This window comes from Symphalangus syndactylus, chromosome 24 (assembly GCF_028878055.3).
Source record: "Symphalangus syndactylus isolate Jambi chromosome 24, NHGRI_mSymSyn1-v2.1_pri, whole genome shotgun sequence".
NCBI lineage: Eukaryota > Metazoa > Chordata > Mammalia > Primates > Hylobatidae > Symphalangus > Symphalangus syndactylus.
This window is the reverse complement of record NC_072446.2, coordinates 21,004,558-21,292,915: the sequence shown is the minus strand read 5'-3', so window position 1 is coordinate 21,292,915 and position 288,358 is coordinate 21,004,558. Positions and strand designations below refer to the sequence as shown.

Below are 288,358 nucleotides of genomic sequence, written 5' to 3'. Positions count from 1 at the left end.
GGGCCCTGCACCCACACAGTGGCTCCATAGAGCCTGCAGAGTGGGTGGTCCACACTCCTGATCCTTATCCCTGGCCCGGAGCTCTCATGTCCTATCCCTGGTGTGGAGCTCTCACGTCCTCTCCAGGCACCACCCTCCAGGAACCTCCATGTGTTCAGCTGTCTGAAACTCCCTGAACCTGGTCCTTGAGGAGTTTTATGGAAGCTTCGTTATGGAAGCACGATTCATTACCTTCTTGGCCTTGGTGATCAAGTCAACTCAACATTCAGCACCTCCCCAACCCTCTCCAGAGGTCCAGTTGGGTGGAGCTGAAACTGTCAACCCTCTAATCACATGGTTGGTACCCCTGGCAACCAGCTCCCATCCATAGTCTGTCCAGGATCCCCCTGCCATCAGTCAACTCATTAGCATACAGAAAGTCACTCATCCCCTTGGAGATCCCAAGGATTTGGGGAGTTGCGTACCAGGAAACAGTGGTTGATGGGTCTGACTCTTCTCATCACCTGCTTCAGGGCAAGGCAAGGCTTGACTCAGGCCTGGACAAGCACTGCATTCCATCCCCTGATTACAAAGATTCCATGGCGGGGAGTGGTGGGTAGCATGTGATCCAAACAAAGGAAGCCTGGTTCTGCCTCTTCTCTTGAACTTTTAGGAAAGAGAAAACCCATTTGTTCCACTGGAATTAAAGACATAAGCATGGGGCTGCTGGAGTTACCATAGTCAACTCCTGTCAGAGAATGAAACCTGGGGCAGGCAGAGCCAAAGAGAGAAAAGACTGATTCCTGGAATTCTTGATGACATCGTTCACAATGCTGGATCCAGCCCCAACTGAAACCATTGTGAAACTGTCTCCACAGGGTTGACAATTGCATCCTGGGTTCCGGACAGAAATAATTATAATTAAGCATTCATCAGGCTGCCCTTTGGCCCACTTCCTTGTTACTAAAAGTCACTTAGCACTAGATACTGACCATTTGCATACCCATTGTGCCTACAGACGAGATCCCGGACATTAGAATCATAAGGCTTTTATTTAATTCAGATGTATTTCAGACCCGAATTCCAGCAACCAGTTTGAAGACCCCCAGAGAAGAAACAAAACCGGCTTTGCAAAATTATAACTGAGGAAATTATGACAGTGAAAGAAATAAGACCTGACTGACTCCATCTTTCTTCTAACCTTTAAGCTGTCCTTGTTCATTACTGGGTGTAGGCTAAACTAACTTTGGGAAGGAATTCAGTTCATGGTTTGACTCTGCAACAAAATTGGTAACAGCCTTTTCCCAAAAAGACCCCCTTCTTGCCTGGGGTCCAGTTTGCCTTTCCAGGACTAACAAATTAGCTACAAGATTAGAAATTACAGTTTAGGGCTCATGCAGCCTCTGGCTGTAAGAGTCTTAATTTCCCCAAATTGCTCCTGGAGAAAACATCACTATTGTAGAATCTAAGATCAGTGCTTGAGATATTTTGCAGACCCTGCACTGGATGGATCAGCTGAACTGGCTCAACCAGTTCTGCCATCCCACCCAGGAACAGAAGACAGCAAGAAAACCTCCTTCGGCCCCCTCCGATTCCATCTCCAACGTGACTAATCAGCTCTCCCCACTTCCCAAGCCCCTAACTGCCAAATTATCTTTAAAAACTCGATCCCCAAATGCTTAGGGAGACTGATTTGATTAATAACAAGGCTCTGGTCTCTTGCACAGCCAGCTCTGTGTGAATTACTCTCTCACCATTGCAATTCCCCTGTCTTGATAAATTGGTTCTGTCTAGGCAGCGGGCAAGGCGAACCCATTGGGTGGTTACAGAAAGGGATCCACATGAGAATACAGCTTCTTCCTCTCCCTCACCCATGACTTCACCCTGCACTCCTCAACCAATCAGTGATATCTGTACTTTGGCCCACTCCAAAACCTGAACCCCAGATTCCTAGGGGAGATGGAGTTGAGGTTTTCTCCCATCACCTCATTCAATGACCCTATGATGAAACCTCTTTCTCTGCTGCAACCTGGTGTCTTGGTGTATGGACTGGTTGTGTGCGTAGGGCAATGAACCTGTTATACTTACAATCACCTCCCCCTGGGTTTCTCAGTTATGCCAAACGATGAATTCCTCACTTTTCTGCAGCCAATTAGAGGTGGCACCTTAGTCCCTTTAATTTCACTATGTCCTAGCTGCTACTCAGCTCTTTTTTCCAGATTTGCCCGATGTTCTGCCCACCAAACTAAGCTGCCCCCCACAGATGGCTTAAGCCTGGATTAAACTAAGCTACAAACACCTGAATTCCTCCAGAGTGGCCAACCTAGCCTCTCTTGTGTGACAGACACTCAAGATTCAACCAGTGACACCTGTTTTATTTCTCCAAATTCAATTAAGGTCCAGTGTCACCCTCTTGGAGATCTCTCTGCCCACTTCCCTGGATTATCTATGAGCCCTGGGGCGTGGCGGGAAGGTGACCTGAGCAGGAGACAGCTGCACTGAGATTTGAAGGATGAGTCTGCATTATTCTTGTTACCGAACCAAGCTTGGGTCCACTCACCTTGGTGCAGCAAAGCCAAACTCTGACATCAGGATTTGCAGTGAGAGAAAGTGAGGCATTTATTGCAGGGCTCCAGGCAAGGGGAATGAGGCAGCTAATGCCTAAGACCTGAACTTCCCCATGACTTACGTTGTAAGTGTTTTTCAAGGTGAGGAGACAGAATTACAGGCAAAGTCATAAATTGACACATGGAAGTTGCACATTGGTTTAACTTAAAAAAGCAAAGCATCTCCAGCAGGGCCTACAAGTCAAAGGTGAATTCAAAGATTCTTTCACTTGTGTTTGATTAAGGAAGCGAAGGTTTTTCTAAAAAGTTGGGGTCAACAGAAAGGAATGTTAAGCTCTGGGCTCTGAATATGACTTCCTCTAGGCCTCTCGGGCAGAAATTTAGAACAAAGAATGGGAGGGTCACCATTCAGTCTTTGGTTCCTTCTTACCTGAGGTCTCTGTGCCAGCAGATGGCATCTTCCATGTGATGGGGGTCTGGGTTTCTGAAAAATAATTCAGGGACATATATGAAGATGTTATCTTTAGTTTCTATAGGAAGCTGAACATTTTGTGGCTCTAACTTCCTGGGCTATTATTTTAAGCTATTATTACCTTCTCACTTATCAGGTTGCTCATTTAATTTTCAAAGCTAGTGAGGTGCCTAGAATTTCCCTTGGAGGAACTCAAGGTTTTCCTTTCTTTCCATGCCTGGAGAGGCCCAGTGGGTTTCTAAGAGGGGTCCTTGCTCTGTCACATTTTATCAAAGAGAGCACGAGGAGCGCATTTCAGGGGAATATCAGCTTGTGTGAAGGAAGACACAAATGAGAGAGCAGGGGAAATGGCTTGGAGTTTTAAGGTAGAGTGCAGGGAGTCCAATAGCATTTTTAAAAGATTTTCCACTAAAATATCATAAACATGGAGACAAGTGTGCATGACATAAGTACAAAGCTCGATGAATTCTCACCAAGAGAGCACATCCAGGTCACATACATATGGATCCAGAAACAGAACACAACCAGGATCCTGTGAACCTTCAGGTCCCTTTCCAGTCACCGTGCTTCCCAGGGCAATGTCTATACTCACTTCTCACACCCACTTCAGGGCATAATTTTGCCTACTTTTAACTTCATGGAAACGGAACCAAATAACTTGTGCTCTCTAGTGCCTGGTTTCTCTCATTCAACACTGTAAGATGCATCCTTATCAACACAACAGACGTAGCTGTACGTCATTTGCTCTCATTGCTATAAGGCAGGGGTCAGCAAACTCTTTCTGTAAAGAGCGACAGTAAATATTTGAAGCATCACTGGTCCTTTGATCTCTGTCACAGCTCAGTTTTTCTGTTATGACATGAAAGCAGCCATAGGCAATATTTAAACCAATGAATAGAGTTGAATTTTTGTAAATAAAATTTTGTAAGTCTCATTCATCGAATGAACTTTATTTTGTAAATAAAGTTTCGATGAATGAAATTTTATCTACAAAAATTGGCAGCCTGGATTGCAAGCATAGTTTGCCAACTTCCTGCTCTACAGTATTCCATTGTGTGAATATACCACCATTTGTTCATCTCGTCTACTGATGAACTTCAAGGTAGGCTTTAGTTTGGGACTACTTACGCATAGTGCTGCCATGAACATTCTTGTACGTGTGTTTGGTGAATGTGTCCACATTTCTTTTGGGTATGTTCCAAGAGGTAGGATTGCTGGGTTGAAACTTATACATCTGTTCAGCTTTAGAAGATGCTGCCAAACAGTTTTGCAAAGTGGTGGTACCAGTCGAATCTCTCCCTCCCCATGACCAGCAGTGGATGCATGTTCCAGTTGCTTCACTTCCTTAATGTGTGATGTTTTCACCTTAATCTTTCAGGTGGATATGTACTTGTATCATTTTATGGTTTTAATTTGCATTTCCCTGATAAATAATGAAGCTGAGCAGTTTTTCATATGTTTACAGCCATTTGGGGTATTGTCTTTGTGAAGTGCCTGTTCCAATAACATTTGATACCTTTAACTTGCATAAATTACATTCTGCCTTGGAGATAAATCTGGCAGTCTCCTTTGGAGCGTTTGGTCTTCTTTCTTATCTAAACTCAGGAGCTTTTAAGGGACGATGTTGTGCATATGTTACTACTTTTTCTTTAATTCCGGAATCTAATGTGAGATGTTTGCCCTCTCGGCGTCTGTTTCAGGTTCTTTTTCCCCTTAAGAAATCTTGATCTTGTCCTTGCATGTGTCACTAACTGTTTTGAAATTCAGAGATCCAAGAGGCCTAAACTTTCAGAAATCAGGGTTTCATAGAGTTTAGAAGGTGGGAGCCTTTGTGAGCCTCAGACAAAGAGGGCTTGAGGATATACACTGAGGACATCACTGAACAGGCCATCACTGAACTTGAACTTGACGTCACTGAACCAGCCCAGGCATCTGAGTCTAGGTGTGAGAGTAACCTCATTCCTCTATCTTCCCTCTCTTCTTGCTCTGGGTCCTAAAGATCCTCAATCAATAATGGTAAGTTATATTCATCAGAGGAGAGAAAATTTTCAAACGGGGCAGGTTGAGAATAAATCTGGCGGAGCGAAGAAAATTAATTAGTAATAGTAAATATAATTTGGCAGATTCTGAAATAGCTTACTGTATTAGTCCATTTTCATACTGCTATGAAGAAATACCTCAGACTGGGTAATTTATAAAGAAAAAGAGGTTTAATGGACTCAGTTCCACATGTCTGGGGAGGCCTCACAATCATGGCAGAAGGTGAAGGAGGAGCAAAGGCACATCATACATGAGGGCAGCAAGAAAACATGTGCAGGGGAACTGCCCTTTATAAAACCATCAGATCTCATGAGACTTATTCACTATCACGAGAACAGCACAGGAAAACCCACACCCATGACTCAGTTACCTCCCACTGGGTCCCTCCCACGAAACATGCAAAACATGGGGATTATGGGAGTTACAATTCAAGATGAGATTTGGGTGAGAACACAGCCAAACCATATCACTTACTGTGTGTGTATGTGTGTGTGTGTGTGTGAGACAGAGAGAGAGAGAGAGTGAGAGATTGAGAATGTGACTGATAGCTGTCATATAACTATGGATTCTGCAATGCATGTAAAGCCTGTTTGCCCTGTGGTCCAGCCTGATACACAGCCTATAAAAAAAAAATAGTTTAGCAACCCCAAACTAATTTAGAGTAATTTGAATCTTTATTGGAGCCTTCTGAATAGCGTATCAAAGAAGGAACCCATCCATAATATATAATAAAACCTCTTTTTAAAAGTTCTTTGCCAATTCTTCTTTCTTCAATACACAATAGCTGCCACGAAGTTATTTTCTGTTTTTCACTTCCACATTTAAACAACATGAAACAAACAAACAAAAACCGTATCTCTAATCCAACCTTCATGGGCTCTTTCATTTTTGATTCCTCTTTCTTATTTCCCTAAATCTATTCTTCTCTCCCCCTAGTAGTTTTTAGTTTTCTCCTTTTCTACTGTAACTCGCACGAGTCCCTCCTCATCTTATCTCCCTTATTGACTATCTCAATCGATAAAGAAAAGGTCCAGTAATCAATCAGACAGGATTCCTTCTCAGAGGGTGGAAAATGAGAGAAAAGACAAAGCTGGTAGGATTTTCTTTGGTATTATGATAAAAGAGGCTACGAATACTCTCTTGCATATCTTCATCCTTGTCACCCTTATGTTCTGGGTCTGTGCAAGTAAATTTCTTTTTGCACTTTTTAAAAAAACAAAAATTAAGTTGCTTTTAGAGGAGACATCTCTTATTTGAGCCTCACAAGTAAGGACAATGAGTCAGTGACCACCATGGACACTTCTGTTTAATGCTTCCACTTACCAAGGACTCACCATGGGACAAGTATGGCACAGGTGAGTGTCGGGGGGTCCATAAGAACCCTCTCAGATTCGATTATTTTCCGGGAGTGCTCATAAGACTCAGCATATAGTTTTGCACATGGCTATGACTTTTATAGTGAAAGGATACCGATCAAAATCAGTACATGGAAAAGGCACCAAGAACTAAGTACAGAAGAAGCCAGGTGGAAGCTCACAGAGCTCTCTCCCACTAGAGCTGCCCAGGACACACAGAATTTCCTTAGCAATGAATTGCAACAACACCTGTGAACTGCTCATTAGTGACTCAGTGTCCAGGGTTTTTACTGGGGGCTGGTCACATAGACACCATCTGCCTGGGATGTGACAACATTCCCAGAAGGAAAGCAGGTGTCCAGCATAAACCATGCTGTTTGTGCAAATGGTTTAGTCACAGTGAACTACTCTTGTCAGGAAGTGGTGGGAACTCACTTGAAATCCACCTTCCCAGATGCCAGCCCCAGGCCAAGCCTTGCAGTCAGGCCTGCTGTGGTGACTGGTTTTTTCACAGTGAGACATTTAAAGTTAATGAACCTTCCCAGCAACCCCAGGAGGCTGTACAATCATTATTCCCATTTGGAGAAAATGAAACTAAGGCTCATAAAGTGTGGAGAACTTTTCTGCTGAGAGCTAATAAGTGGTAAAATCTAGACATGGATTATATGAAATTACAGACCATGTTGTTTTCATCATGCCATACTGTCTCTTCATTATCCCATTATTTCAATATTGAATTATTTGATAGCTAACATTCCTGGGTCTTTTCTATGGGGCAGCCATTGTTTGAAGTGTTTTTCCTACAACAGCTTATTTAAGCCTCACCCTATGAGATCATGCATTATTGCTATCCTCACTTTACAGATAAGGAAACTGAGGCACAGAGATTTAAAAATGTACACAAGGTCATAATAATGGTGGCCACTTGCTGGGTGCTACTGATATCTCAACTCATGTTCCTCCTGCCTTTATTTATTGGCTCTGCTGAGCAGCTTCTCATGGGTAGCCTCTGTACAGAAAAGATCAATTAGAGATGAATCTTAATAAAGTAAAGGCAGTTTACGAAGAAAATAAAACACTCCAGGAGGCAAGGCTGATAAACGAGTCCAGGAATTCAGCAGAAAGTGAGACCAACTGCTTCCAGCAGAGGCAAATGACAACTCATTCAAGTCCAGAAAGAGGAGAGCAAGCAAACCTCCAGCCTCAGCTTTCATGACCTTCCAATACAAAGTGCCCTGCTCTGTTAGGTGGAAACCTGTCCTGTGGAACTTCCTCCTTACTCTCTCCCAAACCTACCCTTGTCCAACCCCTAGCCCCCACCCATTAGAGGGAGGTATTTACTGAGGGAATAGGGACTCCTTGGAATTTTTGTCCCAGAAAAGATGTAGACCCAGCTGAGGTTGCAGACGCTAAGAATTTATCCAAGCCCAGAGTTGCAAACTCGTGTTTCTAGCACATGGGCACGTGCAGGTTTCAATAGGGAAGCAAGAGAGAAGGCCACATGGCCAGAGGACTGCTCGTGGATCCACTGAGCCATTGTCATTGCTGGGTCCTGCTTCTGTGGGCCATACAGTCATGCACGCTGTACCTGCCCTAAAGTGACCTCGTTGGTGAAACATACCTCTCCCATGCCCCTGGAGAAAGTCAACAGCTAGAGTTGACTGTGTAGATTCTAGAAAGTGATGTTCAGTGTTCTCTGCAAACAATGCAATGTAAGGTGGTGTTGAGCTTATTTTTGCAGCAGAATTAATGTTCATTTAGAGCATCGTGCAGTCTGAAGGGGACAGTGAAGTTTTTCTGTTAAATTTTTCTGCAGTTTAGAGGGAAATTAAATACAGTAGCAGGAATTGCCAATTTGGGGATTTGCAAAGGACTCTGGAGGCAGCCCTTGTGAAGCATGCGGAATTCTTTTAACGGCAAATGTGATGCGCAGTGGAGAGGCGGTTTCTGTTTTCTGTCTCTCTTGAAGCCCCATCCACCCAGCCAAGCACCCAGCACAAGGATGTGACTAGACCCCTTTCCAACACTAGGGAACCGAGGACAACAGGGTGCCACTTTGATTTTTAAATTCAGGCTGGCCGGGCGCAGTAGCTCACGCCTGTAATCCCAGCACTTTGGGAGGCCGAGGCGGGTGGATCACCTGGAGGTCAGGAGTTCGAGACCAGCCACAACATGGAGAAACCCCATCTCTACTAAAAATACAAAATTAGCTGGGCGTGGTGGTGCATGCCTGTAATCCCAGCTACTCGGGAGGCTGAGGCAGGAGAATTGCTTGAACCTGGGAGGCGGAGGTTGCAGTGAGCCGAGATCGTGCCATTGCAGTCCAGCCTGGGCAACAAGAGCGAAACTCCATCTCAAAAAAAAAATTCAGGCCAATAACTTTGGCCAGCCTACTTTCCCTCTCCAGCCCTCAGTTTCCTAATCTGCAAAATGGGAGTTAACCATGCTCTGTAGCTCGAACTCTGGTAAAATGAGATTGCGAATGCGGAGCCCTAGAACCTGGCACTGGGAAGCGTTTCATAAACATTAGTTGCTGCTTCTGCCGATATTATTGTGACCATGAAGTGACAGCACGCACCACCAGTGCAGCCCAGTGATGGACACAGGAGAGGCTTCTGGTGTCAGCTCAGGGGAATCTGGTACCATTTTTGTGTCTAAGGGTAGACAGTGGGTTTATGTAACCTACTTGCTTTGGAGCAAGCTGACTCCACCCCCTTGCTTCCGTGGTAGGCCCTGATTGGTTTACAGGCATCCACACAGTTCATTTTTCTGCCCAGTCACTGGTTCATGAGCAAGCATGTGACCTTGAAGGTCTAATCAGGGTGCATCTAGTTTGGGCTCCCGTTTCCCGGGATGTAGATGGGGAAAGATGTCGCCCCTGGGATGCAGCTGGCCCTGCTGAGGAGGCTGCTCAGATGGCTGTGCTGAGAGATGGTCACCGTTGGCGTTAAAATCACAGATGGCATTGTTAAGCCATTGGGTCGTCCAGCCCGGAAGCTGGATCTTACCTGCACTTTCTATTTGCATGAAACGAATCTTCTACATTGCCCCAGCCAGTTTAAGTTGCATTTCTCAGCCACTTGCAACTCCAAACTTCCTGTCACGATGCATTTCTATCTGCAATGATCTGCTTTTATATCTGCCTTAGAGAGGACAGTGACCTCTTTTATTATCCTTTGTGTTCCCAGCTTCCAGTCAGTGTCTAGGACACCTCAGGCACTTAATCATTGTTTGTCGAATTTATAGGACATGACTCTTACCTCACAGAACCTTCAATCTCATTGAAAAATGAGATGCATGGATATGAATCTGAATAAGGTGTGAGGCCAGCTGTGATTAAACCCCAATGCTAGTTCTCCAGGCAATGTTGTCATACTTAATCCTCCTCCTTGAAGCAATGTGACTGTGAATGAACAGGTCAAAATACAGATGACAAACCTATTCATAGGCCCAACTGGGCTTTGGTATACAAGAGTCATAGGGAGGAGGGGAAGCTTGTTCTCTTAAAAGGTAAGTTGGCATAATTATTGAAAGCAGGAGACGGGCTCCAAACAGAATATCCATTAGAACATGTTTGGTTCAAATGGGACAGAAAAGTGGTTGCAAAATTGCATGTGCCAAAAAAAAAAAAATTGATTGCTTTACATGCATGAAAACCCCCAAGGGTATGTTCTTCAGGGACACAAATGATGTGAACAGAAGAGCAGCTTCTCACCATCCCTCTGCCCTGCCTTTCTCAGGGTTGGCTTCCATCCCTTGCTCTGCCTGGGAGAAAGATGAGGACAGCAACCCCCACCTGCACATCCTTGTAGGTTCTCGGTAAGTGAGAACGACCTGGAGGGGTCCTTCTATGTCATTGGCTCAAGTGGCCAATCTCAGAACCAACTGCTGTGGCCAAGGGGGATGTTATGTTTTGATTAGTTTGGGCTTTGATCATATTTGTTTGTTTTCGAGAGGGAGTTTCACTCTTGTCGCCCAGGCTGGAGTATAGTAGTGCGATCTCGGCTCACTGCAACCTCCACCTCTGAGGTTCAAGCAATTCTCCTGCCTCAGCCTCCTGAATAGCTGGGATTGCAGGTGCCCACCACCACGCCTGGCTAATTTTTTTGTATTTTTAGTAGAGACAGGGTTTCGCCATGTTGGCCAGGCTGGTCTCAAACTCTTGACCTCAGGTGATCCATCCACCTCAGCCTCCCAAAGTGCTGGGATTACAGGCATGAGCCACCACACCTGGCCTGCTTTATCTCTTTGGTTGAGCCCAATTGTTGATTTGCTAAGACACTGAAGACACTGTCACCAGAAGAAAGGTGAGGGGCTGCTGGGACAAAAGCAAGAGTTGTCTACAGCACACAGAGGTGTCCACTGCACTTGGCCATGGATGGGAAGAGTGGAAGCAAATAGGTTACCCCATTCTCACAGCACACACTGTGGAAGGCCCTGTGCTGGGAACACAGGGACACATGGGAGACAGGGCCTGGCTTTAAGGAGGACTCAGCCCAGGGGACAGGTATGAGCTTTATTCCTGTTTGTCCTGGAATAAGGATGAGGCACAGAGCTGGGCTAGGTCTCTGGTGTGCCCTAGCCCCTAGTCTACAGATGTAAAAAGCAGGAAGACAAAAATCTCTCCAGCCATTATGACAGTCAGGCACGAACTTGCTTGGTAAACTTGGGCCAGCTTCTTGTAATCTCTGCGTTGGTTTTGTTATCTTTCACATCAGGATTATGATGGCTCTGGTCTCCCAGAGCTATAGATGGGGAGAAAAGATGCAATGCGTGGAAAACACTGAGCATAGCACCAGGTTCCAAGTGAGGGCTCAACACATGTTAACTCTATTATGTTTCCTTGGGGCAATGGTGATGGTACGGAGGGTAAATCAGCCTGTAATGTGTTTCTTTACATAGTTACTGGAGGATTGATGGGGAAGCAATTGGAGCCAGACTGTCTGGTTTTGAATTTATAGTCTGCCACTTATTAGCTATTGGACACCTTAACCTTTCTAGACCTCACTTTTCACATCCGTCCAATGGGAATATTTATAGGCTATATCCCATAGGCCTGTGTGTGTGTGTGTGTGTGTGTGCATAGTGAAATACTCTGTATATCTTCATTGTTATTCTTCTTTCCATCCTTCCTAATTGGGAAGCAAGACTTTGATTTATCAGTAGCTTCCTGACCGTCTGACTCAGTGCCCAGCATGTAGGAGGTGCTCAGTGAGCAATAGTTTCATGAAACTGTAAAGTATTGCACAGTTTGCACAGTGCAATGGATGGGACACTCTGTTGGGCTGGTGAACACAGGCTACCCTGCTTGATACTTAACATTAGTTAGGATTTAAATGCAGTCGTTGTTACAAAGAAACCAGAAAAACAGTAGCTGAATAAGTTGATTATTTCTCTGTCACCTGAGAGTCTGGATGAGACAGTCCAGAGCTCGACAATGGCTTGATGGCGCCAGGGGCCCAGACTCCTTCCCAGTTGTGGCTCCATGCTGCCTGGGGTACTTCTGTCATTTGAATGGCTCAAGATGGCATCCCACACATCCATGCTCCAGAGTGGAAAGGGAGATGGTAAAGAGGTGCATTATTTCCCCTCAAAGCCATCCCACTGGCAGAACTTAGTCACGTGAGGCCTGGCTTCCAAGGAGGCTGGCCAGTGTGACTTTCATTTGAGTGTCTGTGTGCTCCAGCAAACACTGGGGACTCTGTTGAGGGACAAGTAGAGAATGGATATAGGGGCACAATTAGCAGTCTGTGCCCAGGGCTAGAGCACTGCCTTATGGGGGGAAAAGAACCCAGACGAAAGGGGAGCTGGGATTGGCTCAGAGAGTGGTGTCCCTCAGCAAGAGGAAAGCAATGGGGAAGGTTCTCATTCATAAGCCAACATCGCCTCCACCCTTCTGTCAGGGGCCACTGGGACCCAGGACCCTAGGATCCCCACCCTTCTTGCCTCTCAGCTTCATGACCCTGCAAAGGCCCTGCCTGGGTAAGAGAGAGAGCTAGCTTCATTCAGTGTGGGACCCTACCTCCCATCAAGGAGATTGGGGGGCAAGGTTGTGGAAAAAAAGAATGCTTATACGCTGTTGGTAGGAGGGTAAATTAGTTCAACCATTGTGGAAAGTAGTGTGGGGATTCTCCAAAGACCTAAAGACAGAACTACTATTTGGTCCAGCAATCCCACTACTGGGTATATACCCAGAGGAATATAAATCATTCTACCATAAAGATACATGCACACGAATGTTCACTGCAGCACTATTTGCAATAGCAAAGACACGGACTCAACCTAAATGCCATAAAGTGGTAGACTAGATAAAGAAAACGTAGGACAGATACACCATGGAATACTATGCAGCCATAAAAAAGAATGTGGTCATGTCCTTTGCAGAAACATGGATGGAGCTGGAGGCCATTATCCTTAGCAAACTAATGCAGGAACAGAAAAACAAATACCGCATTTTCTCACTTATAAGTGGGAGCTAAATGATGAGAACACACGGACACATAGAGGGGAACAACAAACACTGGGGTGGGTTGGAGGTTGAAGGGTGGGGGGAGGGAGAGGATCAGGAAAAATTTCTAATGGTTACTAGGCTTAATACCTGGGTGATGAAATAATATGTGTAATAAACAAAAGTTTACCTATATATAAACCTATATATAAAATTACCTATATAAATTTACCTATATAAACCATGACATAAGTTTACCTATATAACACAACTGCTTTTTAAACTTTTTTGAAAGGTAAAAAAAAAAAAAGATGAGGGTAACTCAGGCCTTCCCCAGAGAGCTCTGGAGGGACCCAAGGGTCACTGAGCCTCTGTTTCCTCTCTGAGGTGAAAATGTGGCTTCTGGAACAGGGACAGGCAGAAATTTAGAAGCAAGAGAAAATAGTTTCTCTAGGCAACACCTTTTTAAAGACAGAGCTTGCTTTGTATTCCACTGGGCGGCCTAGTTCCTGCGCAAGGCCTGGCGCATAACAGGCATGCAGTGGTGTTTGAACAAATTCTTGCAATTTTTTCCCACTTCCTTAGACTTCTAAGACTTGACTTCTGGGGGTTACTACTGCCTTAGGATTTATTTTGATCATTCTCCATCATGAAACCCAGTGCCTGGCATATAGGAGGTGCTCAGCTGTTTGGTTATCCTCCTTAAACACATTGTGAACCATCAGACTGCAGAGAAGAGACGATCTCTACCCTTCCATCCTCCTTTCTATGGAGTCAGGGCTGACGGAGTTTTATACATACAGAAGGGAGAGCAATGATAATAGTGTTAATTACAGTGATCCCCTGTGAGCACCGACTCTTTGCTGGACTCTTGCCAGGCACTTGATGTGCTCTTTCAAATCCTCCAGCAACCTTTCAATGGGGGTAACATTATCCCATTTTCTAGATGAGGCAACTGAGATGTGGAGATGGTGAGTCATTGGCTCATTCCTTTAGAGCATGGGTTGGCAAACTACAGCCTGTGGGTCAAATACAGCCCACTACTTGTTTCCATAAATAAAGTTTTATTGGCACACAGCCACAGCCATTCACTTACATAACATCTACAGCTGCTTTCTCACTGCAACAGCAGAGTTGAGTAGTTTCGACAGAGACCGTATGGCCCACAAAGCCTAAAATATTTACGATCTGGGCCTTTACAGAAAAAGTTTGCCTGATTTAGAAGAAATGTTTGAATACCTTCTCTTTGTCGGGCTAGGAAGCAGATCAGGAAAGGCCTCGCAAGCCATGGTGAGGATGTGAGACTTGTGCTGCTGGCAAAGGGTTGCAGCTGCAGGGGTTTGCACAGAGGAGGGACAGGAGGAGACCTGCGTTTCAGGACATCCAGTGTGGCCACTGAGCGGAGAATTTCAGACAGCAAGCATGCGTGGAGTCAGGGAAACCCGTGAGGAGCCTGCTGAAACAATTCAGGCAAGAGAAGGCTGGGCTGGAGGTCACAGTGGGACGAGAGATTTAGGAAGGAGAGTCAGCAGTTGACGACTGCTACTCAGGGGTGAGGAGAGGGGAATCAGGGAAAGTATCTAAACTTGGGGGTGATTAGAAATGTCAGTTACTGAGCTAGGAAACACAGGAGGAGGAAGAGGAGGAGGAGGAGCTTATGTGGGGAGCGGGGAGTTTAGTGAGGGAGGTGTTGAGTTGGAGGTGTCTGTAGGATGTCTCTGCAGAGATATACAGCAGGAGGAAGTGGGGCCTGTGGGTTTGGAGGGACAGGTGCGCATAGGAAGGTGGAGATTGAGGATTCTCCAGCAGAGAGATGTCCCCAGGATGAGCTGAACACCTGGGCTGAGATTCAGAGCTGGGCTCTGTTTTTTGGAAACCCACATTCTGGCAGCTCTCGCCTGGTGCTTGCCCTCATGTCCTCTTGAGACCATCTCTTGGCCAGCTCTTGAGCTGTAGCCAGAGGGGAGTTGAGAGCCAAGCAAATTCCAACTAAGCTTACAAACAGCCAGGCCCTACCTCAGGCCTCAGCAGCAGGGAGAGCCTGTCTCAAGTCAAAGATCCCAGGAGAGCTGGAGCTGTCACTCTTCCCGAGAAGCTGACACCTGTCATGTGGATGAGGCCTTTTTTGGTGCCTTGCATCCCCAGCTGTGTTTCTGCTCTGAAGGTGGCCCTGGGGAGCTGGGCTACACCCCCGTGGGGCCATTTTTCTGATGCTGTTTCTTTTTGTGGGCTAAGGTGAGCACTCGACAGTGGAGAGTACAGGAGTAGGCCCCATCTGGCCCCTGGGTACCATCTTAGGTGTTTGCAGCATCCAGGAGGCGGGCCTGGTGCAGGCCTGGGGACGGATGGCAAGTGGGAGGCATCCCGCACGCTGGAAATGTTTTGCACCTTTGAGAAGGCTAAGGAAGTCTTCTTTTTCCTCCAGAGATATGACTAGTAGCTTAGGTTTATTTTTTGCCTTGAGAGATTTTAAGGCTGCCTGATTCTTGGGGTGAATGGAAGCAGGGTTCTCAAAGCAGATGGGTACCTCCAGAGAGAACCCCCCATCTGGGAAGATGCTGGTTTTTCTGGAGAAAGCCCTGCTGGCCCTCTGGTCTAGTCTACCCTGGAGTTCTGTGGGCTATCCTCTTTCCAGTGGAGAATGTTGCTTTTATCTGCCGTGGGACAGTGTGGGAAAAGATGGTGGTGGGGCTGGTAGGCTCTGTCCTCAGCAGAGTTGGAAAGTTGGGGAAAGGTGTCCCTCTCTCTACAGAGGGCACTCTCCACCCCTTCTCCCCCACTGGCTGCCTCTTCACAGGTCTCCATTAATCAGCTACTGACTAATGCTTGCTCTACAAGTCAGAGGGCACAAAAGGGAACTTATTGGCTTGGGTCTTTGAACATTTCAGAGGTAGTGGGTACTTCAGGTAAAGCTGGATCCAGACTGTTAGAGATCTGTCTCTCTCTGTCTCTGGGTTCTGCTGTCATCTGTGCTGGCTTCATTCTCAGGCAGGCTGTCCCCATGCTGTGAGGAGATGGCTGTCACCTCCTGGCTTATATCTACCTTGCTTGGTGTTGCTAACAGGAAGACAGCATCTCTGCTAATTAACTTGCCACAAAAGTCCTAGGATTCAATGTCCATGGCCCCAGCTGGAGTCACATGGCCATTGCTGACCAATCCCTATGGTCAAGAAAATGCTGCGTTCTCACTGGGGTGGGGGCAACTCCATCTGAACGGCAGGGACTGCATATGGGGGAGGCGTGGCTCTCCAGAGGTGGCATTAGGGTTGTGTTACCGGGAGTGGTGTGATGGGCAGGCAGAAATAACGGACAGATGTTATGCCTGGTGCCTCTGAGAATCGTGATGTGCAAATGTCACCTGTGAACTGGACTGGCTCTCAAGACACACTAAAGTAGGAAGTCACATATGAAGAAGCTTATGTGGAATGTCACAAACAAGGCAGCCGGCTGCACAGTTAGACCAGCAGGGCTTGTGGGTGGGAGGGGGCTGGGGTGCAGGGAATAGAGGATCCAGAACCTGGGGGTGAGGGCGGGGGGTGGAGGGGATTCCACCTCCCTCTCCCATCCCTCTCCTCTCCTTCCCTCCCTTCCTCCTTTCTTTTTCTTCTCTCTCTCCCCAAATATCTGAGTGCCTGTTCTGTGCCAGGTACACCATTCACCACCAGGGACACAGAAATGAACCAGATGGAAACGTTCCTTGCCTCTTAGTGCTGATATTCCTGGGGGAGCTAGATAATAAGCACACAAACAAATAAATGAGACTATTTTAGAGAGATGAGCTAGCAGTGACTCACGTATGGTCAGTGCATTCACTAGGGTGGGTCAGGGAGGGCTTCTCCGAGGAGGTGACAATTGGGTAGAGACTCATGAGGAGGAGCCAGCCCTGGAAGAGCCTGTGTGGGGGAGGGAGGGACAGTGAGCTGGTGGCCTTAAGCTAGGAAAGTGCCTGGGCACTCAAGAGACTGGCCCCAGCCCACATGGGTGGAGCCTGGGGATGGGGAAGGTGCTGGAGCCTGGGGTAGGGCTGAGCAGCGGCACAGTGGTGAGAGTCAGTTTCAGGACCACTGGGTGGGACTGATCATTGCTGCCTCCTGGTCTGGATGATGGGCGGGGAGGATATGGGGCCCATCCTCACGGAGGAGAAGGAGGAGAACTAAAGACCTTCAGTGCCAACTCTGGACCAGCTGCCATGTACCATGGTGTATCTGTGCCCTTCCCCTCCAGAATGACCCATGGAGGGGTACAGTCCCCATTTTACAGATGAAGAAACCAAAGCTCAGAGACATGAGAGGCCCAAGGCCTCTTGCCAGCCTGTAGTGGAGCTCGTATTTGAACTCAGGTCTTTGCAACTCCCAAACTCTTCCTCCTACACTGAACTGCCTCTCACCAAGCGATGGTGAGGACCAAAATAAACCCCACGCGGCGTTCGAATGAGGCAGCGGTCCAAAAGTGATTCATAGCTTCTCTTTCCTTCCCACTGCCGTTCGTTTCCTTTCTTAATTTCCACATTTCTGAGCTGAAACAGGCTGGTATTTAAACTTGCCAGTAGCAGATGGGGGGTGGGGGTAGGGCAGGCTTGGCCCCTCAGAGCACAAACGATGGAGGCTGGACCCACCTGCCTGCCGAAGCTGGCTGACCCCCCAAGGCCAGGTTCCCCAACCCTCAGCCTAAAAAGTGGAGAGGGGGGAGCACACGCCAAGGTACCCCACTTCCCCAGCTCCTGAAATGGTTTCAAAGCAGGAGAGAAGGTATGCTTTTCCTAGCATGTAAATGTCACTTTACTCCCTGCCTTCCTTTTTTTATCAGTGCAATTGGAAAGTGGCTGCTATCTCCAAAGGAACCGTGATGCTTTCATCTTCCAAATGCCACCACAGTCGGGACCAGCACAGGGCTTAATAGCAGATTATTTTTACAGCTTGCTCTCTCCCGCGTCTTTGAATCCTGATGCCATCTGAGCCAGACACGTGCGAGGGGAAGTGGAAGATTGCCATCACAAGCGTCTCATGTGTCCTGCATGATGGGAAATTTGAGGGCCCCTTCAAGGGAATCCCTAATTCTAGGATTGGACACAGGTTTCTGAAATCAGCTCAAGCTTGAGAGATTTGATGCGGAAGAGTTTCTATTTCACCTGGACGTTTTGTAGTGAATGTCTGCTGATTTTTCCTGTCCAGTTGCTTCTGAAAATAGAATCTCAATTCCCGTGAGGTCTTGCTGCTGCCTCTACCCTTGGTTCATGCATTTTGGGTGGGGAGGAAATTCACCCCTTCCCCCCAAATTTTAGGAGTGGGCAAATTAACCAGGTCTGGCCAGTCAACGTATTCTTTCACTGAACCACCTTGATGATTCACATGTGAACAAGACACCCCAGCCAGGCCAGCAAGATTTGATTTGGAGACTTTTATGAAAATTACTAGGAGAGAAAAGTTTGTCCTACCAGGAAGTGGTTGAATGATTAAGATGGAAACCAGGAACTACTGGTGGCCAGTGTCCTAGGGGAGAGCCTGCTTTTTAGTGAGGCCGACACAGAAGAAAGCAGAGCTGAGACTTAGAGGAGAGTGACGGAAAGATGAGTTCTGATGGTATCACTTGAGCACTTGGATTCAGCCATTCCTGAAGCTGGATGATTGGACCTGATGATTCTATAAGTTCACAAATTTGGTTCGGTGGCAAGGGTATTGACTAATGCCTATTGGCATGATCCTGGCTGCATAAAGCAACCTTGTCGCTGAGTTCCACTCCCTCACGTGTTGCTGCAAAGGTACAGCTCATAGCAAGAAGGAAGGCTGTGATCAAGACAGACATAATTCCCTCCCACCCATGCAGAGTCCATGGGTTGGGGGGCCCTCTTGGAGGTTCATCTGCTCTCTGGGGATCCCTGAGAAGGATATTCAAAGTATAAAATTTAGAGCAATCTGCTGGGACAAAGTTGGCAATTGGGGAGGAGGGGCCGGACTCTGGAAGCCACGGAGTGAAGAGGCCTCCAGTGGCCCCCTCCCCTGCTTTAACACAGGGGCCTCAGTCCTTCCAGGTTGCTTATATCAGGGGGCTCTTACAAGCACTGTCACTCTGCTAATCCACTCCCAGAATTGCACTTTGACTCAGTAAATGTTGACTGAGAACTGTGCTGGGCACTGGGGGTTGGCAGGCTTGGGTCTGGGTACTCCATCTTTGCCCCTTAGTAATTGTGTGGTGTTGAGCACAGTCCCTAACCTCTTGGAGCTTTCAAGTCCTCATCTGTAGGATGGGAATAACAATATAGTCTGTTTCCAGGGGTTGTCAGGAGGACTCAGTGCTCAGCCCTGGGTCTGGCACAGAGTAAGCAACCATGAGCATTCGCCGGCATTACTATTCCACAGATGGATGAATCCCAGTCCTCTTGTGTGTGTGTGGTTTTTTGGGGGGGAAGGTGGCTTGAGTTTTAAAGGGGGAGAGTTATATGCACAGAAGATTTCTATGTTGTATAGTTGATGATAAGTGAGCATAAACCACAAGTCCAAGCAGTTCTAGGAGCCCAGAAGGAGAGGTGTCTGACCACAGAGTGATATTCAGGGAAGACTTCCTGGAGGAGGTGACTGCTGAGCTAAGTCTTGAGGATTGAATAGAAGTTGGCAAACAGGGAAGATGCTTTGCAGAGTGAGGTGTATATGTTTAGCAGCATGGCAGGGATAAATACTTAGAGCCGTGGCATGAACAGGAACTGTGCCCGATGTTGTTACTGGACAGTGGGATATGATGGAATGAGCATGAGAGGGTGAGATTGGAGAGACTGGCCGAGAAATAGGATGGGAAGAGTTTGGGGTGGATCCTGAGGGCAGTGGGATCCACTAGAGGATTTTCTTTTCTTTTTTCCTTTTTTTTTTTTTTTTTTTTTGAGACAGAGTCTCGCTCTGTCGCCCAGGCTGGAAGTGCAGTGGGGCAGTCTCAGCTCACTGCAGCCCCCACCTCCTGGGTTCAAGTGATTTTCCTGCCTCAGCCTCCTGAGTAGCTGGGACTACAGGCACGCGCCACCACGCCTGGCTAATTTTTTGTATTTTTAGTAGAGATAGGGTTTCACCGTGTTGGCCAGGATGGTCTCGATCTCCTGACCTCGTGATCTGCCTCCCAAAGTGCTGGGATTATAGGCGTGAGCCACCGCGCCCAGCCCCACTAGAGGATTTTCTAATAAGGGAGCAGCATGATTAGATTTGAGCTTTAGGAGTCCACCTAGACACTGTTTTGTAGGAAGACTGGAGGGGAAGGGAGGAGGAGATGTGTTGGTGCACCAGGACAAATGGTAGTGAGGTCCAAAACCCGGCAGAGGTGACAGTCTGGAAGTGAGGGGCAGAGCCTGGGGTATGTGGGAGCGGACTAAACACCAAAGCGCCACATTCCGCTCCGGTCCTTGGCTTCCCAGGACCGTGATTTGAGACACATCACATATGTCTTATAGAATGATGGGTTGTTTACAAGAAACTCTAAATGCTGACATCATCTCTCCCCAAATTAGCCTCATCTTTCTCAGCCAATCTGCCATATCTGGGCATGTTTTGCCTTGATCAACTGTTGTCTTATTTTCTCTTTTTTTCCTCCCCAAATGCTGATCCCAACTCTTAGCTACAGGACTGATCCTCCAAGTTCTCCTGGAATCATAGCAAACGTTTATCTTTCTGTGCCCCTGTACATCTTACCAAATGTTCTCCCTTGCAGTATCCCAGTTTGTCTTCACAGAAACCCCAGGTAGTAAGTAGAATGAATATTATGGCACCTATTTTAGAGATAAAAGAACAAAAGAGCTGAGAATTTAAGTGACTTGCCCAAGATCATACAGTAAATGCCTTTTTTCAAAAAATAAGCGTTCAGAATAATTTTAGATGTATAGAAAAGTTGCAAAGATAGTACAAAAAGTCCCCACATACCCTTCACCCAGTTTTCCGTTTTGACATCTTATATCACTGTGGTACGTTTGTCACAACTAAGAAACAAACATTGCTACATGAGATCGGCTGAATAATTAGGTCCCCCAAAGATGTCTATGTCCTAATCCCTGGAAGCTACAAATTCGTCCCCCTATGTAGCAAAGGGACTTTGCAGATGTGATTAAGCTAAAGATCTTGAGATGAGGAGATTGCCCAGGATGACCTGGGTAGGCCCAGAATAATCACCAGGGTCCTTGTAAGAGGGAGACCACAGACTTAGGGTCAAAGAGAGAAGTAAAGATGGGAATGAAACAGGTCAGAGAGGAGAGATGTTCAGCTGCTGGCTTTGAAGATGGAGGAAGGGGCCACAAGCCAAGGAATGTAGGTGGTCTATACAAGCTATTATAGAAAAGGCAAGGAGATGGCCTCTCTTCTGGAGCCTCCAGAAGGAACTGGCCCTGCTGACACCTTGACTTTAGCCAGTGAGACCCATTTCAGCCTTGTGTTAGTCCGTACTTGTATTGCTATAAAGAACTACCTGAGACTGGATAATTTATGAAGAAAAGAGGTTTAATTGACAATTCCACAGGCTGTACAGAAAGTATGGCTGGGGAAGCCATAGGAATCTTACAATCATGGTGGAAAGCAAAGGGGAAGCAGGCACATCTTTACATGGCAGAGCAGGAGAGAGAGAGAAGTGGGAGGTGCTACACACTGTTAGACCATCAGCTCTCGTGAGAACTCACGCTCATGAGAACAGCAAGGGGGAGTCCTCCCACATGATCCAATCACCTCCCATGAGGCCTCTCCTCCAACAATGGGGATTACAATTCGACATGAGATTTGGGCAGGGACAAAAATCCAAACCATATCAAGCCTCCAAAACTATAACAGTACATTTATGTTGTTTTAAGCCATGAAGTCGTTGACAGTTTGTTACAGCAGCAACAATGAATGAATACAGTACATTACTATAAATGAAAACTGCAGACTTTCCTTAGATTTCACCAGTTTTCCCATTAATGTTCTCTGTTTGTTCTAGGACAAGCAGGGTGCCACGTTGCGTTTGGTCATCATGTCCCCCTGTCTGTCTGGTCTGTGGTGGTTTCTTGGTCTTTTCTTGTTTCTCACGACCCTGGCAGTTTTGATGAGTACCTGCCAGGCGCCTGGAGGATGTTCCCCAATCTGATGTTGTCTGTTTTTCTTATAATTAGACTAGGGTTATGAGATCCCACTCTTTTCTAACCTCCCGGAATTGTGTCTGTGCTACCCTCTGTTGATTCAAGCTCTCCAAGCTTGCTCCCTACCCCATAGCCATGTATCTGAATGGATCATTCCACTCAATATAAGCCCATTCACCTTGTTGGTTATTATGCTGTTGTCTTCAACTTGAAGATCAACTAGGGAATTTATGGCACTGTTTATAGTTTTTGGCAATTGTTTGAAGTTTGGAATAAGGTTTACAAATATATATCAGAGCTATGTGAGCCTCTGATTTTTAGTGTGGAGTTTTTAATTTCTGTTTTATGGTGGGATTTTGTTGTTGTTATTTATTTCTTTGTTTTATTTTCTGTGCAGGTACTTGTGATGGTTAATTTTATGCATCAACCTAACTAGACTAAGGGATGCCTAGATATAGCTGGCAAAACATTATTTCCATGTTTGTCTGTGAGGTGTCTCAGGAAGAGATTAGCATTTGAATAGGTAGACCCAGGGAAGAAAATCACCCTCGTTATGCTTTTGTTTGGGTGTTGAGATAGAGTCTCGTTGTGTCATCCAGGCTGGAGTGCGCTGGTGTGATCTCAGCTCACTGCAAACTCTGCCTCCCAGGTTCAAGTGATTCTCCTGCCCCAGCCTCCCAAGTGGCTGGGATTGCAGACATGTGCCACCACGCCCAACTAATTTTTTGTATTTTTAGTAGAGACAAGGTTTCACCATATTGGCCAGGCTGGTCTCCAACTCCTAACCTCAAGTAATCGGCCTGCCTTGGCCTTCCAAAGTGCTGGGATTATAGGCAGGGGCTGCCACGCCAGGCCCACCCTCACTATGTAATGGGCCTCATGAGATTCCTTGAGGGCCCAAATAGAACAAGAAGGCAGAGAAAGGGCAAATTGGCTCTCACTTCCTGAAGACAGGAACACCTGTCTTCTGCCTTTGAACTTTGGACCTCCTCATTCTCAGGCCTCAAGAATCAGACTGGAAATTATGCCACTGGCTCCCCTGGATCTCAGGCCTTAGGAATCACATTGAACTACACCAGTAATTGTTTTTCTGGTGCTCCAGCTTGCAGACAGCAGATCGCAGGACTTCTTGGCCTCCATAATCATGTGAGCCAATTCCCATAAGAAATCTCCTCTTATATATCTATAAATATCCTGTTGGTTTTGTTTCTCTGGAGAATGCTGACAAATAAGCATTGGATTAAAAAAATTTTTTTTTGAGACAGTGTCTCACTCTGTTGCCCAGGCTGAAGTACGGTGATGTGATCTCAGCTCACTGCAACCTCTGCCTCTTGAGTTCAAAAGATTCTCATGCCTCAGCCTCCCAAGTAGCTGGGATTACAGGTGTGTGCCACCACACCCAGCTAATTTTTGTATTTTTAGTAGAGATGGGATTTCACCATGTTGACCAGGCTGGTCTCAAACTCTCGGCCTCAAGTGATCCTCCCACCTCGGCTACCCAAAGTGCTGGGATTATAGGCATGAGCCACCCACTGCACCTGACCCCCAGGATTAAATTTTAAAAGAGTTTTGAAATACAATGAGGTCCATCTTTTGCTGGGGTTGGTACAATAAGGTGGCATGGCAGGTGTGGTGAGCTGGCATACATCATCCATTTCACCTTCATCCTAGCCAGCCTTCCCATCTGTAGAGGCAAGAAAGTGACCAACTACATGTCCCAGAGCCTCTTGCTGCTGGGCCTCAAGATGTTATTGAGGTTGGGCCAGTCAGATACACACAAATGAGATTTGCTCCTCCTTTCAGGAAGTTTTCTGTGTTCTGTTTTAATATTAAGTTTCTGTGACCTTAGCACATGTTCATGGAAGTGTCTGTTGGACAGACTATAAGGGTATTAATTTCAAAAGTTAGTCTGTACATTTGATGCATATTTAATGTATATGCAGACAGGGCGTGGTAGCTCACCCTGGTAATCCCAGCATTTCGGGAGGTTGAGACAGGAGGATCACTCTAACCAGGAGTTTGAGACCAACCTGGGCAACATAGTGGGACCCTCCCACACACCTCAACCCCACCTGGTCAAAAAATAAATAAAAATTAGCCAGGCACAGTGGCATGCCCCTGTAGTCCCAGCTACATGGGAAGCTGAGGCAAGAGGATCGCTTGAGCCTGGGAGGTTGAGGCTATGGTGAGCCATGATCATGTCACTGCACCCCAGCCTAGGCAACAGAGTGAGACCCTATCTCAAAAATGAATGAATTAACGAATGTATATACAGATATATTTCCATTGACTAATGATCAGAAACTCTTACTCTAACAAAAACTTTGCTCAAGCCACTGAATTAGGCACAGTGTAAAACAAAAAACTGTGTTTGGCTACATACAGCAGAAGCCTGACTAATAGTGGCTTAAACAAATAGATGTATGTTGGGGTTGGGGACAGATTTGTTGTTTCACATAAGATGTGCAGAGGCGAGTGATACTGGTTTTAATTCAGCTGCTCAAACAGAACAGGAGGAACCTAGGTGTTTTCTTTTTTATGTCTTTCTACTTTGCCTTCTTTAGCATTTTGGCTTTTTGCCTCATGATCACAAAATGGCTCCTGTAGCTCCAGACCTCACACCTATGCTCAAAGCAAGAAGGAGAAAAGAAGAAAAGGCAGCCTTAGCATACCTACCTTTTCCATTACAAGGGCAAAGCCTTTCCCAGAAGGCCCCACAACAGACTTTCCCTTGGTCTTCTTGGTTAGAAGTAAGTCATGGGACCACCCCTAACTGCAAGGGAATCTGAGAAATTTAGGGGGCATGATTGTCACAACTGGCTTAAATTAATCACAACCTATTTTGGGGGTGGGGGATGGCTAAGCACATTGTCTCCCTGACAAAGTGGAGGGTACTGTTAGCAAGGATGGAGGGAGAATGATTACAGGGCAGACAATGAACCTTGCCCGCCATACCAGCAAACATTTGCTGATCACCTCTTGGGAGTCAAACACTGTGTTAGGCCTTCTAAGGGATTCAAAAAAGTATAAGAAACATTCACCACCTTCAAGTCCTCCAGTCGAGGTGGTTTTATCAGGACTGTCTCCCGTGCAAGGGGATATAAACCCTACTCAAACTGACCTAAGAAGAAAGGAATTTATAGGTTCATGTAAATGAAAAGCCAGGGTACATTTGGCTTCAGGCATGGCTGGATCCACGTATTTATATGATTTCATAAAAAAAAAGATTCATCTCTGGGCTCTGCCTTCCTCTCTGCTAGCTTAGTTTTCAGGCAAGCTCTTTTCATCGAGTGACAAGGACGCTGTCCACAATTCTAGACCTACATCCCACAAGCTCAGTAGCAATGGGCACAGCTCAGGTTGCTCAGCTCAGATGGTACCTTCAGTTCTGATGGGCTGGGCCTGAGTTCTGCATTCACCAGGACCTAAGGGTGGGGTCAGCCCCACCCAAACCCCATAGCCTGAGAGTGGTTGCCTACCTTCAGGGAAACTGCAATTCTGTTACAGCAAAAAAGGAGGGATAAACACTGGGTGGGGGAAAAAAATATGATTTCTCTACAGAAGAGAATTTAAAGAGGTGAGAAAGTCCTAGTGATTCATCAACAAATGATTAGTCCCAGGAGGTTTCAGCTGTCCTTCCTGCAGCTGACAGACTCTGCTTGGTGACACACACACCAGGCTGGATGTGTGTTGAGAACATCTTTGTTTCCATGCTTCTTCTGCTCTGGGTTTGGCCAGAGAGGTCCCAAGGTCTCATTGCCCCATTTGCATAGAATGTCAACATGACTAAGCACACATCAGTGATGGCGATTTTACAGTCATATCAGGTGTAAAAGCTGGCCCAAAGCAGCGCAAGCAATGAAAATTCAAGAGCCTCAAAATCTCATGATCAGGGGTGCCGGTGAGGTGAGCTCAGCTCTGGAGTTTGATCTCTTGTGGGGTGATTGGTAATGGGTGATGATTGCAGCTTGCTGCTTTCTTCTTCACCTAAGTTAGAATCAGGTACCTTCTGCCCAGTTCTTGCAGCTACTGTTGAGTGGCCATTGCCAAGAGACGTAGAGGTCTATGCCTATTTCCTCATCTGTAAAACCTGGCATACCTGTAACAATAGGTTTTATTTCCCAGGGTTAAAATCTCAGGGTGCTGTAGAGAGGATTCATTTAGAATATGCATGTTCACCCCTTAGCCCAGTGCCCGACCCTAAGGGAGCTTTTCATCTCTGCTGTTGGGAGGACGAGGAGTTGCATGTTCTGCCACGAAAGTGCGTTGTATTCATGCAGGCACTACTTACAAGGCTTTACATACATCAGCTCATCTAATCCAGCCCAGCTGGTACTGTCATCCCTATTGTTCAGATGAATTAACTGGCTTTGCAAAGGCCACACAGTTTGCTCAAGGCAGCATAGATCTGTCAGCAGAGCCAGGACTGGAGCCCAGCCTTCCAATGGCAACTAACAGGGCCGGCCCCAGGGGGAGGAAAGTGAGGCACCAGCCCCACCTGCAAAATGTAAGGAGTGTCTAAAAGTCCAGTCATCAAGATAAATTATATTTGAATGCACTATTTTAAAAAATCAAAATTAATGCAAAAAGGATCCATGGCAAATATCCATGAGGCAAAATATTATGTTTGCAAATGAAAACAGGATTATTCTTGACTGATTTTTTTCTTTTGCTCAGACTGTCATAGGGGGCCTGGCCTGGTGCTGGGACTGCGTTCCCAGTGCTGGCTGCATTCTCAAGCAGGTGCCCCTTCAGGTGGCAGAGGTGACCCCTGAAGCCTCTTCCAATAAACTCAGTGGAGAGGACGCCTCCCCTCTGAAAGGCAAACTGAGCTGCGGATGTACTCCTCACTGGATCATACGCGGGGACAGTTGGGAAGGATGGCACCTCCCAAAATGTTGAGGTGCTGTTTCAATTATAAAAAGAGGACTGAGTGTTAAATATGCAAATGGCACAGACTCTACTGCGAGTGGGCGGTGGCTAATCGCTCTAGTGGTGGAGGGCCAGGCTTGGGACAGAGCCCGACTTTGGCCAGAGATCCTTCCTGATGTCCCCAGGCCAGCATAAGCCTCCAAGGCAGCTGGCTCTTAGGTCCTCTGTAGCCCTGGTTCTCCAGTCAGTCACTTCTGCTCAAGCCTGTTTCATCATTGGCTACATTGTACTCACGCCTCCTCCCCTTCCTCCTCAAAGCAATCTTGCCGAACTGCCAGGCCCATTAGTTATCATTCGAATCTCTTTGATCAGACCTATTTGTGCACTAATAATGAATGGGTTTGTATCTCAGTCCCTCCCCACAGTAAAGGCTTCTGGGGGAGGAAAGAACTCATTCCCATTTCCTGGGGAAGAACCCAGCAAGGCATAATAAGGAATTTGGGGTTAGACACCCAGCAGTATTGAGAAAGTCTCTGTGTGCAAAACAGCAAGAACTGCAGCCAGCTTCTTCTAGAACACTGCTCCCGAGAATCTCACCTTTCCTGTGAGGGCAGGTCGGATGCTTGGGAGACAGGGCCAAGATGGCGAGGATGGCAACAGTTGGTGGTGAGGTTACCCTTCCACCAACAGTCTGCAGGGGCTTGGGAGCAGCTGCCACCTGCTCAGCATCTGTGTCACCAGTTTGCCACAGTCCCCACCACTCCCTATTGTTTGACATCCTGTCTACTTTACTCATTTCTATTACCTGACTTGCTATTGCGTGAGTAATATCTCTTTCTTCCTTTGCATTGAGGCTAAGCTTTTTGCATTCTGGTATCAGTACATCTGAAAGCCAGACAGGGGAGGGGGGCCCATGAGCTCAACCAGTCCACTCAAACTGACCTCACAAGAAAGGAGTTTATAGTTCAAAGAAAAGTCAAGAGTATGTTTGGCTTCAGGCATGATTGAATCCAGGTGTTTATATTATTTTATCAAAAAATCGTTTGTATCTGTGCTCTGCCTTCCTCTCTGCTAGCTTAGATTTCAGGCAAGCTCTTCACATAGAATGACAAGGAGACTGTCTACAATTCCAGACCTATACCCCACAAGCTCAGTAGCAATGGGTGCAGCTCAGATTTTAGGGGTGGTACCTTCAGTTCTGATTGGCCTAGGACCTCAGGATGGGGCCAGCCCCACCCAAACCCCATAGACTGAGAGTGGTTGCCTACCTTCAGGGAAACAGCAGTTCTATTATAGCAAAAAGAGGGGGTAAACACTGGTTTATTGTTAGCAAATGTTCACTTTCTTCTTCTTCCCTCCACCCCCTATTGAAGGAGTACATTCTCTGCCCCATTGATGCTGGGCTTGGCCTTGTGATTTGTTTTGGTCAATGGAATGTGGAAGAAAGCAAGAGTGTGCAATTCTGAGCCTAGGCCTTAAGAGGATTGCAGATTTCCACTTGTCCTTCTGATAACTTCTGACTTTACCCATAAGAATAACATACTCCTGGGTAGCTGCTGCCCTTTCATCCTGAACCCCAGAAAAACACATGGAGAAAAGCTGTTTTCCCATATACCTTTGAGGTATAATGTATTAGTTTGAGGATGAGAGTATTAGTTTGTTCTCACACTGCTAATGAAGACATACCTGGGACTGGGTAATTTATAAAGAAAGGAGGTTTAATTGACTCACAATTCCACATGGCTGGGGAGACCTCATAATCATGGTGGAAAGTGAAGGGGAAGCAAGACACATCTTACATGGCAGCAGACGAGAGAGAGCTTGTGCAGGGGAACTCCCATTTATAAGACCATCAGATCTCGTGAGACTTACTACCATGAGAACGGTATGGAGGAAGCTGCCCCCATGATTCAATGATCTCCACCTGGCCCTGCCCTTGGCACATGGGGACTATTACAATTCAAGGTAAGATTTGGGTGGGGACACAGCCAAACCATATCAATGAGTATAAATGCTTATTTTATGCCACTGAGTTCTGGGATGGTCTCTTGCATAGCAAAAGCTGACAGATACAAGGTGAAGGCTTTGTGAGGTTCAGGAAAACTGTGGTAGCAACGAGCGTGAGTGGAATTGGAGTAAGAACCCTGAGATATGATCAGATCAAATGTGGTTTGACCCTGATAGGATTTTGTACTTAATAGTTTGCATCTTAAGCAGGCTGCTTAACCTCTGTGCTTCCTCTGTGGTCTCCTCCTATGATGAATGGATATGATCATCCCTGCCCTGCAGGGCTACGGTGAGAATGACCAGATGTTGTGCCTAAAGTGCTTGAGATATAGTAGCTTCTCAATACCTTGATTTTGTGAGGCTTTTTTGCTACGTGTTGCCAAACTGTTAAGCTTTGAGAATGGCTCTGTGAATCACTTGTCACCAGAAACCACTTCAGAATAAGCTTTAGATGTAAAGAGAGTGGGCTCTGGAGTGAGGCCATCTTGCTGCCATGCCAGCTGCACCATTTGCTGGCTGGTGACTTCGGGCCAGTCCCTTCATCTTTGCATGCTGATGTGTGTGGGTGACAGATCCTGGCTCGGGGCTGCTGGAGTGGACACTCCCTGAGACAGACAGTACCAGGAAGGCAGTCAGTGCCCAGTGGTGGCCTGTGATCACAGCTGCTGCTGTTAATTATGCAGGACTCTGACATTTCCTGTCCTATCTCATCTCATCTTGCTTTCCCTCCATCTAGTGTTTCCCCGAGGACGAGCCTTGGGCCACCTGGCACAGAGTTGCTTAGATAGGGGAAGGTGGTACTTGTTAAAATTCAGACTCCTGGGAATGGATCCAGAATCTGCATTTCACCATCTCCCTGGTGATTGTTTTGCACACTGGCCTGGGTCGTCCCCTGCCCGTGGTCCCAGCACTGACCCAGTTTCAGCCCTTGAAGGGCCTCTATGGCCCCTCCCTGGCTTCCTGTAGCTGGTAGGTGGGCTGGCTGAACTTGGGGATGATGAGGCAGGCAGGGTTGACGGGGCTGAGGGGAGGGCATTGGGGTGCCTCCTGCCTTCTGCTGCTTTCTGGAGCTGAACTGGGGAAAGGAAAGTCAGCCAGGAGGTCACATCTGTGACCGTGGACATTGTCTCTTAGTGCAGTTAAGTTGGGAGGACCCTATTTTTCATATAGGTCAGTGGTTCTCAGAATTTAATGTTCCACTGTTGGCCATATTGTCCTCCTTGTTCTGTTACTTATTTACTTGATATTTTTCTTTAAATTAACTCACTTAAAAAATCTAAGTACATTTCTAGCCCTCATTTATATTACATCCATGACTTGCCACAAATCTAACAATACACAGTGCAAATGCAACCTTGCTTCTACTTGAGGGTGGACCTGAAGTCTGCCAAGGCCTTGAGCCTGAATCCCCTTGCTCTGTGTTAACCAGGTTGTGTGGAGTGTTGCAGGGGTGTCAAAAACCTATTTGCACCAATGACCACATCCCTTAACATAATCAGGAGGATGTAAAGAGGATGAAGAGCATCCCTTTGTCACTGTGATTCAAGGTACAGTCGAGTCTCATTATTTGAGAATTTGGGGATTTATTTACTCACTTAAAATTTATTTGTAAGCCCTAAATTAGTACTCACAACACTTTCCAGGTTGTTTGCTGACATGTACAGAGCAGTGAAAACTTTGAGTCACCTGACATGCATGTATCTAACTGGTGGAACATGGTGATGCTTTGCCTTCTTGTTTCAGCCTCATAATATAAGCAAGTGTCCTTTTCATGGTCTATTTAGTGTCAGAGAAAATGCATGTGTTAGATAAGTACATGGGTGTTAGATACATTTGTCAGATTTAATACAGAGAATCTCCATGTCTCAGATGAGCTTCCTTCAGGCCTGAGTTGTAGAGCCATTGCTTGGGAGCTCAATGTTAAGGAATCAACAGTATCTGTTGAATAAGGCATCTTCAATCAGAAATACTCATCAAATAAGGCTACATGTTGATTGGTTGGTGAAAATGTGACCAGAGGCTCTCAGGAACCTAACCCTGTATTTCCCCTGGGAGCTGTTGTTCAATATTTGTTCACAATGACTTTATAGGACATAACTACCATGAATAACAGAATCAAGTGTACTCCAATGCCTATCTGTGACACACACCATCCTCTCTTTCCGGGCACACCCCGGGCTCAGGGCAATGTTCCCTCATAAAGCCCCCCACTTTATGTTGGGGGAAGGCAGACATGTAGGGGAAGCGTCCAGCTTAAGGTCCCCCAGAGAGGTAAGGGACCGAGCCTCATCTAGAACTCATGTCTGTTGCTCTCTTTTCCCACCCCACTGGACCTCACAGCAGGACTGGGTGGGATGGAAGTCCCAGGTGAGGGGAGATGGAAGCTCATCGTCATCAATGCCCACACTGGGGTGCAGCATTAGCCCTCCAGGTTCAAAGCAGCAGTGACGGGAGCAGCTGCCTGCCTTTGCATGGCCCCGTGTTCCTTCCCCCTAGCCTCATAGTCCCACTGTTCACCACAGCCCTTGCCCAGGGACCTTGTTCTCTCTTTTGAATCACTATTTTAGTTCCTCACTCAGCTCTTCATAGACCAAGCACCTTGACCTATTCTCTCTCTCTTAGAATTATAGTTTTCGATTTTTTTGTAGATAATAAAAGTAATATATGAATATTATAGTAAATGCAGGCCATGCACTTTTATAAAGAAAATAACAATCACAAATAACACCACCCCAAGGCAGCCAGAGCTACTTTTCAATGTTTTCTCTCAGTTTGACACAGGCACACACAGGCACACATATATAGAAACAAAATTGGGAAGTAAATTTCTATCTTGTTTTAGCCACATAAAATTCTGTGAGCACTTTTCCAAATCATTAGGTATTTCTTGAAATGTCACTTTTTTTGGGGGGGGTCTACATCATATTCATCCTGAATGAGCATGTAAATAAACATTTATTTCTCTCATTGACCACTTAGGATTTTTGGGTTTAACCATCATAAAACAATTTTAATGACAAAAGAGTGTTTATAACACAGTTGTCCAATCTTTTGGCTTCCCTGGGCCACATTGGAAGAAGAAGAATTTTCTTGGACCACACATAAAATACACTAACACTAATGATACATGATGAGCTAAAAAAAAAAAAAAAAAAAAAAAATCACAAAAAAATTCAATTTTTTTTTGTTGTTGTTTTTGTTTGTGAGTTTTTTGAGACGGAGTCTCGCTCTGTCACCAGGGTGGAGTGCTGTGGTGTGATCTCGGCTCACTGCAACCTCCAATCCCCTGGTTCAAGTGATTCTCCTGCCTCAGCCTCCCAAGTAGCTGGGATTACAGGCACGCACCACCACGCCCAGCTAATTCTTGTATCTTTAGTAGAGATGGGGTTTCACCATGTTGGCCAGGCTGGTCCCAAACTCCTGACCTCATGATCCACCCGCCTTGGCCTCCCAAAGTGCTGGGATTATAAGCATGAGCCACCGCACCCGGTCATAATGTTTTAAGAAAGTTTACGAGTTTGTGTTGGGCCACATTCAAAGCCATCATCAGCCACATGTGGCATGCAGGCTGTGGGTTGGACAAGCTTGGTTTATAACATTTGGTATTTTAAAAAATAGGATACCCATGATCAATTATCTTCTCAGAGTTGGGAACTTGTGGCATCAGACATCAATTACTCTCACCTTTTCGGGTGAAGAAATCAAGAACCCAGAGAGGTTCAGGGACTCACCCAGAGACACCCAGCAGGTGAGGAAGGCCTACACTTTACAGACAGGAGAACAGTCCCCCTTTCAAAGGCAGCAGGCCTCCAATTTGGGGCACTTTCTTCAGACCACAGCCACGAACTCTATTCATTTTGAATTTCATTTTCTGCCAACAGAAAGTCCTTGGAGTAGTTGCTTTCCACCATACACTTCCACAGTGTTGGGAACCTTCCAGAAAGTCCACCTGGGTGGTCAGAAAAGTGTACAGGTTTCCTTGGATGTCCATGAGGGCCCCAGGGGGCTCTACTCCAGGGCTCTGCAGACTACACCCCAAGTGCCAAATCCAGCCTCCCATTTGCTTTTGTACTCTCTGAAAGCTAAGAATGGTTTTCACATTTTTATGTGGTTGAAAAAAAATAATCAGACAATTGCAATTGATTTCAATGATAGAGAACACTAACTTTGACCCCCAATTAAGCAAGTATTATCCTCCCCCCAAATTCCATTCCTCTAATTAGTAAACCTGTATCACTTTTTCAAAGACCATACTTGGTTATTACTATTATATTTTGAATTTCATCAATAAAAAATGTGTGGAAATTTGGTTTTTATCTTGTAACTACTTGTATAATATTTTCAATTTTGCCTCTTGGCTCACAGAGCCTAAAATATTCACTGTCTGGCCCTTTGCAGGAAAAGTTTGCCAGCCCTTGGTCTATGCTGGTGAAAGGTCCTGTGGGTGACTCGGTTCCCTCTCATGTTGGGGAGTCTGATAACCAGGCCTCAAGCTCAGAATCACTACTACCTTCTGGCCCCAGCAGGATTCATTTTGTTACACTCTTTTCTTTAACAGCTTTAGCAACTATAAATCAAAAACAGGCTGCATGCAGTGGCTCACACCTGTAATCCCAGTACTTTGGGAGGCCAAAGCCGGAGGATCACTTGAGCCCAAGAGTTCAAGACCATCCTGGGCAACACAGGGAGACCCCTGTCTCTACAGATGAGTTTTCTATAAAATAGCCAGGCCTGGTGGTACATGCCTGTAGTCTCAGCTATTGGGGAGGCTGAGGGAGGAGGACTGCTTGAGCCCAGGAGGCTGAGGCTGCAGTGAACTTTGATCATGCCACTGCACTCCAGCCTGGGCAACAGAGTGAGACCCTGTCCCCTAAAACAAAACCCGTCAATAGAAAACAAGTTACAAGGACCAAATCAGGATCTTGGTTTAGAACATGAAGTCTCCAAAACTGGAGTGATGAGACATTGGAGAGACATCCTCATCACCCACCACCTCAACCCATTGCCCTCCTGCTCAAATCTGGTCCCCCCTCGAGGTATCAACTGCATAGCATGTTCCTTCCTAACATCAGCCTATGCTGTGGGATTCATCTTTTCCTCCTTTCCATTAGCCTTCCTTTTCCCTGGAGTCTGGAGTTTCCTAGGACAAAAGTAATAGAGCTCAAAGCTGGAAGGAGATGGAGGAAAGACCTCTGTTGGCATAGTAAGGCGCTGTCTCCCTTGCTCACAACTGATCAACCTGTCACCCTCTGTAAGTGTATCAGTCCATTCTCACACTGCTGTAAAGAACTGCCAGAGACTGGGTAATTTATAAAGGAAAGAGGTTTAAGTGACTCAAAGTTCCACATGGCTGGGGAGGCCTCAGGAAACACAATCATGGCAGAAGGTGAAGGGGAAGCAAGGACCTTCTTCACATGGTGGCAGGAGAGAGAAGTACAAGCAAGGGAAATGCCAGACACTTATAAAACCATCAGCTCTTGTGAGAACTCACTCACTACCATGAGAAAAGATGGAGGAAACTGCCTCCATGATCCAGTCATCTCCTACCAGGTCCTGCCCTCAATATGTGGGGATTATGGGGATGACATTTCTAGATGAGATTTGGGTGGGGCCACAGAGCCAAGCCTTAGCAGTGAGATATCAGCTCTTCTTAGATTCCTCCATCCTCAATCCTGATCCTCATGGGCTTTTCCTTCTTTTCTCTTCCCCACCTTTCAAAATTCAAGGCTCCCCCATTCCATCCCCTAGGCGAGGCTAGAACAGAAAGCAGAGAGCCAACAGCAACCCACAATGCCAGCCAGAAAAAGGGGGGTTGAAACCCAGGGGAAGGGCAGAGGGAAAGCATTCAAACCACTGAAGAAGAAAAGTGACACCAGGAAGAGGGTCCAGGGTGTAGCCCTGAGGGCTCCAAAGACTCTAGAAGCCAAGTCCTGTGCCAGCCCATGGAGCCCCCAAAGGGGCAGCAGCTCCAAAATCCCCATCTCCACCATGGACTCAGTAAGCTTTGGATTGTGTCATCTGGATCTGTGGCAAAGAAAACAATAGAATATTGTTAGAATATTGTTTGAAGAGCATCACTGATGGAGCACAATTCCCCTCCACCCACCCACCCCACTTCCAATCAGCGGCAAGTGCTGGAGGAGACCAGTAGACCCAAATATTTGTCTGGCCGAGTGGGTGTGGTGTGTGGCTGTTCTGTGCAGGGACACCACCACCTCTGTCTCCTAGGATCAAAGACATGGAGACTGGATAGCACAGGCCTAAACAACAGCTATTTATAAACATATCACACAGAGTTTACAAAACACACACATGCACAAATGGAATTATGTCATCACATTATCCTAAATTCTCCTAAAACTTGCATCTCTCACTTGAGTCTTGCAGAGAGAGTGACATTGTTCATTTCATGACTTTATACTTTTCTGTTTCCTTTAGGTATCATAACTTATTTAACCCAACCCCCTATTGATGGACGTTAGGTTGTTTCTGTGTGCAAATATGCGTGTGCGTGTAACACACATTGCACATGATGTTACATGAACATCCTTGAACATAAATCTTCACTTACTTTGGCCTTTATTTCTATAGATTTCCTAATAGTGAAATTTGGGGGATAAAATGGGCTTCATTTAAATGGATTCTGTCAAATCACTCTCAAAAATGGCTATACCATTTTGTGCTTCCACCAGTGGAGTATCTGGGTCGTCATTTCCCAGTTCCACAACAAACATGGAATATGCTCCATATTTGACGTTTTAACCAATTTGTTAGATTTTCTTGGAGACTGGTAACTCAGTGTCAGAATTTGCATTTTTGAATGATGAGTGTGCCTTCTTGACATTTTACATATTTTTAGCTATGTGAGTTTCTTCTCTAATTGCCCATTTGTAGCCTCGGTTCATTTTTCTTCTGAGCTGATGGAAATTTTTCTCTGATTTGCAGGTGGAGCAGGAGCCTAGCTGGGGCCCCGCTCACCTGCCTCACTCAACTCATCTCTCCCTTCCTCTTTCTTCCAACCCTGGCCCAAGGAATCCTTTCTCTCCTAGGCTGCAGGGGACCCATCCTTCCTCACTCATCAGCGTGCTCCTAGATGCAGTGATTATAACTGAAAGGCCTTCCTTTTTCCAAAAATGATGGCTATTTGAAACTCAAAAGGCAGTGATTGGGTCTTTAATACGTTAAACACAGAGTTACTATAAGACCCAGAAATTCTCCTCCTGGGTTTATACCCAAAAGAATTGAAAGCAAGTGTTCAAGCAGAATCTTGTATGTGATAATTCATAGCAGCATTCCTTATAAGAGGCAAAAGATAGGAACAGCTTATCATCCTTCAACTGATGAATGGATTGCAAAGTCTGGTTTCTCCATAAAACAATATTATTCATCCACAAGAAGGAATGAAATACTGATACACGCTACAACATGAATGATCTTGAAGTCACTATGTTAAGTGAAAGAAATCAGTCCCAAAAGACACTGAGTCTATGGTTCCATTTATATAAAATGTCCACAATAGGCAAATCTAGAGAGACAGAAACTAGACTAGCGGTGGCCAGAGGCTGGCGTGAGGGGGAATGAGGAGTTACATTTAGTGGTATCATCCTTTGGGGGTGATAAAAATGTTTTGGAACTAGATAGTGATAAAGGCTGCACAACATTGTGAAAGCCGTAAATGTCGCTAATGGTAGATTTTATGTTATATGTGTTTTACCACAATAAAAACAAAGTAAAATAGATAATTCTTTAAAAAAAAAAGCCATAGATTGATTCCTTTCCCATTTTTCCTGTTTTCTACTCTGTGGTTTATTCTTGGAGGCCCTGAATCTAGAAAAAAACTCAGCTGTCCAAAAGTGAGACGAATCACTACTTTAAAAAATATTGCCAGGTGCAGTGGCTCACGCCTGTAATCCTAAACTTTGGGATGCCAAAGTGGGAGGAGTTCAAGATCAGCCTGGGCAACATAGTGAGACCCTATCTCTACAAAAAATACAAAAATTAGCTGGGCATGCTGGTGTGCACCTGTAATCCCAGCTACTCGGGAGGCTGAGGTGGGAGGTTGCAGTGAGCTGAGATCATGCCACTGCACTCCCTCCTGGGTGACAAAGCTAGACCTTGGCACACACATGCATGCACACATGCACACACACACACTCACCACCCCACCAGAGTTGCCTGGCCTTTGCCTGCTACTGGTAGAAACCTTCTTGAAAGAAGAGCATTGAAGCCTCTTCATAGCTCCCTGGGTGGCTGTAGTGCCCAGATGATTTTCCAGAAGGTAACAGGCTCAAGTGTTGTTGCCCACGAGAGACATTGCAGCTACCCCTCCGTGTGCTGCTGAAGTGGATCTCATGAGCTTAAGGACTGCTGGGCTGCAGTTGGGTTTATGTTGAGCATCCTCAAACTGGTCCCTCCCCTGAGTCTTTGGGAGAAAAGATTCTGGTTGTGTTGCCAGGCCCTCGTCCCGGAGAAGGGAGATGGAGGGGTATGGGGAACTGTCTTGTGCGAGGTGGTTTTGAGTCAGCGGCCCTGTGTGTGGGTGGCTATCTGCTGGGTTTGTAAGGGGCATCTCACTTCTCCCAGCCTCAGCTTCCTTGTCTGTAAAATGGGGGCATGAAGATCAAATAAATCTGTAAAATGGGTAATCCTGAAGATTAAATAAGGCAATGAGCATACATCCATTCATGCAGAGTGCAACACACGGCAAGCTCTCAGTGCACATCTGTGATGTATTTGGGGGGCCAGAGCCCTTCCTGAAGGAGGTGGTGCATCTGCAGCTGGCCCTGTCCCCCAGCGAACAGATGAGCAGCTGGATTCTCAGACATGTCTAAGAACTGGGGGATTCTGACATCAGCCACATGAATTAGGATTCCACATGCAAAGGCATGGAGACAAGAGAAGGCACAGCTTATGGGAGGAATGAAAAAGGCCCACATGGCTGAGGCATAGGTTCTGGGTTGGAGAGTGGTGAGGGAGGAAGCTGGGGACTCTGCAGGGGCAGGTCACAGGGGTCTGACACCTCAGGAGGAGCAGGGATGGGCGAGGCACAGCTGGTTCATTCTACAACAATCATGCCAGAGACCTCTCTTATGAAATGCTCTTCAGATCACTCAGGCTGAGGGTGCTCTTGACTTCCTGCAGGGACTGTGGCCGGTGTGGCCTCTCTGTGCCAAGCATGGCCAACAAGCCCAGGGCTGTGCAGATAGTGCCCCGTGTCAATTTCCTGTTTTCCACGCCAGTCATTCTTGTGCCGCTTTCATTGTGTTTGCCATCATGCCTTCTGTTTGCTAATTATGCGTTTTAAATCAATTTACTTTTAGAAGAAACACTTATAGAGAAATCCTTCACTTGGGCTAATTATATTTTCTAATGCATTATTATACCCACAGATGAAATAGAAGGCATTGGTTGTCGTTCTCCCCAAAATCATCTCCTTTTGGGGGCACATGAGCTACCCTTTGGAAAACACTTTATTATGTAATAAACAGCCACTGTGACAACCCTACATCGCACACTAAGCTGAGGGCAGGGAGGGCATGCCTGGCCCAAGGCCACACACACAGCTAATAATGGGTAGCGCTCGATTTGAGTCCTGAGTCCAGAGCTCTGGTGATGTTGTTGGGGTAGGGGGTGCCTGGATGCTAGATGCCCCACAGTTTGTTGGACAGCGTTGCCCAAAAAAGAACTGTCCTGGCCCCAATGTCAGGCATGCTATGGCTGGGTGGGGGTTTGCTAGGGGCTGAACGTCACCAGGCCAAGGAACATTTGCAAATAAGCCCACTGTTAGGGGCTGAATTATTTCCTTGCCCCCAAATTTATATGTTGAAGTCCTAAGTCCCAGTACCTTAGAAGGTGACTGTATTTGGAGATACGGCTTTTAAAGAGGTAATTAAGGTTAAATGAGGTCATTGGGGTAGACCCAAATCCAATATGATTGGTCTGCTAGCAGAAGAGATTAGGACTCAGATATTCACAGAGGCAAGACCATGTGAGGCCAGGCAGAAGGTGGCAACCTGCAAGCCAAGAAGAGAGGCCTCAGAAAAGCAACCCTGGAAGGGTGCGGTGGCTCACACCTGTAATCCCAGCACTTTGGGAGGCCAGGGCATGTGGATCACCTGAGGTCAGGAGTTCAAGACCAGCCTGGCCAACATGGTAAAACCCCATCTCTACTAAAAAAAAAAGATAATAAATAAATTAGCCGGGCGCGGTGGCGCACACTTGTAATTCCACCTACTTGGGAGGCTGCGGCAGGAGAATTGCTTGAACCGGGAGGCGGAGGTTGCAGTGAGCAGAGATTGCATCACTGTCCTCCAGCCTGGGTGACAGAGGGAGACTCCATCTCAAAAAAAAAAAAAAAAAACAAAACAACCACAAAAAATGCAGCCCTGTCGACTCCTTGCTCTTGAACTTCTAGCTTCTAGAACTGTAAGATAATAAGTGCTTGTTGTTCAAGCCACATATTCTGTGGTATTTTGTTGTGACATCCCTAGCCGACTAATATGTCCCCTTCTGTCTGGGCAGGAAACCTCTGTCGTGGGCACAACCAGGCCCTCTGGAGCTATGCCCAGCCCCGCACAAGCTGGAGGTGTGTTCCGGCTTTGAGGGCTCTGGCCTTTGGTCCTTAAATGCTCTTTGAAAATAGAAACACTAGGATTAATTTAGGAAAGAGGAAACTGGTTCTAGTGATTATTTTTCCATTAAAAAAAAAAAAAAAAAAAAAAAAAACATGTGACTAAGAGCACTTATAAAACACAGACAGCCTCTCCCTCCCCTAGAGCCGACTGTTATGTGTGGGGATAGCACCCAGCACCAGGGCGGAGAGAGATCTTGGTTAGTATTCCTGGGATGGCTGCCTGGCAGTCTTTATTGCCTGCTTTATAGACGCTTCGCATCTGCAGCCTCTTGGGGGATGCAGGTGCTGAGATAACCTGGCTTCACCTGCACTGGATGATTCAGGGAGGAAGCCTGGCATGCAGTTCGCCCCTGAAGTAACCGATGGATGAGCGAGAAAGCTCTGATTCCATTGCTCACAGGCCACAAGCAGATCACAGTCCCCCCAGTGACAGATCACGCAGGGAACTGACACTACTCAGAGTGCTGCTGGAGGTGGTGCATCCTACAGCCAGGAAGGCAAGGACACTGGTCTTTAATCTACCTTGTCCCTTTCTTGCTATGTGACCTTTGACATGTGGCTTCCTCTTGCCAAATCGCAGTTTCTGCATTTGTATGATGCCAGGGTTGGAATAAGATTGATCTTGAAGGTCCTAGCCAGCTCTAATGTTCTGTGATGTTTTCCTGTGATGACAAACATCACCATTTGGGCAAGTAATTTACCTCTCCGAGCCCCAGCTTCTTCTGTAAAATGGGCTTAATAAAAGATCCTGCATTATAGGGCTATTGAAAGAATCCAATAATATTTTGCATACGTGTATCAGAGTGCCAGGAATATATTAATACGTGTGCAGAAAGTATGTGCTATTATTTGTATTTATGGTTATTGTTCTTTGAGATTTATTCATTCCACAAATATTTATTTTGTGTCTACTATATATCAAACACTTCTACAAGCTCTGGGTACCTCTCATTTATTTTACATTCCCAAAGGAGGGTACCAGATGATAAAACAATAAATTAATATATAATGTAATTTCACATAATAGTAAGGACTTTGTGGGGAAGTAAAGGAAGGTTGAGGAACAGGGTGGCAGGGGTGTGGCTGTTTAGACAGGGTGGTAGCTACACAGATGGCTGGAAGCAGTGAAAGAAGGAGGCTTTCAGCTTCCTGGGGGGAGAATATTCTAGGTCAGGAGTTGGCAAACTAAGGGCCACAGGTCAAATCTGCCCTACCACCTGTTTTTATAAATAAAGTTTTATTGGAACACAACCACAGTCATGCACTTTCATTATGCATTATTATCTTTTTTTTTTTTTTTGAGAGGGGACAGAGTCTTGCTTTATTGCCTAGGCTGAAGTGCAGTGGCACAATCTCTTCTCACTGCAACCTCTGCCTCCCAGGTACAAGTGATTCTCCTGCCTCAGCCTCCAGAGTAGCTGGGATTACAGGTGCCCGCCACCACCCCTGGCTAATTTTTGTATTTTTAGTTGAGATGGGGTTTCACCATGTTATCCAGGTTGGTCTCAAACTCCTGACCTCAGGTGATCTGCCCGTCTTGGCCTCCCAAAGTGCTGGGATTACAGGCGTGAACCACCACACCCTGCTATTATGCATTATCTTGTCTATGGCTGCTTTCCTATTCCGATAGCAGAATTAAGTAGTTTCAACAGACCATAAGGCCAACAAAGCCTAAAGTATATGCTCTCTGGTCCTTTGTAGGAAAAGTCTGCTGACTTCTACTCTACCTAAAGGGAACCACAAGTGCAAAGGCCTTGGGGTTGGGTGTGTCAGGTGAGCCAGTGGGCATCACACAAGTGCTTATTCTGTGTGGCTCTCTGGGCCCCTTGTGAGGTCAGTTGTGTGTGGCTTGCCAGCCCATTAAGATGAGAACATCCCTCTAGGACAGAAATGATGCTACAGCCTGTAAGAGTTAAAGAGGAAAGAAACATGAAACATGGCTTGGCAGTTAAAGACAGGTTTACTTTAGATAAAACCTAAGAGGGGCTTCTGGCTGATTTCAGTCAGGAGCACTTTCTCTTATAGGCTAAGAGTATATATTGGTTTTAGGGTAAGGAGCTTATTACAAGCTTGGAATGTTTTTGTGTGAGAGAGAAGTTTTATGGTGGGGTTGGAATGTCTCTGGGAGGAGGAGAGGTTATCTTGGGGCAGATATCTTTCTGGCTGGAGGGGGTTATCTCAAGGCTGGGATCTTCCCAGTCAGAGGGGGCTTATCTTGGAGTTAGCATGTCTGTGGTTGGGGAAGAGTTTGGAATGTTTCTGGTTGGAGATGTTATTTGTGGTTTATGGTCATGCTGACCTTTGCCATCAGGATGATGCCCTTTGGATTTAGGCGATTTTTTTCTTTTTATTAAGGTGAACTTTAGAATGAGGGACTTGTCCAAGATGGTAATGCTCCTGCACTGTCACAGGCCTCTTCTGGAACACAAGCTAATGGAATAGGGGATATAAAGCAGGAAGTGGCTATGTGAAACGGCTGTGTTTTTGAGCTATTTTAAAGCACTCAACAGTTAGCTCATTCATTATGGTCATTGAATTATTATCTTGGCCTCACAGGGAGCTCAGCAAGGGCCATGGAGGAGCCTTGCTTATCTTGTAGTCTGAAGAGCTCCCTCTTATTCTCAGGAGACCTCCTACTCTATATCCTACTCTTTATCTCTATGTATCAAGCCCCCAAATCATGGAACTCTTCTTTCTCATCGAAATGCTGTTTAGGAAGTCAGACACCTGGATGCCTCATGTCCCAATTCCATCATTCAGGCATCCAAGAAAAATCCATTAAGGAGTGGACATCTGCCAGGACCAACATCAAGGCACCTAAATATATAAAGCAGATATTAACAGAACCGATGGGAGAGACTGACGACAATATAAGTCACTCAACCTCTCTGAGACAAAGCTTCCAGGTCTTAAAGTGGAGATAATAATGCTGCTTGTGGTGTTGTAAGGATTGAATGATATAAAGCAGAGATAGGTAGACTCCAGCCTGCAGACCAAATCTATCCAGCTACTAGTTTTTCTTAAAGCTCATGAGCTAAGAATGTTTTCTTCCTTCTCGTTTTGAAATGGTTACATTTTAAATGGTTACATAAGTACCTACATAATAGCCTCATTTTTTGCCTCTGGCCTGGAAAGCCTTGATTCTTTACTACCTGGCCCTTTAAGAAAAAGTGTATTAACCCTGATATAAAGCATGTGGGCATAGAAAAAGGGCTCAATCCATATTAACTAGTGCTATTTCAATTCTGAAGGAATTAAGTTATCCTCAATGCCTTAATATGTAGTCCTCAAGAAGGTCAAGCATACTTTTAAAGTAGACATTAATAACTAATAATTGGGTGGGATTCACCATGTCCTGAGCACTGGCCCATCTCCTGTATATAGAGCGATTCATTTAATCCTCAAAACTGCCCCAAGAGGTAAGTACTATCCCCATTTGTAAAAAGAGGGAACAGAGACACAGGCTCAGTGTCTTCCTAAGATACCATAGCTAATGAGTTATGAGCTAGCATTCAAATCTAGGCTGGATTGCTCCAGACTCTGCTATTAACTCCTAGACTCTGCTGCACTTGACATAGTGTCTGGCCCCCAGAGGTGTTCAGGAAACACATGAACTAGTGTTTACTAAGCCACCCACCTACTGAGGCCTAGTGTCTAGCCCCCAGAGGGTGCTCAGTAAACGCCAAGTAAACATTTGGTGACAGCGTGCATGTGCAGAGTCTGTGAGCACGAAGAGCAACCCAGTGGACTGTGGGGCTTGGAAGAGGAGGGCAAAGTCGGTGTCCATCAGAGCCCAGGTTCCTGGTGTGACAGCTAGGAGCATTTCCACACAACCACTTGGGTTCCTCCTCTGGTGGTCAATGCTCCTCCTGACCTCAATAAAGGTGAACATTTATTGCATTCAGGATGTGCCTGTGTTCCATACATAATTTTAATTTCTTCTGTAGGAGTGCATCAGGTCATTCCAATTGTCATGTGCACTTACAGATGAGGAAAGTGAAACACAGAATGTTTGAGTGGCCCAGTGTCATGCAGCTAATACACGGTCAGCGTAGCTGCTCTCACACTTGGGTCTGTGCGGCTGCAGGGCTTGGCCTCTCAGCCACAGTGCAGGGTGGGGACATTGTAACTGGCTGCTCGGCCTTATTTGTGGACATGCTGGCTACCGTAAGCTTCCAGAGCCCCTAGTGAACGTTCCAAATTCACAAAACTGCAGGATGGGGCAACGATTCACATTTCCTCTGTGGCCTTCTCTTTTAAAAGCACACCCTTTGACACATTTCAGCACATGGCTCTGCAAAAGCTTGCAGTTAATATCCTCTCCCAGAAGCCATCTGGGGGGCAATTCAGGTTCACCTGAGAGCACGCAGTGGGTGGCCATCACCCCCATCCATTTTGTCTATAGGGGAGGGATGCTGATGCCAACTGCTTACCTCAGTAGAAGACCCCTCCCCAGGAGAGGTCTTAATGCCAGGAATGATGTCCAAACGTAAGGTGAATGGGTGACTTATGGGGCGAGGGGGGATGGTGTGCTGTTGCCAGAAGGGGAACAGTTGGGAAGGAGAGATGAGAGCTCACCCTGCAGCAGCCATAGTAGAATGGGTTTATTGTGGGGCTTGGCTTTAGTTAATTTCTCTGTCCCATTACCTTGCTCAGGAGTTTCATAGTTGCAAAGAACCTACTCAAAAGAGGAAAATACGTTTCCTTATGCAAAAAGGAAAATATGTTCATTCATTTAGTAAACCTACTTACCTATGTACTCTGGGCCACACACTGTGCCCTCTGGAAATTTACTGAGAATAAACAAGGTAATTGAAGATGACAGGGTTTTTCTCGGGCCCCTTTGCTTGGCTTGCAGCAGGAGATGCTCCATCTACTTGGCCCACCAGGCTGTGTCTGGCTTGCACTCTGTGGATCCCATTGCCACCACAACTGCATGCTTAGCCCCTGGTGGGAAGGGGTGTATGAGCAAGCAAGTGTGGGGTCCAGCCAGCCGTTCCAAAAGCTGGCACAGAGGTAGGCTCCATGCTGGGCTTGTGGCTGGACCAGGCATGTCACCCTGAGGGGGAATGTGGTGGCACCCAGCCAGGGGTGCCCACAACCCCAAAGCCCCAGAAGGGGTGTTAAATGTGCTAATTAACCCTTTCAGTACTCCCGTCCACAGTCCAATGGACAGTGGTGTGTTAACAGCTTGGTCAGCCCCTTGCCCCACTCCAGCCCACAGCTCTGGGGTAAGCTTGGTCCCATTACTGCTTCCTGTCACATGGGGTGGCTGCCCACTGCCGGCAAAGGGCAGAGAGTCACAGTGTTACAGCCCTCTGAGTACCCACATTTGGTGGGTCCCGAATTCTTGTCCCACATCCAAGAAGAATGAGGCCATGCTGACAATTGAAAGGTGATGAGGGCAGAGAATTTTATTGAGTGATAAAACAACTCTCAGTGGAGAGGGGATGGGCAAGTGGTCTCTCACCCTAAGTCAGGTCATCTCTCTCAGTGTGGTTGAGTCTGGGGTTTTTATAGGCACAGGATGGGGGAGGGGTGGGCCATAGATACTATTGAAAAAGGCCACATTTGATTGGTTAAAAAGCATTCAGAAAGAATCAGGAAAGGATGGGCAAACAGGAACAGAAATTCTCACTCTTCTGTTCTGGGTCATGGGTTTCATCTGGAACCAGCAGTCGGGTCTTTCAGCCTTCAGGCTGTTTTGGCTTGAAGGTGGCGTTTCACCAGGGACCCACCCCTGTCTGCCTCCTGCCACTGTCACAGATAGCGCAAGGTGCTGTGAAGAGTTTGAAACACAGTAATGCACAACAGAGGAGGCATGAGAGAGGAGGAGGTCAAGGGAAGCGCCTCTGGGGAGGTAACAGCTGAGCTGAGGTGTGAATACTGGAGCCACCCTGTTTGAAAATTTGGGTGAAGACTTTCCAGACAGAGGGAATAGCAGGGAATAGCAAGTACAAGTGCTTTGAGGCAGGACTTTGCATGGTGCAGCAGCAGAAGAGAAGGCTGCAGCAGCAGGTGGAAGTTAGCAAACAGGAGATTTGGGAGACCAGGCTGGGGCAGGGCCTTGAGGCCACCATCTGGATTTTCTGCTAAGAGCCACAGACAGCCTTTGGTGGGGCAAAGCAGCCCATGCATATTAGGGTACCCCCAGGAGGGACAGGAGGCCTGGGTGGGCCAGGCGGTCTTTCTGCTCTCCAGCTTGTCTTTCTGTGCCTTTGGCTTGTGTTGACAAAAAGAGTCAAACTCTGTAAAATATTTGAGGAGGTTTATTCTGAGCCAAATATGAGTGACCGTGGCCTGTCACACAGCACCAGGAGATCCTGAGAATATGTGCCGGGTTATAGCTTCATTTTATACATTTTAGGGAGGCATAAGACATCAGTCAATACATGTGCAAACCCCAAATATATGAGACAGGTCTCAATCAACTTAGAAAGTTAATTTTGCCAAGGCTAAGGATGTGCCTGTGACACAGCCTCATGGGGTCCTAACGACGTGTGGCCAAGGTGCTTGGGGCAATTTAGTTTTTATACATTTTAGGGAGACATGAGACATCAATCAGTGTGTGTAAGATGTACGTTGGTTCAGCCTGAAACGTGGGACAACTCAAAGCAGGGAGGGGCTTCCATGTCATAAGTAGATAAGAGACAAACAGTTGCATTCTTTTGAGTTTCTGATTAGCCTTTCCAAAGAAAGCCATCAGATATGCATTTATCTCAGTGAGCACAGAGAGATGACTTTGAGTTCTGTCTGTCCTTTGTCTGCAAGGAATTTCCTCGTGGACAAATTGTGAGGGAGGTATGTAGCTTTTTTACCCTAGTAGCTATAGAATAGAATGGGAGGCAGGTGTGCCCTAAGCAGTTCCCAGCTTGACTTTTCCCTTTGTCTTAGTTATTTTGGTGTCCCGAGGTTGATGACATGTGCTAAAGGAAAATGTCCCCTCTGGAAAGGCAGAGATAACACAAAGGTGGAGGTTGGGGGCAGGAACAGCAGGGAGGGGAGTTTCCAGGGCACAGGTGAATTCAAAGAGTTCCTGAATTCCTGATTGGTGACTGGTTGAAAGAGTTTACCGAAAGACCTGGAATCAATAGAAGGGAGTGTCTGGGTTAAGGAGTTGTGGAGACCAAGGTTCTTATTATTATGCAGATGAAGCCTCCAGGTAGAGAGAATAGATTGTAAATGTTTCTTATCAGGCTTAAAAAGGTGCCAGACTTTTTTCCTGGATCAGGAAAAAAGGCCTGGAAAGGGAAGAGGATTCTCTACAGAATGTGGATTTTCCCACAAGTGACAGCTTTGCAAGGCCATTTCAAAATATGTCAAAGAAATATATTTTGGGGTGAAATACTTCAATTTTGTTCAGAGCCTGCAATCTGTCACGTTGGCATCTTATTGGTAGAGTCGGCTTTGTCAGTATTAAGGTCTCTGCTTTAATGTTCATGCTGGTCACTCGTGCCTGAATTCCAAAGGGCGGAGGTATAATGAGGCCTGTTTGACCCGTATTCCCATCATGGCCTGAACTGGTGTTTCAGGTTAACTTTAGGATACCCTTGGCCAAGAGGAAGGGTCCGTTCAATTAGCTGGGGGCTTAGAATTTTGTTTTTGGTTTATATTTGTCACCTTCCAGTCTCAGGATGGCCACCACAGCTGCTGCATTTGAGGCAGGCGCATGGGGCTGCAGGCACATCTGCTGCACCCACAGAATAGACAAGAAATTATGGCCTTTTCCAGAAACACCAGCGAGCTCCCGCATCCACGCCACTGGCCGTGTGGACACTCAGCTGTGGGGAGGCCAAGGGATCAAGCACCCAGCAAGGGACATGGCCTTGCCAGTCCTAACATATCTCATATCGGGGCATGTGGACCCGCTGCAAGGAATTGGGGCGCTGAGGGCAAGACGAAGTGAGGACCAGCCCTTGAGGCTGGCAGAGAAGAAACCTCAGGCCACGGTGCTCAGGCATAAATTAGAGCCCTGTCCCAAGTGCACAGAGAACAGCTGCGAGCAGGGCCCCTCTCACCCTACCCCACCCCCACCTCCAGCTGTGGTGGGGAGAGAAGGTTCTGGGTTAGGCTCCAAGGTCTAGGGAGCCCAAGTGGTCTGCCCCTGCCTAAGTGGAAGGCTGGGCGCAGGTGGGCCTCGGCGTTAGGAAAGGCAACTGCTCCCTCTTGTGGCCGCTCTAGGGCAGCCCGGCGTCCTCCCAGCGATGTGGCAGCCGGAGGTCTCCGCAGGCAGGAGTGATCCCTCCTCCCCAGCCCTGCGCAGGCCTCGAAGGGGAAGAGAACCGACGATGCTGGTGAGAGCTAACCTTGATTGGGCACCTCTGGTATGCCAGGCGCCCTTCTGTGCACTTCGAAAATGTTAATTCAACCCTCTTAACTCGGCCAGGTTGGTCCCATTCATGTGTCCGTTTTAATGATTGGGCCATTTGCCCAATATCATCCGGGCAGAGGTTGAACCTAAGTCCACCTCACAGCAAGGCTGTGCTTCCAGCTCCTGAATTTGAGAGCTGTAGAGTGTGTGCTTAAAGACTACACCTGGGGGACAATTGCATCGATCATGAATTATATTTCTTTACTGTTTTTAATTTGTGTATTTAAAAAGGCTCCACCAAAATTTTTTTTTCTTTTTTTTTTTGAGACAGAGTCTTGCTCTGTTGCCCAGGCTGGACTGCAGTGGCACGATCTCGGCTCACTGCAACCTCTGCCTCCCGGGCCCAAGCAATTCTCCTGCCTCAGCCTCCTGAGTAGCTGGGACTACAGGCACACGACACCACGCCCAGCTAATTTTTGCATTTTTAGTAGAGACGGGGTTTCACCATGTTGGCCAGGCTGGTCTTGATCTATTGACCTTGTGATCTGCCTGCCTTGGCCTCCCAAAGTGCTGGGATTACAGGCGTGAGCTACTGTGCCCAGCCCCAAAATTTCTTCATGTGGGGACTTAAGGAGTCCGTGGATGTAGCTTAGACATCCCTGAAATTGGAAACAAGATGCTGCATTCATGTCTGTACATTTCCCTGGGTAAAGGCCTAGAGCAGCTGTCAGAGGGCAAAGGCATGGGAACCCCAAGAAGGTGAAGAGCCCCACTGCCCGTTTTAATGTCGTGTTTATTCTTTCACAGACTCTCGGAGGGGGCCAGATGGAATTGATTAGAAAGTGCTTGTCACAAAAGCCTGTCTGAGCCCTAATTGACTTGTGATGAGCTTACATTTTGCATAAATCAGCTTTTGTTTAGATCTTGGGTTTGACACCTAATGAGAGCCTCTCAGAGGCTGAGGAAAGCCAAAGCCATCCCATATTTTTTAAAAAGCTTAAGGCAAAAAGGGATGTCGGCCGGGTGCGGTGGCTCACGCCTGTAATCCCAGCACTTTGGGAGGCTGAGGCGGGCGGATCACGAGGTCAGGAGATCGAGACCATCCTGGTTAACACGGTGAAACCCCGTCTCTACTAAAAATACAAAAAATTAGCCGGGCGAGGTGGCGGGCGCCTGTAGTCCCAGCTACTTGGGAGGCTGAGGCAGGAGAATGGCGTGAACCCGGGAGGCGGAGCCTGCAGTGAGCCGAGATTGCGCCACTGCACTCCAGCCTGGGTGACAGCGAGACTCCGTTTAAAATAAATAAATAAATAAATAAAACGGGGATGTCAAAATTGTGGTAAAATATAAGTGTTTATATTTAACAAAGTAATGTTTTTTGCATAAGATTCAATGATGATACATCTAAGTTTGTTTATAGATAATGTCAAAAGTCTAAACTGGAGGATTCTGTGAATAAATGGCCCGGCCCAAATTATCCTTCTGCCATAAAAGGTGCCAGCTAACTGGATGATGTCAACCCAGGTGCTGACTTCAGAGATGACAAAACACTCCACCCCCTTTCTAATTCCCAGAGAAGCAGAGAGAGCCCAGGTCACCCCTTCCCTCGCCACCCCCACCCCCACCAGAAGCAGGTGCCTCAGGGTAGTGGGGAAGTACCCAAGGCAGGGGCCAGGTCCAGGGGAGGGAAGAAGGAGCATAAGGTAACCTCCCTTGCACCTTCCCAGGTTTAATTCACATTACTCTGGCCTCAGGGTTTGGTTTGAGGCTAAATCCCCAGGAATCAAACCCACATTCAAAGGGATACACCAAAGCTCATTCCAGGAAATGGAAAAACTGATTTCGAGTTTCCAGCTGTTTGGGCAATCAAGGAAATATTCAGGGCTTTGGATTTGGTTTCCGTTTCTGCTCCTCTTTGGCTGTGTGACTTTGGGTTAACCTCTCTGACCTTCAGATTCTTTGCTACCTTTCTAGGTAGTTGTAGGAATCAGTGAGGTTCATTCAGCCTGCACTGAGCAGGGCTGAGTGCTGGGGAGCTGCCTGGTGCTTGGGAAGACAGAACGTTCTGTTAACTCTCATACACACACACACAAACCACTCACAGAGGCATGTGGGGACAGAGCAGACTTTACTGAAGGTTTGGATCAGTAACCAAAGACATCTTACAATTGAAAGCTGCATCTCCCTCATCTTCAGAAGGCTCCCGGCTATGTTCACCATCTGGCTCCAGCCCCTGGCCCTATTGTCCAGCTCATCTTTCCCCTCCTCCCCTCCTCATCCCCTCTCCTCTCCCATCCTCTCTTTGCAGTGTTCCCTCTTCCAAATTCCTCTTTATTTCTAGCACACAGCAGTTCAGCACTCTTTTGGTGGCCTGACTGCCAGGGTCACTGCTAACAGCTGTGCATATGTAAACCCAGTTTGTACCAATTATATCATGGTCCATAGCAGGGGGCCACAAACTGCAACCCACCGCCAAATGTGGCCCACTGCCTGTTTTTGCAAATAAAGTTTTATTGCAACACAGCCACGCCCATTCACTCGCTTATTGTATATGGCTCCTGACGCTACACAACTCCAGAGCTGAATAGTTGTGTCAGAGACCATATGGTCCATAGACTTAAAATATTGACTCTCTGTCCATTTATAATTCAACATTTTAATTAATTATCTGGAATGTGTGAGAGACTGGTTAAGGGTCACCGTCTGCATTTCTTCCAGTAACATAAAGTCACATCTGTTAAGCCCATCTAGCTCCTGCTAGGACCAGGCTATCAGCCTGGCTCTGGAGACAGAGAGATGCCCAGTAACTTCTGTCTGCCCTCAAGAAGCTTGAAATCAAGTTGGTGAGAACATTGTGTGATGTTTAAGCGGCATAGAAAAGGGATGAGGTCATCCCCAGGAGAGCTGACCCCTGCAGTCCTCTGAGCCAGCTGGGTTTGGCCATGGGAGGCAGAGTTCGGAGGGCAGGAGGGAGGCTAGGCTATTTCTCTCCCTCTCTTTCTGCCTCAAGAAGCACCTCTGCAGCTGCCTGGGCCCAGAATTGCCCAACGTTTCACAAAAAGCTACAACTATGGATTTTGTATGAGTTCTTCCCATTTGTAAATGTTAGCATTGCTGATTCAAATATTATTCAAGCTTTTTTAGCTCCATGGGCTTATGGTTTGTGGCTTTTGTACAGAAGTCATTGATACTGTCCCCAGTTTAAAATTCTTATGAGTCTGATACAACCCCTGTGGAGAGCAAAACTGTACACACCCACATCCTGATACACCAGCTCCACCCCTACATATCTCTACTCTGGACAATTTCCCATTCCAGCATGCCGGAGCCATACTCAAGGAGACTCATAACAGCGTCTGTGTGTAACAGAGACGTATTAGGAACCATTAAAGCGTCCATCAATGGGAGAGTGGAGAAATGCCTTGTGACATATTTGCAGCAAAAACAACTACAGCTTCATTGATGTACATGAATGTGGAGTTCTCATTAGGGAGGAGGAGTCAGGCTGGTGGGACAAAGGGAAAGCAGAAAGAGAAAGCAGATGAGCTGTAAGTCTGCCTTTCCGGGACACAATGCAGGACCATGGACCTCTTGCACAATATAACTCACAGTCTTCCTGTGCCCAGCTATTACCAGACCCTTGGCTGATAGAAAAATGCAGGTTAGCTCCCTGCAACCTTGGTGTTATCAGTATAGCATGTAGCCCTCTCCAGCCCAAGCACCAGCCTATAAAATCTCCAGCAAGCTTTGTCCCTTTGCAGTCAACTCCCCTCTTGCTGACCTGCCCATTGCTTCCTTGCAACACTTTCTCTAATAAATCTGCCTTTCTTTACCTACAGCTGTCTTGGTAAATTCTTTTCACCACCTATACAACACCAACCCCAGAGAGTCACAAACGCACGACAATGGACAAACCTCAGAACATCATTTTAGAATGAGAAAAGCATAGTATCTTACTTATATAAAGTTTTAAGCATGAAAGCAAAAGTATCTATTGCACAGGGGTATATGTGCATATGTTCTATAAATGTAAAGGCAAATATGGGAATAACAAGCGTTGTATTTAGGATTATGGAACCTCTGGGATGAGAGAGAGAAGTATGGAGTGGGCAGGTTATTCACAGGGACCAATTTTATCTGCCATGCTTTGTTTCCTAAAAAAATCAACCATGGGCATATGAGGGGCTCCCTAGGGTAATAGATGATTTCTTAATCTGGGGGCTGATTCCAATTTGGGAAAATTCATTGAGCCAATCATTTATGATACGTATAGTTCTCTGCACTGTGTAATTTTTCTTTTTTCTTTTTTTGAGACGGATTCTTGCTCTGTCACCCAGGCTGGAGTGCAGTGGTATGCTGATAGCTCACAGCAGCCTCCAGCTCCTGGGCTCAGGTGATCCTCCCTCCTCAGCCTCCTGAGTAGCTGGAACTACAGGCCCACATCACCATGCCTGGCTATTAAAAAAAAAAATTGTTTGTAGATACAGGCTTTCACTATGTTGCCCGGGCTGGTGTTGAACTTCTGGCCTCAAGCAATCATCTCACCTCAGTCTCCCAAAGTTTTGGGGTTACAGGCATGAGCCACTGCATGTGGCCTGACTTTTCAATACAGATCTATTGATATAATTTGGATATTTGTCCCTGCTCCAATCTCATGTCAAATTGTAATCCCTAATGCTGGAGGTGGGGCCTGGTGGGAGGTGTTTGGGTCATGGAGGTGGATTCCTAATAGCTTGGTGCTGTCTTTGCAATAGCGAGTGTCAATGAAGAGTGTCAAACTCTGCGAAATATTCAGAGGTTTATCCTGAGCCAAGTATGAGGGACCAATGGCCCTATGACACAGCCCCAGGAAATCCTGAGAATATGTGCCTGAGGTAGTCGGGATACAGCTTGATTTTATACATTTTTGGGAGACATGTCAATCAATGCATGTAAGATACACGTTGGTTTCGTCTGGCAAGGTGGGACAACTGGAGAACTGGAGGAGGCGGGGTTCCGGGTCATAGGCAGAGTCAAAGATTTTCTGATTGGCAATTGGTTTAAAGAGTTATTATTTAAAGACCTGGAATCACAGATGGAATGGTTAAGATAATAGGTTGCAGAGACCCAGGTTTTATCATGCAGATGAAGCCTCCCAAAGCAGGCTTCACAGAGAATAGATTGTAAATGTTTCTTACCAGACTTTGAGTCTGTTCTATCTGTCTGAAGATCTCTGTTTTAATGTTAATATTGGTCAACTGTGCTTGAATTCCAAAGGGAGGGGGAGGAGGGTATAAGGAGGCATGTCTGACTTTCACTTCCCATGATAACCTGAACTCGTCTTTCCAGTTAATTTTAGAATGCTCTTGGCCAAGGGGAGGGTTTATCAGTAGGTTGTGGGGCTTAGAATTTTCTTTTTGCTTTACATGTGTGATCTGGTCATTTAAAACTGTGTGGCACCTCCTCTCCCTCTCTCTCTCCTTATAAATTACCCAGTCTTGGGTATTTCTTTATAGCAATGCAAGAATGCCCTACTACCTGTGTTGTAGGGGGGGTGGGGGGGAAAGGGTTCTTGTCACGTGACCAGGAAAGATTAGGCCCGCAGACACTTTGAAAGGTGAGGGGAAATGGAATTTATTAGGCGAAAAGGAAAAATAAATCTCAGTAAAGCGGGAGAGAGTCCTGCTAGAAGGCTTCCCACCTCATAGTTTGAATCCCAGGTTACTATCCAGGAAGAGGAGAGGCCAGGCTCCTTTCCCTTGCAAAGGGCACGAACTTCTCGAGACTCCACCCCATCCTCCCAGTGCTCAGGCAGGTCAGAGATTCTCCTGGACCAGCAGTCTAGGTTTTTCAGCCTTCAGGCCATTTTAGGCTTCAAGGTGGAGTTTTGTGGGGGGACCCTTGGCTGTCTCCTGTCTCTATCACGTGTATTAAATAACTTTAGTCATAAAACAAATTTGGACCAAGCTGGGTAGTAGATGTCAGCCTTTCTGGTACACAGGTTGAGCATCCAGAATCTGAAAATCTGAAATACAAAATGCTCCAAAACTCAAAATGGTTTGAGTGCTGATGTTGTACTCAAAGGAAGTGCTACAATGAACATTTCAAATGTTCAGATTTGGGACACTCAGCTGCTCAGTGTAATACAAGTGTCCCCAAATCTGAAAAACTCTGAGATCTGAAACACTTCTGGTCCCAATCATGTTGGATAAAGGATGCTCAACCTGCATTATCCTCTGCTCTCTATTGTAAGCTTAAAATACTCAACAATGAAATCCAATGAATCGATAAATGCTCGGCAGTGGCCTGGCTGCAAAGTGAGACCACTAAAGGTTTATTGTTCACAGTGACCTGGCTGCGTATTGGTTGCTTTATGATGGGAAATCTATAATAAAAACAGGCTTCAGAATAAGATAGACCTGCTGTCTTCAGCTCTTCACATTACCTTTCTGAGCCTGTTTCTTCATCTTTTAAATGGGGAGGATAATGCCAGCCTCATGGCTCAACGCTGGCTGTTCACAGGCCCTCCAGGAAAGGGAGCTCTAGTCTTTTGCAAGGAGCAGAGGGCTGAGAACAACCGTATGTGATGGTGTTGGAGAAGCCAGTGTGTGGGAAGCTTCTGCTAAGTCAGCAGCATCAGGGATTTGCAGGATGGCCTGACCAGGAAGCATGTTCCTTCCCCCAGCACTTCCTTCCTGCTGATGGAACTGACATGGGCTGGAATAGTGGAACACACACACATACACACACGTACGCACACAGCATCCTGCTGGGTTTGATGGATGCGATGCAGTGATTGAAATACGATGATTCATCAGCATGAGGGTGGAGTTTCATTCTCTGAGCTTGTCAGGAGGAAAAGTAACAGGGCCCACAAGCAAGTGCTGGAGTACTGGTTCTCAACCAGGGGTAATTTTTTCCCCCCAGCAGTCATTTGGCAAACTCTGGAGATATGTTTGATGGTTAGAATTCAGGAGATGCTACTGGCATCTAGTGGGTAGAGCCCAGGGATGCAGCTGAACAATCTACAATGCACCGGACAGGCCCTCTGGCAAAAAATTATCTGGTCCAAAATGTCAATAGCACCAAGGTGGAGGCCCTTTAGAGGGGACCTAGGGGAGAGAAACCTCTTGGAGGAGCTGACATCCCATCCAGGACATGCAAACGGCCCATCAGGGATTAGAAGTATCTTCTAAAGGGCAGCTTCTCTGGAGCTCTGTCTGCAGAGAACACCTGCCCAACCCACTCTTATGACCAGGGCCTGCCATGTGTGGGAGCCTGGGGGCAAGAGATGGCTCTTTCAGCCTGAATTGGTCACCAAGAGCTCAGGGGCTGGTGTTCACGGCAATCCAGGACCCTAACAAGGGCATATGTGGACACGCTCCAGCCTTGACATCCTCATCCATTTGATTACTAATTTTGCAAATGTGAGTTTGGCCCGTGCTGGAGCCATAGCTTACCCTTCAGGTTCATTTAACATTATCATGTGTATAGCCCCACAGGCTGTCCCCGTTCCCAGGTGGGCTTGGCTGGGTTCTCTGCACAGGGTCTCACCAGGCTGATGTGAATGTATTGGCCGGGCTGCACTCACATCTGGAAACTCAGGGGAAGAATTCACTTCCAAGTTCATTCGGGTTGTTGGCAGAGTCCGGTTCTTGGTGGTTTTAGGACTGAGGTCCCTGTGTCTTTGCTGGTTGGCTGCCGGGGGCCACACTCTGCTCCCAGGGGCCTCGCGTATCTGCACAGCCGGCAAATATGCACCGAGTCCATCCATGCCTTGGATCTCTCTGGCTTCCTCTTCTGCCATCAGCCAGAGACAGTTTTCTGCTTTTCATGGCTGTGTGATAGATCAGGGTCATCCAGAAAATCTCCCTCCCTGTCTTAAGGTCAGCTGTGCCGCATAACACGATTGTGGGACTGTTGCATCCAACTCACAGATGCAGCTTCTGGGGTTAAGGGAGAACATCTTTTGGCACCATTTTTAGAATCCTGCCTGTTGCAGTGGCTTCAAAGTCCTAAAGAATATTCAAATCTCTGCTAAGAGCCCCATCAACACCATGACGTACTTCAGCAGCAGCTTACTTGCCACTGCAGCAGATGACAGGGGTGTTTCTGAGCCCAGCTGGAGGGATGTCATCCATTTGGAGCCAGGTTCTGGGACTCTGTTCCCTGCTTTTCTTGGGCTTTGCCTTCGAGGCCATAGTTCCAGAACCACCTTCCTATAACTCTCCAATACAGCAGCCCTCTGGGCATTTGGCCCAGGATTTCTGTGTTGACTCTGTTGTGGCTTCTTGTCCAAAAGGGCTCATGTCCAACAAGGGCAAGCTTCTCCTTGGGGGGTGACACCTCCCCATCTCTATGACTGGCTTATATGACCTATTGGCATGACCCCGGCTGCCATTTATGCTTCACACATGTGTAGGAAGGGCTTTGGGGGTGGCCTTTCCTGAGTGGAGATGGCTCTGTCTCTGCACATGACTATCAGCATGGAAGTCGGTAGGATGGAGAGTGATGGGTCTGGAGTGGCTACTGTTCCCACAGGAATTAACCAGTGACCAGAGCAGTGTCTCAGTAGAGGGTAATGAATAGCATCAGTAGATGGTGGCCATGTTTCACCTTCTCAAATCAGTCACAATAGTCTCGATTCAGTGCATTATTTATGGGCACCCACTACTAGCACAGCCTAGAGGTTTCATCAGGCATGCCAAATCCTACTGATGGTGGCAGCTTACCCAGATGCTTTTACGAAGACAAATTGTGAGGCTGCATTTGGCTGATTGGAAAAAATGCTGTGATTGATTAGTGATGTCTGCCATGGCCAGGGAGGGGATAAATAGGCAGGTGAGACAGGTTTGTCCATGAGCCTAGGCCTACTGAGGATGAGGAAGTGAATGACAGGGCTGCATTTTAGTGGTTCAGAGCATAGAGTTTAAAATCAGAAAGGCTGGGATTCTGCAGCCAGCTCTGCTCTGTATGTGGATGAGTTACCTAACTTTGCTGTGCCTCAGTCTTCTTATCTGTGAAATATGGACACTAATAATTGTAAGCACTAAATGAGAATGTAAATAAAGCACTTAGCATGGTGCCTGGAATGGAATAAATGCACCTAAGGCTGTTCATGATTGCATAAGGATCCCTCAGAGGGGCCAGGCATGGTGGCTCACACCTGTAATCCTAGCACTTCACGAGGCCGAGGCAGGTGGATCACTTGAGGTCAGGAGTTCAAAACCAGCCTGGCCAACATGGTAAAACCCTGTCTTTTCTAAAAATACAAAAAAAAAAAAAAAAAAAATTAGCCAGGCATGGTGGCAGGCACCTGTAATCCCAGCTACTCAGGGGGCTGAGGCAGGAGAATGGTTTGAACCTGGGAGGCAGAGGTTCCAGTGAGCCAAGATCACGCCACTGCACCCCAGCCTGGGTGACAGAGCAAGACTCCATCTCAATAAATAAATACATAAATAAGGATCTCTCAGAGGTTGACAGTCTTCTGAGGGAGACAGATATGCAGATAAACACATGCAGTAAGTATTAGAATTGCAGGATTGGGTATGGAGAGTGAGGCACAAGTAGAGAGTGCTCACTCTCCTGAGGTGGACACTGTCTGCAAGGGGCTATATCAGCTGGGTATGGAAGGATGGGGAGCCGCTTGCTAGGTAGAAAAGAAAGGAAAGGACTTTCTAAGAGAGGGAGGTGGGCAGGCAAAGGTCACAGGGCTAGGAAATCAGTGACAAGTTCAGACAGGCATTGGGCACGGCAGAGGAGAGAGGGAGCTGAGGGGACAGCAGGAAGCAAATCTGTGCATAAGATGGGCCATGCTGTTGAGGACTGCATGAGCTGCACTAAGGGATTTGGCCCTAACTGGGTGTGTGTGTGTTAGAACACGGTTTGCCTGCCATAAGGGCAAATCCTCAAAGCAGAGGAGTGTGGACAAGGCAGGAAAGTTCTTTTCTCTTATGGACATTCCCCCACTGGTGTAGCAGTTCTGCTGTGTGAGGTCTTAAGGGCTCTGCCTCCTTCTTCCTTGTTCTGCGTGTTAGTTATCCATCACTGTTTCACAAATTACTGCAGAACTTGGTGGGTTAGCGTAGCAGCCACATTTATCGTCTCACAATTTCTGTGGGTTGGGAATCCAGTGTGATGAGTCTGGGTCCTCAGCTTCATGGTCTCCCATAGGCTGCAGGTGAGGTGTTGGCCTTGGTTGCCCTCTTGTCTCAAGGCTTGACTGGGGAGGGCTCTACTTCCAGGCTCTCCCAGGCAGAATGCAGTTTCTTGTAGGGCATTGACTGGGGGCTGTTGGCGGCCCTTAGTTCCTTTCAACCTGGGCCTTTCCAGCATGGTGGCTTGCTTCGTCAAAGCATGCAAGCCAAGAAGGCGACAGTGAGAGAGAAAGAGAGAGAGAGAGAGAGGGAGAGAGACTAACCTAGCAAGAGAATGCAACCACGACAGAAGCCAGTCTCTTGAATAATCTTGTTAGTGACATTCCATTCCATTTGCCACATTCTACTCATTAGAAGCAGGTCCCTAGGTCCAGCCACACTGGGGTGCTGGGAGTTACATACCGTGTGAATACCAGGAGGGGGAAATCACTGAGGACAGTTTCCAAAACTGCCTTCCACACTCTACCACCCCTTGAGTAATGTCCTTGTCCACCTGAGACAAAATGTCTCAGTCACGTGCACCTTCCAGCCCATGGGGAAGGGGAGAAATCAGAAAGGGGGTGCCCCTCGCTTTTAGCCCAAGACACAGCAATGACAAGCAGCACTACTGTTCACCTTGCATCGGCCTGAGCTTAGTCAGCGTCTCCTCTTACCCGGGAGCTAGGCAGTTGCAGTCTTTAGCTGAGCCACCAGGTGCCTGGTTCAGAATCAGGGGTTGTATTTCCAGGACAGGAGAGGAGAGAATGGACACTGGAGAAAAGTGGCAATCTCTGCAACTCCAGGGCCTGCCAATTGTTGCTGGGGGCAGGACATAATTTCTTTCTTGTATGAAGTAGAAAAATTCCTTCCTTTCCTCCACAAATAGTCATTGAGCGTCTTCTGTGGGTCACACATGTGCCAGACACTATGCAGAGTGGCAAAAGGAAGGGAAGGGAATGGAGGGGAAAAGAAACAAAGAAACTCGGGCCTGCCCAGGTGTGTATGCAGAGCTTGCAGCCTAGCTGGGGACAGATAGTAAATAACCCCACACCTAAATGAACATGTAATTACAGTGCGTCAAGTGTTACGAAGGAAGCAGATTCGCAAATGGTGGCTTTGTTTTTAATTCTCTTGCTAGGCCCCTCTCTCTTTCTTTCTCCTTCCCTGTCTCTCTCTCCACCTGTAACGGGGTCTGTCCTAGTCAGGGAATGAAAGGTGGCTTTGCTGGTAGATTTCATTTCTGAGGACGGCCTCAGGGGTGGCGTCCCTCCCACTCACTCTTCCCATGTGATGTAGGTGTGCTTCCTACTTAGAAGTGGGCTCTGTGTCCCTTATCCTGGAATATGGCCCAGTCTTAGTGACTCACTTCTAATGCCTAGTACCTGGCAGAAGTGCGGCTGTGTGACTACCAAGGCAGGTGCCATAGCTTCCGCCTGGTTTGTTGCCTCTCTCGGGACACTCGCCCTTGGATCCCAGCCACTGTGCTGTGAGGAAACCCACCCACAACAGCGCCCCCTGGAGGAGAACAGCAGCCCCAGCCAAGAGCCAGCATCAACAGCCAGGCCCCTGAATGTACGCACTTTCAGACACCTCCAGCCCAGGCCTCACGTCCTCCAGCTGAGGCCCACGACATCCCAGAGCAGAGACAAGCCGTGCCCACTGAATCCTGCCCAAAGTCCCGGCCCACTGGGTCGCTAAGCAGAAGAAACCCTTGTTTCATGCTGCTGGTATTTGGGGTAGTGTGTTACACAGCCACAGTCACAAGCACAGCCTCTCTGAGGGAGTGGCACTTCAGCTGCGCCTTCAAAAATGACTTGGCATCAGCCAGGCAAAGAGCGTGGGAGGAGAGGACGTTCCAGGCAGAGAAAACTGCACAAACAAAGGCCCTGGGGCAGGAACAAACTCGGTGCATTTAAGGACGAGCAGACAGGCCCCAGTGACTGAAGCTCAGGACAGGAGTGGGTGCTGGGGGCTGAGGGATGAGTTGCAATTTCCCATCTGCCTAAGGTATAAGGAAGAAGGAAAGGGGTATGATCTGAATTGCTTTTTTTTTTTTTTTTTTTGACAGAGTCTTGCTCTGTCGCCAGGCTGGAGTGCAGTGGCGCGATCTTGGCTCACTGCAACCTCCAACTCCCAGGTTCAAGTGACTGAATTGTTTTTTCTTTAAAAAAAAAAAAAAAAAGATTCTGCAGGCTGCAGAGTGGAGGAATGACGGCAGAGGCGGGTGGGAGAGGCACACACCACAGCTGAATGATGCTGCTGAGAGCACGTGGCCAGTGGCAGGTCAGAGCCATGGAGAAAGAAGGAAGTGACTTGGTTTGAAACATGGAATAGGGGACACATTCCTTAGGGTGAAGGTGGTGTTTGCAAGTAAATTCTCCTGAAATGCTGACATCTCACCTGGGAGTGTCGAGGCCTGATGCTGTTATTCTCTGTATTTGTTAGGGGTCTTTTGGATACAAGAAAATAAACTCAAGGTTGATGACTGTAAAAAGGGTTGCTTGGCCGGGCGCAGTGGCTCACGCCTGTAATCCCAGCACTTTGGGAGGCCGAGGCGGGCGGATCACGAGGTCAGGAGATCGAGACCATCCTGGCTAACACGGTGAAACCCCGTCTCTACTAAAAATACAAAAAATTAGCCGGGCGAGGTGGCGGGCGCCTGTAGTCCCAGCTACGCAGGAGGCTGAGGCAGGAGAATGGCGTGAACCCCGGGGGGCGGAGCCTGCAGTGAGCCGAGATCGCGCCACTGCACTCCAGCCTGGGTGAAAGAGCGAGACTCGGTCTCAAAAAAAAAAAAAAAAAAAAAAAAAAAGGGTTGCTTGAGGAGTTTTTTTGTTGTTGTTGTTGTTGTTTGTTTGTTTCTTTTGGCTGACATATGTGGAAAGTCCGAGTCTGTGGCTTGCACCCCCTTCCTCAAGCCCCAGTGCCCCTTGGCTTTGCCTACAGCCGCACGGACCACTCTCAGGCGGGTCTTTCTATAGACCTGAGCTGGATGTATTGGTACTTCCAGGGTCAGATCCAGGGGAACGGAAAGCATGGCTTTCTGCTGACAGCTCTGGAAAGCCCCAAGGATTCTTCTTGTTGGCTCTGATATACTCGTGTCCCTTCCTCTCCTGTGATCAGGGCAACGTGATCCTGTGATTGGCCAACTCTGGGTCACTTACTCTTCCTGGGAGCCAGGGGTGGAGCCCACACCACAGGGCCACGTGATCTGAGAGAGAGAGGGTGGCCCCAGTGGGAAATGGGGGTACTGTAACCACAAAAATAGACAACGAATGTAGGCCAGACAAGAATGACAAATGTTCATGGCAGTCAGTAACACTTTAGTTAGAAACAGCATATTGGCAAGCACAGACAAGGGAGGAAGTAACTTGAGGAGCCAATGGGACGAAGACCTAGGGTTTTGAATGGGGAAAAGATACAATCACCTCACTTTGCCCTGATACTTTGTAGTTGCCTGTATTAGTCCATTTTCACACTGCTATAAAGACATACCCGAGACTGGGTAACTTATGAAGGAAAGAGGTTTAATTGACTCACAGTTCTGCATGGCTGGAGAGGCCACAGGAAACTTACAATCATGGCGGAAGACAAAGGAGAAGCAAGTACTTTCTTCACAAGGCAGCAAGAGAGAGAAGCAAGTGCAGGGGAAACTGCTACTTATATATAAACCATCAGATCTTGTGAGAAGTCCCTCACTATCACGAGAACAGCATGGGGGAACCCACCTCCATGATCTAGTCACCTCCCACTAGGTCCCTCCCTGACACATGGAGATTACAATTGGAGATGAGATTTGGGTGGGGACAAAGAGCCAAACCACGTCATTACCAAAGGGTTTCTCGGGTTTTGCCTTAATTCATACTCGCAGCAGTCACTGGCTGGGGTGAGCATCATCCCTGTCTACATGACAGATGAGGAAACAGGGGCTCAGAGAGGGGACCCTGTTGCTGCAGATCCCGCCACTGAGAAATTTGAACTCAGGCCTGAGACTTGAGGTCAAAGCTATCTCTGCAGACACCACCTCTCAGGCCCAGAGTCTCCGGGGCCTGGATGTTGGGAGAATGACAAGGTGCCTGAGCACCCGGGCATTAGATGAGGCAGAAGCAGTTTGAAGACGCTTTGACATAAGCTGATGTACAATACTCATAACTGCTCTACTTTACTGAACCCACTTACTCATATCACATCATTCAGTCCTCCCAGAAACCCAGGTGAAAGATAGACTGTTGTTATCTCCATTTTCCAGACAGAAATAAAATGAAGGCCGATTAAGAAACCGGCTCAGCATTACCCAAATAAGATGGAGTGGAGGCAGGATTCAAACTCAGCTCTCTGACTCTATGGCCAGCTGCCGACCTACTGTACAATAATGCCTGCAGTTCTAAACCACCTTGAGTCACTGTCACCACACTTTTGGGCCAATTAGGACATTGAAATCCTTGCTAATTCATTTTGTATCTTAGGAAATGGACGCACCCAGGAAATAGACGTTAAGGTTTCAGGGTCTTATCTCAGTGCCTTAGCTTTTGTGCCTATGTTGAAAGCTGTATTACTTTATAAAGGTTTCAAAGGACTGGCTGTGCTGTGTGTGTGTATGTAGAACAGAGGTGAAATACTGTTTGCTCAGAGGAGTCTGGAAATTTTTCTGGCGTTTCCTTGACTACGTACTCTAGGATGCTAGAGAATGTTCTGCTAAATCATTTTAGCCGTTATATTTTACTCATTTATGAATCTTTAACTTTAAACTCCCTCCACTCAGAAATCCATAAAATTGGAAATTAACCTCCATTTATGGCGAGTCTGTCAACAGCTAATCCCTCCCCATAGCTACCACATCCATTTCACTGGGTGCCAGAAGTAGAGGCACCCAGGCCATGGTGGGCAGACAGAGGGGAACCTCCAAAAGATACCCGGGCTCTGACATCCTCGGGGGTTGCCCTCAGGTCTGGGACACAAGCTGAAGTGATGTCACCCAATGCCACAGCATGGAACTCCCTCCGTGATGTCTGTGGTCAGACTGGGCCCAGAAGTGCTTCCCTATCCTGGTGTTCGATGTCCTGATGAAGTCAGATTTCTTGGGCTGGGGATTTGGTTACCAATGATTGCCTTGCGAACTGGCAGATGTAAAATAAACATTTCTAGAGCTAGAAGCACAGGGAGCCTAAAGGCTAGTGGTGGCCCCAGGATGGGCAGGAGCAAGACCTGCATGGCAGCGACCTGGGACAACTTAGGTTTTGCATTTGCCAAGGCCTAATGCTACACACACATACACGCGCGCGTGTGCGCACACATGGACATGCACACACATGCATCATACATGCATACACACAGACACACACGTACAGCATGCACATGGAGATACACAGAGATACATGGATGCACACATGGGCACATGCATCATACATGCACACATAGAGATACACAGATACATGTACATGGACACACATGCACGTACACAGGCACACACGGAGACACACATGGACAGGGAGGAAAGGAAAAGATGAGCAGCACATGACTAGATCAGCCTGGGTCCCCCGCACTGCCTGCAGTATGGACTTGAGCCCCGTGGGGCGCCATGTGCAGTGCAGGTTTCCACACTCATGCAGAAAGCAGATATGGCCATTGCAGGGTCCCCTGCCAGGGCTGGCAATGAGCCACTTTTTCCACCTCTGCAACCCCTCCCCAAGTCAGCTCTCTCAAGCTGCTATTGTTCTGAGTGAAGGCAGCGTGTTCCCACTGCAGAGAAGCAGCTCCTGCGCCCACTTTAAGGGACCCAGATCCTTCTGTCTGGCCAGGTGTGAGGAGGGTAGTAGGACCCCCCTACCCCCCAAAAAGCAATCATGAAAACCCAGATTCCCATGAGGCCTTATGCCATGTGAGCCCTGCCTACCTTCCCCCGCTCCCTTCTTTGCCACTTCAGCCTCCAAATCCCTCCTAGAGCTTCTCAAATACCCCAGGCTTCTTCCACCATCCAACCCCTACCTGTTTGTTCCTGCTGTGCCCTCTGCCGGGAATGCTCTTCTCAGGTCTCTGCCCATCTGTCACCTCCTCAGGGAAGCCCTCCATGATCACTATCTAAAATATTAATACTATCCCCATTACTTTATTCTATCCCTCTTACCCTGTTTCTCCCCCCAAACTGGCCTGATGCTGTATGTTTGGTTATTTACCTATTACCTGTCTCCCACACTAAAACATCAGTTCTGTGAGGCTGGGGACTTTTGTCTGCCTCGTTCAGTATTGTATCCTCATGCCTAGAACAGGGCCTGGCACTGCAGATGCTCCGTTAAGAGAGGGCAAATGCGTGGATGAGTGTTGAACACACAACACACAATTACAGGAGAAATCAAAGTCATCATTCACTCTGGGCTGGATGGTGGGATCCAGATTAGAGCAGAAGGCTGGGTGCAGACAAAGGCCTATTCACTTTGGGCAGGAGAATTCATTCAGGGAAGACTTCATGAAGAGCCTGAATCAATTGTGTTGCCTTCCAAGGGAGGTAACATTTTATGAAACTTGTCCAAAGCAGGGGAGAAGTGTGAAGAGGGAGAGCTCTAGAATCTAGCTGCCTGGGTTGACAGCCCGCCTTGCTCCTTCCTTGCTGTGTGAGCCTGGGTAAGTCACACATCCTCTCTGAGTCTGTTTTAACATCTGAAAATGAGCTAATAACGGTAACCACTTACGGAAGATTGGGGGTGGATCTCATTAGATAATACAGCAAAAGCATTGAGCCCGTGACTGGCATACAGTATGCCTGCAATACATTTTAGCTTTTAAAAACTTTTGTTGTGTGAGGTACCCATGCATAGGTAACTTGGTGTACAACTGGGGCAAGTCACTTCACCTCTCTGGCCCCAGGTTGCTTCATGTGTAAAATGAGGAACTCAAATTCAGTTCTTCCCAGCTGTCACATTCTATCACTGCCTCAGTCTTTACATTGTGGGGTTGGAAGTCAGCTGGAGTTTTTCTTTAATCTAGTCTTTCTCCCTTATACCTTCTCGATTTAGCTCCTGGGAAACCTTGTTAGCTTGCGTTGAAAACAAGAAAGACAAATCCAGTTGGGTGTTAAGAAGGCAAGGCTCAGAGTCAATATGGGTGTGGTGTGACTTTAGGATAGAGGAATAGGGACCCCATGGATTTGGGCCTTGTGTCTGGCAGAGGGAGGGGTTGGAAGGTGGTTGGATGCCAGCTGGCAGCACAGCAGACAGCTCAGGCGTGATGTGCCCAGCTGCGAGCTGCCTTGGGCAGGTCTAAAGCCTTGGGAGCAGCAGTCTCTTAGCAGCCCTGCAGATACCCCTTTTGCTGCTGAAATGCTCAGGTTTTCTTGGTTTCAAGTGACAGAAACCAACCTCAGACTGGCTCCAGCGATTCAGGGGCTGTCCTGACTCATGAACCTAAACAGACCTTGATGAACCTTTGTGCCTAGCTGAATCTTGGGGCTTGAAGAATGTGTTCAGGGATCGCGCTTTCTCTTTCTGCTTTTCTTTTCATCACCAGTAGTTTCAGGCTTGCATCCTAGAGCTCAGTGAGGCCCTGGAAAAAGAGCACCCCCTTTCTCAAACCTCCTAGGGTTGATTTGGCCCAGCTTGGCTTGGGCGAGGGCAGGGAACCCATGGCGCGGTCAGAGCTGTGGAGTGTGGTGATGCGTCAGGCCCGTGTTACAGGCTCTGGCCTGGAGCTTCAGAGCGCTTGTGCTGGTGAGTGTGTGCAAGTGCACACGTGACTGTAAGAGGGTGTGTGTGTGTGAGTGTGCACACACAGAAAAACAATGGGACAATCCTTCCCACCATCACTATTTGAGCTGAGAACTGGGGAGCAATGGTCCTCTAGGAAAGCTGAGGGGCCATTCAACATAGAGGGGAGATGGGGAATCCTAGGTGGGTGAATAGTGATATGGGGCCCTTGTTAAAAGTATAGACTCTGGGGCCATTGCCTGGGTCAGATTGTCCCTTCACTAGCTTATGACCTGGGTCAGGGTTCTTACTCTCTAATTGCCTCCATTTCCCCATCTGGAAATTAGGGATATTAGTGCTTCTGTCAAAACAAGAGTCTGTGAGGATTAAGTGAGCTATGATATGAGAAGGTGCTTCCAGCTGGCTCCTAGACGCCCTTTCTGATCAGTGGAGGTAGTCGTGGAAATGCCAGCTCCTCTTGGTCAATTACATTCATAAATGTCATTCCCCAGATTTCCCTTTCAGAGCAGCTCAGTAGGTTGTTAATCCAGGCCAGGCAGAATAGAAGATGAGGCTTACTGATTTGTGGAGACTGGCCCAGGAGAGTACTGCTAACTGGAAGTGGGAGTAGGTGGAGTAGGTGGGGAGAGGTGGACAGGCACCCTCCATAGCCTCAGAGAGCTGGATGCATGCTTCACCCCTCACATGAAAAGCTGGCCAGTCTCTGAACCTGGGAGGAAGGGTCAGCTATTTGTTACTCTCCTTGACCTTTGTCAGGTAATCCCAAATGTTCACCTGTTTAGGTTATACATTTTATCTTTCTGAAAAGTACTTCTATTTATCTACCACTCTCTGCTGCAAAACGTAGGCATTTTAAAGGTCAATACGTTTGTAAAGCCTGACAGTTTCCCATGTGTTTAGTGCTGAATGGTATATTAGTTACTGTGGCATAACAAATCATCCACAAACCTCGTAGCTTAGAACAACAAACAGTTAAAACTATCTCACAGTATCTGTGGGGCAGGAATCCAGGTACAGCTTAGCTGGGTCCCCTCCTTCAGTGTCTCTTCCAAGGCTGCGATCAAGGTCTTGACCAGGGCTAGGATCTCATCTGAAGGCTCAACTGGTGTCGGCTCCATTTCCAAGTTCACACATGTGGTTGTTGGGAGGATTCCATCATGTGTGGGCTCTTCGATTCCGGGCCTCAGCTCCTCACTTGCTGTTGGATGGAGAACTCTGTCGCTTCATTGCCACACCACACTGGCTCCCCGCTCCCCACAGCGCAGATTTCAGCATGAGCTCACTATTGACCATGTGAGCCTTCCAACCTGGCAGGCAGCTTCCTCACAGCTGGCAAGGGAGAGGGTCTGCTAGCAAGATGGAAGCCCAACTATTTTGTAGTCTAATCACAGATGTGGCATTCCCCCAATATTGAGGTATTCTGTTGGTTTGATGGAAATTACCCAAGGAGAAGGGATTACCCAAGGGCATGAATATAAGAAAGTGAAGATCATGGAGGCCATCTCAGAAGCTGCCTGAACCACCACAGAAGAAGCTATGAGGTGTGAACAAAGACCCAGCTACATTGGATCCAGGTTATCTTCTTTAGGTATCTGCACCTGCCCACGCCTCTCCCTGCAATAAATCTTCTTTGTTTAGGAATGAAATGGTCTTTCTTAGTTAATGTGAACAGGGGACACTTCTTGAGCGTGGTTGTAAAAGAACTCCTGTAACCTGACCAAAGCACGTCCCTCACCAGAAAGACCTAGCTGCTGGGGATGGGGTCGGGGGAGCTGCGTCCGTTTGCACATGGAGCCAGGTTCTCTAGGGAAGGAAGGAACCAAGATATCCATCATTGCTCCCCATGACCTGAAGTTGGGAAAAGCCATCAGAGTGGACTCTGGTGCTCTCACCTAACATCTACTGGAGAAAGACAGGGAACCAGCGTGGCTGGGGACGGATCCAGAACAAGAAATCATCAAGAGGGTGGGAGCACCTGGCCAAAGCTTGAGAGCCTTAATGAGGTTCACAGGGGACTGCTTCTAACAGGGCTACTGGCTGAGCTGGGATCTTGTCAGGCCCCAGCAGTCCCAGCATTGTGCTGGGGAGCAGTGGATCTTGAGCTCAGAGAGCAGCCTGTGCTTAACAGTGACCCCTGGTGGCAGTGAGATCTGATGGCTTTAGTGTAGGGTTCTGTTGTTTGGAAATAGGACTGATCCTCTTTGGACCATGTAAATCCCAGGATTCTTGGATAATGGGAGTGGTGAGAAAGTGAGGTGCTCAAGAGGAAGTATTAGACTTCCTAGTGCTGAAGGTATAAGGGGCTCAATTTATTCAAGAAAATGTGAAAGCAATAGGGAGGACACTTCAGTGGTCCCAAAGGTTATGGAATAAACCAGAAGTCCACAAACTTTTACTAAAGGGCTGCATAATAAATATTTGAGGCTTTGTTGCCCATACCTCCCTGTCTCAGCTAATGAACTTGGCTGTTGTGGCATGAAAGCAGTATAGACGCTTAATAAGAGAGTGACCATGGTTGTGTTCCAATACAGCTTTATTTACCAAAACAGCCAGTTGTGGGTCATAGTTTTCTGACCCCCTGGGGTAAACAGTTGAGGCTAGTCTTTCCACCTTTGTAAAAGAGAAGATTTTGTGAATGTTTCTGGTTCTGTGAAATGTTCTTTCTTCCTTTGGATAAATGGAAGTTCACAGACCTCCATTTGTTCATTGCTGTTTCTTTATTTTATTTTATTTTATTATCTTATTTTGAGACAAGGTCTCACTCTGTCACCCAGGCTGGTGTGCAGAGGCTTGATCATGGCTCACTGCAACCTCGATCTCTCAGGCTGTGGCGATCCTCCCACCTCAGCCTCCCAAATAGGTGAGACTACAGGCGCACACCACCATGCCTGGCTGAGTTTTAAAATTTTTGTAGAGATGAGGTCTTGCTATGTTGCCCAGGCTGGTCACGAACTCCTGGGCTCAAGTGATCCTCCCACCTTGGCACTCCCAAAGTGCTGGGATTAGGGGCCTGAGCCACTGTGCCTGACCACGTTTCTTCTTTTGTATAAATGGAGAGCCATTTATGAATTATTGTATTCTCCTTTAGGCCAATGGAAACTCAGTCATGGATTTGCTTCATTTTCATCTTTTGTGAGTTATACTCAGTCGTTCTAATGCATATATGTATACACACACGTACAAGCTTAGGAACGTACTATTTGTGGTTGTAAAAATGAAGCTGCTCATCTTCTGCTCTGAGAGTCTGGAAAAGTTTATAAATATCAAATAGTATCTGCTGGCATTGTCCAGCAAGACACATCACTTCCTATCGTGTGGGCGCGTCCCTCCAGTCTAGCCGTGTGCCTACGACACAGAGCTCTAGTTGGCATCAGGATTTTCCACTAGACAGTCCGCGTTCCCCAGCGGCCAGCTCGGAGGCGTTCCTGCCCTCAAAGCCACAGCCAAGTCCAGGGCCTCAGGGACAGGTCTGGGGAAAATCCGTCAAGTGATTTGGGAGAACCAAGGTGTCTGGGTCGAAGGCAGGGGGATTCCCTCCCACCCTGGCCTCTCTGCTCCTTTCCAGACAGACCTGCCAAGCGTTGCCAAGGTGCTTTTTAAAATCTTCAAACGAGTTTTAACCATGATGTGTGGCAGACCTAGGTATCCCTCACGCACTCATAGGTATTTGATTTAAATATTTGAAAACAATGGAGGAATGAACACGGGCTTGAGTTATTATATATTAAAGTACACGAAATGAGATTCAGGCTTAAATTGTTATACCAGGGTTTGACCACAGCAGAATCAACTGGAGGGATTTATCGTAGAGATTTGACCTTAGGCAATGTGAGGAGCTGGTTCACCAGTCTACACGGGGCTGCTTCTTTGAATTTGATGCTGGATCCTCAAGTCAGCAGGGCGGCCACCAAGAAGGAAGGATGGATGGGAAGTGGGAGGGAGTAATGACAAACTGGAGCCACCAGGACAAGCAGAAACCCAGGATGACCGACTGGAAACCCCCCCATCCATCTCTTGCCACCTCCAAGCAGCCATCTGTGATTACTCACTCAGGTGATCTGCAGGAAAAAGTGGCATTCTTCATCCTGGAACTAAACAGGCCTCTGCCAGGATTCAGAGACACTAAGGAGGATCCACAGGGCCTGGAAGCTGCAGGCTTAGCTGCTGCCCACACCAACCAGGCGAGCCCGCAGAAGGGTGTCCACGTGGGTGCACTGCAGCCGCGTGCTCCACGCCCACCTTCCGAGCGTAGCAGCAGTCTACCTGCCTCTTCGCTTCCCCCTTCCGGGTCTCACTCAAAATGTCTCTTGGTCTATGCTAACCAGAAACAATGCAGGGAAGGGAATTCTGAGAATTCCAACTTAGCTGAGTTGACATGATCCAAATCCACCACAATTATTACATTAAAAAAGTAAATGGCAGTAAGTGAATTGACTAGGGCTTTTATTAGAAATATTACTCCCACTGTCAGTTTAAATGTAGATATTTAAAACGTCCCTAAGAAAAAAGTTACCACATAGTAGGAAAGGCTCCGAGGTCACAAAACCTAGATCCAAATTACTAGCTGGGTGGCCTAGGACAAGTTGCTTAACCTCTCTGAGATTGCATAGCTTCACTTGTAAAAAGAGGATTAAGAGCACCTACTGCATACAGCTAATACATATAAGATTTAGCACAGTGGCCACACAGAGTAGGTGCTCAATAAAAGAAACAGCAATTCATCAAGGCACATAACAACAGTGCAACACATTGTGTGGCACTATATTCAGAATGTATCAATCCATTTGAGTTTTTCAAATGGAACTCCATGAAGTCAAGAGTTATGAGTAAATGAGCGATGTGAATTAATGAATTCACTATATTCCTGGGTACTAGGCAGAGTGGGTGTGATCACGCCTGCTTAAGTATAACAAACTAAACTTTATTGATTGAAGTGCCAAGCCAGGGCTAGGTGCCTGACCTTCTCATGCCCACACCAACCAGGTGAGCCCACAGAAGTGTGTCCACATGGGTGCCCTGCAGCTGTGTGCTCTGTGCCCACCTTCCAATCCATTGTCCTTTCCAACACAAACTGCCACATCTCTTCCGCATACCAGAATATTCTGGGACTACTATGAAGAAGTGGCTTTGTGTACAGAAGCTGCTCCCTCTTCTTTCATTTCCCCATTATCCTGATGTTGTAGCAAATGCCTGGAGTTCGTCACAGAACCTCTGTTGAAGAGGTTGTGCTCCGTCCGTCTTCAGAGAGACCTGCATATACTGCTTTCACTGGCTAAGTTTCACCTTGTCTGGTTCATTCATTCAACAAACTAGATTAAGAATCTATTATGTACTCAGCATTGTTCTAGAAGCTGAGGATACAGCAGTGAACAAAACAGACATAGCCCTATTCCCATGAAACTTATATTCTGGTTGGCTGTGGGAGTGAGCTTCCAAGAGGGTCCCAGGGATCCCTGCCTCCTGGTACTCACAACCATACTGAATAGGGATGACTTGTGTCACCCAATATGGATGGATGGAATGCTGGATGGGTGGGTGGGTGGGTGGATGGATATATAGATAGATGAATAGATAGATGATAGACAGATGATAAGAAGATAGATAAGTGATAGGTAGATGATGGATGGATAGATAGATAAATAAATGACAGATAGATGGGTAGACAGATGATAGACAGATGGTAGACAGATGATAGGCAGATGATAGGTAGATAGATGATAGGTAGATAGATGATAGATAGTAGATAATAGACAGATAATAAATAGATGACAGATGATAGGTCAGTTGGTAGATAGATGATAGGTAGATAGTAGATAGATGGTGGATAGATGTATAGATGGATGGATGGATAGATAGATTGATTGATTGATTAGATAGATGATGGTATGGCAGTGACTTCCGCAGCAAGGTCATATACACATCGTGCTTTCCACCTTGCTCTCTCGAGGACATGTATTGAGTGCCAGGTACTATAGCAGTATGTTACATTGTTTTGTCACATTTAATCTTCATGACAGTCTTATGGGGGCCTTTCTTATTCCCATTTTCCAAGTGGTAAAACTGAGTCACTCACTCTGGGGTAGGCCTGCTGCCATGCTGTGATGCCTCAAGCAATCTTAGGGCAAAGTTCACGTAGTGAGGAACTGAGGCCTCACACTGGCAGCCCTATGAGGCAGTCGTCTTGCAACCAGCCCCTCCAGGCCCAGTTGAGCCTTCAGATGACTCAATCCCAGCTGATTCCCAAACTCCTGACTCCCAGAAACTGTAAGGTAATCAATATTTGTTGTTCTAAGTTATTATGTTTTTAGAGCAACTCATTATGCAGCAAAAGAAAACTAATACCTGGGGAACGATGGGCCACAAATGAGCAAAATATACAGCCTGCCAGGTGGTGGATAAGAGCTCTGGAGGAAAACCAAACAGGGAAGGGGGCTGGTGAGGGAGGGGATTGCAACTTTAAGTAAGATGGTCAGGGAAGATCTCGCTGAGAAGGTGGCAGGCGATTAAAGACTGGAAGGAGATGAGTGAACCCTGTGGAAGGGTCTTCCAGGCAGAGGGATGAGCAGATCAGAGGGTGGGAGGCAGGAGCTTGAGTTTGTCAAGGGATCAGCAAAGAGGCTTGTGTGACCAGGACAGGTGAAGGACACAGATGGCAAAAGATGAGGCCAGAGAGATAAGGGGCTGGACCCTGAGATACAGAAACCCTGTGATGAGATGCTGGTCACAGTGGCTCATGGTCCAGCACACATCTTGGTGCCAGGCACGGCCCCTCCCAGGCACTGCCATCTTCAGTCCTCGCCAAACAGGGTAGACACTGTGGCCCTCCTCACTTGCTGGATGAGGAAACTGAGGCTCACAGAGTTTATATTTCTTACCTAAGGCCGCATGATCAGGATGTGGCAGAGCCAGGCTTCAAACCCAGGTCTGAAGTCCACCAGCTGGAATTCAGTGGTGCGCAGACTCTGTCTGTTTCCCCCAGGTATCGTTATAGTCCGGGGTGCTCGCTGTCTGAATCAGGATCTGTGGAATCCATGTAGGAGGTTGGTGCACCTCTTTCAGGCCCTAGATGGGGCACAGACCACAAATGGCCCACCAGGGTGGAATTCAGGGGGTGTCCGAGATTCTGAGGAGTCACGAAGGAGCCTGGTGTTGCCCATCCCCAGGGGAAAGCAGGGCCAGCAAGGCCTACTTGGCAGCCGAGCTCACCAGCTTGGTTCCCAGCTTCCCACAGACATGCATGAATGCATGAATCACCCGCGCGCAGCCTGTCCAGGACGCTCCGTTCTGTGGGGACCACGGCTCCCACTGCGAGCAGGGCCAGCCAGGCAGAGCCCTGGAAAAATGCTGTGGCGGGGTACACCCTGGCACTCGGCTGTGCTCTGTGCCGCCCCAAATCTGCCTGTGGCCTCCTGCCAATGGAGTGGGATTCGGTACATTGGTTTAAAAGAAAAAGTCAATGGAGCACTTTTTGAGACGTCCGAGGCCCAGATGTTAGATGTACTGCTTTTTCTCTACAGGTTATGAAAGCAATACTAGGTGATTCTTATTGAATATGTTCTGAGTGCCAGGTACTGGACCAATACAGTCACATGTAATCTTCCTGATAATCTTATAGGGGTGCCATTATTATTTCCATTTTTCCAAGTGGGAAAACTGAGGCTTTGAGGGAATAATATGGTTATTTTATTTTATTTTATAAGTTCCAGGATACATGTGCAGGATGTGCAGATTTGTTACATACGTAAACATGTGCCATGGTGGTTTGCTGCACCCATCAACTCATCACCTAGGTCATGTATTAGCTCTTTTGCCTAACGATCTCCCACCCCACTATCCCCTAACAGGCCCCAGTGAGTGTTGTTCCCCTCCCTGTATCCATATGTTCTCATTGTTCAGCTCCCACTTACAAGTGAGAACATGAGGTATTTGGTTTTCTGTTCCTGTGTTAATTTGCTGAAGATAATGGCTTCCAGCTCCATCCATGTCCCTGCAAAGGACATGACCTCGTTCTCTTTTATGGCTGCATAGTATTCCATGGTGTATATGTACCAGATTTTCTTTATCCAGCCTGTCATTGATGTAGCCCCTCTTTTTTTTTTTTTTTTGAGATGGAGTTTCACTCTTGTTGCCCAGGCTGGAGTGCAATGGGACAATGTCGGCTCACTGCAACCTCTGCCTCGCAGGTTCAAGTGATTCTCCTGCTTCGGCCCCCCAAGTAGCTGGGATTACAGGCACCCACCACCATGCCCGGCTAATTTTGTATTTTAGCAGAGACAGGATTTCACCATGTTGGCCAGGCTGGTCTCAAACTCCCGACTTCAGATGACCCACCACCTCGGCCTCCCAAAGTGCTGGGATTACAGGTGTGAGCCACCGTGCCTGGCCCCTGCCCCCTCATTTTTGAAGCTGTATTTGGGTTTCTTTTGTATTCAGCGGAAGTTAAACTTACATAGCAATGTTCACTGAGTCTTTCCCATATGCTGATTGCTGAGCTAAGAACTGTGTTCACGCCATCACATTTAACCCTTACAATGACCTGATAAGGCAGGGGGCTCTGGACCCAGGTACTTGGATTTGAATCCTTGCCTCTCTGTGCCCACTGTCCTTCTTTCTGAAATGGGAACAGCAGCAGTGGTGTCCCTCTCATCAGGAGATTTACAGGATTAAAGGACATTATAGACATAAAGTGCTTAGGATCATACCTGGCACACAGTAAGTGCTCAATAAATGTCAGCTATAATCCCTATTACACAGATGAGGAAATTGGGTGGATGGGAGAAGTAACCTGCCTAAGGTTCCACCGCCAGTATGGTGGGGGGAACAGGAATTTGAATTCAGGCAGGATTCTGTTGTTAAAATAAAATAAATTCAATCTCAGTCTTAGATGATCTGTAAGGATTATTCTTGTTTTAAATTCTGCACAGTCTAATATTCTACGTGTCTGTAAAATAAAGAATATGGAACCAATATATGTCACTACTTTTCAGCTAATGACAAAATATTCAATTAAATATCAAGGACCCTTGTGTGCTCGGGGCTGGTAGGGGCTGGGAATATGATGAAGAATAAACCAATAAGGCAGGGCCCCTGGCCTCGTAGAGCTCTGGTCTGGTGAGATAAAGGGTCTCCTCAACACGACCCACACGCAGTAATGGCCCTAGTGTTGACAGGAGGATTCCCAAGCTGTGTGAGCTCAAAAAGGAGCTCCTTCCCAGGAGCTAGGGAAGGCTTCCTGGAGGAGGAGACATTGATACTTAATACTGAAAGAAGGTATGATAGGCTGCTTCAGCCATGGCCCCTAGTGGTCCCTGCCCACCTTGTGGTGCTCACACTCTTGTGTAACCCCCACCTTAGTGTGTGGCCTGCACCTGGTGACTTGCTTCTGAAGAATAAAATACAGCAAAATAATGGGCTGTCACCTCCAAGATTGGGTTCCAAACCTTGTGACTTTGCCTTGCTGCCCTCTCTCTTACCCTCTCGCTTATGTGCTCTGCTGCCTGCCGTGTCATTAGGTGGTACCATGGAGGGGCTACGTGGCGGGAGCTAAGGAAGACTTCCAGCCGATAACTTGGGAGGAATCGAGGTCCTCAGTCCAAGGACCCACGAGGAACTGACTCCTGCCAACAGCCCACTGTCAACAGCGAGCCGGGGCTCTTCTCAGTCAAGGCTTGAGATGCCTATGACCCTGGAGACACCTGGAGCCAGAGGACTCAGTGAACCCGCTCCCAGATTCCTGACCTATTGATGCAGTGCGATAATAAATGTGGTTTTAAGGCACTACATTTGGAGAGATATGTTACACAGTAACAGATAACGAATATGGAAGGGTAGGGATTAGTCATGTGTCAGGAGGGAAGAGAAGGAAGGAGGAGAGGCCATGCTGGACTTGGGAACAGCTGCACAGAGGCCCAGAAGGAACTGAGAACTGGCCTCCAGCAGAACCACAGGGATCTAGCTGGGTTAGAGCACAAGCTGCAAATACCACTCTGTAAGGGCAGAGACACAGCCTCATTCGCCAACTGCCATATCCCCAGTGCCTAGAATGTGAAGGGTGGGCATGCAGTAGGTACCCAATAAATGTGTATGAAACGTGTGGTCAAGGGAGGTGAGTGGCAACGCGAGGATCTTGGAAAGAGAGCTCAGGACAGGTGGGCAAGGCTGCGGGCCTCCTCACGGAGCCTGGACTTGGTCCTGGGGCCACAGAGCCTCAGTTCGCATTTCAGCAGGACAGAAGGACAGGCTACCCACAAGCATGGCCTGGACACAGGAGCCAGAGACAAGAGGCAAAACCAAAGGAGGAGATTGTCCCGCCAGTGACAGATGGCTGAGACCAGGATGGCCATGGGGGAGAGGAGACACGTGACCAGACCTGAGTGGTCTGTCAGAGGCAGAGCCACAGGACCTTCCCATGGACAGGTCATGAGGGCTGAGGGGGTGGGGATGTCAAGGGACAGCTCCGTTTGTTGTCAGGGTGACCACGTGGATGGTGACGCTGCTTTTGGTGATGGAAAACATGAGGAACAGTGGACACTTTGAGCAGGTCACTTCGCTTCTCCGTGCCTTAGTCTCCTCATCTGTGAAGTATGGTTAGTAAAACCCACCTGGCAGGACTATTGCAAAAATTAAACTAGATAATGCATAAAGACACTTGGAACAAGAAAAAGATTTATACACCCATGGGCACAATTAATATCTGTGATTTATATGTAATACATGCCACAGATGCTAGATGTGATTTTCACATATGTGATTTTTATATTAAAACATTGGGGAAGATGCAGTCTGGGGGCTCTGGGACCACCAGGAGAAATGTTCACTTTTAGAAATTTTTTTTCTAGTTCTATCTGTGGGAAGAAATAAGCCACTCAAAGGAAATAAGAACTATCTCGCTGAAAACTCACTTTTGCCAGTTGTGGCAAAGACAAATTGCATTATGTTTTTGCTGCCAACTGCAAATGGCGCCCTCCTGAGAAATGGCCTCTGCTCAAACCAGCAGAACCTCTGAAATCGGATGCTCCTCGGGATGATTCAGTTCAGGCCCAGTTGCGTCTTGACATCATTCAGGGTCTAAATGTTCTGTCTCGCCACTACGGATGTATAGATTTCAGGGTTTTGAGTGCTGATGGCGGGAACTGTAACATATTTGTGGGCTGGAGTCATTTCTTAGTTTCCAGGCCTAATCGCAGTCATTCACATCACAGATATTTCAGGATCTTGACATAGGTACTGACGATTCTATGTGTCAAATATGTGCTATGTCAGGCACTTCGATGTTGTTAAGCTTGTTAAGCTCCTGAATCCCCGGGGGTGATGTGAATTATCCACAGTGTCATTCTAACACATCAGACCAGTGGTTCTCAACTGGGAGTGATTTGTCCCTTCCAGCTGTTACAACTGGGGGAGGTTTGGGGGTGGCACTGTCATCTACAGGGTAGGGGGCCAGGGATGCAGCTAAACATCCTATAGTGCACAGAATAGCCACAAAACAAAGATCAGTATCAACAGTGCTGACGTTGTCTGGGCGCAGTGGCTCATGCCTGTAATCCCAGCACTTTGGGAGGCCGAGGCGGGCGGATCACCTGAGGTCAGGAGTTGAAGACCAGCCTGGCCAAAATGGCGAAACCTCATCTTTACTGAAAACACACACACACAAAAAAAATTAGTTGGGTGTGGTGGTGGGTGCCTATAATCCCAGCTAGTCAGGAGGCTGAGATGGGAGAATCTTTTGAACCTGGGAGGTAGAGGTTGCAGTGAGCCAAGATCATGCCACTGCACTCCAGCCTGGGTGACAAGAGTGAAACTCTGTCTCAAAAATAAATAAATAAATAAATAGTACTGAGGTTGAGAAACTCTGTTTTAGATTAACTCGTCTGTTTATGGAGCAAATTTTGAGCATCTATGTGCCAGGTTCTGTTAGGCCCTAAAGATAAAACTGTGAATGAGACTGGTGAGGTTCCTCCCCTCATGGAACTAACATTCTGGTAGAGAAGGCAGATTTTCAACGTCGGTATACAAATAAGAAATATTTCCTAAGATAATTTCAGATGATGAAAACTGCTACGAGGACAGAGACAGTGTCTGTTTATGCACGGAATTATTTCCTTATATCTGGCACAGTGCTTGGCATGGAGTTGGGGCTTTGTGAGTTTACACCAGTTTGGGGGTGGTTACAAGTATTCAGATCTGCTGTTGGCCAAGTATGTGCCCTTGGACAAGGTCATCTCTCTGTGCCTCAGTTTCTTCATATGTGAAATGGATGTTTTCATAAGAACCACCTTGTAGAATGATGAGGATCTGATAAGGGGACAGGTATACAGCCCCTGGAACAGTAAATGCTCAATAAATGTTAGTGACATTCATTCATTCATTCATTCATTCATTCACTCTTCCCTCCCTCACCATGAGTCCACAGAAACAGCCTTGGTTCCATCTCTGGCACCTGTGCCAGCTCTCATTGTTTTCCAGTGTCTAACACAGTGCAAAAGACCTTCTAGAAGGAATTAGAAGCATAGTGACAAAAGGACTTGTATAGAAAATGGGCACAATTGGGAATAGCCCATTCCAGCACTGGGGAGGACACCAATGCAGCTCCAGGCCCCACAGCAGGCCCTTCAGGGCCCTCATGATGAATCTGCATGGTGGGCATGTTCAGGCACATTGGTGGCTTCCACAGGTTCCCCAGTTGCCTTTGACTTCTTGTATGGTTTCCTTTCCTTCTGATGTCAATTCTTAACTATGGCCAGTTCCCAGGTACAGAAATGTGGCTAAAGCCTCAGCTTTCCACCTGGATGAGTCAAGAACCTTTTAGTCACAAGAAAGAGAAAACCTATTGAAATGGGACTAAGCCAAGAAAAGGAAATGAACTGGCACGTGCCACAGAAAGTCAGGGTGTGGCTTGATTCACGAAGTGATGTTTCCAGGAATCTCTCTCCCTGATCTCACATGCTAATTTCCTCTACCTTGGCCACATCCTCAGGTGAGCTCTTTCCAAGCACTGGCTAAACTTCCCCACCCTACCCCCAGTGACAACTCTGGACTCACATTTGGCAAGTCTAGAACCTCAGCTGAAAGAGAGCATCTCTTTCCCAAGGGTTCCAGCAGAAATCCTGAGGTCAACTCTGGTTGGCCCATCTCGGGTCATGTGCCCATTCCTGAACAAATCCCTGTAGACAAGGGGAAGTGGCCTTGTTTTTGATTGGCCAGGCCTTGGTCGTGTGCCTGCCCTCTGGCCTGAAACAGGGGCAACCTCATGGAAACAATCTAGAGTGAGAACGGAAGAGGAGTGTCACCACAAAAGAAAATCAGAGCAATTTACCAGAAGTAACAGCGCAAACATCAGAGGCCCCCTAGCCCTTCTTTTTGAGCATAAAACCCAAGAGCTACAGTCCTCTGACTCCTTCCAATTTAACCAAATGTTTGTTTTTGACGCTGTCAGCCAGCCAGCATTTTTTGATGAGCAGGTGTCAGCATGGGGAACTCCTGTACAAGGGGCATTGCCAAACGATAGAAGGCTTCAGGGAGGGTAGTGCCCGGCCGGGCCCAGGAACCTCCTCAATACCCACTGTGTCCTGGATATTAACCACAGACACCATCTCCTACCCCCTCATCTCTAATGGCTGAGAGAAAAAGGTCTCCCTTGCCATGACTTTTTGGCCTTTCCATAGAGCAAAAGACCCCCTGGGATCCCCTCTCTCCAAATAAAACATACCTAAATTTGGGGACAAACTCCTGAAACTGGTTTAATAATAAAGCATACTCAGGATAGAACCTGCCTATAAACAATCTATTTCTTTTTTGAGTGAGAAGTGTGGATAAGACTGCCACTATTTTGTTGAGTTGTTTAAATAATTTAAATCCATTTTGTTGGATACTTCTAAACTTCTTCTAATGTTATCTGCTGTAAAATAAGAACAGGAAGTGAAAATAACTTTATAAACTTTCTTCTTGTTCAATTTTTAATGGAATAAATATAACAAAAGCAGACTAAATGTCATGAAATTTAAAACAGCTCTTTTCTGGAAGATTAACTTCAAATAGGAACTGTGGAATAATAGTAGTAACAGTGATGTTTCTGGAAAGGGGTCCTGATCCAGACCCCATGAGAGAGTCCTCGAACCTTGTGCAAGAAAGAATTCGGGGTGAATCCAGAGAGTAAAATGAAAACAAATGTATTAGGAAAGTAAAGGAATAAAGAATGGCTACTCCATAGGCAGAGCAGCAGCACGGGCTGGTTGACTGAGTATACTTATAGTGATTTCTTGATTATACACTAAACAAGGGGTGGATTATTCATGAGTTTTCTGGAAGGTGGGGTGGATTTCTTGGAACTGAGGGTTCTTCCCGGTTTTAGACCATATATAGCAACTTCCGGGTGTTGCTACGGCATTTGTAAACTGTCATGGAGCTGGTGGGAGTGTCTTTTAGCATGCTAATGCATTATCATTAGCATATAACGAGCAGTGAGAACAACCAGAGGTCACTTTCATCACCATCTTGGTTTAGGTGGGTTTTGGCTGCCATCTTGGCTTGGGTGGGTTTTGGCTGGCTTCTTTACCACATCCTGTTTTATCAGCAGAGTCTTTGTGACCTGTATCTTGTGATACCAATCCTGCTGACCTCTTATCTCATCCTGTGACTAAGAATGCCTAACCTCCTGGGAATGCAGCCTAGTAGGTCTCAGCCTTATTTTACCCTGCCCCTATTCAAGATGGAGTCACTCTGGTGCAAACACCTCTGACGGTAGGAATGGTAGCGCACATATATTGCACATCTGTGAGCCAGGCATTGTTCTTAGCACTTTATCAGTATGAGCAAGGTACTAATATTGTACCTATTTTATAGATGAGGACACTGAGGCACAGAGAAGCTGGGGCAACCTGGCTGGTCAATGATAGAGCTGGGATTTGAAGCTGGCTCATCTAGCACATAATCGATCCTAACCACTGACCCATAAGGCCTAGAAGGATATGGTTCTCAATCATCTCCCCTTAAGAAGACCTCACTCTTCCTAGATGGCACAAGGAGGAGCCATACCTCTTGAGTCTCCTGTTTTCAGGTTCATTCAGCAAAAGCTGTTTCATGGCTGCTTGATGATTTTACGGTGAAGGCTCAGAACCCTTATTCATAAACAATGAGCTCTGTCAGTTTCTATACCTCCACCCAAGTTGTATAGCCTAAGATCCTCAAGACACTTCCCATATACAAACTTCAAAGCCAATTATATCTAGCCTGATGTGACCGAGGGTGCCTCCCAAGCCCTGGCAGAGCTGACAGTTGGCAATGGAGCTGTTTTAAATGATGTTTCATTTTGATCAAGCCAGAAAAAATGTACAGTTACTCAAAAGGCTATTTAGAAATTCCAGCTGTGGCCACTGACCCACATCTAATTGTGCTAATAACATAAACACAAGTTTTGTCCGTGCCTGTGGGATACATTTCAAGCTCACACCACCCCCACTTTTTCCCCATTCCCACCCCCAGCCAAGAAGCAATTTCCTTTGTCACTCACAACTGCTGCAATTAGTGTTATCTACACAACAATACAAAGCCTGTTTCCTTTGCTGCATCCCAAGTGTGCCATTAGGACAGCTTTGGCCTTCAGTGAGGTCTAAATATCAAAATTTGTAGGACTGCCTTCGTAAAAAATTTCAGAGGAAGAGTACCATTTCAGATTTCCATTTATACCCAGTCACATCTGTTAGAATTAGGTTTCACTAAATAGAATAGAAAAAAATATGGCCTAAATAAGATAGAAGTTTATTATTCTCTCACATAAAACTGTCATCAGAGATCTAGACAACTATCCTTCTGTTCTGCCAACCTCAGTATGTGACCTCTATTCTCAAGGCTATCTCACAATTCACGGTAGCTGTTACAGCTCCAGCTATCTCATCCACATTCTAGGCCAGCAGCTAGAATAAACTGAGGAGCCAAATGACCCTCCTAGCCTCCTTTTTACAGAGCCTTCCTCTCATACCTCATTAAAGTTTTAGAGCATTTTCAATTTTTCAAAGTTTCAGAGTAGAGATGCTCAGTCTGTACCTAATACCAATAAGTTACTTGTATCCCTAGATCACAGCCTCTCTGGAAGAAAGGGAGTTAGTCCCAAGAAACGAAGACTCAGGGTCAGTAGTTTAGACCAAACCAAAGGCACATGGCCATGCCTTCCTGCAAGGGATGCTGGGAAATGTAGTCTTTGGACATTGGCTGACACTGGTATCAATCACTCTTAGAGATGCTGTGTGACTAGATCACCCTTAGAGATGCTGTGTAATTAGAAGGAAGGAGTTCTGAGCACCCAGCACAGTGTTAGGCATCAAGGAGTCCCCTGGTGATTCTCCCATCATTCACTGACACTGACTCTTCATTACTTGGGACTAACTCCCTTCTTCCAAAGGGACTGTGATCTAGGGATAGAAGTGACTTATTGGTTTTAGGTACAGGCTAAAAATCCCTAATCTGAAAATTTGAAAAATTGAAAATGCTTCAAAATCTGAAAATTTTTGAATGCTGACATGATGCCTCAAGTGAAAAATTCCACACGAGTACTTAACACAAACTTTGTTCCATGCACAAAATTATTAGAAATACACAATTACCTCTGCTAATATAAAATTACCTCTGCTATGTGTATTATTAGAAATATATAATTATTAGAGTATTAATTATTCGAAATATACAATTACCTCTGCTATGTGTATAAGGTATATCTGAAACATAAATGAATTTCCTGTTTTGACTTGGGAGCCATCACCAAGATATCTCATTATGTATATGCCGATATTCCAAAATCCAAAAATATCTGAAATCTGAAACTCTTCTGATCCAAAGCATCGCACATAAGGGATACTCAACCTGTCATAAATGTGGCTGGGCAAAACCAAAGGACCAATCTCCCTGTGTTCCCAGGAGTGTTTCTCCAAGCTCTACCCCAGATCCAGCTGCACCCTCGTGACTCTTTGAAGTTGAGAATCCAGGGGACACCCTTTCCAGCCTCTGTCCTTCTCACTCACAACCTGCTCAACTTGACCACATCTGCACTATAGAAAAGTTTTTCAAGGCTCTGCTTTGAAACAGAGGGCATCAGCAACCTGTCAGCCATTCCACCATCCAACTTGCCTCCCTTCTCTCATCTTACTCCCAACCCCCACCGCTCTTTCTACAAGACTAGAGGTCGGCTACAGGGCAGGGTGGCTCAGAGGAAGTGGGATCTCCTCCCGCAGGAGCCCAGCCTTGGCTGTTCTCATGGTTAGGTTCATCCCATGGTGGAGAGGTATAGATAGTGGAGTTGATCAGCAGCTCTTTCCTAATAAACAATAGGAAAGAAGGCATCAGTGGGACTTTCCCAGAGGAAAGAACTTGGGTCAAAGCAGTACTTTTCAACTGGAGCCTATTCCCCGCCCCCCTGCTCCCACCCCGGGGATATTAGGCAATATCTGGATACATTTTTGGTAGTCACAGCTGGGATGGGGGTGTGAGTGTTACCGGTATCTAGTGGGTAGAAGCCAGGAATGGTGCTAAACATCCATTGCAAACTTGTCCAACCTACAGTCCATGGGCCACTTGTGGCACAGGACAGCTTTGAATGTGGCCCAACACAAATTTGTAAACTTTCTTAAAACATGTTGGGCATGGTGGCTCACGCCTGTAATCCCAGCACTTTGGGAGGCCAAGGTGAGCAGATCACCTGAGGTCGGGAGTTCGAGACCAGCCTGACCAACATGGAGAAACCCCCGTGTCCACTAAAAAAATACAAAATTAGCCGGGTGTGGTGGTGCACGTCTGTAATCCCAGCTAGTCAGGTGGCGGGGGGGGGGGCGGCTGAGGGCAGGAGAATCGCTTGAACCCAGAGGCGGAGGTTGCGGTGAGCTGAGATCACACCATTGCACTCCAGCCTGGGCAACAAGAGCGAAAATCCATCTCAAAAAAAAAATGTATGTGATTTTTTTCGTGATTTCTTTTTTAGCTCATCAGCTATCCTTAGTGTTAGTGTATTTTACATGTGGCCCAAGACAATTCTTCTTCTTCCAGTGTGGCCTAGGGAAGCCAAATGATTGGACACCCCTGTCCTACAGTGTAGAGGACAGGACCCCACAACAAAGAATTATCTGGGCCAAAATATCAACAGTGTCAAGGATGAGATACCCTGGCTTAAAGGGAACAGTGATGGTGTAGCTTAGTGTTAAGATTGTGTGCTGAGGTCAAAGGCTTGGGTTGAAATCCCAGCTCCACCACTTGGCAATTATGTGGCTTTGTGAAAGTCCCCTAACCTCTTTAGCCTGTCTGCATACCTGCAGCATTGGTACCTACCTCTGGGGTTTTCTGGGGTTTAGATGAGATAATCCCTATAAAGTGTTTTATACAATGCCAGGCACATTGTGCTCTCTCAAATTTGCAAAATTGGATTGAATAAGAGAAATACTAATTTATATGAGAAATTCCCATGCTGAGAATTATAATATTCAGACCCTGTACCGCCACTAAAAGGAAAGCAAAGTTGATTCTAAAGTTGAAAAACAAAAAACAGAAATCTCCTGTGGTTATGCAAATAGTGTTCCATGCAGAACCAAGAGGTGAGGCTGCCCCAGAGAGAAGCAAACGCAAGTCCAAGTTGCCAAACCCAAGCCATTTGAAGGAGGATGGTCCAAACAACTGGCCAAGTGGATGCTTTATCTTACCTTCCCTTAACTGCTCTTAACCATGCCACATTTTAGATTGTTGGAGATTTGGACCATGCCTTTCGTCACCCAGATTTCTTGTGTTTTGGGCCTCACTGAGAAGGGATTGAAGGAGGTGAGAGAAAAAAACATTTGGATGCTTCCAGAGAGAGCAATCTAGGCAGGGGTAACAGTAAGCATAAAGGCCTGAAGGCAGAAACATAAAGGCAGTTTATGCCTGGAGGCAGAAGGTCTGGTGTGTTCAAAGGCCAGCAAGAAGGCCAGTGTGGCTGGAGCAGGGTGAGGAGGAAGGAGGAGTCGTGGGGTTGGGGGACAGACCAGACCCTTCTGGTTCTTGGGTTCTACTCTACTGAAATGAGAAGCTATTGAAAGTTTTGAACAGAGGAGAGACATGACCTGACTTGGTTTTAACAGGGTCCCTCTGCTGTTGGGTGGAGAATGGACTGTGGGGGGCCAGGGTGGAGGCAGGGAGCCCACGGAACAGGGCACTCCAATAGCCCAGGTGGGAGAGGATGGCAGTGGGATCAGAGAGGTTATGGCAGAGAAGGGGAGCAGTGGGTGGATTTTTGGTATATTTTGAAGCTGGGCCAATAGGATTTGCTGATTTATATGGTTTAGTGCTGTGTCCCCACCCAAATCTCATCTTGTAGCTCTCATAATTCCCATGTATTATGGGGGGGACCCAGTGGGAAATGACTGAATCACAGTGATGGGTCTTTCCTGTGCTGTTCTCGTGATAGTGAATAAGTCTCATGACATCTGATGGCTTTAAAACAGGAGTTTTCCTGCTCAATCTCTCTCTTTGCCTGCCGCCATACATGTAAGATGTGACTTGCTCCTCCTTACTTTCCACTATGATTATGAAGCCTCCCCTGCCACGTGGATCTGTAAGTCCAATTAAACCTCTTTTGTAAATTGCCCAGTCTTAGGTATGTCTTTGTCAGCAGCGTGAAAATGGACCATTACACTGATAGATTAGAGGTGGAGGATGAGAGAGAATGGCATCAGAGGTGACTCCAAGTGTTTCGGCCTGAGCAACGGTAGAGTGGGCTGGCTAGCAGCCCCCCAGAGATATCCCCAAGTCACAACACCAGGAAGCTGCAAAGGCAACCTTGTTTGGAAAAGGAATCTTTGCAGATGTAACTAAGTTAAGGATTTCAAGATAAGATTATCCTGGATGTGGGGAGGCCCTGAAATCCAATGATAGGTGTCCTTATAAGAAAAGGAGAGGACACAGAGACACACGGAGGGAAAGGCCAAGAGAAGATGGAAGCAGATTGGAGTGATGCGGCTTCAAGCCAAGGAACGCCAGGAGCTGCTGCAACAAGGCATGCTGGAGAGAGGCAAGGAACAGGTTTTCCCTCAGAGCCCCCAGGAGGGCCCCACTCTGCCAACACATTGATACCAGACTTGGGCCTCCAGGGCTGGGAGAGGATGCATCTCTGTTGTTTTAAGCCACCCAGATTGTTCCTTGTTCCCGCAGCCCTAATTAGGAAACAGATACAAGCCAGAAAGATGGAGTTGCCACCAATTGAGATGGAGGCTATGGGAGGAGGAGGCAGTTTGTGCAAAGGGGATGGGGAAATCCCTATAACTCCTGTGCAGGGATGCGAGGGTCAAGAGGTGCTGTGGGTGAAGCATCTCCCATGACTGACCTTCTCCCGCCTCTTCCTGCACCTGACTGCTAGGCTCAGGTCTCCATCCTCCGCCCGTTCCTCGGATAGGCCTGCCTTCCCCATTGTCTAAAATGTCCCTCTACCACCCACGGTGCCCCATCATCCTGCCTCATTTTCCTCCCAGCACTTAATCTTCTCTGAAATAATCATATTCTTTGATTGCTTTTGGTCATCTGTTTTCCCAACACCGAGAAAGGCTCTCAAATCTCTAAATTTGCACAAAGGTGGGGCTTTCTCTGTTTTTGTTTGATTTTTTGTTGTTGTTTTATTTTTTAAGTTTTATTTTTTGACTCCCCAAGGGTCTGGGCAGTGCCTGGCCCATAGTAGGCCCCTAAGAAGTGTTCACTGAGGGGCACTTAGGAGGTGCTTAGTGGCTGCACCAGACCTTCAGCATCCTAGACCCCTGGCTCTGACACTTACTGCTTAAGAATCACCAGGGCCACTTATTGAAAATGCACAATCCTGAGAGCCGGATTTACTAAGTCTGGGTTTGGACTTGGAAACATGCATTTTTAACAAGATCTCCACTGGGTTCTGATGCTAGTAGCCTGGAGGGGGCCACACTTCATGATACACTATCATCCCAACCCACTCAGGGAATGGCATGGAGTCCAGAATTGGTATTGAAACACTGCCCTCCTCGGAGGCTCCTACCTGCTGGAGGCGTGGTGGCCTGATGATTGGCATCACTCCTCTAGCTTGAGGATCCAGAGTTTGGACTCACATGGAGCTTCAGACCCTCCTCTGAAGCCCGACTCTTTGGGGGCAGTGCTGCAGATTGACACAGGGTGTTTCTGCACAGGCCTGACTCACACAACACTAGAATGGGCCGGGAAAGAGCTTCCCAGCCAGACGCCCACTTTGGTACCAGCCCTGGGTTATGTAACTCCAGATGCCTGTGACTAACCCATGGCCCCGAGGGCATCTCTGGGTGGGGAAGAGATGAGGGCTGACTTCTCTAGAATTTAAAATGAAACATCTCAGGACTATTTATAAAAGCACAGGACACACTAAGGGGAAGTTCAGATAAAGGCTGTGGAAGGGTGCAGACAAGGAAAGGGAACCAGGAGGTGTACTCGCAAACTTGACCCACTAAAGGCATGGCTTCCAGAGCTCTGGGGACAGTTGACCTTCAAAACAACGATTGACCTTGGGGAAAGGATGAGTCACAGAGGCTCCAGGGCCTGGTTCCTGCTGGCAGAGCTTCCAGCCTCTGAGTCCCAGAGTGTTCTGTCCTAGGAGTGAAACATGTACTTGGTAGATGTCGGCTGCCTCCACCAAATGCAAAGAGGCATCTCATCCTGTGAGCTGACCTTGCTGGGGTGAGGTCTACTTCTTGGGGAAGACCCTGGGCTGCCAACTGGGTCTTGGCTGGTCCTAGCTTTGTGGCAACCAGTAGTCACTGGATCCATCTATGAGAATAAATCTTGTTGGCATGTGGAGACAAGGCCAGGTAGAAGCAGAAGTCAGAGGGCCAGGAGGCAGGTAGGCCCCTGTCTCTATGTTAACTCATGCCAAGACATAATGGCAGCTGACGTCGATGGAGCTCTCCGTGTGCCAGCCCCTGCCTGAAGTGCCCTCACCTGAAGTGCAATCATCTCCTCTTGCTTTTCTTCGGTAATGGAGTGAGAGGGAAGAGCACTGGGCTGAGAGTCAGGGGGCCCAGTTGGAAGACCCAGTCACCTCTAAATTGTTGGGGGGCCTGGGATAACTTGTTACAATATTAATAATGACCACAGCAATGACTACAGCCCCCATTCATTGAGCACTCGGCACTCATCATCTCATTAAACCTTGTACTGCAACGCCAGAGGCTTTGGAATCAGAGCTGGAGTTTTGGAATCAGACAGAGCTGGAGTTCAAACAAGAGCTCTGACACTTATGAGCTAGCAACCTTGAACACATCATTTAACCTTTAGGGGCTTAAAAAACAGCCATTGTTTATTCATCTCACAAATATGCAGTCTGGGCAAGGCTTGGCAGGAACAGCTTATGCCTGACTTTATGTGGCGTCAGCTAGGGTGGCTTGCAGAAAAGCTGGCAACCAAAATCCCCAAAGGCTCGCTCACTCACAGAGGATGCCGATGCCAATACAAATGATGATGGTGATGCAGATGATGATGCAGATGCTGATGCAGGTGCTGGTGCTGATGCTGAGGCAGATACTGATGCAGATGCAGGTGCAAATGCTGAAGCAGGTGTTGATGCAGATACTGATCTGATGCAGCTGCTGATGTTAAAGCAGGTGTTGATGCTGATGCACGTACTGATCCTGAAGCAGGTGTTGATGCAGGTGCTGAAAAAGGTGTTGGTGCAGGTGCAGATGCTGATGCTGGTAGTGATGCTGATGCTGGTAGTGATGCTGATGCAGGTGCTGATGCTGATGCAGGTAATGATGTAGGTGCAGATGTTGATGCAGATGTTGAAGCAGGTGCTGAAAAAGGTGTTGATGCAGGTGCAGATGCTGATGCTGGTAGTGATGCTGATGCTGGTAGCGATGCTGGTGCAGATGTTGATGCAGATGTTGAAGCAGGTGTTGATGCAGGTGCAGATGCTGATGCTGGTAGTGATGCTGATGCTGGTAGTGATGCTGGTGCAGATGTTGATGCAGATGTTGAAGCAGGTGTTGATGCAGGTGCAGATGCTGATGCTGGTAGTGATGCTGATGCAGGTGCTGATGCTGATGCAGGTATTGATGTAGGTGCAGATGTTGAAGCAGGTGCTGAAAAATGTGTTGATGCAGGTGCAGATGCTGTTGCTGGTAGTGATGCTGATGCTGGTAGTGATGCTGATGCTGGTAGTGATGCTGGTGCAGATGTTGATGCAGATGTTGAAGTGGGTGTTGATGCTGATGCAGGTGCTGAAGCAGGTATTGGTGCTGATACAGATGCTGAGACAGGTGTTGATGATGATGCTGGCTCTTAGCTCAAACAGCCAGAGCTCCTCAGGCATTGCTTTTCATCCTTGGGTGATTTCTCTTCATGGTCTGTGCAGCATGGTGGTTTAAGGATGGCTGGGTTTCTGACATCACAGCTCAGGGGTTCAAAGACATGTGTCCCAAAAGAAACCTGCAGAAGCTGTGCAGCCTCAGACATCACTCTGGCACTTCTCCCACATTCTATTAGCAGAGGCAGTCAAGAATTCATATAATGTGCTTGTGTCATAAAATATTACTCTTCTTTTTATTTTTTTCAACTACTTAAAAATGTAAAAACCATTTTTAGTTCATGGGTGGTACAAAAACCTGCAGTGGACCAGATTTGGCTCCTGGATGGTCATTGGCTGATACCCATATTAGATAAACAGCCTTAGGGCCCAGACCCCGGCTAGTGATGGAATTTGAGATGTAATGAGAGAGTGGGGACTAGCAGACCATCCCAAAGGTCCCTGCCAAGTTGGGGAATACGAAGCTATCTCCTTAGCCTGACCACTTCACCCAAAGACAGAAGCCTCTGCCCCTGGAAGTGGGTCTGCCAGGATCAGGAAGTGGACAAATGTGGCCATTCTTCTATGGCCTCATGAGTAAGCCATGGCCCTGGGGGTGAGGATAACAGTCGGATTCAGAGGTCAGCATGTTGGGAGGATCATGAGCTGGTGAGAGCTGCCCCTTGATAGTTTTGCATCTTGGAGAAGCAGGTACCTATCACCTCACCTCCCCGAATCTGTGTCCTTTCCCATAAATGGTAGCTGTTGCTATTTTGGGAAGGCAAAATAGCATCATTGTTAAGAGTGTTGGTCTCAGATAATCTTGAGTTGAATCTTGCTAACTGTGTGACCTTGGGCACCCTCTCTGTGCCTGACTTTCTTCATCTGCAGCATGGAGTTACTAATGACTACCTCTCAGGATTAAACTAAACCATGCATGGGAAGTGGTCAGCCAGGGATTAGAAGGGAGTAATCAAGAAATAAATATCAATTGTTTTGATGTTATTAATATTAGGCTGAGTGGGAGCCAGGCACGGTGGCTCACACCTGTTATCCCAGCACTTTGGGAGGCCGATGTGGGCAGATTGCCTGAGCTCAGGAGTTCAAGACCACCCTGGGCAACATGACAAAACCCTGTTGTCTCTACTAAAATACCAAAAATTAGCTGGGCATGGTGGTGGGCGCCTGTAGTCCCAGCTACTTGGGAGGCTGAGGCAGGAGAATTGCTTGAACCTGGGAGATGGAGGTTGCAGTGAGCTGATATCACAGCACTGCATTCCAGCCTTGGCAGCAGAGCGAAACTCTGTCTCCAACAAAAAAAAATATTAGGCTGAGTAAGGACTGCTGCCTTCATGGGGTGGTGGCTAGTCATGGTGGAAGACGATGGTATGTGTGGTTGCAATTTGAAACGCGCTATCCTTCAAGCTCTGAACCTGGTGAGATATAGACACAAAAAACAGTTGGTGAACTAAAAACCAGCCTCATCCTGGTAAAGCAGCCTAGAAGAAAGGCATGCCCCTGCCCACTGCAAGCTATAGTCAGGAAATTGGGAGTGGCCCTTCAAGGCACAGGGAGATGCCAGAATTAGGCACCTGACCACACCAGACAGCAAGGGTACATGAGAAAAGCATTTAGTATAATAGTTACATGTTTTTTATGGGTGCCTTCTTTATTTGCAAAATGGTGCTAATTTATTATTTTTATTTATTTATTTTTAGATGGAGTCTAGCTCTGTCACCCAGGCTGGAGTGCAGTGGCGTGATCTCAGCTCACTGTAAACTCTGCTTCCTAGGTTCAAGCAATTCTCCTGCCTCAGCCTCCCAAGTAGCGTGGTGACTCATGCCTGTAATCCCAACCCTTTGGGAGGCCAAGGCAGGTGGATTAATTTATTATTGATGGTAATGATTTTTAAGTTTCCTTTAAAGGACATTTATGTAAGTGAAAAGAAATAAATCATAGTAAAGCTGACACCCAGACGTAGACTAAACCCTGAAGGCAGCCTGGATGACTTTCATTTGGCAAACTCCGTAGGCAAGGCTGGGTCCCCAACACAGCCCTGTAGATCCTGTGGGCAGTACCACCAAATTTTTAAAGTGGATTTGTAAGGAGGAGAAACTGAGGCAGCAGTTGAAGTGGCTTTGCCAGGGCCACTCATTAAAGAGTCTCCGGCCAGCAGGGGATGGATGGAGAAAGAACTCATCAGAGGCCTGTAGACTGCGCTGGGGAGAGGGGATCGTGCATCTTTGGGACCTGGCTGTCTCTGTCCCACCCCAGTGCCTTTGGGCCCTCCCCAGTTCCTTCCCTCTGCTGCCTTTCTGGGGCAGCCTTTAGGAGAACAGCTCTGACCTGTCCTTTGTATCTTAGCAGGAATGAGTTTGATTTGAGCAGCAGATTCCTTCTCCCTGGGAAAGGCACAAAGTTTTCTTTTCAAGTGCAGGTTGAAACGTAACTCCTGGTTAAGAAGCTCACGGCACCATCCAGCATGTGTGTGAGGAATTTTGTGTTCGGAATGTTTTTAACCCTCTAAAATTATCCCAGAAGCTCCCAGACAATCCAGCAATGCAACAGCGTCCTTCCCCCACAGCCCAGGATGAATGACAGTGTGGGGAAGTGCACGTTGGATTCTATGCCCTGCTCTGCCACTGGCTGGCTATGTGACCTCGGGCAAATGACCGGATATCTCTGAGCCTCATTTCCTTGGTGCAAAAGTGCAGCAATAAAGCTAGCCTTTCAAGTGTGAGGTGAAGCTGCCACAGCCAACACAAGGGCCCTTCCATGAATGTCAGGCTTTTCCTTGCAGCTTGTCCCCATAGCATCTCAACAGGCACCCTCACACTCATCTTGAAAAATAAGGCAAGACTTCATCTCCCTACCCACCCTGGAAAATGATGGGAGGTCAGTGCTGTGGAGGAACAGCTCAGGCCCCCAAGTAAAAAAAAAAAAAAATTGGGTGGGGCCTAAGGAAATGGCCAGTTCCAGAGATGCGTGCATAAGATGTATACTACAGGAGTGCTATCATCCCTTGGTATCCGAGGCAGATTGGTTCCAGGACTCCCATGGATACCAAATCTGAGGATGCTCAATTTCCTGATATAAAATTTACATATAACCTATGCACATCCTCCTGAATAGTTTAAATCATCTCTAGATTACTTACAATACCTAATATAATGTAAATGCTATGTACATAGTTATACTGTATTGTTTTTTATTTGTATTATTTTTTATTGCTGTATTTTTTTTTTTTCTATTTTCCAATGTTAGTTGAAACCAACCAAATATTGGTTGGTTGAATCTGTGGTTGTAGAACCTGTGGATACGAAGGGCCAACTGTATTTACAATGGCAAAAATTTAGAAGCAATCTAGATGTTAAATCTTATGGGATTTGCTAAGTAAGCCATAGCACCGCCTTAAAGTGGAGCTGGCTTTATGTTGATTGTGCACTCATGTTTACTGTGACTGTTGGTTGACTGGTCAGCATTCACTCCCTCTTCCTCCTTCCTCATGACACGCAGTTTTCTTCGGATTTCTGCCCCTTTCTGAGGCAGCCATGAGACTCAAGAGAAGCTGACTCCGTCCTCTGCTCTGAGGGTAGGCTCTAGCTAGTCTAAGCCACGAGTCAGCACACTTTTTTTTTTCTTTTTGAGATGGGGGTCTCACTTTGTCGCCCAGGCTGGAGTGGTGCAATCTCAGCTCACTGCAACTTCTGCCTCCTGAGTTCAAGTGATCCTTCCACCTCAGCCTCCTGAGGACCACAGGCATGAGCCACCGCGCTGGGCTAATTTTTTGTATTTTTGGTATAGACGGGGTTTTTCCCCGTTGCCCAGGCTGGTCTCCAACTCCTGAGCTCAAGCAATCCACCCACCTCGGCCTCCCAAAGTGCTGGGATTACAGGCATGAGCCACCGCACCCAGCCAGCACGCTTTTTATATAAAAGGCCAGATAGTAAATATTTTAGGCTTTGCAGGCCATGCAGTATCTCTCACAATGAATCATCTGCTGTTGAGGCAGACAAGCAGCCATTGGTTATATACAAAAATGATTCCAATAAAACTTTACCTACAAAACCAGGCCGTGGGCCATATTTGGCCAGCAGGCAGGAGTTTGCCCACTCCAGTATAAGCCATTCATGATAACCCAATCCCCCATCAATAATTGGTTCAGAAACCCAGTCTGAAGCCCACGGGCAGCAGGCGCAGCCCTGGGGAGAATTATTGGTCCTGCAGATGAAGAATAGCAGGGAGGCAATGATGGGTCAGAAAAGGCTCCCAGAGTTGGTGACATTTGAGCTGGGGCCTGCAGCTGAAGAGGCAGTTACAGGAAGAGCTTGTGGATGAGGATCCCAGGCATGGGGAACTGCAGATACAAAGATGGAATCAGGAGCCAGATGCGGTGGCTCCCACCTATAATCCCAGCACTTTGGGAGGCAGAGGCAAGTGGATCACCTGAGGTCAGGAGTTTGAGACAAGCCCGGCCAACATGTTGAAGCCCCATCTCTACTAAAAATACAAAAATTATCTGGGCGTGGTGGTGCGCACCTGTAATTCCAGCTACTTGGGAGGCTGAGGCAGGAGAATTGCCTGAACCTGGAGCTGGAGGTTGCAGTGAGCTGAGATCACACCACTGCACTCCAGCCCGGGTGACAGAATGAGACTATGTCTCAAAAAAAAAACCAGAGATGGAATCAGGAAAAGCCTGGTGCCTAGGGCGGGGCGAACAAGGGGTGGGGACAGAGGGTGGCGTGGATGGGAGGGGGATCACCAGGGCCTGTTCCCCCAATAAGGAGCATTTGAGGAAGCCACTGGAGAATTCAGTGAAGGATTTTGAGAGGTGATCTTGTGACAGAGGCCTCAAGAACCATTGCGAAAGTTACACAGCCGATGTTTTTCTTTTTTTCTTTTCTCTTTTTTTTTGAGACAGAGTCTCACTGTGTCATCTAGGCTGGAGTGCAGTGGCAGGATCTTTGCTCACCACAACCTCTGCCTCCCTGATTTAAGCCATTCTCGTGCCTCAGCCTCCTGAATAGCTGGGATTACAGACACCCACCACCACCACGTCTGGCTAATTTTTTGTATTTTTTTGTAGAGATGGGGTTTCACCATATTGGCCAGGCTGGTCTCAAACTCCTGGGCTCAGGTGATTTACCCGCCTTGGCCTCCCAAAGTGCTGGGATTACAGGCGTGAGCCACTGCCTCCATCCAAGAGCCAATGTTAATGGTAGTCACGGCTCAGTGGTAACTGTCACTTTTGTCCATCCTAATTTTTCTATAACATACATACGTTATTTGAGTAACAAAAATAAACATGTTTGTTGCAGGATCAGATTTACGGGTGTACAACTTGTGCGATTGCACAGGGCCTCGTGCTCAGGACTTTGAACTTAGCTTCATACCCTGCTTTTGCTATCCTAAAATTCTTAATGATTTTACCTTTGAACTTAGGTTTTATGAGTCTGATGGGATAAGGGAGCATGTGCCTGAGCAGAGAAGACAGGCACAGGACACTGTTTTTTGTGTGTGTTTTTTTGTTTTTGTTTTTGTTTTTTATTTATTTATTTATTTATTATTTTTTATTTATTTATTTTATTTTTTTTGAGACGGAGTCTTGCTCTGTCGCCCAGGCTGGAGTGCAGTGGCACAATCTCGGCTCACTGCAAGCTCCGCCTCCCAGGTTCACGCCATTCTCCTGCCTCAGCCTCTCGGAGTAGCTGGGACTACAGGCACCCGCCAACACGCCTGGCTAATTTTTTGTATTTTTAGTAGAGTAGTTTCACCGTGGTCTCGATCTCCTGACCTCGTGATCCGCCCGCCTCGGCCTTCCAAAGTGCTGGGATTACAAGCGTGAGCCACCGCGCCCGGCCTATTTATTTATTTTTTGAGACAGAGGCTCGCTCTGTCTCCAGGCTGGAGGGCAGTGGCTTGATCTCGGCTCACTGCCATCTCCGCCTCCCAGGTTCAAGCAATTCTCCTGCCTCAGCCTCTCAAGTAGCTGGGACTACAGGCGCACGCCACCACGCCCAGATAATTTTTGTATTTTTAGTAGAGACAGGGTTTCGCCATGTTGGGCAGGATGGTCTCGATCTCTTGACCTCGTGATTCGCCCACCTCGGCCTCCCAACATGCTGGGATTACAGGCGTGAGCCACCACGCCCAGCCCAGGACACTGTTTTCACTGTGCCCCACGATTTCAGCGTTCTGTGTGAGTTCAGTGACACTTAGAGCAAATACAAGGGGAACGTCCCAAGTGTGACTGAGTAGGAAGAGACGCTGGCAGCTCTGAAAGCCATGTTCTCTCTCAGAACCATTCACTTGCTGTCAAGGCAGAAAAAAACACACATGGCCCGGGAACCCTTGCTTACATATGGGACTTCCCTGTAGTGGTCAACCATTTATTGCTACACATGATGACTTTTCCAGAAGGGGAAAGACAGGGTGACCAGGGTTCCTTCTCCTTTCAACCCTTTTTTATTCATCAGTAAGCCAGAAGCAATGTAGGTATAAATGTGCATGTCTCAAGGAGTGAAACAGAAACAATTGAGAGAGTTTTGTGCGACGTTTCCACTACCCTGGTAAAAACAACATATATACCCATATGCAAGCTCCAAAACACGAATGCTAAAGTTTCAGTGATGCTGCCGATGGGCTCCCTGCTCACAGGCTTCCACTTGAAATTGGGATTGCATAATATAAAAATTCATGCTAGTAATTTAAAATATTCCAAATGGTTTTTTTTTTTTTTTTGCTTCAAACAATAATAAATAGCAAATTTTTAAAAGCATAAAAACACCATCTCAAGAGAGGGCCCACAGAAGAAAGCAAAAAGAAAAACGTTTACGTTAGTATTTTTAGTGACGCTTTTTGTCCTGCTTTGCAAACAGGAGCCCTGCATTTTCCTTTCGCAGTGGGCCATGCAAGTTCCGGAGCGAGTCCTGTGTGCTCTACAGAAAGAAACAAGAGACACAATGAGCAGGGACACAGAGCTGTGCTTGGCAGGAGCGGGGGTGACTCTGAGCCCAGGCCCTGCCTCCCACACCCACATTTGCAGAGAGGAAGGAGCTGTGAGATTTGTTTGCACTCAGTTCAGTGAATCAAGTCACCAGGCGGGCATCAGCAGTACCGTAGACTCTATCACAATATTTCCTTTGGCTCCCGTCTTCACCTTAAAGGTGAAATTGATGGGGGTTTGCATGGGGCTGCTCTGAGCTCACTCCCTCGGGTCACTCTGGAGGCGTGCAAGCACGAAGAAAGCTCATTTTTCTGCTCTCAAAAACAATCATGCCCTTTCCTTCTCTCATTTATTTTTTTTATTTTGAGTCCAATTTGGAAAGGGCTGGGGGCCATGACTCAGTCCTTCCTCGTGCTCCTTAAAAAGGCCGAGTTCAGGAGCATGGAGCGCAGCTAATCTCCAGGGGTGACATTTATTACCCACAGGGGTGGAACGAACGGCTGGTTTTCCTGTTGGAACACTCGGGAGCAGTGGCGTGGGGCACCCTGCACCAGGTGGCCCTGGGGTGATCCACCACCCCCCTGCAGGGACAGCCCCAAAGACTCCTCAGCTGTGGAGCTGGAAGTGCGGGGTAGGGAGCTAGGGCGAGGGGTAGCCGGTGGCCTTTCCAGGGCTGGGTGAGGGCTGGTGCTGACGGAACCTTCCAGCACCTTCTAGTGCCTATGCCTGAGGACAAGTTGGGAGGACCGTGCCCTGGAGGGCAGCCCGGTGCCTGGTGGCCCTCAGTGATCAGGAAGGAAATGAGAGAGGTAACCTTGCCACCTGAAGACCTGTAGTAGGATGATGTCACCTTCTGGTGACAGGTGGGGTGGGGCTTGTGGAATTTACTGTCTCTAGTGTGATCATTCAGCAAATCAGCAGGATGTGTTGGGGAGGAGCTTGGCTTTGGCACCACTTGAATGTGAGTTTAAACAGCAGCTCTGCCAGTGACCGTGGGTGACACATAGTACCTCCCAGAGCCTCAGTTTTCTCTCTCTGTAAAATGGACATAAATACTCTGAACAAGCAAATAGATAGAAGGCGCCCACTGGCCACCAGCATGGGAGCTGTGATGGAGGTGGTGATGTTGATGGTGACCCACTTTGGGCGAGGCATGTGCTTAGCATTGGAGATGCAAAAAGAAAGAAGCCTGGTCTGTGTCCTCTTGTTACTCAGGTCTCATCTTCAAATGTCCCCTCCCAGAGGGGCTTCCTGGGTGGAACCATCTCGATGAGCCACTGTCTCACCTTACACGTTCCCTTCATAGCCTTCGTGGTCTCCATGTGCCCAGTTGTCTTTTTGCCCGGTGGGCCCGCCATGGGGTTAGAAGCTAGGTTCATTCATCTCCGCGTCCCCACTGTCTGGCAGAGTTCCTAGCACAGAGTAGGCATTTGATCAATATTAAATTTCATTTATTGGTTTACTGATTAGGAGCAATAAAAAGGTCACGGTCCCTGTTCTGGAGGGTTCGCTGTCTTGTGTTCACATCACAGCCTTGTCTGGGGAGCTGCATGTCAGGAAGCTGACACTGACATCTGATTGAGGAAGCCCTCTTCGAAATTAAGCGTCCATCCCAGCCTTTCCTACCAGCGGAAATGTACCGTGTGCGTCCCTCAGCCAAACTTAAGTAGGAAGTAAAATGCATGTGAAATACAGAGCCACAGAGAACAAATCTTGCACCAGAGTAGATCATGAGCTCTGAGACCCCATGGGGGCGCAAGTGCTGGGGCTGCCACCGGCCAGCTGGGTGATGTTGAGCAAGTTCTTTTAGCCTCTCAGGATCTCAGTTTCCTCATCTATAAAGTGGGAATGATGGTAGCTCACCTACCTCATGGGCTTGTAGTAAGGATCAAATGAGATGGCTCGCAGGGGTGAGCACTGTGTTGGATCCAGCCGGTGTTCAATGGTGGGGAGTGATTGGGGGTGATTCCACTTCCATTGCCTTGGTGAGAGCCTTGGTCACGTAGCTGCCACCGCTGCTTGCAAATCCCACCTTCATCACTTACTCCAGAGCTGGTATTGGGCATGATACCTCACCAGCTAAACCTCAAGCTTCAGTTTCCCCGCCTGTAAAATGGGGATGACACTGGAGCTTTCTGCAAGGTTTGTTGTGAGAATTAAAGGAGATGTTGAGCCTTATCTCTGCCCCCTCCCCACCCCTAGTCCTGAGGCCATCCCTAGTCTCAGCCTTAGAAGGGAAGAGGTAGGAAGCGGGACAGGGACCTTCAGGCTAGGGATGGAATCCGCTTCTGACTTACCTTGCTGGTTGCAAGTGAAGACCTCTGTGAGTCCTCTGCTAACATGGTTGAGTCACCTTGGGCACACAGACAGCCTGCGACTGGGTTTGGTTTTGTGGGGGGTTTTTTGGTTTTTGTTTTTTTTTTTTGAGACAGGGTCTTACTCTCTTGCTCTGTCCTGCAGGCTGGTGTGTAGTGGCGTGATCATGGCTCACCGCAACCTCCACCTACTGAGCTCAAGCACACCACCAGCCTCAGCCTCCTGAGTAGCTGGGACTACAGGCTGCCGTGCCTGGCTAATTTTTTTTATTTTTTTAAATAGAGATGAAATCTTGCTATGTTGCCCAGGCTGGTCTTGAACTCCTGAGCTAAAGTGATCCTCCTGCCTCAGCCTCCCAAAGTACTGGGATTACAGGCATGAGCCCATCGCGCCTGGCCTGCAACTGGGCTTATATTAGAGAATCACAGCCGCCCTGGCAGCCCGCAACGGTGAGTGAGGCTCTTGTTCCCCCATCAGCCAGTGGCATCCCTCCCAGAGCCTGAGCAGCCAGGGAGGAAAACTCCCCATCCAGCTGCCTGGCTTTTCTTGGCAGGGGCAAGTGTGAAAGGTGGGGTGATGGGGACACTGCCTGAGCTCCAAGGGGAGGGTGGCATATTAAAGGGACAGTCGGGATGTCAAAACCCTCCATGGCTCCTCACTGGCTTGGAGAAATACCCAAAGAAATGCCGCATGGTCACAAGCCCAGCAGGATCCTGCTCCATGGCCTGCCTGACCTAATCCCCTCCTGCTCTCTGCCTCCCTGAGCAAACCTCAAGCAAACCTGGCATATTCGCACCTGGGTCTTGGTGCTTGCTGGTACCTCTGCCCAGAATAGTTCTCCTAGGTGTGCACATGGCTCCTTCCTTTCTCTTGTTCAAGGTCTGCTCACTGAGACCCCACTTCACTAACCCCTGCTCTTTCCCTGAAGTGCTTTATCCTTCTTAGCACCCATCATGACCTAACTTATATTTATTTGTCTCTCTCTCTAGAAAGTCAGCTCCAGCAGATCAGGGATTTTTGTCTCTCTTGTTTGCTGTTGTCTCCCCTGCTCCTAGAATGTTACCTGGCACATAAATATTTACTGAATGGATGGATGGATGGATAGATAGATGATAGATGATAGATAGATAGATAGATAGATAGATAGATAGATAGACAGACAGACAGACAATGGGTGGGTGGATAGATGGGTGAATGAACTGGTGTATAAATGGATGGATGGATGGATGGATGGATGGATGGATGGATGGATGGATGAATAGACAGATGGGTGAATGAGTGATGAGTGGCTGGGTGGGTGGGTAGGTGAGTGGATGGATGGGTGAATGGACGGGTGGATGGATGGATGGGTTGATGAGTACATGGATGGGTGGATGGTGGATGGGTTGATGGGTGGATGAATGGGTGGATGGATGGATGGATGGATGGGTAGGTAGATGGATGAATAGGTAGGCAGATGGATGGGTGGGTTGATGGATGGGTAGACGGGTAGATGGGTGGACAGGTGGAATGGTGGATGGATGGGTGGGTGGGTAGATGGATGGATGAATAGGTAGGTGGATGGACGGGTGGGTAGATGGATGGGTGGACAGGTGGACAGGTGAACTGGTGGGTGGGTGGATGAATGGGTGAGTGGATGGATAAATAGATGGATGACATGTGATGGGGTGACTAAACACGTTGAGACCCACTGATAGCAGTTGACGTCTGAAAGGAGAATTTCAGCTGGCTCTATGCTCTTTGGAGCAGCTGTGTAACACTGCGTGCTGATTACCTGGCCCTAAGAACCTCAGTTTCTTCATCTGTGAAATGGGAATAATGAGCTTGGTTATTAATGAGCATGACCATGGGATAGCATTCATTGACTTCTCAGCATAGTTAGTACCTGGACCTTAGTGACACTCAGGAAATATTGTTTGTTGCTATGATTTTACTTCTGGAGTGTGTCTAGAAAGGAAGATGGGAAGGAAAGGGCCAAGACAGTTCACATTCAGCTTCTTGGGAAATACAGGAGCCCAACCTGCCAAATATGTAGAATGAGCGCAGAGATGAAAACAGGCTTTGGAGTCAGGCCTGGGGCAGAACCAACTCTGCCTCTTTCTAGCTGTGGTTTGGGGCATGTTGCAGGACTCTGCTAAACCTCTGTTTCCTCATGTGTGGCTGGGGATGATACAGAACTTCCCACATATGGCTGATTCCAGTATTAAACGAGGAAACTCCATGTGGGCCTGGCACACAGAGGCACTCAGCACTTAGCAACCTCCGTGTGCACCAAGATCTCAACACACACCTCAAATCTCCTGCTTTTTAAATGTCAGTGTGTCAGAGACCACTCTTTCTCCCCCAGATTGATTAGCTCCTTCTTCCTTGGCAATGGTACCTCTGGGTTTGAGCTGGGCCGCAGCCACCCTGAATAAGTTACATCTCCAGCAGCTACATGTGGCCAAGTGATCAGCTTGGGCCAATAAGCTGTGAGCAGATGTGGGCAACAGCCAGGCTGGGCCCTGAGAAGGAGGGTCACACCCTCCCATCCGCTCTTCCTGCCAGTTGAATCCAGACCTGGCTGACCTAATGGTGAGGCACACTGTGGACCTTCTAGTAGGGAACATTCTGGAAGGAAGAAGAGCAACAAGAGGAAGGGAGCCTGGGTCCCCGCTCCCAGAGCCGCATATCCACCTGCTTATCCTGAAACTGCTCTGGAGGAGAACTACAAACTTATCTCTTTGCTGTTATTTGGGGTCTCCAGGTCAGCAGCTGAAACTGTACCCTACATACCTGTGGCTCCAACTCCTTTTAAAGTGGCCTCTATAAAGCAGATGCCCATACCTACATACGCTACATATGTCGTGAAACAATTGTGCAGAATAACACCTCGTAAACACATCCATGGGCTGGGCATGACTTGTGGAACCACTTGTTTGCAATCTCTGCTTAGATTCAGAAACCTGACCAGGGAGGAGGGGGCAAGAAGTAACCCTGTTTTGTTAGAAGAGCATCACTCTATAACAGTAATAATAATGAAAAGGGGCTGGGTGCAGTGGCTCCCAGCACTCTGGGCGGCTGAGGCGGGCAGATTGCTTGAGCTCAGGAGTTAGAGACCAGCCTGGCCAAGATGGCAAAACCCCATCTCTACTAAAATACAAAAAATTAGCTGGCTATGGTGGCGGGTACCTGTAATCCCAGCTACTTGGGAGGCTGAGACACAAGAATCGCTTGAACCCAGGAGGCAGAGGTTGCAGTGAGCCGAGATTACACCACTGCACTCCAGCCTGGGCGAGAGAGTGAGACTCTGTCTCAAAAATTTAAAAATAAAAAATAATAATGAAAAGGCTCAGTAATCTATGGTGAGCTGACTCTACCAAGACTATGCCGTTCCCTTTCCCTGCAGTATCTGATTGAATCCTCAAACCATCCTACAAGAGAGGTCCTTTCAGAGGTACAAGGCTTTAAGACATTAAGTACAGACCAAGACAGGCTCCACCCAGGACCAGCAGGTGGTCACAGGAACCTCTGACATGAGATATTCCAGTCACCCAAGTTATAGATGAGGCTGGGGCCAGAAGAGAGGACAGCTCCTGCCCCTGGACAGCCAGCCAGGTAGTAGCAGCCTGGGGTCTCAGGACAGGCATCACTGCAGGTAGAGAAGCAGAAAGAACAAACTTGCAAGGGAGCAGGGGATTCCCTGGCTCGTGGGATGGGGGTCAGAACTTGCTCCAACTCCTTTTAAAGTGGCTTCTATAAAGCAGATGCCCAAAGGGCCCCCAGCGTGTGATGAGACGGGATGGGGCGCCTTGCAGATTTGGCTGCGATGCCCACCCCAGAGGTGTCCTGAGCTTGGCTGCTCTCAGGAATCGCCCTCTCCCCCTCACCCTGCCATCAGCACCCTTGACTCAGGCTTCTGTCATCACAGGAAAGCTGTTTTCTCAAAGCAAGGAGGTCTGTGGTGTGCTTATGGGTAGCCACAAATTGAGGGGTCACTGAGCCGCCAAACTGCAATAGAGCAAAGGCTATTTTTAACCAAGAGAGGGAGAGTTAGGGGGTTAGAAGGATAACCTGACAAGTCAGGAAAAATAAGGCATCACTTCCCAGGTTGACTCAGAGGGCCAGGCTTGCACCTCTCAGTCTCCTCTTGAACCTTGTACGTTTTTTGCAGAAGAGTAATGTGTAGGAACATCTCCTGGCTCTGCCACTTACTCGCTGTGTGACCTTGGATGATTTATGTAACCTCTCTGAGCCTCAACTTTCTCATCTGTAAAATGGAAATAATAGGAGTAATGCCCTAGCAGGATTGTAAGGACTGAGATCATAGCTGTCAAGCCCCCAGTGTGAATGGAACGCTCTGTTGATGAGCACATCTTTAACCAGTGTCTGAGCTTCCTACTGCAGCTGTAACAAATCACCTCAAAATGAATGGCCTGAAACAATGCAGATTCAGGATCTTACAGCTGTAGAGGTCAGAAGTCCTAGAGTCAAGGTGTGGCAGGCTTGTTCCTCCTGGGGGCTCCAGGGCACAATCTGTTTCCTGCTTCTCTAGCTTCTAGAGGCTGGCCACATTTCTTGGATCCTGGCCCCTTCCTCCATCTACCAAGCCAGCCAGCAGCACATCATCTTCTAATCTCTCTCCGTCTCTCTCTCTCACACACACACATACACACACAAACACACACACTAATCTCTCTGTCTGTCTCTCTTCCACACAAACACACACACCTCTGTCTCTCTCGACCACACACACTAATCTCTCTGTCTCTCTCCTACACACACACACACACACACACACGCAGTTCTGCTTCCCTGATCACATCTCCCGTCTCCTTCTCTGACACTGATACTCCTGTCTCCCTCTTCTAAGAACCCTTGTGATTCCATTGAACCCACCCAGATAATCCAGGATAATCTCCCCCTCTCAGAATCCATCACTTAGCCACATCTGCAAAGTCCTTTTGTCATATAGAGAACCATATTCACAGGCTCTGGGGATCTGAATATGGACATCTTTGGGAGCCATTATACCACCTTTCCACTGGTGTTGTGGAAGATGGAATAATGATTTTTAAAAATGGGCTGGATGGGTGCAGTGGCTCATGCCTGTAATTCCAGCACTTTGGGAGGCCGAGGTGGGCAGATCACTTGAGGTCAGGAGTTCAAGACCAGCCTGGCCAACATGATGAAACCCCATCTCTACTAAAAATACAAAAATTAGCCAGATGTGGTGGTGCATGCCTGTAATCCCAGCTACTTGGGAGGCTGAGGCAGGAGAATCACTTGAACCCGGGAGGTGGAGGTTGCAATGAGCTGAGATCGTACCACTGCCCTCCAGCCTGGGTGACAGAGTGAGACTCTGTCTCAAAAACAAACAAACAAACAAACAAAAAACAACAACAAAAAAAAAACGGCCTTAGAGGACATCTCAGGGTGTCTGTTTGGGTCTTCTTTGTTTTAAGATACATGCAACAAAGGCCCAAATAACAGTGGCTAAAACAAGATTCAATCTCAATCTCTCTCAATCTCTTTCTGTCTTTCAAGACTGGGCTGAGGTGGCTGCTGTGCTCCACACAGTCTGTAGGCCTGAGGAGGTGTCCATCACATAGGTTCCTACCCCCTCTACTCTGATGCTCCACCATCCACAGGGTGTTCAGAGCACGTCCTCCACCTCTGCAGCCTGGCCAAGGGAAAGGTGACAGGCATAGCACACTCCCTTCCCTCTACAGTCACACCCAAGTGACCTTCACTTCTGCTACCACCCCATTGGCCAGAACTCGGTGACATGGGCACACCCAGAGGCCAGGGAGGCTGGGAAATGTGGGTATTCCAGGTGGCCACATGCCCAGGAGCAATGGGAGTTCTGCTACTGAAAGGGAAGGAGAGAATTTGTGTTGGGGACAACTAGCAATCTCTGCCACAGGGCTGCTAGAGAGAGAACCAAGGTCTCCACCATAGACATGGGGCTCGTAGGGGAGAATAAGCAGCTCCTCCCAGGGATGGATACTCCAGGGTAAAAATGCTCATCACACATATAGTTGGTGGCTTACCCAAGATCTGTTTTTCTTCTTCCTTTCTAAGAGAAACCCTAGCTTGTTCAAGGTCACAGAACACTCGGCCAAAAAGCTCCATCTCCCAGTCTCCTATGACATCATGAGATATGAGAAGTCTGCTGGGGGTTTAGCCTTTGGATTCCTGGTGTATCCCTTCACCCCACCCCATTTGCTTCCTCTCCCCACCAGAAGTTCAGGAGTGAGACTGCAGCGGCAGCAGCCATCTTTCAAGCCCTACGAGGGGGCAACTAGGAAGAGCTCAGGTGCTTAATGATATCGCTAAGCCACTCTACCATTGGTGATTGTCTACCCTTAGACTTCTTTCTACCCAAGAAAAAGTAACCTCTTGTTTATTTAATCCCCTTTGCTTTGACAATTTGGTGTCTCCCTGGCCTGCCTATATGCTCTCTGCCCTTGTTCCCTATAGCAGCGGTCCCCAGCATTTTTGGCACTAGGGGCTGGTTTCATGGAAGACAGTGTGTCTATGAACTGGGGTGGAACAGGGATAGTTTCAGGATGAAACTGTTCCACCTCAGATCATCAGGCATTAGATTCTCATAAGGAACACACAGCCTAGATCCCTCAAATCCACAGTTCACAATAGGGTTTGCTCTCCTCGGAGAATCTAATGCAGCTGCTGATCTGACAGGAGGCAGAGCTCAGGTGGTAATGCTTGCTCACCTGCCACTCACCTCCTGCTGTGCAGCCTGGTTCCTAACAGGCCACAGACCAGTACCAGTCCATGGCCCAGGGGTTTGGGACCATTGTCCTATAGGGAACCTTGCTGGGCAGTGTTCCTGTCCATGTATACACAGCCCATGGTGTGTCCTGCCATTTCAGGGAGCGTCCCACTGGGGAACAAGACCATATAGGGTTGTCCAGGAAGCCCAAGTCACTCACAGAAACTAACCAACTTGGTTCTTTATTTGTAAATGTGAAACCACATTCAGGGCATTGAAAGACATCTGCAGAAAACAAATGTCACAAAAAGGGAAAAATCAAAGTAAATAAACTGAATACTTCATGCTGGAATGATATGAGATATTTCCAGGGAAAGATTTTTTTTTAAGTTTTCGTTCTAGTTTGTGTCTTGAGGAATATTTGAGAGACTGTCACATCAACAGAACTAGAGTAGATTATTGTGAAAATTGAGCAGTTGGAGAACAAGAAATGTTCTTGACAACGAAAAATATAATTACATTTGAAAATTTCAGTGAATGAAAAATAGACATGGCTGATGATAAAGTTAGTAATATGGAAGACAGAATTGAAGAAATCTCCTAGAATGTAGGATGACTAGACAAAACTAGAAATTAGAAAAGTTGAGATAGGAGAGGATAAATCTAGGAGGTCCAGCCTCTGTAAATGAGCATTTCAAAAGAAGAGAAGAGAAAGATTGGAGGAGGAAGAAATAGTAAAAGGAAGGACAACATTTTATTGCACGTCTTGACTTGAGTCTTCAGTTTACATAGTTCCATCTGGTGCCAATTGCAATGCATACTTACAAACATCAGAGAGAATTTTAAAACTTTAAGAATAAAGACTACAGGCCTTTGGAAATAATAATTTTTAAAGTGGTCAATTACAAAAGATTGAAAATCACATTAACACCAGATTTGTTGTCTATTTGGATGCCAGAAGATGATAAAGATATGTCTTCCATGTTCTGAGGGTGAAGTACTTTCAGCTAGGATTATTTATATAGATAAGCAAAGATGCTCTTAGATATTTAAGATTTTGAAACTTTACAAATCATATACTCTATATGAAAAAATTACCCAAAGATATATGGCCATCTCTCCAAAAGAAATCTAAGAAAGAGGATAGCATAAAGATTTTTTTTTTTTGACGCGGAGTCTTGCTGTGTCACCCAGGCTGGAGTGCTGTGGCACAATTTCAGCTCACTGCAAGCTCCGCCTCCCGGGTTTATGCCATTCTCCTGCCTCAGCCTCCCCAGTAGCTGGGACCACAGGCACCCGCCACCACACCCAGCTAATTTTTTGTATTTTTAGTAGAGACAGGGTTTCACCGTGTTAGCCAGGATGGTCTTGATCTCCTGGCCTCATGATCTGCCTGCCTTAGCCTCCCAAAGTGCTAGGATTACAGGCGTGAGCCACTGCGCCCGGCAGCATAAAGATTTTTAAAAGTGGCAGTTGACAATTATACAGAAGAGGCAAAAGATACTAGAGGGCACTTAAAGAGTTATCTATGAAATCTGACACTTGGAAAATTCTCCTTTGTGCTGTAACGGTTCTGTAACTCGAGATCACATTTTCTTCTCCATGAGTCTATTCACACTTAGTTCCTTGGTGAATACTGTTCTAAACTTGAGAACAGAATAATGAGAAATAGTAGCTAACAGTTATTGATACCACATATCAGGTACTGTTCCAAGCACTCAACATGAATTAACATTAAATGTTTTAATTCTTCATCTTCATGAAAACTTTATGAAGCAGCTAGTATCATTATCCGCATTTTTACTCATGAGAAAACTGGAACACAGAGAGGTTAAGTAACTTGCCTGAAGTTATACAGCAAGTAAGTGGCAGAGGTGGGAATTGAATTCAGACTAACCTCAGGGTCCATGACTTAAAATTTTATAACTAATGTGGATGGGAGAGGAGGAAGAACACACAAAGGTCAGAATAATAGCACTAATTTCCTTATCTTTCAATGGAAGGAATCATTCAATACCATCTAAAATTGATAAATCAAGAAGTAGAAGTAGACATATTATTAAAGGTAGACTTTACCATCAGAAAACTAGAATAGCCAAAACCAAGAATTAATACCACTGAAAAATGGGCTTGGGAGTAGTCTGGCAGAAGCAAACTTTGTTATGCTTCTCTTTATTATTGAAAAAAAGTTTCACCCTATGTATATATTATTGCTATCATTTCAGAAACCAGTTCAATTTTCAAAAAAGATTTGATCCTGTAAGTTTAGTGAGTCACCTTGACAATCCTGAGTGGAAGGTGAGAACATTGGCCTTGGAGGTGTGGTGAAGTATGGAGCCCACCTATAATTTCCCACTCAGCCTGCCCATCTCTGTCCAGCCAAGTCTCCCTCCATCCCCAGGAAAGTCTGTCTGGCAAAGAGACTTCCAAGTTCAGAGTCTGGGGAGACATAGCCTTCCAAAATGAAGCCCTAAGATTCCTGGGCCATGACTGTGTTTGCCCTTCTCCTCCCAGAGGGTGAGGGTGACGGATCCTGGGGCCCTGGGAATATTGGGAGGAAGGATTCCAGACATTGGAAATAGAGTTGCCAACAGGGGCACTCTGGGCATTAAAAAGCCCAAGTCTAGACCTGGCAATGTCCTCCAGGTCCCCAGCAGACATCGTGGGGGTCATATTGCTCCAGCTTTGGGGTCTTTTTCAAGCTCACTCATCGACTATTTCCAGGGCCTGCAATCCTTCAGCCTCCTGCCACCCCTCCCCACCAACCAGTGTTGGTTTTCGCCTTGGCTGCAGGTCCCCGGGGTTCCAGGCCCCTGGATTCCATCCCTGTGGTTCTCACCGTGAGTCATGGTGGCTCTGCTGTGCTGTCCTCGCTATCTCGGGGAACCGGAGATCCCCCTTAATTCCCTCCAGCTGTGTCTCTACAGGGCTGAGGTCATCCATTCTGGCTCAAGAGGAAAGCAGAGAGTTTGTTGTGTCTTTGTTTCATTCAAATGGTTTGGACGGTGACTCACTCCATTTCTTCTCTCTTTTCTTTTTAAACCAGGGCACCGTCTGGGAGTCGTTTTTGATTAGAAGTTGACCTCAGAAATATGCTCACATCATTTTGAAAGCATCTTCCAGCACCACAGAAATCGACTCAGATGGAGAAAGGACACTGAGTGGACAGGGGCCAGGATGGGGCGTGGACGCTCTGCCTCTGCCGGGGACAAGGCCTTCCCACAGGCTCCCTCGGGTGTTGCCAGCCTGAGTCAGAGGTAGGAGGCCAGCCCTGTCATGCCCCCATACACTTATGTATTGACCTGGGGCCAGCGCTGCAGATGGCAATGACCATCATCATCACCATCGTCGACGCTAGCTACTATTATCAAGTGCTTATTCCAACCCACATGGTTTCTAAGAGAGTTACACGAAGTGACCTCATGTCATTCTCCCAGCATCCGGCCAGGCAGGTACCATTGGTGTTTGCCATCTGAGTAGTGTCACCATCTGAGGTCCCACTCAGGAGCTGGGCATGTCGGTGCATAAGGTCATGCCCTTGACCCACTGGGTGCAGGACCCTCCAGTGGGTGGAATCACGGGTCTCATTATGAATGTGAAGCTCCCAAGGCAAGGTCTGCCTGGCCCTGAGGCAGCAGGTATGACCCTGGTGGGGTGGGAAAGGGAGGTCAGAGGTTGTGAGCTGGACCTGAGTCAGGTCAGAGGTTCAGTGGTATCTGGGAAGTGGCTCCAGGAGGTGGGCTGTTGGCTGCACAAGGATGGAGGGCGGCAGAAAGCTGTGCTTTACCAAGGGTTTTGCTGTCTTTTTTTTTTTTTTCTACTGTGTGCCTGGAAGCGTGCAGACGGGCACGGCATGTCCATTTCCCCTGCAGGCTACTGGAAGAGATAAGGCTGGGAGGTGGATCACACTTTCCACCTTGAGATAGACACAGAAATCAAGCAGAAGAATCCAACCAGGCGATTAGGGAAAGCTTCATGGGGGTACTGGCTTTGGAGCTGGGGGAGGTGGGATAGACCTCTACACAGAGAGGACTGGGCACCTGTGTGCGGGGGATGAAGCTGCTCCACTTGGCAAGTGTGCAGCTGTGGGAAGGGGACTCCAGGAAACAAAATCCAAACGGCAGGCTGAGAAGTCTGTGAAGTTCTAATCACAGGAGTAGCATGATGAAGAGAGATGTGGTGTCTCATGCCTCTGAATGGGTGTCGGGCAGATGCTCCGCAAGGCAGGAAGAGCCAAGCTGGCTGCTGCTCCAGCAAAAGCAGCTCATCAGCCAGGTACAGTGGCTCACACCTGTAATTCCAGTGCTTTGGGAGGCTGGGGCAGGTGGATCACTTGAGGTCAGGAGTTCGAGATCAGCCTGGCCAACATGGTGAAACCCTGTCTCTACTGAAAATACAAAAATTAGCTGGGAATGGTGGCACACCCCTGTAGTCCCAGCTATTCAGGAGGCTGAGGCAGGAGAATCACTTGAACCTGGGAGGCAGAGGTTACAATGAGCCAAGATCACACTACTACACTCCAGCCCAGGCTACAGAGTATAACTCTGTCTCAAAAAAAAAAAAATAAATAAATAAATAAAAAATAGCAGCTCATCGAATGGAGACTTGCAGCCCTGGCATCTTGAAAGCCCCTTTGCGGGTCGCATGAATGTCTAGGCATCTGTGCTTGGTCAATGTATTCCTTTTCTGGGGCTGCTGTGACAGATTACCACACACTGGATGGCCCAAAACAATCCTTTCGCAGTTCTGGAAGCCAAAAGTCCAAAATCCGTGTGTCAGCAGGGCTGTGCTCCCTCTGAAAGCTCCACAGGGGAATCTTGGCCAGCTTCTTCCAGCTGCTGATGGCTCCAGGGATTCTTAGCTTCTGATAGTAGAATTCCAGCCTCTGTCTCCATCTTCTCCTGAACCTCTCCTCCATGTCTGTGATCTCTTTTCTTCTTTAAGGACACTTGTCATTAGGTTTAGGGCCCACCCAGATCATCCAGGATGATCTCATCTTGAGATCATTAACTTAATTCCATCCACAAAGACCCTTTTGTCCAAATAAGGTTACATTCACAGGTTTTTTACTGGATTTTTCTTTTGTGGGGCGGGGGTTGGAGGCAGTCATCACCATTCAACACCTTCCAGTCTATAAGGTCTATTCCCTGCCCTGCTACTAAGTGGGAGTTCCTGGAGAATAGCAATTGTGTGTTCATTCCTTCCTTCCTTCATTCCTTCATTCTTGTGTCCCACAGATATTGATGCAATGCCTACCGTGTTCCGGACACGCTGCAAGGCCCTGGGGATACAGATCTGATGCCTGCTCTCACGGAACTGACTTTGCACTGGGGGAGGCCAACTCCGCGAACACAGAAACTGGATGACACGCTGGAGGGAGAGCTGTAAAGGAGCAAGCAGACAGCAAGAACAACAGTGTTGCCATGGCGCAGGTGGACACGCTGTAGCCAGGGAGGGCCTTTCCGAAGGTATAACAGGTAAGCTGAGCCCTGGATGCTGAGAAGGACCACAGAAAGCATCTTCTTAGGAAGCAGGGCCCCTCTGCAGCAATGCCTAGTACAGAGGCTTAGAGAAGACATGGGCATGTGCACCAGGCATCCCATGGGCAGGGCTACCCGAGTTCCATATATGTGTGGAGAGGTCCTGCAGGGCCTGGGTGCATGACGAGGACGAACAAAGTGGGTGGAGGGTAATGCCACAGTGAGGGGCGGATGGTGGCCAGTTGACAACACGTGCCCCCATCAAAGAGGTGGTTGCTACTCAGCTCCGACTCATGGTCACCAAAAAGGATGTGGGGCGAGTGTGGCCAGATCATCTAGTTCTTCAAAAGAAAGTAGAAATCTAAACATTTTTTTTGGTAAAGACATCTGAATTTCAAGTGCTTTTTTAAAAGAAGCAAAAAGAGCCTGGGTGTGGTGGCTCACGTCTGTAATCCCAGCACTTTGGGAGGCTGAGGCGGGCAGATCACTTGAGGTTGGGAGTTCGAGACCAGCCTGGCCAACATGGAGAAACCCCGTCTCTACTGAAAATACAAAAAAATTAGCTGGGCATGGTGGTGGATGCCTGCAATCCCAGCTACTTGGGAGGCTGAGGAGCGAGAATCACTTGAACCTGGGAGGTAGAGGTTGCAGTGAGCTGAGATCATGCTACTGCACTCTAGCCTGGGTGACAGGGCAAGGCCCTGCCTAAAAAAAAAGAGAAAAAAAAACACCGGTGGATGAAACAAAAAACATCCCCAAGCCAGGTCCAGCCTGCAGGTCACCAGTTTGCAGCCTTTGGGTGGAAAGCCGGATTGGACTGCAGCAGCCTAGTACTCAAGGAGAGGGCACGGCAGGGAGAGGAGACGGCAGCGGAAAGGCCTGAGCTGGGACAGTCGAAGAGCTGTGAGAGGCTTGCTATGGCTGAAACGTAGTTTGAGTGTGACCACAAAACATGGCAGACTGCGACCACATTGCAAGGATCTCGGAGCCTTGGTAAAAGGGTTCTCTTCCCCGGAGATGTGGCACAGTGTCCGATCCCCATGCCTTTCCTCATACAGTGCCCTCCCCGCTTTCTCTGCATGTCTAGGTTCTGACTCTAGCGCCACTTTTTCCACAGTCTCCCTGGTCCCCCTCCCACCCACCATCAAGATGGGATCTCTCACTCCTGGGAGCGCCTACTGCACTTTGCTTTCATTCATTCATTTTTTAAAATTAATTAATTAATTTGTTTATTTATTTTGAGATGGAGTCTTACTCTGTCACTCAGGCTGGAGTGCAAAGGCACGATCTCGGCTCACTGCAACCTCCGCCTCCCAGGTTCAAGCGATTCTCCTGCCTCAGTCTCCCAAGTACCTGGGATTACAGGCATGCGCTACCACACCCAGCTCATTTTTGTATTTTTAATAGAGATGGGGTTTTGCCATGTTGGCCAGGCTGGTCTCAAACTCCCAACCTCAGGTGATCTGCCTGCCTCGGCCTCCCAAAGTTCTGGGATTATAGGCATGAGCCACCATGCCCAGCCTCATTCATTCATTTGTGTGTTCATTTACTCAGCAAATATTAGAGTGCCTGCTCTGTGTCGTGGGGGTTGGAGGTGGGGGACTGAGGACACAGAAGTCAGCCCGAGGGACCCAGAGGGAGCCCACGCAGAGTCCTCATCTTCAGGGGCTCAGAGTCCAGCTCCGGGAGATGGGTTACATGATCACACAGCACATGTTAAGTTACAACTTCAGCGGGTTCTGGAAGGAGACGTGCTGTGGGGTGAGATGGGTAAGGCCAGAAGGGCTTCCCAGAGGAAGGGATGAGGGCTGAGCTCTGAGGGTGCATCTGAGTTATCCTAAAGGCACTGGAAGCATTGGACAACTCAGCTTTACTCCGGGAGGCCACGTGCTAACGTGTGCCCTTGGAAAGCATCACTGTCTCAAAGGGGCTGGAGGGGGCTGTTGTGGCCATCTGGTGAGATAGGACAGGGACTGGACCACAGGACGGGATTGGAGTGTGACCCATAGATGTGGAGAGACATGGGGAGAGTCCAGAGACTCAGAGGAGGTGTGGAAACCATGGCGTGTCCTTGCTTCAACTCCCCTCTGAGATGGAAGCTCTGGATGCCAGAGATGGTTTCCTTGCTGGGTGACCCAATTCAGCAGAAAAGAAGAGTGACCTGATGGTTGGGATCAGACTGCCCCAAATCGAGCCTCCAAGACGTCACTTCTCAGCTGTGTGATCTGTAAAATGATGACAGCAACAGCAGTGCCACTTCATAGGCTTGTCCTGAGGTCTGGGTGAATGATCTCTGAGACACGGAGCACGTGGTACCCACTCACTAAGCAAGAGCCAAACTTCACGAAAGAGTATTTACATGTTAACAATGTCATTCACATGTCAGCATGTAACCGCCAGTGCATTATTTTGTCACTGCCCAGATAGAGCCGATGTATCAAGACAGGAATTGCAACAGAGAAAGAGTTTAATTCACGCGGAGCCAGCTGAATGGGAGACCAGAGTTTCATTATTACTCAAATCAGTCTCCCTGAAAAATTCAGAGACTGGGGTTTTTTAAGGATAATTTGGTGGGTAGGGGGCCAGGGAGTGGGGAGTGCTGACTGGTTGGGTTGGAGATGAAATCATAGGGGGTCGAAGCTGTCCTTTTGCGCTGAGTTGGTTCCTACGTGGAGGCCACAGGACTAGATGAGCCAGTTGATCAATCTGGGTGATCCCAGCTGAGTGCAGGGTCTGAAAAGTCCCTCAAACACCAATCTTGGATTTTATAATGCCAGTGTTACCCATAGGAGAAATTGGGAAGTTTAGGGATATTTTGGGCTCTAGCTGCGTGACTCCTGAGCGGTCAACTTCTAATCTTGTGGCTCATTTGTTAGTTTTACAAAGGCGGTCTGGTCCCCAGGCAAGAAGGGGGTTTGTTTCGGGAATGGGCTGTTACCATCTTTGTTTCAAAGTGAAACTATAAACTAAGTTCCTCCCAAAGTTACCTATGCCCAGGAATGAACAAGGGCAGCTTGGAGGTGAGAAGCAAGATGGAGTCGGTTAGGTCAGATCTCTTTTACTGTCATAACTTTCTCATTGTTACAATTTTTGCAAAAGTTATTTCAATCAGAGCAGTGCCCCAAACATTTTTTTGTTAATAATTTGAAGGATGTTTATTTTAGAAAACAAAAAGGACATGAAGGTAGCCATCACGCAAAACTCCGAAGTGTCTTAGACTTCCTTACTCTCACTGTACAGCATTATGTTGGGTTTGAGTTAATTAGGGGACATGGGGCATCCTGATCGCCTCAGGATTTGTGGCTTTAAAAGTCTCCGGAGAGGCCTGGCAGCAGTTCCCAGGGATGTGTGCCATTGTCTGGGACAGAGCAAGCCGAGTTCATTGAGCTACAGCCTATGGTCCAGGGATCTGACTTGGCTGGAGGCTGGACGTGTCCTACGTCTCTTAACTCGGCAAATGGACGGAGGTCAGGGAAAGGTTGACCCGGGGTAGGGGCTGGAGGAGGTTGCAGGGGAGCCTGTGGAAGCCACTCTTGCAGGGGGTCCAGGGAGAGCCCCAGGCCCTGTATCTGAGCGTCCTCAGTGGGGCTTGGGGATCTGTACCTCTAGAGGGCAGTGGGGCTCCACCGAGAGTCCCTTCCAGTGTCTTCCCAGTGGCCAGGAAATGCTTCTCACCTCAGAACTGGCCTCCCTGCTCAGCCTAAAGGGAAATTTCTACCCACAGGTTGCCTTGGCTGGGTGCAGAGGAGGGATCTTTCCACATCCAGTTGTTTTTGCGGGGGAAAGCTCATTAGGAAGGAAAATATTTAATGTCAGTAGCATGTGAACGTTTCCAAGCACAGAAGCCCGACAGCTGTACCTACTTAGGGGGGACCTGGGACTCCGGGCCACACAGAGGCCATCTCCCACCAGCCTGGCCAGGGGGAAGTCAGATTTCTGGGGCTCATAATGTTCACATGGAGAAAACGTGCATTTCCACTGGAGTGTTCTTGGCCAGACTCAGGCGTTTAGATTCCCCAAAACAAATCTCCACAATGGTTCACCCCTGCCTGCTCCTACTCCTTGTTCTTGCTTGGCAAACAGGGAAGTCCCTGGGTGCATTTTGGTCCAGAGATCAGAGCCTTATGGGCTGCACCCTCTAAGGGCCACAGAATCCCTGTTGGGGGCAAGGTTAGGGAGTGCAAGCACATCCACTTTGGGTGCACGCAGACCTGGGTTCAAATCGTCACTCTGCCACTGCACAGCTGCAGGGTCACCAGCTTGCACACTCTCTTGAGCCTCCAGCTCATCTAAGAAATGAGGAGAGCCCTACCTTGCAGGGTGGCTGTGGGGCTTGGAGACAGAAATCCTGGAACCAGTATATATAGCACAGCACCAGGCACATCACAGCCCCTGCTGGGAGCACCACCAGCCGCACCCTCCCTGCACCCACCCCTCCTGCCCTGAGCTGCTGCTACTTTTTCCTGTGGCACCCGTTGCTAAACTCTTCTGTGCTCACGGTTTATACGGTCTATCCTTCCTGCTGGGACACAAGCTCTACTGCTGTGTCCAAAACCCTGTTCTAGGCACAAGGTCTGCATCAAAAAATATCTGTTGGGTGCATAAATGAATGCTTTGGAGCTCGTATTACAGCTCTGGGCCTCAGTTTCCCCAGCTGTGCAATGCGGATGGTGGCTTCAGATAGATTGAGCAAATGTGCAAGAGCACCCAGCCCAGGCAGGCAACAGATGCAAATCCACCTTCCCAATCAGATCTCGAGGTTGTCTTTACAATGGAGTCAGGAGAATCGCCGCCCTCTGGCCTCCAAGTGCAGCTCAGAGGGATGGGTCACTGGCCAGCCATTGATACAGACTCACTCAACAAGGCCTGCAGGTTCTCTGCACAGGCGCCCTCATGTTGGATCCTCCCAGGGGCCAGGCAGGGAAGACTGAGGCCAGGAAAAACCCCAAGGCTCAGAGAGGTGGGCTCACTGGGTGAGGCTGTCTTGGCCGTTCCTCTGCATAAAGCAGCCGGGGGCTGTGAAACTCCAAGGCGAGAGGTGGCCCATGGGTGACAAACGGGGAAACTGAAGGCCAAAGAAGTGTGAGTGCACCGGGGAAGCAGGGTGTCTTAGTGGGAAGAATGTGGGCTCTGGGATCAAGGAGACCTGCCTTCTAGCCTGGCTCAGCCACTCACCATGCAACCCCGGGGAAGCCACATCACCTCTCATTTCCTAATCAGTGAAATAGAGATAACAAGAGCCCTTGCTCTGCAGAGTGCTGGGAACGGCTCCTGCAGCGGCTGGCACACACTTGATAAGCAGTTAGGAAAGAGCAGATATTACACTTTGTATGAGTTCTCTCTTGTTGCCATAACAAATTACCACAAACTTCATGGCTTAAAGCAGCACAAATTTAACATCTTACAGTTCCGGAGGGCAGAGGTCCTAAAATCAAAATATTGGCAGGGCTGCCTTCCTTCTGGAGGCTCTAGGGTACATTCTGTTTCCTGCCTTTTCCAGCTCCTGGGGCCACCCGTCTTCCTTGGATCATATCACTCCGATCTCTCTGTCCATCGTTACATCTTCTCTGACCGTCCTGCCTCTGTTCCATAGGGATGCTTGTGATTCCACTGGGTCTACCTGGATAATCCAGGATAATCTCCCTATCTCAGAGTTCTTAACATCATCACATCTGCAAAAATTCCTCTTGCCTTACAAGGTAACATATTCACAGGTTCTGGGGATTAGGGTGGGGACCTCTTTGGGGCCATAATTCAGCCGACCACACAGTTCTTATGATGCCTCCCATCCTGGCCCTGCTCCACTGCTCCTCCAGCAGGCGCTCTCTGTCTCTCTCTCTCTCTCTTGCTCTAGCCTTGATACCAAAGGAGTGATTTCGTTCTAATTTGGGGTTCTGGTTGGATGAATTGCAGGAGAAAGCTTGTGCCTCCTCAAACATCCCCCGTCGCCCCCAGACCATACAGGCTGTAGTCAAGTGACTTGTCAGAAGTCAGGCAGCAGCCAAGAATTCCAGAGAAAGCTGCTTGGGAAATGTCCCCATTCATTCATCAAATATCAGAGCACCTACCACATGCCTGGCACTTCTGGTCATTGCAGGCACAACTGTGGACTGGGCAGACTTGACTCTGCCCTCAAGGAACTGACCTTCTCGGGGGAAGACAGGCGGGAGAGTGATCCTATCATATGCACTCAACCCAAACAAGACCCCAGGTATTGCAAGGGAGGGTGGTGGAGCAGGTACATTAGCTAGGGTGGCCACAGATGGCCTCTTTGAGGAGGTGGAACATGACCCAAAGAGCCATGCAGGGGATGGGGGAAGCGCGTTCCAGGCAGAGGGCTTGGCAAGTGCAAAGGCCCTGAGGCAGGAACATGTTTGGCTTCTTCAAGAAACAGCAAGATGGCAGCGTGGCTGGAGGGATGAGGTGGTCTGAGAGTAGCTGGTGGCCAGATCATAGCAGGAGCCTGGCTTTTATTCTGAGTGAGGCCAGGGCCTTTGGTGGGCTTTAGCAAAAGGTGCTATCATCTGGCTCATACTGAAAAGGATCCCTCTGGCTTCTGTGAAGGGAACAGACGATAGCAGGCCAGAAACCGGGAACCCACAAGGAGGCTACACAGGCAAAGGAGTAAATTGAGGAGAGTTTTAATGGATTATTCACAAAGGCACAGGAGAGAGAGGAAACGTAATGCAAGATGAATCCCCCAGAGCTGTCAGCACTGGGGCACTTCTGCTGCCCCAAGGCCTGAAGAGGTTAAGAAGGAGAGCAGTTCCTGGGACTGGGGGGGATGGCACCCCATAGAGAGGGCCACATGGAGAGACAGTGGTCTTTGTTGAGGGACATATCCAGCCCATGGCATGAACACCCAACCTTCCATCTCTTGCTGGCACCTCCTATTGAAGGAACCCTCTGAAAGCCAGAGGTGCCCCGGGGAGGCTGGGCATATGGTCTGCCTCCCGGGCCCGGAGAGCTGAGGGTGAATCTGGAGGGCAAATGGAAGACACTGGAACAAGCTCCCTGCCCAGCTCCCTGAACGCAGGGCAGCTGACACTGTAGCCTCTGTGCCTGTAGTCACCATGCTGTCTAGCTTTAGAACTTGGATCCTTGAAAAAAATATTAGGGCTGCTGCTCCATGGCAGCCCTGTGCAGAACACACCAGGAGGGAGAGGGAGAGACACGGACGATGTAGCCCCCCCGCCCCCCTATTAGGCTGTTCTCCCATTGCTATAAAGAAATACCTGAACCTGGGTAATTTACAAAGAAAAGAAGTTTACTTGGCTGACAGTTCCACAGGCTGTGCAGGAAGCATAGTGGCTTCTGCTTCTGGGGAGGCCTCAGGAAACTTACAATCATGGTGGAAAGCTAAGGGGAAGCCAGCACATCACATGGGCAGAGCAGCAGGAGCAAGAAAAGGGCGGGGAAGTGCTACACACTTTTCCACGACCAGATCTCACGAGAACTCACTATCACGAGAACAGCACCAGTGAATCCACCCCCACCATGATCCAATCACCTCCCACCAGGCCCCACTCCAACACTGGGGATTACAATTTAACGTGAGATCTGGGCAGGGACACAGATCCAAACTGTATTATTCCCCCCAACTCCATCTTTACAGAGGGGAGAGAGGCAGGAGGCACCAGGGGAGGGGCCGGGGAGGGACTGAGAGGGGCAAAAGCGGCACTGAGTGGCTTGCAGCAGGTGAGGGGGTCACACCTGTAGAGGCTTTGTTCCAGGTGTAGGTAATGATGTGTTGTTACTTTAAGACTTTTTCTGGGTAATTGTGTGGTTATAGATTTCAAGCAGTACAAATGGATATGGAGTGAAAAGCCCCTCTCGTCCCCTCCCCCATGCCCTGGACTCTTTCAGAATGTCTTTCAGAAAACACGTGCGTGTGTGTGTGTGTATACAGTGTGCATGTATGCAATCTGTATGTGTATGCAGATGTGTGTGTATACAGTGTGTGTGTATGCAGTATGTATGTGTATGCAGATGTGTGTGTATACAGTGTGTGTGTATGCAGATGTGTGTGTATATAGTGTGCGTGTATGCAGTATGTATATGCAGATGTGTGTGTGTATGCAGCATGTGTATATGCAGTATGTGTGTTTGCATTGTGGATGTGTGTGTGTATGCAGTGTGTGTATGCAGTATGTGTGTATGCAGTGTGAATTTATGTCATTGTGTGTGTATGAGTTTATGTCATTGTGTGTGTGTGTGTGTGTGTGTGTGTGTGTGTGGTCATCCCACAAATGGGACCCACAGGCCTGCACTTTGCTTTTTCCCTTGCCAGCCACTGTTCCAGGCACTGGGGTGAAACACAGCAGTGAGCAAGACAAACTGTCCTTTTTTGTTTTGTTTTTGTACTTTTTGTAGAGATGAGGTCTCACTATGTTGCCCAGACTGGTCTCAAACTCCTGGGCTCAAGCAATCCACCTGCCTCGGTCTCCCAAAGTGCTGGGATTGCAGGCATGAGCCACGGCGCGCGGCCACGACAAACCATGTAGATAACAGGTTAGACAGAGGGAAGGCCCATGAGGAAGGATGAGACCAGGAGACACAACAGAGCAACAAAGGAGCTGACTCTAAACAGAACCCGAGGAAACGGGGTTTTCCTCACTCTACTGGGTTGAATCGTGGCCCCCTCAAAAGATGTGTTCTTGTGCTGGACCCTGGTACCTATGAGTGTGGTTCTACTTGGAAGAAAGGCCTCTGCAGATGTCACCACATGAAGGGTCTTGGCATGAAACCATCCTGGATTAACCAGGTGGGTCCTAAATCCAAAACCAAGTATCCTTGTAAGAAGAGGAGGCCATGTGAAGATGGAGGCAGAGACTGGAGTGATGCAACCACAGCCAGGGAACACCAGGAACCCCCAGAAGCTGGGAGGGGCCAGGAAGGGTCCTCCCCACAGCCTTCAGAGGCATCACGGCCCTGCAGCGCTTGGTTTCAGAATTGTGGCCTCAAGAATTATGTGAGGATAAATTTCTGTTGTTCAAAGTCGCCCAGTTTATGGCAATTTGTTAGGCGGCCCTAGGAAATGAATGCACACACCTGTTCTGTTCCAAAGCTGCGTTGGATCCCCCTACGGGCATCCGCCGGGTGTCAGGTCACCAGGGCTGTGAGGATGGGTGTTCTGATTGTTTATATTTTTCTGCTACTTCAGTAGACCAGCCTGAGTATCTTTGTGTGTCTTTGGGTGCGTCGGGAGTGTTTCTAGAGGACAGACTCCCAGGTGTTCCACTGCTGAATCATAGGGTCATTCATTGTTGATCAAGATGTTGGGTGGAGTCTGGGCGCCGCGATTTTAGCATGGAGGAAGAGGGACCATCGGCTGAAGCCGGGGAAAGTAGGTAGCATGGGTGACCTGAAAACCAAGAGCAAGGGGACTGTTTGAAGAAGTGCAGAGAACACCCCAGAGCCAAACGCCACTGGGAAGTCCAGGAAGAGAAGAAATGAGAAGAGTCCATTTGATTCGAGGACAAGGGAGGGCGCTGGTGGTTTGGCAGTGAGGTGGGTGCAGAAGTCCCAGCACAATGGCTGGGGAGTGAGTGTGTGGGAGCAGGGGATGAGAGGCAGCAGCAACTCCTTCTAGAACCTTGGCTAGGAGGCGTGGGGAAAGCCAGGCTTGTGGCTGGAGGCAGCTGTGGGTTCGATGGATGATTTTTTTTCTATTTTTATTTCTGGTTGATTTAGACAGGGGACACCCAGTATGTTTGAACCTTGATGGTTGGGAGCTGGGAGAGAGGGAGGGTGAAGATAAAGGAAAGGGATTAACCAGGGTGTCCACGTAGGCAGGGACGGCTCCTCTCGAATCCTCGGGGGGACGGGGGGTGGTGGAGGTGGGATGGAGGGTGGGGTAGCTCTTCCTCACCGGATGAAGGACCCAGATGCAGGGACTCTGTGATGTGGAACCCTCTGATGGGGCCTGTGTGTGGCAGATGCGTGAGCACCAGCTCTGGGCAGCCCAGGGGTAGGCCAGGCCAGGTCACTGGTGGCTCTAAAAGCTACGTGAAAGGGGTCATTACAGAGCTTTAAACCTAATTGTGATGGGGACCCACTGGAGCCTCAGAACCATCATCTGGCAGCTGCGTGGAGAAAGGGCTGGGGAGGTATGGAAACCAGTTAGGGGGCGGACATGCTGGTCCATGTGGCCCAGTGGCTGCCACATGCCTGTTACATGTGGAGTTTACCAGGCGCCCATCTGCTTTGTGGAGACGCTGGTGGAAATGCCTATTATAACACAGATACAGAAAATTCTGTGGTGTGTTTTGAGATAAAAATCACAAGCAGCCAGGCGCAATGGCTTACGCCTGTAATTCTAGCACTTTGGGAGGCTGAGGTGGGCGGATCACCTAAGACCAAGAGCTTGAGACCAGCCTGGACAACATGGGAAGACCTCCATCTCTATGAAAAATTAAAAAATTAGCCACATGCAGTGATGTAAGCCTGTGGTCCCAACTGCTTGGGAGGCTGAGGCAGGAGGATCGCTTGAGCCCAGGAGGTCAAGGCTGTAGTGAGTCTTCATCATCCCACTGGACTCCAGCCTGGATGACAGAGTGAGGCCCTGTCTCAAAAAAACTCACAAGCTCTAGGAGACAAATTGGACCTGAATCTTGACCCTCCCCCGACCCCCAACAGACTATGTGGCCTCAGCCTGGTTACATGACCTCTCTGTATATGTTAGTTCTTCATTGCTCTGTAACAAATGACCTCAAAATATAGCAGCTTAAAACAACCCATTTTCATTATCTGACAGCTCCCATGGGCCCGGAATCTGGGTTCAGCTTATCTGGGCCCCCAGGCTCAGGGTCTGTCCCAGGCTGCAGTCAGGAGTCAGCAGGGGCCATGGTCATCTCAAGGCTCTGCTGGGGCAGGATCCACTTCCAAGCAAGATCAGCCATTGTGGGCAGGATTCAGTTCCTCGTGGGCTGGGACTGAAGGCCTCAGTTCCCCACTGTCTGTAACCAGGAGCTGCCCTGGGTTCTTTCCAGGTAGAGAGTGCAGCTGGCTTCATCAGAGGGAGCAAATGAGAAGACTCAGATAAAGAGAACGCTGGCAAGATGGAAGTCATTACCTCTTGTAATCTAAGAAGCAAGTCACTAGGTCCAGCCCACAATCAAGGGTAGGGGATCACACAAGGGTGTGGCTACCAGGAGTCCAAGCTACTTGGAAGGCTGAGGTGGGAGGATTGCTTAGCCCAAAAGACAGAGGTCACAGTGAGCTGTCATTGTTCCACTGCCCTCCAGCCTGGATGACAGAGTGAGACCCTGTCTCAAAAAAAAGAAAAGAAAAAAAGCCAGTACCTAGTGATAATAAAAATCAGAGCAATTGTTGAAATACTGTTTTAAAATTCTCTGTAGACAGTGCAACCCCTGAGTGCCAGCACCAGGTGGATCATTCCTACCCCCCCCCCCCATCGAGATGCCACTAAGATGCAGCTGAAGGACATTTACCAACAGATGCACTCAGGCCTTCAGAGATTGTGTTGCTACACAGGAATACCTCAGGCTGGCAATTTAGAAAGAGAAGAGTTTGATTTGGCTCATGGTTCTGATGGTTGGAAAATTCAAGATGGGGCATCTGCCTCTGGCGAGGGCCTCAGGCTGCTTCCGCTCATGGTGGAAGAGGCAGGGGACCTCATGTGTGCAGGTCACCTGGCGAGAGAGGAAGCAAGAGAGGGGAGGTGCCGGGCTCCTTTTCACAGCCAGCTCTCATGGGAACAAATGAAGCGAAAAATCACTTACCCCCACCCCCCACCAGGGAGGGCATTCACCTACTCATGAGCGATCCACCCCATAACCCGAACGCCTCTGTTAAGCCCCACCTCCAACACTGGGGATGGAATTTCAACATGAGATATGGCGGTGGTTGTGAGGGGAAGGCGATCAGATAAACCAAACTATAGCAGCATCTGTTTGGGTCCAACTAGCCACGGAGAATACCGTGGGCCTGATTTTAGGATGGGAGCTTAGGCAGTGTCTCTGCTGACATCTGGAGCTATTACATGTAATGGAAGAGATGCCAGGTGGAAGCAACAGCTGGACGAAGGCCCTGAGATGCAGGCAGTGTGGCGTGTTTGAGAGTGAGAGATCGGGGGCTGGAGCAGAGGGCAAGATGGGAGAGTACTGGGAGGTGAGGTAGGAAGGGAGGTGGGCAGTAGAAAGCTTTGGTGGCCATTTAAGGTCTTTGTCTTTCACACTGCGGGTCTTGAGCAGAGGAGGGACCTGATCTGAGATTAGCAGGATCACTCTGTGACGAGGACAGGCAGAAGGGGAAAGGCTGGGAGACCAGCCGAGAGATTACCGCAGCAGTCCTAGCAGGAGGCGGCGCTGAAACAAACACCAGACTCAGAAGAGTGCCAGGCTGAGATGGGGTCAGTTTCGGGATAAAATTGAAAGAGGGAACTGATGGGATTTCCTGACAGATCGGAGATGGGTGTCAGAGAAGGAAGAGGGCCAAGCATGGTGCTGGACTTCTAGCCTGAGTGACCGGGGTGACGGTGTCCCACGAAATGAAATAAATGCTGGGGTGGAACGGCGCTAGGGAGGAGAAATGCAAGAGTTCAGGTTGAAACGTGATCAGCTCCAGGTCTCTTTGAGGCCTTTCTCCCTCCCTCTGCCCCCTGCTGGGATGTCCGCTTCACTCGGATGGAGACTTTGCTTAGTCTGTGTTCTTCACTGATGTGGTCCGTGAGCCTTGAACAATGTATTCATCCGTTTTCTGTTGCTTATAACAGAATACCTGAAACTGGGCATTTTGAAAGGGAATTTCTTTCTAGTTGTAGAGACTGAGAAGTCCCAGGCCGGGGGCGACATCTGATGAGCGCCTTCTTGCTCATGGGGACTCTGCAGCATCCCCTGGTGGCACAGGACATTGCATGCGGAGGGGCTGAGTGTGCTAATGTGCTGTGCTTAGGTCTGTCTTCTTCTTCATTTAAAGCTGCCAGTTTCCTTCCCATGATAACCCATTCACCCATTAATCCATGAATGGATTCATCCATTCACGAGGGTAGAGCCCTGAGGACCCAGAGTCACCACTTAAAGGCATCACCTCTGAACACTGCCACATTGGCATGGCAGGCAGGATAAGGGCCCCGTAATGATGTCCATGTTCTAATGCCCATCACCTGTGGATGTGTTACCTTCTACAGCAAAAGGGACTTTGCAGGTGCGATTGCTAATCACCAGTGAGAAAGGAAGAGTACCCTGGGTTACCCAGGTTTGCCCCATGTAATCACAGGAGTCTTTAGAGGCAAAAGAAAGAGATGTGAGAGTTTGTTAGAGAAAGAGTCGTGAGGCTGGGAGTGGAATCAGAGTGATGGGATGGCTGGCCCAGCAGATGAGGGCTGAGTGCTAAGGAATGCGGGCAGCCATGTTTATTTCCAAAGAAGCTGGAAAGGATGAGGAAACCTTCTCCCCCAGAGCCCCCGGAAGGAGCGCAGCCCTCCTGACACCAGGATGTTAGCCCCATGGGACCTGCTTTGGACCTTGGACCCCCAGCACTGTGAGGTGATGAATCTGTGTTGCTTTACGCCACTAAGTTTGTGCTAATTGTCGCAGGGGCCTGCAAGGAGACGGCCCAGGAGCGGTGGGTTTCAGCTGGGACAAAAACACGTAGACCCTGGGGGAGGGAACACTGAGGATGTGGGGGTTTGTTTATGGTGGGCAGTGAGGTGCAGAGGGATGCGCAGCACCATTTCATGGGGCTGTGGGGCAGAAAGTGGGGTCTGAGCCTCATGGGGGTCAGAGTGAGATGCAGGGGATGAGATGAGAGTGATGTAAACAGGGATAAATGGCAAAAGAGACTCGTCCTGGAGGGGAGGGCGTGAGCCCTGGGAGATGGAAGTCACGGGACCTGGGACCCCCACTGCCCGACTCTCCGAGGAGCCCTGGACCTACTCTGGGCAGTGCTGGTCTTGGGAACCGGGGTGGGTGGGGGGGGTGTCCACAGGGCAGATTTTAGGAAAGCCTGCCCTTGCACCTTCAGATCCTGGAGGCCAGCTCAGGGGCCAAGGTCCGTGTCAAAGACCCCAGCAGCACACAGAGGGTGCCCTGGCTTATTTGCACCACGGGGAGGATAAATGAGAACGTGGGCTCCTGAACTGCACGGCTGCAGGTGTATCTGGGGAGGACCAGATGGAGAGGCGCCCAGCTGGAGCGCGTTAGCACCACCTAACGTAGCAAGCTACAGGCGCTGGCCGCACCTCGCTCCGCTGCAAACAATCCATTATTCACCTTGTCAAACAGACTCCCCCGAGAAGCTGGTTTCAGATTTGGCTTGTAAACGGCAGCTGGCTGGCTGGCCCTTCTCTTACCTGTCCCCAAGGAGCTGTTGAGCCACAGCAGTGAGCATTTTACAAGCAGGAGGGCCACAGGTGACTGCAGGCTGCCAGAAAGCAGACAACTGGCCTGGGAATCATGGTCTTTATGATTCTAGGGAATCATGGTCTTTATGGCTTTCTGTAGCAAAGGGAACTGGCTCTTTCTAGAAGACAGGCTGGAATACACTGCTGTGTAATTAGAGATGAGTAAACCGAGCCATATGGAGCAGAAGGAAAGTCTCCCTTGAGTCAGTTGTTTGGTTTATAAAATGTGTTAAATATTAGGAAATGATTAATTTTCCATACATTCCAGATGAGCCCATTGTTCTCCATGCACAGGAAAAGGCATGTTTGCTCATTTAACACCCGGTTCCTGGGGGCCTACCATACCGCATGCCAGGGTGTAGAGAGACGGCATTGAGCAAATCAAGACAATCGTCGCCGCCATGGAATTTACAGGGGCAAGAGACAGACAGCAAACATGCACACGGCCATCCAAACAGCGTTTTTAACATGCCAGGCTGAGTGCATGTGTGGGCGGGGCATAGGGTAGGTCCCACATGACAGCGGTCACTGAAGTCCTCTGAGGACAAGAATTTGATTGGAAAGTTGAGGAATGAGGAAGAGCCAGTCCATGAAACTCGAGGGTCAAAGCATTTCAAGTTTTAGGAGGAGAGAGAGAGAGGTGGGGAATGGTGTGGTCTGGGCAAGGAACAGAAAAGAGGCCTGGAGGCTGGAGAACTTGCGGCCGAGGAAGATGGCTGAGCCTCTTGCCTGGAGTTCGGATCTTCCTGAATGCAAAGGGAAGCCGTGGAGGGCTTTAAACAAGGCTGTGATGGGATCTGAGGCTGCTTTAACCTCGATCTGGCTGCTGTGTGGACGGGGAGGTCGGGAGTACACCAGCAAAGGGCTGTTGTGTCATCCAGGTAGGAGATGAGGGTGTTCTGGTAAGCATGAGGCATAGAGGTGGGATGATTTCAGAAGGGCCCCAGCAGGACTTGCTGATGTGTGGGCAGTGGGGACAGTGAAGGATCCAGGGTTATTCCCAAGGTTTTGACTAAGCGACTGTGTAGATGGTGTTGCCATAAACTGATGAGTAAGATGGGTGTGTGTTGGGAGAGGGAGGAAGAGGAGATTGGGAATCAGGAAATTTAGGGGCATGTTGAACTCAAAATGCCTCCTGGCTACCAAAGAGAAGAAGGCACATCGAGGGGGAGGTCACACAGGAGTCTGGCACGTGTGTACGTGAAGGTGTAAATACAACCCTCTCCACGGTTGTCCTGTGAATGTTTTTTTCTCATGGTATTAAGGGCAGAGGGTTCTGAATCAAATATCCTCTGACACTTTGCACAGCAGCAGAAACTGTTGGCAATGTGCTTTCAAGGAGTTTTGTCAGTATTTCGTAGAAGGATGAAGTGTCCCCATTTCAACAAAAAATTTAGGGATCACTGATGTAAAAAGTATAGCCCCTGGAAATCAGAGTGAATTGTCACTGTACTTCCTGTCTCGAGTCCAGCGCGGTGTTTCAGGGCTTGAAGTTTTTAGTAAATCAGGGATTCCTAGAGGGCCTGGGACACGGCAGATATACAGCAGGGGGTTTCGTTTCTTTGATAACTCCTCATCGGGCCGTTTACAAAGCGCAACTTCTGAATTTTACCAGGAGGGCAGGGCAAGAGGTGGTTTAGAGTGAGAAGCCCTTTTTGGAGAAAGTTGGGTCCGACCTCGTCCATCTTTGTACCACAAAATGTCATGAGGTTTATAGCAAGTGTGTCCCCTATACCTCATCACAGCTACTGGGGATCCACAGACAAAAGAAATGACTTCACTTTCATTTCTTAAAGGTCCTTGTGGTTCTGTGCCTCTGTCCTCAGCGTTATTTTATACTCAACCCGGTCCTACCAGGAACCCAGTTTCCTCCCAATGTATGAACATGAAGAGGCTGAGAAGGAGTCAGCATTTGTTTTCTCCTGTCAATCTTACCACTTCTTAAATTCCAACTTGGCACTAAACCACTGTTCTGTTTCTGCTCCTTTGTACGAAACTACACCATGCTGTTGGATACAGCAAGGAACATGTTCAGATTTGCAAACTCCTGGCAAAGTGACCCCAAGATGCTCCAGTACGAACTTCCTTGTTATCTCAGGTTTTGAAAATTGGATAAACTCAAGTTTCTGGCTTTAATGATCTATTTAGAAAAAGTCCCATAGTCAGAGCTCTAAATGTTTTCTTCCAGATATTAGTCAAATGAGGTCTCAAGATGAGCTCAAGGCTCCATGATAAGCCTTAGGTGAATCTGAAACCTGTTTGTTAAATGATGGGACGGTGGATCGATAGCTAATATTGATTAAGCATGCAGTGCCTGTGAGGTGGGGACTAGAATCCTCATTTTATATCTGGGGAAACTGAGGCACAGGCCAACTTTGTGTTTATTAAGTGTGGCTTAAATATAAATGTAGAACACAGACTTGTTTTTTGTTTTTTTCTTTTTTAAAAGTGACTGTATAGTTTTAGCCTTGTCCTCTGCTTAAGTGATTTTGACTTTTGATTCAGGAGAAGTGGTGTCAAGTTTTCAGAAAGTGAGTTAAAGCAAAACAGTTGGCCGCAGCGGCAGCAATCATCTTAGTGGGGCACAGTTGCCTCTTAGGTGTAGCCCTGGGCGGATATTTTTTGTGGGGCCCCTGTCTGCATAAGCAATTTGAGCCATTCCTAAATCAGCACCATTCTGGTGATCCGGTCTCACACCATCCCACAAAAATCACAATGAAAATAAATACTGCACCAGCCATCAGGAGCAATCTGCTCACCAGGGTGCTCTTCTGGAAGCTGGCCTGGACCCTGTAGGTGCAGGTTCTAGAGCTCTTTGGGGCATCTGAAGGGGAGAAATGGGAGCCAGCTGGTCCCAGCCACCAGAGGGAGACTAAGGCTATTTCAAGATAGGGCACTTCCAGCAGCCAGGACCCATGCAGGTCCCTGTCTGAGCTTGGGACACCTGCCCATTTGGTAGTGCTGGTTACAGGCACTGGAATAGGGGGGCTGGAAAACTCCCAGGAAGACATTCCAAGTGCGGGGATATGGTGGGGTGAAGTGGGTCCCTAAAGCACAGGGCCTGGGGCAGGTATCCCATTTCCCTGGGGTTAAAGGGTGGGAGGAGGTTCGAACCATATTAAGACATTAAAAATAGCTACTTCCAAACCTCTTAGGTGCTTTAGCTACAGGATGGCAAAAGCTGTTTTAAGGAGGAACTTGGCTAGAAGGTTCTAGTACTTATGTTTGTGGGTTTGAAGGTATAAGGTGCATTTTTTTTTCTTTAACTTTGATATTTTGCAAGATGCTTAAATAAAAATGATGGCTTTTGCCTTCCAAGTGGCTGGCTTAGCCCAGTTGACTATGAATGCTTTGCGACCCTTGGAAAGCTGGTCTAAGATGGGCATCATAAATCTCTCTCATGAATGCACAGATTACAGCAGAGCTGTGCTGGAGAGAATCAGACAAATTCAGGTTGACCATGTGGCTTTGTCACCTCCGACAAGTGGCTTCTGAGCCTGAGTCACAAGCACAGTGGGACTGTACCTACCTCCTAGGGCTAAGACTACCTCCTAGGGCTGAGACGAGGAATAAACGCACACACTTATGTGCACACACAAAATGTTCCTTGCTGAGGGAGCCCGAAATGTAAAGGGGATACTTGAGTAGCCTCTCTGGAAAAGAAAGATACACCAAAGTAGCTGTTGCTTCCAACGGTTTTATTGCTAAACTATCATGATACAAGCCGTATAAAAATACTTTACATATAGGAAAAATAAACTACATTAAACTGGAGATTAAAAACATTTGCATAGGAATGTGATGTATTCAAACGCCTTTAACAGTCAGGATTTTCTAAACCTAAGCCTGCCAGCAGCACCATGTTGGAGAGACCTCTGTTGGTTGGAGAATTGTACTGGTTTTCTCTCCTCTGAGGGCTGCAGAGGCCATAGGGGTGAGTGAGGTTCTTTGACAAGATGTCCAGGATGCTAAGCTTGTTCCAACAGCCATAGCCTCGGTCTGCTCAGGCCAATCAGAATGCTGTGAGCAACTGCTCTAATGGAAACAACATCATTTGCATCCATTCCATTCAAAGCTTGAACTCAGCAGGGAGTTTATTCTAGTCAGCCAGTAGCTGCATAAAGGTAGAATGTTAATAACCCTTTCACTTCCAGCTCTCAGGACCCTGACGGCTCAGGGAGCAACTCTCTGTTATCAACCACCAGAAAAGTTTGTTTTTAAACAGGCTGAGTTAAAGAGTGATGTTGGCTGTAAGTCAGGGCACTCACAAAAGCTGAGGGAAATGGATGTTTATGATCACAATTTTATAGGATGCTGCTTTTTCTTAAGCATTTAATTGGAATTCAGGAAAATACTTGCTATGCAATTGGCTGTTTTGGTTCCATGAAAGGTAATGCCCTAGCCTCGAGCCTGGGAGACCCAAGGTTAAGATGCGCTGGGTCACCAAGCACCTTGCCTCCGGGAAACAAGTTCGGGAAAGGTTAGCCCAGCTTGTCAAGAACGTCACAACTCCATCCATGCCTCTTGTAAACTTGAAATGAAAACATTCTTTCAATTCTGAGCAATAGAAAGCACTTGGAAAGTTTTTTTTTTTTTTTTTTTGACATGATAAATTCAGCCTCACTGTAGTCCAGAGTGAGAATTAGAACATACCAACTTCCAATCTGCCTAAATGTGACAGCCTCTGCCCAAGACTGGCTCACTGAGGCGTCTTGGCTACTGGATGTAAACAAAAAATGCAATATCCGTGCCTCCCAGTTCTTTGAAGGAATCAATTCATCCTTGGTTATGGCTATGCTGGAAAACTGTGGATGTCCTTTGGATAAAGCATACAGGAGTTATCTACCAGGATTTAGATTTGGTCCCCTCTGTAAATATTAGCCTGAAAGTTGGGTTCTGTGAACATGAATTCTTTTCGAATTCCATTACAATGCAGGCAGGGTTTTGGTGTCTATTTTTTAAAATCGAAATCACCTACTAGATTACTTATTTTGGGGGGAGGATCTAGACACTTGATGATTCTCAGTGACTAGATCCAGGCTCAGGGCTGAAGTCAGCATAATTCTTGAGCAAGAAAAAGGGTGGTTCCTTCTTCCACGAAGCCATTCCTTCTCCTGAGATGCCATCTTCTAGAGAGGTGACTAACAGGCTCTGAGTGGGGGTTTTATTATATGGGTTTTTGTTTCCTGGAATAAGTAACAAATGTTTCAAGAATACATCATTTCTCTTAAGAAAAAAAAAAATCAACCTATGTGTAAAAAGAGACACTTAAAAAGATTTATGACCATTTATAAATATAAATCTAATTCCAACAGGGGTGTAATATTTTGAGGACAGGTAAAAAGCATAAAAATACAGGTAAGAAAATAAAATTTAATAACATACTAATCTGGATTGCTATACATATTATCAAGCAGCAGCATTTTTGTACAATACAGGAAGACTTGCAAACTTTGCAAATATACTACATTCAGCAAAACATGGTAGACCTGTCAGAGTGCTACCTATTTACATTAACTTAGATGTAGCAAGTGCAAACCTTCACTTAACTGAGATCCTTCTAACACACGTGCAACACACCCATCTTTACCATTTAGACACCCCTACTTTCTCATTCTCTTAGAGGATCTTATTGCCTCTTCCCATAATGGAAATATTTCATGAGCCATCCTTCTTGGCAAAATTTCCTCCTAGCTTTTGTAACTGACAAAACTTCCTTGATAGCTGTCAGTTCCTAATACACTTTCTCTTGCCTGTTTATGTCTCAAATCTAATGCTTTTGTTTCTCTTTCCTTTGCGATTTGGTACAGTTGTTTATGAAAGTGCTTCCTATAATATCCAGCTAAGATGTCTTAGAAAAACAGAGGGGTTTATTTGTGTGTGTATTACACACACACATGCGTATAGGAGGTTGAGCTACCAGGAGGCCCTTTTTGCTAACATAGTTAGAAAACTGATGGAAAATGCATTAGTCCTTTTTCACCCTGTGGACAAGGAAGCTGAGCTACTTTGCTACAATAGCAGGAAGGCACTTGGGTAAAACATTCAGATAACTGAGGAAAGCCCAAATTCCCTCATGTACAAAAGATGGCTCCTAGCCAGTCCTAGCCAGGTCAAGTGAGAACTAATCACTCACCACACACTCCTGGCTTTTCCCCAGTGAAGTCAATATTGCTGGAGAGAAAATTCTTTAGGTGAAGCTGCTAGTATAAGGAACTTATATAAGAACTTATTTTGTTCGTGAGGAAGTATTTAGCATCCCAGAAGTTCTATGGTAGGGGTCAACCTCTTACTGGCATTCTGTTTATTTAAAAGAGAATTTTGCTAAAGTCTTTGAGCTTAGGGTGGGTGAGGGAAAGGTCGTTCATTGTTAGGGAAAAATAAACGCTACGTATTGACCAACAGGTTGCAAACAAGTGCACAGGCCTGAATCTGAGCATTTTGAGCATTTTGTCTTCTATCTGGAGTGCCAAGCACACCTGGCCCCACTCAGGAATCTGAGCATTTTGTCTTCTATCTGGAGTGCCAGGCACACCTGGCCCCACTCCCAGGAAGCTTTTACCCCTGGGTAACCTTGACGGGAGAGCCAGGACTTACAAAGCCCACAGTGGGCACTGAGTGGCCACGACTTTCTTCTGAGGCCTTCTTCCTACAGACTGGACTGAGAAAACACTCTAAGTACAGTCTGAGTGCTAAGAATATTTTCACTTTGTTGAGGAAACAACTGAATGGCTGAAAAATAAATCCCCCGCTTGTCCTGGGGTATCTGCAGTACATGCAAACAGAAACACATCTGCCAAGAACTTCAAGGGTTTTGTTTGTAAAAATCACAAAAATCACACCCACAGAGGAAGACTAGGGGAGACTGTGGGTGCACTCAGTGGAAACAGTTGGGAGGAAGGAAATCACATATAACATGCAACCGAACAGAGCTCATTCAAAGTAAAGGATGCATTCGAGTAGATTTCTTCATGTTAGAATTCTAGTGCGGATAGGTCTTCAGGGGCAGAAGGGATCTTTAAATAGGTTCAGGTCAAATTAACCAATGAAGCTGGGAAGCGCATCCCGAGCTCGACTGTCCCACTTTGAATTTAGGATATAGAGGGAATTCAGCCCTTTTCCTCTATCTTGGTAGAAACCCACCTCCAGAAGCACTTGGGCTGTTTTACTTAACAAAAATACCCGCACTTCTTTTCTTGGTTACTTTAGCTCTTCTGCTATTCCTCAATGAAATGCACATGCTTGAGATTCTTCACTGCTTTACGGAAAAGCACTCTGGCTGCTAGGAAGAAAGCAAGCCGGAACCTCGCAAAGCATCCAGGTTGTACAGCTGCAGCAGACAGGTGCTTGCTCTCTGCAGCCTGGGTCAGCCCCCCAAGTCTATGGAAATTGTGTTAGCAGGACTGTGTGCTGCAGGGGTTAAAGAACAGCTCGCCAAGACAGCCCCAGTGCTAGGTGCCCTGGCTAGCCTTTTAAAGCAGAAAAAATAATAATAACAAACGCGTATACATGTCATAACTTAACGCCAAGAAGTCTTAACAGGTGATCTTGTCTGGGCAGGACAGTTTGGTTTTGGAATGAGAATTCAAAAATAAAGCTTTAGCTGTGGCCCAGTTGTGGCATGGACTGGGCGAGCTCTAAGGACTGACAGTTCAGTTTCTGTCTCTATTGAGGGTTTTGGGTTTCTTCAGCCTGTAAGCTGGGCTCTTGGGTCACGTTCCTTTGGTTGCTCTGAGAACTCCTTTCCTTCAAAAGGTACAGGAGCTGTATCTGTGACCTGGAAAAACGAACGCAAGGGCTGGGGTTTAATCACAGCACCCACATCTTCTGTCCCCCGCCCATCCCCCCAAGCTCCAGTCACTCTGTTCTCAGGTGAGTTCCAGTGTCCTGTCTTGTGCAGAATGTGCTTTTGGTCAGCAGGCACTTAATATTTGGATGGAACACCATTAAGATCAACCAGGATGCTCTCTGGATTTAAAACATAAACCGAAAAGAAGAGTTCTCTCTGGTGTTTAGAGGGAGGTGGCGAGCTCCTTAAGTGAGAGTCCGCTTAGTGCCCATACATTGATCCGCGTGTGGACTCCGGGCTGGGAGATGAACATGAAAGGAGACAGAAGGTGAGGGGCTGTGGAGGGCTCCGAGGGGTCAGATACAGAAGGTGTCTTGCTATAATGGCTTCTTTTACGTCTGATTTCTGGCAGGAGGTCCTGAAAACTCCTTCCTGATAATTTCATTAACTACAAAAGAAAAGAGGAGGGGGGAGAGAGAGAGAGAATGGGGCGAGTGAGAGGGCACCGAAAACACGCAACAGGTTCACTTTCTAGAACCTTTATTGGGCTATTTATTTTTGAGACAAGGTCTTGATCTAGCTCATGGCATGATCATGGCTCCTAGCAGCCTCAGCCTCCCGAGTAGCTGGGACTACAGGTGCACGCCACCACACCTGGCTACATTTTTAAGTTTTTAATAGAGACAGGGTCTCTCTCACTCTGTTGCCCAGGCTGGTCTCAAACTCCTGAGCTCAGGCGATCCTCCCACCTGAGCCTCCCAAAGTTTTGGGATTACAGGCATGAACCACTCTGCCCATCTCTACTTCTTTAAATACTTTTTTGTTGTTGTTCCTTGTGATTGTATATTTGACAATTTTTAATATAAGGAATGCTTTCCTATATCATATTTTCTTCAGGGAATATTTTGTGCTAAAGATCTGTTAGTGAAAATTGCTCAAATGGTAACTTTTTCAAATCTTTGTGGCAGAAATGGAAATCTTTGTGGCAAAAATGGATTTGAGCCATAGGGCATGTTTGAAGTAACTTTCTCCTCTTCTGCATTTGATGTCTTGCTTGAGGCTTTCTATTGTGTACCAAACTACTTCCACTATTTCCACATCCAGAAAATGCCTATTAAGTCTGATAAAACGTGGTTCTTTCTTGATCCATAAAACTTACGGTTCTCAAAAGAGGAACCCTTACAAAGAGAGCAAGTGAGGGCCCCCCAAAGACTGACTAGCCATCAACATAAACATAGTTTCCATTTCAGCACAACCAGGTGAAGGATCATGTGCCAGCTCGGGAAAGTTTGATCACCTCCCTCTCCAGAAGTATGTGTGGAGTTCCTAGCAGGGAACCAAGAGCAGTACCAGTCACTGGCATCAAGAAGCAAGCTACCTTCTCCCACTTTGGCCACTGGGTAAGGTACTAATTACTAGAATTAGGGCAGTGAGATCTTAGGATAGTGGATCCTGCAAAAAGGTTCCCTAAAACATTCTTGGAAAGAAGAAGGTGCTATTGGTGACAGCCCATCCGTGAGGCATGCTCCCTAAGGTATGCCTACACCTTCAGTTTTGCAGGTAGACCATATTGACTAGTCATGGGGTGGAAGGGATGAGGATGCAGACCCCCTTGGGAGTCCCATCAAAGGCAGGTTCATTTCCCATTTCCTGGTTCTGACTTTGAATTCTTCCCATACCTCCTCATACTTCCTTTTCTCACCTTAGCCTTAAGTTACATTGGCAGTGAGGGTTAAATGTTCAGAGTTGCCCGAAGTCTCTCCATGGTCAAAATTGGGCCCTCCTAGGTTCAGGGTGCTTTTCCCTGGAAAACCCCTGCCCAGATGGTCTGCAACCTCCATAACAGTGAGAGGCGGGGAATGCAAAGAGCTGAATGAACCAGGTTTGATTCTCAGCTTGTTCTCTGACTGTATGTTATCTCTCCATGCCTCAATTTTCTCATCTGTAAAGTGGGAATCGTAGCACATACCTTTTCAGGCTGTTGTGAGGACGCTAAGCATTCACGTAGGTAACAGCGCCCAGCACAGTGCCTGGTGTTCAATAGCTGGTGGTTATGATGGTTAACAAAATCCCCACGCTTCGTGTTGGACTCTGAATTCCGTGCTTTGCAACCATTGGGCTTTGTTTTGTGCCAGAATGTCAGGCATGCCACAAGCATGTACAGCTAGAGCCAGCCAGGGTTAGAATTCCACCTCTGCCACTTCCTTGCTTGGTGAAACTTGCCTTGGTGACATAACCACTCTGTGCCTCAGTTTCCTCATCTGTAAATTGCATCTAAAAATATTACCTCCCAGGTTGCTGAGGTGCTTGGATGAGATAATGCAAGTAAAGATCACAGTGCCCAGTGTTCAGCCAGTATTGGTTTGTAGACCAGTATATATGTATTAGATATGTATTAGAAATACATACATTATGTATAACTTTTCCAACATGTGGAGAATGTAGAGGACGAATTCATATATTTAACCAGCACTAGTTGGGCATCTACTGTGTACCGGGTAACAGCTGACTCCCAGGGGCCCTAAACCAGAAGCTGAATAAGGACTGTCAGCCTGGACTCTCAGTGCTCCCTGCAGGGGTGATGAGCTGACCGTGCTGTGTAGGACTTATGTAGCGAAAGCCAAATGCCCGGGGCAGGTGGAGTCGGAGCAGCTTCATGTGAAGCTTTTCAAAGCCCGGATTCCAAAGGGCTTCCTGTTTTCTCAACCTAGGAAGTGAGAGGAGTGGATCCTTAATGAAAACTTTCCACAGCCTCAGCTTTCTAAAAATAGCTGGTAGGCAGAGACGCTGGCACCAAGGCCCTCTCAAAGGGCTGTTTCCCTTCTCAGAACACAGGGCTGGGGCAGGGGATGGGAAGTAAGGAAACAACTTTTCAAGCAGGCAGAAGCATGTTTCCCTCCCCTTGGATGCAAATGGTCCTGCTTTCCGGGAGCTACTTTCAGATAGAAGTGAAGAGTTGCATCTGGAAAATTCAGTGACCCTATCACTTAGACCTTCTTGCTGTTGAGGGTGGTGAGGTGGCCCTGAGTTCAACTCCCGCCCAAACCTCTCTGGGTAGGAACCTCCTCTTTCTGAAATCTCGGCACTTGTTCCCCCTGACTGCCAACAAGGAGAAAGTTCTAGAACAGAAATGCCTGCTAGGTGGTGGTGACAGAGTAGAGCCACATTGAGCTTTAAGTTCTGAGAGGGGGTCTCTGCTCAACCACTTCATGCAGGGTCCACGGGGAGGTCCCACATTTGCAGACTTGAGCTCCAGGGTGCAGGGGAACCCCAGTGTCCTTTCACCATGCCATTTCTCCGGGTCTCTGTCTGTCCCCCACTCAGCCCTGTTCCTCCTCTTATCTCACCTTCCTCACACTGCTCCTCTGGGTGGCATCATGCTTTCCCCAGTCTAACACTTTTCCTTCTCGCTCATGTCACCCAAGGCTCAAACAGCCTCCTTGGCAAAGCCCCCCTTGGTGGCCACCCCCAGCCCAGTCGCACTCCTGTCTCCTCACTATCCCCTGCTGTGCTGATGCTCTCCTTCTCCGCATATCCCTTAGATGATGCCTTGGTGCATGGGAAGTACTCAATAACAGTTATTTATGAACAGAACACAGAAGCTTAGAAAGGGATTGGGAAACTTCAGGTCACAGCCAGGATTGTCCTCCCCAAGTCGGCCTCTGAGGTTTGGGTGCTGAACCACTCTCCTGCATTATTGCCATCAGCATTTTATTCCTCCAGTAATCTACCCTAAGCCAGCAACTGTACCTCTCCTCCTACCTGTTCCCAAATGGGGCCACATGCAGTGCTCTGCCCCTTCCTGGAAGCTGCCCCACATTCCTGCCATGGTGCCCTCACTCTTTTCAAGTAGCCCCACTCATGCATGGCACCATGCACACAGCAGGTGCTTAATGCCTGCATTAGCCCACCCCAAGGACCGTGCACCATCAGCCTAGGTCCCTTGGTTTAAGGAAGCTGATTTTCCTTTTTCATTCGATTGACAAATGGGTTGCTGATCTGTTACTTGTTTGGAGCCTTTCTCTCTACCAAAACATACTAGCCATTCACATTTCCTGAGAGCTGTGTGCCAGGCCCTATACAGTGTCAGGGACTATTATTTAATTCTCACACTGCTCCTAGTAACATCACTATCCCCATTTTATAGATGGGGAAATAGAGACAGGCAGACTGATACTCTCCCTAGCAGGTGACGGGGGATTGGGATTTGAACTCAGGGCCCATTTAATTAACCTGTACAGTATTGATCCTCTTTCTTTTGGGGATCCCAGAATCCTCTGTGTCATTTGCGTGAAGTCAGGGGATGGCTATAGCAGACTCTGCTTAGCCAGCAGGGAGAGGCCGTGTGACAAAGGCAAGTGCTCTGCTGGAGAAAGTGTCCCTTTCTCAGAACAGAATTGAGGCCAGCAGTTGTGAGTCTGCCATGGTCTCTGATCATCCTTAGAGAGAGGTGCCCTAAAAGACTGACGGAGAATGATCTCAGGGTGACTACTAAGCCTGAAACTGGAAAGGAAAAAGTGAACCGATCTTAAGTATATAAAAATTATGCACAAAACATAGTGTAACATTTTCAGTATATGTGACAAAGTCATTTACATATAAAGAGGTGTTTCAACTCAGAAGGATATTAGTATTCTAATAAAAATGGCTACAGACACAAAAAGATGATATACCAGGGGGTCAACAAACTTCTCCTGGAAAGGGCCAGATGATGTTTTCAGCTTTGTGAGCTCTTTCTCACTTACTAAGCACTGCCAGTGTAGCATAAAAGCTGCTGTAGACAGTAAGCAAATGGGCATAGATGCGTTCCAATAAAACTTCATTTGCCAAAACAGGCTGGGGGCCAGGATCGACCCAAGAGCTGTAGTTTGTCAGCTCCTAGTATATATATAAGCTAATGGCAAAGAAGAAAAAGCAGGGTGTTCTCTTTGCCTACTTTTTGAGGGTGGCAATCTGGGGAAGCCAGTGCCTCTTACTGGATTTCTAAAAGCTAAAACTGACTTCTGTTAGCATCCCATTCTGCCCTAGGAATTTTCTGTTTGTTTTGCTAAAAGGCCCAGACACCTGCGTGTACTTTCTCCTCCCTTCCTTTATCAGAGCTCAGAGGTTCCCAAACTTCAGTTTGCAGCAGGACGGCTGCTCAGGATTACATGGGGAAAACACCACAGATGTATTAATACTTCAGGTGCAATTTAAAGGACTTTCAAGGGTGAATTTCACTCTAGGCCCTTTCCCTTTGACTGCTGACTTTGGAACTGAATCCCCTGAGAAAGCAGCAACAGGAAGGAGCGGATAGGCTGGGTCCTGCTTCTCGCTCAAACCTCAAGCATGTTTTCTAAAATCTAGTGAGACCACGTGAGTGCCCACGAGAGCCTGGGCCCAGCCACAAAGGCCATGGCCAGAAAGACACTCCTCAAGCTTGGATGGGAATCGAGAGGGCTGCATTCTCCAGGCCAAATCAAAGAATCTGAGAGCCAAGAGGGGGCCCGAGGCACCACCCCCTAGTCACTACTGACTGTTTCCTCTGCCTTGCAGTGCCTTGCTGAATTCACTCCCACGACCCCTACATGCTTGGGTCAGGATGCATGAACCTGAAAGCAGATGAAGTCCTCTCTGGGATCTTCTGCCTTTGGTCCTAACTGTTCTCAGGGGAAGCGACTCTGAAGGCCAAGAGGCAAGTTCCCTAAGCAACCAGGCCTGCTGGTCTTGAGCCCTCCCCTGTGACTTTTTTTTTTTTCTTTTTGAGTCTCCCTCTGTCACCCAGGCTGGGGTGCAGTGGTGCCATCTCGGCTCACCTCCGCCTCCAGGTTCAAGCAATTCTCCTGCCTCAACCTCCTAAGTAGCGTAGCTGGGATTACAAGAACCTGCCACCATGCCTGGCTAATTTTTGTGTTTTTAGTAGTGACAGGGTTTCACCATGTTGGCCAGGCTGGTCTCGAACTCCTGACCTTGCCTCGGCCTCCCAAAGTGCTGGGATTACAGGCGTGAGCCACCGTGCCCGGCCCTTCCCCTCTGACTTGTCTCAAAACTGAAAAGGCCTGTTACTTGAAACAGAGCTCTCCCAGACCTCTGCTTTGCGCTAAGTAACTTCCCAGTGTTCATCTTCTCCAGGGAAACCTGGCCATACTTGAGTGAGGCTCAGTGAAAAGAACATAAAACCCTCAATAGGACTGTAGCCCAAAGCTGTGGGTGGGGTCTGAAGAGTGATGAGCAGTAGTAAATCCCCTCCCAGGTCAGGCTGGTCAGAGTCAGCCACAGGCCTGAGCCGCTGGCTTGCCAAAGTCCCCAAGCCCAAGACACACATTAAAAAGGCACCGCCCTTCAACAAGTTCCCTGAGGGGCTTACAACCTCAGCACTGATATTTTACTTGCATTTTTATCCTGATTCCTTGGATGCAAAGTCCTGAGGAGGGAGAGTGGCAGATGGCTGGAGAATGTGCTCCTCCCCCCCAGGGCTTCCTTCTGCCATAGGGAAGTAGGGGTTCATCTCAGCAGGCCCCATCCTCTGGCAATCATGCTTCTGAAGCGTCAGCTCCCCTGGGTGTGCTAATATAAGCTCTAAGATGGGCTGGGCATTGTGTGTGCTGGTTTATTCCAATTAGAATATGGAGAAGATTAAATAACAGCAACAGCATCTAAGAAGCTGAGGCACAGAGAGGTAATGCAACCTTCCTCAATGTCTCATCTGGACTTCACACCCCAGGGCCTCCTGAAACCTGCACGATAAGGTCGTCTTAGCGGCCAGGCTCTTCTGTGGAGGCCCAGCGAGGTGGATCTGCTGGGTGAGGGGCTCAGCCGAGCACCCTGGGAAACTCAGTTCAAGGGGCTGATTTCAAATCAAGTAGCAGAATCATGTGACTTCAAAAGCCACAACAAGGAAGCCCCCGGGAGGAGCTGAAACCTTGAGTGGAGGGAATCAGGATTGGAAATGACCTAAGCACAGGGCGGGGCTTCCTCAGTGGCTTCTTAGGTAGGTTTTCTGACCTCCCTGCCCACTCTGCTGTTCCCCAGTGCCGAACACCCGCCACGGATGGAGAGCCTCATTTAACTGGACACCCACAACAAAGTGTGCAAAACCAAAAAGGAGCAGGCTCCAAAGACGTTGCTGCATTTTGGGGAGCATGCAAGTTACCAGGGCCTCATCCCCCCTTCTCCCGCCCAACCCTGAGATTCTCAGGGAGGTCCCCAGGAGTGTCCACTTCAGGAGTGGAGGGGTCTAGCCCTTAAGAGCAGGAGAATGAGAAGAGAGGGCCTTCAGCTTGTCAAGTTTTCTTATACTTAAAAAAAAAAAAAAATTCAAGTTAAGGAAACACACAGCTGGAAAACAAAAGGAGAAGCAGAAGATATCGATTACCTTTAACTTTGATTTCTCGGATCAAAGATCACAGTCATTCTGTTTCATAATATGTTTTGTATCCAGCTAAGGTGTGTGTCTATCAGCTCTGAAAAAGATTTGCAAAATCATTTTTGAGAAGAAAAAAAAAAAATTCACCTTTGATCTCTCTTACGCTTCCAACTCATGCCAATATCATCCAAGCCCAGGAGGGAACTTAACCCTTTGGCTGTAGTTTAAGCCAAAATTCTGCAACATCTTAGCATTTACATCTTAGCATTTGCGCCAGAATTAACCCAACACTAGGGTAATAATCATGGAGATGAGGGACTCTGTGCAAAGTGCATTACGTTATGTGGGGTGCAGGTTGTGGGGAGCGTGTTCCGGGTGGACAAAAGGGCTGCTGTGGGTATGTGATCGGGTTTCAAATCATGGCCAACTACAAAGAGAAAATTAAAAAGCTGGTTTCTGCTGCAGTCAAAGGAAAATCAGAATTTCATTAAAGATCTACTCAACTGTTATCTTCCTTCAGGCATCTACAGATACTAAACTGGGCCCCAGTTTCCTTCTTACTAGTGATGTCACCTCAGTGGTCAGGGAAATTCATAAAACTGCACATTTTCTTCCTGTTTTTTGTCAACAATGGAAAAAAAAGCTCCTGCCCTATCAGAACCACGAAGGCGCTCGAAGAGAATGAGACCTGGGGAGTCTGTTGTAAATAAACCCCTCTCTACAGCTGTACAATGCCTGTGGCTTTCAAAACACCTGTCTTCCCAATCCCCTTTGGCCGAATTGGAATACCCAAGTCCATTCCAAATGCCTGATTTAGAAATGTTTTCTGAGTCCAATTTCTCACAGGGAGTAATGTAGCGTTATTAGAAATGTCAAGTAAACTAGGATGCTTTTTCAAATAGAGGCATAAGCTCCCTGAAATCTCATCTTCAAGGGAGACAGAACGCTCACTAAATGAGATCCTTTCAGTGCTTATGCAGTTAGAGGCCTGGATTTCCAAATGTTAGGCTCCAATAGGAATTGGCTAGTTGGGGTTGGCTACTGCTGCCCTGGGGCAAAAGAAGCACTTCATCTCTCCTCCTTTTCTGACCATGCATCTCAGGCCATCTCCCAAAGCAAACATTTCCAGGTAAATGTGGCCCTAAGGCAGCTCCCACACTAAACTGCCCAGTCTCCACTTGAAACTGACTTCTTCCAAGTCCAAGAGCAGACAGTACTGTCGGATAATTCACTCAGGGCCTTAAAATACCACCTCTATCCTGACGACGGCCACATTAATGTTTTTAACTCAGACCATCACTCCTGAACTTCAGACTGCAATATCTACCTGCCCACAGGTCATCTCGAACTTCACAGGGCCAAAACCCATCTGTGGATCCTCACCCCTGCTCCCTCTCTCCTCCCCGTGTCTCACCTGTTCCCATGATGGGAAACACACACATTCTCTCTTTCCAGTTGTTCAGCCAACCTAAGTGTGTTCCCTGAGTCCTTGTTCACAGCCCACATCCCACCCGCCCATACATGCTTCTGGATTTACCCCAGATAGATAGCCAAAAACCAACAACCTCCACTGCTACCCCCGGCCCTACAGCAGGGGGATCCTGTTGGAACTTATGTTAGAGCAGCCACTCCCTGTCCTGCTCAGTTGACAGCTCTGAAGTTCTGTAATGACCAACATGTTTTCACTTTATCCATATCTACTCATTTAAGGAGCACTTAAGTGGATCTCAGGCGTCAGGCACAGGTCTGAAGTCAAACCCTTGGAAGAGTCGTTTGAATCTAGTTGGAATCCCAGGGACCGGGCTCTTCAGACCATCCAGCCAGAACACGAGCTCTCTCTCCAAACCTTCAAACACCAAACCACATGGTGCCCAGTGTTAATATGGGGGGCAGGGGGCACAATGGCGCTATCTCAGGGGACTCGAGAAACCAAGCCCTGTTCTGTCACCTTCTCAGAGAGATAGAAAGCATCACATGATGGCTCCGTCTGTAGCATTCGGAGGTGCAGCTTCCTGTTTAGTCATAGAGTTTCACTCTTTGTCAGCTTCTTTGTGGAAGACAGAGGCAGGGCCTGTCTTCATTCAACTGAGGCCTGAAATCAACTCGGGACCAGACCACCGCCAAACACCCTCCTCCACAGGTGGCTACTCGCTGTGCCTTCCTTCATCCTCACAGACATCTCCGGGGGTGGTGGTGAGAGTTCCATTTCTCAGGTCAAGTTAGTAAGGCGGAGAAAGATGGGGCAACTTGTCCAGGAACAGCCTCCTAGCACTGGGTAGAGACCAGATGTGGCCCCAGCTCTATGGGTACTAGTCCTGGGCTAGGGTTTCCCCAATTTGAAAGATCCTCTGGCTGCCCTGGGGCCTCTGTTAAAATGTAGATTAACATCAGAAGCTCTTGGAACGTAAGCACTTCAACAGTGCCTCTGCCTCAGTCTCCCTGAGCCTCAGTTTCCTCAGCCACGAGATGGGGATGAGAACACTTCCTTGACAAAGTCACTGAAGATTAAATGAGATGCTATAGGCCAGGCACAGTGGCTCACGCCTGTAATCCCAGAACTTTGGGAGGCCGAAGTGGGCGGATCACTTGAGGTCAGGAGTTTAAGACCAGCCTGGCCAATATGGTGAAACCCCATCTCTACTAAAAATACAAAAATTAGCTGGGTGTGATGGCAGGTGCCTGTAACCTCAGCTACCTGGGAGGCGGAGGTTGCAGTGAGCCGAGATGGTGCCACTGCACCCCAACCTAGGCAACAGAGCGAGACTGTCTCAAAAAAATAAAAATAAATGAGATGCTATAGCTGGCTCATTGGCATGTGTTTATTAGGCCCACAATATGGTCCCCTAAAGAAGATGGAAGAGAAAGAGACAAAGACCAGTCTAAAAGTGGCCACTCCAATAACCAAGGATACCATTCTGTTTCCCTACATGTTTAAATGGGAGGTAAGACCACTGATCTGTGTTAATGTGCCGGTCAGTTGTCCATAATATGGAGATAGGACGTCAAGAGAAAAGGCAGTATTTAGACTTACTACACGGTCCCTAAGTGTCAACTACAAATCCTCCCAAAGACACAGGGGTACCTCAAAAACCACAATTACTTTTGCGCCAACCTAATACAAGGTTACAGCCTAAGACCTACACAGTGGCCTTGCATTGTTACCCCCCAGGCATAAACTGGTGAGTCATCCCACTGGTCCTATGGACTAGATGATAATTTAGGATGTAAATTAGAAGTGGTTCACTGATGAGCTTAATCAATGGTGATAATTTTCATGAAAACACACGGGGTCAACAAATAGCCATTACAGACAAAAGTACAGACCCAAGAATCTGTCTCCTTGACAAATATACAACTAGCTTCCCAGACTTCTGAGCTCACAGGCATGCACGTTTGAATGGGGTGGAATTTAAGGGAAACCCTGCGTGCATCTCCGTGGTGGAGCCAATGGGAATCAGGCACTGGTCTAAGGGACGTCCAGTTTTGTGTTTCTACGATGCAAGTCAGATGTCCCCTCCTAGCCAGTGTAGAACATGCTACCATGGTCTCCGTTGTCTGCTTTTCTGCAATGATTGCTCATCAACTTACCATCTAGGGAGAAACAATTGGTGACTTTCTCAACTAAGCTGCCCGATAAGGAAGGACTAACCAACTGTGTAAACTCAGACCTGAACTGCCCATTTCTATTCTCCAGTTCAGCAGAATTTCTTCTGATTACAAGCAACTAAGCTGCACCTCTCCTATCAAGCAACCACATGGCTTCTAAAGTAGCAACCACAGGCAGGAAAGCATTCTAAACAAACCACAGTTTACTTCCTTGTCCTTCAGCCAGTTCATCACCACCTCGGCCCCAACCCTCTGCTAAGAAACATCAGCCAACAGCACAAGCCCTGCAAAATAACTTGCTGCCTTTGGAAAAAAAAAAAAAAAAAAAAAAAAGGCAAAAGAAAAGCACTTGTTACTATATTGAATTGAGACACAGGAAACAAACAGTAATTCAAACCCACAAATCAGTCTGTGATCACAAATGAGATAATAAAATAAATACCTGAGTTTTTGGGAAGACATATACCATAAACCCCCTCTGGGGGTTAGAGGAATTAACCAAACATGTCTTTTAAGACATTTGAGTATATGTCTCTTTGCTTATCCAAGAGAGATGGAATTGTGAGCAGGTCAGACACTCCCAGGTGGATTAGCAGGTGGGAGCGGTAAGAAAGATTTCTACCCTAACTTGCTTTGCTCATGTCACAGAATCATGCAAAACTTCCCCCTCTTCTGGGAGAAGGTGCAAACCCCCTGGCCTGGCTTCATAAAGATCTTTCTTCAAATACCAACATGGCCCCTGATTCTTAGAAAGAATTCACTGGATATTTATTGAATCTTCCAGCCCAGTCTCCAACTCACCCTCCCATAAGTTCACCTTCCAGATCATTCTGTGTTTGCCCACATATGCTAGGACCAGCTCACAGCACAGCCCCAACATGGGACACCCCCTCCCCGCAACACATCCACATTCTCCCGAAGCCCAACTCAAGCCCACGTCCTAGAAGCAGGCATCCCTGGACATGTCAGTTTCTTCCACAAAACTCTGGATCTATCTTTTGTATTTTAAGTCTTGGATTTCCCATAAGAGATGTCAACCATACTCCCTCCATACTTTCCAGATTCACAGGCAAGAGAAGCCACTAGGCTGCCTGCAAAGAAATTTCTCAAGATCTGAGTAGGGACCAGGCTCTGTCTTAAATTTCTCCAAGTGAGACCCACAGGCGTGGCCCTTGCACATACTGCTATCAACTCAAAGGCCACCTGGAGTGACCAGCAAGGACTGTATTCATGGGTGACACTGCACCACGTGTTCCTAAAAGACAGTAGCTCCCGGCACACGCAGACAGAACCTTCATTCCTGATTCACCCCTTGATCAAACCTTTCACCTATACAGTCCCTGCTATGCACTGAGTTATGCCCCACCACACCCGCCAAATTTCTATATTGAAGCCCTAACCCCCTCTGTGATGGTGTTTGGAGATGGGGCCTTTGGGAGATAATTAGGGCTTGGTGAGGTCATGAAGGTGGGGTGATGGGATTAGTGGCCTAAGAAGAAAGGCCACCAGAGGTCAGTCTCATTGTCTCACAGGAGAACACAATGGGAGAAAAGGTGACTGTCTGCAAGCCAGGACCTAAGCAGGTCCTCTCCAGAACCTGATCTTGACAGGATTCTCCAGAATCCTGGTCTTGAATTGCTAGCCTCTAGAATTGTGAGAAGATAAATTTCTGTTGTTTAGGCCACCCAGTCTGTGATATTTTGTTATGCAGCCCGAGCTGACTGATACAGTCCCCAAAGTACATGCCTCTCCAAAGTCTCGGTCTATGCTCACGAGGTAGGCATCTGGCCAGTGAAGTCATCGAGGTTCAGGTAAGCAGACATCCCTCTATTTTAGGTCCAGCATCTCATGGCTGGTCCGTGGCAGGGGTTGAAAAAGGAGCAGACCCTGATATCCCCACCGCCACACCTTTGTGTCACTTGGCTGATGCCTAGGAGGCCCTCTTTTTTCTCTGCATCTGAATCCTGCTTGTCTGCCCATGATCAGGCCCAAATCTCTGTTTCTTGCAGCCAACAGCTCCTCCCTTTCTCAGCTGTCCTGGCGAGGGGCTCACACCCTGTGGTCAGAGTCACAGGGACACACAGACGGCTGGGGTCCAAATCCCAGCTCTGCCACATCCTTTCATGGAACTTGAGGCAAATCCTAACCCTCTCTGTGCCTCCTCTGTTAAAGGTGGGCAAAAACTATTCCCAGCTCCTAAGGTTTTTAGAGAGAATCTGAGTCAATGCATGCAAAGTTCTTCAAACGTGCAAGGCACATCATAAGAACTCTGCACCACATTACTTGTTTTGGGAATCAGAACCAATCTTTTAAGTCCTTGAGCCTCAGTTTTTCTCATCTGTTGTATGGCAGTGCATATACACGGCACCATGCCAAGCTAAGAAATAACCAAAAGTAGCAGCTATTTCTATTAGCAGCAGCAGTGTGTCTCAGCCGTCACACAGAGGACGCTTGTTAACAGACTGAATTGATGATGGCCAGTCCACCCCTCTTCCACCAAAGCACTTTCACCTTTGAAGCTATTTCTGCATTTTCAGAATGGGCGGGGCTAAGATCAGCCATGTTCTCAGAGATGCATTTTCACATCCTGCTGAGAGGGGCCCCTCCCAGGCCTCGCTGCGCCCTAGTGTGCGCAGACTGCTTTGGGCCGGCGACCTGCAGAGCAACGTGAGTCACCGACGCTCTCTGCAAACCAGAGGCCTCCGGAAACCAGCCCAGACAGCAGACTCACAAGCACCCCGCCACCAGCCATTTTATGGGCAAGATCTTGGGGCTTACGAGAAAGATGCCACACCACGTGCCAAACTGTCCCCAGCTCTTGGGATGAGTAGACATGGTAATTCTGAGACTCTGGTTTCTAGTAAAAGGGGCTCACTGGGAGAAGAGGGTGTCACTGGCAGATCAGTTTGCGGCCAGGAAGGCACCAAGCCCCAAGATGGCAAGAGGAGCCACCTGCTTTGAGTTGAGCTCCTGGAAGAGAAATGCATCAGATGCCAGCCAAGCAACACCAGACAGCACATGCCCCCCAAATTAGCTTCCAGGGGCCGTAAGGCATCCTCCTTTGTCCTCCCCCAACGCACTCTCCACCACTAGACTTCAATGATGCCTTTCAAACCCCAGATCCATATGCAACGCGAGGCCAACAGAGCAGTACCAGAGGCTGCTCTTTGGGACTGGAGCCGCCACTCAGGAAGATGTGAGGCAGGCAATCACATTCACCTCGAGTTCCTAAGGAACTGCGGGTATGCAGTCGCCATGACCTCACATGTGTCATCTCACTGTGCCTCACCAGCAGGTCTGTTTGCATGTGCCATGTTCGTAGAAGCTTGGCATCAGATAGGTCACAGCCTCGCAGGCAAGCTTTTATAGGCACTGCCTTTCAGCTGTGCATGGCTGCTGTGGCCCTGGTTTTTTGGGAGGGAGTAGCATGAATCAGATCACAGAACCCCGTATCTTGAAACCTGTGACATTTTAACACCAACCCCTCACTGGTTGGTAATACCCTCATTAAGGCACAGACCTCATCTGTCTCGTCTACTGCTGTATCCCCAGCACCTAGGACAGAGCCCGGCACATAGTAGGTGCTCAGTAAAAATCTCAAGGAGGAATGATTGGGTGAAAGAATAACTACCACATCCTAATTGATAGGACTTGCCCAGAATTTTTCCAATCAGGTCTGGCTTTCAACTGCCTCCCAGAGCGCAGCAACCTCTGTCTCCCAGGTTCAAGCGATTCTCCTGCCTCAGCCTCCTGAGTAGCTGAGATTATAGGCATCCGCCACCATGCCCAGCTAAATTTTGTATTTTTAGTAGAGACAGGATTTCAACATGTTGGCCAAGCTGGTCTCAAACTCCTGACCTCATGTGATCCACTGGCCTTGGCCTCCCAAAGTGCTGGGATGACAGGTGTGAGCCACCACATCCAGCCTATATATATATATGTTGTTAATCCTCATGGTCATCCCATGAAGTAGGTATTGACTGCCCTCATTACACAGTTGAAGAAACCAAGTCTCTGAGAGAGTAACAAACCCAGGTTCTGCAGCTATTACGTAGAGAGCAGTGTGGCTCAGGCTACATGAAGATAGAAATTCCTTTTCACTTACCACCTGGCAACAAGAATACGCTTCTCTGAATGCAGCTCAGCACAAACACTGGTCCTTGGGAGACCCTAGCTTTTATCAGGGTTGGGTAGTAGAAATCACCCACATGGTATACAAAGAAAAATGGGGGTGACAGTGTTGGCATCGTTGTTAGCTTTGGGTAACCTGTGGCGGGGAGCAGACGTTGAGATTTAAGAAGCAAAGAGTGGCTTGGCCCCCTCGGGACCACTAACTATGCCAAGCCCAGTACACATCTAAAAGGTGAAATGGTGCTGGTGTATTATAGGAGTTAAAGCCAAGGCCTGGGCTGCAGAGAGGAATGACTGGAGCGCCCCGGCTTGCTTCCATTGGCAATGTTCTCCAGCAGAAGAGGAAAACGTAGGCTCAATTCCCACAGACCCACCAGCAACCGGGGTTTCTAGACCTCACGGAGCCCAGGCCTTCCTGTGGTATCAGTCTGATTCTGGCTTTGGGCCTGGAGGCATCTGCAGCTCACATAAGCCATCTTCTCTAGAGAGGGTGTAACATCTTAGCTCCATAGCGGGGCCTGTCTGAAAGCGAAATTCAAGTCACCTCCCAAGGGTGACAGGAGTCAGTGGCTTCCACAGCAGAAGCCTGGGTGTTATGACCACTTGCTGGCTGCCTCGTCAGAATTCCATCTTGATCGACTCTCCCTAGCCGCCTGCCAGTACCCACCCACTGTCAGGACCCAGGGATCCTACTTGGCCTTTAAGACTGAAGACGATCTGCTTCTCTCCCTCACTCTCCCCTAGTCCACAGTCTTCCTTACTATACGCTATTCACATCAAGCCTGCTCACGCCCCAGGGCCTTTGCACCTGCTGTTCTATCTGGACTCCTGCTTTTGCCTTAGACACCTGCTGTTCTACCTGGACTGCTACTCTTGCCTTAGACATTTGCAGGGCTCTCTTGATAAGACCTCTTCTCAAATGCCACCTCCCCTGAGGTGCTCCCCTTACTGGAATGGCAAGCAGGCCTCTGTGACACCCCATCATGCCCTGTCCCCCAGCCTGCTTTCTCTTCCAACAGAGCACTTGGCACCCCCAGTTTCATCATTTATATTTTCAAACTGCAAGCTGTAAGAGGGCCAGGACTTTGAGCCTCTTCACTGTGTTAGCCCCAGCAGTGAGCAATAAACAGCTGTTGGATGAATGAATGATTTAACGAAAGAATGGACAAATAAATTAACCGATTATGGCTTCCGGGTATTGGCAACCCAGTGCTGACTTCATCTTGTGGACATCGGGTGCTGTAGTCCTCAGCTCTGTAGAGCAGATTCCAAGGAAACTGGGAATCACGCTTCGTGGTCACGAAGGAGGAGACAGTGCCTCTGAGCTCTTGCTCACGCTGCACTCCTGCCTGGCACCCCATCTCCCCTGCTAACTAGTGAAATCCTGATCCCAAAGCTACAGAGGCCCACAGCCCCTAGGGCACCCAGCCACGTGCCTGGCATTTGGAAGGCTTATTCAGCTGCTGAGCAGACGGGGTCAGGACGAGAACCGTGGAGTCTGGAACCCTGAGCCTTCATTTTCCACTCGGTCCAACTTAAAGAAGGAGAAATTGTTTCTCCGTTTGTAAATATCTCCATCCTGAGCTTATTTCATACGCCAACTGGGACATGGCTAGAAATTGCCCATGAAAAGACCGTAGCAAGAAGCAGGTTTTAAGAGCGGCAGATCCTGAGGAAACCTGAGCCGTTTAGAGACAGGAGGGCCAGCCTTCCAACTAAAGTCCTCTGTGGCCCAACCCTCGGCATCCATCCGCTCAGGCCACTGAGTGTCCGGGGGAGGCCAAAGCCAGTTTCTCAAGCATTTCCCACCCATGTGGCAGGGTCGGTGGCTGGGAAGGACAGTGAGCCTCGTGAGAAGTGGCTCTTTATTCCTAGTATGAAAGACGACTTTTAGCAGGCTTTGAAAAACACCATAAAAATTCAATACTGGCCAGGTGTGGTGGCTCACGCCTGTAATCCCAGCACTTTGGGAAGCCGAGGCGGGCAGATCACTTGAGGTCAGGAGTTTGAGACCAGCCTGGCCAACACAGTGAAATCCCATCTCTACTAAAAATACAAAAATTAGCCAGGTGTGGTAGTGTGTGCCTGTAATCCCAGCTACTCGGAAGGCTAAGGCAGGAGAATCCCATGAACCCAGGAGGCGGAGGTTGCAGTGAGCCAAGATCACGCCATTGCACTCCAGCCCAGGCAACAGCATAAGACTGTCTCCAGGAAAAAAAAAAAAAAAAAAAAATTAGCTGGGCATGATGGCATGCACCTGTAGAGGACTACTCAGGAGGCTGAGACAGGAGAATCACTTGAACCCAGGAGGTGGAGGTCGAAGTGAGCTGAGATTATGCCACTGCACTCCAGCCTGCATGACAGAGCGAGACTCCGTCTCATAAAAGTAAAAAAAAAAATCAATACTGTACAATGTCCATTTTCCCCTCATTGAGCTACAGATTCAAGAATATAAAGAAGATTTAAAATTCAACGTGACTCTGTGGCACCCGAAAAGCTGGCTCCAACGTGGACATGGAAAATGCAAAGGCCACAAACAGCCAAGATGCTTCTGAGGGACAACAAGCTGGGACTAAACCTGCCAGAAATGAAGCATTTCTACAGAGCTGTAGCAATAAAGACAGTGTGTATCATACCCCTACAGATATAGCCAATTATTGTCAATTTAAAAAAAAGACATCATGTTATTGGCTAGACACAGACAAAAGCTGACTTACGCAACAAAGCCAGAGCCCAGGCCGGGCGCGGTGACTCACGCCTGTAATCCCAGCACTTTGGGAGGCCGAGGCGGGTGGATCACGAGGTCAGGAGATCGAGACCATCCTGGCTAACACGGTGAAACCCTGTCTCTACTAAAAATACAAAACATTAGCCAGGCGTGGTGGCGGGCGCCTGTAGTCCCAGCTACCCAGGAGGCTGAGGCAGGAGAATGGCGTGAACCCGGGAGGCGGAGCTCCCAGTGAGCCGAGATCACGCCACTGGCACTCCAGCTTGGGCGACAGAGCGAGACTCTGTCTCAAAAAAAAAAAAAAAAAAAGCGAAATATTAGGACATTTATGAGACAATTGAGAATTTGAACATTGAGTTTGATAATATTAAAGAATTCTTCATTTTTCGGTGTGATAACAATATCAGGGGAAAATTGTTTGTTTTTGTAAAGTCATCTTTTAGAAAAATGTAACCGAAAGATTTGCCAGAAAACATCTTCCACACAGAAGAGCTCAGAGGAAATGACTATCCCACTGTTCTTTAAGCTTAGGGGGAGGGGTAAGTACACAGTATGTGTTTGTGTTGTCACATATATTTTAAACGTATTTATATGCATTTAGTAAAAGCAATTTATTATTTAAAGGAAAGGAAGAGAGGGAGAGAAAGACAGGGAGGTAGAGAGAAGAAAGAAGGGAATGAAGGAGGGAGGAAGAGAGGGAAGGAAGGCGGTGGGGAAGGGATTATTTGGAGAGAAGGAAGACAAAAGGAGACAGGTCTCCTTTGCACCCACCATACAAGAGCTGGTATTTTTGCACACCCTGGCACATCTAGAGAGCATTCTAACACACTTAGGGCAGGAGAATGTCACCTCTCAGAGAGGCCTTCCTTGATGACCCTGTCTAAAGTCTCTCCCCCAGCACCCTGTTTCCTTTCTTCATGGCATGTGTCACCAGCTGAAATCTATTTCTTTCTAGCATTTTTTCTTCCTTACTAGACTAAGAACCACAGAGCAGGAACCTCACTTCATTCACCCAGCCCCTACCACTTTACCTGGCTGAGAGCAGGTGTTGATAGATGATAATGGTGATGGTGATAATGATAGTGGTGGCAACGGTGGTATTTGGTACCTACTGGGTATTTACTCTGTGCCAGGCCCTGTTCTAAGCAATCTACATGTACTAACCCACCCAGTGTTCACAGTGACCCACGAGGTAAGTGTTATAACGATTACTCCCATTTTGCAGTTCAGTAAATCAAGGCTCAGTGAGGTGAAGGGCCTCGATCAGAGTTACGCAGGTAGCACGTGGCCGAGCAATGATTTACATCCAGAAGTTCTGGTTCCAGGGCCTACCCTGGATTCCTGCCTTGCTGGTAACATTTCATTCAATAGTAAAGACAGAAGCCTTTTTTCAGGCCTAAAGTGACCCTGAGTTAGCCACTGAAGTTCAAGGAGGACCTGATGAAACCTAATTATTTCTCCTGCCCATACTAGCCCCAGTGTTCTTTATCCATGCACACACACATACACACACCCATATACACACACAGTATAACTACACCTGGCCACACTACAAACCATAGTGCAAGGTCCTGAAGCAATGCAATTGTCTTTTTTTTTTTTTTGAGACGGAGTCTTGCTCTTTCTCCCAGGCTCGTGTGCAATAGCACAATCTCAGCTCACTGCAGCTTCTGCCTCCCAGGTTCAAGCAATTCTCCTGCCCCAGCCTCCTGAGTAGCTGGGATTACAGGCGTGTGCCACCACGCACAGCTAATTTTTGTATTTTTAGTAGAGACAAGGTTTCAGCATGTTGGCCAGCCTGGTCTCGCACTCCTGACCTCAAGTGATCCACCTGCCTTGGCCTCCCAAAGTACCGAAATTCCAGGCGTGAGCCACGGCGCCCGGCCTGAAGCAACGCTCTTTGACTTGTTTGCTGCCCGGCACACAGTAGGCATCCTGCAGATGTGTTGAGTAGAACTGACCAAAGTGCAAGAAATTTGGGCCAGGATGCCAAACTTTCCAAAACAGAGGTCCCAACCTCAGTGAGAAAACATGACGATTAAGAGCCCCATTAGGGTGAGCGAGCCCCTCTTTGAAATTCAAGGCCCCCACAGGAGGGGGCCCTAACCCCATCATCACACCCACCAAGCAGGAATTTACTTGACTGCTTTCCTTCCAGCTCCCCTTCCAGCCTTACAGAGGAGACCCTGAACAGCTAAGAACTCTGATAATAAGAAACCAAGGGCTGTAAGATCTGGAGTTTGAATTTAGGGAATTCTTTCCAGGATAGGCCTGGCCAGAGCCCATTTTGGGGTGAGCCCCCATGACTGGCACACTCCGGCATCACACAGCTGGGGGTGATTGGACTGCGGAAGGGGCCTGCAACCAAATGGGGTGGCCCTCTTAGATGGAGCCAAGCCATCTGCATTCTGAGTCACAAGGCCATCCTCAGAACCTTCTCCCTATTCGGAACAGAACAGGAAACTAGCATGCTGAGAGCTGCTGCCCCCTTCTCCAAACGGGCCAGGGGGTGGGCAGGAGCAGGGAGTTCCAGTTCCTGGGCTGAGGCATGAATTTCTCAGAACCCTGGCAGCCTGGAAAACACAGAGCTGGTTTCTGTTTTCCACCCCCAGAAACAGCCTGTAACCACAGCAGGAGGGAGGCCCCGCTGGCCCGGTCGGGAGCACCCTGGCCAGGCCAGGATGCAAACACTGCTGCTGTTTAGAGAGGGAAACCCTGGCCGGCTCACATGCCCAATTCCTGGGCGTCCCCGGCCACCTCATACTCTCTGCCAGCTGGGTCCACGGGGATGCTATCTTCGGGAGGAGTAGGGAGTTGGAACACAGCCCTCAGAACAGGGGTGCATGCCAGCTGGGCCAGACACTTGGCATGCAAAGGGGGTGCAATCTCGTGGGTCTCCCTGCAAAAGGAGTGCTTCTGTGTCCAAAACAAGCTGATGCCAAGCACAACAGAACAACAAGGAGCACAGGAGGAGGAGAAGCGCAGGATGAGGCCGCCGACCCCACCCCCACCCCGCCGACCCCGGCCCCCCATCCCCTCTGCCCCCGCCCCCGCCCCAGCACATGGAGCCGAGTGCAGTGTCCTGCTCTCCAGGCAGACAGCTCCCGGGTTTCACAATCCTTTCCATGGCACTCGGGTTTGCTGTCACAACAACTGCAGGATGACCCGGTGCTGGGCAGCACTGCTGGCTGGAGGTGAGAAATCGATTTTCTCACGGGCCCAGTGGCCAGCACATTTTGAGGTCATGCCCCGGCCTGGCCTGTGGAGTCCCCCAAGCATCTGCCTCTGTCGATCCACTGTGCCCTCTGAGGCTGGACTGCATGGCACTAAGAGGGCCCTGGGTTCCAAAGCCATCCTGCTGAGAGGAGATAACAGCCTGATTCTAGGACCAGGACACAGTCTGTCTCCTCAGGGTTTATTCACTGGCAAATCTTGTTAGCAGATGCCAGAGGTTTTTATTTGCACTCCTGAACTCCCAAAGAAACATAGAGCATCTTTTTTCAGAAAAACCTAAAGAGGCGGGGTGTGGCAGCTCATACTGTAATCCTAGCACTTTGGGAGGCTGAGCTGGGAGGACTGCTTCAGGCCAGGAGTTCAAGACCAGCCTGGGCAACATAGTGAAACCCTGTCTTTACAAAATTAAGAAAAAACAGCCAGGAGTGGTGGCACACGCCTATAGTCCAGCTACCCAGGAGGCTGAAGTGGGAGGATTGCTTGAGCCTAGGAGTTCAAGGCTGCAGTGAGCCATGATGGCACCAGTGCACTCCAGCCTCGGTGACAGAGCAAGACCCTGTCCCCTCCAAAAATATTAAATAAAAATTTTAAAAACAAAACTAAAGAACACGTACAAATGTACTCACTTGCTATGGGACCTTGGACCAGTGACTTAACCTCCCTGGGCTACAGTTTCCTCATCTATAAAATGCCTCTGCGGCTGCCATGAGGGTTAAATGAGCTAATGCAGCAAAGTCTTAGAAGAATGTCTGGTAAACAGTAAACATCTAAGCATGAGCTGCTATTATTATTATTGTTCTTTTGTGACAAATAGTTTTAAATCATTTTAAACCCAGGCAGTCTCAGTTCTCAGTTTCATGCCTGGTTATTCATTCGATACCACAAATATTGGGTGAGTACCTTTTATGCAGGAAGCTGAGCCAGGTCTTTGAGCAAAGGGTGGACGTCAGCCAATGTTGTCAAGGGTTTCCCATGTGCAAAGCCAGCCCAGGGGCAGTCAGCAGTGCAGACAAGTCACAGCATTTGTCCTCACTACCCAGAGACTCGAACTTGAGCAAGGGAGAAAAAAAAATAAATGGAAACACCTGAAAGAGACCATGTTCATTTCCGGGACTTCAAGGCGAGAGAGAACCCCTCCAGGTGCAGAGCGGAGACATTGTCAGAGCCTTGGAACGCTGGCCAGATTTCAAAAGTCACAGCAGAGAGCCAGGCATGATGGCTCACGCCTGTAATCCCAGCACTTTGGGAGGCCGAGATGAGCGGATCACCTGAGGTCAGCAGTTCAAGACCAGCCTGGCCAACATGGCAAAACTCTGTCTCTACTAAAAATACAAAAATTAGCCAGGTGTGGTGGTGCACACCTATAATCCCAGCTACTTGGGAGGCTGAGGCAGGAGAATCAATTGAACCCAGGAGGCAGAGGTTGCAGTGAGCAGAGATTGTGCCACTGCATTCCAGCCTGGGTGACAAAGCGAGACTCTGACAAAAAAAAAAAAAAAAAAAAAGAAAGAAAGAAAGAAAAAAAAGTCACAGGACAGCAGGATTTCCAGGCAGTGGTTAAGGCATGGGCAAAGGTTTGGAGGCAAGAAAGCCTCTGCACAGCTAGCTGCGAGTCATCCTCCCCTCACAGCTGAGGGGTGGGCGAGGCTGATCATGCATACACACAGCCGGAAACACAGCTCCAACCGGAATGGAAAGGTTTCTGTTTCTAAATCCTCATTTTTCACTCCAGCCTCTGGGATCATTTCTAGACCTGAAATCTGCCTGTTTCTTTTTAAAAATTCTCTCCTAGGGGCTGGGCGTGGTTGCTAATGCCTGTAATCCCAGCACTTTGGGAGGCCGAAGTTGGATTCCTTGAGCTCAGAAGTTTTGAGACCAGCCTGGGCAATATAGTGAGACCCCATCTCTACAAAAAATAATTAGCCAGGTGTGGTGGCACATGCTGGTAATCCCCAGCAACTTGGGGAGCTGAGGTGGGAGGATCACTTGGGCCTGGGAGTTTGAGGCTGCAGTGAGCCATGATCGTACCATGGCACTCCAGCCTGAGTGACAGAGACCCCGTATCCAAAAAAAAAAAAATTCTAAAGAAAACACAATCAGGAGAAAGTCTCCCTTCTACTCTTGCTCAGTATTTCCTTGTGTGTCTGCATCTTATTAACAGACATTTAGCCTGTTTCCAGTCTCCTGCTACTACAGACAAGGCTGAAGTCAACATCCCACACACCACAGGCAGCAGGTATCCGGATGGACCTGGCTTCTTGAAGACAGATGAGGCTTATTGTGGTCCCTGAGTAGTTGGCTACCACCTGTCTCTGGGGATCCAGGAAAACCAAGAGCTCCTGAAGTCACCAAGCTCCATGCCAGAGAACACTGTGCAGGGCTGGGGACCAGTGACATGGAATCAACAGCCAGCCTGGCTCACAGTTGGGCCAGCACCTCTAAAGATACATTTCTAGAAGTGGGACATTCTGGATTAAAAGATGTGTGCATTCTAAATTTGGGTTCATTTCACCAAATTGCCCTTCAAAAGAGGTTCTACCCATGCAGATGCCCACCAATAATGACTGACAGGACATGTTTCACACCCTCTCACCAACACCACACTTTATCAGCCTCCCTTCCTTCCGTTCCTCCTCCTCCTTTCCCTTTCTTTCTTGCCAATGTTGTCAATCTCACAGGAGGAAAAACTGACCCTGGTCTGGAACAATCCTGCACCAAATACAGATAATGATGTTCAGATAATAGGAAGTCCAGGGAAAAAGAAAGCAGTAGGAGTTTAAAAATCCCAGAGATAGCTGCCAGGTGTGGTGACTCGTGCCTGTAATCCCAGCACTTTGGGAGGCTGAGGTGGGTGGATCACTTGAGGTCAGGAGCTCAAGACCAGCCTGGCCAACATAGCAAGACCCCGTCTCTACTAAAAATACAAAAATTAGCCGGATATGGTGGCACACTCCTGTAATCCCAGCTACTCTGGAGGCTGAGGCAGGAGAATCACTTGAACCCTGAAGGCAGAGGTTGCAGTGAACCGAGATCACACCACTGCACTCCAGTCTGAGAGAGAGAGTGAGACTCTGTCTCAAAATAAAAAAAATACCAGAGATAGTTGAGGGATTTGGTTCTGAAATGGTCCAGAGAGAAAACAGAGGAACCAGACCAGGACCCTCAGGACTCAGAGGACCTGCCTGCTCTGCCTGGGTAGGGCACAGCACCCACCTGGGACTCCCAGAGTGCCAGCTCCTGGCCTCTCACTCTGTCTGGCTGAAGGAGCTGCTCCCTCAAACAGGAAGCCGTGATGAAGGGGTTTCACATCTGTCTGGAATAAAGGGCCCGTTCAAATCTGGGGGAGGCTATGTGGGGGCCAAAAACTGGTGAGAAGATATTAAAGGAGGGTTGGCACATCCCAAGCGCAGAGATGAAGACATTTCTGCAGCCCTGGACAGATAAAGATGAGGCTAAGGAAGATGATGAAGCTGATAACTGCTCTCTATGGAGTGCTGTGTGGCTGACCTGGTTATACTCACTTCCCATACATCATTTCCTTTAAACCTCAAGCACTGCTAATATCCCCATTTTGCAGATGGGGAAATTGAGGTCACAGACATTCAGTAACTCACCTAAAGCCACACCCCCACGTTCCTTAGGCAACAGATGGGAGCCGAGCATGGGGCCAGAGGGACAGTAGGGGCAGCAGCAGGAATTCACTTTTACGCTGGTTGAATGTGAGGTTCCTGCAGGGAATCCACATGGAGGGCCCAGGAGAAGGTCAGATCAGTGGGTCTGGGGCAAAAGCCAGTTTCCTGGAGTCTCATCAGATGAGGGAGCAAAAAGGCAGGGGGAGCAGCCCAGGATAAATGCCCTATTCTCTTTATACATGGACTCAGAATCACTTCTCACACACATGTGCCTCTAACCACCCATTGCCTGTGCCTCTGGCTTTGTAACCTCAGACAAATCCCTCCCTTTTCTCAGCCTGCTTTCATGTCTAAGATGCAGAGATGACCATCCCTGCCTTCCACGGGGCCCAGTAAGGGGAAGGGATCATTAGCATTATTACAATATTTCCTGTACTTGTCAGTCTGGCAAACACACTCCCTCCAAAACTTCAACCTTCCACTTGCCAGTAGCTTCCCCTTCCTCCCAAAATAAAATCCATAGCTCTCAACCCACGAGGCCTGTCCCCTCCATGCTCCCTTTCCATGATGCCGCAGTCATTACTCTCAGCCACACCAGACCTCTCTCTGTCCTCCTCACAAACCACGTTTCCTCCCAGCTCTGCCCTGCGTGCTTGCTCTTCCCTCTGCCTGGAATTCCTTCCCCTCACTCTCTTCCTCCCGGTCTCAAACACAAAGTCACTTCCTCAAAGAGGCTGGTCCTGACCACCCCGTTTGAAACTGTGCCCGTCTCCATCGTCACTTTATTGAACTCAGCACTTAGTCTCCACCCCCACATCTGAAATTCTCATCATTTTCTGGTTGACATTTGATGAACAGCCTTCCCCTTGCAGAGCAAGCTCTGCCAGCAGGGAGGCCCCATCCATTTGGTTCACTTCTATGTCCCAGCACCTAGCACCGAGCCCAGCTCACTTTATATACTCAGTGGATATCTGTTCAAAGAAGGAAAGAACACCAGTTGATAAGAAACAAACCAAAAAAGCAAAGAGCAAATGCTCAAGCAACATGCCCCCTGAGCAGTTCCCGAGGCAGCCAGCCCACCAGCTGAATGCTAAAGGAGGCGGCATCCACATCACAGCATCAGCCCTCCCTGGTACCTGCGGGGCACTGGGCAGTCCGTAAGTCACTTTTCACACATGCCTCGCCCAAGGCCACAAGCAAGGAAGAATGAAGGCTCAGAGTCAAGCTTCCTTTGACACTAACTACTCAGCAACATCTTCTGACCCTGGGGCCCCCGTCCTGGGTGCTGCACCATGGAACAGGCGGTGCCATGGGGAGACACTAGTTCCCAGTGGCTTCCCACACTCAGAGAGTGCTAGGAATGCTCCAGTCCACCAATAACGATCTTTTTGTAGAGTGGACACTCCTTCCCCAAAACACACATGGTGTGGCCAACACTCTATATTATAAAGCTGTTACTTCTACCAGAGCTGGACACTAAATCCTTCAGATGGTGGTTCTTAACCAGGGGCAACTCTGCCCTCCAGGGATACTTGGCAGTATCTGCAGACATTTCTGATTGTCCATCTGGGGTGCTACTGGCATCTGGTGCATTGAGGCCAGGAACACTGGTACATATCCTTTCATGCACAAGATAGCCCCTCACAACAGAGAATAATCCAGCCCGAAATGTCAGTAGTGCTGAAGCTAAAGACTTGCTTCAGGAGAAAAGGTAATAAGAAAATGTTTTGAGATTCCTGGACTGACCGTTAGGAGAGGAGTTTCCTGAATTCGGGGAAAATTGGCAATAACTGGACATTTAAGGCCTCACCCTCATTCTGTTTTAGGTTTTCTTTTGTTGTTTGTTTGGGTTTTTTTTTTTCAGACGGAGTCTCGCTCTGTCACCCAGGCTGGAGTGCAGTGGTATGACTGCAGCTCACTGCAACCTCCGCCTCCCGGGTTCAAGTGATTCTCCTGCCTCAGCTTCCCTAGTAGCTGGGATTACAGGCGCATGCCACCACACCCAGCTAATTTTTGTATTTTAAGTAGAGAAGGGGTTTCACCATGTCAGCCAGGCTGTTCTTGAACTACTGACCTCAAGTGATCTGCCTGCCTCGGCTTCCCAAAGTGCTGGGATTATAGGCATGAGCCACCACCCCTGCCCTAGGTTTTCTTTATAGTACGTATTTACCACCTGGCATTATAATATATATTTATTTCACTGTTTGTTTCACCAACTAAGAAGTATGCTCCCTGAAGGCAGAGACTCTGTTTCACATGCTGCTGTGTCCTCACTGGCACACAGTAGGGATTCAATAAATATTTGTGGAATAAAGAAACTCCTAAGAATATCAAGTCCTACAAAATATCCAACCTCCTTTTGCAGCTGTTTTCTCATTATGATCATACCTATCCTGCACAGAGACCCAAAATCCATTCTCCTGTCTTCCACAGTAGCAGGTTTCAGCTGTGCACATGACTGGGTAATATAAACATAAAAACTATACTCCCAGCCTCCTCTGTGGCTCAGTGTGGTTACATGACAAGACTCTGGCCAATAAAGTATTAGCTGACGGGATAAATGTGATTTCTGGGTTATGCCCTTAAAGGAAAGGGCGTGCCCTCCTTCCTCTTTTTTCCCATCCAGGAACCATCTTGGATGACTCAGATGAGGGTACCACCCCGAGAACGGAGAGTGATAAGACAGAAAAAGTCTGGGTTCCTGGTATGGTGGGGCCAGCATACCAGCCATGGACTGCTTATCCCTGTGCTGCTACAAGAGGAAGAAATCATCTCTCTTGTTAAAGTCACTGTTACTTTGGGTTCGGTCACAGCAGCCTCTACATCCTAATCAATACCCTCTAATAATCCTCCCAATAACCTCCCCTGCCTTGCAAGCTCTAACTGCTTTGGAATCACGCTTAAAGACTCCACAACACCGCAAGGAGTATCTCAGCAGCTGGCATTTGAGAGCGATTTCATGATTTCCCCTTCACACATGTAGGAGATGTGATCCTCAGTTCATATGTAGGGTTATTTCCTCCCTCAGGCTTCAGAATATCTGAGTACATTGCTAAGCTAGAGAAAGAAAGGACAGGAAGTCATATTATTTCAGTCCTTCAAATGATAAGGACAAAAGGAACTGCCAAAAAAAAAAAAGCCCATTAAAATCTTAAAACACCGATTATGCTTAAATGGTACCAAAAAAAAAAAAAAAACTACACACAAACAACCCTAATGGATCATCACTGTAGGATATTAATGAACCAACCCATTATTTTAAAAACTGGTAAATAAAGGGAAAGAATCAAGCATTCATCCTGCTTTTCCTATATGAATTCTATCATTGTTGATGAAGGGAAGTTTCTCTTTATAGAAGTTTTCCAGCTAACAGTAGAGGAAGGGATGGCAGAATTAGAATAGAATATCACCATTTTATAATTCATGCACCACTGAATTAATGGAGCAAGGCACTGACTATCAATCACCAAAAGACAGGCAACCCAACTCCATATACCTCCTGTCAGAAGGATGTGTCACCACCCATGAAGCAATCTTGCCAAAAACAATTGAATCTGAATGAATGAAGCCTCTCAGTTTGACTGCTAACTTACAGGACACACAGAGGAGACAGGAACACACTAAAAACCTCATCATGGAGATATAACTGGCAAAAGCCAGATTGAAAAATTTCACAGGATAAACCACCTCATTTTTTCAACAAATAAACTGCAACAGAATACTAATGATGAAACCAAAAAAGGATCTTATTATTTAATCTAGAGGAAGAACCTCTAGATTTAATCTAGGGGAAGAACCTCTCCGTTAAAACAGACTTAAAACAAAGGCATCTGCTTGCAATGCTTGGTCTGACTCCCGATGCAAATGAACTATAATAAAAACAAAGAAGAAAACACTTTTGTGATATTTATCTAAGACAACTGGAAGTTTAAACACTAGGTATTTCATGATATTTAGGAAGTATTATTAATTTCCATGTGTGCTAGTGGTCTTGTACTTCCAGAGTCCTTTTTCTAGAGATATATGCTATTTATACATGAAATTATAGGACGTCTAGGATTTGCTTCAAAATATTACTGTGTAGCTAGGCACCATGGCATGCACCTACAGTCCCAGCTGTGCTGGAGGCTGAGGCAGGAAGATTGTTTGAGCCCAGGAGATCAAGGCTGCAGTGCACCATGATTACACCTATGAATAGCTACTATGCTTCAGCCTGGGCCATAGCAAGATCCTATGTCTTTAAAAAAAAAAAAAAAAAAGAAACTAATAACAACAAACCCCCAAAACAAAATTACCAGGTAAGGAATATAACAGAGGATGAAGGTGTAGAAGAAATCAGATTGGCCATGCATTGATAACAGCTGAAGCTTCGTGGTGGGTATGTAGGGGTACCTTGTGCTATGCTATAGTTACATATGTTCAAAATATTTAATTAAAAGTTTGAAAATCTTACCCCCATTTAAAAATCTTCCCCAGCCACAAGGAGGGGAAGGAAGGAAGATAGAGGGAGGGAACACTTTCAAAGCCCCCGGCCGGATGCAGGTCCTGGATTAGGGAGCCTTGGATATGCATGGCACTTCCGTAATGGGGGCACAATTCAAATGCCTAATGGGTCCAGATAGGAACCCTGAATGAGTGAAATCGGTGAAGTCTAAGAGGAACAACAAAGCAAGTGTGAAGATAAATAACAATGGATAATCCACCTATCGTCAGAAGACAGAAGGGAGTGGCGGGGGCTGTGGGCAGGGCAAGTGGATGTTCCAACCGAAGGAAGCAGCCTCTGCTCAGGGCCAGCCTTGGCTTTGACTCCCAGTAGCCGCCATGCAGGAGGTGGGGCCCAAGGTGGCTAGATCCTTGGATTTTCTAAGCAAAGTCAGAAATCCCTACTTTTATGTGCAATCCCCAGTTTTTCAACACTGGCATCTAATCAAAATATTTTTTCAAATACTGTGTGGGCCAAACAAAATATCTGCGGGCGAAATGCAGCCCATGGAGCACCAGTTGGCCGCTCCTTTTCCAAGTGCTGAAGCAGACCACAACTCAATCCATCTGTAAGAAGGGGAAAGGGTGCTTTCATCAATTTTGGGTCAATTCTTTTTTGGGCATTTAATAAAGCTGAGAATTCAAAAGACACCATCAACTTCCAGAAATCTATAAGAACCGGCTGCAGAACATTTCAAAGGCGTCCTCCACGTCGTCAGCTTATGCAACAGAACTTCTACTTTGCCCAGAGTTTTGGAAATTAACAACCAGGGAGTGTCCTTTCAGCTTTCCTGGGACAATGGAACTAACAGGCTTCAGATGAAACCGATTTGTTGGTTTGCAGACAGCCTGGGACTTAAGTCCAAACTGCTTGCAACAGACAGTCCTGCCATAAAACCAAGTTGGGATGCTCAAGGCTCAACGTAAAATGACCAGAGAACTCTCCACTTCGGCTGCCTTGCCAGAGATCTGATTTTATGACTGTTTAAAGGGATGAGACAGATGTCATCCCCAAACCTGAGGGCAGCAGAATTTGTTGCTGAGGACCAGAACGGACTCCTTCAAATTCAACCCTCAGTTTGTCTTTGACTTCATCTAGAGAAAGATTCTTGACACCCTGGATGGGCAAAACAGGCCCCAGCCCTGCCTCTATTCACAGGCACAACTTGACCAGATCCCCGGATCCATAAAAAATTAAAGAGGTGTCAAAAATGCAGCAGAGAAGAGCCAAATAAATGGTTTCATCATTCCCCAGGAAGAAAACCCCTCTTTTTTTTTTTTTTTCCTGAAAGGATGGAAAGTAAAAGAAAATTGGTGCTAAAATAAAGTTGAACTGGTTCAGAGCAAAAAGAAAGTCCAGAATGTTACTTGAAGGCAGCACACACCAAAACATACCCAAATCTCAAGTCTAGGAATGACTGGTAACCACGGCTACTTCAGGGCAGGGGGGCTTTCATTTGTTCTTTGTGGGTTTTCCCCTGGGAAAACAAAGCTTTGCCCTTGATCCAAAATGGGTTTATCAAGGGTGGGAAGGGAGGGAGCACAGAGAATAATCTAGTATATAAAATGAGTTGAGTAACTGCCACCCAATTCATACACTAAAGTAACCAAATTCTTTTCCAAGTTCTACATTTCTAGAGAGAAACAGACTACAGCTAGCGCTGATATTAGAAAGTTATGTAGATTTTTTAACATTATAATATTCTGGCTGGGCACAGTGGCTCACGCTTAGAATCCCAGCTTTTTGGGAGGCTGAGGCGAGAGAATCACTTGAGCCCAGGAGTTCGAGACCAGACTGGGCAACATAGCAAGACCCTGTGTCCCTATAAAAAACAAAAAGTTGAGCCAGGCATGGTGGCCTGCGCCTATAGTCCCAGCTACTGAGAAGGCTGAGGCAAGCAGATTGCTTGAGCCTGGGAGGTTAAGGCTGCAGTGAGCTATGAGAGCACCACTGCACTACGGCCTGGGTGACAGAGCGAGAGACCCTCTCTCAAGAAAAAAAAAAAGGATTATCTTGGGTTGTGGCTGGAATCAGGGAAAATCCACTGCAGTTTCCAGCCCCACAAGTTATGCTGTTGAAAACCATCACCCAAGTGGTGGCACTGCCCTGAAATGAGTGAGGTAGCTGGTACATCCAGCATAGCACACCCACAGAGCAGGGAAGTGAGTCTTAGCCCTCCTGCCCTGTGTTCTAGTAAGAATGAAAGTACAAAGGAGGGCCTTTAAAATTGGTTATGATGCTGACCTACCCATAAATCTTGCTTAAATGAGCACCTCACTCTTTCACAAGGATATTCACCTGTTACCACAAGAGAATAGCCTCATTTGGAAATTAAATATAGCATAAACAATTCAGAATAATTAAAAGTGCTGGTTCTGGCAGATGACTGGAAGCCCATGAATGACACTGGGTGCTGCCTCTCACTTGATCCTCTTTTTTAGGAGCCATCTGCTTTCGGTAGGACAGATGCTGCTTTGGAATGAGGGCTGCGTGGACAGCAAGTCTGGGAAGGGACTTTCTTGTGGTTTGGTGGCTTCTGACCTCCAAATGCAAGTGCACATTCCTTTGGAAGCACTTGCTTTGCAGAATTTCGAAAAGATCACTGAGCGTTACTGGGTCTGGAGTCGGCTGGAACGTAGCTCTCTTACGTAAGCCAGAAATAGAGTCCACATCATTCAGGATGAAAGGACAGCTAAGTGGCACAGCTTGAAATCTGACATTCTTAGAAAGGGAGGGGAAATAAGAGAGGGAAACAAGAGATGCCCCAGGGACAGATATATCGTTTAAGCACTCAGGAGAGGGACAGAGAATGGCTACTAGCTCAATTCAATGATCTTCCAACAGCAACTCTTGTAGATTCTGTGGGCTCCTCTGTAGGCAACCACAGTTTTCTGGACTTACATTTTCAAGGCTCGAACTATCCTTTGCTGAATTTACAGAGGTAGCCTGACCACATACTTGAGAGTTCAGGCCAAGAGTCAGCCTCCTGGCTCTTCCTCTACCCCTGCCCCTATAGCTCACAACTGACAAGGAAGAGGAGGAGGAGGAAAATGTCACTGTGGTTAGGGGAAGAAGAGTGATCAGCAACTACTGAACCCTCACTGTGCATGTCAGGTACTGGGCAAAGAGCTTTACAGGACACTCCCATTTTCATTCTTACAGTAACCCAGAGAGTTGGGCACCATTATAAGTGACTTGGCCAAAGTTACAAAAGAGGGCAGTCGTGAGGCCAGACTGAGGGCTAGGCAGGACAACCACAGCAACTCTTTGCCACACAAGTCCTAGAACTGAGGCTGGGCCTTCAGACCAACCATCCGATTCCTGAGAACGGGTCCTCATTGACCAAATGACAGGTACGGGACAAATCGTCAGCACTGTGTGTAGCAGCAAGTGATATGGAAGTTTCCACCCACAGGGGACCTGTGTGTACATTTTGCCACCTTTTGTAGAAAAGGGGAAAATAAGAATACATGCGTATTTGCATATGCTCGGGATTACATTAAAAAACAACCCTAAAGCATGCATCCTCAAGGTGGATGACGTTGCTTCCACGGAGGTAAAAATTGGTTTTCTGTGGGAGGGGTGTTGAAAAAAATCTTCCATATGACAATGCTTTGTGGCCCTGCAAAGGGCTATGGTACATGAACAGACACACAATGTGTCTATGGCACTGACATTTCATGGCATGGAGATTAGGAAAAAATTGTCTTAAAAGGCTCCTGGCTGGGGGTGGGGGGTTGGTAATAATGAAACAAAGGTTGAAAAATAATGTTCTAGGAGGCTAGAGAGAAACCAGGATTCGAGAGCAGAGCAGAAGGGTGAAGACGTCTTCTGCTGGATGTCTTTTTATATATTTTTCCTAAACATAGGAACATAGTGCCTATATAAAGATACATTTCTAAATGAAGGCAAAAAAAGGATGCTGGCAAAAGCCCTCCCAACGGGGGCCTGGCCTTTTATTGGTGTCGGCTCCAGGTGGCCATGTGAATTAAACTTGGTGCTGGTGGTTTCTGGTGGTTACTGGTGTACCAGCAAGGCCTACACTGAGATACTCAGACGGGGCTCTCCAGGTGCCCACAGCCTCTGGGCCACTCGGCCGGACGACTGCCTGGCTCAGTTCTCATCAGCACAGAGACTCCTGTGTCTCACCCTCTGTCGGCACCAGGAGGCCCAGCCCTGCCGGTGTCATCGTGGCTGCCGAGCTCATGGCAGGGCTCTGCGGCGACCAGGCTCCGCGTGGGCTTTGCACGCCTCCCCACACAGGAGCCGCTTTGTCCCAGGCTTGCCGTGGGCACTGAGGGGCCCCAGTGAAAGATCCCTGAACTGCTGAACAAAGCAGGCCAGTTACAAAACACTTTTCCATCGCTGGGTTCCTTTCCCTGCTTCCTGAGCTTTGGAGGGTGGGTCTCTCTGTTCATTCCTCCCTCGCCTGTTTCTCACGCATTGGTGCACCCAGCTTCTGGGTAGAGCCTTTTCAAAGCACACTCATGGCCCCTCTGCCAGAGGCACAACTGGCAAAACCTGGGCCACTAGTCCACACTCTGGAGCCATGGCAGGGGATACACTCACTGGAGTTCTCAGCAGCCCCCGGCGAGGGCATCATCTCCCTCATGCAGATATACATCATGAAGTCCCCTGGAGGAAGCAGGGGGAGGGAGCCTTGGGCGGTGCCCTGGGGCTATGTCCACTCATCTACCCCATGGAAGAAGCAGGGCATGAAGGTGAGGAAGCCCATCTCCAAAGATCAGAATAGCCCATTTTTTTCTCCTATACAAATATATTTTTAAAATTTGAACCATGTCCTACAAGAAATCAAGGCAGTTAAATTCATAAACAAGGCTGGGCATGGTGGGTCACAGCTGTAATCCCAGCACTTTGGGAGGCCAAGGGGAATGGATCACCTGAGGTCAGGAGTTCAAGACCAGCCTGGCCAATATGGCAAAACCATGTCTCTACTGAAAATACAAAAATTCACCAGGCGTGGTGGCAGGCACCTGTAGTCCCAGCTACTTGGGAGGCTGAGGCAGAAGAATTGCTTGAACCCGGGAGGCGGAGGTTGCAGTGAGCCAAGATCATGCCACTGTACTCCAGCCTGGGCAACAGAGCGAGACTCTGTCTCCAACAACAACAAAAAAAATTCATAAACAAATAAAACAGCAGGTCACATTTATGGAAGATCCCTTTTATTGACATGCATTAACTCATCATCCTCAGCACAGCCTTAGAAGGGAGGAACTGTGAACATCTCATTCTATAGATGGGGACATGAAGGCACAAGGCAGCGAGTAACTTGCCCAAGGTCAGAGTCAGTGATGGAGCTGACACTCAAGACACAAAAGAGTCATGAAATCTGACTTCTGTTTGTGCAAAAAGGCAACATGAATCTCTGGAGAAGGCAGGATGGTGGTCACTTTTGTAGAAGGGAAAGGGACATCTGGGGGCTTCTGGGGTGCTGACAAGACTGTCATAATCCAGGTGGCAATTCCGTGGGTGGCCCGTTTGTGAAATATACAGAATGCACTACTGATTTCTGAATGTGCATATAATTAAGTACTTTACATGAAGAACAGGGCAGAAGTAGATTTAAGAATGAGCAGACTGATTTGTGCCCTTCCTGCACACATCAATGTACTCTCTCACACACACACAAGCTGCTATCCTCACAAGCCACTGCAGGGGCTGCAGCCATCACCAACACCACATCCTTTCTTTTCTGGACGTTTCCAGAACGGGGTAAAACATCTCCTTTGAGTCCCAGGCCACACCCCTGCCCCTATGTTCTCTCATCGGTGGCTGAGTCTCTGGGCGGCTGTAGTAAGCTCTCTACTTCAAAACCTGTGGCGGGTTTGGTGGTGAGATGGCCCGATGACCTCTGCACCCCCAGTTCAGCTGTGGAGTCAGCATGTCTCCTAGAATGCACCACAAGAGCGCTAGTAAAAGTCATCTCTGAGTCCACTTTCCCCAGCGCCTCTCCTGCTTGCTTGCATCCTGAGCAGCAAAAAGTGCAGCCGTCCCTCATTTTATGCAAGGGAAGTGCTGAGAATTACCTGTTTATTGATCACATTTGGGCAATTCCAGTTGCATTTTAAGTAACCGCGCTGATGACAGGGCCTGCGGGGCACACCCCCTGTGAAATGCACTGCCTTCCATCACGCTCCTGTCACGGGATTCGTTTTCAATTTCACTCATCTCCCTTTTTCAACCCTTGCCTCCCTATAGTCCATTTTGCAAAGGCAGCCAGAGTGATCTTTTCAAACAGTAAATCAAACCACACTGCACTGCTGCTGAAAGCCTGCGGGAGCAAGCCCACATCTCCGAGTTCATGGCCTCCACCACCTGCGTTCCCTCTCCCTGAAACACTCTTCCCTCAGACCTCCCCAGGTCTGCGTCCATCCCCAAAGGCCGCCTCTTCAGTGGCCTTTCTGTACACTCATCTGCAGGGGCCAACCTCACCCCCAAACCCCCAAACCAGGCAGCCACCCTCTCGCTCCTAACCCCGTGGAATTTCCCCTGTGGCGTTCATCGCTGTCTGAATTTCGCTTGCTTACTTACTGCCTTCCATGCTAATGTCTATCTCCCTTACCAATCACCGTGAGAGCAAAGATTTCATTTCATTTGTTCACTAGTGGATCCCTAAGTCCCAGAACAGTGCCCAGCACAGAGTAGACAGGCAGAAAATACTAGTGGGTGAGAGGGAAGGAGGGTCAAGGACAGAGAGAGAGGGAAGAAGGAAGGGTTAAGGACAGGGAGGGGTGGGGAGGAGAGAGGAGTAGGGGAGAAAGTAGGGAAGAGTTAGGTCCCAGAAGCAGCTACTGCTAGGAGCTGCTGGTGTTCCCCAGATACAACTTGGGGCCTTAGAACAAGGGACTAGTCACAGAAGGGGGATGAGAGCAGAGAGAACGCAAGTGACAGTGTATGAGCCGTATGTTTTTGAAGAACTGTAAGAAAGTGCCTGAATTGAGGTGGGTGGAGAAACATGGGGCTCGGGGGAGTGGATGCCTTGGGCCCTGGAATATTACTTATTTTGCTTTTCCAAAGAGACTTCTTGAAAACGTCTCAAGTACTCGGAGTGGAGAAAGCAGGAGCGCCTTGGCGTTCCAAGAACAAACGGGGCCAAGCCAGCCGGCGTCTGTGTGCAGGAATGCAGGCGGGAAGGGCTGAGATAAAGCACAGATGCCCCATGAGGGAGCTGGGTGGGATGCCCAGACGCGATGCTGGGATCACTGGCCAAGGTGCAGGAAACGATAACCCAGAGCCGGGGGCTTCCCTGGACCCCAGGGCAGGGGCAGGATCAGCTTCAAAGATGGTTTGTTTGCACTCGTGCGGGGGAGGGAGGACCTGTGTGTCCACTGGTGACTGCTTCCTTTTCCAGCCACAGAACCTTCCCTCAACCCTCAAAACGCATAAGCCCAGCTCTTACAAAGTTTCCAAGGAAAGCCCACTTTGGCAAAATCTCAAGGGAAATAAATGACAAATCAGAAATGCCCACGCACGGGCAGCACAGCATGCTGGGGTTTAGCACGGGCCCCGTGCAGCCAAATATGCACTGTGTGCAACAGACTCCCTTGAAATCATAAATGAAAGGGACAGAAAAGGACCTAAAGACCGAGGAAGTTGCCCCACCAGACACCCGAGGAATGACCCAGGGGATTTTCCAGTTTACTTGTCAGAAATAACACAACACAGCAAACCAAGACGTCCAAATCTCATATCCATAGAGCTGATGGTGGCACATCTGGAATGTTCCACAGATGCACGGGCTAGACAGACTCTTGAGGAGAATTTGAAATTCCAGCAGTTGAGAGACAAAACTGCACCCACATCTTCTCGGTGGCGACAGTGGAGATGCAGTCTGGGGCTTGCCACTGGGCACGAGCCACCAGGGGACCTGCCCATTGGAGGGTCCTGGGTTGGGCGGAGCCTTGGAGACAAGGCCGGCGGAGCACTGAACATAACTAGTGGCACTTGCTGCCTTTTGGAGGCCACATGAGTGGAAACCATGCCACTGCCCCATCCTGCTCTGGCCTCAGGAATGTGTAGCCCCCAAATTGAGAAGCCGGACCATGGCACAGGGGACAGGGCAGTGCTGCGCTTCAGAGCTCTCGAGCTTCCTTTATGTTATTTCTGCCAAGTATTAGGAAAAGAGCTTCTAGGTCAGCTGTGTAGCACGACTCCTGGGCCTCCACTCTTGCAGAACACAGCACAATCCAGTGTGGACATCACCACCTGGAGTGTGCGACGCGCTCTCCTTTGTGCTACACCCCCTCGTTTTAGAGACTTATAATGTCCACTAGCATGATAAAGATTCTCAGAAGTCCTGCAACAAATAATTAAACAAAAACAAAAAAACTTGGTTTAACCTAGTTTTTTCATCTTTTAAAGTCATGGAACCCTCCTTCAGAAAATAGCTCCTAACATCCCATGGGCTGGGGTCATACAGCATGTACCTAAATTTCACCTTGCTCGGTTCTCTGAGACATCCTTAGAGCTGACTCAGGTTTGGACCTAGCGGGACTCCCCCTCACCACGACTTTGAACCTGCCTGCGTTCAGAAACGGCCTCAGGAGGCCCAAAAGGCTCTCGGTGCTCAGCTGCTTTCTCTGTAACATAAGCTTCTGTGGAAATGGCAAGGACATCTATGGATCTGGGGCTGCCATAGCCAGTCATGACCACCTCGGGCCACTTGGACACAGGTGCCCCAATATCCAAGGCACTCACCAGTTGCCTTTAACAAGGGATGGACAGGGTAGGAGAGGCCAGTGCGTTTCTCGCTCTGGAGACCAGACCAGCCCTAGGTGCAGAGTCAGCTGGGGAAAATTATCCAGCCCTGCACAGACACTCATTTATTTATAAAGCACCTCTTCTCCAATACAATCGATCCCCCAAGTCCTCACGTGGAGAGGGATCTGGTTACGACCATGCTTCATTGATCCACCACGTTCTGCCTTAGTTAATTCTCTACATGATTGCCCCGTTGAAAATAAGCACCAAAACATTATCTTCACCATTGTGAATGTAAATTGTTCAAGGATGGATTGTATGCAGGTGTCCATTTCAAAACAGAGCACCATAACCCTAACCCAACCTGTGCTTGATTATTCAGGATCAAACGGATCAATTATTAACAGAGCAATACCTAGAGGTCAGCCTTGTAAGGCACGTGGGGCAGGATGACCCTACAAGAAGTGGTCCCAGAGGTCTTTGCTTGGTGAGTTCAGGGGACGTTTCTGATCGACTGTCTCCCTAGGGATTGGGTATGGAAAATACCAGAAGTCACAGAGCCCCCAGATAACCTGGCTTGTCCAGATGTTTCGAGGAGTAAAGGTCAACAGCCTCTGACTATGCAGCAGAGGATATTTCTGGCACTGCGGTATATGAAATTTAGTACCCAGTCTTGATGGTAACTATTGTGGCTGTTTCAAAGCTTTTGCTTTACTTCCTACCCCTTGGCTGGGCTCCTGAGAGTTAATTTTCTGAAATAATTGAGGTTTCAGGGTCTATCAGATGCTACTGCCTATAAAATACAAGACTGGAACTGGGAATGACAGCCAGCAATTTAGGTTTTTCCTTCTTCTATTAAGAAAAAACTCCAGTCGCTTAACTGTACATTTTTAAATAACGTAGAGTGTCATGGGATTTGCAACTCGATGGATAAATGCTTGAGGGGATGGATACCCCATTCTCTATATGTGCTTATTGCACTTTGTATGCCTGTCTCCAAACATCTCATGTGCCCCATAAATATATACATCTGCTATATAGCCACAAAAAATTTTTAAAAGATAAAGAAAGTCCAATAGCCTATTTTTCTGTCTGGAGCCCCCAAGGCAAGGCTGCTCTGCTCATCCCACCCTCTCTGACCTCCCAATGCACCTTGCGGCTCCCAGGTGAGTCTTAGCAATGCGATTTGTCCTTCCTCCCTGAGATCCTGGACCAACACCTCATCACAGCTGCTCCACAAGACTACCCTCTGGCCAGACCCCTTGCCCACAAACGGGCACCTACAGACTCACACAAAGCCTCCTCTGCATCTTTTCCTTGGCCCAAACCACCCATCAGCTGGGCTCACCACAGCGGAAGCCCACTGCTTCCTTCCCATCAATGCGCATCTCTGTTCCACGAGCACAGGGTAGAGAAGTGCCCGCAGCCTGCCTGCAAGCAGTTCTGATAAAGCCACTTTTCAATGAGCTTTCTTCTTCCTTTTCCTCCCTCTCCCTCCCTCAAATATACAAAAGAGGATATAAAGTGGGATTTTTTTCTGTACAGGAATGAAAGGAGGTTAGCTTTCCTTCCATTCTATTTTCTTGGCCTCAGTCTAAATCTGGCAATTGGAAAGAGTGTGGAAGCAGTTAAATGGACCCAGTTCATGACCCAGGGGATGCCGGGTTGCCCTCATTTGCTTTTTCTATGGGGGTGATTCTGGAGGGGGGCATCTGAAATTGTTACTGCTTCCCCTCTGCAACTACTGCTGGGAGGTAATTCTTGCACAGAGCTAGGGGTGGCTTTCGGGGTCATATTATTCAACCTCCTTAAATTAAAATGGGGACACTGAGGCCCAAAGAGGTTACGGAATCTGTAGGCCATGCAGTGAACTTCCTGGGCAGAGATGCTTCAGGGCACCATCCTTACAGGCAGTGACAAAACTCAAGCGTCTTACCATCATCCAAGTAGGTCTGGTCCAAGTTCTGCTCCTGTTTAATGGTCACCCCTGCAGGTAATACTTCCTTTTGGTCACTGACCGGGGGTCCGTTTTTGGCGGCTCTTTGGCTCGTGGCATTCTGCTGCTGAATGACTGTGGGGTAGGAACCGGGGCTCAGCCTCTGACCTTGACTGACCGGGGGCGGGCCAGGCCTGGTGGTGCCTGGTGCGAAATTCTCGCAGTACATGATGTGCTGGAACTCCTGGTGGCTTCCGCAGCGCAGCTGCTGGTTGGTGGGTGAGTAGTGGATCACAGGCGAGGCCTGCTGGTTGGTCGGAGAGGGGTGGAGCAGGGCTGAGCTCTGGCCCTGGGAGCCGGCGTGCACGAGCACAGAGCGGTGAGCGTCCGCAAGGGACAGCGGGGCGGCCATGAGGGCCGGCTGCTGATAGCCCAGCAGGCTGGGGCTCAGGCTCTTGCTCCGCTGGTAGAGTACGGCCGCTGGGTTCTGTTGCTGGTAGCGGGCGTCAGGGGATGAGAGCCCCGTGCGGAACTGCTGGCAGGGAGCCATGGTGGCCACGAGGCAGGAGGGGGACTCGGCCACCATCGGGTGCTGGGGGTAATAAGGCTGGCTCCCCAGGCCTCCATGGGTGGGGCTGCAGATCAGAGTGGGGTCATATTCGTCCGTGGGCTCCGTCTTGATGGCTGGGACTGGGAGGAGAAAAGAGCACATGGGGCACCCATGGCAGTGAGCCACGGATGTGCACAGAGGATTCGTGGACGGTGCTTGGGAACATGGCCTTGGGAGTCCATACGGGTGGGACAAACAGCTGGTCCCCGTCACTTATCAGCCTTGGGCAAAAGGCTCCCCATGCAATTGTCTTAGGCAGGAAATTCTACCCTGGCCATGAACATCTTGAATTATAGATTTTTCCAATACTGGAAAGGTAGCTGGTAGGTCTTACTCAGCCCGGGATGTTTACAGCCTATCTCTCCAGGTGACAGCCCGGAGGAGAATGCTTGATTTCAGATGATGCCTCCCCCTCTTTCTATCCCAGCAGCTCCTGTCTCCGCTTGCTTTCCTTTCTACTGCTTATCCGCGTCAGAAATGTCATAGATGCTTTATATGCTGATTTATTACCTAAATACGCCCCGCCTCCAAATGTCAGCTCCTCAAAGAAATGTCTGGTTTTTGATCCTCATGGCCCAAAACAGCACCTGGTACTTAATGGGCACTCAGATATTTTCTAGACAAAGGAATGAGCAAATAGTGACTGTTCCCTTCCTCCGTTCTGTAGTGCTTTGGGGGAATGAGCACTACTGTCTCAAGCCTCAGTTTCCCCATCTGTTACCTGGCAGGAACAATCATACCTACCCCTACGAGATCATTGGGAGGATTAAATAAGATGTGTATGCAAAGCACTGAGCACAGTGGCTGGCATACAGTAAGTGCTCAATGCTTGCTGTCGCTGCTATTCTCTTACTATGATCATCCATCATGACTACCACTTGTGTTGTCGCTGTGGCCATTCCTTTCTCCCTGCCCAGCACCAATCACTGAAATCACTCCTTCCCCAACATCCATACTAAAGCATTACCAATCCCAGGAGTTGAGGAATCAGTTTTCTTTTTACTGGAGTGAATGAGTCAGTGACAGAACTGTGACCAAGTGTGCGCACGTGTGTGTGTGTGTGTGTGCACGTGTGTGTGTGTGTGTGCGCACGTGTGCACGTGTGTGTGTGTGTGTGTGTGGTGGGGGACCTCCAAGTATTGGGGACTGGAGGAGATAAGGAGACTAGGCAAGGCTGTCTCTAACCACAGAAACTGTCCCTTGAGGTGCCAAAGGGCGTCACCTCACTCCCTGGCCCAACTGGGAGACCGAGAGCTCGCTCCGGCCATGCTCAGCCAGACAAGAGCCAACGCCAGGCCACAAATGAGAGGAAAGAGCACCACGAAACATAACTGAGAGCATGTCTGCTCAAAGGGATTCCTGCACTGCAGTCTAGAGCCCTCCCAGCGATCTCCCACAGTTTTGGGTCCTGTTGACCTGAACCCTGCCCCTGATAGAGTGTCATGTCTGTCCCAAGATAGCAGTGTCCTCACAAGGGTCAACACAGAACTGTGGGCACAAGTCAAGCTCACCAAGGCAAGGCTGCCAGGGCACCCCTCAGTTTAATGCTTCTAGCAGCCCAGAGGCTCCCTGAGAAACTGCCATAGGATGGAAATTATACCCTGGGTGATTGTCTCAAATTATAGGTTTCCAGTCTTGGAAGGTAGCTAGCAGGTCTTTCTCAGCCTGGGAAGCCTATAGCCTATTTCCCAAGGGAGAGCTCAGAGAAGCATTTTTAAAATTTAAAATTATGCTTCCCCTGGCTGTTCCTGTCCACCTTTTCCACAGCCCCAATCATAATCCAACATACCAATAATATCAACATTATCTATGACCTAATCCCCTCTGTTAGAACGGCAGTTCCACATGGACAGGGATTCTTACCCTGTAGTGTTCACAGCTGTGTCCACAAGCCAAGAACAGTTCATGACACTCAAATATCTTCTGGACAAATGAATGAATGAAAAAATGGTACTCATCACCTTTCTTGGGGCTGTACTTTGTGGGAATGAGACCTCCTGACCCGGTTATCCACCAGTCACTCCATTAGGCCACGGGGTGATAACCCACATGGGGGGTCACATAAAGATTCTGCAGGTTTTAGGGCATAGCCCCTCTATCATGATCAAATCTAAGCCAGGGACAGGAGTCATCTACTTAGCACCCTTCTGTGTGAACATGCATACACACACCCTTCTTCTATTCCCCCTTCCCTTAAAGGAAGGTACTAAGGCAATAAGAGCTAACATCACTGACATCAGCTTACTTTACACTGTGCTAAGGATTTATGTGCATTTAATTTCCGGAACCCTTATAAGGAAGATGCTGTCTCACAGATGATGCAACTGAGGCTCAGAGAGGCTGAGTCATCTGTCCAAAGTTACCCGGCTAGGAGCAGACTTCAGGAGTCCTGAGCCCTGTGCCTGTACTGCCTCTCAGTACCAGAGGGGTCATCAGAGACACTCCTTACCTGGGTGGTAGGTAAAGTGCTGAGGCTGACTTCGTTTTCTCTTCCCATTGATGACGTAGAAGTTCACTTTTACAGGTGTGCGGATGTGCTTGTTCCGATATTCAGGGATCTCAACAAAAAGCATGTTCTATAAGGAAGGAGTTGTCATGAACTTAACTGCAATCATGTCTCAGTTCCTACTCAGACCCTAAGCGCATCCAGGCAGCCCACTGTCTAATGGGTGTTTTGATGTGCCTTTCATCGGTTTACAGGGGAAGTTCAATTTCAGGGGAATTTAACCGGTCAGCGGCAGCAAAAAAATAATACTCCATCAAAATATAATAAGGTGTCACAGTTACAAATCAGAGAGTGTGGTGCCCAATAAATGTTGAATTCACTCATTAATATGCAGATATTGAGTACCTGTTAGGTCCAAAGCTCTGGGGGACACTGATGAAGGAAGGAGGGAAAGAAGGAAAGAGAATGAAAGAGGGAAACGTGAGGGGGATTGAAAGACACTCAGCTGCCTGACAGTCAGTGCGTCACGTGCTTACGGGCTGGCTCTTGTCCTTATCCACCGTGGCTTCCATCTCCCAAATTTGCTGCCCATCTAGAAAAATTCAAAAATGACAGACTTTGAAGGAACTATTAGAAACCAAAGATTTAAGACAAAAACTCACCAACTTCTGTTTATCTTAGCTTACATATTATGTCATTTCAGTAAGGTGTGTATGTGTCAATATGTGCACGTGTGTGTACATAAGTATTTATACATATAAATAGTTCCTTTTTCCAAAAGGAAGACATGGTGTCAATAGAAAACAAGGCAACATTGTCCTAAGCAAATTAAGGCAGGAACAGAAAACTCAACACCACATGTTCTCATTTATAAGTGGGAGCTAAGCATGGGGTATACACGGACATGAAGATGGGAACAGCAGATACTGAGGACTAATGGAGGTGGGAGACGGGGACCAGGGATCTACCAATTGGGTACTATCCTCACTGCCTGAGTGACAGGCTCATTCATACCCAAACCTCAGTGTCATGTAATATACCCATGTAACAAACCACATGTACTTCCCAAATCTAAAATAAAAGTTGAAGTTATATTTTAAAAAATTAAAAAATAATGTTGACAGCCAGAAGAAAGCAGGACAACAGAAAATAAGAAAAAAAATAGAAACTGTCCAGAATCCTATCACCATTTTTTCCCCGTATCTGAATGTCTATATATCTTTCTTTTTTTTTTTTTTTTTTTTTTTGAAAAAAAAAAAAAAAGGCATTATTAAGGGCTGGGCATGGTAGCTTATGCCTGTAATCCAAGCACTTTGGGAGGCCAAGGCAGATGGATCACTTGAGGCTAGGAGTTCGAGACCAGCCTGGCCAGCATGGTGAAACCCCATCTCTACTAAAAAAAAAAAATACAAAAATTAGCCAGTTGTGGTAGCAGGTGCCTGTAATCCCAGCTACTTGGGAGGGTGAGGCATGAGAATTGCCTGAACCCAGGAGGCGGATGTTACAGCAAACCAAGCTTGCACCACTGCACTCCAGACTGGGTGACAGAGTGAGACTTTGTCTCAAAACAAACAAACAAATAAATAAACAAACAAACAAACAAATAATTTTAAAAAGCATTGTTATATGTTATACTTTATTCTACGCCAAAGCTGTTAGAGAAGCACCATGACAGGTCCCTGACTGTCCCAGACATGCCTCCTTGGTGGTCTGAGAACACAGGCTTAAAGATGCGGCCCCAAGTCATGAGGGAAGCCAGTGACTTCAGTGGTGTCCTGGCTCACAAGTCACCGAAGAGCAGAAAGACAGGGGCTCACCCTCCACCTTTCCTCAGCAGACAGCCTGGATCTCATGTCAGTCATAATAACTGATGAAGAGGTTTTGCTCAGTAAACTCTCTTGTCCAGAAGCAGAACACTACTTCCCCAGTTTGGGGCCAAGAAGTTGGGCCAAAACAAACAAACAAACAAACAAACAAACAAAAAAACTCTGCGTTTGCAAATAATTGATTTCTCTTGCTGATCACCTATACTGGTCATTGGGTAGTTTTCAGCTGAAACAAATAATTTCAACAAGTATTTCCAGGGTGTTTTGTGGAACACTGGTTCTGAAGGATATTAAATAGTTTTATGAGAAGGGGGAAAAAATCTACATGCTAATAAGCATTTGGAAACTGCTGAGTCAAAGTCAAATGGCTTTCTTCACTGCAGGACTTCTCAGAGGCTTTAACATGCTGCTGTGCAGAGTAACTCTCCGAGGTGGGCTAGAGTACATAGCGCTTCCCAAGGTTTGACCAATGAACCCCTCCCTACTTTTAAGCACAGCTATTCGCATCTTCTGTGATTGCTTAGGTTTGAACCCATATAGTCTTGGCTCTTAAGATTCACCTAATGAAATCTGGGTTTCAAGCATTACTTAAACATAGTCCCACCCACCTCCCCCATGAAAAATTAATATAAAGTATTGTGATTGCTCTCTAGATGATCTTAACAAGGAACAAGCAATGAACAGGCTGGAGCCCTTTGTAACCATTAAGTCTGTAAGTCCCGACCTTACAGCGCAATTCCTGAAATGACTCAGCAAGACATGGGCTATGTTAGAAGGGAAGAGAACAGGTGGTTCATGTACTGACTCTCACTCTAGTGTCCCTTGGTCCCTGCTGAAGGGACCAAATCATATTTATCACCATCTCCCCAACACGTGCAAATGCCTAATCAACATCTCATGACTGAACAGACAGAAGCGTCAGCAGCTCCAAAGGCTGCTGGTGAGGCCAAGAAAAGGCCAAAGGCTAACATCACACATGCCCCCTTGATGAGGGCAGAATACCTCGGCCCCTGTTTTCTCAGACAACTGAGCAGGCATGTCTGATGCTCAAAAGGAAGCAAGGGCAGATCGCGCTGGATGGACATCAAGGAATTGGAAGCAAAGTCATCAAGACCTGAGTCCTTTCAGTGTGCAAAGTCCTGTACAGAACTAGTCAGGGACAGTCCTCATTTCTTTGTCAAAGACAAGTCAAAGACCACACAACAGAGACACATGTCCCCTTTTCAGGTAGAGGTCACCACCAGGAGTGTGACTGTACAGGTCAGGCTAGGGTCTTCATCAAAAAGTGTGTCCTCATCCGCAACTGCAAAGTGAGCTTGAAGCCTAAAGACTGAGTAAGAAATGAACAGAGGAAATGGCAACATGTTGATGTTTGGTTGGTCACCCTCCCCCATAGCCTCTCCTCGCCTGAATTGAATTATTGAATTCTGCCACCAACAGCATCATTTCTTTTTCCACTTACATGAGCTTGCTTTGAAAAAAAAAAAGGATCATTTTCAGAAGTTCATAATGGGGAGGAAAGGGAGAAAATAGTACCTGGAAATGTGGTCAGGAAGTATTAAGTAGGATCCATAAAGCTTCCACTCCCAGCTCTCTTCCTAGGCTCACACCAAGAAGCGACAGACGAAACAGAAAATACAAAATGGCAGTCCAACGAAAAGGGCGTCACCAAGAGGAGAGTTCTCATGGACTGTCCTCTCTGGGTCAAGGGACCCAACACGAGGAAAGAGACCTTTTCCCACCTCTGGTGGGTGTGCACGGCAGACAAAACTCTACCCACTGACAGCCATAGAATTCCAGCACACAGGTCCTTGAGAGTACCCTTAAAAACTAGCCAGCCCTGCACTGGCGGACGAGGAAACTGAGGCCCAGAGAAGCAAGGGGGCTGTGCAAAGACCCACAGTAGTTATTAAATCACAGCCTTTCAGCAACAACTGACATAATCTAATAACAAAGGAGATGGCTTCAAAGACAGGTCAAGGTTGTCACATGAGAGAAGCTTACCAGATCACTGTGAGGCTAGAAGGTTCCTGGGAGGCTGGAGAAAGGTCTCATGTGGGTGGGACCTTTGTAGGGTCACTCACCACAAAGATTCATGCAGATGCAGATCTCAAGCCCTTCCCTGCTTTGCTGTGCCCTCAAGATACCGTGGAAGCTTCACTGTGGCCCTCAAGGCCCTGCACAACCCGGCTCCTACTCTCGTTCCAGCCTCTCCAGGCATGGTTCTTACCCCTGAATCTTATGAGTGCTCACTACATGCCTGGCATCACTCTAAGCACCTCATATACATGGGTTTGTCTCATCTGTATAGCACCCGTAGGAGGCAGGTCTCCTCACCCCATCTTACAGGGGAGGACACCAGGCACAGAGAGGTGAGAGCACAGGCCAAGGTCACACAGCCAGACCCTGTGGGGAAGCCGGATTGGCACCCAGGCAGCCTGGCTTCAGAGTCAGCACTCTTCATGCAGTTTCAGATCCCTGTGTCTTGCAGCTCTTCCACCTGGTTCCTCTCCTCTAAGCCCCAGCCACAGCAACCAGCCCTTCCTCAGGATGCCCCACAGTGAGGCGGTGAGCCGCCACATCCCACAGCCTCCCAGAGCCCAGTAAGTGTGGGTCACAGGGAAAGACGCCCATGGGAGGCAGGGGGAAAGTCCTGCCCTCTCCAGTGTTCTCTGCCAGGCCTTCCACAACACGCTGACTGGAACCCTGAGCCTTCGTGGGCATGTCCTGCGGCTACAACCAACTTCTGCCACCCCAGTGCTCTGCCATTTTACTGTGTACCCCAAACTTCGGAGCAGATACACCCAGCTTCAAATCCCTGACTACTCCCAATGATTTGTGAGACCGTAGATATGACAGGATCTCTCTCTCTCTGTCTCTTTTCCAACATATGGAGATAATCACAGTACCCATACCTTATGGATTCGTTCTGAAGATTAAATATGGTAACAGACCCAAACAGGGTATTTTATAACTGTTCGGGGCCGGGTGCGGTGGCTCATGCCTGTGATCCCAGCACTTTGGGAAGCCGAGGTGGGCAGATTACCTGAGGTCAGGAGTTCAAGACTAGCCTGGACAACGTGGTAAAATCCCATCTCTACTAAAAATACAAAAACTTAGCGTGCATCTGTAATCCCAGCTACTTGGGGAGCTGAGGCAGGAGAATCTCTTGAACCCAGAGATGGAGGTTGCAGTGAGCTGAGATCACGCCATTGCACTCCAGCCTGGGCAACAAGAGTGAAACTCTGTCTCAAAAAAAAAAAAAAAAAAAAAAAAAGTTCAACAGATATCTGTTACGATTATGGCTAGTGGCAACAGATTATTTCAACACTGTCTTCTTTATCATTTGTTGCATATATTCCACAATGTGTTAATACCAAGAAAAACACAAGCATTTTAAAATCAGAAAATAATAAACATTTTCCAAGTGCATTTTCTGATTGCAATACTTCTGCCTACAGGTTTGGGCTGGAGGGAATTTACGAAGCGACAAAGTCTGTTATGGGAGACTGCAGCATGGTGCCTGATTTTCCTTTGCTTTCCAAAGTGGGTCTTTTCACCATTAACTTTTTAAACACACATACACAGAGAAAAAGACCTCACAGGAATAAGAAATCAAAACTTAAACTATGAGCCAAGGGTCCATCTTCTTTCTTTTGCATCCTTTTGGTACCAGAAGCTCCAAGGGCAGCCCAGGAATCTGGCCTGACCTGTACTCTGTCATGGAGGGTCTGCACTCGGTTCTGGACGAACAAGTCCCCAACAGGAAGTGAAAGCCCACATCCGTTGTCTTTCTTGATTTTATGCAGCACGTGCAAGACACACTCCAGGAGGCTGGTCTCTAAGGGAAGTGTGCAGTTTGCAAGGTACCTTAGGGTCATTTTCCCAGGCTCCTCCTCCCCGCTCCACCCCGCATCCACGGGTGCACAAGTCCTGGGCTTTCGCCTGGAGAACCCACTAATCCCAACCTCTGAATTGCACTCCCATGGGGCAGTGAAATTCAAAACAAATGCTGATGGGGCCAGGTGTGGTGGCTCACACCTGTAATCCCAGCACTTTGGGAGGCCGAGGCGAGTGGATCACTTGAGGTCAGGAGTTCAAGACCAGCCTGGCCAACATGGCGAAACCCCATCTCTACTGTGAATACAAAAATTAGCGAGGCATGGTGGTGGGCACTTGTAATCCCAGCTACTCAGGAGGCTGAGGCAGGAGAATCGCTTGAACCCAGCAGGCGGAGGTTGCAGTAAGCCGAGATCGCACCACTGCACTCCAGCCTGGGCGACAGAGCAAGACTCTGTATCAAAAATAAAAAAATAAATGCTGATGGAGTTTTCTCAGCCTGATGTCACTCTGCCCAGGTTCAAGTTCTGTCCTCATAGTTTACTCGCTGTGTGAACTTCGAGTGGCAGCTCTCTGTGCCTCAGTTTCCGCATAAGCAAAAATGATAAAGTTTGGCCAGGTTCAGTGGCTCACACCTGTAATCCCAGCACTTTGGGAGGCCGAGGTGGGTGGACCACCTGAGGTCAGGAGTTCAAGACCCACCTGACCAACATGGTGAAACCCCGTCTCTACGAAAAATACAAAAAATTAACTGGGGGTGGTGGCGGGCACCTGTAATTCCAGCTACTTGGGAGGCTGAGGCAGGAGAATCACTTGAACCCAGGAGGCAGAGGCTGCAGTGAGCTGAGATCACACCATTGCACTCCAGCCTGGACAACAAGAGCAAAACTCCATCTCAAAAAAAAAAAAAAAAAGATAAAGTTAATATTACTGACCTCAAGAAGATGTGGTGAGAATTAAAATAGACAGTGTATGTGAAATGCTTAGTAAAATTCCCAGCGCATAGTTAATGCTGCTGTCATTACTGTGATTTTAGAATTTGGAGTCTTGCATTATTCTGATTCCAGTAAAAAAGAATTGAAGGGCCATCCTGACCCAAGTGCTTTGGTGGGTATTGAAGTTTTTTGCTTCATTTCATTGCATTAAATTCCTCATTGCAAATAAATAAAATGGTCATAGAAAGTATTTATTGGTAGGGGACTGGTTGAATTAATCATGGGCCATCTGTAATTAGTATGGAAAATCAGTAGAAGAGCACTGGGCAGCCCTTAGCTAGATTTGTGTTTTCTAACCTGGAAACATGACTCTGTTATATTAAAAAGCAGATTTTGCTGGGCACGGTGGCTCACGCCCGTAATCCCAGCACTTTGGGAGGCCGAAGTGGGTGGATCACTTGAGGTCAGGAGTTTGAGACCAGCCTGGTCAACATGGTGAAATCCCGTCGCTACTAAAAATACAAAAATTAGCTGGGTGTGGTGGCGCGTGCCTGAAATCTCAGCTACTCAGGAGGCTGAGGCATGAGAATCGCTTGAATCCGGGAGGTGGAGGTTGCAGTAAGCTGAGATGGTGCCACTGCACTCCAGCCTGGGTGACAAAGTGAGACTCTGCCTCAAAAAAATAAAATAAAGTAAAATAAAATAAAATAAAAAGCAGATTTTTAAAAAATGCTGCAGACCAGTATGTACAGCATGATGCCGCTTTGTAAGTCTATTCCTAAGTCTGCTTAAACTTAGAAAGCCTGTGCCCCAAGCTACTCATATGGTTGTACCTCTGGGGCTGGGCCTGAATGGGGGAGGTGAGACCTTCATGCCTTTCTTCACTGATTCAAGAAACATGTTACATCATGGTGACTTTAATTCGTTTATATTTTTATTATTTTTCAATAATGTTGTTTTTCTTTTCTTAAGAAAAAGGCACACTGCAACTGCCTGTTGACTTTCCTGTCTCTCAGGAGCCCTCCGGGGCCACAGCCTGAGCGGGAGGCTGGGCATGGACCATCAGCTCTGACTCAGCTCCGGCACAGCTGTACCCCAGGCTGTGAGATGGACCATGTATGCCTTCCAGCCCTCCGGGGCCCCCAGACAGGGAGGCGGGGCCAGACATTCCACCCAGGCTCAAGAGAGACATGGACTCAGGGTTGCTTATGTCTACTGAGGTGAGGACCCAGCCTCTCTACCCAGCTTCCCTCCCCTGACTCCACTAGACACACTGGCCTTCTCTCTCCCTCCAACAGCCACACCTGCCTACCTCCAGGCCTTGGAACTTGCTGTTTCCACCTCTCAAGATGCTTTTCTTCAGCTCTCCTGTGACCATCCCCTTCCCATCCTTCAGATGCAGCTCAGGGAGATCCCCCCTTCATCCCACACCATCCCCTTATGACTTTCTACTCCTCCCTTCCAGCCCGACATCATTTTAGCTACCTATTGGTTTGCTATCTCCGCCCAGCCCCAGGCTGTGAGTTCCCCCAGAGCAGGGCTATAGCTATCTCATTCTCTGCTTTATCCTCAGCTCTACAGTATCTGGCACATAATAGTTGCTCAATTAATACTGGCTGAATAAACAAACAAATTGACCTCAGGATCCTCCAGTGTGCACCCCACAGCCAGAGTCCAGGAAACATCTGACCACTGACCTCTCCAGCCACAGGACCCTGCAAGGAGGAATCACCAAGCCCTTATTATGGGGTCCTTTGTGGGAATCAGCTGATGAGGAAGGAGCTGGGAATATAGGTGCAGACAAGGAATCAAACACAATCAGAGCAACTCAGCCCAGACGGCATTCCCAGTGCCGTTGACCAGGAGTTCCGTATAATCCACCTCCCAACCCACATCTTGGGTCTGGGACTCTGGGCAGACCTACCCCCATGGAATAGGACTGAGAAGACCAAGTATGCTTCTACCGCCCTGGGCTGAGATGAAATAAAGGACTTCGGTCTCTTGAGCAGATGTTCAGGCAAAATTCCCCCAACCAAAATTAACAAGGACTGGCAGCCGGTGTGAAAACGGCCCTTCCAAGTCTTAGTCAGTGGGGAAGAGAAAGGAGCCAACCACTTCGGGCAAAGGGGTCAGGTCTAGAGAAGACTTAGCACGACTCTGCACATTAAAAAAAAAAAAAAACCATGGGGTGGGGGGATGGTTAAAGTAACATCATAGCGTTTGTTTTGTGTTTCTTTGTTTTTGAAACAGGGTCTCGCTCCATTGCCCAGGCAGGAGTCCGTGGCGCCATCTCAGCTCACTGCAACCTCCACCTCCCAGGTTCAAGAGATTCTCCTGCCTCAGCCACCCAAGTAGCTGGGATTACAGGCACATGCCACCATGGCCGGCTAATTTTTGTATTTCAAGTAGAGATGGAGTTTCACCATGTTGGCCAGGCTCGTCTTGAACTCCTGACCTCAGGTGATCTGCCCGCCTTAGCCTCCCAAAGTGCTGGGATTACAGGCATGAGCCACCATGCCCAGCTGCCATTACAGCCTTTGCTTTAACTTCACTGCAGAGTCAACTCCAGAAGAAAACCCCTACTAGATGCAAGAAGAATGGGCATCGCTAACCAGCCGGTTTGCTGATGTATGGCCTCTATACTTTGGTTGGTTTCCTGGTTTCTCTTTGCAGGCAATTATTTAACCCTGTGATGGAACAACGCAGCCAGGAAGCAGTAGGGTTGGCCATGGGTTAGGGCTGGAGTCTTAGCAGTCGGGCTGGAGTCTTAGCAGTCAGCCTGGAGGAGCTGTGGGCTTGTGTCAGCACTCCAGGAGAAATGAGCAAGCTTTTGGGAGGAGGAAGGCAAATCCGTCCTCACCCGGGCTGTGAGCATGCCACTGGGCTCGAGGCGTACGGGGAGAAAATCAAAGTGTCAGCTTGTGTTAGGAAACCACGCGTGATGCTTCCCAGTCCTGGCCGTGCTTTTAAAAATTAGCCAAATAAAAATGGTTGAAGTCATTTCAGTCTGCTCTTTATGACTGCTAACTAGCAGAAAAACGTGTCCTCCCTGGAAGCATGGGCTTAATGAGCCCAGCAGACGGGGGTGGGGTGGGAGAGGTTCAGGAATGGCCCCCCCAGCTTAGGATTTCAGCCGCCCGACAGGGTAACACTGCTCAAATGGATTTACTGAGATCGGGAAAGGAAGTCCCTTGATTCCCGAGTCTCCTGCCCCAGTACTTCCTTGGTGGGCTTGCCCCAACCATCGCCCACTGGGACAACTGAACCAGGGGCTCACTCACCTCCCAGCTTCTCCGAGTGCTGCCCCCGCCCCCTGCCACCAAGTCCACTGTTCATACAGATGGCCAGAGCACTCTTAAACATCAACCAGACCATGCCACTCCCCTGCTCAAAAACCTCCAACTACCTGTTGCTTTGGGAATTCAATCCAAACTCCTTGCCATGTCTGCAGGGCCCAGCTGGGCCTGCCCCCCGCAGCACCTCTCCAGGCTGGGCTCTCACTCTCACGATGCACCAGCCGCCCGGGCCTGCTTCCCGTTCCTCAAATGCCCTAAGCTCATCTCCACGCTGGGGCCTTGGCACTGGGCAGTTCCTTTTGCCTGGGACACTCTCCCAGCAGTCCTTGTGGCTCTCTCTTTCCCACCTTCAAGGGTCTGCTCAAAGCCATCTCCTCCAGCAAGACCTCCCTGACTCTTCCCTATCCAGAGTTACCAGATTTAACCAATAAAAATACAGGATGTTCAGTTAAACTTGGATTTCAGAAAGCAACGAATACCTTTTTACTACAAGTATGTCCCAAACTCCTTGCCATTGTATAGAACATACTTTTACTAAAGAAATTCACTGTTTGGGATTCAAATTTAACTGCACATCCTATATTTTCCCCCCTAACTCCACACCCTTTTCTCTCTTGGGCCTGTGACCTGGCTTCCCTGGCTTCATAGCATTTTCCCCATCTGAAAATGTCCTGCTTATAAACAAGTTTCAGACTGTCCACTCCCAAGGGCAGGGACCTCACCTGCCACGTGTCCCCTGTGCCTGGCATGGCACTGCACATAGTAGGTGCTCAGTAAACACCTGGGAAATGAACATGGAAGCACTGGGGGGCTGAGTGAGTGGAGCAAGCCTGAAAGGGCATGCTTGGATGCTCAGTCAAGGTCAATCTTACACAGAGGCCGGATTTCAGCTCCTCCCCTGTTCCACCCTAGACGTGACTCTTCTCGGCCCTAAGCTGTCATCTGTGGATGATCCCCACACATTCCAGACAGCCAGCTACTCTGGGAACCAGGAAGTTGGGGTTTCAGGCCCAGCCCTCCACTGACGAACTCTGTCACCTCAAAGAAGTCTAATGACCACACCGTGTGACTCGGCTTCCCCATCTGTAAAATGGGGAAGGGGAGGAAGCAGACCATTAGTTACCCTCCCTCCAGCTGCCAGGCTATGACTCCAGGAGGCTGATGGCTCTAGGGTAAGGAGAGGAAAGAAATTCACCTCGCCAAGAAGGACTCTTCTCCCAGACAAGAAACCAACATGGCTCTGCCCTCTGAACCCTGTGTGAAGTCAATCAGGCTCCCAGAGTGCAGGTAGAAGGGCAGCTGATGTTTTCTGAGCACCTACTATGTGCCCGATACTTTCAGTTCCTTGATCTCCTTCTATTGCTAAAACACCACCAACCCCATCTTAGAGATGGGAAAACTGAGTCCCAGGGTACATAGTGTGAGGCCAATCCAGGCTTCAGGCCAAGTCTGCCGGGTGATTCAAAATCCAGCTTTTGAAGTGGGAATTACACAAAGGCCTTTGGCACCAGGAACAATCTCTGATGGTGGAAGTGCTTAGATTACAACGAGTGTGCTAACTAAAAACCCATTTCTCTGCGGCCTCCTTCAAATGGATGCAAACGTAATGAACTGCAGGATTCTTGGACTTAAAAGCCTGTTCTTCAATGCAGGGGAGCAAGTTTAGGCAATATTTAGTTCCCTGAAAACGAGACCATTTTCTCTATCTCCACGGCAGCTTCGGAGTTGCAGTCTGGATCGCATCTCTGGAGAGCAGCTTTGTGTCCCTGCAAAGCTGTGGGTAAGTGATGGGTTCCAGCCCGGGGGGCCACTGACACCAGGGACATGAGTCACAGAGGGCAAAGGTCCGGAGAGCCTTAGTCATGCCCCAGCTCTGCCTGGAGCCTGACATTCCCCAGAGGGAAGCCCCATCTAGATACTCCCATACCAGGTCTATTGTTTCAGAGAACATCACGCCGGGTACAACCAAACCCAGGGAGAGAAACAGGTGGGAAGAGCAGGTGTCTGCTCTAAGATGGTTCCGATTGTTCCAGGGCACGAATTCTTGGAAAAATACTTAATTTAGGAAAAAAAAATTATTTTAAGCACATGCATTTATATTTATTAAACAAAGCTCAAAATACAACCTTTGGGGACCTCCAAGTAATAAAATGACTCATGTCAGGATATGATGACTCAGTGGGAAACAGGGAATTCCACCACCCACGCGTCCTTTCTAAAAAATCAATTTGTCCTCTGGACAGGTGATGGGAGCCTCTGCCATCAGACCATTCCAAGAAAATCGTCCAGCAAAACAAAACAAAAAATTCTCTTCAAACAATTTAAGTTTCAAAGCTGAGTAATCTGATGCAGGCCAGTTTCCAACCTACGCCCCCGCGGGACACACAGAGCCAGGGAGCTAGCTGGCCAAGCCTGGGGGCCTGAATTAAGAAGGATTTACCAGCCGAAAAATTCCAAAACTCTGTGTCATGTGAAGGAACCTTCCAAAACATTGGATCCCACCCAGGCGCAGCGAGTCGCTCAAAGCCATGGCAACCCCGTTCCCGCTGCCACATCACTTTTATTTTTGTGTCCTTAGATTTTTTCCTGTTTTGCAATGTTTTGCTGGGACCCCCAACTCCGCCTGAGGCCCCGTGGCCAAGGGCCAGGGTTCCCACTGAAGTCAGGAACAGCCTGGACTTCCCAGCGTGAACTTTGCCTGAAGGGTTACACATTTTTTAAATTTCAGAGAACATCCAAATGGCTTTGCAGCAATTACTGAGAATGATAAATAGGAAAGACCCTGATTGTTCTGTTTGGTTTCTCTTTGTCCTCTCTGACATGACTAGAAAAAATTACTCAAGTTGATGACAAATGCTGCCTTGGGATTCCACCTCTGTCACCAGTTGTGGGCTGACCTGGGGCGCATGACATCTGTGAGCCTCAGTTACCTCATCTGTAAAATGGGGATAATGCTGCCTGCTTCTCAGGGCTGGAATGACAACTAAAAGAGATGCATTCATTCAACAACACAAATGAGCACCTACTATGTGCTGGGGACCACTCTGGATGCTGAGGATATAGCAGCAAACACTGAGACTCTGCTGTCAAGGAACTAAGAGTCCAGCATGAGAGACCAGGTGATAAATGAACAGACAGACAAGGTGATTTCAACAGTGCTAAGTGCCACCAAGAAAACAGAGCCGGGCAGTGGCACAGAAGGTGACAAGGTGTCTGGGAAGCCGGACAACTTCAGAATGACAGTCAAGGAGGACCCCGTGGAGGAAGTGACCTTTGAGCTGAGACTGGGAGGAATAGGAGGCGGCAGGCTTGAAAAGAAATAGTGGAGGAGGCCAGGCACAGTGGCTCGCGCCTGTAATCCCAACACTTTGGGAGGCCGAGGCGGGCAAATCACGAGGTCAGGAGATCGAGACCATCCTGGCTAACATGGTGAAACCCCATCTCTACTAAACAAAATACAAAAAATTAGCCAGGCGTGGTGGCGGGCGCCTATAGTCCCAGCTACTCGGGAGGCTGGGGCAGGAGAATGGCGTGAACCCGGGAGATAAAGCTTGCAGTGAGCCAAGATCGCACACTTGCGCCACGCCACTCCAGCCTGGGCGATAGAGCGAGACTCCGTCTCAAAAAAAAAAAAGAAAAAAGAAAAGAAAAGAAGCAAAGAAATGGTGGAGGAACATTCTAAGAGCAAACTGAGAAAGCCAAGGTCCTGAGACAGAAATGGCCTTGGGGTGTTTGAGGACAGAGTGAAGCCAGGTGTTGCTATGGCCAAGTGGCAGCAAAAGAGTCAAAAAAGCTGAGGTCAGAGAGATGGGCAGGGGCCAGATCACACAGGCTCTTGAAAGTCACAAAAATAATCAAAAATAGTAATACAAATAACATAATAATCATTATTATTATTGCTGCTATAAATAAGATGCCATTTTCCAAAACACCAAGCTTTTCTAACTTAAGAAACACCACGCTGCCCCTCTCCTACTGTTTTTCCACTGCTCTCCAATTTGTCATCTTGCTGGAGTGGAAACTGCCAATTCCATTTTAGTCGACAGCTATAAAAAGAACATTGGAGCTGGTGGTGCCGATGACCAAACTCGGGGCTAAGATTAGCCCAGGAGGCTGTCACCTTTCCTTAATGTGAGAAACAGCTGGGATTCCCCTTCCTTGGAAAACTTCAACTGTTCCGCCCCGCCCCGCAGAGCCCTTGCTGGCCAAATGTCCATGGAGATGGGAACAGGGATGAGTTTTGGAAAAAAGAAGTTGAGCAACAGGGATTCCCCCTGCAGAAGGCGGCCCGGGCTGGGAGGTGAGCTCTTGGGGTCAAAAGAGCAGGACCAGCGAATGCAAGGTGAGCCCCCTCTCTGCAGAGAGCCCTGAGAGCCAGACATCCCCCGCAGAGAAGCCCACCGTGTCTCTAACACCCCCGATTGTCTCTTGTCATTAATCCAGGAACTACATTCACCTGGGATTCTTCAGTTAGGCATGAAAGGGTCAGAAATGTATCCTCTTGATGCCAGAAACACGCTGGAGAATTCAAACTGCTGCCCAGAGCGGTGAAGTGGTTAATTCAAGGATCTCTATCACCACAAAATGGTTAAGCCTGTGGCTCAGAGCAGCTGAAGGGTCTTCATGCCAAATTAACCTGGTTCTAAGCTTTTTAAGCATAGAATAGCAGAGTCCAAGGTGTGGGGTCTAGAGCCAGGCTGCCTGAGGTGAAATCCCACCACTGCCCTTTATCAGCTGTGTGATCTTCACTAAGTTACTTCTCTGTGCTCAGTTTCTCATCAGTAAAATTGAGAAAACAGTAGTCTATCTTTTAGGGCTCTTATGAGGGATCAGATTAGCTAGCACATAGAAAGTGCTTAGAATAAGGCCTGGCACGTAGTTCATTATTAATGAATTACTAATTACTAAATTACTAATAATGTTCATTATTAGTACTTATTACTGTTTTTCAATGTCTCTTGCTTCCATGAGATAAAGTCTTATCTTTTTCTACAGCCAAAATATAATGATGATAATAAAAAAGCTAACATCTAATGAGCATGTTCAATGTTCTGAGCCCTATGCAAAGCACCCAACCTGTATAATCCCATTTAATCTTGCCTCCCAAGAGAAGTAAATCATCATCTGTATCTTACAAAAGAGGAAATGTCAGCTCAGAGAGGTAAAGTAACTTACTCAGAACGACACAGCTACTAAATGCAGATCAGGGATTTGAACCCAGGCCATCCGACCTCAGAGCTGTGCTGGTGACCACTGTGGGTTACAGCCCCCCAAATCTCTCCCAGCCTAGGCCAGCACCTGGGGCAGTATGTGTCAACTGAATGATGACTATGTCCTGAGCAATGAATACCGCAAGACCGTAAAAATAATAACAAAAGCACATGCCTGTAATCCCAAATGGGAGGCTGAGGCAGGAGGATCACTGGAGTCCACTATGTTGAACTCACTATGTTGCCCAAGAGTTCAAGGCCAGCCTGGGCAACATAGTGAGACCCCATTTCAAAAAATAACGATGAACATCCCATGAGCACTAAGTGCATGCTGCTTATTTACATATTTAACTCTAGGAAAGAAAGACTGTCACTATCTCATTTTACAGACAGGGAAGCGGAGGCCCAAAGAGGTTGAATGACAGGTCAATGCTGAATATCACCTGTGGACGAGTCCCCTGGATTCTCCAAGCTAAACTGTCTGCTTCCCACGGGTGCCAGCTTAGATGAGACCACACACGGAAAGTGGCAGGCAGTGGCCAATAATAGGAGCTGTGATTATTACTCTTGTTCTTAACAGCCAACTTTTCACAGCTGAAACAGGCTCTGTGTGTTCCTGCCTTCAAGAGGTAAATATGGAACTTCTTCTGAAACCAAGAGAATAGAAGCTAGAGAATAAATGCCATTCATTCATTCCACAAATGCTTAATTGATGCCCTTAGATAGCTTCAGAATAATTAAACTCCCAGAGTGCTTAAAAGCTGGCTGGCTCCTAACTCCATAAGGAACTTCGTAGGATGCAGCCTCAAACTCTTCCCTGCACAGTTATATCAGCAACAAAAAGATTTCAGTGTAAATAGAGACCACTCAGCCAACAGAGCCCTGTGTGGCTGGATCAGCCCCTCAAGGCAAAGCAGGCAGAGGCCAGGCCTCCTCCCTGCACCCCACTTTGCAGGACAGCTCAGGGGAGCTGTGCAGGCATTCCGCCAAGCAGACGCTGGGCCTGAACTGCTGAGATGCACAGGGGAAGGCTTAAGGTGACTCTGATTCTGATTTTTCCCTCATGCTCTTCTTTTCCTTTCCTTGTCTTTCCTGAAAATTTCTAAGCCGTAGAACGGTGGTTGTTGACCAGCGGCAATATTGCCCCCCCAGGGCAAATTTGGCAAGGTCTGGAGACATTTTTGGTTGTCACAACTTGGGCCGCACTACTGGCGTCACGTGGGTGGAGGTCAGGGATGCTGTTGAACATCCTACAGTGCTCAGGGCAGCGCCCCTGCCAAGTCATTATCTGGGCCAAACTGTCAATAATGCTGAGGCTAAAAATGTGGTATAGACCAGGGGTCTTCAATCCCAGACCACAGACTGGTACTAGGTGCACAGCAGTAAGTGAGTGGCGGGCGAGAGAGCGAAGCTTCATCTGTATTGACAGCCACTCCCCATCGCTTGCATTACCGCCTGAGCGCTGCCTCCTGTCGGATGAGCCTGCCATTAGATTCTCACAGGAGCATGAACCCTATTGTAAACTGCGCTTGCAAGGGATCTAGGTTGTGCCACGCCTTATGAGAATCGAATGCCTGATCATCCGTTACAGTCTCCCGTCACCCCCAGATGAGACTATCTAGTTGTAGGAAAACAAGCTCAGGGCTCCCACTGATTCTACATGATGGTGAGTTGTATAATTATTTTATTGCATATTACAATGTAATAATCATAAAAATAAAGTACACAATAAATGTAATGTGCTTGAATCATCCTGAAACCATCAGCCCATCTCCCCAACCCTTGGAAAGAACTGTCTTCCATGCAACTGGTCCCAGGTGCCAAAAAGGTTGGGGACTGCTGGTGCAGTCTTCTTGCCTGGAGCAGACTTTACTTCATCACCTCCGATCCCTCAAGCAACGCTACTCTCCTCAGCTCACTCAACTCACCGCCACCTGGGTGCATGTGATTCAAATCACCAGAGGCCCCCCATTCACCGGACTCTCAGGCTGACCTCGGGCTCTGTGACCTTCATAGCACTGCCTCTGCTGACCCTTCCCAAGTTTCCTTCCCTTGGTCTCCAGGTCACCAGACTCCCGTGGTTCTCCTCCTCCTGCTGTGGCAGCTCCTCCTCTGCCACCTTTAAAGGATGTGGCTCTCAGTTTTCTAAGCCTCCCCTTCTCATACTGGAGGCCATCCTGGGAGGTCAGAGCCAATTTCCAGGACTTCACCTTGGATCTCATTGCTGACAGCTCCCAAGACAACATCTGCAGCCAGGATTTGGTTTCTTAGTCTAGACCACGTGGCCACGTACCTCCCAATCTCTTGCCTTTCCACAGAGGTGAGATCATGGTTCATCCAAGAAGGCCCATGGGTACATGAGACTCAACACTTCCACTTCTAAAATGAAACCCGTCCTCCCAGCCCAACCTCATCCCCACACAGACCTCCTCTCCTACGTGCTAAATCTCAGCTGGCCAAGTGCACCACATGAACAAAACAATCTCGACACAACCTCTTCCCCTTCCCCATCCACAGCAGCTCCAGAAAAACAGCAGCAGCCCCTGCCCCTTACCGAGCACTTCTGGTGCTAAGCCTACTTGCTCTAATTCATTCAGACCTTACCTTTGCGGGTAGGCACTGTCACTGTCCCTCCTTTTCAGGGGATAGATGATGGAAGAGTTTCCACAGGTGACACTGCCAGTGAGCAGGAGAGCAGCCTGGGTGGCACGCAGCCTGCCTGGTGCCTGTCCCAGCCACCTGCATTCTTAATGCCTCTCTACACCACTACGTCCCATCAAACCTCAGTGACGTCTGCCTTCTAAACCACTCCCGACCCATCCCTGCATCTCCCTTCCCCACTGCCACAGCCTTACTTAATACCTTTTTTGTTATTTTTCACAAAGGCATCATCAAACTCTTTTAAAATAAATTCTGCCTCTCGTTATGCTTCCAACTGTGAGAATGCAGTTATCACACCCCGGTCACATGTCCAGCCCATCCCAAAAGGATGATTTGTGTGAGACTGGAAGAAGCACTCTTTGCCTGAGACAGTCTGCTTCCCCCTGCCAGAAGTTGTCTTACTAATGTGTAAACTGGTGATGTATCCAATTTGAATGGCAGCCCTCAGAGGAGGGGCCCTTGTGCACTGCACAATCCCTCCAACTGGAGAACTCACCCGTTATATTCTCAGATTGTTCTAAGGACAATAAACAAACAGACAAACATCAACACCCCTTTGAAGTAACCTACTGAAATCATGTCTATTAAGGAAAAAGAAAATTGGTTCTAGTATCCAAAATAAGTGTCCCAAGTTATTTGAGCTAATTTCCTTCTAACAACACATTTGTTTCATTAATTATTGCTTAATCTGATATTTTCCTACTTCAGATCAGCATCTTTTCTACCACATACCCACTGAAAAAGACACAGATAGTACACCAAAGAAAGAATATACATGGTGAATAAACAAAACGTTATGCCTCTCAGAGCAAGGAAATGCAAAGTAGAAAGAAGTACCAATTCCACAATGATTTCTTTTTAATTTAAAAAAATGGTATTTCTGGGATGGGGGTGAAACTATGACTGACATGATGACAACTTCAATTTGTAGATTTCCGGAAGGTAGTTTAGCAATATGTATTTAAAGTCCTCAGAATAACTAGCCAAAATTCCACTGCTGGGAATAAACCCTAAATAAACTAAAAAGATATACATATAGATTCATGTACAAGATTAATTAATTCTAGAAGCATAAGCTGATTAACTGCAGAACTACTTATAATAAAAATACAAGTAGCCAATATTAATTGGCTTATGCTGTACTTGGCACTATTACAATTACGTGACATGTATTAGCTCATTTAACCTCCATGACAACTTTATGGGATAAGACATTTTGTTACTATCATTTTATACATTAGGAAATTAAGGCACAGAAAGGTTAGGTAATATGCCTCGGATCACAAAGCAAGCAGATAACAAACCCAGAATTTGAACCCAAGATATCCAGGGCCAGAGTATGCATGCTTTATCACTGTGCTGTTTGGCCTCCCTTCTTGATAATAGCAAAAAGTTTTAAAAATTTCCTTCCTTATATAAAAAAGTAATTTTTAAAAAAGGGTTGAGGGTGGGAGATAATCTCGTTTTCCGTCAAAATGACCTAGAAGAGTTAAAATGCAGAATGGCACATTCATGCAATGGTGAACGGTATGACCATCACAATCCCTGAAGACACGCTGAGTAAAAAGAGCAGGGTATAAAACTGCACGGTGGGATCTACCCCGCAAAACCAAGTTGTATAGAATAAAGAGATGGTCACTTTTGCATGGTTCTGAGGGACAGAGAAAGAGCTCAAAAATCCACTGACCTGTGGTCTTCTCAGTAAACACAACTTTGGACTCGGCCGTAAAGTTCTGCCCCGTGAGGATCATTTGCTGGCCGCCATAGACCAGGCAGCTGTCCGTGTCTTGTCTTTCAACCATGGGCAGCTCGTGAGCAGATCGCTGGGCTGCAGGCAAAAGAGAGAGAAGTCACTGTGATAAGGGGAGATGTCCGCTCAAAAGAGGAGGTCTGATTTCATGGTACTGAGATATGACATGCTCTGCCCACCTGTGTCACCTGTTGTTATCTAAAATGTGGAACCATCACCCCTGACAGTCAATGACTGTACAAATGTTATGCCTTGTGAAAGTGCTCTAAGTCATTTGAGCTAATTTCCCTCTAACAACACATTTCGTTTTCATGAATCAAGGGACTTCCCTCTAACAACACATTTCGTTTTCATGAATCAAGGGACAGAGGCCTGTTCTCCTTACAGGAAGCCAGAGGCTGCCTGTTGCCCTTATAAGGAGGACAGGTACATGAGAATTGGTTTTCTTTATCCTTTTATAAAGGGATGGGCAAATAAACTTCTTTATAAGAGGTTTCCTTTGTTAAAGTATATCCTTTCTTTGTACATTTGATGTCAGCCAAAACACAAAGGCATCATGTATGCTAAGCTTAGGATATAGTACCTGAAGGGTTTAGACATATTGACTTTGGAATTCATTTATGATCTTTAACATAGTCTTTAAGACATCCATGATCAACCCCCATGATGTCCTTTTCTAGAACTCTCCCTCATTCACTCTGTTCCAGCCACACTTCTAGAACATTCTGTCTCTCAGACATACTCAGCACACTCCTACCTTTGAGCATCTGCACTTTCTAGTGTCTGTCCTCCCCAGTTACCTGCATGTCTCCCTTCTTCACTTCTTGCAGGTCTCTACTCAGCTGTCACCTCCTCTGGGAGGCTTATTTAACCCACCCCAACCCCTCCCGAGAGTTAAAACAGCAGTACCCAGCCCAGTCCCTCTCTCTCATTCTCTGTCACCTTTGCTTTCTCTGTCCTACTTTGCTTTTCTCCATAGAGCTTTTCACTTTCAGATACATTATATGTGGCTTGTATTGGTTTATCTTCTTTCATCTTTAACCTACTAGCATATAAGCCCAGGAAGGAGGGGCTTTGCTTTGTGTACTGCTGTAAGCCTAGACCAGGAATAGTGCTGAGAACCTAGGAGGAGAACGTACTAGTTGGTGGGTGGGTGGGGGGATGGATGGATGGATGGATGGATGGATGGATGGGTGGGTGGGTGTGTGGGTAGTTGGATAGATGGGTGGATGGATGGATGAGTGGATGGGTGGGTGGGTGGATGGATGAATGGGTGGGTGGATGGATGAATGGATGGGTGGATGGGTGGATGGGTGGATGGATGGGTGGATGGATGAGTGGAAGGGTGGGTGTGTGGATGGACAGATGGGTGGGTGAGTGGATGGATGGGTGGGTGGATGGGTGGGTGGATGAATGGATATGAATATGTGTGTATCTCCCAATATGTATTCTCAATTCATCTATTTACATCTATGTCCTCATCTATATTTTAATAAATGAAAAACGGAGGAACAGGACAGGCCTCTGCTGAGCACTAAACCAGAGTGCTAGAGTTGAATGCCCATAGCAACCCTCTGAGGAAGGAAGTATTAAAATGATTCACATTTGACTGGGGAGAAAACCAAAGCTAAGAGGAGTAAAGTCACCGCTTGGCCAAGGATCCATGGTGAAGCTTATATTTGAACCCTCAAAAGCAGGTTTCTCCAGCTCCAGAGCCCAATCTCTTAGGTTAACTAGCCAGCCACCTATTCCAGAAGCCAGGCTGCAGAAAAGAATGAAAACCTGCTCCAGCCACCTTCCCAGGGCAGGCGAGAAACAGATCCCAGCCACAGCCAGGGCCCCACCTCCTCAGGCCTCTCTCCTTCCAGCGTGGGCCAAGAGGCCAGGCCCGCCCCCTGGGGTGAGTCAGTCTGAGCTCTTGGCATTCCTCCCCAAGCCCAGAGAACTGGGCAGAGGGCCAGCCCCTTCCATGCCAGGAGCCTGCGGACCTCCCCATCCGGGAGCCTGGGCAGCAACCGCGTGAGGCCCACGGCCCAATTCTAACCCTTCCCTCCTGCCTTGCCTGGGCCTCCAGGCCACTGGCATCCCCCTGCATCTGCTGGGGCCACTCAATGGAGCAACGACGCACTTGGCAACATTTCAGGAGTCGCCGTGCACCAGCCAGAGGCTTCCAGACACTCCACCTCGAGAGTGCCACCCAGCAGCGACTCAAACCAATCCCCTGATGGCTTTTCCCACCCCCACCTCAGCCCAGGCACCCTCTTTTCCCAGAGACCCACCTGCCAGCGCTGCCCCAGGGGCTGCCGGCTACAAGGATATATTACAAAGACCTCTCCACAGAAGCTGCTAATCTCTCCCACAGGGGCTGGGTTATTAATCCTTTCTTTCAATATCAAAGTTTTGTGATGATTTCCTAATTGAGCTGCCACAAATGAGATTTATTAGCAGCAAGAACAGCAGCTGCAGGTTCAGGCTTTGAAGATCTGCCTTTGACGAAATTGGGGAGCAGCTGGGGGCTTTTGGCCCCAGGGATGGGTGGTGCAGTGGTGAGAGCATCCCACCCATTTTACAGGTGGAAAGCCTGAGTCATCGCTACTGGGCAAGCCAGCCCAAGACTCGCGGCCAGGAGGGCTGGGGACTGGAAGGGGCTGCAAGCTCTCAGTGCTGGGCGGGAGGCTGGCGCGGACAGTTGGGCTGTGAATCACTGCACGATGCTGTGAACACAGCTCCTCTCTTTCCTGCGGCAGCCTCATTGCTTCTCCCTTCAAAGCCTCATAGTCTCAGCAACCAACAGATTCAACCTTTGCCAAGTCTGCATTTCCTACCTCCCTACCTGAAGGAAAACTTTTTTTTTTAAATGAAAATTTAAAGAGACAGAAAAAAGAGAAAACAGTGAGAGTCTAGTCCAGCTGCCTGGATGCCTTTAGCTATATTCTAGTCTCACAACTCCAAGTGCGGGCCAGGGGCGTTGGCATCACTGGAGAGCTTGTTAGACATGCAGTGCACCTCGGGCCCCACCCCAGACCTGCCCAGCCCAGATCTGCAGTTTTACAAGGAGCCCATGTGATTCTTGTGCACTATCAAGTTTGAGAAGCTCTGTTTAGCCCTGGCCAATTAGAATGGGAAGTTAAAAATACTGACACCCAGGCCCTCCCCCTCCTTTTTTTTTTTTTTTTTTGAGACACGGTCTTGCTCTGCCACCCAGGCAGGAGTACAGTGGTGGCATCATGGCTCACTGCAGCCTCCGCCTTCTGGGCTCAAGTGATCCTCCCACCTCAGCCTCCCGAGTAGCTGGCATTACAGGTGTGTGCCACCACATCCTGCTTATTTTTGTAGAGACAGGGTTTTGCCATGTTGCTCAGGCTTGTCTTGAACTCCTAGGCTCAAGCGAACTGCCTGCCTCGGCCTCCCAAAGTGTTGGGATTATAGGCATGAGCCACTGTGTCCAGCCCAGGGCCCAATTCTAAAGCAAGGTCTCTCAACCTTGACACTATTGCCATTTGGAGCTGGATAATTCTTTGTTGTCAGCAGGCAGGGGGTGTCCTGGGCATTGTACAATGTTTAGCAGCATCCCTGGGTTCTACTTATCAGATGCCAGGAGCACCCCACCCCCCAGCTGTGACAACCAAGATTGTCTCCAGACAAGGCTGGATATCCCCTGGGGAAGAGGGGTGCAAAATTATCCCTGGTTGAGAACAGCTGTTCTAGAGATTCTGACTTAAATGGTCTGAGGATCAGGACCCCAGCATCGTTTTTATCCTAAAAAAAAAAAAAAAAAAAAAAATCTTCAAGCCAGGTGCGGTGGCTCACGCCTGTAATCCTAGCACTTTGGGAGGCCAAGGCAGGCGGATTGCAAGGTCAGGAAATCAAGACCATCCTGGCCAACATGGTGAAACCCGTCTCTACTAAAACTCCAAAAAAAAAAAAAAAGAAAGAAAGAAATTATCTGGGCATGGTGGCATGCATCTGTAATCCCAGCTACTCAGGAGGCTGAGGCAGGAGAACTGCTTGAACCGGGGAGGCGGAGGTTACAGTGAGCAGAGATCATGCCACTGCACTCCAGCCTGGCGACAGAGCGAGACTCCTCTCAAAAACAAAAAAAATCTTCAAATGGTTCCAAGAGGCCACAGCCAGGTTTTATCTGTGGTACCATCACTGCAGGGTAATACAGGGCCCTGGGAGCTGCAAGAGAATACATCATTAACTGCTGCTTGGGCTCCAGGGTCAGAAAGCCATCGTTTTGAGTCCTGCATCTGCCATCCCTGCTCTGTGACCCTGGGCAAGTCACTTCACCTGAGTCACAGATGCCTCCTCTGTGAAGTCATAACAGTACCTGCCCTCATGGGTCTGCTTCAAGCAGTACAAGACCCTGCATATGAATATATGGACGCGGTCAGTACATAGACAGTAAAATATCAAATATCAACCCAAATGGTCATGCATGGATACATAGATAAACAAAGCATGGTCTATCCATGCAGAATGTTACTCAGTCATGAAAAGGAATGAAGTGCTGGTTCCATGCCATGACATGGGTGGACCTTGAAACCATTAAGTGAAGTGAAAGGAGCCAGACACAAAAGGACAAATGGCATATGATCCCATTTATGTCAATCGGCCAGAACAGGCAAACTCAGAGAGACGGAGAGCAGATCGGGGCTCACTGTAGGTGGAAATTGGGCAGTGCCTGCTAATATGTGAGGCGTTTCTTTTTCTGGTGATAAAAAAAAGTTCTGCAGGCCAGATGGGGTTTTCTCAGCCTGATGTCACTCTGTCCAGGTTCAAGTTCTGTCTTCATAGTTTACTAGCTGTGTGGCCTTCGAGTGGCAGCTCTCTGTGCCTCAGTTTCCTCATAAGCAAAAATGATAAAGTTTGGCTGGGCGCGGTGGCTCAGGCCTGTGATCCCAGCACTTTGGGAGGCCGAGGCAGGTAGATCACCTGAGGTCAGAAGTTCGAGACCAGCCTGACCAATATGGTTAAACCCCATCTCTACTAAAAAATACAAAAATTGGCCGGGCCTGGTAGCATGTACCTGTAATCCCGGCTACTCGGATGGCTGAGGTGGGAGAATCGCTTGTACCCAGGAGGCGGAGGTTGCAGTGAGCTGAGATCACGCTACTACACTCCAGGCTGGGCGACAAAGCAAGACTTCATCTCAAAAAAACAAAAAACAAAAAAAAAAGTTCTGCAACTACAGAGTAGTGGTAGTTGCACAATATTGTGAATGTACTTCATGCACTGAATTGTATACTTTAAAATAGCTAAAATGGTAAATTTTATGTTTATTTTACAATAGGAGAAAATATCCTATATAAGGCAAAACAGCCCATGCTTAGCACACAGTAACAGCTGAAGACATGATAGTCTTTGCTATCGCTGACTTTCAAAAATGCCCCTCTTTTTCTTCCTAAGTTATTTTCAAAACACTTTATTTGCTTAAACCCTTAAATCATAGCCCTACAGCAAGGAAGACACTATTACTCCCATCTAGAGAGGAGAGGACAGCTGCTCAGAGCTCAGCTTCAGTGAAGGGCAGCACCTGCTCTTGGTGAAGGCTACAGTGTTGGACACCCCCCTGGGTGATCCTTGTAGGGGTTTTCACAGCTCTGAGCCTCAGTCTCCCCATCTGTAAAATGGGGCTGTTAACAGTCCCACTTCACAGGTCATTATGAGGATTAAATGAGTTCATCAAAAGTGTGTCTGGCTTAATAAACATGGGTCAGCAAGGTTAGCAACAATAAAAGCTATAGCTTCTGAGAGGCTGTGCCAGCCACAGACACTGTTGTCTTATATATTTTACCATATATGTACCAAACATATGCATGTGTGTACACAGGTCACCTCTGTGGTCACTGCTGTTCTCAGTGAATCCTGAGCCATAACCCAGGTTTTTTTTTTTTTTTTTTAAATAGAGACTGGATGTAGCCATGTTGCCTAGGCTGATGTCAAACACCTGAGCTCAGGCGATCCACACGCCTCGGCCTCCCAAAGTGCTGGGATCATAGGCATGAGCCACTATGCCCGGCCCAGGTTCCTTGACCCCAATTGCCAGTGTTTCTCAAAGTGTGGCTCCCAGGTCACCTGCAGCAGAATCTTCCCCCAGCAACGCAGGGTCAGAAGGTGCTAGACAAAAATGCAGACGCCTAGGCCACATCCCTCACCCTCTGTGCCCCAATCTCTTGGGCAGAGGCCAGACATTTGCATTTTAACAATCTTTCTGGGTGACTTGTCATGCACATTTGCTTAAAAGCTAAAAATAAAAAAATTTAAAAAAAAAAGAAATAGCCAAAAAAAAAAAAAAAAAAAAAAGCCAAGTTCCACACTTAAGAGGTCAGCTGAGGACGGGGAACTCCTCCAGGGCAGGCCCCAGTCCTCAGAGAACCCAGAGGCAAAGCAATTAGCTTTTGAAAGAGGAACTGAAGCCAGCGCACAGCAGCCCAAATTACCCTCCTGAGCTCTACTTCTCTATTGCTCTCTGATGCAACCTCGGTCACCTATGGCTGCTAATTGGGGTGACAGGTCCAGGGTGGGTGGGAGGGCTCTGAGGAAGCCCAGTGGGCCTCCCAGGCTTGCACCCACCCTCCTCATCAGTCCCCCTTTCTCCCATTCATTTCTGAGATTGCAAACCGCATAGCCTGCCGTTTTCCAACCAAACTAGGCACCTTGCTTTTAAAGTCATCTTTGAGGGCCTGGCTCAGGCCTGCGGGTGAAGTCCTGACCTCTGCCTCCAGCTTAAGCTTCAAGGTGGCCCCTGCAAAGTGACTTCCCCAGGCTTCCCTCCTACCCCTGGATTCTGGCACATCATAAAGTGGCTCGGGGGGCTCTTGTATTTTACGAGCTCTGAATCAACAGGACGCTGTTGGTTTAACCAGTTTGGGTGTTTACTTTCTCTTGCAACTGTGCCCACCTGCAGCACAGCAGCAGCCACCGCAAAGGTTCGGCGAAGAAAACTTACACCAGCACAGGGTTCCCCCACATCAGCCCAAGTGGGCCTGGAAATGGGATGTTATTGCCTGACTATCTGAAATTCACCGTCAAGCCGGGTGGCCAAGAATTACAATCTATCCAAGAACCTCAGGAGAGACTGGTTAGAGAAATTCGCTCCTGCAGAGAGGGCAGGTTCTGTTAATAACAGCGGACAGGCTGGGCGCAGTGGCTCACCCCTGTAATCCCAGCACTTTGGGAGGCCAAGGTGGGCAGATCACTTGAGGTCAGAAGTTCGAGACCAGCCTGGCCAACATGGTGAAACCCCATCTCTGCTAAAACTACAAAAAAAGTTAGCTGGGCGCGGTGGTGCGTGCCTGTAATCTCAGCTACTTGGGAGTCTGAGGCAAGAGAATTGCTTGACCTGGGAGGTGGCGGTTGCAGTGAGTTGAGATTGCACCACTGCCCTCCAGCCTGGGTGACAGAGCAAGACTCTGTTTCAACAATAAAAATAAATTTAAATTTAAAAAATAACAGGCCAGGCAGGGTGACTCATGCCTGTAATCCCAGCACTTTGGGAGGCTGAGGCTGGCAGATCACCTGAGGTCAGGAGTTTGAGACCAGCCTGGCCAACATGATGAAACCCCATCTCTGCTAATAATACAAAAAAAAAAAAAAAAAATAGCTGGGCATGGTGGCATGCACCTGTAATCCCAGCTACTCGGGAGGCTGAGGCAGGAGAAGTGCTTGAACCTGGGAGGCAGAGGTTGCAGTGAGTCGAGATCACGCCACTGCACTCCAGCCTGGATGACAGAGCGAGACTCTGTCTCAAAAAACTAAAAATAAATAGCAGACAATTACAAATGCTATAAAGACTACAGATTGCAGGCACATCATATACACATTTTTAAAAATATTATAAAATACCCACACCAGGAAGCAATTTAGGGTTCACACGTAAAAGTAACATTCTAATTTTGGGATTTTGAGCAAGACACTTAATTTCTTTGCCTCTGTTTTTCATCTATAAAATGGGAATATCACAGCACTAACCTCACTGGGCTGCCCGCAGATTACGTGAGCTAATCCATGGCCTGCGTGGCATCTCATCAGGACTCAGTGAATGTTAGTTGTGTTTATTTTTATTGCTAAACTTCACGAGACCACAAAGCAGGAATCACTCCCATTTTAGAGAAGACATTGATCGTCCCAGAGGAGAAGGAATAAGCTTGGGAGCTCACAGCAAACGGAGAGGCAGAATTTGGAGCTACACTGTGGGATTCCACTACCCCATGGGCCCCTCTGCAGTGAAACGGAGGACTTCGTGGGAAAGACACCGGCCAGCCCAGGCAAGAAGGTTCCTCCCATTGGTCATCGTTCTGGCCCAAGCACTGAGCAACCCTGGCCTCGGTGCTCCAGCTGCTGTCAGCCCTTCTTGTCTCTGTATCAGGCCCCATCCTTGGCCGTGAGCCTGGTCTGGCTGGGTCTGGCTTGGCCCAGAATGTGCTGCTGACTCAGGCATCTCCCGGGAGAGGCTGTGAGCAGGGCCAGCAGACAGGCCCCTCAGCCTCCACCCTGGCTGTTCCCTGGGTCTTCCCTGGGAAGTGGGGGGGGAACCAAAACCTCCCTTAGTGTGGGGCTCACCTCTTTGAGGGAGCCACTAAGTTCCACAGCAAGGGAGTGGGGTATGATGTGTGCAAACGCATGGGACACACAGTGAGTGACAAAGTTCTAGCTGTGGGCCCCGGTGGGGGGCCCTCGGCTTCAGCTTTCTCATATGGAGAAATGCAGCAGTAGCGCCCCTCCTGTGAGACTTTCCTATCTCATCCACTCCACAGGACGTCAGGGAGAGTAGCAGCTGCTGTCTCTCCTCCGATCAGATCATTACTCTACCATTCCAATGTACTAACAGGCACCCTCTTCAGAATATTCCCAGATCCAGTGGGAATATTCTCAGTGATCCAGAGCTCATCAGCCCAAGACCTGATGAGCTCTGGATCACTAAGGAACCCAGGCAGCCTGGACAGAGAAAAGAGGACGGCTTGAACCCCAGCTCTGCCCCCGCCTTGCCAGCCGTGGGACTGCAGCAAGTCACTCATCCTTCGGAGCCTCAGCCTGCAGGCGCCCACACCCTGCAAGGGTGCTTTTCTGTGCCTCCATCACTGGCATGTAATCAAATGCTTCTGAACAAATAACTGAGCAAACATTTAAGATGGGCCTTCTGAGGTTATGATGAGGATGGAAATGAGTTAACCTCAGTGCATCTGTGGGCACATCGTAGGTGTTCAGAAGGGCACTCTGCCTTCCCAGCTCCCTCATAACTAGCCCAGTAAAGGGCCGGGCAGGTAACTATTTCAATCAGCACAGAAGCCACCCCAATCCTGGGCTCTCCAAAAAAAACAACTTTCCTCCACTCACTCATCAGCTGGCCCACCCCACTGGGCCAGATAACTATCGGGGTTCCTTCCCAGCAGCAGGGTGTGTTGCAGGCTGTCTGCTCGACTCTTCACACCGGCCTACTGCTGCCTGGGTTTCAGACTCCTGCAGTGACAGGGTGTCAGCCAGAGGTATGTAAAGCCTGCTTTACAGAACTACGGGAGGGCTGCAGGCAAGAAAACGAGATCCGTCCACACTGGGCCACCACAAAGGAGGCACTCGAGTTACCCTGTGGGATCATGTCTGGCATTTACTGTGTGAGACACACACGCATTGAACCGCCACCCCGAGGGAGGTACTATTATTCTTCCCATTTTACAGATAAGGAAAGCGAGGCACAGAGTGTTTCAGTCATCTCCCCAGGACTAAGCAGCCAGTAAGTGGCAGAGGCAGGATTTGAACCCAAGCTACCTGCTCCAGAGCCCACAGTCCTAACCGCCACTCTAAACTGCTTTTCCCCATCATGTGGCTTTCTGGCACTTCTGAAATAGGGCTTCTTGGTCACTTGCCTTGGAGAGCAGAGGCTGACAACGGCCTGGCCAACCTGCTCTCTGCCCAGTGCTCCAGTTTCATCCAAGATTTACCACTACAGGACCTTGAAGGAGACAATCTAGTGCCGGAGGGTGGGGGGATGGGGGGTGGGGTGGGCAGGTGCCCACAGCCCCCTGGAGGCCCTTGAGCTGGTCTCTGATTTATAATGAGATGATGCCACCCTTTGGGTTTCTGACCCAAATTAATCTATCACTCAATATGTAGCTAAGCCTTGATGCCCCGAGGCTCAGTGGGATGCAATGTCACCACTGGCTTGCCCCCTCACTAGCTGGATGGCCGCAGGCAAGCTCACTCCTCCACGCTACAGTTTTTCCAGCCTCTTCTCATACTGATTCAGCCACAATACAGAAGGTACTTGACACACAGCAGGTGATTAATAACTGCTCATTTCTCTACACCTCTTCCCTGTACCGTCCCTCTCATCTTCTTTCTTCCTTCATTCTGCCTTCAAGTATTGATTAGCACCCACTATGTGCTAGGCTGTGTGCTAAATGAATATTAAAATAGAAATCACAGCTGGGCGTGGTGGCCTAGGCCTGTAATCCCAGCACTTTGGGAGGCCAAGGCAGGTGGATCACCTGAGGTCAGGAGTTTGAGACCAGCCTGGCCAACATGGTGAAACCCCGTCTCTACTAAAAATAAAAAAATTAGCCGGGCTTGGTGGTGGCCTCCTGTAGTCCCAGCTACTCAGGAGGTTGAGGAACGAGAATCACTTGAACCCAGGAGACAGAGGCTGCAGTGAGCCAAGATCGCACCACTGCACTCCAGCCTGGGTGACAGAGTGAGAATCCGTCTCAAAAAACTATATATACAGAAATCACATCATGTCAACCCCCTACTTGGAACCCATGGCTTCCCATCCTAGTTAGAATAAAATCTGAATTCCCCAGCCTGGGCTCAGACCTCACGCTCAGACCTCACCTCTGACCCCTCGCCCCACCTGTAATACTCCACACAGTCCCCCAGGGTACCTTTCTCCTCCCTGGAGACCCCGAGCTTATCCCTGCCTCAGGGCCTTTGTACTGGCTATACTTCCCCGTGGACCAATCACTCAGGTCCTGGTGAACAAGCTCCACCCTCACAGGGGCCTTCCCTGATCAGCATGACAGACACATATTTAACCAGCCTACCAACATGGTGATGTTACTGTTCCCACATTCTCAAGCCACCAACCCGTGGTCCTTGTTATTTTCATCATGACACTTGGCTCTCAAATGATGTCTTTGCTTGTTTACTGTCTGTCTTCCCCACTAGAATGTAACCTTTGTGAGGGCAGGGACTTTGTTTTGTTCAGTGCTGTATCCCTAGTGCCCAGATCAGTATATATCACATGCCAAACGTATTTTTAGTTGAAAGAATAAATACTGGGAAGCCCACAATAATGACGTGGTCATTTCAGCTTCCAGCAGGAGCAGCTGAACAAGATGAGCATTTCTGATTCACAAACCGAAGCACAGTCAACATGCCATTCAGGCCTCCCTAATCCTTATTTGTTTTGAGATGGAGTCTCACTCTGTCGCCCAGGCTGGAGGGCAGTGGTGCTATCTCGGCTCACTGCAACCTCTGCCTCCCAGGTTCAAGTGATTCTCATGCCTCAGCCTCCAGAGTAGCTGGGTTTACAGGCGTGCACCACCACATCTGGCTAACTTTTGTATTTTTAGTAGAGATGGGGTTTCGCCATGTTGGCCAGGCTGGTCTCGAACCCCTGACCTCAAGTGATCTGCCCACTTCAGCCTCCCAAGGTGCTGAGATTCCAGGCATGAGCCACCACACCTGGCCCAGGCCTCCCTCCCTAATTCTAAGGGTTTCCTGAAGCAATGCTGCATTAGCACCCAACCCCCAGCTAGACCCAGGAGAGTAAAGTGAGGGATAAAACAGAAGGTGTGCAAGAAGCATCGGGGTCGTAGGTTTTCTAATCTTTTGCTTTCAGAAAAAAAAAGGCATAAGAAATAGCTGAATTTCCATAGGGAAAACAATGTAGGGAAAACAATGGAGCTGGACCCTACCCCACATGATACACAAAAACCAATCTGCATGGATCAGAACCCCAAACATGAAACCAGAACTGAAAAGCTTCCAGAAGAAAATGTAACAGAATGTCTTTGCTACCTTCAGATAGGCAGAGATTTCCTGCAGGAATGCAAAAAGTACTAATCTCAGAAGAAAAGAAAATGACAAATTTGGCTTCAACAAAATAAAATATGAATGTTCATAAAAAGACACTACCTGGGCTGGGCGCAGTGGCTCACATCTGTAATCCCAGCACTTTGAGAGGCCGAGGCGGGTGGATCGCCTGAGGTCAGGAGTTCAAGACCAGCCTGGTCAACATGGTGAAACCCCATCTCTACTAAAAATACAAGAATTAGCTGGGCCTGGTGGCAGTCGCCTGTAATCCCAGCTACTCGGGAGGGTGAGGCAGGAGAATTGCTTCAACCCGGGAGGTGGAGGTCACAGTGAGCCGAGATTGCGCCATTGCACTCCAGCCTGAGCAACAAGAGCGAGACTTAGTCTTAAAAAAAAAAAAAAAAAAAAAAAGACACAAGACATTACCTGAAAATAAACAGGTAAGCCACAGACGGGGGGGAAATATACACAAATCTGACAAAGGACTTATGTCCAGAATATATAAAGAACTGATGCATATTAACAATAAAAATATGAATAACCCAGTTAAAAGTGGGCAAATATTTGAACAGACAATTTACCAAAGAAGATACATAGGCCAGGCACGGTGGCTCATGCCTGTAATCCCAACAGTTTGGGAGATGGAGGCAGGTGGATCACCTGAGGTCAGGAGTTCAAGACCAGCCTGGCCAACATGGTGAAACCCCGTCTCTACTAAAAATATAAAAATTAGCCGGGCATGGTGGCAGGCGCCTGTAATCCCAGCTATTCCAGAGGATGAGGCAGGAGAATCACCTGAAGCTGGGAGGCAGAGGTTGCAGTGAGCCGAGATCACGCCATTGCACTCCAGCCTGGGGGACAAGAGTGAGACTCCATCTCAAAAAAATTAAAAAATAGAAGATACATAGATAGCCAACAAGCACCTAAATCATTAGTCACTAGGGAAATGCACATTAAAACCACAATGAGATCCCATTTTACTCTCATTAGAAGGGTTAAAATTTAAAAGACTGACAATACCAAATATTGGTGAGGATGTAGAGTAACTGGAACTCTCATACATCCTTGTTCACAGTGGAATATGATGTTGAAAATACATAAATAAAAACATACACATCCAAGTCCATTCCTAGGTCATTTACTCAAGAGAACTGAAAGCATTTGCTCACAAAAGGACTTGAGTAGGAATGTTCATAGTAGCCTTATCCATAAACCTAAGCCCCAGGAACAGACCAAATTTCTATCAATGGTAAATAAACAATTGTTATATTCATACAATTGAATAGTAGTGCTCAGCAATAATTAGGAATGCATTACTGAATAACACCACAGCAGTGACAGATCTCAAAAATAACATGCTGAGCAAAAACAGCCAGACCCAGAAGGGTACACACTGTATTAATTCCATTCTATAAAGTTCTAGAACAGGGAAGATTAATCAACCGTGATAGAAATCAGAACAGCGCTGCCTCCGTGTGTGGGCTTGAGGCGGCGGCCTTGGCTGAAGGGACATGGGGAACGTTCAAGAGTGAAGAAAGTGCTCCGTCTTGAGTGGTGGTTACGTGGGTATATGCGATTGTCAAAAATCACTGAACACTTACAATCTGTGCAATCTACTTCATCTTAATTATACCTCCATAAAAATATATATGTCACAAAGAGAGGCAGAGAGGGAAAACAGCATGTGAGAAAATCCATTTTCTAACCCACACCCCATACCCACTCCCAAGCCCTGCAAAATGAGCAAAGTGAATTTACATTCTGTGCCCTGAGCTGGCAGGGCTTTATCTGAAACTGCTTTACATGTTTTCTGAAATACACTGAGCAGAGAGGCCCATCTGCTGGGCAGGGAGAAAGCCATGGTGGCTTGGGCAGAGCTGCCTGGAGATATGGCTGGAGAGGTTCTGTTAAGTTCTCACAGGACCAGGTGTGTGCCTGTGGACGTCTCCTGTCTCATTGCAGCCTTTTTCTCCCCACTGGGCAGTGTGGAAACACAGCGCGGAGACCGTCACTATGTGCTGAGCCCCAGCAAACACTGCCTGGTTCCATCTTTACAGGACAGAGACTGACAAGTAAATTGGGTTGTCAGAGCACAAAGGGGGGGCACCCCATACCGTGTGGGGTCAGGGAATGCTTCCTCCTTGAGGAGCCATCTAAACAGGGGCCTTGGATGAGGAGGGGTTAGCCAAGCCACTGAAGGATGGGGAGGGGCGGGCTCCAGATATGCATCTCTCAAAGTCCGCCCCACATCAGAATCACTGGGAGACCTCGGAAAGCCCCCAAGCCCAGGCCACATCCTGACAACCAAATCAGAGTCTCCAGGGTGGGACCAGGACGTCAGTATTTTTTTTTTTTTTTTTCTGAAACAGCATCTAACTTTGTCACCCAAGCTGGAGTGCAGTGGTACAATCCCGGCTCACTGCAGCCTCAACCTCCTGGGTCCAAGCAATCCACCCACCTCAGGCCCCCAAGTAGCTGAGACTACAGGCATGCACCAGCATGCCTGGCTAATTGTTTTTGTAGAGATGGATTTTCACCATGTTGGTCAGGCTGGTCTCCAACTCCTGAGCTCATGCGATCATCCAGCCTCAGCCTCTCAAAGCGCTGAGATTACAGACGTGAGCCACCGAGCTTGGCCGGGCATTAGTATTTTTTAATACAACTCCCGGGTAATTCTAACATACAGTCAAGTTTGAGATGTTCTGGGTGGAGGTGACAGTGTGCAAAAGCCAAAATGTCAGAGAAAGATCCCAATGCATTTGGGAACTGAGGAGCAGACAGGAAGGGAAGCCAACAAATGCAGTTGAGGAAGTGTAGTGGGTTACATAGTACCCCCCTACCCGACTCCTCCTCCCTGCAAACTTCACATCCACCTACAACCTCAGAATGTACCTTATTTGAACCAGGGTCTTCACAGATATAATTAAGGTAAGAATGGAGATGAGATCACCCTGGATTAGGTCGAAACTCAGTAAGTGCATCCTTGTAAGCAACAGAAAAAGATACACACAGAGACCCAGAGAAGGCCATGTGCAGACAGAGGCAGAGACTGGAGCAATGCAGCCACAAGCCAAGGAAGGCCAGGGAGACCAGCAGGCACCAAAAGCTGGCGGGGATGGCACCGGCGGTTTCTCCCCTGAGTCTCCAGCAGGAACCAACCCTGCCGACACCTTGATTTCAGACTTCTGGCCTCCAGAACAGTGAGAGAATACATTTCTGTTGTTTCAAGCCACCTGGTTTGCAGTAATTGATTATGACAGCCTAGGAAACTAACATAAGAGGGAAGCGGGCGCCGCTCTACCCCTGCAGGGAAAGTGGAGTTGAAGCTGACAACACGGAGGAGGCTGGGCTCAGGCGGGAATGAGGCTGAGCAGGAGGAGAGGGGAACTGCTCCGTGCCAAGTGGAAAGGGGAGGGCAGGCCCCTGCAGCTGCTGTCTATCATGGGTAGGCTTGTTGTTCGGGAAGACAGGGGTGATCCCTCTGACCTCTTCCATACTCCAGAGAAGTGGGAGGTGCGGTTATCTACATGGAGTGGGAAGGGGTGGGGGCAGCATTCAGAGGCTGGGAGACTGGAGAAGGGTCAGGTCAGTCTTCCTGAGAATAAGGAAAGGAGCAGTGGGGGAAGCTGGAAGGATCTCCTCAGCAATGCTGAAGCCCTAGTGGAAACAGAAGACTGGAAACACGAGGGTGCCAGTCTGTGCAAAAGTGAGATTGCAGCTCTGGCCAGCTGGCACGCAAATAAACATAAGTCACCTGCACTCCTAACAAATCACTCCACCTTCCAAAGAGCTGCCTCTGGTAGTTTGTTCATGTTGTTTCTGCTAGCATCGGAGAACTTACCCTTGATCCCTAAGACAGTACATAAAAGGCATCTCCAAAGTAAATAAATTAGCCTTGCAAATAAGTACCAGCCCACAAAGTGTTTTTCTCCCCAACTCACTCTCCCTGTCATTGGAGACTCTGGCTTAGTCAGTATGCACTGTCTAAGGGTATACTGTCATTAGTAACAATGTATTTTACAATACTCTGCCAGCGCATGTTACTGACTAATTGCTAACGTGTTTACTGACTACCTCCCTATGGATTATACAGTAAGTAGTCAATAAATATTTATGGACCTACTAGGCACTGGTCTAGGGAAACAGAACAAAGAAGTAAATAGAAATGACAGAAAATTATTAGTGAGAACTAGAGTGACCAACTGGTAGCTCAGCTTGGTATTGCAAGAGAGGGCGGGTTATGGGAACCAAAAGAAGAAGGGATTTCATAGAACCACAAAGTTGGAGACTGGCTTTCCTACCTACCAAGTAAGAACAGGTGAATCACCTTACCAAGAAGTCTCAGTTTCCTTCTCTGTCAAAAGAAGGCAGGTGGATCGGGCAAATGGCTTTTTAAAAAGAAAAGAAAACAATTTTCAATGTTCAAACAGCTTTCTAACACCCTGAAGATCTTGCTGGAGGTACATGTGGTTAAGTGATGATCCTCAAAGTCTTAGATCGACATAAGATAAGTTGCCTTGAGAAACCCGAAGAGAGGGAGGATCAGGGGCTCCTGTCCCCACCTTGCTACAAACCCCAGTCTCATCCTGGAAAGTGAGTCATTTGCCAGAAAGGGGAGACCTTACCTGCTCAAAATCCCCCAAATCACTGCAAGTTTCCTTCCAAAAACATCTTGAGAGGTTCAAAACCAAGACCTTGGTGGGGCAGCCGCCATGACCAGCATTTGATGGACAGGAGTGGGGTCTACTGAGCTGAGCAGGAGAATTCCAATATTTCTAGTAATGGGGTTTTCAACGTGTTTTCCCTTGGTATCTACTATTGGGTCTTTCTCTTCTAAGATCAGAATACAAGCTCACCACCAATTCAGACTGATCCACATCTTGACTCAAAAGGCTGAAAGAAATTAGAGTGACTCTTCATTCATTTCCAAAGACCAATCAAGACCAAGTTCTGGCTACTCTCCCAAAGAAGGGACCATCCTCTCTCCTTCCTGACTTTTCACCATGAAGGCTAGGCTTTCCCAACCTCTTCTGCAGAAAACACGCTTTCCCTTTGCATGTTAGTCTTAAGACTATCTCTTATTAACAGAAGCTATCTGTAGATATTTTCTGACCGCAGAGCATTTTGATTTTTTTACCATTTTTTTAAATCAGGATATTTTTTGGTTTATTTTTAAAAACCGTAAGATTTCCAGCGCTAGTTGATAGACGCAGCAAAACACGATGGCACAAGTTTACCTGTGTAACAAACCTGCACGTCCTACACATGTACCCTGGAACTTAAAATAAAATAGGCCAGGTGTGGTGGCTCACGCCTGTGATCCCAGCACTTTGGGAGGCTGAGGTAGGTGGATCATCTGAGGTCAGGAGTTCGAGACCAGCCTGGCCAACATGGCAAAACCATGTCTCTACTAAAAAATACAATTAGCCAGGCATGGTAGTGGGTGCCTGTAATCCCAGTTACTTGGAGGGCTGAGGCAGGAGAATCACTTGAACCCGGGAGGTAGAAGTTGCAGTGAGCTGAGATCGCACCACGGCACTCCAGCCTGGATCAGAGAGTGAGACTCCTTCTTAATAAAATAACCAAATTATTTGATCACATTGAGTCTATATTCCCACGTGGAAATATTGGCTGCAGTTGAGTAGCAGCAGCACATTTAGGTAGCAAATGTCCCCAATCTCCACTATTCCCTGATGTCTGCCACCCAACCTACCCCATTCATTTTGACAACCTCCCTGGCCTCTGTAGGAAGTTGATATTGTGACACCTAGTTATGGTAAAATGTCCAGCAAAAAGGAAAAAAAAATCCTGAACCATAATTTAATATGGAACATGATTAAAACAGCATAAAACCAAATGTTCTTAGAAGAAAGAGACTTTAAAATAATAGAAACAGTTTTTGTTTCTGGAACAATGCTTATTTTCTTCTTCTTTACGCTCTTTTTTTTTTTTGAGACAGGGTCTCACTCTGTTGCCCAGGCTGGAGTGCATTGGCGCGATCTCAGCTCACCACAACCTCCACCTTCCGGATTCAAGTGATTCTCCTGCCTCAGCCTCCCAAGTAGTTGGAATTACAGGCGCGCACCACCATGCCCGGCTAATTTTGTATTTTTAGTAGAGATGGGGTTTCACCATGTTGGCCAGGCTGGTCTTGAACTCCTGACCTCAAGTGATCCACCAAAGTGCTAGGATTACAGGTGTGAGCCACTGCGCCTGGCCTCTTCTTTATGCTTTCTAAAGTAACTTTTAAACTTTCAAACACTGAGCAGATAATAAGTGTTGTCACATCTAATTGCAGAGATTAACTACAAAACTGTGTTAACATATAGGTAGACTTTAAACTGAGGTATAAAGTACGTAAGAATGAGCTCAAAGCTACTTATTCTTTTGAAACCTGGTAGAAATGTGCCAGGTTTCTGCTCAGTGTCCTTCCAAATAGCAGATCCTGGTCACTTCATATCAGATTCTGAAAATCTTCTGCAATGATGCAACCATCTGTCTAGGTGTCCTTATCCTCTCCAGATCGTAAGTTCACCCCGAGAAAGTGTCCTGCTCATCTATGGATCCCCAACCCCTGGCATAGTGCAGGATACAAAATAGACCTCAGTCAACATGCAGAGATGGGCTATGGGTGGGGGACAGGGCATGGCTCCCACGTGCAAAAGCCCCGGTTCCAATCCCAACCCTGCTACTCTTTGGTTGTGTGCACAATTTACCCCCTTGTGACTCTACCTCCTCATCTGTAAAATGGGCACACTGACACCAGCTAGTGCCAGGGATTGCTGTGAATATTCATGCTGAGTACTTAACACTGTGACCAGCAGAGTCAAAGCTCAATGAGTGAGAGCTGCTGTGGTTTGTTATTATTATTGAAAGAATAAAGAAGGAAAAGAAAAAAGGGCACCATGTACAGCAAACTCACTCCAAATGCATCTATCCTTTGAGACCAGAATGATATTTACACATTTCAAGTCTTCTAAAGGAAGCTTTAGGCTACTTATTGGCCCTATTATTTTTAAATTTCCTGTGAGGCCGCAAAACCTTCCAGAAGTCAATAGAAGCAGCAAGAGAACACTGTAATGTGCTCTGTCTCTGGCCCCTCTGGTCATCTCAGGCCAGTGTAACCCTGTGGGTCCCACACATTCCCTCAGGCCACCCCGGGTACCTCGCCTAGAATACATTGCTCCCAGGGGAAGCCCATGTGCCCTACGCTTTCCGAAGAAAGACCGGGCCCCAGGGCCCAACTTACAGCACTCGATGGGGTTAGATGCAGTCTGTAAAGAGACGATTCTGCCACTGGACTCTGGGATGTGAACTCGGAAAACCAGCCTCACCCGCGTGTTCTTTCTTCCAATGTCCGTCTCGCCTTTCCGCAGCTCAATGTCGGCGTTTCTAAGCTTCAAGATCCCCGCACAGTCGATGCTGCCAGGATGTTAAGAACCCCATTGTCACCAACTACCTTCAGGAGCAGGAAAGATCACCCCCAAAACTGCCTTAGGCAGCCAAAATAATTCTACAGCCAGTCACTGGGGGGAAACTGCAATACACTCACATAAGCATTTCAGCCAGGAATGTATACCAAGATGGGGGTAAAAATACTTAACAAAAGCAATTAGAGAAATTCCCCAGTGAAAATTACTTCTCTAGGGAGATTTTTCGTGCCAACGCTTCTACTCTCAAAAACATCTGAAAAACTCTATGTAACTGGGGAATATTGATTGTGGCCTATTCAATAGATAAGAGTAGTGAATCAACGTGAAATCTCTTGAATTGAATAAATGTACTGTGATTGTGTAAGAGAGCATCCTTGCTCTTAGGAAATGCATCCTGAAGTATTTAAAAGTAAAGGGGCATAAAGTCTGCAACTACCTCTCAAACAGTTCAGGAAAAAATGGAGAGGTGGGAAAGAAAGTGCTGGAGCACAGGTGAAGCATGTTAATGCCTGGGAAAGCCGAGGGGGCAGGATTCAGGAGTTCTTTGTACACTTCTTGCAGTATTTCTGTAAGTTTGAATTTATTTTCCCATCCAAAGGTTTTTTTAACCCCAAAACATGTGCAATGGTTCCCAGATTTTAGCCACAAGCATATTAGCTTTGTGAATTTGGGCCTCTCTGCATCATTACTTAATGATCTCTCTAGGTCAAATTAATTTTTTAAATATAAGTAAATTTAACCTGATCCCATGCAACATAACACAAAGATTCACGAGTTCTTCCTCCGAAGACACATGCAAATACTGACATACTTTTTTTTTTTTTGGGACAGTCTTACTCTGTCACTCAGGCTGGAGTGCAGTAGTGTGAGCTCGGCTCACTGCAACCTCCCCCCATCAAGTTCAAGCAATTCTCCTGCCTCAGCCTCCAGAGTATCTGGGATTACAGGTGCCTGCCACCATACCCAGCTAATTTTTGTATGTTTAATAGAGATGGGGTTTCACCATGCTGGCCAGGCTGGTCTTGAATTCCTGATCTCAAGTGATCCACCCGCCTCAGCCTTCCAAAGCGCTAGGATTACAGGCATGAGCCACCACGCCCGGCCTACATATTATGCTTTTAAAATGGAAACATTTAAAACAGAAATCACAATGGGTCGATGGATCACAGACTGAGAACTGACATCAACAGCTGCCTCCATCAGTTCCGTAGAGTCCCCTCTCCCAAATCCCTGCCACCTACCCCTGGCTCGCTTCTCCATGAAGACCCACCGCCCTCAGCTCCCAGCCCTTACGTTGCCCTCATGTTGTTTTTGGGTTCCAGGGGGATCTCCAGGACTTTGGTGTTGCCCACAATCTTCTCATAGCTGGTGGTGGTGACAGTTTTCCCCGTGATTCGGTGCACCTGGTAGAAGGCGTGCGGCTTAAGGATCCTCTCATCAGCTGTCCCAATGAAGATCTGAAGTCCCAGAGGCTTGTTTTCCATGTAGCCATGGAGCTGGTGGGGCAGAAAACAAAATCATTAAGATGCGGGGTGTGGTGGCTCTAATCCAATAAACAAAAAAAGACCAGAGAGCTCATGGGCAGCAGAGAGAGTATGGGATTTCTGCAGCATCTGGAAGAATGGAGAACTGGAGACAACCTTGATGTCCAGCAAGACAGTAACGCTTGGATAAATCACAGGGATCCCCCCTCTAACACTGAATATTAAGTGGCCACTAGAAAGAATACAGTAAGTCAGAATTGCATTTATGGAGAAACAGCCAGAAATTATGCTTAATTGATGACTGAGGGTGGAAGGAGTGTTGCATAGCAGTGAGGATAATTGAAATGAACTGCAAATAAACTGAAAGGACAAACATAGAGCTCTTGATAGTGATAGCCTGGGAAGATCAGAAGAAAGAACTGTCACTTCTTTTTTTTTTTATACTTTAAGTTGTAGGGTACATGTGCACAACGTGCAGGTTAGTTACATATGTATACATGTGCCATGTTGGTGTGCTGCATCCATTAACTCGTCACTTAACATTAGGTATATCTCCTAATGCTATCCCTCCCCCTCCCCCCACCCCACAACAGGCCCCAGTGTGTGATGTTCCCCTTCCTGTGTCCACGTAGAACTGTCACTTCTTATATGACTATATTCCAATGAACAAAGTTTGATTGTGTAACTTTAAAAAAGAGTGTGACAAAAATGCCATAGTCTAAGTCAAAAGATAAGTTAAAGACTGAAAGAAAATACGTGCAACATATAACACATAAAAGATTAGCACATAGAATATATGAAGAATGCCTATAGTAAGTAAAAGATTCCCTGGCCATCTATTTAGAATTGAATCCTAACCCCAATGGCTTTCCCTGTCTCCCTCTCCTACTTTTTATCCAGTCCAACACACTATATATTTTCTTGATTCATTTTGCCTAAGTCTTTCTCCCAGAACTAAACTGTCACCTCTCTGAGAGCAGGGATGTTTGTCTGGTTAATTTGCCACCAAATCTCTAGCACCTAGAATAATGCTTGGCACATAGTAGGCATTCTAGTACATATTTGATGAGTGAATTAATAAGGCTATCCAACAGAAAAAAGTGAGTAAGATATTTGAACAGGAAATTCAGAGAAAACAAATGACCAGTTTGACTTCTAAACAGAAAAATGCAAATTAGACAGCCATGAGATACCACTTTTCACCTGTTAGATTGGCACACATGTAGATATTTGAGAATATCAAGTATTTTGGAGATTGTGGGGGAACAGGCACTTTTATGCAGATGAGAGCAATATAAACTGGAATAACTATTTTAAAGAGTATTAGAGCAACAGCTTTAGTAAAACTACATAAATAAACACTCTTTGACCCAGTAATTCCACCTCCCGGTATGCACCCTAGAGAAACATTGTATATGCAGGAGACACGTACAAAAATGTTTACAAAAACAAACAGAATAATGAACAATAAGTTACATCAATAGCCTGACTACTAATAGGACATGCCTAGGCTATGATACACTAAGAAGCACTTTAAAAAATAGTAAGGTAGAAGTCTATGAACCAACCCAGAAAGATCTAGGACACACTGTTGTAAAACAAAAGCAATGTGTAGAAAAATACATACAGCATGATACAACTTAAAAAAATGCAGAATGTTTTCCATCCATCCAGTTATAATAGAAAAAGGTGTGAAAGGATGTGCTCCAAACTGACCACATCATCACCTCTGTGAATGGAGAAGAAGCTCAAGAATGAGAAGGTGATCAAAGAGGACTTTGACTTTATATGCCATGTTATAGGAAGAATAGATTCCTAGAAACCTGTGAAATATTTAAACTATATATATATATACATATATATATATATATACACATATATATACATATATGTATATATATACACATATATATACATATATGTGTGTGGGGTGTGTGTGTGTGTGTGTGTGTGTGTATATATATAAAATAACAAGAGACAAAAGGACATTGATCTAGAGTTTGATGTGTTCCTGTCTTGTCACTGAGTGGAGAAACACTAGACAAATCATTTAATCTTTCTGTGCCTCTATTCCTTTCTCCACTAATTGAGTGAGACTACAAGTGGCAACGCACAAAGAGCCCACTCTGCTCTGGAGATCCTTCAGTAGGATCTCCAGTCACCTGCTAAAAGGCAAAGTTGCAGGGTGATGAATGATTACATATGGTCTAGAATTGTGCTATCTAATGCAAGAGCCACTAACCACGTGTATATATTAATTAAAATTAAGTAAAATTGAAAATTCAGTTTTTCAGGTGCACTAGCCACATTTCGGTGCTCAGAAGCCACATGTGGCTAGCGGCAGCCACAATGAACAAACAGCACAGACACAGAACGTTTCCATCATCACAGAAAGTCCTATTGAACAATGCCGGTCTAGAAAGATGGCATGCTCATGTCCCCTTCTAAAAACCAAACAGAGAGGCTGGGAGTGGAACTGTGCTAGATGATCACCTTTTTCATAATCTGCCAGACACTTACATAAGTGTCTGACACACACCTGACAGGCGGCCTTGGGCCAAGATGGAAATCCAAGTCAGAAGCCCCTTATCTGAAGAACAGCTACTGTACTCAGTAACAAAAATCAAAAGAAGGGCAGCATTGAGAAGAGATTTTGTTTTTGTTGTTTTTGCTTTGCATTTGAGCCCAAGACAAATATATTTCCTCATCTCCTCTCCTGGATTTATCAAGAGTTGGTATCAAGAAGAAAAGTAGAATGGAGGGTGAGCCCTGATGATGTGGAGCTGTTTCCTCTTCAATGACAGAAGAGCAGAAATCGCCTGCTGGGTGTACTCAAGGTAAACAGGCAGGGAACACCTGGAGATAAAATCTATCGTGTCCCTACAGCTCCACGTGAATCCGGCCATTTCCATCCCCTCTCTTGTTGGCACACCTGCCCGAGCCACCATCAACCCTCACTGGAGTGACCAGCACTGACTGCCTAGCTTACCTTTGGCTGGTCTTTCACAGAACAGCTCAATGATCTTTTAAAAATGCAAATCAGATCCGGATACTCCCCTGCCTACAACCCTCCAAAGACTTCCTGTGGCCTTAGAATAAAATCCGAACTCTGCGTGATAGTCTAAGAGCCTTCCAACGGCCCAGCCTCTGCCTTCTCCTCCACCACCCCACTAGGCTCCTGCCAACAACCAGCCATCCTCCTGTTCCCTGAACACACCAAGGTCTTTCTGACCTCAGGGCCTTTGCACAAGCCATTTCTCCGCCTAGAATACTCTTCCACTAGCACATCTGGGTTTCAGATCTTCAGGTTTTTCCTGAACCAGATTAGATACGTTCAATGCTAAAGCCAGCTCTTTAGGCGTTACAAGAACCAATCATTAAACCTATAGGAATTTTAAGAGCCAGTTGACACCACTTTGGTCACTTTGGCATGTACATTTCCAGCCATCGTGGGAATACTTACACCACAAAAACTGACAAATGCTATAAATCAGGGCTTTTTTTTACTCCTGGAAAATTGGATGTTAAGCATTTACTAGCACATCACTGGAATATTTACTTCATTAACATCTGAAATTTCCTTGTTTAGTTAGTTATTTGCTGAACACCTCTCTCTCCTGCCTGAACGTGAGTTTCACAGCAGTAGGAACCTTGCTATTTTGTTAGCATGGTCAATGAACATTTGTTGAATAATCTGTCACCATCAACAGTAATGCAGCGCCAGGCATGATGGCTCACGCTTGTAATCCCAGCACATTGGGAGGCCAAGGTGGGTGGATCTCTTGAGCCCAGAAGCTCAAGACCAGCGTGGACAACATGGCCTGACCTGTCTCCACCAAAAAAAATGCAAAAATTAGCTAGGCATAGTGTCGCACGTCTGTAGTCTCAGCTGCTTTGTGGGGCTGAAGCGAGAGGATCAGTTGAGCCCAGGAGTTTGAGGCTACAGTGAGCCACAATCATGCCACTGCACTCCAGCCTGGGTAGCAGAGCATGACCCTGTCTCAAACAAATAAACCAACAAAAAACAGTAATGCAGCAGTGAAAGCATCTGTTTCCCTCATGCCGCACACCACACTTGATGTTTTACACATCTCACAATAATTCCATGTAAGATGGGCTCACTGCTACCCACATTTTACAGGTGAGGAAACTGAGGCTGCTAAGGTCAGGCAACTTGTCCCAGTCAACACAGTGAGCACAGGGCAGAGCCAGGCTCCAAACTCCAGCCTCTCAGGCTCCGAACCCACCCGCTTCCCTGCCACCCTCTCCCTGTCCTCAGCGCCTGGTGGATTCCACCCTGCTCTCTGACTACAGGTCAGAAAGGGCAGGTCCTCAAAGGGAAAATAAGCAAGTGCTAAGGTGCAACATCAAGAATGTGCTTCCTGGGGCCAGGCATGGTGGCTCATGCCTGTAATCCCAGCACTTTGGGAGGCTGAGGTGGGCAGATCACTTGACGTCAGGAGTTCAAGACCAGCCTCGGCAACATGGCGAAACCCCGTCTCTGTGAAAAATATAAAAATTAGCCAGGTGTGGTGGCACGTGCCTGTAATCCCAGCTACTCAGGGGACCAAGGCAGGAGAATCACTTGAACCTGGGGGTTGGAGGTGGCAGTGAGCCGATATTGCACCACTGCACTCCAGCCTGGGTGACAAAGCAAGACTCTGTCTCAAAAAAAATAAAAAAATAGAATGTGCTTCCTGCCGCATAGGAGAGAGAGTGGGGGAGGAAGGAGGGAGAAAGGAAGGGGCACAGAGGGAGACGAAGGGAGAGAAACAAACAGCAACCTAAACAAACAAAAACGGTAGTTCCTTGAGAGAAAAACCTCTTTAGGAAAGCCAAGAATGACCTCTCTGAGTTGAAGAGCAGCCTCTGGGTTGAGCTGGTCTGGCTCATACAATGTGAGCAGACAGAATCCACCTGGCACTGGTGAGGGTCCCTTCCCCGCCTTCCCGGGTAACACCAGAAAGCAGTGTGGTATAGCTGAAAGCACAAACTTTTTTACTTTGGGTCAGACATATCTCAATTTCGATGCCAGCTCTGCTTCTCGATGGCTGTGTGACTGTGAGCAATCACTCCACCCCTGAGTTTCCATATGCTCAGATAAAAGGGGGACATCACCACCCACCCTGCAGGCCTCTTCTGAAAGGCGAAATAAGGTGACCTTTGTTGGGCACCAAAGCACAGCACACGGTAGGTACCCATGAAACGAGAACTTTCCTTGTCATCAGAGGATGACGCAAATCGAAACAGGGAGGTGATATTACAGAACTGAATGGAAGGGTGAAGAATGAATGTGAACAAAGTGAGAATCAACGTGAAGGCCTCCCATACGGGAAAGCCCGGGCACTAATTCCAGTCTTCTCAGTGGGCTGGCTCAACAGTCGCTGGCTTGGAGTGTCAGAGGAAAGAGGGGCCAGGTGAAGAAACCTCGCCATCTTTCATGAAAGGAATACTTCCCATCCGCCCTCCATCCTCCCCTCCTGCAAAAGGTACAGAATGTGCCCAGAATCCCAACTGCTCAGCTGCCTCATTCTGGAAGAGCCTTCCTTGCCAGGTCCCTGGAGGTCTGATGAGAACAACAGATAGCCATTTACTTGCTTCTCCAAAAACTCAGTGATTTGGGTTTTGCAAATAGAACTTGATGTTTTGAGATGACATGATCTGCCCTTCAGGTTCCAAACTCCCCACCATCCCCATTTTCGGGAGACCTCGGTCAGAAGGCTTTGGGGTGGCCTTTTCAGGCTTCTCCAAAGGTGAGGTCTTCTCGGTGGCCTGGACCAGCCGGATCACACTCCGGGCACAGCAGACACATTCTGCAATACAGAAGCTCCACGTCACTGGCCTCCCAAGCAAAGGAAACGCCACTTCCTGCAGCCAAGGTGAGAGCGAAAGTTTTCTGCTTCTTGTAATTTCCCAGGCGGTTGAAAAGGTTCCAGGAAGAAGTAGTGCTTCTAGTGCACACCATGAAGGGCTGAATGCACGAGAGGGGAGTGTCTGTGGCGTCTGTGGGGGTGGGGGCCCAGGCTGCAGCTTGGTGCGACTTCCATCCACCAACCCTCCCATCAAAGGGACCCAAGAAGCCAACTGCAGGCTTGGGGGCGTCGTTCTATTAATAATCCACTCTGCCCCCTTGTCAGCTCAGCTACTTGAAAAACCAGATCTGAGGAATGATGTGTGATTTAGACATCCTACCACAGTTAGCTATATAAATGACGCCATCCAACCTCATCACAAGGAAAACTTTGCACCCTCCATAGGTGAAGACCTTTCTATACAGTGTATTGGGATCGCTTGCAAACATAGCTAATGTAATCCCCACAACAATGCTCAGAGAAGAGCAGTGTTATCCCATTTTTAGATGCGAACAGTGAGGCTCAACCAGGTTAAGTAACTTGCTCACTATCCTACGGGTCATAAGTGATCAGGTGGCAACACCTCCATTGGCCCTGTTTGTTTCTTCTGTTGTATGGCTGATTCCTGATTCAGAAAAAGGCAAAATCCCCCCACCCCCAGCCCCCCAAGTCTGGCCTATGCATTTTAAGACAGGCAAATCCACCCCACCAGCTCAGCAATAAGAACCCAGAGACGCATAAACATGGCCTCCACATGTCAAAGACCCTCAGCGTCAAAGAGAAAGCTGTTCAGATTCACCCCCTACCTGCCACCAAATTCAAGATCTGCCTATTCTTAGTAGCAACTTAACTGTCCTGACACAAAGATAAAAAGGCATCAATATCTGTTGATTCTTGCTGCTCCTTTTTTTTTTTTTTTTTTGGTGTAAAGTACTAAGAGTTCACTCATTGCAGGAAAAAATAGACAAGATAAATTACAAAGAGAATACCCCTTGAAAATAGGTAAGCATTTGAGTGTACATCCTTCCAAACTTTTCTTTCATTCCAAACAGTTTTATTACTCATTTTATTTTTCCTCTTAATTGACAAATAGCAATTTTATATATTTATGGGGTACAATGTGTGATGCTTTAATATGTATTTACATTGCAGAATGATTAAATCAAGCTAATTAACATCTCCATCACCTCACATACTTATCGTTTGGTGGTAAAAACATTTCAGGTCTACTCTTAGCAATTTTGAAATACAGACAATGATTATTTACTATAGTCACCATTCTGTACAAGAGATCATTAAAGCTCATCCCCCTAACTGGAGTTATCTACCCTTTCGGACTTTTCTTCCAGGCATATAGATCAACATATTGGCATTCAAGTTTATGTATTGTCTCCATTGACTAAGACGGTCATGTGTTCTTGTCATTGAATCTTGCTTTATGAGAATCTCAAAGAACTACATGGCATATCCCAGGGTTCGGACTAGCCCAAGGCCAGTGAGGTCCCCAGGACACACGATCTGAGGGGGCATTCACTATCAAGGTCCAGCAAATGCAAGGTGGGCACCTGAGAGTGAGTCCCACTCTACATTTGGCCCCCTGGTGCCTCTCTTCCCACACTCCGGCCCCAGCCCTTGCGTGCCCTTTCTGCCTGTGGATCCCTGCAGCCAGTTGCGCATTTAGATGGTTCCCAACTTTCCCCCATTACAAACACTGCAATAAGAACCCTTGCAAGTGGCACGTCTCTGAAAACGACTCTGCTATCAACTCTACTCAGGGCTTTTTAAATACTCTTAGTTGGACGATTCCAATCCAAAATGTGAGACTGATTTTCAAAATGGCAACGGGCCAAACTGTTTTGAATTTTACTAAAATAAAACATTAATGATGTTAAGTAGCATTTTTGTTGAATTTGAAATATTAGGAAATTGCTATCATCCTCAAAGATTTCACTCTGAAAGAAAGAAAAAGCTCAGGGTGGGGGAGAAGGCCGAGCGGGAGGGTGCCGGGGAAGAGGACTGCAATTCCCCATGGCCATGCAGCACGTGGGGAGAAAATTTTTTTACAAACACACATGGATCCCAATTCAGTATTTATTTTGGGGTGCAAAAGTTGCAGCACGTACCTGCCATCCTAACCCCCCCTTCCACTCCCCCCAACACACAGACACACACACAAGCAGACCAGGCACACTTCATCCATGACTTGACTCTCACCCATTCCAACAAGCCATGACTGTGTGTTAATCACTTCAATAAAAACCCTAATTCTTGGTACCTCTCTCTGCCTCCATCCCATATTAGATCCATCTCAAAGCCCCGTCAATTTCATTCCCTAAATCCCACTCAAATTTGCCACCTGTGACTCCTCCCATCATTTCCACTCTAGTGCCCTGGTCAAAGAGGGGACCCAGTCTCCTTGCCCACCCCTCTCCCTCCACCTACACAGTCTTCTTCACATAGCAATCCAGCTAGAAAGATCCTTAAAATGGTAAGTTAGAGCTTATGCCACCTCTGCTAAAATCTACCCAACAGCAAACATCTTCCTTGCATCAAAAAGCCCGAGTCCTTACCATGACTCAGAAGATCCCATATGATCTGGCCCTGCTTCTCCATCTCCCACCCACCCTTCTTCCCTCCCTGCTGCCCCCCATGACAGCCACACTGGCCTTGTCACCCTCAAGAGAGCCAGGCACACACCAGGCATGTGCCCGTCCCTGCATCCCAACACTTATCATGCCCTCAGCTTGAAATGCTCTCCCCTCATGACCCTCAGGGCTCACCCCACTCTTCATTCAAACCTGTCCTCAGGTGACCTCTCATCAGAGAAGCCTTCCCAGACAGCCGCACCCCAATGTGACACCCCACGCCCTTCCCACTCTCCCTCCACACACCCTGCCTTAAGTTGCATCATCCACCTGACGCTTCCCTCCACCTGACCCCACACGTGATAGTTATTTGTTCTTTGCTGCCTCCCCACTAGAATGTCAGTCCCCTGGGGGCAGCACCCCATCTTTCCTGTTCATGGTGCAGCCTCAATGCCTAGAGCACCACGCAGGTGTCCAACGAGTGAGCAAGGCTAGAAGGAAAAGTCTGTGACATCATGGGAGGGGCTGGAGCAGCTGCAGTCTCCCCAGATCTACCCCTCTCCCATGACAAAGAGCTGTTATACGCCCACACCAGCTTCTCTCCAGCTTGGGCAATAATCCTCCCGGCCCACAGAGACCATTGTGTCACAGAGCCTTGTCCTGCTCGGTGTGGGCCCGACTCAGCTGGTTGGACAACTGGTACCTGGGCTGCCCTGTTCCAAACAGAGGTGACAGCATCTCCAGGTATGATGAAGAAGGAGCCCTGCGCCTGCTTTCTGACCCAGCTGGGATCCCACTGGCTGGATGTGTCTTCAGTCCAGCAGGAGGCCACTGTGATCAGCCGCCCTGCTGATAGTGGCACATTTTGAAATTACACAGGGAACCATAAAAAGAGAATTAGACATTCTGGACAGGCTTGAAAACCAAACAAGTCAGGCTCTCTCAGTGTTCTAAATTAAGAATCAAGTCATTCTATATTTCTCACATCACTGAAAATTAAAAACAGACATATCTACCACATAGCAAGCATGCTCACTCAAGAGAGACTTGATGGCCCGAAACATGCTAGATTTGTTTCCAATTACCATGTCCACATTTGAAACCCTGAGGAAGCCCTAGAAACCAGCGTGGAGAGATCAGAGGCAAAGCACATTAGCCTAACAGGACTCAGGACCAAATGCTGCACCCCAGCCCCCTCTACTCACGGTCCCCCATGGGGTCTTTGAATAAAAAACCTGGATCATTTTGTCCCTTCCTTTGGGGGCTGGAGGCATGAACCTTCCCTTCTCTGCTCTCACCTGCCCCTCTCCACTCTCAACTTCCAGCTTCTGGTCCCCTGGACGGACATGTCAACCCAGCCACGGGCTCCCTATCAGCATTCCCATCCCCACCATCATATAGGAGCTGGGTCTGGAAGTATGGGATTAAAATATGCAAGCCTTCTTCAAGTTGATCTTTGAAGTTGGGCTTTTTCTTGTTGATTATTTTTTTAAGAAGCCATACAAGTGCTTTTCACATCTTCTGTCCGTATTCCTCTTGTGTAGAACCAGTGTAACACTGAGATCAAGAGTCTGAGCCCTGGAGTCCAACCACCTGGGTTTACATCCTGGCATCAGCACTTAATGTGTCATGGCAGAAAAGTTACTTTACATCTCCAGGCCTCAGTTTCATCATCTGTAAATGGGGCTCCTGACCCTGCACACCTCACCAGGCTGTTGGCAGGATCAAGTAGGCTATGTACAAAGCATGTCACGAGCAATCAATGTTAACTTTCATTCATATTTTCTCATCTATGGCTGGGTGACTTGTGGCAATTAAGGGCCTCTTTTCTGGTATCAGTTCTTGGAAGAAATCATCTTGAAGGTTGTCTTTCAGTGCTAACATGTAATGATCTTCAGGTACATTGAGAATAAAATCCAGGCCAAGAAGGGTGGATTCTTTGAGGCCAAGAGCTCAAGACCAGCCTGGCCAACATGGTGAAACCCCATCTCTACTACCAATACAAAAATTACCCGAGTGTGGTGGCATGCACCTGTAGTCCCAGCTACTCAGGAGACTGAGACACGAGAATTGCTTGAACCCGGGAGGCGGAGGTTGCAGTGAGCCAAGATTGTGCCACTGCACTCCAGCCTGGGTGACAGAGCAAGACTCTGCCTCGAAAAAAAAAAAAAAAAAAAAAAACAAGAAGAAAATCCAAACTGCCCATCGCAGCCGACAAAACTCTGCACGATCAGACCCCCGCCCACATCACCAGCTTCATCTCCCCAACTCCGGTCCAGCCACAGGGGCCTCCTTGCTGCTCCTGGAACAGGCCACGTTTGTTTCTGCCACAGGGTCTTTGCAGATGCTATGCCCTTGGCCTAGAACATTCTTCTCCTGGGTCTTCCCACAGCTGGTTCCTCCTGATCCTTCAGGTCTCAGCCTAAATGCAGGGCCCTCCCTGGGTAGCCTGGCGGAAAGAGAGCTCCCCTAGCATCACTCCACCACATCTTCCTGTTTATTTCCTTCCTGACTGTGCTAAGTGTTACCTTATGTGTTTGCTTATTGCCTGTTCCCACCCCCTGCCCCACTAGAATGTGAGCTTGTCCATCACCATGCCTCAGCACCTCCAACAGTATTTGGCATACAGTAGATGTTCAATAAATATTTGCTGAATAAATAAATGAATAGATTGATTCTCAGGTTCCTACGTGGATCCACATATTGCCGAGTGATTCATTCTCCAGCGACTCTCAGAAAGGAGGCTCATTCATGTCTGGAACAGAATCCCTACGTTTGGAGTCTGCCTAAGCTCACTACCATTCGAGCCAGTCTGCAGGAATGTGTCTCACCATGAAAGAGACATATTATACCAGGCCAATTACACTGAAAGTTAGAAGAGCAGACTAACTTGGGCTGGAAAAATGAAGTTTACAATCTTAAGATTGAGTTGAAAGCACAGCAGCCTGGCAGCTCATGGAGATGGCGAGCGAAAAGTGAGGCACACGCAGTTTTCCCTGCTGCCAAGTGTTTACCCGAAGACCAGACAACAAAGGGGAAAGCATCCTTCAGAAACACTTCTCCTGGAATTTCTCACTCAGGACACTGACCTGATATTAGGAAACGAGGTATCTACTATCTGCAGAGGCCTGGGCTCTGGGAGAAGCAGGGGATCCCCAAGAGACAGCAACTGGGAATGGAGCTTGCAGAAACCCCGTGCAAGCATCTGGCCCTGACCGTGCCCAGCATGGCAGTGTATGAATGCCCCAGGGATGCTGGGATGGGAGGCTATAGCACCAGTCCTGATGGCAGCCGCTTCAGAACACGTTGATAAGACATTCCTCTGCGGGAGCCAGGGGAGAGAGACTATGTGGATAAATAGCTAATGCACGCAGGGCTGAATACCTAGGTGATGGGTTGATACGTGCAGCAAACCACCATGGCACACGTTTACCTATGGAACAAACCTCTGCTTCCGGCACATATATCCTGGAACTTAAAATTAAATTAAATTAAATTAAAAAACAAAAACATTCCCAGGAAACTACAGTTCAGCTTCACAAAAATGTTCCACCAGAGACATCTGGATGAGCCATAAGCTCTGGCCTCTCCTCTTTCACTACAGCCGCAGCTGAAAAAGAACCCCAAAATGGGGAAGAGGCAAAAGCTAGGGCTGAGGAATGCAGGACAGCCGGCCGAGCCAGCCACAGCATAAAAAAGGTGAGTTATTCCCAATCGAATGACACCTCTGCCCCCACACCAAAGACTGTGCAGGTCTCTCTGGATTCAGACCAAAAATTCTGAGTCACTTTTGCCACAAGGGGGAGAAAAAAAAAGCAGAAGGCAGACGTGATGTGTACCTTTCCACACTCTATTTTGGGATTTTAAGATCCAGTTTCTTTCATTTCAAAGGGTGGGTTTTTGGAGGGCTCTCTGCATAACTCTTAGACTCAGCACGGCGAGACGGCGCTGAGACGGGCTCTGTCGGTGACCTGGGGAGAGGCGGGACCCACTGGCAGATCAACAAAACGCATCATTCAGGAACAAGGGGCCCGTTCTTGTGTGGAGCGTATGGGGCCTGGCTTCCATAAACATGATGGAAGCCTGTGTGAGCCAGTCTGACTCACCTCTTCATCGGGGCCGTTCCCAAGTTCATTCACTCCTCCGTTTAGTCATTCATGCAGCAAAGTGCCTCTCAGGGAAGAAGATTAAGCTGAAGGTTGTCCTTCAGGATTATTAATACACAACGCCTTTGGTGAAAAATCGGGTGCTTCTCTGGATGGATGGTAACACATGTGGGATTATCATAATCCCACAATTTAAGACATCGGGGTAAGAAACTAGTAAATCAGGATTTCTCAACCTTCGCACTATTGGCCAGTGTGGACTACTGATTTGGAGGCCAAATAAATCTTTCTTGTCGGGGGCTGCCCCGGGGCACTGTAGGGTGTTTGTCAGCATCACTGGACTCTACCCAGTAGGTGCCAGCAGCCACCCTTTTCCCAACTGTGATGCACAAAAAAGTCTCTGGACATTGCTAAATGTCCCCTGGGACACGAAATCACTCCTACTGAGAAACATTCTTAAATTAAGCTAACATTTATGAGGACGGGAAACAGAAAACCTGCACTGAAACCCTATCCCTTGTCCATCAGAAAGTGTTGTCAACAGGACCTTCAAGAAACACCCCAGATCCTTCCACTTATCACGTTCTCATCAACCTCCCTGGGTCCCAGCACTGCCATCTCTCACCTGGACCCCTGCATCTAGCCTCTCACTAATCTCTGCCTTGTCCCTTGTCCCTATCCTGAATAGACTCTCCACAAGCAGCCAGAGGGATCTTTTAAAAGCAAATGAGATCCTATCACTTCCCTACTTAAAATCTCCCCATGGCTTCCCGGTGCATAAAGAATTACATTCAAGCTGGGCACAGTGGCTCACGCCTGTAATCCCAGCACTTTGGAAGGCCAAGGCAGGCGGATCACTTGAGGTCAGGAGTTCAAGACCAGCCTGGCCAACATGGCGAAACCCCCATCTCTACTAAATATACAAAAATTAGCCAGGCATGGTGGCGGGTGCCTGTAATCCCAGCTACTCAGGAGGCTGAGGCAGGAAAATCGCTTGAACCCGGGAGGCAGAGGTTGCAGTGAGACAAGATCGTGCCACTGCACTCCAGCCTAGGCAACAGAGTGAGACTCTGTCTCAAAAAAAAAAAAAAAGAAGTGTGCAGATGACTTGCAGAAGAGTTCCTGAGAGGAAGTTCACCAAGATGGTGAGGGGGCCCCTTTGGCCCTGTCTCCCTCCCTCCTTGGAATTCCAGTGCTTGGAGTATAGAGGTGGTAGCTGCAGCCCCAGCAATCATTTTGAACCATGAGGTGACCTGGAGTTGAACAGGAGGTAAGAAGGAACCTGGATTCCTAATGACTTCATAGCACTTTGGACTACCCATCTCTAGATTTTCTACATTCTTAGATGAGAAGCAACTGTTATTTGGGGTTTTCTGTTAGAGGTAATTAAACCTAAATCTAACTGAAGGACTCAACAGCCCATCAGCATTACATCAAATCCCCTATTCCTTCATTCAACTTCTTCTCAACTGCATTGCAAAGACAGTAAGACAACCATGTCTAGGCGGCTTCTAGTTAAACAAACTCAAGGTACAAACGGCACATGGATATGTGCACCAGCCTGCTTTACAAAGGCTTCAAAAACAATGATTTCTCTGAAAAGCCAGTGCCAAAAGAGAATCTGAAAGAAACTGCCATGTACAAAGAGTCAGATGATTCAACTGCTCAGAAACATACCAAGTAATGACACCCAAGTCAGTCTGCAAATGTTCTCATCCTCTTACTCACAATCCAAAAGAACGTCTAGAAAGGTGTTCCCAAGAGAAGAGGTGAAGTGCGGAAAGACGACTGTCTGACACAGCAGGAATGACGATGGTCCTTGCTAGAAATAAAATTGCTGCTTACTTTCTGTCTGGTTTCCGAATTGCTTTTTCCTGGTTAAAAGGTGCCAGGCCTGGCAGCTTTCTAAACATTTAAAATTCAATTCAAGTCAACAAATATTTGTTAAGTTCTGCCTATTCACAAAAAGGGCCATGCTGGGGAAAACTGGATAATAGGGAGATGCTATAATTAATCATAATAACAACAACAATGACAGCTAATAATGTATTGAGTGCTTGCTAAATATGGGGCATTGTGATGTATGATATCTATCAATCTTCACTATGATATCTATCAATCTTCACTGCAACGCTATGAGAGAGGTATTATAATTTTAAACAAGAGGGAACTGAGGCTCAGAGAAATTAGTTTGCTCAAGGTCATGCAGCTAAGAAGAGAGAAGCCAGGATTCCAACACGGCAGGTCTACCTCCAAGACCCATTCTCTTGACAACTATACCATCTTCTGTTCCTGTAGTCTCTAAAGAGGGAAGAATACACAGCCACAAATGGCCACACCACTGTTCCCCAACCTCAGTCATTTTCCAGCCTTATTCCTGATCTTCTGCTGGACTGTTGGTTACTGAATCTCTCCACAATTTAAATTCATATCTTTACTTACAGAAATTTATCTTGAAAGAAACTTTACGTTGCTGCCATAAATAGGAAACCAGATCACCAGCAGGAAATCAAATGTGTGCCTAAATATACAATGAAATAAAGGTGCCATTAAAATAATTATAGCAGCTACACACGGTGGCACATGCCTGTAATCCCAGCTACTTGGGAGACTGAGACAGGAAGGTTGTTTGAGCCCAGGAGTTTGAGACCAGCTTGGGTAACATAAAAAAAATTTTAAATAATTATAAATGTTAAAAATGCTGACTAAGTAACACAACATTAATCAGCATACTCCTTTCCCAGGGAACCATGGTTTGCAGAACACAGGACTGGCATTCAAAGTACAGCAGAGGAGGTGCTGGAGCACCGGGTTTGGGGCACCCCAAGGTAGGAAGCCACCATCTCCAAAGCCAGTAGATCATCAAGGGATGGTTAAGAAAACCACCCAGGTCAGTGCTCAGACACAAGAGGTGCTCAGCAAACCTCTGCAAAAGGACCTGAGGAGGTCTGCTAAGGACTCTTTACCAGGACAGAAAAAGTACCACTGCCTGCCCACAAGCTAGGAGAACTGTCCTGTGTTCAGAGAGAGGACTAGAAAAAGAAAATCATCTCCTGGCTCCAGGCCACAAATTTTTAACCTTTTTTTGCACCAATGACCCCTTCTGCAGCTTGACGAAGCCATGGCCCTATCTCTGAGTGATTCTTCCACATGCATAAAATGGACAAGGTTAAAAAAAGAAGAAGAGGGAAATCAACCAATGTATAAAAATGTAATGTATTTTCCCAAAACTAAAAAGTGGCATTCGTTCAGGTAGCCCGTCTGTCTGTCTTCCTTGCTCTGGGTTTGCATGTGCTGTGCCTGTGAGGTATGCAACGGTAGACCAGGAAATATTCAACGATCAGTTCTCCAAGACAGAAAGCTTGCTTTGCAGTGTTTGCCCATTTCCATGGTGTCAACACTCCCACAGTGGCTGATTTCCAGCTACCGGTGTGACGATACTGTATATGGAGCTGGGAGGAGAAGTGCAGCGGCACCATTACATGCTACCTCCGCCATGCGGATACACGGGTGCCTATGACCTCAGGAACATAGGTCAGAACAACACATAACAGAGTTCCTGGAACTTTAAAAATCAGCTCTCACGAGGCCACAAAAACTGGCTCCAGGACACTCCTGGGCACCCATAGGTCTCTGTGTGCATCTGTTTAGATGCATATCTACTCAGATTGCAGTCTGTCCATCTCTTACTCTCTTCTCCCATCGATTTTCATACCTGCTAGTTGAGAACAGCCCCACTCCCACTCCCCACACACACCCCCCTTGCCCCAGCCCTACTCCCTGTGAAAGCTTATGAGGACCCTGCTATGGTCTGGCCTGCACGCACTTACCCCCTGCCCCACGCCCCCGGAGTGCCATGAACACCCCTTGTTCATCAGCCCGGGCTCCCCTTAGATCTGGAGAAAGCCGAATCCCTGCACATCCCAGAAATGGGCAAATCCTACAAACCAAATCACCTGTGCCCCAAGACTCCCAGAGCCTTCTCGCCCCAGCAGGAAGGAGAGCCTCATCTTTAAATCCCATCACACACATCTTCCTGTCTAGACGAGGTCCCTGGCTGCCAGGGCCTCAGAGTGAATGGATTCACAGCCTCCACCCGCTGGCACCACCGAGCCCTGCCGCACCCCGCCGCTGTTCTCAGGACGACCTGGGCAGCCCCCCGGCTTCTAGAAAAGACACAGAGGAGACTGCGCAATCAACGGGCAGGAGTGTGCGTGAGTGCGGCATGACATGAGCACGCCACCCCAGAGAAGTGGGCGCCTGCCGCGCTAAGCGTCATCCATCATCCTTTCGCTGAAAAGTTGGAAAACAAACAACAAAAACCCCGCCCAGCCTCATTTAATGCGAACCAAACACAAAAGCCACAGGGGAAAGCTTTTCCTCTTTGTGCTTCCCTTTTCCGGCCGACGAACACCACCAGCCAAGATAACGGGCTGTGCGGGGCCCTCTGCGCGGCTTCAAAGGGCTGGCACCCGCCCGCCCAGGCCCGCTCCCACTCCCACTGGCTAATGGGCTCCCCGCTCCAGCCCTCGGGGGAGCAGGAGGCGGGCCGGGGCTCCATGCCAGGCGACTTGGAAGAGGTTTAAGGCTCACGCCACAGAAGGGAGGAAGCCCGGCCTGTCAAGAGGCGTGATAAAGCAGCCCCTTATCGCAGTTTTCCTTTCAACTCCCTCCAAGTGAGCGCTGGCCGGGGCTGGGCCTGTCAAGGCCGAGCGTGTTCCTTTCATGTCGCCCTGTGTTCCTTGGTCAGCGACGTATCCACGGGCTCACGGAACTGTAGCGTCAGCATTGGAGTTTGCAGCTTGGGGCCAGAGGCTCCGGAGGATGCGATCGTGTGCCTCCCAGCCTGGGCCTCTGGTGAACCATGTGGCATCTGCGAATCCACCAGAACCATCTGGGTCCCAGTTTTGCCATCAGGAAACCAGGAGAAGAAGATTCCAGAGCAGTAGGGTCCAACAGTTTAGACTGGGGGCTAGGGAGTCGGCGGACCCAAGCTCAAGTCCCAACTGCTGAAGTCGCTGGCTGTGGACCTTGGGCAGGTCACTCCGACTCTTTGACACATGTGTCACATAGAAAAAAGCGCTTGTACGTTTCATAGAGTTGCCAGGCCCCAATGAATTGGTACATGCACAGCTCTTAGAACCAGTGCCGGCACATAGTAAGCGCTCAGTAAACGATGGCCTTCATCTTGTTGTAATTCTTGTTGTTTTCTCATGGGGCTGTTATGGGCATAGAATGGGAATCAGTGACGTCACATTGCAACGGAGTGATGTGAAATGGACAATTCTAGAGAAATGATTTTGATCTTTTAGGCACCTCCCACTTACAGAGGGAATGTCCCAGGCCGACACAGTGAATCTACTGTAAAAGAAAGCCTCTCATTACTTGAGCACCTTTCCACCCTGACTATGAGTCTCACTCACCGGGGCCGTGGACTCAGCAGCTCCATCTGAGGTCCCTCGAATGCAGCAGACACTGGTTCAACGTCACCACAGGGAAACCCCACTGGGCCTATTCCTTGAGAGGTGGGGCACGCTGAGAGACAGGAACAGAGTCCATCGCATTGAGACCAGCTCGGTCCCTGTCCAGTCCTCTCATCAGTGGCAACCTCAGCACCACGTCCCCAGAGAGCTGCTCCCCACTGTGATGGGCATCAAACACTTAGCAAAGAGCCAGCCCAGAACGTGACACCCTTGACCATCAGCCTTCTCAGACCCAACTAAGTCTCAGATCCGAGACTGGCTGGAGCTGCCGAAAGCTGGCCACACCTCTGAGCCCTCACCTCTGCAAAGGGGAAAATAATAGATGCCCACCCCATGCCCCATGAGCTGTGGCAAAGAGTAGACAATATAATGGGGACAGTGCCTGGCACAGAGTGGGTGCTCAGTGAGTGTCAACAGTTACCATCATCGCCACCATCGTCACCCATTTCAGACCTTCCTCCAAGCCATCTCAGGCAGCTTGGTCACCGTTACTTTGTTTGGTTATGAGGCCTCTTTTGAATATGGACATGAGGAAGGACAGGACCCCAGTGCTCCCCTCCTCCCCGACATGGAGCGGGCGCTAGGCACTGCACTTCCATGGGTTTGCTCAGAGAGGCTAAGTCAGCTGCCTAAGGTGTCCAGCACAGGGCGGGTGTCGCTGGAAATCAAAAGCAAATCTGGCGGCTTCCCTGGCTGGTGGCTTTTCTGCTACACCTGCTCCTCCTATTTCCTCTTTATTTTTATTTTACTTTCAAGTGGAAATGCGGCACACGTCAGTAATTCCCTCACACTTCGCTCTTGAGGGGCTCCCCCCACCTCACCTTTATTTGAGGCCCCAAGGCCCTTTTCTTCTGTGACTACAATGTTCAGGTCTTTGTCCACAGAGTCAGCATCCTACCCTTGCCCAGAGCTGAACACAGCTCCATCCTGAATCCTAGGGCTGAGAACCCACGCGCCTTGAGGGACTGGCACTTGGCTTCCATAAACAAGGCCGCGGCTCAGTCATCTCACAGCATGGGAGACGTTCTCACCTCCCATGGCAGAGAGGTGACAGGCTGAGAAGCCACAGTTTGCCAGGAAGAACATTTTGATGAAACAGGAAATGAAGTTTGTCATAAGAGGGAAAAAGCTCAACTCTGACTTCTTAAGGATTATTGAATCCCCGGTAAAACTCTGGGCTCAAGCTCTGAGGTCCTCTGTCCACTGAGAAACACCACTACCAAGATGATGGTCACATACTGTCCTGAACGTGACTGCCAGCGGGTGTGTCCACCTCCTGCTAGTCATCCACACTTGGAAAAGAGGCCAGCACAGCCCCCAAGTGGACACCCAGTCCCAACACGGGCACTGTGCTACTGCAATGGCCTCCAGGTGGGAGCAAAGGAAGACCCAACCCAGCTCAGCGGAGCCAGAATCCCAGCCAGACCCTAAACCTCATTTTCTTTTTTTTTTTAGACAGGTTCTCACTCATCACCCAGGCTGGAGTGCAGTGGCACCATCTCAGCTCACTGCAACCTCCGCCTCCTCTTCTCAAGCAATTCTCCCACCTCAGCCTCTAGAGTAGCTGGGACAACAGGCACGTGCCACCACGCCCAGCTAATTTTTGGTTTTTATTTTGTAGAGGCGGGATTTCACCATGTTGCCCAGGCTGGTCTTGAACTCCTGGGCTCAAGTGATCTGCCCGCCTCAGCCTCCCAAAGTGCTGGGATTATAGACATGAGCCACCGCACATGGCTGGAAAGCCTCCTTTCTTGAAAAGACTTGAGTGTGACCGCATATTCACCTCAAAGAGAACACAGCTTCTCCATAATCTAAAGGGGTGAGGGGGACACATTCCATCGTAAATGCCCAAGACAGAGCTTGTTGCTGTGTGAGTACAGACGGATTGTCTCTCCTCTCTGGGGAACTGTCTTATCCAGTTCTGAACCCGGGTTTTCTTTGCTGACAGAAGGCCAATAAATTCTACAGCACTCATTTTTAGCAAGCGTGGAGTTTGCCGGGACCAAGGAAAATTGACTCACTCCCTCTTACAAATTTGTGGAGTTCAATTTTGTCACTTTCTGTGTTTGATGCCAACAGTAAACACCCACATGCACATTCCCAGGTGTAAGAGAGCTCACGTCCCCTGCACTGGCTGGGTCTACACGCCACCATGTCATCTGAAGGGGACTCTAACTCACACCTCAATCATCCCTCCTCTGTCCCTGTGGGAAATCTGTGGATCAGAGCAGACTCCCATTTTTCCTAGAAGGAGGATATTAAGGTAGGAAGGTAAGGCCAGCTTTCCAGTCGGGAGCATCTTTTTTATATTAAAAAGAGGCCTTGAGCAAACACTTGGACGTGAAGGTCAGCAAGATCTGGGTTTATTTTTCTAAGCATTTCCAAAGCAGGTTCCAAACCCCCGCCCAGGGTCACCAACGAGATGCCCAGAGGAGCCAGGTGAGGAATGTGGGTGTGTGAACTGGGCCTAGTGGTGCTGAGACCCCCTGGGGGAGGCAGATCCAGTCCAAAGGGAGGACCGAGGCACAGCTGTTCACAGCTTGCCACGCGGGAAGCCGGCCACTGTTGCCAGATCTTCTGATTGTTAGAAATCCAACTTGGTATGAGAAATTTCCTAATTTGTAAATGTGGTTAATTAGTGTCAGCTGCTGCTTAAAGCCCTGAGCGTGTCAAATGCCATCTGTGGATAGGCTCAGGCCTTGAGCAATCAGAAACAGGGTTCCCTCACCTCTGCACACTCCTGAAGCCTGGACCATTCTTCCTTTACATCCTGCAACCACCCCCCACCCCCTACTCAAATGTCACCTCCTCAGGAAGCTGCCCCAGATTCCCTGAGGTGAAGTGAGTCATGTGACCCAGAGCCTCACTACCTTCTCCTCCTTTTATAGTCCTTTTCTCTCTATTATAGCTCTTATCTCTATAAACAAAGAATCACTAACATTAATTGGACACATACTGTTAGGCCCTCTGCTTCAGTATTTATGGTAACCTCTTTTTGGGGTACTATCATCATCCCACTTTACAGGCACAGAGAAGTTAAATAACTTGCCCAGGGTCACAAAGCCAATAAGTGGCAGAACCAGGATTCAAATCCAGGTCTGCCGGCTCCATCTTTCCTGCTACTCTTTGTTCAACCAACCCCCTTTTGACCTCAATTATTTTCCCATCTGTCTCTCCCAGCAACTGGGCACTCCCTGAAAGCAAGAATTGATCTCATTTCTCCCTCTATCCAGAGTGCACAGCTCACACTCAGTGTCTGTTCACTGAATGGGCATTGCTGCCTATCCTGACTACCTCGACAGCCCTGGAAGGCCCCAGGCAGGGTGGCGGGGGCTAGAATTCACTCCACTCTCAGCAGCTCAATGGGGTTCTGCAGAGGGCTTCAAGCGATGCTGCAAAGCTTCACACTGAGAAATGTCACTCCCATCATGGCCCTGAGAGGGGACAGGGGCTTGGCTACAAGCTGGGAGTAGCACCCAGGTTCCTAACAAGTCCCAACAAGCTTCCCAAAGTCTAACTTCTACCCAACCATGCACCCTCCGAGGCTCTGTCTCTGCCCAAGACAAGCGCAGCAACGTGTCTGCCTCACACCTTCAACAACTTCGGGTCCAAAGTCAAGGTGCACTGAGCCAATCATTCTGCTCCCTCCTGCAGCAAGAAAAATAACAATCCACCAAAAGATAAATGCAAAAAGAAGATGCACGTGAGAACGAGTCCACGTGGATGTGTAAGAACTCGCTCTAGAGACACAGTCACGGGGTTGCTTTAGGCCCAATGCATGAACTTAATATGATCCCATTTTTGCACAAGACTTTTCTGCATCTTTCACCCCAATATTACTTGGCTGAAACCCCTGGTCCAGCCCCAGACCACCCTTGTTTAATCCCTGCAAACAAGGCCACATTTGGGTACTCATGGTTTATTCCATGCCTACCCCCATGATGGACGTTCGACTGAGTCCAGCCTCTGCAGCCTCCGCCTTCCACCAACGCAGATCCGTCCCCCTCCTTTGCTCACGGAGGAGTGAGGGGGAACTGCTGAGAGGAGGGGCAGATTGGCCAGGGAGGGGGCGATTCAGAACAGGAAGAAGATGGGGTGAGAGCTGAGAGGCACGCTTTGGACACAATAAACAAGCCTGGTGCCTTGTTCAGAAAGGGACCCGGGACCCCCGATCCCGCCAGAGCCCTAAAAGCATTAGTTCAAAGTTAAAGTTAGATACACGCAAAGCTGCAGCCCCCGGGGGAACTCAGAGCTCAAAAACAATACTCTCTTTGACTCAAAAACCACAAGGGAACACCCACGGCATACTTCTTGATTAAAAAAGGAAAGTGAAAAATAAGGTTTTCTTTTTTTCCTTCTTAATCATCATAAAACTAACTTGTGCCTATTCCATCAAGTCACGACTTCTGTTGGCCTCAAGCGAGCCCAACTCATGTTGGCCACAGACACGAGGGGCCGGGAAGCTTGGGCATGTCCTAGTGAACTGAACCGGTCCTTCTGAACGGTTGTCATTTCCTTCCTCTGCTTCCTTTAGCACAGGAAAGCCACCAAGGAGCCGCCTACGCCAGCACATCCATCACCCGGACTCCCAGGGCACTGTTCATCTGAGAGGCCAGACACAGCGGGGCTCACCGATGCCTCAAAGCAGCAGCAGCAGCAACATTCTCTCCACTGCTGTTCTTGAGATAGATGAAGTACCTACTATGTGACAGGCACTGTGCTTGGGACTGGGGATGGAACAATGATGAAGGAATGAAGGATGAATGTGTGGCAGGGGGGTGGATGAGTAGGTGGGTGAAGGGGTTGGAGGGGAGGAGAAAAGGAAGAGAGAACATATATCAGGCTATGGAAAAAAGAAAAAAACAGAGGCCAGGCACGGTGGCTCATGCCTGTAATCCCAGCACTTTGGGAGGCCGAGGCAGGCAGATCACTTGAGGCCAGATCACTGGCCAACATGGCGAAACCCCATCTCTACTAAAAATACAAAAATTAGCCAGGCATGGTGGCATGCACCTGTAGTCCCAGCTGCTCAGATGGCTGAGGCATGAGAATTGTTTGAACCCAGGGGGTGGAGGTTGCAGTGAGCCGAGATTGAGCCACTGCATTCCAGCCTAGGCGACAGAGTGAGACTTCATCTCAAAACAAACACCCAAGTAGAAAGACAGATGATGGCAGGAGAGAAAGGGGATCTATTCTGGTAGGAGAATCAGGGGAAGCTGCTTTGAGGAGGTAATAATTGAGCTGAGAGCTGAATGAAGCAGAGAAAGTAGCCATGTGGATAGCTGGGAGGAGTGAAAGGCACGTGCAAAGGCCCTGAGGCAGGAGCCTACCTGGAGTGTTTGAGGAATAGCACAGAGGCCATTAGCAGCTGGGAATGGAGTGAGTGAGTGAGGAAGAGAGGCAGGCAGGGACTGGGTGACATGGCCTGGTCCACGGTGAGCAGCACAAGTCCATTCTGCATCTATACTCTGGGAGGGGAGACACAGGAGGGCTCAGAATGGGGGCGCTGTGGACCAAGGTATACTCTGAACAGATCCTCTGGCAGCTGTGTGGGGAGCAGATGAATGAAGGGTGCGAGTGGAGGCAGGGAAACCAGTTAGGAGGCTGTCACCCAGACAAGAGATGATGATAACTTGGCCCCAGGTGACAGAGGGGAGGAGGTAAGAAATGGTTGAGCACCCTACCCCGAGCCCAGCTCCCACACAGATGCACAAAACTGTGAGGAAGGCCAACAGGCCAACTAGATGCCCATAAAAGATCACAAGGCAAAGAGAAGCAGATGAGAAAGAGAAAGAGATTCAAAATCTAAAACGCGGCTGGGCATGCTGGCTCATGCCTATAATCCCAGCATTTTCAGAGGCCGAGGTGGGTGGATCACTTGAGGCCAGGAGTTCGAGATCAGCCTGGCCAACGTGAAGAAACACTGTCTCTACCAAAAATATAAAAATTAGCCAGGCGTGGTGGCTAATACCAGCTCCTTTGGAGGCTGAAGCAGGAGAATCGCTTGAACCCGGAAGGCAGATGTTGCAGTGAGCCAAGATCGCGCCACTGCACTCCAGCCTGGATGACAGAGCAAGACTCCGTCTCAAAAAAAAAGAAAAAGAAAAAGAAATCTAAAACACTTCTGCTTTCTACCTGCATAAGCCTTACCTCTGGCAAGTCACATTTCTCTGGGGCTGTTTTTTCATTTGTAAGATAGTAGGACCCAATTCATGGGGTTACAATGGGTAATGCAAGTCTTTGCTTAATGTCTGGCCTATTGTACATGCTCAATAAGTAATACTTTTCTAACCTCTGCCTTTAATGATCTGAGTCGTGGCTCTGCCAATTTAGTTGCTGTATTATCTTTATATTAAAATTTCATATCACCTCTCTGAACCTCTATTTGGCCACTTGAAAACTGATCATGACAGTACCTACCCTCAAGTACTCAGTATGAGATTGAATGAGACAACTTTAGTTAAGCAAAAGGTCTGGCACCTAGGAATCCCTCAATAAAATGATAACCAAAGCCTTCAGTAAAATGGTAGCTGAAACCCTCAGTAAAATGATACATGAATCAGACACATCAGTCATCCAACTAGATGATTTCTAAGTCTCCTTCTAGCTCAATTATCCCCAAACTCTTTAAAAACATTTTTTTAATCAAAAAAATAACAGCTTAACAGCTTCAAGTTCCTGAATGAATCAACCCTGGAGCTGCAAGTTAAGGCAACCCAAGTTGAAGAGAAGTTGGAACTCCTACCTCAAAGTGAACAAAACTAAACATAGGCACTTTTACTTGGGTGATACCTATTACTCTGAGTCATAGAATTAAGTAAGTTTAGAGGTAGGAGGGAACTTACAGAGCCCTACCCACTCGTTTTAGAGCAGAGGCTCCTACAGCTCAGTGAGAAGTATGTGGGCTGAGGTTGCACAGCGAGGTTCAGGCAGAGGAGGAAGCCAAGAATGCTCCCACCCCTCCACCCCCACCCTCACCACCACCCCACTCCCACCTCCACCCTCACCACCCCCTACTCCCACGCCCACCCTCACCCTCACCACCCCCCACCCTCCCCACCACCCCCCCACCCTCACCACCACCCCACTTCCACCTCCACCCTCACCACCCCCCACTCCCACCCCCACCCTCACCCTCACCACCCCCCACCCACCTCCACCCTCACCACCCCCTACTCCCACGCCCACCCTCACCCTCACCACCCCCCACCCTCCCCACCACCCCCCCACCCTCACCACCACCCCACTTCCACCTCCACCCTCACCACCCCCCACTCCCACCCCCACCCTCACCCTCACCACCCCCCACCCTCACCCTCACCACCCCCCACCCTCACCCCCACCCCCACCCTTACCCTCCCAGGCAGTGTGGTCAGTCAGAGGGTGAGAAGGAGGAAGCAACAAAAGCCTCCATCCAAAAGAAAGGAAAAGAATGGAGTGGGAAGTGTTTTAGACTAGCAGAAACACCTTTCTTGCTATCAGAGTTCAACACAGACACCTTAAGGGGCCAAGCAAGTAATGAAAACGAGCTGGGCAACCAGTGCAAAGACTGAGGAACCAAGTTCCCAACCTGAAGACACTCAAACACAGATGGTTTTTCTCTTTTAAAGCATTATACCACCAGGGCCACTCACTGCTAGCTTGTCTGGCACTTTCATGCAGATTCACAGCAGACAGCTCTTCCTCTATACCTTTGGCAGGTATGTGTCAGAACACTGTCTTAATAAACCTGCAAATGTGAATGGCACCCTCATGATATGCAGAGCTGTGGTGCAGTGCACAGCCTGTGCAACTGTATCCAGTGACACACAGAAGATTTCCCTGGGTTATGAGTTGGGGACCTCTATCTACATTCCATGGTCTTATAAAAGGCACTGAAATGCCACAGCGAAGCTGACATGGAAACCAAAAACCTCATTCACCATCAACACTTAACTCCTGAGTCAGACTCAGCTGGCTCCAACCGCTGTACTGATGCTCCAGGTGGACACCATGCAAGCTTCTGCCTCAGGGCTTTAGCACTGGCTGCTCCCTCTCCTACCACACTGGCTCCCAAGATAGTAACACAGCTTATTCCCTCACTACACTCAAAATTCCATTCAAACGGCACCCCTTCGGGAAGTTCTTCTCTAAATAGCATCCTCACCATTTCCCAGTCACTTTCCATCCCCCATTCCTGCCTTATTTTTCTGCTTATTGCTTTTTTAAAACCTGACAGATTGTGGGATTACTGATTTGTTATATGTCTCCCTCCACCAGAAGCCCACCTCCATGAGAGCTCGGGATTTTATCTATTCTGTTCATTACTCCATCTCCAGTCAGCAAACTTTTTCTGTAAAGGACAAGATAGGAAACATTTTAGGTTCTGCAGGCCATACATACAGTCTCTGTTGCAAGTACTCACCTCTGCTGCGGTGGTACAAAAGCAACCAGAGACAATATGCAAATACGTAGGTGTGGCTGTGTACCAATAAAACTTTATTTCGAAAAGCAGGTGATGCACCGGATTTGGCTGGCATAGTTTGACAACTCTTTTTCTAGAATAATGTGTCTCAAACTCGAATGTGCACACAGATTAAGTTGCAGCAGGGCCTGAGATTCTGCATTCTGCGTGAGCTCCCAGAGGAGATCCAGGCCACCAATCCATGGACCAAACTGAGCAGGAGCACCTAGCACAAGGCCTGGCATGTGGTAGAAGCCCGATGTTTGTTGAATAAATACAAGATAAAGGAAACCACTCATAATCCAACTCAGCACTTTCATTGCTGCATTTTGACCATGGCACCACGCCCTTGCTAAACTACCTACTGCTCAGGTTTTATCTTTACTGTTTGGGGTTTGTTTCGAGACAGGATCTCACTCTGTTGCCCAGGCTGGAGTGTGGTAGCATGATCACAGCTCACTGCAGCCTCCATCTCCAGGTTCAAGGAATCCTTCTACTGTAACCTCCCAACTAGCCAAGACTATAAGCATGTTCTACCGCACCCAGCTAATTTTTTGTTTTTTGTTTTTTTTTGGTAGAGACAAGGGTCTCATAATGTTGCCCAAGCTTGTCTCAAACTCCTGGCCTCAAGTGATATTCTTGCCTCAGCCTCCCAAAGTACTAGGATTACAAGCATGAGCCACCATGCCTGGCCCTGCTGTATCATTTTCTGGTAGACAGAGGAAGGAGAGACGGATAGATATGTGACAAGGCAAGTGTGTCCTGAGGGTTTATTTTATGTCACTAAGCCAGGGTTCAAGCAAACGCAAGGTTTAATCAATATTCACCTGATACAGGTTCCAAAAACTGCATTCCTAGAACAGCATTTACAGTTTTATAATAAATGTCAAATAGGAACATGGGATTCACTTAGCAGAAACCTCAGTTTCATGGGAAGGGCCCTACTTGGTTAAATAAATGATGCCAAGAAGATCAATTCAGCTTCACTTCTTATTCAGAAAAATGACAATGCAATGGCTTCCTAAGTTCAGCAGTAATAACTGCCTTGATCATTTATTAGGAATGTAAAATGTACTGAGCAATATGCCAAATCCTTCATACATTATAATTCTGATAATGATGGCAACAAAGACCATGAATATAACCTCGAGCACAAACACAGACTGTCTCTGGCGGGATGTTCAGAGAACCGATGGCACTGCAGCTGAGGAAGATGAGGCGGCCACCTAGGTATGAGGGAAGACCTTGCCCTGTACACAGCTTGTATTAATACCTTTCAAATTCTGCACCATGTGAATGCATTTCCCCAAAATCAATTTCTGAAAGAAACTAGAGCAGTCTGCACTTGGTACTGTGCTAAGTGATGTTTTACACACATTCTCATTTACTCCTGTAAAAATCGTAAAAGATAAGTAACATTCTCTCCAATTTGCTTCTTAGGGAAATGGAAGCCCCAAAAGGTCAGATTATCCTTGCTCACAGTCATGCCACTAGTATGGTGAGAAAAACTCAAGCTGGAGGGCAAGGGTCAGGTAGGTCCCATGAGCGTCTCAATATACCACCATTTGCACTGGGAGCTCACCCTCCTGGAGGAGGCGGGCATCTCACAGCCCAGGCGCAGGCCACTGGGCTCCCCAGGTTCTACTCTCAGATGCTTCTGGGCCCGGCTGCCGTGGCTCAGGCCACTCACATGAGGACATGCTTGGGGGTGTCAACAGCAGCCCACAGTGAGGCTGCACCTGCCCCACAAGCCTCTATTGTCCTGCCTCTGCCTGGGAGGGGCCTTCAGGCTGCTGTAGCCAAACACAGGGAGAGGAGGCTGGGGCGGGGTAGATACCAAGGGATGACATGAGCCTGAACAACCTGATAAAGAAACAATCTGACTTGATGCTTGACCAGACTGGATTTATTTCCTGAATGTTTGAGACAGAGTCTTGCTCTGTCACCCAGGCTGGAGTGCAGTGGTGCGATCTTGGCTCACTGCAGCCTCTGCCTCTTGGGTCCAAGCAATTCTCCTGCCTCAGCCTGCTGGGTAGCTGGGATTACAAGCATGCACCACCACATCCAGCTAATTTTTGGGGGTTTTTTGTTTGTTTGTTTTGAGATGGGAGTCCTGCTCTTGTTGCCTAGGCTGGAGTGCAATGGTGCGATATTGGCTCACTGCAACCTCCGCCTCCCGGGTTCAAGTGATTCTCCTGCCTCAGCCTCCTGAGTAGCTCGGATTACAGGCATGCACCACCACACCCAGCTAATTTTGTATTTTTAGTAGAGATGGGGTTTCTCCATGTTTGTCAGGCTGGTCTCGAACTCCTGACCTCAAGTGATCTGCCTGCCTCAGCCTTCCAAAGTGGTGGGATTACAGGAATTTTTGTATTTTCAGTAGAGACGAGCTTTCATCATTTTGGCCAGGCCGGTCTTGAACTCCTGGCCTCAAGTGATCCACCAGCCTCGGCCTCCCAAAGTGCTGGGATTATAGGCATGAATCAAAGTGCCCGGCCTGTTTCCTGAATTTTTCAAAATGCTAGAGCAACAATGAGAGCCCCCAGGAGCAACCTGGAAAATTATCTCAAGGTCGTTAAAGATTTCCATTTCTTCACCACCAAAGAACTTACTCATGCAACCAAACACCACCTGTTCCCCAAAAACCTATTGAAATAGACAAAAACAAACAAACAAACAAAATGATTTTCATTTCCTCTTTGTGGCCTAAACAGTTAAGAGCGTGGGCTTTTGAGCTCGACCACCTAGGTTTAGTTCGTGGTTCCCCCAATTCCTGTGTAACCTTAGACAAGTTACATAGCCTCTCTGTGTCTCAAGTACTGCCTAGAAATATTAGGAGGATCGGCCGGGTGCGGTGGCTCACGCTTGTAATCCCAGCACTTTGGGAGGCTGAGGCGGGCGGATCACGAGGTCAGGAGATCCAGACCACGGTGAAACCCCGTCTCTACTAAAAAAAAAAAATACAAAAAAAAAAATTAGCCAGGCTTGGTGGCGGGCGCCTGTAGTCCCAGCTACTCAGAGAGGCTGAGGCAGGAGAATGGCGTGAACCCGGGAGGCGGAGCTTGCAGTGAGCCGAGATTGCGCCACTGCACTCCAGCCTGGGCGACAGAGCGAGACTCTGTCTCAAAAAAAAAAAAAAAAAAAAAGGAAATATTAGGAGGATTACATCCATTTATGAGTGGAATGCACTTAAACTTACTCAGTAAATGCTGTCTCCTCCCCTGCAGTCATCAAAATAACCTGATATAGACTCAACTATGTGAGAAAGGCAGGAGCTGAGTTTTGTGAGCTCCAGTGTGCAGGCACAGGGGAAAAAAAAGACTAAAAAGAAATATGCCAGCAATAAGAGTAGTTCACTCCAGATAATGAACTATCTAGTTCCTTTTTTTTTTTTTTTTTTTTTTTTTTGAGATGGAGTCTCGCTCTGTCACCCAGGCTGGAGTGCAGTGGTTCGGTCTCGGCTCACTGCAAGCTCCACCTCCCAGGTTCACACCATTCTCCTGCCTCAGCCTCTCGAGTAGCTGGGACTACATGCGCCTGCCACCAGGCCTGGCTAATTTTTTTGTATTTTTTTAGTAGAGATGGGGTTTCACCGTGTTAGCCAGGATGGTCTCACTCAATCTCCTGACCTTGTGATCTGCCCACCCTGGCCTCCCAAAGTGCTGGGATTACAGGCGTGAGGCACCGCGCCCGGCCTGTCTAGTTTCTTAATAATTTCCTGGGCTTTTTGTTTTGTTTTGTTTGTTTGTTTTGGGGTTTTTGTTTGTTTTTGGTTTTTGAGACAGAGTCTCACTCTGTCACCCAGGCTGGAGTGCAGCAGCACAATCTCAGCTCACTGCAACCTCTGCCTCCCAGGTTCAAGCAATTCTCATGCCTCAGCCGCCCGAGTAGCTGGGATTACAGGTACCCACCATCACGCCCGGCTAATTTTTGTATTTCTAGTAGAGACGGGGTTTCACCATGTAGGCCAGGCTGGTCTCGAACTCCTGACCTCAGGTGATCTGCCCACCTCAGCCTCCCAAAGTGCTGGGATTACAGGCGTAAGCCACCACGTCTGGCCATTTCCTGTACTTTTAAAAAAATGAATACACACCAAAGAGCTAAAAATAAAGTAAAATAATTGAATAAAAATACAGGGGCACAGACACGCAAATACGTATCGGTGTACATACACACTGTATATATACGTGTATGTGTGTATATATATATATATATATATATGAATATATATAATTTATATGTGTGTTTGTATGTGTCTCTGTGTATACATATACACATGTATACGAATGAAATTTTTCGAACCTGTGCCAGTATTCAGAATAGGCCCCTGCTAAGCTGTGGACTTGAGAACCACACAGTGCGATAGAAATGGCTTGGCCAAAGTGCCCAACGGAATGCTTTTACGTTCAGCTCTCCCACATCCCAGATGCTTGGCCTTGAGGAAGTCCTTTGACCTCAAGAGTATCAGTTTCCCAGGCTGCAGGCTGGGCGTCGTCGTCGTGGCATCGTTTGAGGACAAGAGCCGCGCACAGAACACATAAGAAACGGTGAGAGGGAACGCCCTCCACACTGTCTGCCCCTAACTCACACCCATGCCAGCTCAGAGGTCGCGGCATGAAACTAAAGCCTCCACATGAGAACAAATGCTCCTTTTTAAAATCCTAACACAATGGTTCAGAGGACAAATTAGTAAGAAAAACAATGAGCATATCTTGAGCTCTCATCACAGGCAGGGCCCTGTTTTAGCACCTCACCAATATTAACCCATTTAACATTTGCAATGACCCTGGGCGGCAGGCATTCGTCTCAGCCTCCTGAAGAGCAATGCAACCTTGAAAAAGCCACTCAGCTTTTCCGAGCCTCAGTTTCCTCAGCTGTAAATGGGGTTAATGGCAGCACCACTATCTCTCCAAGCAGGCACACAGGAAAAGCTCGGCCAGGGTCAGCCTGCTCATCACTGGTGATGATGTGCTCATTGGGGAAGGTGAAGCTCAATGCTTCTGAGCCTTGGTTTCCTCATTCACAGAGCAGAGGCTGCGTGCCTGCCCGAGCCATTGAGCCATTCCACACCATGTGCTTGTCAGATAGTAAGTGCTCAACAAACATGCATGACTATTGCTAGAGTCGGCCCATAGTCTTCTAGGAGGTTCAGAATGAATGACTTTGACATTCGCAATGTCTCCTGGGATCCAGAGGAAACAGGGCCCCATGAGAAGCCATCACCTCCCTGTGTTCCTCCCCACCCACCCAGCCCCACCTCCCCGCATGCTCCAGTTCATGACTTTATTGTCAACGGAGCTAGCACCTTCCGAGGCCGTTAGGAGTCTCATTCATGGGACCAAATTAGAATATACTCAATGTTCAATAAAGAGGTCTTGGCCCCCACACCCACTAAACCCACAGGGTACCCAGAAGGGCGGCAGGGCCAGCTGGTGACACAGACACTCCTATGAACATCAGCCTCGGCCTGCAGACGGGTTGCAGCGAGATGGCTCTGGGCCTGCGAAGTGGTCCCAGATGTGGTCATGGTCCCCTGTTGTGGCATGTGGCAGCTGACAGGTGCTTAGAAACCCACCTAAAGCAGATGCCTCGTTTCCCATATAATCAGAGAAAATCAGCTTCACCTAAGGTCCCTCAGTGGAGAGGGCGGAGGCAAGGGCAGAACCTGAACGCTTGACCCTAGGTCCAGGACTCAGGTCACATGGCCAGCCAGGCACTGTGCTGAGCTGCCGCAGACGACCCTTTCTAAAGCCTGTCCCATCCCACTCTCACATCCAGCCCCGGCTGGAGCGCTCCACAGGTGCCTGGGCTCAGCCCATGTGCTCATTGTACCCCATGCCTGGGACATGATGCTGCTGCCAGCAGGCTGATGAATGAGTGAGCGGGTGAGTGAAAGATAAGAACCCAGAAGTTCAAAGCCAAGGCCAGGGCTTCATTGCTGACCAGCTGCCTGACTTTAGGTACGTGAGCTTCACTTCCCTGTGCCTCTCACCCCTCGTCGAATGGGAATAATAGCAGCTCCAACTCACCATGTGGTTGCAAGGATGAGCTAAGATCACGTCTGTAACAAACAGCATGTAAATAAACAACGCTCAGAGCCCCCTCCATATCATAGCCTGGTCTCAGACGTGGTTAATTCAACCAGAAAAAGCTGGAACAAGCTCAGGAATCTAAGGCTCGTAGACCTCAAAAGTGATCTATGTCTAGATGGCCTTCTCTCAACAAAAGAACAACAGATGAAACGCCTTCTCTGTGCCAAAGATCACACTGGGCACTTTTGTTTAGCATCTAACTATGCTCAACAAACACAAAACAAATAGCCTGACAGACATAAGTCTACATCACTTTATCATTGAAGTAACTATTGCCCAGTGAGTCTCCCAGAGTCCCAAAGCTACCAAACCCTAGAGTTGCCTCACTCCAAACGACCCTCTTCGTCTACTTCCAAGAGGCAGCATGGGCCAGTGGTCAACAGTGTGGGCTGCCGCTGCAGACGTCCTATGCCCCAATCAAGCAGCACCATGCGCCGGCTGGGGGTGGCCCCTGGCAAGCTGCTTACCTGCACTGTGTCCCAGTTTCCTTGCCTGTAAAATGAGCATAGTAATCCTACCACCTACACTCCATGGTATCGCTGCAGAGACTAACTAGGTCACTCTAAAGAAAGCACACAGTGAAGTTGTAGCTCCGGCCGTTACGCCACCCTGCCCAGCACACACGAGGGCCCCAACATTTATTTGTGACACAAAAAGTTTCTTCTATATCGTTTCTCTTGGTTGCCAGAAATACTGCAAGTTTCAGACTTAATCTCCCTTTTGGCAACAGCTATTTCTCCAAGATTCTGGAAGCCTTCTGTTTTCTGCCTACGTCTGGGGACAATGCTTTACTGAGGCTCATTCCTGATAATTTCCCTTCTACTGTGGGCTGAAAGCACCCCTCAGTGAACCTCCGTGTCTTCAGTTAGAAGATGAGTTAGCACGCGGGCCGCTCTCACCACGCCACCTCTCTGCCTGCGCCAGCCCCAACCCTGGTGCGCCCTCCCCCTCTCTCCACCTCTCACCTCGGAGGCCAGCATGCGGGTCTCAATCCTTTCACAAGTCCCTCCTCGACCACTGCAGGCATCCCTCAGCCGGGGACACATGTGGCGGGGCAGAGAGCAGTGCCACAACTGGCCCACGGGTGTACCTGGTTTGGACTGTAGTCTTTCTCAAATTTTAATGAAATCACCAGTCTCATCAAAAGACTGGTATAGACAAGGAGGAGGTGGTGAGGACGGCTCCTCAAAAGTCAGCCTCAGAACCCCCACATCGCACACCCCGCTGTGCTACTCCCCACCCCATCCCCGCCTCCATCTTGAAGTGAAAAGGCTACATCAAGTCTCCTCTAAAAGATGGCTGCCCTCCGGAAACAGCAGGAGTCTCCGCAGGGATGAACAGGGTCCCTAGAGACTCTGGCCTTTCCCAAGCCTACAGCCCCAGACAGACAGATGCCGCCCCTCTTGCAGCCAGTCTCAAAAAAATCCAGTTAGCTTGACTTTCAAAACATGCTCTGAATCTAACCCCTTCTCCTGCTCCCCCACGCCCCCACCCTGGTCCAGCCACCATCCCCTCTGGCCTGGGCCTCTGCAGCAGCTTCTCCCTGTCCACCCCCCAGCAGAGGGATCCTGCTGACTCCTAGGTCAAGCCAGGCCCTCCCAGTTCCCGCCCCACTCAGAGTCCAAGTCCTCTAACTAAACATGTGTGAGGCCCACGATCTGCCCCCCCATCCTTCCCCTTCCCCTGCCCTTCCCACACAGGCCTCCTCTCTGCTCAAGATGTCACCCAACTCAGCTTCTGCTGTCTCCTCAGCCTGAAGAGGTCCCTACAGCTTCCACGTGGGCCCTCCTTCTTTGCCCAAATGTGGCCCTCCCAGGGAGGTCCATCAAACCACTCCCAATTCTCCTTGGCCTGATAGTTTTCCCCATAGGACTTATCACCTCCCAACATACTATTTCATTTTCCTATTTAACATACTATTTAATTTTCCTATTTATAAGCTATATTGCTATCTCCCCCTAGCCAGCACATCAGCTCCACGGGGCCAGGGATTTTTGCCTGTGTGGTTCACTGCCATATTCCCAGTGCCAAGCACACAGTAGGTGCTTGGTAAGTATTTTTAATAAATGAGCAAATGAACCCCAGTGATCTCAGAACACTCTCTTCCTCCAATTTTTTGGAAGTCTGAGCGACCTGGCCACCACCTCTTTCCCTTCCCCTCCCCAGGAGGTCCAATGGAACCTTCTGTAGATGCCAACACAGCAGCCCTGATCAAGACAAATTAGCATTAGCAAGAACTGTTTCCTGTCTCACATCCCCAAACACAACATTTTATTAGACAAATAGAAGCCAACACACCCAGCCAATTGCTGAAGAAGCACTGCTTACTGTCACAAGTGCAGCTTTCACCTGGAAAGGAAAAAATCCCATCTGGCTTGCTTCTTCCCTTCCTTAGATAGCATTTCAAGTAAGTTGCAGTTAGCATAAAAGCTGAAATCCAACAGAATGAGCATCCACGTCCCATAATCCATTTTATGAGGTTTTGAAAGACTGGAGACTTTACCAGCTCCTCCAGCCCAGGAGGCAGTAGCCTGGACAGGTGGGCCTCAGGCCCTCACTCACCTCCCTGCAAAGCTCATTACTGTTACCGGGAATGAAATGGCGATCGGGTTTCTGCATCTGCAAGGAATTCCTCCTAACAGAGCTACCCATGTTTTTTCCACATGTCTGAACATCTGCTTGAAAGAACCAAGAGGACTCTTTGGAGGTGAGTGCGACGCTTCCATGTTCTCATATTTTGATCACTCCCTAAAAGGATGGCTTTCTGATTATTCTTTCCATTAAACATGCATCCCAGAGAGTTGTAAGAATAACGTTTTTTGAAAGCCCCAGCACAAGGATGGATAAGGAATATAACAAAGTATCCCCTCCAGGGAATTTCTCTGCAGAATATGGTTAAAGGGTTTGGAAGCCGCCAGGAAAGGATTAAATGACAATGGCATTATACAGGCCACTCTCAACTGGGATATTATTAGACCTCATAAGCTGAAGAACTATGGAAACACTTAAAGCCCAACCTTGCAAAACCGCTCTGAATGGATGTTTTGTCCACCGGAGGACCACTGCATCCTGTCCTGAAACAGGGCGAGGAATGATGGCAGGGCTCCACCAAAAAGCGTGTGGCTCTTTTGAGATGAATCAAGCGGTTCCCCTTCTCATCTGATACCTGCAGACCAAAGTCAGGCTTGTGCATTAAGATCCCTTGGTTCCTCTGAAAGAATCCTAGACTTGTTCTACTTCAATAAGATTTAGAACTTTTTATTTATTTGTTTGTTTTTTTAGAGACATGGTCTTACTCTGTCACCCAGGCTGGAGTGCAGTGGCGCGATCACAGCTGACTGCCACCCTGAACTCCTGGGCTCAAGCGATCCTCTTGCCTCAGCCTCCCAAGTAGCTGGGATTATAGGTGTGAGCCACCACACTCACCTGAGACTTAGGGCTTTATAAGAGAAACTACCTTGATCTGGCTGTTAACAGGGTTTGCTCCCTAACTATACAATTCTTAGAAATCATATAAATATAACCTCTCTCTTATCTCCCTTCCTATTTGATAAACCTTGAAGTAGCACCATTCTTATTTACTCCAGATGATGTGAACTTAAGCATATTTGCCGTGAGCTAAATTCAACCCAAAGTTTGATTAGTGGCCAAAACTTAAAAATCAGAAATTTCACATAAAAATTCCAACTCCTAGCTCTTGGGAAAGAAAAAAAAAAAAAAACCTACAAAACCTGGCAACATTCCACCCACATTCCCACATGTCACATCCTACAGGGACTGAACAGCAACTACCTCCTGAGGTAAGACTCACATGCCGCTCTGCCCTACTGCCCACCACTCCCTATTGCTCCCTGACATTTGGCCAGTTCAGTCATTTCCTTTCATTGCCTGGCCCTCCTGGGCTTGTCTGTTTGTGATCTTGTTTATACAATCTCCTCTTTGCTTTTTCCTTAGTCCACTGCTTCTAGAGAGAGGCGCGTTGTTATTGAGGGTGTGGACAGTCAGTCCTTGCAAGTGGGTGCTTGCTGAGGCCTCTGGTGATGGAGCGTGTGGCCCTGGGGCATCCCACAGGCCTGAGAGCAAGTTCAAGACTTTGCTTCTGAGCTCCAAGCTCATATATCCAACTGTCTACTTGACATCTTTGCTCAGGTGCCTTGGAAGCCCTTTGTACCTTCTATGCCCCAAAGGGAACTTGAAATCTTCCCCCAAGAAAACACTTTCTTTCCCAAGTCCTTCTCCGCCATCCGTCCAACAGAACCATCCACTCAGTTGCTCCTTTACCTCCCATACCTAAGTCCTGAAGATCACACCATAGAGTCCATATCTTCCGCTCCCACTGCCACCTTCTAGTCCTTACCACCTTGATCTTTCCCCTGGCACTGCCACAGGCTAACAATCTCATCTCCCTGCTTCCTCCATAACTTCTTCGAATCTAGTCCCCAGGGAGAAGCCTGAGTGATCTTTAAAATGTTAAATCAGAATCAAGTTCCTCCTCTACTCAAAATGAATCACGTCTTCCCCTTGCCCTGGAATAAGCAAAATTTCATCTCCTACCTTGGCTTTTAAGCCCTGCACAGTTTGGGCCTGCCAACCATCACCCTGCAAGCTAAACTTGAATGACACTGGCCCTCCTTCAGCTCTTCAGCCACACACAGTCCTTCCCTGCCTCAGGGCCTTTGCATGTGCTGTGCTCTGTGTGTAGAACACTCTCCCCCCACCACCAAGAGAGACAGAGAGCACGGAGGAGGAGGAGGGCATCATTTGTCTCTTTGCTGGTTCTATGACCTATTCCAGGTCCCAGCTGGCAAGTCACCTCCTCAACGAGACCCTCTTTCTAAAGTAGGTCTTCCAAGTACTGTCTCTTGTCATGGTTTGTTCTGTAGAAGCAGTTCCTCCCAAGCAGTGAATCCAATGGACAAGCTTCTAATCAGCCATCACGTCCCACCCTGAGTCCAGGTATCAGCCCACAGACCCCCTCCAAGTGGCTGCCATCTGGCCTCTCAGGCCTCCCTGACCAACTCAAACCATCCTAGTCCACCTTTCCACAGCCCCTGAGCTCCCTCAGGGCATGAGCTGTGCTGATCTCACCAACGTTGTATCACCCGCGACCAGCACAGTGCCCGGCACATGGCAGGTTCCCAGCGAGACATTCCCCATACAAATGAGTCATGAGATCTGACAAGCACTTAAGGTTTGGGAACAAACTTTCTTCCAAGACCAAGTACCATTCAAAAAAAGCAATGAAGAGAACAGCTGAGCATGGCATATGTTTAAGATTTTTAATTGTATATTTAAGGATAAAAAATGAAATGGTCTTATACTCATTTTCTTTTTATATAAAGAAGAGCTTAAAACCACTAGGCATGAAAAAAGAATGAAGTTCTATAGTGAGGCAAATAAAAGAGAGAAGGGTGGAGCCTGAGTAACTGAGAGGGGAAAAGAGGCTGTGGTTCAGAAATAGAAACAGATACAGAGATAAAGAGTAAGACAGAAATCAACAGAGAAGCCGACGGAAGCATTCAGGCAAGGTACAAAGCAGGCTACACTGCTCTTTTGGGTATGAAAGGGGCAGTGCTGCAGATTCCAGAAGGAGTTTTCCCACTCTCTTGAAGGATAAGAGCAGCAATCCTCTTAAAGTCTACTATTTTCTTCGTTTTACAAAGAAGTTTTTTTTTTAACTGATTTCCCATGCTAAAAATCAGGAATTAGCATGACTTATTTTGAAAAAACATAATCTATTCAAATGACTTTAAAAGACTCCACTTTTGTCTTTTAAAGAGACTTATCTACAAGTTTTTAAATCATATATTGGATCTTCAAAGTTACAGGCACTTGGGCCAGCGGTGGTGGCTCACACTGTAATCCGAACACTTTGGAGGATGAGGTGGTAGGATCACTTGAGCCCAGGAGTTCAAGACCAGCCTAAGAAATGCAGGGAGACCATGTCTCTACAAAAAAGGAAAAAATTAGCTGGGCATGGTGGTACACGCCTGTAGTCCCAACTACTCAGAAGGCTGAGGTGGGAGGATCACTTGAGCTCAGAAATTCAAGGCAGCAGTGAGCAGTGATCATGCCACTGCACTCCAGCCTGGGTGACAGAGCAAGATCCTATCTCTAAAATAAACAAACAAACAAATAAATAAAGTCACAGGCATGAAGAGGGAAGAGTCCTTGGGAGCTATCAGAGAGAGAGGCACAAACTTCAGGGACAGCCTAGCAGGTGTCTCCTGGACTGTACACTCAGCCCATTCCCTTCTCTGGAAATTGCCAGGGCCCCAGCCCCTGATGAATGGGTGAGCTGAGCCTCACTCCTCATGCAGCCCAACCTCCAGGCCACAGCCTACTGGACCAATGGGTGGTACCCTCCCAAGCCAGGGCCAATCAGCATCTCCCTAAGAATCAGGATTTAGGCTCCCATGAGGTGATGACAAGACTCATACTGGAACAGCAGGCAAAACTAGGGGGAAGGGAGTGGCCCGCAGGAGGCATGGGCATTTCCCCATCAGCCTTTTTATGCACAAGTTAGAAGGCAGGAAGAGCTGGTCTGCAAAGAGATGTGGATGATAGGATCTACTGTGCTGCAAATAGAGCTTGCAGTATCCAAATCCCAGCTCCACCATTTAATAGCCATGACCTTCAACAAGTCCTTGACAGCTCCTTGACCTGTTACCTGCGTCATAAGGCTCTTTTGAGGATTAAATAAGTTAACACATATACAGCACTTGGAACAGTATCTCACAGGCAGCAAATGTTTTCTAAGTGTTTATTATTACCATCATCTTGCCAAAATGTAAGCTCATGATGGTGAGAATTTCCAGCTGTTTTGTTCATATCATAACCCAGAATTGAGCACCATGCCTGGTACATAGTAGGTGCTCAATAAACATCTTTCGAATAATCAGTGAATGAAGATACCACACAGCCAGAAATGAATACAGATTCTCTCTCCTTAAGACTTAAGATTGTTTGGCCAATGCATTTAATGAGCAGATTCATTCTCCAAGTTATTTGTTGAGTGCCTGCTATGTTTGTGGCGGCAAACTGTGCTTGGTGCTGATATACAATGAAGAATAAGAAGGAAGTTGTGGTCTCTTTTAAACAAAGCTCATGGTCTAAGAGAGAGAGAGACATTGACGAAATAATTATGCAAATGTTAGAATTACAAGCAGTGGCAGGTGGCATGAAGGAAAGGTGCATGGAGCTCTGGACACATAAAACAGAGTACTTGGCCAGGCACAGTGGCTCACGCCTGTAATCCCAGCACTTTGGGAGGCTGAGGCGGGTGGATCACTTGAGATCAAGAGTTCAAGACCAGCCAGACCAATATAGTGAAACCCTGTCTCTACTAAAAATACAAAAATTAGCCAGGCATGTTGGCGCACACCTGTAATCCCAGCTATTCAGGAGGCTGAGGCAGGGGAATCACCTGAACCCAGGAGGCAGAGGTTGCAGTGAGCCAAGATTGCACTACTGCACTCCAGCCTGGGTGACAGAGTGACAGACTCTGTAAAAAAATACATATATATATTACATAAGGCAATTGCTCTCAGGATTGGATGGCAGGAGTCAGAAGACTGCAGTCCCCGAGGGAGAGGAAGTACACAGGCGAGCCCACCTTCACTTCAGCTCTCTGCCTGGGGACAGCTCCCCTGCCACATGCAGGAAGTAGCATCCGAGCAGAGCACGGTGGTCCTGCTGTGCTGAGGATTCCTGAAATAATTCTGGACTCCTGGCACCACTCAGAGTGTCAGGCTGTGGAAACTGCTGGAATCAGTGGCATCAGAGAGGAGGAAGCTGCTGGGGGAACCCTCAAGTCTTTGGCCAAGGGCTGGGCTGTGTAAGCACAGGGAGAGATGGTGCGAGGTTTAGCAGAGAGGGGCCGCTATGGGGTGGAGAGAACAGAGAGACTAAGAGTGCAGCAGAGCTGGCATATGGGAATTCCAGCCCACCAGATTAAAGAGACCTCCCCACCAAGCATCTAAAAAGGCCGTGCCTTCAGAACAGGCAACATGCCTCAGAGGAAGGGCTACTCCAGGCCTGCCCTAACAGGGCCTAAAACCAATCCTCAAATAAAATACAGAGAAGACAGTTTAAAAGCTAAGCCCCATCAAATTAGATACACCTTGAGCTTTCCACAGATCCACCTGATGAAGCATAAAACAAAGTTCAGAATGTCTACCATATCCAGCATATATCATCACGATGTCAGAATGCAGTCGACAACTACTAGACAGGCAACACAACAGGAAAATGGGACTCATGGTCAAGAACCAAAACTCAATGAATAGAAACAGGTTTGAAGATGGCTGTGTTGTCCGATTTTAAAAAAAAAGCAATTGTCAGGACTTACAAGTTCTTAATATTATCATAGATGTCCTTAATCAGAGGTACACACCCAAAGCACCTGTGGAGATTTGGGGGTTTTTGCCGTTTTTCATTTGTTTGTTTACCTAGGCTTTACTCATGTTATATAGTTTCTAATTTAGTTTCAGAATGCCCAACAATCTGAATGTTTTGAAGAACCACCCTAGAGGTTCTGATGCACACTATAGATTAAGAACTAGGTTTTATCATATTAATAGGATACTTCTACTTTAAGGAAAATACCAAAAAATATGTTATATTAATTTTAATGTATTAAAAGTTCCAGTTAATTGACTTGTTACTGGGCACCAGTCAGTTGTTCCTGGTTAACCAGATTATACAATTAAGAATATTTCAACTCCAATTATTTTGGGGGGAAATAGGCACACTTCTCTACTTATTTTGAAAAAAAAATCTGAGATTAAATCAAAAGCCACAGACACACAAAAAAGACACTGATTAAGAAAAAAACAAAAGGAAATGCTCATGGCAAAATGTAAACTTAAAAAATCAGAGTACAATCTACATGTTCACTATAGAATTAAGATTAGAAATATATGTTAACAGAGACTGCCGTGTCTGTGAATAGAAAAAAGAAAGGCAATATATCAAAATACTAATATAGCTATTTTAGGTAGTTTGATAATGTATAGTTTTAATTGTTCTTACTTTTCTGTATTTTACAAAAATTACTATTTTTTCTTAATGAACTCTTCATCTGAAACTTAAGATGATGGTTTCAGAAACCTTCTGTCAACACACAAACCTCTGCAAAACTCTAGCAGCTTCTCCATCAGAAAGAGAAGGGAAGAAGCATCCGGGCACATGAATATCATTCCTATCCTTATCCAGCTCAAGAAGACATTCTCCTCTGGCTTATGAGTAGCTGGACTAGCTTCTAATGCTAATTTAATCTCATATTTCTCATTCCTCAAAGGAGTAAGAGGCTGAGACACATACCTCACCTTAACAAGCAATAAACAGTGGGTCAGCAGAAGTGAATCTCTTAGTGACAAACACACACAAAAGGAAGAGCATTCAAGTCCATACCTGAACCACAGGGTGGCCTCCAGTTGGAGCTTTGACAGCCCCTCGGCTGCCTTCTGTCTCATAGTGGGCCCGGTGATGTGGCTTGGGCTGAACCTCGATCCGCAGCTCATAAGAGCCTGACTGACTGGACAGCGGCCACTCAAGTGGAGGGAGGGATGCAGTCACTGGGATGCTAAAGGAGAAAATAAAATCAGCCATGTGTGCAATAAACCAGAATTAGTCAACTTGTACAATAATTGTAAATGGCCCCTTTTCTGAAAATCATGGATACAGTCATGTATTGCTCAACAATGAGGATACATTCCAGGAAATGCACCATTATGTGAACATCAGAGTGCACTTACACAAACCAAGATGGCACAGCCTACTACATACCTACACTATATGGTATAGTGGCTTCTAGGCTACAAACCTGTACAGCATGTGACTGTACTGAATACTATAGGCAATGGTAACACAATGAGAAGTATTTGTGTATCTAAACATATCGAAACACAAAAAAGGTACACTAAAAATACAGTATTATGGCTGGGTGTGGTAGCTCATGACTTAATCCCAGCACTTTGGGAAGACAACATGGGTGGATTACTTAAGCCCAAGAATTTGAGGACAGCCTGGGCAACATGGAGAGAACTGTCTCTACTAAAAACACACAAAAAAAATCAGCCAAGCAATGTGGTGCATGCCTATAGTCCCAGCTACCTGGGACGCTGAGGTGGGAAGATCATCTGAGCCCAGGAAGTCAAAGTTGCAGTGAGCTGTGATTGCACCACTGCACTCCAGCCTGAGGGACCAGAGTGAGACCCTGTCTCAAAAAAAAAACAAAACCAAAAAACAACACAAGGCTGGGTGCAGTGGCTCATGACTGTAATCCCAACACTATGGGAGGCTGAGGTGGGCAGATCACTTGAGGCCAGGAGTTCGAGACCAGCCTGGCCAACATGGTGAAACCCTGTCTCTACTAAAAATACAAATATTAGCTGGGCTTGGTGGCGCATGCCTATAATCCCAGCTACTCAGGAGGCTGAGGCACAAGAATCACTTGAACTTGGGAGGTGGAGGTTGCAGTCAGCCGAGATTGCACCACTGCACTTTAGCCTGAGTGACAGAGAGACTCTGTCTCAAAAAAACACAAAAACATAAACAAAACAGTATTATAATCTTATGCGACCACCCCCATATACGGATTCCATCACTAACCAAAACGTGATCATGGGGGGCATGATTGTATGTGAACAAAATGCTGAGGCAGCACATATTTCTTAGACATGACAGGTTAGAACTGTTCACAGGGTAGAGATCTTTCTCTTTGCTTTCTCTTCCACCTTGATGAAGACAGTGTGAGCAACTTCTCAATTAATGAAGCTTATGTTAGTTCTAGCACATTTCTGCTGTCACTTCTTTTCCCCTGGGAATTTTGAAAAGCATCACTATGGATTTATGTCACCATGTCCTGAGTTTTCACATATGGCAGAAATCATTCATCAGAGTATTCTTTCCCAGTTAGCTCAGGGCTGCTAGGAGCTGACACTATCAGCTGGGCTTGGTTAAGCACTTGCAATAAAGCCAATTCTATGTCTTCTCTATCACAGCAGTACCAAGGGGAGCCCAAGGGGTAGCACCTCCATAAACTTCATCTGTGCCAGATTCCAACTTAAACATTTAATCCAACTTATAATCACATCCTCCCTGTGCAAGTAAATCTCCTCTCCTTCTTTCCAACCACATTGCCTCCTGAAATCCCTCTTACCCTGCAGTCTTTTTTTTTGAAGTTTCATAGTCTCTAATTGTGAAATATCTAAAATGGATACAAATGGACTAACATTATCAAACAATCACTCACATCTAACCATATGATTTCCATATAGTTTGATATAATGATAAAAAGAAAACAAAAATTACAATGAAATAGAGTTGACTTTAAAGAATATTTAACTACCTATTCATCTATTGACTATCTACTGCAAATTTTTCATTCTCTAGGGCTATGACATGAACCATGAAGTATATTTTTAATTTTTTCTTTTTTTAAAAGTTGGGCTCTTGCTGTTATCCAGTCTGGAGTACAGTGGTGCAATCACAGCTCACTGTAGCCTCAAACTCCTGGGATCAAACTATCTTCCTGCTTCAGCCTCCTGAGTAGCTGGGAACACAGGTGTATGCAACCAGGCCTAGCTAAGTTTAAACATTTTGTGGGGGGCCAGCTGGGATTACAGGTGTGAGCCACTGTGCCTGGCCACCCTGCAGTCTTAGGGTATCCAAAGTGCCTTTATTTTACCTTAGTTACAGCGCCAACATGCTTTCAAGCTTCTGCCTGCAACCAACGAGCCACACGTGTCAAACACTTTTACCCATATCATGTACACAAGTGAAAAGTTTTCAAAGGTTTACAAACTATGACTCCTTAAAAAACCACTTTAGCCCTGTATTAATATGCTTTAAAGCACCAAAAATTGTGTGAGAAGAAAATTCAGCGGCATATCCCCAGGTTTCAATTTATACTTTTGTTTGGTTCCGAAGTAGGTATTTGATGTTGAAATACAATCTGAAGAAGTAGAGCATGCCTGTAATCCCAGCACTTATGGGAGGCTGAGGCGGATGGATCATGAGGTCAGGAGATCGAGACCAGCCTGGCCAACTTGGTGAAACCCTGCCTCTACTAAAAATACCAAAAAAAAAAAAAAAAAAATTAGCCAGGCATAGTGGTGTGTGCCTGTAGTCCCAGCTACTCGGGAGGCTGAGGCAGGAGAATCGCTTGAACCCAGGAGGCGGAGGTTGCAGTGAGCCGAGATCACGCTACTGTACTCCAGCCTAGGCAACAAAGCGAGACTCCATCTCAAAACAAAAAAGGCCGGGTGCGGTGGCTCACACCTGTAATCCTAGCACTTTGGGAGGCCAATGCAGGCAGATGACGAGGTCAGGAGTTTGAGACCAGCCTGACCAACATGGTGAAACCCCATCTCTACTAAAAAAAAAAAAAAAAAAAAGCCGGGTGTAGTGGCAGGTGCCTGTAATCCCAGCAACTCAGGAGGCTGAAGCAGGAGAATCACTTGAACCCAGGAGGCAGAGGTTGCAGTGAGCTGAGATCGCATCACTGTACTCCAGCCTGGGTGACAGAGCGAGACTCCGTCTAAAAAAAAAGAACAAAAAAGAAGTAAAGCATCAGAGCCAGCCTGAAATTCTGATTTGAATTCCAGCCCTCTGCTGAGTTGCCTGTATAACCTGAGATCAATGTTATCAAGAGACTTCCCTGATGCCCCATCCTCTCAACTTTATGGAAGATTCTTGCAAAGACCACATTGGCTGGCACAGACCGGTACTTGTGAGGAACTAAAGGACTAAACCTCTCTGATCAACATGCCTAATGGAGAGGAAAGGATTTTGTAAACAAAGTCTCCGATAAATGTATCATAATCATATTTTATAGCAGTGTCCCTCCCTACTCTCAACCACTAAATAAAATCATGGTTTGGAGACTGACCTGTCTACGTAGCACAAAGAACAAGGAGTTAAGAATCCCAGATTCTAATTTTCAATGTAGTCATTAACTAGCTGGTGATCATGGGGCTTGTCACTTCACCTCTCTGAGCCCAAATTTCTCAATCTGTACCAGGTGTTAGTCTTGATCAGGATTTTCTTTTTTTTTTTTTTTGCAGTCCATTTCCATGTGGTATGGGGGTGTGTGTCTAGTTTGCACCTGTCTCCCCAGTGACTAGGACAGTGCCTGGCTGCATTTCATGAAAGAATGAAGGAAAAGTGAATGAAGGGTAAAAGAGAAGGAAAGCAGGAAGGAAAGAAAAATGGAAAAAGAAGAAAAGGACATTTCCTTTTTATTTTTTTTATTTATTATTATTATTATTTTTTTTTCGAGACAGTTTTACTCTTGTTGCCCAGACTGGAGTGCAATGGCGCCATCTCAGCTCACTGCAACCTCTGCCTCCTGGGTTCAAGTGATTCTCCTTCCTCAGCCTCCCAAGTAGCTGGGATTACAGGCATGCAACACCACACCCAGCTAATTTTGTATTTTTAGTAGAGACGGGGTTTCTCCATGTTGGTCAGGCTGGTCTCAAACTCCCGACCTCAGGTGATCCGCCTGCCTCGGCCTCCCAAAGTGCTGGGATTACAGGCGTGAGCCACTGTGCCTGGCAGCATTTTCTAAGACAGCCCTGTGAAACTTCAGTCACCGAACTCAGAACTCTGTAGCCAAATGGCCTTTGAAATCACCACAGATTCTGTCCACGTTAAAGTCTCTGAGAAGGCCTGCACACAGGCACCTACTTAACTCTGTTAAACCCAGAAACTCCTTTTTTTAAAGATACAACAATGGACATACTGCAGCCCTGGTGTTCTCAGAACCTGCTGTGGAGGAAATGCCAGGCTGGATGCACCCTGCAGTCTATTTTCGTCTGGTATGGGGGTGAACAAGGCCCAGCAGGCAGGGCCCGAGGCCACCCTCAACCCCACACCAATCAAAAGAGCTCCACCTTTATCTATTTGGGGACTCAACTTTTTTTTTTTTTTTTTTTTGAGGTGGAGTCTCACTCTGTCGCGAGGCTGGAGTGCAGTGGCATGATCTTGGCTCACTGCAACCCCCGCCTCCCAGGTTCAATTAATTCTCCCACCTCAGCCTCCCAAGTAGCTGGGATTACAGGCATGCACCACCACACCCGGCTATTTTTTGTATTTTTAGTAGAGATGGGCTTTCGCCATGTTGGCCAGGCTGGTCTTGAATTTGCTACCTCAAGTGATCCGCCCACCTCGGCCTCCCAAAGTGCTGGGATTACAGGCATGAGCCACCGCACCCGGCCTATTTGGGGACTCAATTTAATATTGGGGATAAAAGGCTTCCATTTGCTAAAATAAAAAATAACCTGAAAACCACAGGAATCGTGGTAATAGCATGAGTCTTCCAATTCCTCATGTAGGAGAACAGATAGGATAATCTCTGGCCTTAGACTTCATGTACCTCCTTTGTCATTTCATCAAAATGAAGATAAAAAATAATACAAACCAAGTTTCTGTGAGAATCAAATGAAAGAATATACATAGAGAGTGCAATTCATCCTCTGTATCCATAGGTTCTGTGTCCTCAGATTGAAAATATTCAGAAAAAATAATTCCATAAGGTTCCAAAGAGCAAAATTTGAATTTTCCATGCTGTAGTTTCTACTTTGAGTCCATATGAATGAAGTGGTGTGCAGGCACTGTATTAGGTATTCTAAGGTATTATCATCTAGAGATGATGTAATGTATATGGGAGGATGTACATAGGTTATATGCAAATACTATACCATTTTATATAAGGGACCTGAGCATCCTCAGATTTTGGTATCCCAGGATACCACTGCACAGGCTCTATACTAAGAGATTGACGTGTATCATCTCATCTAATCCATTTAAAAAAAAAAAAAAACACAAGGTAGGTTCTATTATTTTCTCACAGGGAGAAAACCAAGACCAGAAAGGTGCTCAGTACAAATGCAGGGGGGTGGTGGGGCGGATGGGGAAGCTCTTGATTGATTAGTGATGTCTGTGCTAGGCACGGCTTCATAAAGGTGCTCAATGAGAAGGAGGGTGCTGACTGATTAGCAATGTCTTTCACAAGCACAGCAGCAGAAAGGCAGCAGCAGAGATGCCCATATTCGCTCAAGTAGTGAGTGGCGGAGGCAGGACTCAAAGGGAGCCTTAAGAGACTCCAAAGCCTATGTGCTATTCTGCTATCTACATACATCTCTTCAGCTTCCCAAGATTTTAAGCTCCTTGGCTCACACATTTCTTTTTTTTTTTTTTTTTTTAGGGCCTCCATATAACTGGGGCACATAGCAGATGCTAACACCAGTTCCTCTTATAATGAGATAGATTTTACATATTAAGGCTTGCTTTGTGCCTGCTAGAATGTCAGCACCATGAAGGCAGAAATTTTTGCCTGTTTAGTTCACCACTGTCTCTCCATTACTTATCTAACAGAATCTGCCACCTAGATGTTTAATAAACACTTTTTGAATAAACCGTATGAGCAATTACATTCATCATGACTGCATCCTCATAACCACCTGGTGAGTCAGGTACACTAATTATACCGATTTTACAGATGAGAAAAACCTGGCCCAGGGTCTTCCTTCTCAGGGTCTCGCAACCAGCAAGGGGCCAAGCCAAGATTTCAATCCATTTAAAGTCAGTCTTAAACCTGACTCTGAATCCCATGCTCATAACCAGAAAACCATCTCTTAAAACTAAACCACAGAATAATTTTCAAAGCCCTGCTCACCTGCAGATGGGAATGGCAGGCACCAGCGGCTTGGGCCAAGTGGGCGGAACCAGCAGGATGGATTCGGGAGCCGAGTTTCTCCTCTCCCCCTGCTCACAGGGCCCCAGGAACTCCACGGCCGGGTAGATGTGGCGAGGCAGACCCGCCTTGGATGGGGCGGCAGACACCGGCGAGGGGTCAGGGCTGGTCTTCCACATCTTGGGGGGTATCCCACAAGGCGAGTCCGTGGCGAGGCTGTTCAGGGCATCCATGATCACGGCAGAGCCAGCCACAGGGGGGTACCCAGCCGGGGCGCCGTGGTCCTGGGGTGCCACGTGAGATGAGGGCTGCGGCGAGGGGCTCCGGGAGCGCTGGGGTGAGGCTCCGGACGGCAGGGCAACCAAGGCCTCGGCGCACGAATGCCTCCGCTTGGCACCAGGTGACGAGGAGCGGGAGGCCGGACGGGGCACGGGCGAGTGGCGGCCCAGGCAGCTGTCCTCGGCGAGGCTGGTTCGAGGTGACATTATTGGCGAGGTTCTGGGGGAATAATGAGCAGGGATGTTTTGAAACTGCGGACACAGGTCGTCGGGCCCGCCGTTATTGGGCGAGACGCAGGGCGAGGTGTAGGGGGAGAAGGTGTCAGAAATGAAGCTGGCAGAGGAGCCGCTGCTAGCGGGGCTCAAGCAAAGCGGCTCGCGGTAGCCCTCGAAGCCGGGCACGGGCAGGGTGAACCTCGGGCTGGCGGCCACCCCGGCCAGGGGCGGCTGCTCCACCAGGAGGCCCGCGTCTCTCATGCGGAGGGGCCCCACTGCCTGGATCAGTTCGTGGGACGGAGTGATCTCGATCCGAGGGCTCAGGCCCGAGGCCCCTGCTGGCTTGGCCGCGCTCAGAAAGTTCTGCGGCCCTACCCTATCCGGCTCTCCGAATCGGCCGGGGGGCTCGCCAGAGAGACTAGCAAGGGGGCTGTATGGCTTGAGGCCATAGTCCAGGACATCATCGGGGTATGCGGGTCCGGAGGGTGGGCTGGCGACCTTATGTGCATTCGGCTCTTCTGGAAAGAGAAGGGGGAAGGAGGGGTCTTTTTAAGCCTCAAAAACAGAACTCCCGGTGCAGAGCAATCACAGGCTGGATTTTGTCTCACGTCGTTTATTTTTTTCAAATTCCCACCATGCCAAACCCCAAGCTAGAAGCTCCGTCCCTCACCAGAAGAAAACTGAGGCCACTTTGTCCCAGGTCCCTGGAGAAGAGAGGTCGAAGCAGAATGAGTTCTGGAAGACCCCTGGGCTAAGGGCCTCCAACCTTGGGTTTAAATGAAACCCTTCGGAGAAGTGCACTTTATCTCACAACCCCATTCACACCACCATATACACCCACAACTGAAACAAAAGCCTCCCGAGTCAATACTTACCCCTGCTACATGACACCCTCAGACCCTCCCTCCTGCCTGAGTGATTTTGCTTCAACGCTGGTCACGACCCATTAGACGGATCCCCTAACCCGCCGGCACTGTGGGTCATGACCCCTAGTTTGAAAAGCACCCATCTAGGGCCTATGGCAGCACTCTACACACGTGACGTGGACGCAGGACACAGAGGGAGGCTGCGCAGGCTCTGTAGCCCACAGTGCCCTGGGCTTTACCAGATTTCACACCAAGTACAAGAAGTGGCTTCATTCAGATCCAGGGCTCCTGACTCATGTCTCGTCTGTGTCATTTTACAAATGAGGAAACTGAGGCCCAGAGCGGGGAAAAGGCCCACCAAAAGATACAGAATTAGCAGGCTTAAAAATACCACAGGCAAGCCACTTGCCCCCCAACAGGCAGGGTCACTGCTACAGAGGTTACCTGACACCCAAACCATTAAAACCAGTGGATGCAGGCCGGGCGTGGTGGCTCACATCTGGAATCCCAGCACTTTGGGAGGCTGAGGCAGGCAGATCACTTGCGGTCAGGAGTTTGAGACCAGCCTGGCCAACATGGTGAAACCCCATCTCTACTAAAAATACAAAAGTTAGCCAGGCATGGTGGCACAGGCCTGTAATCCCAGCTACTCAGGAGGCTGAGGCACAAGAATCACTTGAAACCAGGAGGCGGAGGTTTCAATGAGCCAAGATTGTGCCACTGCATGCCAGCCTGGGTGATAGAGTGAGACACTGTCTCAAAAATAAAATAAAATAAAATAAAATAAAGATCAAACCAATGACTGCAAAATGACCTAACTTCCTTTATTAGCGGCTGCCTACCCCAGGCTCCTCCTGCCACCTCGAAAGGCCCTACCACTGGAGAATGCTGTTCAAGTAGAATGTTCTACGTCAGCCACCCAAGGACACTCCCACACATCACCTCACACTGTCATTTAATTCGCAGCCTGAGCCTCTTCTAGCAGACACCCTGCTTCACTGCATCCTGTACAGGTCCAGGCACATGGGGCTGCTTGGGAAATTCCCATGAAGTTAGTGCCCACCACCCACCCCTCACCTCCAAGGCCCCCCACCTCATCAGAGGCTCCTCCAACCTCCCCACCAGCTCATGGGGTGGCCTGGACTCCTTACTCTGATGCCTCACATCTGATCCATCATCAGCCCCCTCCACTGTCAGGACAGAAACTCGATTCCCAGGTCTCCCCACTCCATCGCATCCACCCTGGTCCAAGCCACTGTCCTCTCGCACGGGGACTACTGCAGTCATCTCCTCCCTGGCCTCCCCACTTCCTCTGTGGCTGTCAGTCTGTTTGTCACACAGAGCCTTTAAAAAAATGTCCATTCTCAAAACCTACTATAAAGACTTCTGGACACTTTAGGTGGAACCTAAAGTCACTAACACAGCATGTGCCCCGGCCTGCCACCCACCCCCACCACTCCCCACTTCTCCCCAAGTTGAGTCAGCAACAACCCCTCCAACATCTTCGCAGTACTTAAGCAGCTCCTGCCTCAGACGCCTTGGGTTCCCTCTGCCTGGAAACCCTCCCTGCAAGATCCTCCCACTTCCCCTGGTTCCTTCCTGCATATGCTCAGCCAGCACCTCCTGAGATTGGCCCATCAAAAAGATCACCTCCACCCCTTTTCCCTGCCATCTTTTCTCCACTGACACCTGCTAACAGCTCCCATCACACCAGGTATCTGTTTAGGGAATCTCATTCTGCCAAACCAGGTGCAGGCAAACCACAGCCCACGGGCCAAATGCAGCCCATGGGTTGTGTTTGTAAATAGTTTTATGACAACACAGCCAGCCTATTTATTTACACAGGGTGAACAAAGCAAGCTACAGCTTGCTCGTATAGTACAACAGCAGAGTTGGTAGTTTGGGAATCGAATGGCCCCCAAAGCCTGAAATATTTACTCCTTGGCCCTTTAGAGAATTTTACAACCCCACACTCGACCCAGAGCTCTGTCAGCGTTGGGCCCGTGTCACTGTGGCCCAGCATTGTCTGCCAAGCACCTACCACAGGGCCTGGCACTTGCAAGCCCCCATAAACATTTGCCGAGTGGCTGAGAGAATAGGTAAATATAAGAACCATGTCCAGGGGCCTGCCAGCCAGAAACAAGACCTCTTCCTGCTTTGGGGGACCCCAGGTGGTCACCCCAGTGAGCCTCAGCCTCCTTGTTCCCTTTCTGGGCTATCCTAGAGGAAATACTGTCTAGTTTAGCCAAGCTGATCTCTTAGGGTCATGGTACCCCCACTTCCAAAATGGCTCCCCACAGCTGTTAGGTAAAAATAAATGACCCCCGCCAGGCAGCCTGGCTGGGCCCTGCCTGCCCATCTACCCTCGCCTGCATTCACTCTCTCTCCTCCCTCTCTCTGAACTCCAGCCAAAGGGGAGTGTGGTGACTTTTTGTTTTGTTTTTGAGGTCTTACTCAGCTGCCCAGGTTGGAGTGCTGTAGCACAATAATAGCTCACTGCAGCCTCCACCTCCCAGGCTCAAGCGATCCTCCCACCTCAGCCTCCCAAGTAGCTGGGACTACCAGTGCACACCACCGGGCTCAGCTAATTTTTTTTTATTTTTAGTAGAGACGAGGTCTCACTATGTTGCCCAGGCTGGTCTCAAACTCCTGAGCTCAAGTGATTCTCCCACCTCAGCCTCCAAAGTGTTGTGATTACAGATGAGAACAACCTTGCCTGGCAAAGAGGAGTTTTTAAAAGCATCAAGCTCCTTCCTGCCCCGGGACCTTGGTACTTGCTGCTCCCCCTGCCTCAACAGCTCCTCCCCTACCCACTGCCTGACCCCCTTCTCCACATGACTAAAGCTCACTCACGCCCATGAGCTCGGCTTAAGTACTGCATGCTTCTAGAAGGACCCCTGACCACTTGACTAGCTCAGGCCCCACTCACAGGTCCCTGCTGTGTTCTGTGCACATCTCACCATAACGACTGAGGAACTGCGGAGTGCTCCATTTCCCTCAACCTCCAGTCTGCCCTTCCCTCGACCTCGAGATCCACCCCCACCAATCAGCAAATGCCATGAGGACTCTTGCTCCGCCATGCCCCTAAGCACTTGGAATGGTCCTGCCACTAAACAGGCCCTCAGAAAGGATGTGTTGGCTGAACGAATGATGCAAGTTCAGAAAAGTCTACCTGGAATAAACTATTGCCCAAAGATGCTAATATCCAAACCAAAAGATAGAAGGCTATAACTCTAGCGAGGGTCATTTGGTAATATCCATGAAGATTCCAAATACACGTGCCCTTGGAACCACATGTGCCCTCGGAACCAAGCAATGCTACTTTTAGAAATTCATCCTGGGCCAGTCATGGTGGCTCATGCCTGGAATCCCAACCGTTTGGGAGACAGAGGTAGGAAGATTGCTTGAGCTCGGGAGTTTGAGACCAGCCTGGGCAATGTAGAGACCCCATCTCTAAAACAAAAAAAAAATTTTTTCATTAGCTGGGCATGGTGGCACCTACCTATAGTCCCAGCTACTGGAGAAGCTGAGGTGGGAGGATCAAGGCTACAGTGAGCCATGATCACACCACCACCTCCCAGCTTGGGTGACAGGATGAGACCCTGTTTCAAAAAAAAAAAAAAATTCTTCCTGCAGATATACTCTCATCTGTGCAAAATGACCTGTGTATCCTTAAGATTCATTACTACAATTCTGACTGTAATACCAAAAGACTGGAAGCAACCCAAAGCCCATCTATTGGGGATGAATTAATTCTGGCTCATTCATATGATGGGATACAGTATAGCTACAAAAAGACTTGAAGAAGTTCTTTATGCATTGACATGGAATGACCACTGAGATTTAGTATTAGAGAAAAGCAAGCTGTACAGTGTGCACAGCATAAAAAGTGAGAGGATGTACACACACAGAGAGATGTACACACAACGTACACAGACAGATGTACACACAGATGTATACAGATTACACATACACATATATGCACAGATGTACAGACGTACACGCACAGACAGATGTACACAGACAGATGTACAGGCACAGCTGAAGGATGCGCAGGCTTTCTCTGGAAGTCACAAGTAACGGTGACATCCTCCAAGGAGGGGAACTAAGGAATGAGAGGACAGTGGCATGGCAGAAAGGAGACTTCCTTTGATTTGTGTAATAGTGTAAGAAAATAAATGTAACTCCCAAAAGAAACATTTTTTATTTTATTTCATAGGTGGTAGGTGACATAACATGATATACAATAATGAAACCCTGTTTTACGAAGCAGGAAATGAAGAGTGCGGTCCTGCTCTGCCACTAAGTAGCAGCGTGACTTTGGAAAAGTCCCCCACCCACTGGAGGCCTCAACACCTTCTCATTTATAACTGAACAGCATTAAATTGAATCAGTTTCCTTGGTGGCTTCTGGCTCTGAAATCCTTCGATTTTTCTAGCCAGCATCTGTAAGGCCTGGAGTTCTTGTGAGGCTGTAGTTTAATGTAAACGTGTATTTGAATTCACACGTACACACACACACACGCCTTCCTAGAAGGTAACAGAGCATAGATTTTTAATCTAGGAAAAGAGGAATGTCAAACCCGTAGCCGACAACATTCTGAGAATTCACTGCCCTTCGAACCAGAAAAACAAAACACAAAAAATTTCTTAGCAAAAATTCCGGCCATATCAGAAAAACTGCACTGTATCTTATCAGAAACACACCCTTGGGGCTGATGTGGACAGTCCACAGAAACGCAGTCCTGAAAACACACATCACTCCCACTCCCTGGGAGCCCTGAAAACAGAAAGCTCCAGTGTGCTCAGCAAAAGTATTTAAAGCATTTACATTGGTTTTCATTAATCCAAGCGGCGGAGTGTTTTTTTTTTTTTTTTCCTCTTGACAAGACTTTAAATGTTTACCAGCAAGCAGGGAATATGAAGATAATTAATAATCATTTAATTCTCAGTCCCCTGGGTATTTGACAGTAAATTTCACAAATAGCACATCATTAAAATATTTCTCTAAGTTAGTTGCTGAGATTCCTCGCTCTTTCTCCTTAAACAACTGCCACGCTCGCAGGCGGCTTTCTTACAGTCATCACGATGCCCGCATGGCACTGGGTGAAGTTAGTTTCGTCTCAGAACTACCAAATGTTCTCAGGAGGGTTTCCAAAAAGCTTGTTTTTTTTTTTTTTTAACCACTTGCACGATCTTTGCTCTATCCATGTGCCACCAAAAAATATTTACTTTATATTTCTAGTATTTAAATTCACTCACTTATTTTTTTTATTTTAAAAGGACACTTTATACCACTACTGCAGATGGAAAATCAATGTCACCTCCATAAATAGAAGGTAGGGTAAAAATACAATAAAAATAAAACTTACTAAATTCAAGCAAGACACAGTGGCTGGGCAAAGGCTCTGAGTCTGAGGCTTTATACACCCCCGCCCCCGCCAATGCTTCTGCGGTATAACTCACATACACAGATGTCAGTATTTTGAGTATAGAGTTTGATGAGTTTTGCCAAATGTCATACATTCTTGCTACCACCAACATAATCAAAATATGGAACATTTCCAAGACCCCAGAAAGTCAAGACCTAGAAACAGGGAAAGGGAGGAGCCAGTGTTAGAAAGAAAGGTGTCAACGATACAGCAGTACCTCACTGATGCGCTACTCCTTTGTTTGTTTTTTGTTTTTTTGAAACAGAGTCTCGCTCTCTTGCCAGGCTGGAGTACAGTGGTGCAATCTCGACTCACTGCAACCTCCACCTCCCGGGTTCAAGCAATTCTCCTGCCTCAGCCTCCTGAGTAGCTGGGATTACAGGTGACCACTACCAGGCCCGGCTAATTTTTTTGTATTTTCAGTAGAGACGGGGTTTCACCATGTTGGCCAGGCTAGTCTCAAACTCCTGACCTCAGGTGATCCACCCACTTCAGCCCGCCAAAGTGCTGGGATTACAGGCGTTAGCCACCATGCCTGGCCTGAAACTCCACTCCTTCTGACTAGTTCAAAGAGAAAGTAGTGCTGAAAAATAGTTCTTAGCATGTACAACGTCCTCACTGGTGGACCACCTAAAATCCATTTCACCTACCATGGGAGGTACTTGGCCTGCATACGAAGCATCAGTACCAAAGGGAGGAAGAAGATTGAAGCAGTGATGGGGGATTCAGTGGTTGCTGCTCAAAGGCCTCTGTACCTCCATGTCACGCACATGCTGTTCCCCTTAACCAGAACTCCCTTCCATACCTCCTGACCTTACGTCTCCTAACAAGCCACTATTTATCCATCATGATTTGACCTGAGCCACCCCCTCCTGGAGGCCCTCCCCGTTTCCCCAGGCTGGATCAAGCAGCTCTTCTACACTCCCAGGTCCCACAGAGTCCCACACTGAAGTCTATCTACGGATTCACTCATCTGTCTTCCCTCTAGACTCTGAGCTTCTTAGAGGCAGATAGGAGTCTTACATCAATAATTGTTATGAAGATAATTATAATGCAGAAAAAGCAGCTAAAATATATCGAGAACTTACATGCTAGGTACTGTTACAAGCACATTACATGTAGTAAATTACTTGATCCTCACAGCCACCTACCCACTGGATGCCAATAGCAGCTGCCCTGCCCCTCTCCCCGTTGTGGCAACCAAAAATGTCTCCAGGCATCGCCAAACATCCCCTGCCAGGCAGACTCGCCCCCAGCTGAGAACCACGGCTCCTGGCTTTACAGCCCCAGCATGGCACACGAGGCCTGCGCACAGCAGAGGCCCAAAGACTGCTGGAAGCATCAACTCATGACTCACGCCCTCAACCTGAACTGATTCAGAAATGAGACATCTTCTCACTCTCGGCCCTGGCAGGTGACGCTCATCTCTGTGGCAGACACCTGAAAGTTCTCATTCTTATCACCCCTCCTTTCATCAAGTTCCTGGGTACTTACCCAATAGGTAGGCCCTATGAATATGTGGAGAAATCTCTGGCCACTCCCGAAAACTGTAGGACAAGATTGCTGGGGAGGCCAGTTCAGCCCTCCTCTTTGCCCCACCAAGCAAGAACTCTACACTGAGATCCAGGTCTCAGTCAACAGAGGGTAGCACGGGGTTAGGGGACTCCAGATCCACTCCCACCCCCGGCTGTGAGACTTGGGGAAACTCCATGTCCTCATGTGTGACACGGGGTGATGACGATGGTGATGATACAAGTCTGTCGGTTTCCCTAACCTATGCAAAGCCCAAGACACACAGAATCAATACTCAGTAAATGGGGCCTACTGGGTTATTATTGAAAGAACAATCTTTTCAGTGACAACCCTGCCCTAGTTACTCTATTTTACAACAACTTGAACGCAGTAGTCCCCAACCCCTTCGAAAGCATTACAAAAAAAAAAGAAGACATTTTTATAAAAATAAAATGGGTTGGTCAGCACTTTAGGAATTCTCTTTATACCTCAGATTCTGCTGACCTTCAGAAAATATGTGGAGGAGGTAAAATGTGCTTCCAACACCCTCTCCATTCCACACTTTGTACTTTTCCTCCCAAGCTACCTGGGAGTGGATCAACTAAATCTTACTAAAGTGCTAGTGAGTCAGTGAACTGCTTGTCATAACCAAAATACTAGCACATCTATACCGCTGACTTTATATCGAGAACCACTGTACGCATCTAGTATATGTTCATGTTTGTCTCACAAGAACCCTATGAAGCAGGTAATATCGTTTCCCCATTTTATATAGGGGGAAAATGAGGCTCAGAGAGGGTGAGTAATTTGCCCAAGGTCACACAGCTTCTAAGTAGCAGAGCCAAGATTCATTCTCAGGCAACCTGGCTCCTCCACCCCCCTAACCACTACTTTATCCTGCATCCGAGGAAAGAGGTGATTTTCTGGATGGCGACACCCTGACCCTGACACAGGAAAGGATCCCCCCCGGAAAAGAAATTACTCTGGGGACCTCATCATTTCACTCGGGAGGTAGGCTGCCCCTGACAACTGAAGACACAGATTCGTTTCTTCAGGAATGTTCACAGTCTCTCCTTTTGCCCCAGGATTGAGTCAAAGATTATTTTAAAAATCACACTCAGGCCACACAGTGGTCCCTGCCAGCACCTCTCCCCCTGGAAGCTCTGTGGGCCTGTTGCTCACCCTGGCAGACGGACACACAGCCAAGTCTGAGGTGGCCACTCACTCAGTGCCAACCCGCCAGCCAACAGATCACTTTTGAAAAAAGGAACAGCAAGAGAACATCTTCTCTGCCTAGAACTGCAGGCGGGTGGAATTTTCGGGAAGCAGAATAGTATGACCAAAATAGAAACCCAGCTAGGGAACCTCTGAGAGGCAGCCGTCCTTGGGGCGCACAGGGAGGGGCAGAGGCGAATGGAGCTTTCAGGCTTGAGTGGCTGGGAAGAGAGGAGCAGGACCTGGCCTGGGGGCTGGATGCCCCTCCGATGGGCAGCAGGGCCACAGGGCTCCACTGATCCCTGGCCAAGCTGATCCAACCCACGGCTTGATGAGCTCACCCCGATGCCGAGGTGGTGTGAGTCCCAGGGCCTGGGTTTGGGACATCACAGTCTGTCACCAAGGCAGCACTTAGGATGCCACAGCTGGCACCGCAGATCTGTAGCTGGAGGAAAGGGGAGCAGACAGAGAGGCAAACCTCGCCTCCTGCCACTCGCCCCGACAACTCTTATAACTTCCTGCCCATCAAGGGCTGCAAAGAATCCCAAAACAGAGCAGGAAGGTGGATGGATTTTTCATCTGGCGGGTGTGCACAACCTAGAGAAAGAACCCCTTTGAAAAGCAATGGGTTGCCTCCAAATAACAAATCTGACACTCAGCAAGCTTTCTGACAAGCCCCCCAGACCACTGCTGCCCACACCCCACCTGGTCACACACACACACCACCTAACAGTAAGTGGATTCTCAATCAATGAATCATGTGTATTAATGACCAGAGTCAGGTTGTCACGCCCTTCATTCAGAGGTGACACATACAGACACAGGGCCTGAAAGTCGAGAAATTCCATCTGGATAAATCAGGTCCAGAAATGCCAAAAAGGAAAGGGAGGACATTTGCCATCCTGTCTCGTCCATGGAACCACTGGAAAAAGTCATCTTGAACGCGATGTCTTTGCTGACCTTGCCCCAGCTAAGACAGCTGTCTGCCTTCCCCAGACGGGGCCAAAAGGACTCAGTGGTGTTTCCCAGGCAGGCTGCCGCAAGGCCAGGCGTCCGGGACACAGGACCAGGATGATCCACAAGCAATGAGGCTTGCAGACTGGCTGCTGGCATGACTGCTTGCAAAAACACGCGCGCCCACATGCTGACACGTATTGCTTTTGGAGAGGGGTGGAGAAATGTATGGAATCTGCAACCCGCAGGCCTCAAGGTCACCTTTTAGATGGCGGAAGCAGGGCCCAGGCATGTGGCACACACAAGGACTCATCTCCATCTTCAAATCTGGATGGGAAGAACTGTCTCTTGCTGGTTTCAAGCCATTTCCTGGGGCCCTCCTGCCTTGGAGAATTCCAGAGATATTCCTATTTTTAGTCATTCTAATAGCTTATGTCCACTGTGCTGCAAGCTTTCACGTGTACGCTCCCCTGTTCTCTCTGCAGTTTATATCAACCCCTGGAGATAGCTACTCTGAACACCTCTGTGTTAGAGATGAAGAAACTGAGGCTTGGGGTGCAAGGAAATTCTCAAGACCACAAAAAGAGTCAGGGCAAAGCTTGCATTCAATTTCAGGGTGGGGGGTGCAGCGGGGGATGTGGGGAGCAGCAGTGCACGGGGGGAAGGGCTGTACATGTGTAGCATGCACGTGTGTGTATATAGGATCTGCAGACTTCATCAGTTTTGTTTGTTTGTTTTTGAGACAGAGTCTCACTCTTGCAGCACAGGCTAGAGTGCAGTGGCGCAATCTCGGCTCACTGCAACCTCTGCCTCCAGGGTTCAAGCAATTCTCCTGCCTCAGCCTCCCTAGTAGCTGGAATTACAGGTGCCTGCCACCATGCCTGGCTAATTTTTGTATTTTTAGTAGAGACAGGATTTCACCATGTTGGCCAGGCTGGTGTCGAACTCCTGACCTTAGGTGATCCACCCACCTCGGCCTCCCAGTGCTGGGATTAGAGGCGTGAGCCACTGAGCCCGGCCTTCATCAATTTTTAAAATATGCATCACTTATATGCAGTAAAATGCACAAATATTTCACATACATCTTGTGCCTTTGCATATATATACACACACTCAAGATACAGAACATTTCAAGTCCTCCAAAGGGTTCTCTGTGGCCCCTCTGAAGCCAGACACCCTTGCCCAGGAAGAACCACTCCCTGACTTTCTCACCATATGCTGGGTTTGATTGTTCTCAAATGTCCCATAAATAAAATCATACAGGATGTATATGTCTCACTTATTTTGCTAACAGAATGTCTGAGCTTCACCCATATTGTGTGCAGTAGTCCTTTCTTTTTTATTGCTGTGTACTATTTCATTGTACAAATCCACCACAATTTATCCAATCACCTTGCTGAACTCCCTTCGTTTTTAAAGGATTTGAGATTAAACTCGTGATTTAGCAAGGTCTGTGTCTAACAGAGGAGAGTACAATGCATGACAGAGAACAGACCTCAGAGTGGCTTCCTCACCAAAAGGAGAAGGAAAGATCTGGTCAGAAGAGTTCCCCAGAAATAGATTTTAGATAATCCTCCTGCAACAGGACTCATCAGGGCTAAACCCACCCACTCTGTCAAAGGCCTGCAGAAGACGACATGAGCAGGGGAACATCCCTTCTTTCTACCCTCTGCCCAACTTAGCAAACAGCCCCTCTCTCCGACCAGCCACCTCTGAGAGTTTGGTCTCTTATTGATCCCCACATCCCCTCGCACAGCCTGAAAGGCTGATTTCCATTTTTCTTTCAGCCAACTTAAAATCCAAGTGGAAACTTCTCCCTTGAAGACAGTGGGGCCTGTGTAACCCTTGGCCGGGGGCAGAGATTTAAAATTAATGCCTTCTTGACTGACAGCTTCTTTATTTATACTTTTCCCCAGGAGCTTTCATTTCAGTGCCATGTTCCCGGGGGTGGGCACACTTCATCAGTGGCCCCTTCCAACCCCCTGGTTATTAAGACATTCCTCCCTACTCCATGGCAACAGAGGTGATGTCACCCATTGCAGATTTTAGACCTGCAGCGCACCTTCTTAGGATTATACAGGTAAACAGCCCCTTTCCATAGCCTTTAAAATAACTTTAGCAGGCATTTCAGACTTGGGGGTTTTTTTCCCCCTCATTTAACGTTCTCACTTTTGCAGGCATGCCCAAGCAGGTCTGTTTTGATAAGGACCTTCATAAATCCTGAGCTTTGCAGGCCACTTCTTCCCTTCAGACCCAGCTAAAGAAATGCTCTTTTTCCAAAACCTCAGATTACAAGGTCGGGAGGGTCCCAAATACCAACCCAGGAAAAGCAATCTCCCCACTCTGCATGTGGCTTACAGTCTGCCTTTGGTATATTTCTTCCACAGAGGGAAAAAGCATTAAAGATTCGAGTGCAGGGCTTTAGATCCAAATGCCCAGGAGGCAGGCAGGACCATCCACCAGGATGGAGAAAGAAACAGAAAAATAGCAGAGCTCCCTGTCGTTTCTCATTTCTACCTTAGCCAGGAGTTTTCCAATGAGTATAATCCCATTAGGACAGTAGCAAGATACAATTTATAATTATATAAATATCAACTGCAAGAGGTGAACGTGCACACATCCCACTGTACATGAGAAACATCAGACAAAGTTAGAGACAGCAGTTCCATACGGAGTCCTGCTGCCCTCCAGGGCCACATTCAGGCTGTGAGATAGTGCTGACGGCAGGGACCTAGAATTCTCAGTGCCCAAGTTCAAGGCCTGCCCTGCCATTTACCAATGCAAACTCTCAGCAAAGTGACCTTACCCCCAAGAGCCTGATCTCACTGGTCCAGGACACAGCCTGAGAACTTCTAATGCAGCCAGGACTGAGAGCCCCTTGCCACCCATTCTACATTGTTCAAATGTATTTAACCTGCCACCTGATATGGCTGGAGAGCCTTGAGAACCAACCTGAATAACACTGCTTTAAAGTTTTAGGGGCCTCTACTCCTGATCAAAATCTATGCCACCAAAAGAACACAGGGGCTTGAATTTAGAAGCCCAGATGCCATGTGTTTCACAGGGAAGAACGAGTGAGGCAACTTCAACCTCATTTCGTCTGCCTCCCTGCAAGGCCGATGCTCAGTTCTAGCCCTCATTTTACCTTTCCAGCTGCACCTGGAGACGTTATTTGTCCAAAGCAGACTTATTAAGGCCTGTCCTTAACACAGAAGGCAATGTCCCTGAATGTCACATGTGTTTAGTGAACCTGCTTGCTTAGTGTAGAACACTATTTTTAGCAAGCACCAAACACACACACACACACACACACACACACACAGATACTGTATCACAGCACCTCATTTGTCCCTATTTGTTTACCAGACCGTGACCCATATTGGCCTGGGGGCCAGGGGAGGCCAGACACCATATCTAATTTGTCCCTATGCCCCTACAGGGCCTGGCACAAAACCAGCATTCAGTGTGTTTGCTGAAAGAATGGGGTTTTAATTGTGCCCTGTGAATGGGTTGAGAGCAGGTGTTCCTACACTGAAGTGCCAGTAAAATTAGGGAATGGGACACAGAAGGGTCTGTGAGTGCTGAGAAATGACATCAAAAGCACATGGGGGGATATGAGAGGGAGTGGAGAGGGGAGGTGGGGATGTGTAGGTGGGGGGTGCAGGGGGTATGTGGTGAGGGGGCAGTGCCCAGGCGAAAGGGCTGCCCATGTGGAGCATGCACACGCATCGTGTGTGTGTCTATAGAATCTGCGGATTTCATCAGCTTTTTAAAGGGCTGTGACCTCAAAAGTGTAAGGATCACAGGAATAGACTCTATAAAACAATAAGCAGTGGTCAGAAGGAACCAGTTTTCCTTTCTGAAAGGCCAAAGTTGGCATTAAATGCTTTAGCTTAGCAGAAATTGAAGGAGGGCTGCACCAGACCGTTGAGGCAAAGCAGATGTGAGCACTCCCCAACATATCTGTCCCCAACACATTAACTGGAGATCCGGCATCTCTGGAGGTGACCAGGGATTCCCAGTATCCACCTGTCTCTCTCAGTGTATTACAAGTTGGGAGAAGTAAGAATCACGCATAAGGGAATTCAGCTTCTGAACTGTCTGCTGACAGCCAGCACATCTTCCCCCTCCAGGGTGGGATCAGTGGCCCCATCAGGACTCCCACGTCCCTGCCCCCCGGGTCTTTCTGTCACTGTGTACTTGGATGTCTCCTCCACTAGAAAGAAAATTAAGAGTCTTCTTTGCACATCTCTAGTGAATACATTTGAAACCTAGACAGATAAAATGGATAATTACCCAGAAAGATAGTTTACAAAAATTGACTCCAGTAGAAATAGAAAGTGTAAAGAGATCAGTTCCCACAGTATAAAGTTATCAAGAAACAACTCCACAAAGAAGCACCAGGTCCAGGCGGCTTCACAGAGGAATTCTATCACAGCTTTAGAGACCAGGAGTCCCAGGGAGACAGAAATTATTCCTGAGCTTAGAAAAGGAAAGAAACCTGAACCTGATAGCACACAAAATAGGACAATATGAATATCACCCACGAATACTGAAAAATTCTTAAATATTATCTGATGCCACCACCACCTTAAGAAAATAATACACCAAGTGGAGTCCATACCAAGGATGTTTTCATATAAAGAAATCTAATAATGTATGCCAACATATTTATAGGTCTACAAAGAATAAGATCATATTTTTCCATAGATGCTAAAAAAGCCTTTGATATAATTCGACTCCCATTTGTAATAAAAACTCTTGGGGAAAAAAGAAAGAACTAATACTTCCTTTACATAATTCATACACCTCAATTCTAAAGCGAACACTAGAGTCCTCCCCCAAGGCAAGGATGCCCACTGTCTTCATTATCATGTAACACTCTACTGGCGGTATTAGTTAATGCAATTAAACAAGAGAAAACAACAGAGGCACAATTACAGGCAGTAGTTCAGAGAGGGCAGGATCTGGGTCTCATTCCCCATTGTGACCCTAGGATCTAACGCAGAGGGTGCTCAGTAGCTGAATGAGTAAATAAACAATGGCTCATATTAATTGAACACCTCCATTAACAAAAGCAAGGGTTTACTAAACCACTAGTAACAGATCACATGCTGTGTTGATTTAAATGGGTTAACCTATTCAAGGCACGTAACCGTCCTATGAGGCAAGTGGTATTATTTCAGCCATTTTACAGATAAGCAGACAGAGGTCCAGAGAGGCCAGGTGACTTGCACAAGATCATCTTGTTTGTAAACAAGATTTTCAGTTCCAGCCCTGCCATGGCCCCAGACACCTTGCTAACTGGTTCGCATGCGTCTCTCGCCAAATGAGAGAAGGAGGACCCTCACACAATAGTTCAGAACACATGATATGGAGCAACGCTGCCCATTTTGGGAAAATTACTTTACCTCTTTGTGCCTTAGCATCCTTCTCCATAAAACAGGGGTGATAATAGTGCCTGCCTGCTAGGGTTGGAGTGGAATCACATGGGCTAATGAACATCTGCTACATGCTAAACTCCATAAAATGAGCATCCGACTTCCCCCAAATTCCCTAATTTACCTTCACCAATTCTAACAACAATGCCTGTCCCATTAGCAGTACCTTTCCTTCCTTGGTTTTTGCCAAGCTCGTGCCCAGAGTTAAGTGTAGAACTTTACATGCGTCACCAATATGTTGCCATCTGGGACAAAACCTAATAAAAAGATTAAGGCTAGTGTTCACCCCTGAGGAGTCCCACCATACAGAAGCAAAGAGAGGTGACTGCTATTAACATCTGGGTGACCCAGAGCCAGATGCACATCTGGGGCAGTTCACATTAGCCTCTCAAAGCTCACCATGTCCCTTCTCTTTTTTTGTCTGGTTTGTTGGTTTGAGACAGGGTTTCGCTCTGTCCCATGGGCTGCAGTGCAGTGGCATGATCACGGCTCAGGGCAGCCTCGAACTCCTAGGGTTAAGAGATTCTCCTACCTGAGCCTCCCGAGTAGCTGGGAAGCTGGGTCTACAGGCATGCGCAACTAGGCTAGGCTAATTGTTTTATTTTTTATTTTTATTAGAGATGAGGTCTTGCTATGTTGCCCCAGCTGGTCTTGAAGCCCTGGACCCAAGTGATCTTCCCACCTTGACTTCCCAAAGTGTTGGGATTGCAGGCATGAGCCACCACTCCCGGCCACAGCATCCCTTCTCTTTCTGGGTGCTAACTCTTCTGTGCTGCCTACTTCTGAGCAAAGAGTAAAGTGCTTTCCAGATTCCGGAGTATTACTCTGTACTCCTTAAGTGTGGGTTTCATGTCGTAACGCCTTCCAAAGAGTTTGAAGAAACTGACAAAAGCTACCTCTACTGGGTAATCAAGGTTAGCACTAATGATAAATGACATGGATAGTATACTTTTTTTGTTGTTGTTTTTTGAGACAGAGTCTCACTCTTGTCGCCCAGGCTGGAGTGCAATGGTGCCACCTGCCTCACTGCAACCTCCGCCTCCCGGGTTCAAGCAATTCTCCTGCATCATCCTCCTGAGTAGCTGGAATTACAGGTGCCTTCCACCATGCCTGGCTAATTTGTGTATTTTTAGTAGAGCTGGGGTTTCACCATGTTGGCCAGGCTGGTCTTGAACTCCTGACCTCAGGTGATCCGCCCGCCTCAGCCTCCCAAAGTGTTGGGATTACAGGCATGAGCCACCACGCCTGGCTGGATAGCACATACTCTTGATACGATGTGATGAGAAGGGGGCTTTATCTTTGTGGGCTTCCTCCCGAAAACCTAGAGCCCTAGTCTAATGAAGGGACAGTCTACAATACAACCAACACGCCTCAAAACAGTGAAGGTCACAAAAAACATTCCCAATCTGAATAAGGCATAAACCTCAGTTAATAATGTGCCCATATTAGTTCGTTGATTACAATAAATGCACCACACTAATGTAAAACATTAACACGGGGAAACAGGGTATTGGGTATATGGAACTCTCTGTGCTATCTTTGCAACTTTTCTGTAAATCTGAAACTGTTCCAAAAACTAAAGTTTTTTTTTTTTTTTTTTTGAAAAAACAGATTCCAGGGCTTTCATTGTGGTCATTTAGATACCCATCTGGTGGCCACCAAGCACCACTTGCCAAGAAAAACTATAAAAAGTACCTCCCTTCAGATTTGGCTTGGAAACTATTTCCCCGGAAATCCCCCCACCCCACCCGACAAGGAAAATAAAAGCTGATTACGAATCTGGGAGGGGTGTGAGTATTCGTTCCCTGAAAAACATGACTTTAATCTTAATGAACAGAAAGACCACGGATGTTAGTGCGGATCGTTTGCAGATTCTTAATTGTATCTTTTCAAAGCAAAAGATGTCCTCCAGATTGCAACTCTAGAAAACTGGTCTCCTCTGTTGGCTAATTATTTCCATCTCCAGCCAAGACACAAAATTATTACTAATGACCATCTCTGGGTATCCAAGTGAAGAGGATACCCAAAGCTAAAGCAAACCCCTCACCTAAGGTGGCCAGAGAGGACACCGATGGAAGCTAAAACTTCATTATCTGCCTAACACAGTGCTTGTGGGAAACATCAGGCCACCAAGCCTCCTTGACAGGCTTCCTCCACGAGCCAGTAAGCAAAAGCCCTTCCTACGCACTAGATGTAGGCAAGCCCAGAGTGCGTCTGGAAGCTACCAACAGGCCTGCCTCTGAGCCTTCAACAAGCATTGGCTGGGCTGGGCTGGGCTGGGCTGTCAAAATCAGGAAGCCTGGTTGGGTTTTTTGTTTTTTCCAAGACAACCTGCTAACCAGAAATGCACAGTGAGGCTGGGCGTGTGGCCTCTTCCCCCTCCTCCTCCTCCTCCTCCCTCTAACGAATGCTCCTGTTAAACACGTGAAGTGACAGATGAGCACTGGGCCCAGCGCGGGGGAAGTCCCCAGCCCCCAGCAACTGAGGGCAGTTGGAGGCACAGAGTGACAAAGTTCAGGCAGAAAGAGCCTGTGTCCTTCTGAATCCGTGCTGCAGCTGCCCCTCACCCCACCCCATCCCACCACATCCATTAGGACTAAGCGTAGAAGATCACTTAATATAGCTCAGACCAATCCTCTCGTGGGTGATAAGTGATGGGTTCAGCAGCAGAACCCAGGGAGGAAATGGGCCGGCCTTATAATACCAAAGGTTTTAACCCTCTCCAGCATCAGACAGACAACTTCTTCCTCAGTTTCGACACAAAGTCCCCATCAACCACTGCTCACAGGAGGTGATGGGAGCTGCATGGCCTCACTTCAGTGCCTGGAGGGAAGGAGTGGCCTCCTACCCTTGATAACTGGGTTCAACTGCAACCCCCCCCACTTTTTTTTTTTTGCAACCCCTCCCTGCTAACTCCATTCTTTGCTTCCTCACCTCCTTCCTCCAAAAGCACAGAAATCATGTCCCTTGCCCTTTGACAGCCCAGTCCCAGGCAAGAGGCCAGCAGACAGCACCCGCCCCCCAGCCTTGGGACCTGCCTGCCACCTTTTGTTTTGCTGAGAGTGACCCTCAGGGAGCAGTCACGAGCAACCAGAAACTGGTGCCCCTAAGGGGCAAGAGGGAGCCGACCGCCCCCTAAGGGTGGCAGTGGCCACTGACGCCTCCCCTCCCTGGCACCTGTGTAGGGGCACCCTCCCTCCAGGCCCCTAAGGAAGGGGGACAGCTGAAGCCAAGAGGACTCCTGTGCCAAGTCCCCAGGCCTGAGCCCCTGGCGGGCTCAGGGGCCAGGCCAGGGGGAGCCTCCACCGACCTTCGTTCGGATTCAAATACTCATAGTCGAAGAGGATGGAGAAGTCAAGCTCGTCTTGGGGGCTGCCCCCAGGCTCGTGGCCTGGGGCGTCCCCGCCGTCGGGTTGGGGCTGCTGCTCGGGGGCGTTCATGGCGCGTGGGGCGGGAGGGCTGCGGGGCCGGGGGCGAGGGCGGGCGCGGCTGGCTCTGGGACCCCTCGCAGCGGGGCTGGCGGAGGCGGCTCGAGCGGCGGGGTCCCTTTCCTCGTGGGGACGCACGCCGGGTCCGGGGACGGCGCGCCTGGTGCAGCGGGTCCTGGACGCGCCCGGGGAAGCTGAGCGGCGGCGGCGACGGCGGCGCGAGCTTCCTGCTCCGGAGGCACCTGTTGCAGCCCGGGGGGGGGGGGGGGGCGTGGAGGCGGGGACAGGGCGGCCAGGCCGGCGGAGGCGGGGCCGCCACCCGGGGACCGGAGGGGAGGGGCGCGCGGCCTGGGCTGGCCGGTGCCGGGAGGAAGGAGGCTGCCTGCGGACCTGACCACACTGTCCCGGGCCACTGCTGGGCGCTGGGGCGGCCGCTGTCTCCCACCCTCCACGGATGAGTGCGACACGCCCTGCGCGAACCAGGGTCTAGACAAGAAAGCTGCCGCCACTAGGACTTTTGCCCTAAGGGACCCACTGGCCCCACACTTTTTCCTGCTTTTCTTCTCCATGGGGTTGAAGGGGGTGTCCACCCCCTTCTATTGCAGACCCGTGTCTCCAGGCGTCTCCGTATGCCCACGGGGGCGGCATGATTTTCACAGTACTTCAGACACCTGCATGGCCCTGAACTCAACTCCCCAGCGCCTAGGAAGGAATCAGGCTGACAGCACTAGTCCCCCCCCCCCCCCCCCCCGTTACAGCTATGCCTCCTGGCCACCTACCACGTGCCGGGTGCTGGGCACCCAGCAGGAGCCAGCCACTGTTGCCCTCGGAAGCTCAGGCTCTGGTAGTGGGAGAAGCCTGAAGGAGAGAAACGGGACAAAAAGCATCTCCTTATGGGGCCAGGAGAGAACTCACCAGGGTATGGGTTAAAGGTTGGGGAGGCTTTAGTCCCTTGGGTGGTCAAGGAGGACCTCTATGGGGAGGTGACATTTGAAGAAACCTGATTGATGAGGCGATCTTGAGGAAGTGTGTTCTGGCAGTGAGAACCGAAACACACAGCCAGAGCTCGTAGGGGCTGGGTGTGCTGGAGGGAGAACGAGGAGTAAGTACAGTTCTGATGGGGCGGTTGGCAAGTGACAAACACGCCTGGCTGCTTGTTTAAAGCATGATTCCCAGGCCCCTCCCTGGAGCTTCTGATTCCATAAGTCTGAATACAGACTCGTGAATGTGTATTTTTAATTAAGCACCCAACGTGAGCATTAATGAACAGGTACATTTGGCAAACACTGCATAAGAACCCAGTAACTAAGGAACACCCTCCAATAAAACTCTGCCAGGGGGCTCCGCCAACTTGGCTGAAGTTGGAAACAGACTCACAGAGGTAGAAAAGATCAAAACAGTGGTCTTCAACCCTTCCCACGTATTAGAATCACCTGGGACACCTTTTTAAACTCCCAGGCTGGACTGCAATCCAAATCCACTGAAGCAGAATGCCTAAATATTTTTTGCTTTTTTTTTTTTTTTTTTTTTTTTTTGAGACGGAGTCTCACTCTGTCGCCCAGGCTGGAGTGCTGTGGCACGATCTCGGCTCACTGCAAGCTCCGCCTTTTGGGTTCTCGCTATTCTCCTGCCTCAGCCTCCCGAGTAGCTGGGACTACAGGCGCCCGCCACCACGCCCGGCTAATTTTTTGTATTTTTAGTAGAGACAGGGTTTCACTGTGTTAGCCAGGAAGGTCTCAATCTCCTGACCTCGTGATCCACCCACCTCAGCCTCCCAAAGTGCCAGGATTACAGGCGTGAGCCACCGCGCCCGGCCTGAAAAATTTTTTTTTTAAACTTCAGAAGAATCTAAGGTGCAGCCAGTGTTGAGGATGAGAAGATTAGATGGGAGCAGTCTTAAGATCCTCGTGAGAACCACAGCTTGACCTCAAGTGATTCGAATCCTTCCCCATGTGCCAGGAGGAATTGAGGACATGCAGTCTTCAGGGGAGCCATCTCAGCTCCATTAAGGGGATTTGTGCCAAGCCATCCATCATTCCACAAATATTTATTGAGCACCTGCCTGGCACTGCCACAAGATGTTGGGGATGCAACCATCAACAAGCCACAGCCTCTCCCTTTATCATGCTTCTGCCCTGAAAGCAAAGTAGCACAGTTATGAACAGGGTTTTTGAAATTGCACTCAGACCAGTGGTTCTTAACCCAGTGGTTCTACATATTAGAATCACCTGGAGAGCTGTTAAAATTTGTATTCAAATACCTGAGCACCACCAGACATCGATTTGATCAGAATGTTTGGGGTTGGGACTCAGGCATCAGTATTTTGTAAAAGCTCACCAGATGCTTCCAATGTGTGGCCAGAGATGAGAACCACTTTGGTTTAGACTCAAACTCTATTGCAGGGGCCTGGGGGGCTGGCTCAGGACTCATTTCAGAGTCTTGGGCAGTACCTCCTGGGTTGTCAGAGCATAAAGAAATTCCAGCCTTTGTTTCCTAACTATAAGCACTTCTATGCCATGTGTATCCTACAAGCATCTTGGGGGTGGCTGATGCATTTAGGTGGAGGAGGGAAGAGTGATGACCCCAGCTAGGATACTTATAGACAGGTATCTAGAAAGAGATGGATACTTCTGGGTCCTTATGACAGGGACCCAAGGTCCAGATGATGAAATTTTGGCCAATAAACAAGAAAACCAGGTTTCCCCTGTGCTTTAGAAAAGGAGAAAAGCAGGAATGCCTCCCCACATCCTTTCTCATCCCTCCATCTCATAATTATTAAGTGCCACTAAATCTAGTGGACATTTGTTGATTGTGCCTAGCCAGAATAATTCCTCTCTTCTTCTCATAACAGCACCCCAATGTGTTCCCTGGGGAAACTACTCTAAACATAATCTTGATACAGCTATCAACCCAGCTGCCCCACCTTCCCCAAGCAAAGAAGTGGATGAATGACCCAGACTGGGCCAATCAGAGAATTTTATCTCCACTAGCCTGAGATCCACTATGGCAGGGGCTATGACCACCTCATTCAAAGCTTTATGTGCAACGGATGTGTGGATAAATGGAGGATGGATAAGTAGATGGATTGATGGATGGGTGAATGGAAGATGGATGCATGGATGGAAGATGGATGTATGGATGAATAGATGGGTGGATGGATGGATAGGGGATGAATGGATGGATGATGGATAGAGGAGTGGATGGAGGGTGGATGGATGGATGGATGGATGGAGGACAAATGGACAAATGGATGAATGAAAGATACATGGATGGATTGACAGAGGATAGATGGATGAATGGATGGATGAAAGAGTGAATGTGTTGCATGGATGAATGGATCCATTAATCAATGGAAGAGTAGATGTTTGCCTGGATGGATGTAGAGTTTGACTCTCCTTAAAATCCTTAGAGTTTTCTTTAAGGGTCCTCCACCATGAGGCTTACCCTGGCCACCCAATTGCTAGGGCAAGAACCTAAATTCTTACCCCAATTCCACTTCTTCTTCAGATATCCAATGATAGAATGAGATATTAAAGGGAAGATCACTTTGCAACTGATCAAGTGCTACAAAAATTTCAGCCTGAGGCAGGACAGTTCAGGACAGTCTAACTGCCTTCGTCGGCCCTCTGAACAGTGGATATATTTTCAAAGCTTCTAGGATTTGGAGTCTGGACTATTGTAGTCAGAGTTCTTTAAAAGGAAGTGGTTCAGACTAGGTGCCAACCCATAAAAGAGTTTCTGCTGGACAGTGAGGAGTAAAAGGGTCTTCTTCCCTAAAGGTTACCTTGAAGGGTAGGAATTTGGGCTGGGGGGGAAGGCATATTTTCAGTTCAAAAATAAATAATCTGTGCTTTTAGGAACAAGGTCCAGGAGCAGAATGCATGACTTTATGCATTGAGAGTGACTCTGGGAGGTGGAGGGATGGAGGTGGGATGGTGGCCTTCACAGGGCATCGCTGTCAACTTTCTCTCCTGTGTCTGGCCTCCTTTGGACACCCTGGCCTTTGAGTTTTTCCCCAGCCTCTCCAACCAAAGTGCAACAGAAAGCTAGTGAAGCCACTGAGACTTTGAAACTTCTAGCACACATTGGTACTATTTGACCCTGGCCCAGGAGCTCATCTCCCTTCAACATGCACTTAACCCACAGTCTAATTACAGACTGAGATATGTGCCATGAAAGGCAAGGAGAATGTGTTACGGAGCTTATGTCAAGGAAACCTGATGTAGACAGGGAATTCAGATAAGGCTGCCCTAGGGAGGTGATGTTTAAGCTGGGACTGGAAGGTTGGTAGAAGTTAGTTAGGGAATGATGAGGGGAGGTACTAACAGAGCGATGAGGGAGTATGTGTAAAGGCTCTGAGGCAGGAGGAAAGTATGAAATGAGGGACGACCCGAAAGAAGACAGGAGTGGCAGGTGCTCAGGGAAGGATGAGAAGATGGTGTAAGATCAGGCTGGGAGGTAAGTGGGGCCCAGGAGACCATGTTGAGAGTTTGGGACCCGAAAGCAATTGGGAACAACTGGAGAGTGTTAGGCAGCACATGACAGAATCATAGATGAGTTTTTAGATGATGGCTCTGGGTTCTCTGAGGATGAGAAATTGCAAGGGCAAGGGTTGAAGCAGGAGGACCAACTAGGTGGTTCTTATAGCCATCCAGGCAAGAGATAATGGGGGCATGGACTACAAAGATAAGTGGTAGCCATAGAAATTGTGGAAGGAATCACAAGACTCATAGACTCTCATCCTTTGGTCCATCTGTGAGTTACCTCTCTTCCTCTTCTAGGCTTCCTTAAAATGGAGCATAATTTGGGTCCACCTGGATAGAAACAGTCAAGAAGCACTGACTCCTGAAACGCCTTCAAGAAGCTCCTCCTACCACCCAAGGTGGCTCTGCGTCCCCAGGCTGCTTCAAGATGGCCCTGGAGTTACCCACCACCTACAGCTCTGCCTTCCT

General features: G+C 47.9%; 1 protein-coding gene across 8 annotated transcripts; it reads right to left on the bottom strand.

The window, feature by feature from the left end:
- Positions 1–129,949: 129,949 nt before the first annotated feature.
- On the bottom strand, positions 129,950–284,434 carry NFATC2 (nuclear factor of activated T cells 2). Of its 8 annotated transcripts, none has more exons than XM_055266588.2 (11): positions 283,289–283,634; positions 264,048–265,077; positions 257,780–257,951; positions 215,614–215,816; positions 214,137–214,309; positions 194,789–194,929; positions 175,870–175,925; positions 175,337–175,463; positions 172,278–172,967; positions 139,816–139,903; positions 129,950–132,449 (listed from the first exon to the last, which is right to left on the bottom strand). In XM_055266588.2, exons 1-10 carry the CDS (start codon positions 283,416–283,418, stop codon positions 139,860–139,862), a joined length of 2,766 nt encoding a protein of 921 aa, XP_055122563.1. In that variant the 5' UTR covers positions 283,419–283,634; the 3' UTR covers positions 129,950–132,449; positions 139,816–139,859. The 8 variants fall into 8 exon arrangements, with proteins under 8 accessions (XP_055122563.1, XP_063490273.1, XP_055122560.1 ...); XM_055266587.2 differs by lacking the exon at positions 129,950–132,449 and adding an exon at positions 132,848–132,909 and having other exon boundaries at positions 283,289–283,623; XM_063634203.1 differs by lacking the exons at positions 139,816–139,903; positions 283,289–283,634 and adding an exon at positions 284,322–284,434 and having other exon boundaries at positions 129,950–132,909; positions 264,048–264,563.
- Between the last annotated feature and the right edge of the window lie 3,924 nt (positions 284,435–288,358).

Excerpts from the sequence above, each read along its gene's own strand:
- NFATC2 (XM_055266585.2), bottom strand. The coding sequence starts at position 283,418 with ATGAACGCCCCCGAGCAGCAGCCCCAACCCGACGGCGGGGACGCCCCA. Across the intron at positions 257,952-264,047 it reads CCTGCCATTCCCATCTGCAG|CATCCCAGTGACTGCATCCC; the intron begins GTGAGCAGGGCT and ends TTTCTCCTTTAG. Across the intron at positions 132,910-172,277 it reads CCAGACCTACTTGGATGATG|TTAATGAAATTATCAGGAAG; the intron begins GTAAGACGCTTG and ends TTTCTTTTGTAG.